At 52.6% G+C, this 274,692-nt stretch overlaps 13 protein-coding genes and 1 long non-coding RNA gene across 30 annotated transcripts; 6 read left to right on the top strand and 8 right to left on the bottom strand.

Moving 5' to 3' along the window:
• Positions 1-12,193: 12,193 nt before the first annotated feature.
• Positions 12,194-13,243, bottom strand: LOC142089915 (P2Y purinoceptor 1-like). Its single transcript, XM_075167059.1, has one exon. The coding sequence runs from the start codon at positions 13,241-13,243 to the stop codon at positions 12,194-12,196; it is 1,050 nt and encodes a 349-aa protein (XP_075023160.1).
• A 1,308-nt stretch (positions 13,244-14,551) lies between these two features.
• On the top strand, positions 14,552-36,248 carry LOC142089499 (uncharacterized). The gene is made up of 3 exons (XR_012676219.1): positions 14,552-14,668; positions 17,890-18,022; positions 36,222-36,248. It is a non-coding gene; the product is annotated as an uncharacterized LOC142089499 (long non-coding RNA).
• On the bottom strand, positions 19,003-23,240 carry CCN5 (cellular communication network factor 5). The gene is given in 5 exon segments (XM_075167050.1): positions 19,003-19,023; positions 19,251-19,438; positions 19,633-19,884; positions 20,519-20,735; positions 23,151-23,240. Coding segments are annotated over 5 exon segments (768 nt in total).
• Positions 36,249-45,380: 9,132 nt separating the features above from the next.
• Positions 45,381-68,638, top strand: ADA (adenosine deaminase). The gene is made up of 11 exons (XM_075166429.1): positions 45,381-45,443; positions 53,171-53,232; positions 57,063-57,185; positions 57,335-57,478; positions 58,312-58,427; positions 60,812-60,936; positions 63,433-63,504; positions 63,763-63,864; positions 64,619-64,686; positions 65,164-65,293; positions 66,859-68,638. Exons 1-11 carry the CDS (start codon positions 45,408-45,410, stop codon positions 66,958-66,960), a joined length of 1,080 nt encoding a protein of 359 aa, XP_075022530.1. The 5' UTR covers positions 45,381-45,407; the 3' UTR covers positions 66,961-68,638.
• A 1,987-nt stretch (positions 68,639-70,625) lies between these two features.
• Positions 70,626-89,060, bottom strand: PKIG (cAMP-dependent protein kinase inhibitor gamma). 6 transcript variants are annotated; one of them, XM_075166425.1, is made up of 4 exons: positions 89,005-89,060; positions 82,815-82,882; positions 72,699-72,874; positions 70,626-71,576 (listed from the first exon to the last, which is right to left on the bottom strand). In XM_075166425.1, the coding sequence occupies exons 3-4, from the start codon at positions 72,847-72,849 to the stop codon at positions 71,497-71,499; spliced, it is 231 nt and encodes a 76-aa protein (XP_075022526.1). In that variant the 5' UTR covers positions 72,850-72,874; positions 82,815-82,882; positions 89,005-89,060; the 3' UTR covers positions 70,626-71,496. The 6 variants fall into 6 exon arrangements, with proteins under 6 accessions (XP_075022526.1, XP_075022525.1, XP_075022524.1 ...); XM_075166424.1 differs by lacking the exon at positions 89,005-89,060 and adding an exon at positions 88,479-88,563; XM_075166423.1 differs by lacking the exon at positions 89,005-89,060 and adding an exon at positions 88,181-88,301.
• Positions 89,061-104,047: 14,987 nt separating this feature from the next.
• Positions 104,048-112,452, top strand: SERINC3 (serine incorporator 3). Its single transcript, XM_075166431.1, has 10 exons — positions 104,048-104,312; positions 104,859-105,020; positions 105,456-105,649; positions 106,789-106,868; positions 107,586-107,723; positions 108,556-108,725; positions 109,458-109,548; positions 109,956-110,133; positions 110,550-110,777; positions 111,503-112,452. Exons 1-10 carry the CDS (start codon positions 104,274-104,276, stop codon positions 111,639-111,641), a joined length of 1,419 nt encoding a protein of 472 aa, XP_075022532.1. The 5' UTR covers positions 104,048-104,273; the 3' UTR covers positions 111,642-112,452.
• TTPAL (alpha tocopherol transfer protein like) lies at positions 107,604-123,181 on the bottom strand. Of its 9 annotated transcripts, none has more exons than XM_075166437.1 (7): positions 123,114-123,181; positions 120,317-120,769; positions 119,406-119,599; positions 117,371-117,481; positions 116,424-116,621; positions 114,205-114,268; positions 107,604-112,706 (listed from the first exon to the last, which is right to left on the bottom strand). In XM_075166437.1, exons 2-6 carry the CDS (start codon positions 120,753-120,755, stop codon positions 114,209-114,211), a joined length of 1,002 nt encoding a protein of 333 aa, XP_075022538.1. In that variant the 5' UTR covers positions 120,756-120,769; positions 123,114-123,181; the 3' UTR covers positions 107,604-112,706; positions 114,205-114,208. The 9 variants fall into 9 exon arrangements, 6 of the variants coding, with proteins under 6 accessions (XP_075022538.1, XP_075022536.1, XP_075022537.1 ...); XM_075166435.1 differs by lacking the exon at positions 107,604-112,706 and adding an exon at positions 112,862-113,346; XM_075166436.1 differs by lacking the exon at positions 107,604-112,706 and adding an exon at positions 112,862-113,293.
• A 7,831-nt stretch (positions 123,182-131,012) lies between these two features.
• HNF4A (hepatocyte nuclear factor 4 alpha) lies at positions 131,013-150,979 on the bottom strand. Its single transcript, XM_075166087.1, has 10 exons — positions 150,824-150,979; positions 146,922-147,099; positions 144,992-145,086; positions 142,198-142,304; positions 139,530-139,685; positions 136,138-136,225; positions 135,463-135,618; positions 134,958-135,194; positions 134,171-134,293; positions 131,013-133,503 (listed from the first exon to the last, which is right to left on the bottom strand). Exons 1-10 carry the CDS (start codon positions 150,942-150,944, stop codon positions 133,361-133,363), a joined length of 1,404 nt encoding a protein of 467 aa, XP_075022188.1. The 5' UTR covers positions 150,945-150,979; the 3' UTR covers positions 131,013-133,360.
• Positions 150,980-171,740: 20,761 nt separating this feature from the next.
• On the bottom strand, positions 171,741-176,502 carry R3HDML (R3H domain containing like). The gene is made up of 5 exons (XM_075166086.1): positions 175,403-176,502; positions 173,868-173,986; positions 173,231-173,363; positions 171,984-172,099; positions 171,741-171,873 (listed from the first exon to the last, which is right to left on the bottom strand). The coding sequence occupies exons 1-5, from the start codon at positions 175,661-175,663 to the stop codon at positions 171,741-171,743; spliced, it is 762 nt and encodes a 253-aa protein (XP_075022187.1). The 5' UTR covers positions 175,664-176,502.
• Positions 176,503-195,186: 18,684 nt separating this feature from the next.
• On the top strand, positions 195,187-200,412 carry FITM2 (fat storage inducing transmembrane protein 2). The gene is made up of 2 exons (XM_075166422.1): positions 195,187-195,383; positions 197,663-200,412. Exons 1-2 carry the CDS (start codon positions 195,211-195,213, stop codon positions 198,303-198,305), a joined length of 816 nt encoding a protein of 271 aa, XP_075022523.1. The 5' UTR covers positions 195,187-195,210; the 3' UTR covers positions 198,306-200,412.
• Positions 200,413-206,924: 6,512 nt separating this feature from the next.
• On the bottom strand, positions 206,925-222,403 carry GDAP1L1 (ganglioside induced differentiation associated protein 1 like 1). The gene is made up of 6 exons (XM_075166420.1): positions 221,945-222,403; positions 218,835-219,027; positions 215,240-215,413; positions 213,030-213,127; positions 212,761-212,875; positions 206,925-209,889 (listed from the first exon to the last, which is right to left on the bottom strand). The coding sequence occupies exons 1-6, from the start codon at positions 222,122-222,124 to the stop codon at positions 209,546-209,548; spliced, it is 1,104 nt and encodes a 367-aa protein (XP_075022521.1). The 5' UTR covers positions 222,125-222,403; the 3' UTR covers positions 206,925-209,545.
• Positions 222,404-226,977: 4,574 nt separating this feature from the next.
• Positions 226,978-231,987, bottom strand: LOC142089680 (oxidative stress-responsive serine-rich protein 1-like). 2 transcript variants are annotated; one of them, XM_075166439.1, is made up of 4 exons: positions 231,891-231,987; positions 231,020-231,140; positions 229,247-229,357; positions 226,978-228,610 (listed from the first exon to the last, which is right to left on the bottom strand). In XM_075166439.1, the coding sequence occupies exons 1-4, from the start codon at positions 231,946-231,948 to the stop codon at positions 227,926-227,928; spliced, it is 975 nt and encodes a 324-aa protein (XP_075022540.1). In that variant the 5' UTR covers positions 231,949-231,987; the 3' UTR covers positions 226,978-227,925. The 2 variants fall into 2 exon arrangements, with proteins under 2 accessions (XP_075022540.1, XP_075022541.1); XM_075166440.1 differs by lacking the exon at positions 231,891-231,987 and adding an exon at positions 231,529-231,669.
• A 58-nt stretch (positions 231,988-232,045) lies between these two features.
• OSER1 (oxidative stress responsive serine rich 1) lies at positions 232,046-239,415 on the top strand. Of its 3 annotated transcripts, none has more exons than XM_075166443.1 (4): positions 232,046-232,154; positions 235,926-236,042; positions 237,868-237,981; positions 238,600-239,415. In XM_075166443.1, the coding sequence occupies exons 2-4, from the start codon at positions 235,966-235,968 to the stop codon at positions 239,291-239,293; spliced, it is 885 nt and encodes a 294-aa protein (XP_075022544.1). In that variant the 5' UTR covers positions 232,046-232,154; positions 235,926-235,965; the 3' UTR covers positions 239,294-239,415. The 3 variants fall into 3 exon arrangements, with proteins under 3 accessions (XP_075022544.1, XP_075022545.1, XP_075022546.1); XM_075166444.1 differs by having other exon boundaries at positions 232,079-232,154; positions 235,929-236,042; XM_075166445.1 differs by lacking the exon at positions 232,046-232,154 and adding an exon at positions 232,579-232,777.
• A 3,996-nt stretch (positions 239,416-243,411) lies between these two features.
• On the top strand, positions 243,412-274,146 carry JPH2 (junctophilin 2). Its single transcript, XM_075166419.1, has 5 exons — positions 243,412-243,901; positions 251,446-252,229; positions 268,601-268,719; positions 272,185-272,975; positions 274,054-274,146. Exons 1-5 carry the CDS (start codon positions 243,523-243,525, stop codon positions 274,132-274,134), a joined length of 2,154 nt encoding a protein of 717 aa, XP_075022520.1. The 5' UTR covers positions 243,412-243,522; the 3' UTR covers positions 274,135-274,146.
• The last annotated feature ends 546 nt before the right edge of the window (positions 274,147-274,692 follow it).

The raw sequence follows: 274,692 nt of genomic DNA, 5'->3' as shown, positions 1-274,692 counted from the left end.
TTGTGGCAGCCCCATCACTGGAGGAGTTTAAAAATAAGATAAGCAAATGGATGCCAGAGGTGCCTTGAGTAGAGCTGATGCCCTCCCAGAGCAGGGGATGACTCCTGGAGCCCCTTCCAGCCCTGTCCTCTGCATTTCCATGGCCAGCACGAGGGACACGGTGCCCTTTCCCGCTGTAATCGTGAACTCTTTTTCACCCTGGACACTTGCCACTTCCTTCCTCCTGGCCGAGCCTCCGTGCCAGCACCATTAGTGAAAGATGTTATTGAAGAAAAAATACAGGCTCCGGCATCCATCACCAGCAGCACAAGGTGTCGGTGGATTGCTGTTTGACATCGTAGCGCTTCAGCCTCCTAAATCACACGGCAAAGCCTCCTCTGGAGGAATGTGTCTGGTTTATGTTCTCCGTGGTGTTGTTTGCAGCCCTGCTAACGGGGCCTGGGATGCTGTCAAACCTCCAGACCCAGAGCAATGGGGGGGCCACCTGCTAGAGAAGATACGCTTCACCTGCTGCCCTCCAGCTGCTGGTGGTTTTTTCCACTGGTCAACAATGACATCCCACCTTGAAGACAGGACACAGTGCTGCTAATTGAGCTCCTGTTGGTTCTGTTACAGATGTCGCGGTGATCACGTCGCTGCGTGCCTGTCACACATCTTTTAGGAGGGGTTCTGCGGCCTCCAGTGCCTTGCAGGTCAAATTCTGGTGTCCCCAGGTAATATTTGGAGCATGAAGCTGATGTTGTATCATGTTGTCCAAAGCCAGCTGTTCTGTGCAGATGTTGGGCCAACATACCAGTGCAGGTTCAAGCATGCAAAACCCTGGGAGATGCTCTCCAGCCGCGGGAGATCGGCACAAGCTACTTGCACAGTTTCCTTTAGCAGCAGCATCAATCATAGATGGTCTATGGCTACCTAAATCCTCCACATTTTGTTTCCAAACATCTGTCTGTGATGACAGCCAGCAGTGCTTGGGCAGAGATGGTAGAGCACGGCCTTCTCAAAGCACTACCTACATAGGGAAGGGGCCTGTGGATGGGATCTCACCCTCCCTGTGCCTGGGGCCGTTTGGGGCAGGGGGTCCATCTCCACCCCCGCAGTATGATCAGCTCTCAGTGCTTCCTCAGCATGGCTTCTGCTAGTCCTCTCCTCTTTGGGTCTTCTCCTGACCCCCAAAGAAATCCTCACCTGGCAGTGTCTTGGGCCATGGATCTTCCCTCGGCACGGCCTTTCCCTGCTCCGCTGGGAGTTACAGAGATTCAGGCAAATCCTTTTTCTGCAAAAGGGGATGCCATCGATGGAGCAGAGCTGGAAGAGGGTCTCATTCAGTAACGGGCACAATGAAATGGCTGCTGATCATTCCCACGGGGGCTTGGGACGTCACTGGTTTCTCCTTTTGGTGTTTACTTTGACCTCACGCAGGTCACAGCCCCCTGTGGAGTAAATGCTGCTCAGCAGGAACGAGGGTTCCAGCATCCATCTCGTCATAAGAAACTCCCCCAGTAACAAATCCAGGGCTGATGAAACCAGGACCGTGCGGCAGTGACGCCCACAGCCCTGTGTTCTGCCTGGGGTCGTAGGCTTCATAATTACGATGGTGCTGAAATCAGCCTGCTCTGCCGTCTTACTGCTCATGCATTTCTTTCCCCTGCATGCAGCGAGCACGGGGGCATGAGCGAGACCAAACTGTGTCAGAGCGCCGTTGGGCAGGGCCGACCTCCTGGGGCACATCGGGAGGGTCCCGCAGTTCAACCTTCGTCTTTCCCCCGACTTCGCTGCGCTTGAGAAAGGTCAGGCAGGAGCCGCAGGATCAGGCCAGGCAAGATAATGTACTTTATGTACTTTATCATTGATTTCCAGTGAGAAGTTGCATTATGAGATTAAATGTCTCATTTTTATTGCATGGGGAGGCAGAGAGAAAGCAAGAGCTCTGAAAATAAAATAGAAGTCAAAGTGATGTGTTTCTGTTGTAAGGTGCTTGTGACCGGGAACGAACGTACCTTGTTTGTTCGGTCCTTTGGAGGTGAACTTTGAGAAGCTGCTTCCTTCTGAGGCTGGTAAACAAAGTCCAACCTCATCTGTGTTTAAACCAGTGCCTAATTAATGTGTCTAATTGGCCCACATCTACTAATTCCAGGCTGGCGGGGAATTTAATAAAAAGCTTTTCTGGTTTTAATGGATCGAAATAAGCAAAGCTGCTTAACAGTCTCAGATGGAAGATGCTAAATAGGGACCAGCAGTGTGGGTCTGTCTGAGTCAGTCCCACAGCCCGACGTACGCGGGGAGAGGTGGGAGCATCCCCCCAGGTTCGCCCAAGCTACTTCGGGCATCGACGCTGCCTCGGTCTGCGCTGGCCTGGGCCGACAGCTCCTGGTCCCCAGGCAAAGGGGTCAACGTTAGCGGGACGTGCGGTACCGGCTGCCGTCGCACCTCCGGCTGCGCTGCCCACCTACCCACGGGTGGCAGCCAGGGCTGGGGACGGGCTCCGGCAGGCGTCAGCCACTTCCCCGGGTTGTGGCCACAACGTGCTCCAGCTCTCGGGGCTTGGGGACCATCCTGGTGTGCTCTGCTTCTTTCGGTTATTTTTGAAGACTGAATAGATGTTTTCTTTTACCTTAGTAAAAGCATCAGCTATTCTGGCTTTAATGCCATTTAATACCGAGATTATAGCCTCGCAATGCCACAGGATGTTTTTAAAGCAATGCGTTAGTTCATTTCTAAAAGGGGTTAGATACCGAGATATGAATAACAACCTGCTGCAGCTGAGAGTGGGACTGCAGGCACTGCCCGGCTGTCCCAGGCCAGGGACACGGTGAGCCAGGCGCAGGGAGCGATCCCGCCTCTCCCTCCGCGCGAGGAGCACGGCAATGCCCTCTTCTGTGGATGCAGAGTGCCTGACCGGATCCAAGCTGCACGTAGCAATGTTTGCTTCTGCCCCATGACTTCATAAATCTTCCTGTAAAATATCCTCCTGCCAGCCAGAGCTGACTTGTCTCTGCCCTACAGGCCACGCTCCGGGTTATTGGAGACTCAGGAACCTCACGGCTTTCTCTCAGCTCTGGGATTTCCCTGCTGTCTCCCTCCCTGACTCTTTGTAGCTCATATGGCTGCAGGCGCTTTGCTCTGCGTTGTAATCTGGAAGCTGAGTGAGGGAATTAATGAACTGTTGGATATAAACTGGCTGCAAATTGCTTCTGCGTGGTCACCATGGATGTGGCTTGCAGGTTTCAAACCCCAGGGCAGGTGGACACAGCTCCACATCTGACTGTTTTCAACCACCCTGCCTGGTACCAGCCATGCTAAATCTCGGCTGTGCCTCTTTCCGATGCCCTGGCACCCCACAGCCCACTAGTGAGCCTTCCCCAATTACCCTTCCTACCCAAAACGGGTCCTGCAAGGGGCCGCCCAGCCCCATCCTCCGCAGCCCGGCTCCCCCCGGCAGCCTGATCTGCCTGCGGTTGTACACGAAGCAGACCTGGGCTGGAAATGCTGACAGTGCTCCTGACAGTTTATGGTCACAAACTCTATTTTCAGCCTAATAAGTTTTTTATATGCTTGGAAAGCTGTCAGTTGAACATCAGCCAGGCACAAAGTACCTGCCGTAAAGTGCCTGGACCGCAACCAAACGGGAAAGGTGCTGCTCTGCTTTAGCAAGTTCTTGATCTCAGCCGCTTTAGTCGGTTCATTTATTTGGTTGGAGGATCTTGGATTTAATAATATAATAATAAGATAAAATAATAATGCCCCTGCTTAATAATTTGTGGAAATATTTGCTGAGAGCCTGTTAAATCAGAGCTGCAACCAGTTTGGATTGGGGCTTGGGGGTGGGAGGCTCCACAGTGCTGCTGCCGGTGCCAGGGTGGGCTGGTCCCTGCGAGGAACCACTGGACCCCAGTGACGAAGGCGAGAGGCTTTGGGAACGTGTCTGGAGAAGGGTCCCGCTCCCCGGGAAGGTTAATCTGGAGATGAGCTGCCATGGCCATGACCACAGACTCACCATAGAAACACGGTCACGTCAAACCCTTGGCCAAACGGAGAGCAGGGCCTGATCCTGAGCGCGCCTCTGCTCCCACCACAGCAGCGTCGCGATGCTATAAATGACTTTCCTGCATCACAGCCCGCGGGGTTGCCAGGAAGGTCAAGGGTGGGGGGCCAAAGAGTCTGGGAATGAATTGCAAATATGCGAGGCTCTTTCGGAGGGTGCCCTGATGACAGCTTTCCCCTTGTCCTGCAGGACAGCCCCTGCCATGGTGGCACTGCACCGCGGGGACGGGAAAGGTGCTGAACCGCTGTAGGGTTCCTGTGGGACACCCCTGGGCGAGCGATGGGCTCTGGCATGCTACGTGGCACATCGTAACCTACGTGGCACCCGGTGAGCGCCGCGGCCCCTGCCAGGAGCCCTGCGGGTGGCTTCGGCACCAAAGGTGTCTGCCCGCATGGTCGGTTCATTAACCGGGTCCCCGGGTCCCATGGCACCCTCCTTCCCACGGGGGAGCCGCAGGGCAGCGGGTCCCACCGCAGGGCACCGCAGGCTGGCTGCGGCAGGAGGGAGCTGCTGCCGGCCCCCGGCTCCAGGCTCCGTGTGCCTGCCTGGGTGTGCCTGAGGGAGGAACGGTGGTGGCTCCCGTCCCACCGGCAAGCTGAGCCGTGCTCCGGGTGAGATTTGGCCGTGCCGGCAGCCAGGGCAGTGACCTCATGGCGCGGGAGCTGCGGCAGCCCTGTCTGCCACCCCGGGGCTTCGCTTCCCAGGCAGACAGTTTACAGCAAATGGCTCGTTTCGATGCTAAAAATAACCCGTTAGGAAACAAATTGGCCCCAGCACTTCAACTGGGGAAAAGTGCATTTATTAGTAAAACTCAAGACGTCCTTTCCTGTTCTGCCTCTGAAGCTCAGGGAACCGGCGCTGAGATGCTGACTGAGCTTCCCAGCCAGGCAGCAACTGATTTCGATGCAGTGTTTGACTCCACCAAGATGCATTTTTCTTTCCCTGCTAGCGATGCTCCACAGACTGGTCCCAGCTGCCAGACTCCACTGGCCAGAAGCGGCTCCGGCTTTGGGGCCACAAGCGATTTCCCAGCCGAGGGAGCTGTGAATTGCCCCCTGAAAATGCCCCCAGCTGCGCCATGCCGGAGAGCACAGCAGATTCCTGGTGGGGAATGAATATAACAAAATGAAAATATTTGTTTTCTCTTGCGGTGAAAGCACCGTGTTGGGGCCACATTTCTTCCTCCACTTCAAAATTGCAGATTTTACTAAGTCTTGTTTGTATGCAGAGATTTTTCAGCTGCTTCTCTCCAGGCTTTGCTCTGGAAGGATTAATTGGGGAGATGAGACACTTCCTCTCTGAATTGCAAATGCAAAGATGTTCCTGTGTCCTGGCCCAGCTGTTTGTGCCCTGCTCCAGCCCTGGTCCTTTCTTTCCAGCCACGCTCAGGGGCTGTGTGGTGTCCCTGGGGCAGAGCAAACGGCGGCACAGGAATCACAGCTGTTCCAAGCATCAGGATGCCAGACCTGCCATGAATCAGTTATAGGGAATCAAATTAACACTAGGCTTTTCTGGAGGCAGGCAAACCACCTGAGCTAAATAAACCAGAGGCTTCTGGCTCTGGGAAAATAAACCAGAGGCTTCTTTGGGTTCTGAAATATTTAGCTAACTTTTAGGTTCCTTGTTTGAGTGTCTCTTGAGGTGGGAGCTGAGGTGCTGAGCAGTGACAGGAGAGGATGCTCATCTAGGTATTCCCCACACAGGGCCAAGCGACAGACTCAGGGCATGGCCATTTTTGGGTTTCTGCTTGGGAACCGCATGTGAATGATCCCCTTTATGTAAGAGGATTGAGAGCTGCGAGCTGTCCCCCACCCTGGGATTTGCAGGTGCTGATGTGACTGCAAGTCCATCGCTCATCCCTGTGCTGTGCCTTTGGGAGAGGATGCTGCCCCGTACTCCCAGGCTGAGTCTGCTACTTGGGTTCACCCATGAACCATCCTCTGCTCCTCACCCATGCGGCACTGGAAAGGAAAACAACTCTCCTCTTGCCTTCCGTGCTGCTGGGTTTGCTCCCATTGGGGCTAACCGGAGCTACTGGCAGTAAATCTGGAGATGAGGAGTTATGGAGACCTGGCAAGGAGGGGGAAGAGGCACTGACCCACCCAGAGATTGGTTCCTCCACCACCAGCTGTGGCCACAAAATCCAACCATGGAGAGATGGCTCATGTTCACCCCTGTGGACAGCTGGGTTAAAACACAGACTTCTCCCTAATATTTCAGCTCACGGGGCCCCTCTCCTTCACTGTGCACCTGGGGCCGTTGGTGTCTCTGTTCTGCAGCTGGCCCTGGGGCAAACCTGGCGAGCTCTTCCCCACCTCCCAGCTCAGTGCAGTGGGATAGTGGCTATGGTGATGGGACTGTTGTTTCTGCTTCGAATGCAGAAAGATGCTTTCCCCCAGCAGCCCTGGGGAGGCTGCAGCATCTCCTGCTGGGTATTGCAGACCCACTGGGGTCTTGGACAGCCCCAGGCACCCGGATGACCTGCATCCCAAGGGCTCTCTGCATCCCTGGCCCCTCTGGGCTCTCAGCACTGTGTTGTCATCCCAGCATTGCACTCTTTTATAGGAGGATTTTTGCCTCCACAACCAAATAACGCTTCATGCAGTGGGAGTGCCTGGCGCTTGGCATCACCACCAACAAACCTACCCCTGAGCTCTCCTCCGTGCCAGCAGCTTCCCATTGCCGTGGGACCTAAATGGAGGCACAGCGGTGCTGCAGCGTGGTCTGGGCTGGTGAGAGCCGGCACCTCTGCATCAGAGCAAAGGCAGCCAGGATGGAGTTAATCTATCTCCTGTCCTTGGACATCCTCTGCAGAGCAGAGGAGGAGGAGCTGTGGTGCTACTGAGAAGCCTGGGACCTTTCTGATGCTCCTTAGGGTAAACTTTTTGCCCATTAGCTCAAACAAGCAGAAGAATTTCACGCTGGCTGGGCAGCACCTTGGCACGAAGGGCTCTTCGGGGAGCCGGATCCGATCTGAGCATCTCCTGGTCGGGGCAGAGCGGAGGTGAAATTCAAACTATAGTCTCCTCCCAGGTTGCTGAGAAGGCAGCGCAGGTCGTGGTGCCCAGAGCAGCTCCCGGGGTTTCTCGCTGCCCTGCTCTCTGTGCTGACTCCTGCTTGAGCAACGAGCAGCACTGATGGCAAGGGGCACAGAGGGCTTGCCGCTGGGGAATATTTAGAGGGGTGGAGTGAAAAATGGCACATCTCTATTAAGCCTGGGCTCACCAAGTCCTCCAGGACAAATCCCTGCCTGCAGGGTGCAGCCGCAGTCGCTCTGTAACGCACATACAAATGCGTGTTACAGCTGCAAGCTGCGCAGTGCCGCTGCCGCTGAGCTGCAAGTGCATTCCTTAGCTCTCGCTCTCCCCAGGTCCCACGCTACATGGCATCACCTATTTATAACTGCATGCACTGCAGGAATAATATTAGACTGATGGCCTCACACAGTCACGCTAAATGTTATTCTATTTCTGTGTTTTGCTCTTCTTCACAAGCTGTCGGTCTCCCAGATGCCAAAACACTCTGCATAGCTTAGACAAAGACTCAGATTTTTCTCTTTTATTAAAATCTTCACCAATGGCACCCAGTCCCAGGTATATTTACCATTTTTTCCGAGGTCACCTGGAGTAGTTGCATCTATTATTCCTTCCCCAGTCTGATCGATATCCTTGGTAAATAAGATAACCTGTCAGGTCTGTTGTCCCTGTAGCCAAAGGTACTTCAGCAATGAAATTGTTTTGCTGAAGAAATAAATGCCTCTCGCTGAATCTGAGGATGCTGTGACCTTTCATTAGTGACCTAAGTGACTCATGCCTTTTTATGTGCGCGCTGCAGCCTCCCACCACGCCGTAAAAGATGCACCACAAAGTCCCGCTGCCTGGTGCCTGGCATAACAGGGAGCCGAGACCTGCGGGAGCCTCCTGCTCACGCTGCTTCTCCTCCGCCTTCGCACGTGGTCTTCACACCTCCGCCTGGGCCTGGGGGCTCTCACCTTATGCAGATGCCCTATTTGCACAGCGAGGACCCCGTGCACCATGTCAGTCCCACAGCAATGTCCCCGGCACCCCCAGCCCTTGTCTGAGCAGCAGCTCCCGCTGCCCCGGGCTGTGGAAATCTCTGACACAAATGCATCAGCCCATGTTTTCAGCAAGGGGCAGCCAACCCACACTTGTTTAGCAAACAGGGCTTTACTGGCCATGCCAGCCCCCCTGAAGTGAAGTGGGCAGCTCGGTCAGAGCCAGATTTCAGCCAGAGGCATCACACGCCGTGAACCCTATTCACCGGTGGGGGCAAATCCTCCTCCGCCAGCGGGCTAACGTCTTGTACCTCTGCAGCCAGCAGCTGTTAAACAAGGCCTGGCAAGCATTTTGCTGAACTCACGGAGTCTCTGCGGCTCCTGCGGCACTCGCTGCTCACTCCCGCTCCCCACGGCTTCCACACGGGAGCCTCTCGCCCCTCGCTTTGCTGGAAACACAAGGACCCTGGAAACACGAGGTGTTTAGTCTCTTTTTAGAAACCTGTGCAAAGTGAAATAAAGAATTAAACAGAGTTGAGTCCTATGCATTTAGCTGCTGCTGCTAGCGATATTTTCTTCTTGTAGAGTGTTTTGCATGCCAAGAAAAACAGTTTTTCATTTTAGGGAAAGAAAGTGGTTGTACACCTGTGCGTCTGTACGTGTGCCTGTTAATTATGCCGGAACGGCTTCCCGGGGCTGTCAGCTCAGAAGTTCTCTTTAACAACAAATCTTGACTGTGTTTGCAACAAATCCTCAACCAAGAAGGGTTTATTTAATGAAGCAAGAAATGCTGCCAAATTTCCAGGCTTGATCCCAATCCCATTAATGTCAGGAGGGGAGTTCCCACCATGTTTGGTTTGTTGGTTGGGTCTAATCTGGGTAAGAGAGTTAAAAATCTGCGTTCGGGTTGGATTTGCAGTCAAGTTCATTGTTCCACTTCGCTGTGCCAGAGAGTCTGTGGGAAAAACAGACGGTACAGGTGGGATTCCTCTCGCCTGATTTTAGGCATCCTCAAGTCCAGCAACAGATAGCCAAGGGAGGGAAAGAGGAACATTCAGATCATCTTAAGCCAGGAGCCCAAAAGAGGTGAAATTAATTTATTTCTTCCTGCAGAGCCACCTCACCCCAGGAGGATATGCAGCTCGTGTGAAGGAACCTGACAGCTCTGGGAGGTCTCTGCAGCAGAGGGGAAAGGACCTCGCTCAAAGCCAGCCCCTGAGCGGGTGGGTGCTGAGCCAGGCGCTGCCGCAGGTCTTCTGCTCAGGTCTTCTCCCTGCGCTTGTGCCAGGCAGGAACCGAGGCTGACGCCTGGTTCAGGATGCAACCACGGCACAGCAACTCCTGAGGGCACTGACTCCCTCCTGCCAGCAGCAAACGCGTGTGCATGGCCTTGCCGACGGCTGGCAGAGCTGCTCGGAGAAGGGGGAGGGGGAATATGGCAGCTCCCCACCTTCCCTGTCCCCTCATCCGCTGCCGAAACACGCACTATGTCCTCGCCTCCCCATGCCATGAGTGGGGACAAGCACAGAGCAAGAGCTGCTGGTTGCTGCAGGGACAATCCCACCCCTCTGCCCCCGGGGGATAAAGAGCACTGGGGAGGTTTTGAGGGGTCAGCAGTGCCCACGCATTTTGAGCGGGTCCCCAGCAGTGACCCTGCACCTGGAGCATCCCGCAGGGAGCTGCGGCTGCTCTTTGCGAGGGAAGGAGCCTCCCTTGACTGCGGGGGCTGGAGGAAGGAGGGCTGCTTTGCTGCTCCATCACCAGCTGTGAAAGCCGACCAGGCAGGCTCATGTGCCAGCGGTTGGCCCTTAATTACCCATACAGCTAATAAAGGGAAGGAGCCCATTTCTTCAATTCACAAGGGGAAGCAGCATCGTCTGACAATCAAGGGGAGTGCAAAGCATGAGATACCAAAAAAACCCTGGATCTCAGGAGGATCAGCCCAACACACAGATCCTTAATGGCTTTTGCTGATTTGACAGATGCAGGACACAGAAAAATGAGCAGATTTATGGTTGCAACTGTCCCTGGGGCTCAGAGGTGTTCCTTGGGATACAGATCTTTAAATCATCATTAACAATGACGTGAGGGGGCACTGGAGAAGACAGAGTTGGGCATAGCGATGCAGGGGGTGAGAGCAGAGTTTGCTGGCACTTCCTACGCAGCTCTCCCTCCCCGGGGATGCAGGGATTCTTTTTTTCAATCAATCATGCACAAAGTGGGTGCGTTGACAGGGTGCTGCAGCTCCTATGGGCTGTGGGGAGCCAAGGCTAGTTCTGTGGGGAGCTGTAGCATCTTGGATGGGATCCATGTGGGAAGATGGAAGAGCTGGATAGCTTTCAGAGGCGTGGGTATTTTTTCAGAAAAGGAGGAGAAGAGTTCAGAGCTCTGGAGAAGCCCAGATCCAGTGAGTGTGTGCAAGCAGCAGAGGCCAGACCTGCTCCTAATGTCCCAAAGATCTTCCCTACTGCAGAGACAGAAGAACATCTCTTTTGCGAATTTAAGGTTTGTCTTTTGATTTCCTCTGGATGAGGTGGGAGCTGAATGATTCAGGGCTTTGCTGGACCCCTGCCTGGTGCTGAGCCTGGGGACCTACCCTAGCGCATGCCTGGCCCAGCACTGCTCTCCGCCGGCTGCCTGCAGTCTCGCCGCGCAGGCAGGCAGCGCTCCCGGCAGCTCCGCGTCTGCAGAGCCCTGGGAAACTCGTCACCACTCCCCGAAGCAGGCGGGCCCCTGCTCCAGCCCGCAGGCCAGCTGGCTCCTGTGTTCCTATAAAGCTTTAAAAGAAGCCAGACGACTCAGAACTGAAAGCATTAGGTGTTTATTTGCACTTTAGACATATTAACTCCGTCTGAAAGCCAGTCACGGCTCCCTCTGTGCAGCAGCAAAGGTGGGTCTGTGCGAGGAGCAGCTGACCGTGATAAATATCGGGCTTCGGTCCAAAGAGCGCAGCATTCGTGGACCAGCGCTTTCCCAGAACAGGCTGATTTTAACTCACAATCCACTTCCTTCGGCCAAGCTGCAAGATCTGCTGTTGCAAATCACATTGCTCCTTTCACAAGGACCGAAGCGTTCAAACTGTTCATGGTGGGGAACACCAAGAGCAAAACCCAAAATGCCGCTCAGGAGCCTCTGCTCCCCTCGAAGCAGAGATCCCCATGGCCCTGCCGGTGACAACACACAGACTGCCCTCGCCACCAAGTCTTGCCTTCACAAGCCTTCAAACCAGCGTTGCCTCTTTTTTTTTTCCCATGTCTAATTTTTAATAGACATGTCTAATACCCTCGCAAGGCTGGATGCAAGAGAAAGTTGCAGTCACCCCCCCAAAGATTTCAACACTCTCCTGGGATTTGCCTGCTGCAGTCATTCGCCTTGCAAAAAAACCCAAACCCAACCAACAGCCTCCAGAAACTTTAAAATGCCAATTTGTTGTTGTCTGCTATATGCTTTTCCAGAAAAGAGTGAGTAATGCTAAAATTCTTTTTTCTTCTCTGAAGGAGGTGGGCAGTAGAAGATAACACAGATCAGTCACCCAGGAACAACTAACCCAGGAACTGGCACAGCTTAGTCATATATTTAGAACCTGATATTTTTATGAATATTTCCATTTCCAAAGCACTTCCCCCCTGCAAATATTCACCCTCTCAGCTGTCCTGCAATGCAGGGAGTTAATTAACAGTGCCCTCTCCTTGGGTGAAGGAGGGAATCCTGTCTCAAACCCATGCCCAGTGGGGGAGAGGGGATGCAGGGGGGGGGACAAGGCATCGTTCACCCCCATCCCTCACTCACTGAGGAGCTCGATGAGCGGCCGGGGATCCAGGGGATGTTACCCAGCTCTGAGCACTGCACTGGAGGCTGGGCTGAGATATCAGGTCTGGAGCAAACGCAATGTTTATCTCTTTCCATCTCCAGGCGTACTGTAGGCAAAATGGTTAGGTTGAGTAGCTTTGATCTAAAACCTGGTCCCAGTTTGCGCTCTGACGCCAGCAGTCCTGTCTGTCCCTTCTGTGAGATTAGAGCCAGTGATGCTGCAGCCACCATCTCTCTGCAAAACAGGCATCAAGGTGGGGGGGCTGCTCCCGAGAGGGGGCCAAGCGCAAACTGAAGTGCATCCTTTGGAGGGGGTGTTGGGTACCTCAGAGCTCATCAGAAGCCTCCTCCTCACAAAGAATGATGCTCATCTTCTTCTCATCCGTCTGGCAAGAGGTTTTCCTCCCGAAGGTGGACCCCAGGGACTGGCTGGCTCTTTGGCGGATGGTCCTCATACGTGACATGCAGTCTTCGCTGGTCATCACATAGAGCAGGGGGTTGAGGGCGCTGTTGAAGCTGGCCAGGCCCCGGGTCACCTGGTAGGAAACATAGATGTTCTTTAAAGCCTGTGTGCAGGACCCTTGCAGCTGCCAGCCTCGAGACAACAAGTTGAGGTTTCTGAAGATGTGGTAGGGGAGGAAGCAGATGGAGAAGAGGACCATCACGAGAATCACCAGTCTGATGCTTCTTCTCCTGAGGCTGAGGTCCACGGTATCGTTCCTGCAGAGCACCACCACCACGTGGCAGTAGCATCCGATGATGATGAGGAATGGGATGACGAACCCAGTCACGGTGACGGCGGCGGTGTACGGCAAGTAAACGCCCAGGTTCTCGTGCCCTGTCGTGTCGTGGCACCGCGTCCCCGTGTCGTCCATCTTGTTGAAGGTGAAATCGGGAGCTACCTGCGCCATGACCCACACCCAGACCATCGCGCTGAGCCATACAGAAGAGGTTGCCTCCTGGCACCTGCCCCGCGCCTTCAGCGGGTGCACGATGCCCAGGTAGCGGTGGACGCTGATGCAGGTGAGGAAGCCGATGCTGGTGTAGAGGTTGAGGTGGAAGAGGCCCCGGGTGATCCGGCACCAGCCCTGCCCGAAGAGCCACACTCTGCCCCGCAGGTAGTAGCTGACGAGGAAGGGCAGCGTGCTGACGTACAGCAGGTCGGCCAGGCCCAGGTTGCCCACCAGCAGGCCGAGGGGATGGCGGGCACCCTGCCGGGGCCCGGTGCAGAGGTGCCACAGCCCCAGCCCATTCCCCGCCAGCCCCAGGGGGATCACCGCCAGGTAGACGGCGGGCAAGAAGCGCTGGGCGAAGGCGGTGTCCACAGGGCACAGGGCCCCGCTGCCGTTGCTGGGCCGCGGGGCGAGAGCCTCCATGGCCGTCGGGCGCTGCAGCAGCCCTGCCCGCGGCGGGGTGGCTGCTCCCGGGGCGGTGCCGGTCGCGGCAGTGCTCGGAGGTGCGGTGGCAGGGGCAGGGCGGCACCGGCAGCGCCGTGCCCAGAGCTGGCCCCGCAGCACCGCGTTCCCCGGCGCAGGCTGCGGCTGCCCTCACCTCCCCGCTCCTGCCGGGCCCCGGCCGGGGCTTTTGGGGCGCAGGGCTCTCCCCCGGAGCGTGGGGAGGATGTGGCGAGGGCCGCCTCAGCGGAGAGCCTCGGTGTCCGGCGGCTTCCGCCGCTCCCTCGGCGCCTGCCGCCAGCCCACTTGAGATATTTTGAGCCGGGCGCTGGGGACATGCAGGGCCCCGGCTATTTCGGACGCTGTGCGTGCCTGGAGGGAGCGGGAGGAAGGGAGCAGGGAGGCGGGAGGATGGCTCTGCCTTGGAGCGGGTGGGAGATGTCTGATGACGGGGCCAAATCTTTCAGCCTGTTTCTGTTCTGTCCCACTCAGGTGGAGGAGAAACCCCCCAATCCTCCAGACCAGGGGCTGGAAGCCTGCACCCCACCAGCTGCCCCTCACTTCCAATCCTGTCGGCCTTTCTCCCGGCCCTGCTGCTCAGACCGTGCATCCATCCGGAAACACCGGGAGCGGGGTTAAGGCAGAGACCGGCAGCTTTCCACGGGGCTCGTGCTGGCAGCCCCGCTCCAGCAGGCGGCTGGTGCCGCAGGCAGCGCCCGCAGCAGAGGTGTGCCAGGCTGCCTGCCCCCGGCCCCCTGCAGCTGAGCAGCTGCACCTTCCCTACAGCACAGAGCAACGGCCTGCTCTTGCTGCCTGCTTTATATCCCTCCCCAAATACAAAAATCCTCTTCCCCCCCACCTCCTGTGAGCGGTTTTGACCCTCGCGGGGAGGCAATGCGAGACAGGCTGTGACCTTCCTCTCCTGCCTTTGTGCAGAAGACACCCAGATACTGTGAGGTTGGGGCAAGAGCTAAAACCAGTGACCCCAAAGAGGACCCCGACGGAAAGCCAGCCACCGTTTGCATTGCTGAGCTGCTGCTGCCGCATAAACGAAGCCAGAAATAACTTTATCTCCAGGCGCAGAAGTAAACAGGCAATCAGAAGGGAGACGATTTACCCTGGCAAGCCATAGGGAAATGACCTTGGCAAACCAACTTCAGGTAAAGGGCTGGGCCCAGGAGGGCCATGGCCACCTGCTTTCCTGGAAGTTAATCTAGGGCAGGGGGTGGGAAGAGGCTGGTATCTCAACCGCCAGCAGGGAAGGAGCGGGGGTGAGTCCTGCTGAGCCATCCTGACTGCCCTTCCCTCCTTGGGAGCAGCCAAACATCTCCGCTGGACCATACTCGGGCATGGCAGGTCGGGGCCAGCGTAAGGAAGCCCAAGATGTGGTGGTAGTAGCTGCTCATTGTGAGTATCAGTGTGTGGGCTCCAAAAAGTGCTTGCTGGAGCAGGTAAACAATGGGAAAGGCTGTACGTTATTTCCTGCCTATGTGATAAAATCTAGCCGCTACAGGCATGCCCCGAGACGTGAAGCTTAAAAGCTGTTTCCATGGGGTAAGGATATGGCTTTTTGAGGTTTGCGGAGGCTCTGGTGGAACTGTGCTCCTGGAGTAGCAGAGGAGGGGAGGTCCATGGGGGTTCACCCCTCAGGAAAGCAGTCCTCCATCCTGCCCAGCTCCTGCCCCCTTCGCCTCCATGCATTTCAGCTGCTCCTGCAGCCTGGGATTGGGGTGGCTCTTGCAGAGCAAATTTATGGAGGTGTGGAAGTGCAGCGAGATGAGAGGAACAAACTGGGAATGGTCCCCTTTGTCCCAGAGATTCAACCCTTGGGGAAACTGAGGCAGAGACAGCAGCTGGTTGGGAGGACTGCTATAATCACGGGAAGGGTCCCAAGCTGCTCTCAGCACTGTAGGCAAAACTTTCCCTGTCCCCAAAATGAAGGCTTGGGGCTGGGTGCCTCCTGCCATGGGAAGGGAGGAGCAGGGCAGGCAGCCCCGTGCCCTCCACATCTCCTGCTCCCTGGACCTGTTGGAGGCACGCATGCAGCAGCACGGCTCCTCTTTCGTGCCTGCCTCGTGTGTCTTTAAGGTGTTCACTTGACCCATGATTTCACTCGCAATAGAGGTGCTGCCGCCCAGCTCTGCCTGAGTATCCTGTATTGGGGTGCTCCCCCCGGTCCCCAGCTCCCCCAGGGCAGTGCGAGAGCATAGGGCTGGCTCCTGCGGGTATCAAACACGTAACCTGAGTGATGGGCTTTCAGGCAACCAATTCAAGGCTCTTCACCAACAGCAAAAAAAGGGCCTTGATCTACTTTATTTTATTGAGCACTGCACTCCTGTGCTCAGGGTGGTATCTGAAAACGTTTAGCTTTAATGAGGGGCTCATCCAGTCCTTTCTCAGTCAACTCCATGCATTTAAAAATCATCAGTCATGAGAATGGCTTGGAAAAAAAATTCTGATGCACGTTGTTTGCTCATGCAGTAGCACACAGTTTCTCCTTCAGCTGCTGCGTGTGCTCGCGCTGAAATGAGCTGTGATCTGTTGCTCACTGCTGGTTCAGGAATATGGTTGTCAAATCACATGCCATTTATGTGTGCAGATGTGGCAGTATGCCTTGAGGACAGGGGTGAGTTGTCTTCTGTTTTGTTTTTTTTTTTTTTAACCTTTACAGGTGACCATATTCATCTGTGGATGGCAGAGTATTTATTTACTGCCCCGCAAGAGCAGGCGAAGCCCAGGACCTGCCACGTCAGAGGCTGCAATAAACGTGATCCTCAAATAACCACGTTTCCAGGGTAGCAGGGCTTTAGAGGGAACAGCAAATATTGTGAGACTGGCAATCAAATTGCAAGAATTCATTTCCCTGTATTCTTAGGGAAAAATAATTCCGATTTATTTGGATTCATTCATTCATTATTTAGATGTTTTCTGCTGAGTGAATCAGGGAGAAATGACATTTTGCAGAAAAAAAAAATAGGAAAATTATAGCAGAGGTGCTTTGAGTCATTTCTGCTGGAGATGAGAATTGCAGGTTGCTGCTTAAAAAGTGACCTTTTGATTTTTACTATCACCCAGAGGCTGCTGGGCAGGATTTGGGAGGGGGTGAGAGCCCTGGCAGCACTCCCTGCTGGCAGCTCACCCAGCCTTGGTGGCCGTGTCCCAACATGCTGAAACAAGAACTGGCTTAAAACCCAGAATTTTCAGTACACAGAACATGTCTTATCCATGTCAATCGAGGAACATTGTGGTTTTAAAGTCTACATGAGCCTTGTGTCACCACTTTTTTGGCACAGCCATTGCAGAGGTAAAAAAGCCAACAAAAGCTGCAGACCGGGCCACATTCATTCTGCGCTTTGCTGCCTGCCAGAGGTTCATCACGTCCTCCCTATCAAACTGAATTAATGATTTGTATTCGGGCAGAGCACCAGATGATCACAGTAAATAATTCTCTTTGTAAGCAATCTTTTACTGCATGAGCAGTGAGATTTATTGTTTTTTCTTTTTTCCCCCCAAGAGGTGACTGAAAAGCATCCTTGACTTTAATTTTATTTTCAACACTTGCAGGGGCCAGGGGAGCGGATGAGTGGCTGCCTTGTCCCGGCTGCGTTTTCTGCTGCTTGTGGAGAGGCTTTCCCCCAGGCAGGATCGGGGAGCTCCCTCTGCCATTCAGCCTTTTGCCCCTGCACCCCTAAATCTGCCCCGGTATCACATTCGCCTGGGTGGGGAGGACAGTCGGGTGGTGGAGATGGTGGCATGATGCTGGGGAAATCCCGGTCCAGGGTGAGCGGAAGAGGTGTGGGGCTGGCAGGAGGAGGGATGAGTTACAGGGGGAGAATTTGGGCTTTTGTTTCTGGGAGGCTGAGAAGAGGCATGGCCTGGTCTGTGCCTGGGGCTGCAGACCCAGCAGTGACGCAGCCAGTGCCATGCCGCGCTCTCCCGTGCATCCCGGCAGCGCGTGGAGACCCAGGCACTGCTATGGCCAGGCTCAGTCCCACCAGCAGAGCGGATGGAGCTCATGGCTGGGTAGAAGCAAAGAGGCAGAATTTAATCCAGGATATAATATACTGTAATAATGTTTTCAGTGCTTTGATTCATTTCTTTTTTTCTTTTTTATTTTCTTATTCTAAGCAGCCTGAATTGAGGTGCCTCCAAGCTGCCCCGTCCTGGGTCAGGCCTTTCCTGCAGCAGCCGAGCTGGCCGTGAGCAGCAGGGCTCCCGAGGGCACACCGGAGCCGGGCTCACCCCGCACAGACAGGCCCAGACAAGTTCCATACCTAGATGAGCACATCTTTATTTTCAGTTCCACGAATACACATCTAAACTGTCCAGGTCTCGCCTGGACACGTCACCTCAACCGCTGCTCCTTTCCGGTTGCCCTTCTCACCTCGCCGTGGACGTGCGTTCCCTCTGCACGCTTGTGCGAGGCCGTTAGAGGGCATTTGGGTTTCATTTTTCAATCACCCAGAAGGATTATCGCTGTGAGAAAGTAAAGGCAGAGCTGCCGAGCAGCGTCTCTGCACCGACTCTTGCATAGCTGGAGCAGCTCCAGCCCGTCAGGAGACGGCCCCGACTCATCTTTGCGATTTGTTTTCTCTTTTTCCTGCTTTTCTTTCGGCCTTGGCTCGCAGGGTATGTGCTTGGATGGCAGGCGGTATGTCTGGTGCTGCGGAGCGGTGTCTCCTGCGTCTGAGCTCCTCGCTCGCCGAAGCCCTGCCAAACCGCCAGCGCTTTGGAGAGGAGGAGGCCAGGCGGAGCAGGAAGGTTCGTATTTATTCTGGAGAGATGCGGGGAAGGTGAATTAGAGCTGCCATCAGGAGGACGCCTCTGCCCATGCCTAGGAAGGCGGCTGCTGGGTTGCAGGGTGGATATCGTGGGATGGCTGAGCTCGTGCATGCTTGCACTGCGCAGCCTGGTGCGGCGGTGACTTGTGGTGCGTGGCCTGATGTGCCTACTCTTATCCCGGCGGGCTGGGGTGCAAGGGGTCCCCCCAGAGATGTGGGCATCCCGGTGCTGGAGGTGGTCTCCCTCGCAGCCCCCACAGAGCAGAGTTGCATGCGTGATGTGGCGGAAGAGCAGCATCACCTCTCCAAAAGCCCCACTGATCCGGGAAAGGACCAATTCCTGGTTTCTCGGATGGGTTCATACTCATGGCAGGGTTTCCCCATTTCCCATTTCATTCAACCTAAGAAACTCAGTGATGCTGCCCAGTAACCCTGCCTGGGACAGCGGGTGCACAGAGGGGGCAGGTGCTGCGTGACATGGGGATCTTGTTCTCTATTTCCACCCTCCTTTGCAGCCAAAGTCCATCAGTTCTTCCCCAGTTTCCCAAGGGATGCGTCCTCCGTCTCCACCGAAACCACAGTGCCGTGGGCTTGTGCCAGACTCTTTGCCGGGACGAGACGTTGGCTCCGGGATGCGACCGGGGTGGGCACAGCTACAAACGCCTTCCTCCTCCCCTCTGGAAAGGCAGAGCGGAGAGTGACGGGGAGATGGAGCAGGGCGGTGGTGTGTCCCCCATGTCTAGGGAGCAGGGCCACTTGGCAGAGTGGGTGCCTGGCCCTGGAAAGCACCGGCTGCGTGTGAGCAAAGCAATTTTGCACCATGCCTGCTCTGGGGCTGTGCCAGTCTAATTAAAGGGGTGGCAAAACCCTGCCTCTCGGGTGTACCCAGGGAGCCAGGCAGGAGCTGCAAACGCATCTCCAGCCACAGGGGCAGGTCAAGCCCACCTGCGGGGCTCAGGGTTATGTGGGATCCACGGTGCTCTTGGATTCAGACATCCAGAGACCCCAAAACTCAGGTCTGTACCTGCCATCAGGTGTTTTCCAAGCGCAGTTTCAGGAGATAGTTTATCAGTCAGGTTGTGGCTGGGGAGGGGTGATGGGGTGCCCACAGGTAATTGGGGGTCCCATGGCTCGTGTTGGCTGGCATTTCCCTTTCTCAGTCCAACCTTTTGCCCAGAGGTGCCCGCTTCACCGAGGCCCTCACTTACCGCTGGGGATGCTGCTGGCAGAGCCGGGCAGGGTCTGGCCATGCAGAGCCGCCTCTGCGTCTCCAGCCTGCAGTAGCGATTCTGGTTGGAGACGCGGGTAGAAAAGCCCACGCCGCAGGTGGCCGAGCAGGCGCTCCACTCCGTGCCCCACTCCTGGCAGGGGTACGGCCGCAATGCTGCCCCAGGAGCTGGATGAAAAGAGATGAGGGGAAAAGGGTGGTTGGAGGCAGGCGCTGTGCAGCGTGCCCTCCGGCTGCTGCCAACATAGCCCTGCACGGCGGGGAAATGAGGTGTCTCCTGTTGATGTTAATGGTCTGGGGTGAAGAGACCATCCCCAGAGACCTGTGTGGGCACCCCCTTGCTCGCATGTCCTGCATCTTACCTGCCCCAGCATCCCGGAGGAGGTGCCGCTCCTGGGCTTCGCAGATCCACTCTGGGCAGCACTTCCCCGGGACCTCCACGCGCCGCGGGTAGGGGCAGTCCGGGGTGGGCAGCCGGACGTCCTCCTGGCAGAGCGGGACGCAGGTGAAGCCCCCGTCCAGGCAGCGGCACTGGAGTTTGCAGCTGGGCTGGAAAACCTCCCCGTCTCGATAGACCCGGCCGTTCACCTCGCAGCCCTCCTCACCATCTTCAACTGCAAGCAACAGCCGGGGAGCCCGTTAGGGACAAGGTGACGGTGAGATGTGGATGGCAGAGGGGACTGCTGGGGGGAAGCATGGGGCTGGCACGAAGGGACAACTGGGGGGCTGCAGAAGTGACTGAGAGGTGTGTGGGACAGACATGGGTTTGCAGCAGCGCGTGCATCGCCCAACCTCCTCCCCTTCCCTACCTCCTCTCCTTCTCATCTCTGTATTTTCAAAGCAACAGCTCACCAGTTGATGGGAAACCTTCTGCCCTTCAGCTCCAACCTTGCCTTTCAGGGTTTTCAGGCTAGAAAAACTTTCTCTGAAATGTCTCTGCAGGACCCCCAGTCTCCAGCCCCAGCAGGGTGACTGCAGCGTCCTCGGGACCCCCGTGTCCATCCCCACTCAAACCACCCCAAAACCCCAGTTGGCAAATGGCACAAGAGCTGGTTGGAGCTGCAGCACAGCCCCGCGGCCAAGCTGCCTCCGTCATCCTCAGCAAAGCTGCTTTCGGAGCCTTAACTGCTTCCCTGAAAGTGCTGCAGGATGCCTGGAGCTGGCCGGGGCCCTGGCCGGAGCTGGGGTGCGTGCTGGGCTGGGGGGCACAGAGGCATCTCTGGGGGGAGCGGGCACCCCTGTGCTCACAGTTGCAGGTGGCTCCTGTCCCCGCGGGCGCCGTGCTGTAGTCGCAGACGAGGCCCTGGCTCTGGTCGCAGACGTGGAGGAAGTCGCAGGGCTCTCCCAGGCGCCGGGCGCAGATCTTACAGCAGCCGCAGCCGTCCAGGACCAGGGGGGACCCTCGGGGGCAGCGGGGTGGCACCCAGGGGCAGTAGCATGGCCTCCGGCAGAGCTGGGCACACACCTGCGGAGGCAAAGCCATTGCTGATTCAATACAGGTTGTTTTGGCTAACGGCTGCTATTTCACTGGGAGTTAATACTCTCTCAATCATGAGGGCAGATTTTTGGTGGAGGGAGGCTCTGAAAATTCATGGGAGTATGGCAAAGCAGCCTGGAAAGCTGTTGTCCCCTAAAGCCAGAGCGTGATGGGCACCCATGGAAACCGGGGAGAATCAGGGATGGTCAGCACTTGGCAGGATGGGAACTTAAACGCACCACTGCTCTGAATACAAAGGAGGAGGATGGAGCTGCAAAGCAAACACCCCAGGTAGTGGTGGTCATTTAATGGGGCTGGCAGCCCCGGAGGCAGCCGCACGCTGCCCTAAGCAGCCCGGCAGGAGGGAGGGGAAAGCAGCCTGTCCCCATGCCCGCTGCTAGGGCAGCGGGTAGTGCCCAGCCAGACGTGTGGCTTCGCAGGGGCTGAATGCACATGGTGAGGGCACAGCACCTCACTCCGAACAGTCTTAACAGCTCTCATTCAAGCCATAACAGGGCATCACATTGGCGGTGGGAGAACCGAAGCCAAAGGAACCTCACTGCTTTCCTTCCTGGTCCAGCTGCCTCCTCTGCCTCTCCCTGCCTGCAGCATCCTCTGCCTGGCCTGGCCCGCTGGGTGAGGAGCCCTGAGACAGGCACGTTTTCGAGGACTGGGAGCTACATTTCCCCTCCCAGCTAGACTGAGCGATTACTTCGGCAGGGCTGTGCACCGCAGTCGTTTGCCTGCTCAGCTGGTTGTTTGCCAGGGCTGCGCCTGCAGGAGTTCACCCAGGCAGGTAGGTGTTTATATCCACGGCTCATTCTGCTTGCACAATTACCCTGGCACAAACGGCTTTTGCAGGCAGCGCTCGTGCTCCCGTCATGTCGTATCTGACGGGGCTGTTGCATATAGGGCCTGAAGCCAAGTGATTTGGCTCTGCAGTTTGGATGTGAATTCTTTGCCAGTACTGGCCTAACTGTGCACACGTGTGAGCCCCACGCAGCAGCTCTGAGCCACTCTCCGGCAGCCCTGCTGCTCTGCTTGCCGCACGGCCAGCATGTGCAACGCAGGCAGCAGTTCAGCAAATGTGCAACCAAAAAATTCAGCCCTGTGCTGGTCCAGACATTGGTGTCTCTGCTGAGACTGCTGAGAGATCGAAGGGTTCAGCTGGACCATGTGGATTTTAGATACCATTTTTCTTTCTCTTTTAGTTTCTCTCAATAGCATCAGGTCTGACCAGTTAGACATAGAAGGTGGGTACTGGTGCGCTATCAGTTCCCCATTTGCAGCAGTTCAGGTGTTTTTTATGGGCCTGTAGAAATGTCAGTGCCAGGAGATAAAATATAACTGAAATGGGCTGGGCAATCTGGGTCTTGCTCTAGTTTTATCAATGAGCAGCATTATTAGTGTGGCAGAAACCAGGGCGAGACTGGTGGCAGGGACCGAAGGACTGGCTGTGGTGGCCAGGTTTGAGCTGGAGGCACGAGGGCCTTTGGTGATTCTCCAGGCACTTGTGAGCGCCTGGGGCAGGAGCCATCTCTCCGTCACAGCTTACCCAGGCAGCCAAGGGCACTTTTCATCTTTCGGGAGGTTGCTATTACAAATCAATGTTTTAGAAAGATTAGCCAAGCCAACTCCATTAATTCATTTCCCCCAGCTCCTTGTAATTAACTTGTCTTTAGATGACAATGTGGCTCCTATCAGAGATCTTAACCGTCTGGGAAAGGAGTCAAATAGGCGTGACGCTGCCATGATGTCCCTGCTTGCAGAAGGCATGCCTTGGGATTCAAGCAGCAATTAGAAGAACTTGGAGCTGAGATACCCCAGACTTTTCAACTTTCCTGTTCTCTGCACAAGCAACTATTTTCACACAGAGTCCAAGGCGGGGGGGGGGGGAAATCAGTACAACAACCCAAATCCTGTCGGAGGCATTGGCTTTGCATGAGCATCCCGGGGAGGGGGGAGAGCTGAGTAATGCCGAGGTTGGTGCTCGCTGCTTGGCCCCCTGCCTCGGGAGCCTGGGCAGGGACCAAGGAGTCTGCAGGAGCCGCTACCGCCGAGCTGCCGCTCGCTCGCAGGGACGCATACCACAGCCCCGGGTGCGGGAAAGCTGCAGGGACGGGGCGAGCAAACAGAGCGCATTGCTGTCATTCCTGTGTGCTCCGTGGACTTGCACAACAGGCGCCTTTGGCCCATGGAAGTTAAGACCCTGCTGCTTAATTGCAAATGTCTCTCCCAAGCATAGCTCTGCCCCTGTGGAACTGCATAAATACAGCTGTATGCCAGCCCGCGTTAGCCACCGGGCTCATTGTGACACCCCAGTCCTCCCTGCATCTCACTTTGCAAGAACCGGGTGCTTCCCCGACTAAGGCTAAAGCCGCCCCAGGGCCCCGTCTCCCTTACCTTGGAGAGGATGCAGAGGAGGGAGAGGAAGAGGAGCTGCTTCTCCAGCTGGAGCCTCATGCTGCTCTCCCCTCCGCCACTTCAGCACATCACCCCCCAGGCAGTTTGGAGGCAGCGGCGTGTTCGCAGGTTTTAAAGCCCCGAGTAGGTCCCGCTGGTGTTTATACTCTCCCCGCTCTGATGTCACTCACAGGCTCCAATATAAACATGAGTAGGTTTGGACAAGCCTCAACATTTTCTTTTTTTTTTTTTTTTTTTCCTTTTTTTTTTTCCAGCCCACATTCCAGCTGCCATTTCCACTCCCCTCAAGGTGAGAACGTGCTGTCCACCGAGACAGCGAGCGAAGGGAAGGGACGCTCTCCCCGGGAAGCACGGGAGAGGGGCCGGGGAGCCAGGCTGGTGGGGTGAACTGGCTCCTTGCTGCTAGCCATGACCGGGAGGGAAGGTCCATGCCTCTGCCTACTGATCAAGGTCTGCCCGGACAGAGCCGGTGTCTTTCTCCCGGGATTTGAAGGGTTTGGCAGGGCTGTCCCTGCTGCCACCCTGGGACATTGCCACGAGCAAGCAGGAACAGGGCACCCACCTCTATATTTTATGCTGAGCGCAGTGCATGGCAGGCTGTGGGAGAGGGGTGAGTTGCCTGCGCCGTACAGAGCCCTGAAGTCAAGGGCAGGATCCTGTCCCTCCATCGTTGGGGACAGCGTGTGACTTGCTTTTGATTGCAGCAGTTTGCCAGGCAAGCTCTCCAGGCAGTAGAGGTGCGATTCCCTTCTCAATTTCTGTGGCACAGCAAGAGCAGAAAAGGGATTTGCTGTGGTGGTGGTGCTGCCATGGCATCCCCGTCCTGCGTGGGGCTGCGGCTGCCCAGGGAGGCTGCTGGGGCAGCGGGGGTTGGATGCACACCGTGTTGCATTGCCCCAGGGCTGGTACATGATGCAGAGGGGGCTGCAGTCTGGCCCTTGCAGAAGCGCTGCTGATTTCAAACCTTGTAAACCCCAATTCAGTACCTGAAAAATTATGACCGGCTTAAGCAATCATAAGAATTTAAAATCCAATTTCGAGGAAGAGGCGCGGGTGCTCAGCATTTGCCTCCCAATGCTTTACCGCTTTTCAGTCTGCCCTGTGCAAGCTTTCCTTGCGGCCGCTGTGTCTGGGGACTTGAGGCTGGCTCTTAGGGAAGAAAAAACTAAACATCTCAAGACCTCCAGGAAATTGAGCCCCTTCACCACGTTGCCATCCCCCAGATCTTATCACAAGATCTAAGAAGGGGAATTTGTGAGTCCAGAGCTCAAAGGAAAGGCCTGAGATCGCGTAAGGATGCGGTGTGCCCTGCAGCTCTCCCCGGCCCCTCTCCTGCACCCCCTTGCCTGCAAGACATGGTCTGGGGGCCGGCAGCGCTGCTTCTGCCCTGGCCCAAGAGATGGATCCTGGCGGCTGCGCACAGACTCTCTGTGTCCTGCAGGCATGATGAGAACTGCCGCTATATATCATATTATGATATATGTTGGCAAACACACAGGAGGAGCTGGGTGCTGTATAAGCAGAGCACTGAAATTATGCAACAGGGATTGATGCCCCATCCCTCCCTCCAGCCTTTTTTCCCTTCCTTTTGCTTTTGCTTTTGCAAAACAGGTCCTCAGTCACCTGAGCAGCAATCCTGACCTCAGCTCCGCCGCTTGCCGTAGCCTGGAAGCCAGGGCAGGGAGGAGCACGCAGTCAGAGCTCTCCCATTACCATCCCGATTCTCCGCTTTGGTTTTGCTTCGTTAGCTGCAATCAGTCTGTTAACAAGGTCATGGCAGCTTGTGGAAATACCAGGCCATCTTCCAAAGGCTGCTGTCACTTATTCCGGCGCTGGAGTGTCCGCTCCTCGTGGAGGAGCCCCAGCTCCCTGCACCGCCTCCCCGGAGGCAGCCCTGCCCGTAGCCGGGGAGGCGTGAGGACCGCGCGTTGCTCCGTCCTCGCTAGCAGGGGGGTTCAGGCCCTCCTGACGGGTGCTCACAAGCCAGCAGGATTGATGCCAAAGGCTGGAGGCACACCTCGTGCTGCCGTTTTCTCCTCCGCTCCCCGGAGCTGATGCCCTCCCGCCGGCCGCCGTGTTTCGGATGCCGCGGCTCAGGCTGACGTCCCAGGGGCGGCTGCGGTGCCTCTATCAGCAACGGCTCGAGAGCGGCCAAGGCGCTGATCCAGCCTTGCCGTAGGGAGATGGGGAGTTCAATTAATTATTCCAGGCTTGTGTTTATTAGGAACTCCTAATTAATGGGCTTGACTTCGTTTCCCAGTTGGCAATCAGGTGACAGTGCTGATAAGGGAAATAAAAACCTCTCATCGCCCTCAGTGAGCAGCTTTGGGAGCACCCAGTGTGTGAGGCCTCGGGGGGCAGTGGGGCACCCCCCGCGGGGGCTGGGGCTCAGGGCTGCCCGGGGAGCCCACTGCGCCCGCTGCCTGCCCTCTCCTGGGTACAGGTTCGGCTCTTTGGGGTGGGGACCCCTTCTTTACCCCCTCCCTCAGCGTGGGACAAGAGGGGACATTGCTCCCCCACACACCTGATGTCACTGAGATTTTGCTGCAATAAGGTGACATCACTGTGATGGTGTGACATCACTGTGATGGTATGACATCACCAGGAAGCCAGCAGAGCTCAGGCAGCAACAGAGAGCCGCAGCACCGAGTCAAGCAGCCGGACAGGGGCCAAACCCGTCAGCCCTCACCCGGGCAGCTGCCCATACTTCAGATGGCATCAGCAATCCCTGGGGGTACCTCACTGTGTTCTGGAGGTGCCCACAAAGTCCACCGTGACCCTGCCTTCCCGAGGAGGCTTTTCCGTGGGTGACATGGGCTTGAGCTGCCTTTCCCCTGGCTCTCAGTGTCCCACATGCCTGCCCAGGTCGCCGTGCCAGGGGCCAGGGGCTGCAGGCAGAGCCCAGCAAAGCGATACAGCCCTTGCACAGGTTTTGATTTGCGAAGCCGCATGAGAGCGGCACATTAGCAGTTCATTTTATAAATACTGTTATAACCCTTCCCTCTGGAGCACGTACCCCATATGTGTTCTGTACCATACGTGTGATTTCATAGCTAGTAATTAAGTCCATATGTTGTGCTCCGCAGTTTCCATGGTATTATTGTCAGGATTTTTGGGGGTTGTAATTTTTTTTTTTTTTTGTGGTCAGTTGTGCAAGAAAATAGTTGATACAGGGATCTGAATACATCTCCTTTGAGTTAGCCGCTGGCAAGCTCTGCTGTTTCTATAGAAATGAAGGAACTGACCCAGTGAATTTACATTTTAGACAGCTGGTTTTTTTTTCACGTCTGTGCCATTTAACATGCCATCGTGAATAACACTGCAAAGCTTTCATTTGTGCACCCTGCTCAGCTGAAATTGCATCCATCTGTGATGGATATAGACCATATTCTCCTTCCGTCCCTTTCGTTTACTCGAGATTCTTCCCTTCTTTACTCTATGCCATGTGTTCAACACCCTCCCTAGAGCTGGCTGAAGTCAGACCAGGGTCTGGACGGCCATCTCTGCTGAGGAGCACCTGGGCTGTCCTGGGTCCTTTCTGGCTCTGTTCCTCCTCGTAACAACAGTGAAATCATGGGTCTAGGGTGAGACCAGCTCCATACCTTGGTGGGGAGGACATTCCCTTTGCTTCTGGGCACTCCTGGCTCAAATCCCTGCTGCAGGGGAGCAGGGCTGTCCATGGAGGGTGGACAGCACCGGTGGGAAAGCTGGACAAACACCCAGCTTGGAAAAGCCAAGAGCCCTGAGATGAAAAGGAGACACCTCAGGTCTTCCTCAGCTGTTGGACACTTTGGGGTGGCTGCTGGCTGTTTTTCATGAGACTTCTGGAAACACCCCAGCTTTGGGAAACTTTGAAATACCTTTGTTTTTGGCAGGATGGGAAAGTTGTTTCCTACCCAGAACGAATCTGGCTCCAGTTTCAAACAGCAAGAGCTGAGAGAGATGGTGATGGCCATTTCCATCCCTGTCTGGCCATTTTTATTCCCTCTGGTTCTCACACCTTACCTGGAGAGCGGAGCCGGGCTGGGAGGACTGGCCATCCCGAGGGACGAGGGACAAGCCGGGCAATCTTTTACCTTGAGGTCACTGCTTCCACCCCAGACCCGGGCTGGGAGAGACTGCAAGTATTTACCATCTGGTGCCTGTCCAAGTGACTTGCGAGAAAAGAATTCAGGGCTGCCGTCCAGTTTCTGATGGTCAGGCAACTACATCAGAAAACCTCAGCTTCATCTGGGACCAACTGACCCCTGCAAGCTCCCAGCCGCCGCAGCGAGGCCAGCAAGGGAGCGAGCAACAGCCAGGCATTGCCCTCTCCAAAGGAGAAAGGGTCTTTTGGATAGAGAGTGGTGCGTGGTGGTGGGACACTTGATCCTTCACCATTTTCCAGGCATTTTTAAGTAGGTTTCATTAGAAAGAGGCGCTGATAAATGGGACTCGGTGCTGGTTCTGGTCTCAAAGTCTGACATTGCCAAGAGGAAGGAGCTGAGCGATTACATGGGGAGCAAACGGACTGTCACAACCAAGAAAGGGCTTGCTTAGCCAAAACTATAGCGAGATGTCATCATTCAGACTGAAAGGCTTCACATTAGTATAGCCCAGCTTTGTGTCAGCTGTTGTGAAAGGACAACACTTTTTCTTAATAGACATATCAAACCCTGGGCAGTAATGCTGTGTGATTTTTTTTTGCTGCAGTCCAGACGAGAGCAATTCATAATTGTCCCCCTAAGTTAAACATTCAGATAACCCAAAGAATAAGACTTTTGTAAAACAAAGCCTGTAAACTTCTGCCAGATGAGTCTTTCCATTATTATTTGGAAAAGAGTGTCAGAAATCATCACGTATCAAACATTATGATCCTCTGAGAGTTTATTTTTGGTATCAAACACCATCAAACATAAACCTCTTTTAAAAAATCTCACTAGAAGTTTTGTCTTTCAGACAAGATAGAAACCCCAGATCCTGACCCTGTGTGGTTACTGACAGGCCCTTGGTATTTTCCATGAAGCTGCATGGCTAACTCATGTTTCCTGATCAAATTGCTCATTCTTTTTGACTATCTCTGTTTTTCTTGTGGTTTCAGGCTAAAATAGACAGTTTTTTTCCTTCAGTTCTTGTCTTGCTCGAGTGTGCTATGTGTTCTCAAGCAGCTGCCATGTCCCTTGCAGCATCAAATAGGCTGCAAATTGTGGCATGCACTAAGGTACAGCCAGTGATGCTTTTAGGTCTCGCCAAACTCACCTTGTAATTGCAGCCAGCTCTGCTTTGGAGAGGGAGGGGTTAGGTGATGTCTGTGTTTCCTTCCAGCCCTGTTTTCTGTGACTCTGGGAAGACCTTTGAGGATGCAAGTGCTGCACCCATGCAGCAGCTAGTGTTGTGCCTGGGAAGCGGGTGGTGCTGGAAGAGGTTTGGGTGACACGGGTTGTGTCTGTTCCCAAATGTCACAGCCCTTCACATCCCCCCGGGCTGGCCTTGGCTCACCATCAGCAGGAGCACTGCGAGCCGGAGCAGCTCAGGGAGCTGGTGGATGCTGGGACTGTGTGCAGGGAAGGGAAGGTGACAGTATTGGGACAGGACGCTGCTGGGGAGGGGACAGTGACCTGGGGCAAAGATAACCCTCCTCAGCTGGCATATCTCCAGTGGATGCTCTGCACAGCTTCCTTGCAAACTCCGGGTTGTTGCAGGGACCTTCCCAAAGACCTTGTGCAGCAGGCACTTCTTAGCATCCTTGTTGGTTGGAAGGAGTCTGGCTCCTGCAGGGAAGGGGATTTCAGCTTAGACATCAGGCACAGCTCAGCGCCGTCGGCTGGTCTGGGGAGGGCTGAAGAGCTGCCAGTTCACTTGTCTTGCACCAGTACTTTGTTCACACCCAGCACTTAAAAAACCCAAATGACTGGTCACCAGCCAAAACCAGTTGGCAAGGGGACCTGCTGCTACTCCCCAGGGCTCACGCCAAAGGCTTTGGGGGTAAGTCCCACTTCCTACCTCCACTCCGAGGAATAAAGCAAGGGCTGGGCTTGCTCTCCATCTCAGAGCAAGACTAGAAAGGCTGAGGCCAGTGATGCCTCCACGTGCAGAGGGATCCCAGGCCCCCAGCCCTCCCCTTTGCCCCCTCCCGATGCCAGAGATACCTGGAGACATCTCCCAAGCATGCACTCCACATAAACCACCTCCTCTTGTCCACATCCCCAGCCAAGTCAATAAAGACACGACTGAAACCTTCAGTGTGTGTGTGGGATCCAGTTAAGAAAAACAAACCTCTCGGTCTCACTATGGTTATGAAAGGCACGATGTCGCCTGGAAAGTATGTACCAGCGAGCAAAGAGAGCTGCCTGTGTCGAGGGGCGAGCGGAGGAGGTGGGCACCAGCTCAAATATGACTCAAAATCAGGGGAAATTATTTCTGATGAACGTAATTACTTCGGCTCCAGCCCTGATCAATATGAGGAGCTAAAACGCTCATAAATCGGCCGAGAATGCGAACTATGCAGAATGATTTGTAAAAGGTGTTTGGCTGGGCGCGCTCTCGCCCGGCTGTCAGGCTGCCCACGGGGCAGGGTGACCTGCTGCCGCGGGAGGTGGGAGAGCTGCGACTTGCTAATTGCAAACCGGTGGCCCCTAACGCGAATCCCCCACGAAGGAACAGGGAGGGAGCTGCCTCAGGCAGGTCCCGAGTCTAATTAAAAGCAACCAGCCTGCTTGGCTGGGCTTCTTTTGTGCTCTGACCTCAAAGCAAGAGCCAAGACTGGCCCTTCACATCCAGGCTGGCTTATGCTGGCCCCCACGGTGTGGGGAGGTTTCGGTGGGCTGGCACCCAGCGCAGCCCAGGCAGGGGCTCTGTGTGGGTGCTGGGAGGGGGCTGGAGACCTGCAGGACCACAGGGACAGAGCTGGAGGGGACGGTGTCCTAGACCTCATGCTGGCTGAGCCCAAGCTGTGTCAAGCATGGTGTCAATCTGCACGGGAGAGATGCTTCCTCCTCAAGGGCACGGCTGTCTTGGGGAACCGCACCCATGAAAGCAGATCAGGAGGAGGAAGCGCAGCCTGGGAGGTCCCCTGCAGCAAGTCCCTGCGAAGTTGGTGCCTGTGGCCATCTGGAGGTGGCAGGAATTTCCTCCTGAGAAAGCAAGGAGAGGCTGGGGGACGGTGTCCTGGGGCATGGGGGTCTCCCGTGAACTGGTGGTTTCCCTGACGTGGTGAGGAAAGGGAAGAAGGGCTGTGACAGTCTCATTTTTGTCCCGCCGTTCCCCAGAAAGACTGGAAAACCCCAGCATGAAAGTCTCCCACCACCCAGGCTTCTTCTCAGGAGGGCGTCCCCAGAAACCACAATGGCAGAGAGGCAGAAATAGGAAAAGAAGATGAATGGAGTTCCTGGGCTGGGAGCTACCTGTGCCCTGGCACCGTGGGGCAGGAGATGGAGCGGTGAGTGCTTCACCTTCCCGCCCGAGCTGCCGCTGCCCATCAAACAAGGTGACATCTCCATCTTCTGCTCCATCCTTACCTGGCAGAGTGAGGCTGCAAGTTACAGCCACCACCTGACGCTGTTGCACTGCAGCCACCCCACCTCGCTCCCGCGAGATGCTTGATTAGCAGTTGCAGGAAAACTCCCCAATTCTTATTTAATGGGATTTTTAATGGGATTTTCAGCTGTGCAAGCCCTGCCTGCGTGGGGTCCCTGCACCCGCAGCCCTCCCGGCCACGGCAAGGGAGACTGTTCTGGAAGTTTTTTCCTTTTCTGACTAAAGTTTTTTTGATGATTTTCTTAAAAAAGGGGGAGAGGAAAAAAAAAAAAAGAAAAAAAAAACCCGTCCGTGACTCGTGACTCACTGGGATGTGTCAGGTTCTGGATTAGCATCTGCTCATTCTGGGCTGGTCCCCTTTGCCATGGATTGCCTTTTCTTCTTGCATAACCAGTCCAGTTCTGTTTCTGGCACAGAGATCGGCACCTCCCTGGCTCCGACCACACCATCGGGAAAGGCTCCTCCAAGGAGCCTGCTGGTGAGCTCCCTTTGAGAGGTCGGAGAGTCCGGGGGCGAGAGGAGCCCGCCGAGCACCACAGAGCATTGCTGCCCCGCCGAGCTGGTCGCAGACCTCCGGGACCATCTGCAGAGACATCTCGGGGAGGCGGGCAGGGCGGTGTTGTGAAAACCACGTGTGCCTTGACAGCAGTCCAGATCCCTGCAGCCCCAGGCGAAAAATAGCAGGAGCTCCTGCCGGGGGTCACCAGAGCAAGGCTCCCACCCGCGGCCATCGCCTCCACCCTGGGAAAAAGCCCAGCGGTTCGTGGTGGAGCTGCCAGCGGGACTGCCTCCTGCCTCAGCCATGCTGGGAACTGGGACGGGCTGGGCTGTACTGGGAATTGCAGGGCATCCTTCATGCAGTCCTCAAATCAAGACCCTTTGGGGTTGGGTTTCCACCTGCTGCAGGGTTTTGGGGAGGGAAATACAGAAAGGGAGTGTTTGACCGATGGGACTCTCTGCACCTGGTTGCGCAGGGCTGGTGATGGCAGCCTGACTGCGGCTTGTCCCAGGAGCTGCTCCCGGCCAGGCTTCTCCCCCTCTGGTTTGGAGTCAGCCAGAGCCCCAGAGGAGCAAGGGGGGGGGAAGGGAAGGGAAATGCAGCCCAGAAGCCCTGGCACGGCAGGCCAGGACAGACGACTGCTCTCCCTGCTCCGGCTGAGCCCGGTAAAGGACGGCATCTCTTACAGGTACTGCCAAGGCAGCAACTTAGAGCTGGAGAGCAGTGTGTGCGTAGGGCAGCCTGGCTGCTCTTCAGCCCTCGCTGATGACCCAGGCTGGAAGGGACATTTTGAGGCGCTTTTGGCTGCTGTGCATGCTGTCCATGCCGCATTTCCGACATTATCTCTGTCTCCTTCCTGGGGCAGGGAACTCCCCAGGCCACATGGAGAAATCCTGGTCTCCCTGTACTGTGATTTTGCTGGAAACCACATCTAGCACAGCGTGGTTGGGGTTAGGAGAGCCATTTCCCCGGCGGTTGGCTGCACTCTTCACCGCCAGAAGCTGACCACATTCAAACCCCGGTTTTCTTTACATCCCCCGGTCCTGCTGAGATGTGGTCTGCCGCCTGCGCAGGCGAAGCCACTCCGCTGGCCTGCCATCCAGAAAACATGCTCTGGATCGCCTGTATGAGAATTAAACACAAACACTTTGCAAACCGCAGTCCTTGAGTGCGAGGCAATGAGCCGAGAGCTGTCAAGGCAAAGGGGAAGATCCTCCAAGCTGTGCAGGCGAAGCCGAGCCAGCCTGGTACACGCAAGCGGAGAAGCGACAAGTGCAGAGGCTGTGGCTCCGAGGGACATCAGCCAGCCTCTACGTCCAACCCTGGCTTTGAGATCTCACTTTGCTGCTGCTGCTGTTCACCAGTCCCGCGTGTGATCCCCATCACAGAGGTGGTGCTGGGCGTGAGAGGAGACCGGCGGTGCAACTTCTGCTGCAGACCAGCCCCCTTCTCCAGCAGCTTGGCCCAGGGATGCTCTGCTCAGCCCAGGGTCCCCGCAGCAGGGCAGAGCCGTGCCTTCAGCCTCGGCTGCCGCAGCCTCTCTCCCCTAAACCTGTGCCGTGACGGAGCCGCTCTGCCTTCCCCTGCGTTGCACTCACCCTTACGCCACCTTTGATGGCACCAAAGGTGCTACAACTGACGGAGAGGCAGCTTGAAGGTTCTGCGGCGACATGCAGCTTCTGCTCGGACCTGGCCGCGTCCTCCACAGCCTGGTCGTCCTCCCTGTCCCCATGCAGGGCCACGGGCACCTGCTTTGAGCCGGCTTTCCGCTCCCAGGACCTTCCCCTCCCTGGGCTGCTCCGCAGGGTGAAAGCCCAGCCTCTCTCCTCCTGCCGCTGAGCCCTGGCCCCTGGAAACATCTGCAAGGAAATAGCTGAAGGTATTGAAAGGGGAGGCAGGAAACGCTCCGAATTTTTTTTTTTCTAAATATAATGACACTAATGTTGTTTGGAGTGTTAAAAATAGAAATCAAGGGAACCTGCCTTTTTCCTGTTTCCTTTCAGCTCTCGCTTTCCTGCCTGTCTCTGCGTTCTGGGGATCTGCGTGAAAATAAACCCAAAAAAAAAGATCTCAGCAGTGTGCAAAGCAAAGCCAGATGGGTTTGGCCTCAGCTCCAGCTTCCCCAAGGGGGGCCATGCCCCCCTGTGCAGTGTGGGGAGCTTGGGCAGTTCCATGCTGCGGTGGGACCATGTGCTGACCCAGCCGCCGGGGACCTGGCCACTCTCGCTGGGTGTCTCTGGGAGGGTGGCCACCCTCCCGCACTCTGCGTCCTGGCTCCAGTCGCTCTCCTGACTTTCCCAAGTATCTCAGTGCAGCGAGTCGGCTCCGAGCACCGCTGCTGCTCTTCCTCCTGTGGCTGGCAGGGCCGTGCTTGCGCCCGGGGCTGGATCTGCTGGTGTGCTCCTGCAGGAGCCCTGGGCAAAATCCCCCCGTGCCCACCTCTCCAGCTGGAGCCGTTTCTCCAGATGCCTGTGGCTGGGCAGGAGCACATCCCTCCACCGTGCCCTGCGTGTGCCCATTCCCAGGTCTCCCTCCCAGCCTCCGTCGGTGCATTGGGAAGATTTTGCTGCCAGTCTCTCACCAGCTCGTTAGAGAGCAATGGCCACACTCAGCACCTGCATCACTGAATTCAGAGGCTGATGGATTCAAACTCACTTTGGCAGCACTGAGCCAGACCAGGGCACCCAGGGTTTGAGGGATCAGGATGCGGGAGCCAGCTCCTTGCCCTGTACGGGGAAAAGAAAAATGCTGGAGCGCAGCAAACCGGCCAGGGAGACAGTGTCTGAACAGCAACGTGCCTTTCATTCAGGAGGCCATACCGCACCCCGGGTCAGCGCGGCTGCCTGCCGGCTGCAGGTGTTCAGATGAAAAGCTAGGCGCTCATTTTTCAGCCGAGCAAACCGGGGTGTGCGTGTCTTGGATGGAGGCTGCTGCCTGATTTATTACAGACTCAGCTCTAGGTGCCTCAGGAGAGCAAGCCCTGGCAGAGGATGAGAGGCAAGCGTGTGTATGGATGGATTGCAGCGCACAAAATGCTGCATTGTAGTAAGACTGACTGGAACGCGCCGAAGCCGGGAGCGGGGAGGATGAATGAGTCCTCCGGCCTGGTTTGCATTCCTCTGCCCTTCCCATTCCTTTCTCGAGTTGGTGCACGGCGGGGCAGGCAGCCCTGGGCTCTCGGTCTGTCTTGGAAAGCCACGAGGCAGACAAGCGCCGGCCGGGAGCGTTGCTGGCGCTGGGCTGGCAGAGCACACGGAGCGCGCTGGCAGCGCCGGGGGACCCGCTCCGCTGTGCCGCAGGTGCCACCCTCTGTACAGCATGTCCCCGAAAGGCTGATTTTTGCAAGGAGTGGTTTTCCATACGGTGACAGCTTACCAGGTTGACCTCAGGTTGTTCTTTCAAAGTCTTCAATTAGCTGGAAATTAGATGTTTAAAATGTCACCGGACTATCATTAGTCACTGTCTGGGCCACTTTTGTATCACAGAGCCAGTTCTCCTGTGTGTCACTGGAAAGTCCGCACTTGAACCTGACACGACGTGATTTTAAAAACACCTCCACAAGAAGCTTCCCCGAGTTTCCTTCCCCCCTCCAGCTGCTTTTCTGGCCCTGGCATAGCCCCGGCCCCTGGTAGCCAGCACACCTCTTCTGCAGCTTTTCGGCTGCCTCTTCCCGTCCAGGCGTGTTTGGTACTACAGAGAGCCCGGGCTCTTTGCTGACAGTGAACATTCGGGACTTTCAGCAGCGGTGTGTCAGCAGTATGCAAAGGGGCCATTGATTTGCAGAGCGTGACAATGTCCTGGCCTGGCGGATCATGCCCAGCTGTTAACAGGACACCCCTCTGCTGATGGGGTTTCACTGGGGCTCGCTGACTGTGCTTTTGGGGGTAATTGGGCACCAAACCTTTGGTGGGAATGGGATCCTGACCCCATCTAGTGCTGATCAGCAACCTGTCATGGTGTTAACTGTGGCCGAACCGGAACCATTGACAGAGGATGGACATACAGCCATGGGGACTGACAGCCCATCCCTGCAAGCTCCTCTCCTGCTTAACGCATTGTATCTGCACAGTCCCTCTGTAAGGCACAGCGGGGTGACTGCCCCTGATTTACAGGTGGGAGTTGAACCGCAGGGACTTCCCAGGGCTTTCCCCTCTGCTTGGTCCTGCTGCTGACCTGCAAGATATCCCACCCACAGCAATATCTTCGGTGTGAACGGGGAATGGGGCACAGCCTTGGCATCCAGGCTGACACCAGAGGAGAAAATAGCCCTTTGAAAAGACTTTATCCATAACTTGTGTATTCAAATGCTCATCTTCTTTTCCCCAGCCAGGCCTAGCAGACGAACCAAAGGTCCCCGGCACGGTGGGCAGCGATCTCGCTGGGGGACCACCGCATGTGGCTGGCCTTCCTGCGGCGCGTGTGCTCCCCCCGCTGAATCGGGGCCCATCGCTCCGCAAAGCCCCGGCTCCGGGGGGGCTGGAGCCGCGGTCTGGGGCGGGGCGGAGCGGGCGGGGTTGGTGCCGCAGCTCCGCAGCCCCCGGCCCCGCAGCCCCCGGCCCCGCAGCACGCACGGGCTCTGCCTCCCTCTCGTGGCCGCTCTGCTCGGGCTCCGCCGGGCGCAGGTGAGGGGCTGCACGCCTGGCCCCGCATCTCCCTCTAGCATCCCTGCCCCGGGCTCCCCGACTGCGCCCCGGCACCCCCGCCCCGCACCTCGGCACCCCCGCCCTGCACCCCGGCGTGCCTCCCCGTGCCTCTTCGCTGGGTGCCCACACGGGTTTATCATAACATTGTGCCCACGAGTGCTGGAGGTGTGAGCAAGGCAGAGCCTGTTCTTTCTTTGCTCAGCACCGTTCCTGGATATTTACCTTTTGCTTTTAAGCAAAGCCTTTCTGCTGCCACTGGGGAAAAACTTTTTATAGCCAGACTTGCATCACGCCTGGGGAATGACTGGAAATGAAGCCAACTTCACTAGAGACAGCTGTCTAAAAACTGAAGCTGTTTTCTTCCCAATAATCTGTTTTCAATTTCTTCTGCAGCCCTTGAAGCCAAGAACAGAACAAAACAAGAGCTCCAGGAGATCCTATAGAATATTAATTGGGTCAGGGCCCTGGATTAGATGAATTAAAGTGTCTCCAGAAATTTCCAGCTCGGCACAGCGAGGATCAGTTTCTCTTCAAACATTTTTTGCTCGAGCAGGAGGCCATGCCCAGTCTGCCCTGGGGCTTGCAGCCGCCTTTCTCAGGGGCAGCAGCCAGGCAGCCCCCCCATGCCCCAGCAGCACCATCGCTGCTGGGAGCCAGCACTGGGGAGATGGGTGGGAGCACCTGGCTGTTCCCCTTCTTCCTCTGCTTCTTCACCCCTTCACCTGCCATTCTCTCCCTTCCTGCTATTTCTCCTTTTAATAGAATCCGATGCAATAGCCCCTAGCATTGATATTTCTGCTGGTGGTCTGCAAGCCTAGTTTGAGGAGTGAACATCTCCTGGGACCAGGACCCCTCGTGTGAGTGCTGTGACCCTCAGTTTGGGATCAGCCAGACTCTAGGTGAGTGATCTGGGCATCCTGGGATGGCAACCTTGAGCTGGGACCAGGGAGGACAATTTAAGTTACTGCTCTCTGGGCATGAAAATAGCTCTTTTATCACTCAAAAGCACCTAGGGGCAGGAATGGACCAGTGCCAGGACCAAACCCTGCTGTCTGCCAGGTTTAACAGCTCCAGGGGTCTCGCTGTGCCCTGCATCAGGGTGGCTTTGCTTTGCAGGACACGACACTGCAAGTGTCAGAGCCCTGAGAGCACTAACGGGCTTTAATGGCCCTGACCAGCCTCACCTGGCCCCACGCCCATGGGCCCAGGAGCTCTATTTAAGCTCAGCTCAGGGCATCAGGCTCTTCCTGAGCTGTGCTGGAGGAGTGCTAGGCTCCAGCTCAGCTACAGCCAGTGCTTGGCTACAAGGCCCTTGGTCCTGACCTCAACCTGCTGGTTTGGTGTCAGCCCTGCCCCATCACTATGGACCTGCCCGGTGCTCCTGGACCTGATCCTCGCCCTGATCGGTAGATGACTTCCCGGCTTGATTTGGGACCTGCCTCATCACTGTGATATTGCCTTATTATCTGTGCTCTTGGTTGGACCTGGCTGTCACCTCTGGGTCTGTGCTGCTCCCCTTGCTGACCCAACACCTGGGTTTGGGCAGAGATCCAAACGTCTGGCCTGGACTGGCATGGGGATGAAGGTATGGGACAATGATGGACTCTTTAGCCCTGGTCCACTGGTGCTGCTGAGAAGACCAGGGACTCCCTTCAGCTCTGGCACTGCTGTGCTACAGCCTGAGCAGGATGGCTTCGTCAGAGCCTGCGCTAGTGGAATGACCCAGCATTAGATCCCTGATGTGGTGGGGTCTCAGATGGAGGGGATGCCCTCTCTCTCCTGGTGCTGAGGGGCCCTGCAGGCAGCACCTCCCCACGCGTGACCTGTCCCATGCAGCGGCTCCCACATCGCTGCAGCAGCTGACCAGCCCCACTCCCATCCCTCTTCCCCCAGTCCCACCCTGGATGACTGTGTGGTGAAGGGCTGAGAGCTCAGTTAAAACCCATGAAGAAGCACAAAGCTCATCCTGGGCGGAGGGAACCACACCAAAAAAAAAACCCACAAAACAAAGAAAAAACAACCAAGGCTCCAGACGGTGGCACCATGCGGAGAGGTGAGATGTGGCATCGGGTTCAGCAGGAGCTGGGAGCTCCCAAATCCCCTCGGGCCCTGCCTGCCCCGCGCAGGGGAGCTGTGCTGTGGGCTGGGGAGATCGGGGTTTTCCTGCCGGGACAGCATCCTGCTCATGGGCTGAGGCTGCGATACTGGAAAGAGTCTGAGGGGGGCAATATTATGCTGCTGTTTGCCGCTGCTTAGCCCCAACCAAAGTATCTCTAAGAAGGTCGGGTTTGGCAAAAGCGTTCTCCTTTTCTTCTCTTTTTTTTTGCCATTGCAGTGAAGGTGAGGGTGCGTGGTGCTGACCTGCGGCATCACAGCCCTTCCGAGAAACGCTGTCCTCGGTTCCCCTCTGTCCTTTGGTGGCCCGGGTGGCAGTGTTTGGCCCAGCGCTTGTAATCTAATTACCTGGCTTATGCTGGGGGCTCCCAGTGCAACATGTGCAGCTTATGCCCCCCCAGTGCAACACGTGCAGCTAAACCCCGAGCACGCAGAGTCTCCTCTGGGGCTGGAGAAGTTTGTTCCTGCTGGTCACAGCTGCCGGGTGCGTGTACACCACCCTGACCATGCGTTTCGTTTGGGATCCTTGTGACTCTGCCCCAGTGCAGTGACTCTGCAAATTTTAGACAGTACTTGGCCATGGGACAGGGTGTGAAACCTGATCTAGCTCCTTCAGGGCTGGAGTGGCCTGTGAGGATGGATATCTGCTCCCAACACAGCCCTGGATAATGGGAGAAATAGCTGGGAAAGCACGGTGGGTTTGGGGCTGCAGAGCTTTGCATACGTGTAAAACCGCACAAGCCTTGGCTCCCTGGGCCCTGCCTTGCAGAGATAAAATCGGACGTGTCAGCCCATGTGTCTCCTGGTCCTCATTCAAAAAGTGGATTTGAATAGAGACATGTGTTAACCAGCCACAGCTGGGCTTACACTTAGCCTCTGGAGCTGTATTTGTGTTGCTCTGCTCGATGACCCCCTCGCAAGAGCAGGGCAGCCCACTCGGTGCAGAATTTCCTCGAGAGAAGTGCATGGGGGAGTCGTTCTGGATGGGGCTTGGCACACTTCCCTCCGCTCCTTCCCGGCAGGTCCCGCCGGGCTGCACCGCTGGATGCTCTGAGCCAAGCCCAGAAGGGCTAGTCCAGCTCTGCAGGAGAGCTCAGGTAAGTCTGAGTGGGGCACCGGGATCACGTTCCAGCCCCAGCCTGGACACCGTACCACTGCCCCTGCCGAGGTTTTGATCTGCAGGTGAGCTGTGCCTTTTGAGATGGTGCTAAAAACCCTCAGGAGAAGCACATCGTGCCAAGCTGTGCTGAATCTGGGTGCAAATCTTGGTCTCTGTTGGTGCACGGTGTCTATACAGAGGGCAGCAACCTCAGCAAGGTGAGAAGGGCCTAATCTCCTCCTGCAAAATGGTGAGGATGGCTCTGCCCTGCCTGACCCCTTGGCTCCTCTGAGCACTCCTGAAAGACTTTGCTCAGGGCAGCAGAGCTGCGGTGCTGAGTCCCAGCTCTGTTACACCCAGTGCCTTGGATAGGGGATGTGTTTATGTAAGGAACAACATAATAATGTGGCCCGGCAATGAACCCACCTCCTTATTGCTGGGACTGCACTGGGACCTGCCCCAGTGCGGTGTGGGGACCCACTGGGACCTGCTGGAACATGCCTGGTTCGCATCCCACTCTTCTCTCTGGGTTTCCCTTTGTGAAAATCGGGGCCAGGGTGGGGAGGGACTGGTGTGTGCTTGGGCTGGGCTCCCCCGGGGCACAGGCACCGGGAGGGTCTCCTGTCCCACATGGTGGAGGTCTCTGGGCACCCAGGCAGTGGGGCAGGAGGGGGGACCTCTCATTATCCCAACCAGCTACTGGTGGGAAGGTAGCTCCAGTCCTGCAAGTAGCATCAGGTTCAGTAATTCCCTGGCAGCAAAGCCTTCCTCCAGTGCCTGAGGCATCATCCGTTGTGGTGAAGGTGGTGGGTTTCTTCCAGCATGCTTGGCCAGCGAAGCCTTATACCCAGTTACCCCTCTATCTCTTGGCCTCCTCAGGATGATCTTGGCTGATAATGATGTTGGCCTTAACCTGAGGAGAGGTCACATCCTGGTGAGGTTTCTGTTTTAGCTGCTGCAGCTGGTTCAGACTTTTCTCAGCTCCTTCTCTTGACAGCGCTGGCACAGGAGGGACAGGGCCACATCTTTCCACAGGATGGAGTTTGCTCCTTCTCTTTACCCACAGGAGGGATCAAAGGGCAGCCAGAGCCCAAGGGCCCAGGAGGAGATGAGCTGTCTACACCTCATGTCTATGGCATGGCGATGTGAACCTTCCTTCCATTTGTGGTGATATTACCCTTGGTGTTGAACTTGATTTTACTACTGTGAAACAGGCTGGCAAAGCGGGTAGGGCGGAGGGAAGGGTGGTGCTCCCGCCAAGGCGGAGCTGCCCCATGCTGCAGGCACTGTGTGCTCCTCTCGCCTGGGCACCGGCTCCATCTGCACCCTGGGATCTGATGAGCTGGCTGAGAGCGGGGCTGCCTTTATCCTTGGGTAACTCACAGCTTCCAGGGTGGGTTTTAGAGGCATTTCCAGGTCTGAAACACTGCCAGATCCAGACCCCAGCTCTTTTTCACAACCCAAAGCAGTAGCACTATGTTTCTCCGCCTCTTCTCTGCTGTATCACCTTTAAAGCTGTGCTATAGCATGGTGGGCCCTGGAGCAGCCTGATGCTCAACTCAAGCCTCTCTTCTGGTCCAGGAGATGTTCAGAACATTCAGAAATACGTTAGTGTGGCCTGATGCTCAGTGCGAATTGGCCCTCCGTGTTACAGTCTTAATCTGGTTAGGGGATCAGCGTGGCAGGCTTGGAGCAGCCCACGTGGCTCTGCCGGCGGCTGCATCCTGGGATGTGCCCGAGTGCCCGGGCACCTGTGCTGGGCATGTTGTCATCAGCTGGGTGTGTATTTCTGTGCTGCTCAAAAATGCCCCAAAATGGGAAAATGCAACCCGTTTACAGGATAGCCTCATCTGTACCCTAGGGTATGTCTTGGGTGGGGGTTTCCACTGTGGAAGTTAATAGATCTTTCTATTTTCAGGCTAGTGTTGCGTTTAGCAGTGTGAGGGTTGTGGTTTCCTCGGGAGCAGTGCCAGGCAGGAGCCCCCAGCGAGGTCTGCCCAGCAGCAGCTCTCGGGTGTACCCAGGTAGCCATCAGCCCTCCAGAGAGCTGCTCGGTGGCACCCTGTGGATGCTCTCGGGGCTGCAGTTGCGTGAATACCCTTGGGAAAAGCCTGTCACCCACTCCCTGCTGATGGGGGAAAGCCTGGCTGGGACTGTGGTGCAATGCAGGAGCTGCTTCTGCTTTTGGAGGCCAGTGTCGGGTCTGCTTCCAGCTCCTCTGAGAGCAGAGGGGAAATGAAATCCCTTCGGGGAGCAGGGTGGCTCCTCAGCTGGGTTTTTGCCTTTCCCATTGACCGCAGGGTCCCGTGATCCCCAGCAGGAACCAAGCAGGATGCAGCTGAGTTCCCACCAGCGACTCCAGCATGGGGACTGGCGATGGCTCACCCCGGGGCAGAGGTTTTCCCTGCCCTGCTGGGAAGCTGCAGAAGTTAAATAGGAAATGCTGAGGTAAGTTAGGGCTTTGTCTCAAAAAAACAAAAATTTTGCAGAAGCAATGGATGTTTGGGCTGAGAGCGTCCACTCTTGCAAAAACAACCAGTATAGCAGTATGTTGTGTTTATACAGGACATCAGCATTTATAATCCCTTTCTGGTAGAATAAATCTAAACACTTTTTCTGCTCTTAGCCACTTACAATGGGCTGTAGTGTGACACTTTTTTGTATCTGGTAAAAAAAAAAATAAAATCACCAACCATAAAATCCGCAAACCAAACAGAAAAGTGCTTTTTTTCCTTGAAAATCCAAGCCCAGCATAAGCACACTTCTTAGTATCTTTGGAAAGTTGTTTGCGGGTGTCAGCAACCCTGACACACAGCTGGTCTTAACCTGTGCGGGAAGAGAAAGGGAGCAGGTTTTAATATAACACCTGGAAAATAAGCATTGGAGTATCTTCCAAGATGAGTTTTACCCCTACTTTGCTGCCTGGGATTTTCCTAAAAATACAAAAGATAAACAATCAACAGCAGGGACCAGAGCCATGGGCAGGCTGTGCAGATGAGCAGTCACTTCCCCCAGAGCATCCTCATGTGGTGCCTCGTGCTTGGCCAGACCACCCCAAGCATGAGATGTGTCCCTGTCCCTCTTACCCTCCCTGCTAGCCTGTGGTGGCTTTCACATGTGGTGATGCAGCCTGGGGTGCCTCTTGCATCTCCCAGCCCTGTTGGTGCGTGCACCGATCCCTCTCCCGCACTCCAGCAGCCCTGGGGAAGCAGCAGAGCTGGTGCTCCTGCAGCTGCCCAGATGTGCATGCTCCTGCCTGGGACTGCCTCCTCCTCCTGTTTGCACAGGTCAGGAGAGGTTCTGAACTTGGGGCAGCGACGTGAGCCGAGTGAGCAAAACCACACTGGGGCCCTTCATAACTGTGTTTTCCCCGCAGGCTGTGGTTTGCTTTCTATTCCTAACAGCGAGGCTCTGGGGACCATCTGTCGTGCTGAAGGGACAGAGGGGTTTGGTCTCTTCTCCACTCCAAAAGCACCGTTCCTTGAAGCTGAGCCCAGCACAGGGTGGGCTGGCTGTCTTTACACATGACTTAAAGGTATGACCAAAATGGAAGGGAGAGCAAATAAGGTCTGAAGTGTTGGGCTGACACAAATGTCCAAGCAAGGGTTTGGGTGGAACAGAGCTCCCTGTCCGTGCCCCTCTGGCTTCCCAGGTGGGAAGTCACCATCAACCATTAAATAACAGACTCTTGTTCTTCTTGAACCTTCTGGCTGCAGAGAGATGTGGTGTTCTCTGTAGGAAAACATTCATTTAATATCAACAGTACAGCAGTTGTCGCAACCACCTGATTAAGCCAGTGGTAAAGATGGATAAAGTGGATCAGGGTCAGGTCAATTAAAATCGGCCCAACCCCAAGCCTTATTTCTAAGGCTCTGCAACACAGTTGTGCGCAATGAATGTGCTACGTGGTCCTGGTGTTGACACTCCTGGAAAGAGCTGAGTCTGCAGCGCACATGTATTTGCTAAGCAGAAAAAAAACCATCAAAAGACCCTTACTGCACCATTCCCAGTCAATGGGGCTGGTTCAGCTCCATTTGCCTCTTTCTGACCTTCGCTAACAACTCTTCTCCCAGCAGAAAATTACCCACATACTATTTTTACCTTGTAATTTCTTTTAATCTCAAATAAAGGCTGTAAGTGACCTCTGTCCTCCCAGTGTAGATGACACATTGAGCAAGGCTGTGCCCGCAGAAGACCATTAGACAGCACCATGTATTCACATTGGGACCATTTATGCTATAGCTGCTTTGAAGCAGAAGTCAGACCTCAAACATGTGATGCTGTGGAACATTCTCCAGGCAAAATGGATGTTTTTCAAACGGCTGCTGAAAAAGCCCGTGATGTGGAGGTGAAATGGTCCATGTAAGCCACAGCTCACCTTGCCCAGGGACAGTTTCACACCCAGTTGCTAATTTGCACACTCAAGCATTTTATTTCTGCCGAGACCCTCTGTGCGCACCCACGGGAGTTTTACCCAAATTCAGCGCTTGCAAAGCTTTGGGAGCCTAGAACGATGTCACCTTTTGATGACTGCAGAAATCACAAGTTTTAGTGCAGAAAATACCTGCGGCTCATTCCCACTGCTTTCCCGTGGGCCCAGCACAGCGCTGCTCCATCCCACAGGCTCCTGAAAGCCCTGAGCGGTGCTGGCACTGTGCTTGGCAGCTAACAGTTACTTTCCCCTGCCAGTCACTATTTTGTAAAGAATATTTTTGCCAGTTAACTGTGGCTAATGTGCTTTCATCTCCACAGTATGGATGCAGTCAGGGCACCTCTGAAAGGTGGTACTTAATAAAAGAGAACATGTTGATGAACTTTCCTCCCCAGCCAAGCCCTGTGCTTTTCCCATGGACTCTGCTGCAGTGCACATACCCAAATGACCTTGGGATTTGAGCTGAAAAACTGCTGTTTTCTTAATGCCTACTTGGCTTTGGGGCAGAAATTCCATCACTGCTCTCATGGCAAAGCTGGGGAAGAGTGACAAGAGATGCCAGTGACATTTCCTTCTGGAGCAACGACTGTGCAGCGTGTTCTGCATTTACTAAGCAATGCCTAGCAGCAAGTTGCAGCCCTCACTTTCAGGGCTGCTCGCTCCCCTGGGCTGTTTCATGTCACCTTGCTGGGGCGGCAGTGTGGGTGTGACAGCGCAGGGCTGGATGAGCGCCCAGCCGTCCCCGTGGGCAGGGCTGTGGTGTAGCTAATCCCCTGCTGCCAGGTTCCACAAACGGTGTCCCTCTGGTGTAAACACAGCTGGGGAAGGAGAAGAGGAAACATTATTTTCCAACTATTTGTGGTAGCGTTCAAGCCTACAGCCCCAAGTGCTTTCTCTGCTTACACGCCAGAGCAAGTAGTAATAGTATTTTGCATTGATACAGTGGTTTTCATCTCCAAGGCTCCCTGCAGACCCAGCCTGTGGTCTGGGGATGGCTTCACCTGGGCAGGTGAACTCCAGTCATGCAGAACAAAACTGTGGTCCTTGGCTCTGCAGTGATTTTGGAAACATCACCTGCCTGCTCAGCGCCTTCAGGGCAGCTTGGATCTCATCTCACCCAGGGCTGCACGAGGACCCAAGGGATGTTCCTCAAAGCTCATTCTGGGGAGTGGTTCCACCTTGCAGATTTGCCTTTAGTTAAATGGATGTGACTTTGTGGGTGCTGCAAGACTGGAGTGGCTGAAAGTTCTGCTTTCTCCAGTACCAGAGAAGCCATGCTCAGTGGGGAGGAGCAGGACTTTCTGCCCCACTGTCCCTCAACAACGTGGGCTGCCATGTGCATCACCTATGGGAGAGGAAGGCAGGAGGCAGAGGAGCAGAGTAAAACATGGCCACATCACTAAAAGTAAGAAATGAAATGCTGAGCGTGGGTTTGCAGGAGCTGAAAGCAGGTGCACGATGGACCAAACAAGTCCGAAAAGCCATCAGACAAGACAAGTGAGTCACCGAGCAGCAGCTTTGTAAGCAGGAAAGAGGGTGAGGGATGATCGCTCCTAAGCTGAACAATTAAGTCCTTTTTAGGTTAAAAAAAATATTGTTGCATTGGCTGAAGACTGCGATCAAAGCCGGAGATCGCATTCCAGTTCTACGAGCTGAGCTGTTGTTTTATCGTGTTATATTTTCCTTCGATGTTATCGGAGGTGGAGGGACTCCGCCCGGGCTCTCGGCTCCCGAAGGAAACGCGAGCGGGAGGGCATTACCGGGCGGGATGTGGGGGACGCGGAGCGGCAGGAGACAGCCCCGCCCGCCGGGATGCCGCGGTGCTCGGCGCTGCGCAGGGCCGGGGCGGGGCGGGGCGGGCCCGGCAGGGGGCGGGCGAGCCCGGCCGGCGCGGGGGGGCGCGGAGCGGAGCGGCGGCGGCGGCGGCTGCAGCATGGAGCGGGGGCTGTGCGTCTTCGGGGACCCCAAGGTGAGGTGGCGGCGCTGCCGGAGGCGCTGGGCTGGGAGTGGGGCGTGCACCGGGGCTGAGGTGCTTTGCACCGGGGCTGGGAGCGGGGCGTGCACGGGTGCTGGGAACCGGGACATGCACCGGGGCTGAGGTGCTTTGCACCGGGGCTGGAAAGCGGGACATGCACCGGGGCTGAGGTGCTTTGCACCGGGGCTGGAAAGCGGGACGTGCACCGGGGCTGAGGTGCTTTGCACCGGGGCTGGGAAGCGGGACATGCAGCGGGGCTGAGGTGCTTTGCACCGGGGCTGGAAAGCGGGACATGCACCGGGGCTGAGGTGCTTTGCACCGGGGCTGGGAAGCGGGACATGCAGCGGGGCTGAGGTGCTTTGCACCGGGGCTGGGAACCGGGACATGCACCGGGGCTGAGCTGCTGTGCACCGGGGCTGGGAGCGGGGCGTGCACCGGGGCTGAGGTGCTTTGCACCGGGGTGAGAACCGGGACGTGCACCGGCGCTGAGGCGCTTTGCACCGGGGTGAGAACCGGGACGTGCACCGGCGCTGAGGCGCCGCGCACCGGGTCATGCACTGGAGCCGGGCCGCCGCACATGCACCCGGGGTGAAAGCCGGGGCGTGCCCCGGTGCTGAGGCGCCGTGGAGCGGGGTGGGAGCTGGGGCATGCCCCGGGGCACGGCGGCTGAGCCGTGAGGGTGTGCCCTGGGGTGTCACTCGGCGGTACCAGCCGGGGTCTGCGCAGCCCCGGCCCCGTGCTCCCCGCGGGGACACGCAGGAGCTGCCCCGGCCATCCCTGCCATCCCGCCGCCGGAGCGGTGCTGGTCCCGTCTCCCTGCCGCGGGGACATCCCCGTGCCCCGCCAGGGTCACTCTGCTCCTCCGGGCCGGAGAAGCGCTGGTGGCCTGGCCAGGGCATGGCTGGGGACGTGGGAAGCCCTGAAGGGTCCAGCACTCCAACTGTTCCCTTGGTCTACTAAAACAAACGTTTTCTCGTGTTTATTTTCTTTTTTGTTTTGATTGGGGGTTTGGCTTTGTTGTTTTATTTTTTGGTGGGATTTTTTTTTTTGGTGTTTTTTTTTTCTCTTAAACATTTAGTTCAGTTATTTCTCAGATACCCGAGATACCATCTTGGTGACTGCTGTCAGAGGGTGCTCCAGTCTTTGGCTTTCACCGTGCACTGTATAAATACATCTCGAGTAGGATCAGACAGTAACATGTTTATTAATCAGATTATAAAAAGTCGAGAAGGAAGAAGATGAAACAGATGTGGTTAGCAACAACCCTGTATCTGATGGAAGATACAGCTGCAGGACAGCTCAGCTCTTAGGTTGTGGTCTGGGTAAGCTGGCGTATGGGGAGCAGGTTTTCTCTGCCTGGCTGCCTTTGGGCTCTGGCGCTGACTGCCAGGCGGGGTTGGGCTTTTGCTGGGCAGCGAGGGGCTGGGGCAGAGGAGACCAAGAAAAGTGATGTGAGGGTCGTGATGGTCCTGCTCTGGGAGAACCTGAGTGGTGGCAACTGTATGTGGCTTTCCCAGGGAAGAAGATTGCCTCCGATAACCCAAAAGGGGTTTTTTTTGCCGCTGTTTGCATCTCCTACCACTGCCAAACCATTTATCTCTCAGTTTGAGCTTGCACCAGAGATGTCTAGCGTAAAATGTCTTGGAAAAGCCTGTGTGCATGGGTCTGATGTGTGAGGTTTCCCTCTTAGGGAAGGTGACCCCTGCAATAATAGGCAAACCTTGATACTGAAATCCAGGGAGCATTGACATCTGCTAATGGTTAAAGCCTTTTTAAGGCTACTTCAATTTTGGGAGATGTTGGCATTTCATCAGCTCCACTAAGAACAAAAGCTGTTGGTTCACCTCAGTGATTTTAAACCTTTGGCTGAGAGAAGCAAGTTAAGTTCTTCTTTCACTTGTGCTTCTTCCTACTTTTCCAGTGTGTGGGAGAGTGGGATGCTGAAGCAAAAGACCTAGGAAAAACCATGCAGGGTTTGAGTGCTAAAATCAGGCTTCTGTTGTCTGGTTGCCGGCAATTACGAGATTGGTTTTCCTGAGTCAGGCAGTCCCTTTCAGTCCTGTGAACCTGCTAAGTCAGGCTTCGGAAAAAAAAAAGGGGTCTGAAGTCAGTTAATGAGCCCTATTCATTCCCCTGGACCCTCTGCCATTGGGAACGATCAGTTTTGTGTTTTAGAGATGTTTCTGGTAACTGGAGCAGCTTTTGAGCCCCAGCTGAAAGCGGGGCCGGGGCTGCCTCCGTGTTTTTCGGGAACTCGCTGACTCCCGGCTACTGCAGTGGATGAACAGGGAGCTGCTGGGGCTGCCGGAGGGCGACTTTGAACCCTGCTTATCGTAGGCCATAAAAGAGCAGAAAAGACTGCCGTTCCTTGGACGCCGACCATCAGCCTCTTCCCTCTCTGCTCCACAACCAGAGCGGAGGCAGGGTCCTTGCTTGCTGCTGGCTCCTCTCCCCGCAGACCAGCCCCGGCTCGGGGGCTTCAGGACACGTGGCTCTTCTGCGGCTCCCGTGTGCCTTGAGCCGCATTGCGGGGGGCAGGATGGGAACGGGGGCTTCTGGGGTCAGGCCCGCACCCTCCCAGCACCTGGTGTAGCTCTGCCGTTGGATGCTTGTTTCCAAAATGAGCTCAGGTCGCGTTGGGCAGGTGTTCCCGCCAGCCCTCCCACGACACGCTCTGTGTGTCACGGCGTTTCGGAGCCTGTCCCTATCCAAAGGGAGGCAGTTGTCTCCGACATGTCCTTCCTACCTGGGAATTGGGAGAGGTGGCCAGAACTGGCTGTAGCTGCGTGTGTCCCCATCAATGGTTAGGAGGGCGCCTGGTGACCAAATCCGGGTGGCGGCGAAGGTGCCCGCGCTGCTGCAGAGCGCTGGCGGTACCCCAGGGGCTTTGGGTGGGCGTCCTGCCCTGCTCCTGTAACACTGCAGCCTCCCCCTGCTTGAGACAGACCTGCCCATCTCTGCCGAGCCGGTAGCACAGGTATTTGCCTTGAATGCAAAACTTAAAAAATAAAAAAAAAAAAGTTAAAAAAATAAAAATAGGTGATCCTTATTGTGGGGAGTGCACGAGGGTGTGCTGAGGATGACGTTTTCATCATCTCATCCACTTCTCGCGCACAACCTGACCCCTTGGCACGGGTCAAATCCTGGTGCCGCCGAGGCTGCACTGAGCTCAGCCGTACCTTACGCAGCGATGCGCCTACTCGTACCTTCAGTGATGCTCTGCAGGCACCCTCTCGGATAGCCTTCCCGGCTCCACTTGTCAAACCTGATGGCCGCAAGAGGCTGGCTGGGTGCTGCGTGAAGCACAAGGACCCTGTTTGTCGCTCCAAAGCGTTGCCTTCTTCCAGCCACGTGCGGGTGCGAGGTCTGTGACTGCTCAGGGAGGGACGTGGCCCTGCCGCCCCGTGGGAGCTGTCCCTGCAGGAGGGTGACGCAGGGCCACCGTCACCTATTAACGGCACCGGGAGCCTCGTGCCGAGGTCGGTGGAGGCTGAGTGGTTGGTGCTGGGAGGAATGGTACTAACGGCTGCTCAGCATGGGAGCATCCTCCTCCTCCTCAGTCACCAAAGCCGAGTATCATGTGAATGCTTTCTCTAGAAAGCAGGAATATTTCTTGCAATGGAGCAGCGGGTGGGTCTTGTAGTCTCCCACATTTCTCTTTTCAAGGCTCAAACCTTAAAGCGTATGACAGATTCGTCTCCAAAAAGCATTTATGGGTGTCATCAGGTTTGAGGATAATACTGTGCCTCTTCCACTCCACATCCCTCTTGATCCACTCCCACCTCTTGCTTCTAAATGAGCGTTTGTGGTGAGTTTAGGACGAGGATAACTTTGCTCCTGACAGCGCGCTTTCGTAAAACCAGGATTTGGGGAACACAGTTCATTCTTTTTGCAGTGATTGGCATTTGTCTTATCTCTTGCTGAATTTTGCTCTCTATTAACATTTTCCTGCCACGTGTATCTAACAATTGACAAATGACAGCTGTAATTACTCTGTTTTACAGTTATTGAGATCAATAGAGTGAACTTTAAATTATCACCTTTTAATATGCTGATTATTAATCCTGGGCAAAGTCACTGCTAAGGGTTTTTAAATGATGGAACTTTAGTGGTGCCTGGAATATCTATTAACATCTGCTGGAAACCATCAAAATAAAAGGTGAGGTTGGTGTTACTTTTACCATGGTTCATTTTATATATTTTATATATAAAATTTTGTTCATTTTATTTATTTTAAAAAAGACTCTAAAACCACCTAATACAGAAATTCCCTCAAGTGCCTTAACTTGGATGGTGCTTTTTGTGCCACATAATAGGCGAACTGAGCAGTTAACTGCTCTGCCACGGTCCACTGAGCAAACCGTAGAGTAACAGAGAAATTTTGTTGGGTTGACTGTAGCTGAAAATACTTTGAATGTTTGGTTAACTTCTTCTTAATTTCACTAAGTTGAAAATAATCAGACTTGATCTTAGAACGGAACATACTTGTTTGCAGTACCTCATTTTGTGTTTGAATTTATTTTTGAAGCTTATTAAGTTTCAAAGAAAACATTACAATATTTTCAGAAGAGGAAAGTCAAGCCAGAGCCCTTAAAACTCCTTTTTTAAAATCCGAACCAACTTGCTGATATCTGCACTAACGAGTCACGTGCTGTGGCTGAGCTAAAACTTTTTTGCATAAAAATGGAAACCGCTCAGTTTGCTCCGACAGCCTTGCTGGGGGTTCTCTGTGCTGAGGACGCACAATTTATGGCCAGTTATGTCTTTTGAACTCATCCCTCTGGCTTTCAACAACTCTTTAGTAAAACTCAGAGATTTTATTGAATTGCACTATGGTTTTTTGATGCACTGGCCGGCGGTCAGTGAACTTGCTCTCAGCTGCAAGGTGCAGAAGAGGGGCTGAAGGGTGGCTACACCGTGCTGAGCCCCCTCCAGAGGTGGTCCTGAGGGTCATCGCTGCAGCTGGGGGAAGAGCAGTGCTGCTGCCCCAGGAAAGCGTCTGAGAGCTCTGCTGTTTTCTCGTTCTTCATCAGAACAAACGTCACCACATCCAGGTTTGCTGTGAGAAAGGAAGGCATCACCGGTCCTGGCATGGCTGAAGGCTCCAGGCTGGTGCAGCCCGTGGTGCTGCTGGGGTCCTGGACCAAGTGTTGAGATCCCTATTTAATCTGTGTGCACAGGCTTCCTCTTCAAATAAACCAGAGGGCTTGGGGTGGGAGACCACGTGTGCGTGGACCTCTGTGTGCCGAGGAGCAGAGCCCTGGAAGAAGCGCTGGGCTCCTGCGTTCACCTTATTTCTGCTTGCTCAGGCATCGTCTCCTGGAGTCACAGTTCAGAGAAAACTCTTTCATCTTTATCTGGGTACTTTCCTGGACTTGAAGCAAGGTCATGTCACCCACTCCTATCTGGAAAAATCTTGTGCTTTGTTTACCCAAAACAAACACGGAGGAAGAGAGCTGAAGTGTAATCTGCAGTGAGCAGCCTCCCAGGGACCTGGAAACCTGCAGGGTTTGCGAGCAAGGTGCCTGGGGGAGCTGAGCTGCTCGGTTGTGCCTCTGCTGATTGAATCCTTATCTAGGGCCTTGGTGGAGACCCTTGTAGGCACACCTTTACTTCTTCACATGAATGTCCCTTGGTCATCTAAATAGCATGGATTAGTTTTCAGCTGCAGAAAACACCACCCCCAAGCACTGAGCTTGAGGAGCTCCACAACTTTTTGGGTTGAACAGCATTGCACAAGAGTTTCTTAGCACTTAGTTTAGGTCCCTCCAGACCCCAAGAAATGCATGGCAGGGGAGGAAGAGCCTGTTGCTGGTGTTGGAGAGGAACCTTGCTCCTTTACAAGCATCTCGCCTACAGTAGTGGCAGAAGGAGGTGGCTTGCATGAATGAAGGACACCACTGAATTTGCTTTCTCATTGATGGAAATATGATGTTGGGATGTTCTTGCAGGAAATGCTTGAGAAGTGTTTGGAGTGAGAAGACCTCAGTAGGTTTGGGTTGCTTGGTTTTTATATCCAGCATGAGTGAGTCTCAAGCCTGTAACTCCATCGGAAGGTCATAAGGGCTGTTGAAAACCTCAAGGAATGGAGCTTGCATGGTTTTGAAATAGGAATTGGAGCTCAAGAGTGGAAAACATGCCAGGCGTCCACATCTGGCAACGCAGATCATGTCCGTAGTCTGTTATTTTATCTGCTGCTTCTCAGGACATTTAGTCCTCATAAGCAGGATTGCGTAACTCGAGGTGGGGGGAAAGATCAGGTTTTGCCCTATTAAAATCTTCATCCCTGTAGATTCAGATCGTGTCTTAAGGGTAGAAGAGGTGACAGGGATATCTTTTTACAACCTGCTAGCAGTGGCGTCTGTGGGGATATTCATGACCCGTGGGCCAGCTGATTGCAACGGTGCAGGGTCAGTAGCTCAAGCTGCCCTGAGCCTGGCCCCTGCATCCCACCAGCGCACACTTCAGTGGTAGCTTCGTGGCCATCCTACCTGAGCCCCGTCCCACCTCAGCAGTGATGGCCTTTTGCAGCAGAAGTGGTCAATGAAAACCCTGACCGTGGGTCAGAAGATGGGTGTCCCTACCTGCATGGCAGGCATCTAGGGCTGTGGGAGGAGGTGGGGATGGGAGCAAGGGCATCAGAGGGCATCAGTGCTTGTCCCAGAGATGGGCATTGCCAGCCCTGCACCGGGAGCTGGGCCAGCGGCATTGAGCTCATGTCAGCTGCTCGTGGATGCTTTGGAGGAGAGCGAAAGGATCTTGAGGTGGACAATTGTGCTTGTAGGGACCGCTAACTCATTTTCCTTCCAGCTCCTCGTAGTTATTGTTTGATACGTATTGCCAGAGGGTTTGTGGGTTTTAATTAGTAGCTCTGGGTGGTTTAGTTATCCATGCAAATGTCCAGTCCTCTTCTGAATCCTACCCAATTCTTACCCTCAACATCCTGCAGCAATCATCTACACAGGAAAATTTGCACAATGTTATAACTAACAAGAACTTTGTGTATTAAGTTGCTGCTCTACAGTTTCATTAAAAAAATAAAATTAAATTAAATATGTATTTTGTAGGTTATTCCATTGCTTAAAAGAAAACAGTTCTGAAAATATGAAGATCAAGCTGAAACGTTATACAGCTAATATTTTCCTTCCCAGTTCGGCTTCCAAATTACATTTGTCATGTTCCTCCAAAAGCCCCAGCTGCCTAATGGAAAAAACTTGCTTTTGCTTTTCTGGGGCTCTTTCTCCAAAATCCATTGTTTCAGCAATAATCGGGAAACAGGGTTTCAGAGTGAAGAGATCTGAGTTATTGTCCCGTTTTTAATGAGTCAAAATTTAAGTGTTTTATTTTGAAACCAACTTGTTAGCTCTAGGGGGCAACTCTTGTTCTTTTTATTTCTTACAGCACCTTGTACCGTGGGGCTGACTCCACGTGTAGGATTAGAAAGCCTCTATGCTCCGATAATACCAAGTAATTAATAATATAGCAGGAGCTGGTTCTTGGAGGTGAAGTCAGTTTTTGTTTAATGACTCTTAGCAAATTAATCAATGCTTAATATTGAAAAATCAACTTTATAATGTTTTAAAAACATTTTTGTGCTTTCTTGTCATGACTGTGTCCCTGTATTGGCTGCATTTATACCCGTGTTAGCACCAGCTGCTTATCTCTAAACTTTTGCTGGAGCGCTAAGAGTACCTCACCAATTTCTCTTTATCTTATTGCAGGTCGAACTTCATGTCCACCTGGATGGAGCCATTAGACCAGAAACAATCTTGCACTTCGGCAGGTGAGTCGCGGGGGGAAGAAAGCTCTGGGAGCCGCAGTCCAAAAGCATCAGTCCCTGCTCCCATGCCTTCTGCTCATCCAATTCTCTGACAGAAGAGCTTGTGCTGGCAGGCTGGGAAAGCTCTCTCCCTTGCTAGGCAGGCAGCAAACCTGGCTGGTGCTGGTCTCACCGCTGCACAGACGGGTCCTCTGGCTGCATGATGTCAGGATATTGAGCACATCCCAAAAGGCGATGTTGCAGCAGGGCTGCACTGGTAGCAGGAGCGTCAGCGAGGTGGTCATCGGTCCCGTGAGCCAGGCAAGCTGAAGGAGCCACCATGAGAAAAGTACAGAAGACGTCTCATCAACAGAGCTGTCTGCCTTTGAAGTGTACTTGGGAAATGGCAGTGTCAGTGTATTCTTGTTTCTTTTTCCACGTTCCTAATTGCAAAAGCAAGTTAAATGAAAGCAGGCTGGGAGCGTCTTCTCAGTGGTGGTGCCGTACCACAATCTTGGGAGGAAAAACCAGCTTGGGTGCTCCTCCCTGCCCTGCTGCTGCGTGCCTTTGAGCCCCAGACTGTCTGCCTGGTGCTAGCAGTCAAGGAGTCGTGCTCGTGGGAGGGTGCCCGGGGAAGGCACTTGGCAGTGACTTAGAGAGGTTGTTTCCTTGACAGAGCCCACGTGCATCTTCTTGCTTCAGCGTAGCTTGTGTGGGTGAGTGATTAACCGGTGTGAGGACCTCGCTCCTGGTTGTAAGCAAAATAAATTTAAGACTTCTTCCAGCTGTCACTATTCAAAAAGCTAGTGGACACTAGCAGGTATCCTCAGATCGAGAAAGTGTTAAGCTTAAAGATTTCAGGAAACAGCTCTTGGGCACAACTCTGGTACTTTGGGGAGGAAATCAGTTCTGAGGAGGATGGGAAGTGGTTCTGGCATCCTGTGAGCCCAGCAGACTCCAAGGCAACGCGATCCTAGGGGGAAATTCTCTAAAGCAGCTTTTTCTGCAGGGAGCAGCCATGCATTTTGCAGTGCAGTCAGAGTAAAGGAGGTGGATCAGAGATGTCCATCTCATTTGTTGCGGGACATTGGCGCAGCGAGCTGAGTCGGGGTTCCTGCTGGTGGGCTGCAGGGCTGGAATACAAGTCCTGGACAGAAGAGTCAGTGCTGACTCCCTGGGGCTCTGCGGGGTCCCTGCTGCCAGTAAAGGACAAATGCCGGTGTAGTGCCCCAGGAGGGTTGTAGGAGCCCTGAAGCCATCTGAGGATCTGTGCCTCTCTCTTGCTTAGGGCAGAAACCTTCGTTGCCCAAGCATGTGCCGAGTTCCCTCTTATTTTTAAATAGCCCTGGCATCCCCCGGCGCTGCCAGCCCTCGGGTGGAGCAAGGCTGTGCTATTCACGGGCTCTAAAACTAGCGCTCACACAAACGTAAAGGCAACGGGGCAGTGTAGGAGACTAGGGGACTGCCTTAATAACCTCACCGTGGACACAGAAAGCTGCTTGTGATCTATTTTTAAAGTTAAAGAGCTGGAAATAAATTTGCCAGGTGGTGGCTGACCCCGTACAAATAACCCGAAGCTGCTGGGATGCCCAAGCCCCCTTGGGCAGTGGCTGAACTCTGCTGTTTTTAGAAGCTTTGGCTCCAATTCTGCAAGGTCTGGGTCAGGCTTTGCACCCCCCCTGCCCAGCCAAAGGGTTTAGAGCCATGGCAGACACCTCCTGGGACTGGGTGTCCCCAGGAGAGGTGCCCTCTCCGCGGTGGGACGGTGTGCGTGGTGCTGCCCGTGGCTGGAGGTAGCTCTGGGCAGGACGCCGAGGTGTCGGCGGGCACGAGCACGTTCCCCTGGGGCAGCTTGGCTGCAGGAAGGCTCCCAGCTGCCAGGCGGGTTGGATGGGGCAGCAGCGGCTCCCAAAGCCATGGTGGCAAGATCCACCAGACCTCCTCAGTCGGAGACCTGGCTCCAGCGTCTCTGCGCTGTGGATCATCATCCCGAAGCGCTGTCGCTGCTGGCTGGCTGGAGGCAATCCTTTGGGAAGCACACGAAAGAGGTGAGGTGTCGCGGTTTAACCCCAGCCGGCCACTGAGCACCACGCAGCCGCTCGCTCACTCCCCCCACAATGGGATGGGGGAGAGAATCAGAAGGGTAAAAGTGAGAAAACTCGTGGGCTGAGATAAGAACAGTTTAACAGGTAAAGCAAAAGCCGCGCACGCAAGCAGAGCAAAACAAGGAATTAATTCACTGCTTCCCACCGGCAGGCGGGTGTTCAGCCATCTCCGGGAAAGCAGGGCTCCATCACACCTAACGGTGACTTGGGAAGACAAACGCCATCGCGCCAAACGTCCCCCCTTCCTTCTTCTTCGCCCAGCCTTATACGCTGAGCATGACGTCATACGGTATGGAATAGCCCATTGGCCAGCTGGGCCAGCCCTCCCGGCCACGCTCCCTCCCAGCCCCCCGTGCACCCGGCAGGGCACGGGAAGATGAAAAGTCCTTGACTAGAGTAAACATTACTTAACACACTGATGTTTTAGTTGTTGCTATCAACTTTATTCTCATCCTACATCCAAAACACAGCACTATACCAGTTAACAGGAAGAAAATCGACTCCGTCCCAGCCGAAACCAGGACATGAGGGAAATGGCTTTGGTGTAGGAAACTTTCCCTGGGCAGGTGGAGGAAGACGTGGGCTGGTTCTTGGAGCAGAGACCGATGTGTCAGTGCCATGGAAAGGGCAAGGCGGGGAGGAAAACTGATGCCTTGGCAGTAGTGAACGTCCCCTGCCGAGTGCCAGCATCTGTGCAGATTGCGTGTGAAGGCGGAGCGTGGGGCTGCTTTCCTTCCCGCCCGAGCAGGGAATGAGCAATGTGTGCTGGGCCCAGGAGCGGGGTCCTTCGGGCTGCTTCCCTGCGGATTGCTCGTCGGGACAGCTGCTGGCATCGGGACGCTAAAGCTGTCTGTGGTATTTTGTCTCCGTTAGCAGAGAGATCTATCAATCGGCTGTAATTCGTTGTGGCAGGAAGGAGGATTAAAAACAAATGTCTAGTTATTATTCCTAATTTAGGTTGGCATTCATGGGGGGGGCAGAGCGACAGCCTGTGGAGTGGGGGTGGCGGAGCCTGCCGGGAAGCGTGCAGCATCCTTGGCTGGCAGCCCCCCTCGAGCCCGGCTGTCACCCCACCGGGGACACCTCCACCCACCCGGGACTCCAGGTCCTCCAGGGACAAGCTTCTTCCCTCTTGGAAGAGTTTCAGTGGGCTTTACCACCTCCATCCCTTTGGTGAGAGCCGATTTTGGGACTGCTGTTTGCTCCTGCGTGGGAGGCGTCCCCATCAGAGAAGATGCCGCCGTGATATTTGGCTCAGGAACCGGCTCGCTCGCAGGAACTGCCGGCATTAAACCCCTGAGCTACGACACTTTTGCATGCGTGATTCTGTGCCTGGGAGCGTCTCCACGATTTTTCAAGCCTTTAAGCCTGCATAAGTGGAAATTAACTTTTCTGAAGAATTTTGGCAATTCTGCTGCTAGGACTAGGAGGTGCTAAGGAACAACCCAGAGCCCCTTTAGATTAACTCCTTCTTAAGCTTAAAATGTGCTCTGGCTGTGTTCCTGCCAGGTCAGTCTGGGCTTGTATTTCGATTTGTTTGTGCTTTGCCTGTATTTTGGATTGCCGCCCTCCCCGCTGAGATTCAGGGCTGCATCTGCGAGGAGATTTTGGAAGGACAACGTGTGCTGTGTCTTTTCTGTGAAGAACTAGAGGTTAATGCTGCCAGCTCGGGACGCGATTGCTGTACGAAATGGACTGTTTAAAAATGCGATAGCCTTCCCCATCAGTAACGCGTGGTTTCATTTCCAGGAAAAGAGGGGTTCCTCTCCCTGGCAGCACTGTTGATGACCTCCTGAAGCATGTCAGCTACAAAACACCACTGACACTTACCCAATTTCTAGAGAAGTTTAATCACTACATGCCTGCCATTGCGTAAGTACCCCGCTTTTTGATTTTTCCCCCTTAACCCTTGGCAGGACCCCTTGGCTAACGTTGCTCAGCCTTGGAGGTCACCTCGCCCGTCCCCAGTGTGCCCCGAGGGTGACGAGTCCCGGTGATGGGTCCCACTGCCGTCCCTGCAGGGGTGACCGCGAGGCGGTGAGGAGGATCGCCTACGAGCTCGTGGAAATGAAAGCAAAGGAAGGTGTCATCTACGTGGAGGTGCGGTACAGCCCTCACCTCCTGGCCAACTGCCGCGTGGATCCCATCCCCTGGGGCCAAACCGAGTGAGTGAGCCCGCCGTGCCGGGGAGCCGGTGGGTGGCCAGTCAGGCACGGAGAAGCCAGCGTGCGTTCAAAGTCTGGTGTAACCAAACCTCCTCTCTCCGCCAGCACAGCAAGCGCCGGCACTCCTCCACCTCTCTTCCCCATCGATAGGATTTTTCCTCTTACGATATCGCTGCGTGCTGCTGTGTTTTAACGTCCCTTGCTTCGGGCACCTAATTCTGCACGTGCAGAGCAGCTGTGCCCAAACTTCTGGCTCAAGCACTCTCTGTGCAAGGGAAAGCAGCATTCAGATGTGGATTGCCTGCCCGTGAAATGTGAATTTGAGCTGGCAGAGACAGTGGGCAATGTTGGAGGGGGCTGGCGATCCGATCCCTTCTTTACCCGTCATCCCCACTATGATGTGTGCCTCTGATTAAATCCGTGCTGAGCTCTGTGGCCCCTTGCAAAATGTGCTGTGGTGGGCGTTGAGCCCCGTGCTCCTCCCTGCCCGGCTGCAGGCAGTTGCGTGCCCTAATGAGATGCTCTGGCAAGGAGCGGGTTCCTCTGCTCAGGCAGGATTGGCATCCAGTTCCCCAAGGCTTTTCGAAATCTTACTATCATCTTTGCATGCCTTTGTGCCCGATCTTGTAAATCTGTGCATGGCATGGGTGTAAAAAGTGCTCTTCAGCTCTGGGCAGTCTCGTCGGGCTCCTCTGGATGTTAAGGCGAGTGGGACCCTGGGCAGCCTGGGTTTTGCATGGGGTGTCCCGTGGGGATGCCAGGCTGGAGCTGTGGCTCTGCCTGCTTCCCTGGTGGGCGTCCGGCCTCCCGCTGACGGCTTTTCTTCCCTGCAGGGGAGACCTCACTCCAGACGAAGTCGTTAACCTCGTAAATCAGGGACTACAGGATGGAGAAAGGGATTTCCGCATCAAAGCCAGGTCTATTCTATGCTGCATGCGCCATATGCCAAGTAATGTATTGCAGCTCCCCTGCTGCTCTGCTCCCCTTCCCTGACGCGTGGCGGGGGGTGACGTCCCCTGGGTTCAGGTCCCCGCAGAAATGCGGGGAAAGCCCCGGTCCCGTAGCCCTGGGTCCGATGTGGGACCAGACAGTGCTGAGAAGGAGAAGTTTTTTTTCTTGGTGGGGGTCCTCTGCTCCCTTCGCTCTGGGGAAGGGGTCAGCTGGATGCAAGAGTGGGGGTCTGTGGGTACAGCCAGTACGTGAAGGGTCTTGCTAGAGAGGCAAAGCGGGCTCTTCTGTCCCCTCCTGGGGGAGGTGTGATTTCTGCTCATACCTCACTCCTGCCCAAAGGCTGGAGCTCTTCTTGGGCTGGTTGAAGCCGTTGCCACAGCGAGCGGTTGCATCTGCCACGACTGTCTGGTGGGTCCGAGAGCAAACAGTGACGGGAGGAGGACCAGGCGTGAGATCTCACACTTTCCCTGCTCATGGTCCTGCTGCTACAGCAGCCTACTCCTTCACCAGCCTGGACCGTAGGTCAGCCAGAGAATCCGCTGGCTGCAGTCTCTGCTGGTTTAAGCTGAAAACACAAGTAAAATATACTTAAGTCACATGAATAAAATGTTTTTTATAAAATCAGCAGCTCTGAACTTCATCGGTAACAGGTGCTGTGACCCAGAATAGGAAGAAAACCTCATTTCCAGTGTTTCATTGGGCTGCTGGGTTCTGCGAGAATCTCCCTTTAGGGAAAGATGCAGTCAGAGCAAGATTGTATGACAGTAGCTGTTCTCTGTGAAGACTTTGTTATGAATATCTTCGTATCTGACAACAGTTTTATGTAGGCTTAGTAGGGTAGATGGTGGAAAGATTTTTGCTAATGAGTACACGGTTAATTTGTGTCTAGAAATGTGGAAAATTATATTGTTGGAAACTGGGAGATTTGAGAATGCATTTTTTTCCTGCCTGCACAATCAACCCCAAACAATACTTTGAAAACTTGACCCTTAAATTTCTGGTTTCTAGGAAGAAAACGTTTTTCTTTGTAGAAACTGGAAAGCTGTAAGGCAGTGTCATACTTGTGTGCAGTTACAGTCCCTGCCAAGGCACAAGCGGTAAAGGCAGAAGGTGGCGGGAGCACCCGAGGGCGTACGCAGCGTGCGCTTGCACAGCAGGAGGGATTGCTCGTGCAAACATGAGTTGGCATTCTCATGGTCCCAGGGCACCAACCCTTACCCGGAGCCAGTGATGCACTCGATGCAAGAGCCTTTAGCGCTGCATTCGGGATGTGCTGCACAGCAAGAAGCCACCCTGTAATTTATGAACTGTTGAGAGAAAGGCGGAGATGCTAGCCAGAAGTAGCTCATATTAAACTTGTTAATAAAATAATGGCTCTACCCCAGTGAGTTGGAAACTGATGAAAAAAGAAGATGAAATTGCACACGTTTTCTTATGTGTTCCTATGATTTTGGGATTGTGTGTACACAGCAGATACCTGTTAACTATTAACACTACCGTTTATCTCTGTTTATTGGCGTTTTTGCTTAGGGTAAGTGCTGTATGAGCTGGTAGATGCATGTCCTTTCTCAGAGGTTATCCTCTATCCTGATCAGAGATAGCTCTGAAGTAGTTGTTGGCCACTTGTTGCTCTCTTTCTCACTGATGCCAAAAAGATAAAACTTTGCAAGTGTTAAAGGTCAGCCTTTCAGGAGGCTGACCAGCTCCTTCCCACCAGGAGTAGCATCCATCGTCTTGTCTGGGGGAGTCGAGGATGCTCTGCAGCAGGGCAGGGGTTGTACAGGGACCCCCCCAGAGATCCCTCCCAGCCCAAACTCCTCCGTGACACAACACATCCGACGGGCCGGTTCCTCCCTTTCCCCCTCCTTGCCCAGCCTGGGACAGGGTGAAAGCTCAGGAGCGAGTTGAGGGATTTCTCCCCCGCACCGTGTTACAGCAGCGGGGCTGTGCGGTTCAGCTTACCTCGGGCCCACTGCAGAGTCACCACCGTGTTTGGAGGTTTTTTTCTGTTTTCCTTTTTCTTTTTTTTTCTGTTTTCTTTTTTCTTTTTCTTTTTTTTTTCTGTTTTCTTTTTTCTTTTTCGTTTTTTTCCCCTGCTGAAAGTGAGCAGAAAACCATCATTAGAGCAGCTCTATAGCTGCTAAATGCATTTGATTTCCCTTTGATTGACGATGGACTAATCAGTTGGCAGCTTTTATTTGCCTGAAGATGGCAGACCTTTCTAGAAGTTTGTTAGCTTTCTTTTTGAGCGTCAAATTTTAGGAAAGACCAAAGAAAATAGCTCTAGCCTTCTAGTTATATGACCAGGATTTGTTTAGAAAAATGCTGAAGGTGCGACTCTTACCGATGCTTTCTCCTCAACCCTGGCACTGTCTCTTCCAGGCTGGTCTCCGGAGGTGGTGGAGCTCTGCAAGAAGTATCGAAACAACTCTGTGGTGGCCATCGACCTGGCTGGGGATGAGTCCCTGAAGGTGGAGAATTCCTCCGAGCATAAGAAGGCTTATGAGGTTTGTTAATAAGCTTCTTAAAATAAATTATGAGAAAAACATATATTGAGGGGACGTGTGTGAGGGGACGCGCAGTCTGTTATTCAGACTGCAAACAGCTGGGACAGCTTAAAAATTCGTTGCAGCTATTAAAAACTTTCTGTTAAATAGCACAAGTATTTGTTTATATTTCCTAAATGATTAATGGCAGGCATCATTGCTTAAACATGGCCTCAGAGCTGGAGCTCGGCACGCTACCCCATAGCACCGAGTTCAACGTGAGCGATGTGGAGCCCGTGTCCGCCCCGGCAGCACCCCGCTGCTGTCGGCTGGGGTCTGCCCCTGGGGCTCGGCAAAACCACGGCCAAGGGTGGAAGAGCCTGGCCTTTCCAGTCTGGCAGAAATCGCCCCGAGGAGCAGAGAAGCAGCTGCACATTGGAAGTGCTTTTATCTGATCATCTCAAATGCAAATGCTGGAACGGCTTCAGGAGCCTGATCTGAGACTCTCGCTAGACCTCAGCGCTTTGCAGGGGCTGGCAGGGGAAGCTTCTCGCCTCGCTCCTCTTTGCTGGTGGGAGTTTGGGGTTGTTGGTTCCCTGCATCAGGGGGAGAGGAGGTTGTGCACCATCGCTGCTGGAAAGGACGGTGGTTTGCAAGCAGTGCTCAGGGCTGAAACAACACAGGGCTTTCTCGGGGTCTTTGCCCCCATCAGCGGGAGCCGATACAGGGTCCACTGGTGCTGCTGTGCCACGCTGGATGAACCCAGTGGTTATAAACTGAGACGCAGGCACGGGCTTTTATTAACTGACGGGCAGGTGTGTCTCATCCTGCCCTGGCGTGCCAGCAGTACCTGGGTCCAGACCCCTCCGTCTGAGGGATGCGTCTCGTCGCTGTGCCGGGGGCTCGCTCAGGCTCTGAGACGCTGAAGCAAACCCCGCTCCCGTCCGTCGGCCCCTCTTGGCCTGCGTGGCAGGGAAGTACGTCCCCAGAAACACTGCTGCTACGCTCCGTGGGGTACGGAATGCATCCAGGGAAATTGGAGAGACTTGTGATGTCCCTTGGGCAGGCACCTTCTGCCTGGGAGCTCTCGGGGCTGCTGGAGGGGAAAGAGCAGATAACGGTGAAAACTCGACTGTGGCTGCTGGCTGCAGAGGAGCACCGGGAATTGTAGAGCCAAGGATCCTAGGACCAAGGAAGCAGGGATTCCTGGAGGAGAAGCCAAGGGAAGCACCACGTGTCCTTGGACAAATGGGTTGAAAAAGGGATTAAAGCACTCCAGGGAAGGTATGCCCATGGGTGGACGTCAGACACGAGCTCCATCCTGGATGGAGGGGCTCAGGCTTTGGCAGCCAGGAGGGTTAGTGGGGAAGGGTCCTGGTGTGTGTGCTCTTCCTGACCCCTCTGCTTGTATCCCCGGCTCCTGTTGGAATAGTTCTGGATGCCTGTCTTGGGAGTGGGGGGTGAGAGTTTCTGGTTTCTCTTCATCCTGTGTAGAAACAAGTGGAAAATCTCTGTGCTGGTGTGAGTCTGTCTCTCTTCTTGGTCTGGTACTTCAGCCAGAGGGATTTTGTTATTTTAAAAAGTGTCAAAAATTAGCTGTTTGGGCAAAATCAACACTCTCTTAAATGTAGGGAGCACAGAGTGTCTTTCAGGTTGATGCACGCAGGGCTTTTCTGTAGACATCCCAGGCAGAGCCTGGCCTGACCTTCGCTAGGTCTGGGTGTGCAGCGCATGAGGAGCTGAAAATTAAGTAACTTGAAAAAAAATCATGAGTGAAAAGCCCTGAAGGAGTGGCTGGGAAGAGCGTCTGCTGCGAGATGGGGCTTGCAGCCTGCCCGCCGCCGCCGGCTGGGTGGCCCTTCTCCAGCAAGGCAGGAGCCAGGCTTGCCTGGAGGCTGCGTGGCTTCCCAAAGCCCAGGTGATCTGTGGCCATCCTGGCAAGGGATTTTTCAGAATGGCCATGGAGAGCATCTCGAAATGCCCCCAAAGCTGCACGCGCAGGGTCCTCCCGGCTGGACTGCCTCCGTCCCCAGCCAGGGAGGGAGGTGCTCGATGTCTGCCCTGGGGTGCTTCATCTCTGCGCTGGGGGCTTTTAAATTCTTCCGCTTGGCTGCAGCTGGACAAAAAGGTCTAAGTTTCAAAGACAGGAATTGCTGCAAGGTTCATGCAGAAGGGCAAGTGGGTGGAGGAAGGCGAGCTTCGAGCTTGCTGCCGTCTGGAGAGGAGACAGCGGTGAGCTCACCCGGTATTAAAAGACACTGGAGGAGTCTGGCTGGGCTCCAGGGGAAGGTAACCAGGCTTTCTAAGTTTCTCTGCTTCTGGCATCACTGAGCTCTTCTCTCGCAGCCCGTGCTACAGCAGAGAGCATGCAACTCTCGGGGTGCAGGGCTCATGGTTTGGGGGCTCTTCCCGCAGAGCCCTGTTGCTTGCTGTGCCCCCGAGAGCGGTGCCAGCCCGGGGGTTTGCTGACCTTGCTGCGGGTGATGGGACAGGAGCATGTCCTCCCTTGCTTTGCAGGAAGCTGAAAGATGCGGGATTCATCGTACTGTCCATGCTGGGGAGGCCGGCCCGCCTGCCATGATCAAGGAGGTACGAGGAGCTGCCGGCTCGGGGCAGGGGTGGGAAGTGCCCCTGCATCCCCTGCACCGGGGAGAGAGGAGCCCAGGTCCCCTCCGTATGCATAGCAGAGCAAACATCGGGGACCCAGGCAGAGACCTGGCCCCGGCGGCTCAGAGAAGGATCTCCCCGGGGTGGCGCGGGCTGCACCCGTGGTGGGCAGGGAGCTCTGGGCAGGCAGGAGCCGAGCTGGTGCTCGGAGGCTGTACGTGCTTTTCCTGTGCTCTCTAGGCAGTTTATCTCCTGAAGGCCGAGCGCATTGGCCATGGCTACCACGTCCTGGAGGACCCCGAGCTCTACAAGGAGCTGTTGAGAGCAAAGATGCATTTTGAGGTAAGGATGTGTGGTGGGAGGGTGACAGCCAGGTAGCTGCTGTCTGAGTGGAAAATCAGCCCTCGCTTGGGCTGTGCTACAGCCCGGGACACGACCTGACACCCGAGTGCTGACCACGAGTATGGTGGCGTTGCCGTTGAACCTGGATGGCCAAAGCTCCACAGCAAAAATGGTGGTGACACCTGGCTGTTTGCTGGGACCTTTGCTGCAAGCACAGCAGCTTGCAGGAGGTGTGCAGCAGGGAGAAATGGATCCTGTTCTGGCCGAGGATAAATTTTGGGCGGCTTGTTCACTAATTTATATACTTCAAGCCTGCCGGCTTCTCCTCCTGCAAAGCGGGCTGCTGTACCGGAGCCTGTCTGGGTGGAGGGTGGAAGTGCCTGGGAGTTACTGTGCATGGGCAGATTTCCTTGGCTTTTCCCCAGAATGGGTGTATCCAACGAACAGATGGAATATATAGGTATATACTTGATGCCAGTGGTTTCTTAGCTGTGGTTGACACATGGCTGGTGGCTGACTGGCCATGGGAAATATCCCACCGGCTCCTGCCGCTGTGGAAATAGCGGGCCGTAGGCTCTTCGCATCCGTGTCCTGGGACATGCACGGCTCCATCGGCGCAGCGCTGAGGGGTAGCTGTGAACAGAGCTCTAAACCTGTATCTGGCTTTACCAGCATGCTCAGCTGTCCGCGTACACAGCTGTGGTTCAGACCTGCGTGGCTAATTCTGGTTTTCGTGTTTAACTCCCCCAAACAGGTCTGCCCTTGGTCCAGTTATCTTACTGGAGCATGTCTTCCGGACTTCGGGAAACACCCCGTAGCACAGTAAGACTTCTCAATTAAGTGCAATCTTAAATAACCAAGATTTGGGTTGACTATAGCTGCTTTACAAAGCTAACGCGCATCTAACTGCTTTGGCAAATGTGGTACATCCTCGCTCTTTAGCACAGAGGGGCCCGGTGGAGGGGGTGCGGGGGTCCCTCGGGGAGGCTGTCCTGTCCCTCCTGCCCCTGCTCTGAGCTGTGGGGCACGAGATGCTGCGCGCCGGCTGTTAGCCCTAGTTTGTGGGTGAGAGCTGAGGTTGCTGAACCTCTAAGCAAGAGACACCCCGATGCTCTGCTCCTCTCTCCACTGGCGAAGCAGACGGGTGCAGAGCGGCGGTGGGACAAGCCGAGCCCTGTGTTCGTGTCCAGCAGTGCAGCTGCAGGGACAGCGGCGAGGGCTTTGCTTTGACCCTGAGAAGTGCACGACCAGTGCCATGGCCGGTGTTTTACCCACCGGTTCAACCTCATTTCCTTACAGATTTAGGAAGGATCGCGCTAACTATTCTATAAACACGGATGACCCCCTCATCTTTAACTCCAATATTGACAAGGATTACAGCATAGTGAAGGACTACATGGGCTTCACTGAAGAGGAGTTCAAGAGAGTGGTAAGTCGGCCTTGGCTGGATGCTCTGCAGATGTCCTGGTGCAGCCCAGAACAACCTGCTGTTTCTCGAATCATAGAATCGTTTAGGTTGGAAAAGACCTTTAAGATCATCAAGTCCAACTGTTAACCCAGCACTGCCAAGTCCACCACTAAACCATGTCCCTAAGCGCCTCATCTACACCTCTTTTAAATACCTCCAAGGATGGGGACTCAACCACTTCCCTGGGCAGCCTGTTCCAATGTTTAACCACTCTTTCAGTAAAGAAATTTTTCCTCATGTCCAATCTGAACCTCCCTTGGTGCAACTTGAGGCCATTTCCTCTCGTCCTATCGCTGTTACTTGGGAGAAGAGACCAACACCCACCTCACTACTTTTCTTTGTAAGCTGGAGAGTTTTTAATGGAAATCAGAAAATCTTGCACTGACCTTGCAGGCACGAGGCTGAGGGTGGCTGCTGCGCTGGCTGGAGGGAGGTGCTGGGAGCGCTGCGGGGTGTGGAGAGCCGAGGTGGGCTCTGCAGGGGCTGCACCGCTTGGGCTGACTGCTTTGGGCAGAGTGGGAACTGTCCACGGACGTCCTCATAGCAGGTCTTAGCAGTAAGGAAGGAAGATGCCTGTTGCTTTTTTTTTCCGGATTTGGAATTGCGGGTAGGTTATTTCAAGGCCTGGCCCAGAAATTGGGAAGATTCAGCAGGTACGAAAGTGCTTGCAGTTTTTGCATGTGTAACGTGAGTGTGCAACACCTGAGCTGGAAACAAAGTGACTGCTGGCTTCGCTTTTGGTGCACGCAGTCATTTCGGTGTCTTGATTACATCCTCGATTTTCTAATTACTTACTCAAGACAGAAAGACAGGATAACAGTTTGACTAACCTGGTTACCAGGGGAAGCTTTCCTGGTTTGCATTTAGAGTCACGCTCGGCACTTTCACCTACGTGTCTCCCAAGATACTTGCTTGGATCGGGAAGTGCAGGATGCACTTTACAAGGGAGCATCAGTCCTGCTCTCAGCGCTGGCTGGAGGAACAAGTCCTGTTCTCCTACAGATATCACTGTCTGGGTCTGGAAGAGGGAACAAGGCCAGCCCTGAGCTCTGGGATCCTGGATCCACAGCTTTCTGCTGCCAGCGGTCCTCTCCTGCTCTTGCAAAAGCCAGGTTGTTCCCGTGTAATAAAAGAAAGGTCCCAGCACAAGACATACAAGCAGGTTACATTGCCAGGCTGCGTCCCAGCAGTGGCACATCGGGCTGCCACCACCGCTGTGCTGGGAGAGGCTCTTGTCCAAAGAGGAGCTGGGAGTGTAGGAGCAGGTCTAAAGTGCACATCCTAAAAACTCCAAAGTATTTAAAGACCTTTACTTGTGCCTGCCTCGTTCCTCTTGGGACTGTGGCTAGTGGTGGGCAGAGCAGTTGCCCTGTAAAATGAGGCTGTGGAAATGAATCTTGGAGTGGAAACTTTACGCTTTCCCTCGCCTGCGGCTGCTCAGAGCCAGATGTTGGGATGCGCACAACCACGTGTTCGTGTCTGACGTGTCTTAATGTCTCCCTTGTGTTCCCCCTCTGCCTCCCCAGAACATCAACGCAGCTCAGTCCAGCTTCTTACCTGAGAAGGAAAAGCAGGAACTGCTGGACACGCTGTATGAAGCCTATGGGATGGTCCCCAACGCATCATGACCCATCCCTGTGAGCCAGCCTGGAGCGGTGCCCTTCTTCATGCGTGCTTGACTCTCTGTGCTAGCGGGAGCACCGGGAGAAGGTGCCGGAGCGGTCTCTCTTACTGGCACCCCTGCGTTAACCCTTACAGTGCTAAGCAGAATCAGGCTATCACATCCACCTACCTATACCCCCGCAAACTCTCTCCCAAATGGACATCCAGCTTCCTATCTTGCTGTTGTGCAAGCAGACTGAAACTGCCTCCTGGCCTGACTCCCTTCTCCATCTGCCAGTCTTTCTGTACTGCAAATGCAAACAGAAGAACCTCCCCTGCTTTCTGCTTTCCTCTTCCCCTGCTTTATCTGTCCTGCCCCACTGACCTGCCTAGCCCTTGTCTGCACCTTTAACTGTGACTGTGGCCTGGGTTAATCTTCACCTTTCTAGGAAAAGGGTGTGTTAGTGCTGACAGGGAGTGAGCAGGCACGGCAGAAACAGAGGCTTTATTCCCATCTGTGTGGGTAGGAAGGTTTGGCCACAGCTGTATTTACCCAGGGTTAGTCTTGTACTAACAAGACTGCAACAAGAACAAGCTGGAAACTGGTGCACTTGCCCGTGCACAGGTCTGAAGGGCATTGAAAAAAAAAAACAAACCAATTTTTCTGGCGTCCTTTCTTGGATAAGGGCTCCTGTGTATCAGGCCTCCCAATGTCACTGCCGCAGAAGCGCACACCTTGGGCTCGGGCTCCAGCTGTGCTCACAGCTGGCCATGGCCATGCTTACACACGCATAGGAAGTTGGAACATATTTTTACCATTTTGGGCCAAAATCTGCCTTCTGGGACTTTTCCCAGTTTTGTACTCATCCTGGAGAATTCCTGTGAACTGCAATTTGCTCTTCCTCTATCTTTGTTTAGGACTTGGAAAAACCATGATTGATTGATTGCCTGTTTTAACCATTCTGCCCTCTTCCTGACTTGATGTAATCCTTAGGCACTATTAAAACTGAGTAAGTAAATTAATAAGCTAGGGCCCAATGTCACATATTGACTCAGGTCCCATCTGAATTGCTTCTCTCACTCAACCACAACACTGGCTAGAAGTCAGATCTTCAGTTTGGTGGAGAATTTATACAGAAATATTCACCAAAATTCCTAAGCGATTTTGGTGCAATATAGTATTTTTACTTAATATGCAATAGAACCATGCATCCAGAGAGGAGACCATCATTTTCTTACGTGAGTGTGTGGTGTGCTTTAGCATCCCAGGTGTCTGCCAAGATGCTTACTCCAAAGATACTGTACCAAAAAGTTGCCTTGGACAAGGGGCTGTGGTTACCATTACCATGGACAGTGTGTGAGACTGGTCCAGTCTCAGCCAGCAGCGACTGCGTGCTGGGAGTATTTCCATTCTTTCTGGGCTTCCATATTTGTCTTCGGAGTAAAACATTCATCTCTGAAGTATGTGGTGCGTATATAGACCTATATATATATATATATAGATAGATAGATGGATATGAGAGAGTGAATTTCTTACTTTTATAAAGCAAATGATAAAGCATCACTTTTAAGAACATGGTTGCAGTAAGAACCAGGCTTTTTTGGGTAATTTTTCTGCAAAAATTGTTTCTGAAGAAGAATTGCTTGTTTGGATTCTGAACAGTTGATTGTTAATCCTGTTTAATAAAATAACAAATTTATATTAAAAGATAAATCCTCTTGCCTTTCTGTTCAAGGGAGCCTGTTAGGAACCGTGGTCCGTGGTCCACAACGTGAGCCATCGTAGCCCTGCTAGAGCACGAGGGTTAATCGGTCGGTGTGATGGGGGCAGTCCGATTCCTGCCTTCTCCTGTTGCCGGGCCGGAGCACTTGGAAAGTTAACGCAGGGCAAGCCAGAAGGAAGGTACCCCCGCTCCCGTGCTAGACAGGCAAGTTGGACTTAGGGACGCAGGTTGCTCCAACCTCACGTGTCCTTTTCCCTTCGGGAACCAAAGGGACACGTATCTCACCGGTAGAAGCGGCAGCACCATCACTGTGTACTCTCGCTTTTTTCAAGCACGTATCAAAAATAGTTTACAATACTTTTTTTCCCCCGTCTCCTGAGTTTTGCACAGTCAGTTGATGCTAAGAGGCAGAAGTGGTGCAGCCTGGGCTGCTTGGCTGGACTGCACTGTCAGCTCAGCAGGGGAGCGTTTGCTGAAGGACTTTCTGATCATTTAGTGCTCAGTTAGAGTTTCGGGAGGTCCGGCATGCCCCTATGTTCAACTGAAATGAAGGGCTCGGGGCATCCGTGTGCTCAGCAGCTTTGCAAGTCAGGATGTGGCTGGATTAAGCCAGGTCTTTCAGCACAATCGGCGACGGCAGCTGACCTGGCTCTTTCACTTGCAGGGGGAACCTGATGCCTCTCGCCTGTCCGCTGAGGGTAGCTGGCCAACGGATCCCTAATCATCTGCCTAAATATAATTCTGGAACAGATATTTTCTGACCAGGGAGACCTAAGATTAGCCCATGTTTGACTGCTGGAGGTCTTGCGTGGTGCACAGTCCCTCTGCATTGCCTTTCGGCTTGCTTTGTGTGTGTTAGATGAGCCAAAAATACTGTTCAGTGGCAGTGAGGAGAGCTGGAAATGGGACTTAAAGACCCAACTGTGTGGTCAGCCAAGCCCAGGAGCTACCTGCTGTTTTGCTCCCGAGCACGGGGAAACGGGAGCAGGCTCTTGGCCGCCGTCCGGGCACAGAGCTGCAATAGTATCCAGGCAGCTCCGGGAGCCGAGCTGGTTTGCAGCTGCCAAAGGAGCAGATGCAGCCGCTACCTGGCTGCCAAATCCTTGTTTCCTGTGGGGGCTGGAGCCATGGACATCTCTGTCCCGGCCCCCATCGCTTCCCAGAGGCCCACAGACAATTGTCCCTCTGTCTGGCAGCCGCTTCTCTGCTTATTTATAGTCTTGTTTTCTCTGATAAATCTCAAACTCGTAACATACAGTTCTTCCCTAGGCTGTCAGGGTGATGCTTGTCCTTGTGTCACCGGTGGAGAGTATTTCTCAGGCCAGCTCTGCCTTGTCCCTGCCCTGGCCATTGATCCCAGCCGGGCTGTAGCTGCCTCCCGCAGCTCCGGCAGGATCGGCTCTGCCCGGGCTGGGTGAAACACCAGCGATGTCCTCGTAGCTGCAGAGGGAAGATGCCTCTTCCCACCAGCACCTCTTCTGCTGGTGTCTGGGCTGCTCCACCCAGTCCCAAGCCAGCCTTGTGCTTGACTTCTGGGGTAGCAACCTGGAGGGGAGCCGTGCTCCCACGGGGGGATCATAGAATCATAGAATTGTTTAGATTGGAAAAGATCTTTAAGCTCATCGAGTCCAACCCTTAACCTAGCACTGCCCAGTCCACCACTAAACCATGTCCCTAAGCACCATGTCTACGCATCTTTTAAATACCTCCAGGGTATGAAACACCCGTGGGAAAAGCGCTGCCTGGCAGCAAACCCGGGAAAGCGGGGGCAGACTTTTAGCATTTTCTGTGCCCAACCACATCTGCTTCCACCTGGGTGCTGCAAACCCGTGGGGTTTCACAGACCCAAACGGAAGGGACTCTTGTAACACAGCTCCGTATCTCCCTGTTAGGGAAAGCTGGTGTAACCACCCTGCAGCTCAACCAGCTACAAGGCAAAACAGAGGAAGAAGAAACATCCAGGCAGAAAAAAAACACCTTCAGTACTTGAAGGCTGTGTTATTTATTCCAACAGCTTATATAGTTTTATCAAACCATCTTTAACACAAAACATGTCTCCTAAAAGAGAGAATGGTGTGAGATCCTACCAGAGATCATCTCAGCTAACAGCTTGCAAAGTTAAGCCTGAATTTCAACAGTCAAACCAGCAAAATGTTTCTCCCCTCCCCTTAACAGTATCTTAAAATGCTAAAACCCAAAGAAAAAGATGCCTGTGGCTGGTGCTGCTGGGTCTGTAGGTGGAGCTCGTCCACCCAGAGCTGTGCTTTGGTCCTTTCCTGATGCTAAGCGGCAGCAGCACAGGTGAGTGGTGCTTGACATGAAGGCAGCGGGACTGGCTGGGTCCCTTCCCCACTGCCCACCCTGACGAGGGGCCGCACGGGCAGTCCAGAGGCCAGGTCAGGTCTAAGATGCAGATGAGGGTGAGGCTTAGAAAAACCAGTAATCTAAATTTCTAATCTATGGAAACAGAATAAATAATAGTCTAAATTTGCAAAGGGGGGAGGTACCTTGGACAGGAAAGTCTGATGTGTTTATTATTATTGAAATCGTTTTTTCCCCTAGGGGAAAATTGCAGCTAAGGCATCTTGAGAATGGCTCATATCACTACAACCACGGCAGTGTTGCCCTAAATCGTTAGGGATGGGAGCAGAAGTCTTTTGGAGGTGCCAGTCCTTGCACAGCATCTTGTGGCTCTCTAAACAAAAATGGTTGCAGCAGAGGCATTTGACAGACAACTTGCTGTTCCAGGTTGGTTTTTGTCCACAGATTCAACAGCAAATTCTTGTTTAATGTTCACAGCAAGGCCCTCCTCCTGCCCATCCCACCCCCTGTACGCTGTCATGGGGAGGGGCTGTTTTCTTGCCCCTTTGGTCTTGCTCCAGGGTCGTTCTCAGAAGAAGTGGCATCTCTTTGGCTTTCTGCAGAAGGAAGGATTGGGAAGAAAGCACGGTTACACTCTACTGAGGACACGAGCGATCAGTAAACTCCTATAGCTGATTTTATTCACATTGCCACCTGAAGACCTCTCGCTGCCCTCCTATGGCCAGACATTCGGCTTAAGAGTATTGGGTCCTCCCTTCACGTTCCTGGAGTACAAACGCTTCCCAACATGTCTGGTGATGCTGGGAGGGGCAGGGATGTGCTCTCCACCTCTAACCTGTAATGGCAACTGCTCCAGGAATGTCTGCCCCACAGCCGGGCAGCCACCTGAGTTGCTCTCTATTGGAGGAGCTCTAATTAGTGCTTCTTATGGACGGGTGGGTGGACATGTGCTAGTATGGCCATGTTGGGGTAATGTGTTTTAAAGTATTTTTATAGTTACAGATTGTAGGTTGGAGGAGTAAAAGAGAAAGGGCAAAAAATGAGTTTATCTCCTGCAGTGATGCTGTATGTTTTGTGGCTTGTTAGTGAAATCAGACTGGCTGGTTTTCTTGGGCTCTGAACGGAGGATTTATGCTGGTTGTAGTCAGCTGGTTGGCAGGTATCGAGCAGGATGAAACTGCTGCCATGTTTGGGCTACGGGGGAACATTTAGAGATAGCTGGTGGTATTTAAAATTATCTCTGTTGTTATTTAAAATACTGTGGAACTATTTGAAGGCTGATTTTTAAAAAAAACAAAACCAACCAACAAAGAAAAAGCAAACCACAACCTGCCCCACACTTGATTTTTATAAAACCTGAGGTATACCTGATGTGTAATTTGCCCTGGGAAGGCTCTTGGTCAGTCCATGTCTTGTTTAAGCACCGGTGCCTCTAAAACCAGCCAAGCAAAGGGCTTGGCTGGAGCGTGCAGGGCTCGTGTGCCGGGGACCCGGGGACCATCCCGTTCACTGCAAGAGCCCCTCGGCCTGGGGAGTCTCCCACTAACTGAGTACCCACCGAGCATGAAGGCACCGGCTGCAGTGAGGAATGAGATGTTCCTCCTGAGCACGTGTGATGCTCCCAGAGACAGCACTGGTCAGCTGCACTGCCATTTCGTGCCTTGCCCTTCCAGCCTGGGTGCCAGGAGCTGGGCTTACTGGTGTGTGCGGCAACTCACCTGCTCCTTCAACGGCGAGGTCACCTAGGTCCTCGGTCAGCTTGCGCATGCTGATGGTGGTTGCATCTCGTTGGATGTCGTGGACAGCGTTTCTCCGACCAGCCCGATCGCAGGAAATAAAGTCGGTGTACGTGCTGGACTCTACCTCCATTGCATCTCTATACGCCTGCAAAACGCTGCGGAGAAAACACAGCTGTGAGGTCAAGGATGCTCGGCAAGCCTCGAGCCATGGCTCCCTCCAGGTTAGGTTACTCCGTGGGGTTAAATTACAGCACGAAAAAATAGTCCCTGTAACTCTGCTCCAGTTCCTCTAACAGCAGCTACTGAAATCTCAGATATCAACCCTGTCACATGGGGCAGCGTGCTGGGTGACCCACGGTGCTGGGTGACCCATAGTGCTGGGTGACCCATAGTGCTGGGTGACCCACGGTGCTGGGTGACCCATAGTGCTGGGTGACCCATGGTGCTGGGTGACCCACGGTGCTGGGTGACCCATGGTGCTGGGTGACCCATGTGCTGGGTGACCCATAGTGCTGGGTGACCCATGTGCTGGGTGACCCACGGTGCTGGGTGACCCACGGTGCTGGGTGACCCATGGTGCTGGGTGACCCATAGTGCTGGGTGACCCATGTGCTGGGTGACCCACGGTGCTGGGTGACCCACGGTGCTTGGTGACCCATAGTGCTGGGTGACCCATGTGCTGGGTGACCCACGGTGCTGGGTGACCCAGTGAGGGCAGGTAGGCAGGAAGGATCCGTCCCAGCTGCCTTACCAGCCCTTGTTCTGTCTTCCCATCGCAAAGCAAGGCAGAGAAGGCATTTCCCTCTCGTTTTGAGCTTCTGGCCTTCTCCTTTAGGAGCTGCAAGGTCGCTTGCACCAGCTTTTTCCTACAGAAAAAGCATTACAGAAAAAGCCCTACTTCCTCCTCAAAATGCCACGGGAGCTTTAAAGAGAGGCCAAATTTGGCTCACTGCGTGGGGGGATGGGTGCTGATCCAACCTGAATTTGTAATGGGAAACGATCAGGGCCCCGATGGATACCTGCTGGAAAGCTGGGGGAGCAGGGGAGTATTTTATAGGTGTGGGGCTTTGGATCAGGACTGGCCTCCACCGGTTGTGGGATGTCACCGAAAAAGCGTTGGGCTGGACTGCTTTGAGATAAGCACTTTAACATGAGAAAACCAGCCCTTCTGTGAGATGTTTGGATCCCTTCACTCCAGGCTTGTGTCTGTGCCAAGCGCAGAGCACGGAGAAAGGCTTGGAGCGGCCACTCGTCACCCGCAAGCACCGCTGCGAGCCAGCTCTTAGTTCAGCCCGATGAGTCCTGAAGTTGGTGGTTTTTCATTTTAGCTGACGGTTTGACTGGCCAGCGTTCGTACAGCACGCGGAGTCCAGGGACCTCGGGGGACGTATCGCAGGTGCCTTGGCTCCCGGGCACAGAGCTAGCGAGCGCCCGCTGCCTCTGCACTGGAAACCTGGTGCTCTTGGTTCCTGCTCCTCTTTAGTCAGTTTGGCACGCAGTTTGGTTTTCTGCGTGGCAATTAGAGATTAATAGTTGTCTTATCTCCAATTTTGCCCACTAAAAAATGCCTTTAGCCCTGCTGATGTTGTCGATACTAGGAGGTCCCAATTAGAAACGCACGTGTGTAATAAAAAACAAATTCAATTTCTTGTCGTTTACTTGCTTTTGTGTCTTGGGGTTAATGTCCCACTGAGATATTTGCTTAGCTCCTGTACAAATCCTGCTTAATATTGATCTTCACAGGGAAATCTGCTGGCAGACCGCCAGCCTGGGCAGGAATCGCCCTCCTCACTCTGTAATCCCCAGTGTTACGGCAGTAGAACGAAGATGCAATAGCCAGGACAAAAGAGGTTAAATTCTCCCCTTTCCTGAGACTGAGCAGGGTGCAGTAACCTCAAACCTTCATAAACCCAGAACGTTTCGGTAGTCCCAGGGACTCCTCTCTTGGTGCTGACGCCAGCTCAGGGAGCGCTGGCACCGGCTCGCTGGTGGGACGTGGGGCTTGGCCCACTCAGACCTCGCAGGGGAACCTGTTTCTCCAAACCTAGCAAATCCTTGCAAACACCTGCCTCCTCCCAGGGCTTGGCATCCATCTAGCCTCTGTTACATGAGCCCCGGGAAAAGCTGCATCCTTTGCCCCAGGAAGAGATCCCAGTTGTTGTTTTTCCTCATTTTCTCTTCTTCCTTTCCAGGCTTGCCCTTCCCGGGAAGAGGCACCGGCTCTGGACGCGGCAGCCTGGCTGATCTCAGTGAGCAAAGCACCTTTTCCCCAGGACAGGACGAGCATCCCTCATTCCCAGACAAGTCCTCCTCGCAGCTCATCGGAGCCCAGACGCTGCTGACCTTCTGTAGCTGCCGGAGAGATGTCACACGGACTCGGGAGGCTTCCCTAAGAGCAGTCCACACCAGCCTGGGTCTATCTCCACATCAGTGAGGCCAGTTCAGAGCTGATGTGCTCAGGAGTCCGCCTGCCCTTGCACCGGGGGCTGGACCACCCACTTCATAGGATGGACTCCCCAAACTGGGGAGCAGGAGCCGACCAGCCCCCGGGATGCAGCATCTTCCCGGTGTCCCTGGATGTAGCTGCCAACGATAGATGTGCTCAGCTGCGGCAGCGCTGTGCTAAGTGACTAAATGGGAAAAGGACGGGATCTTGACTTAAAACAGGGGAAGGAACCAAGTGTGCAGAAGCAGATCCTGCTCAGGGCAGGTTTGGGTCCCGGCTCGGTGGCCGGGAGATGGCGCGTGTGATTTATTTATTTTCCGTGGCTGGGAGGGTTCCTGCCTTCAGCTCTCCATGCAAAGAGCCGGAGAGGGGTGGATTTATGAGCAGAGCTTTCAAATTTGTGCAGTTCCTTCAGGATTTTCAAGGTAGGCGGCTCTCAAAAGCCTTGCAGGCAGCTCCCTCCCCGCTGGCAGAGACACTCCAGCCTCTACCTCCTTGGGCCGAGGAGGTGATGGCAGCGGTCCCCTCAATTTTTGATAGAAAAACCTGATTTTTCAAAGAGCATTTCCACATTTCCAGGCAGGTGCAAAACAGTTCAGTGGGTTTTTAGTCAGTGGAAACATCTTTTAACATCTGCCAGGGACAAGAAAGGAACCACCTTCCCTTCTGCCCACGTAGTTCAACCTGAAACTGCGTCACCGTGGACAGTGACGGTGGCAGGGGGGTGCAAAAAGGGGTGCATCACCCGCCGGCTCCCCACCTTCGGATTTTCATACTCCCGTGGGCCAGCGGGAGGGAATGATGTGCCGGCTCTTGCCAGGCGTTGCAGGAATAAGCCCGCAGCACACAAATACCCTGCGCAAGGGTTTCCAGGGTGCTTCAAAGAGATGATTCAACTTGTCCACAGAAGGTCATTTCCTGCCTCCCTTTCCTCCTTGCTGCTGGCGGTGACAGAAGGAGTCCCTGCGCCCTCGGCGCCGCATGCCAGCCTGTAGGGATGGGGCAGGGGACGCGTGGCACGGTGACAAAGGCCATGGGCAGGGGGCTGGGACCTGCTGCCTGTTGCACACTCCTGAAAAGCTTTTCTGTGCTGCTTGGAGAGAGGCTGTGTCCCCTCCGCCGTGGGGACAGGGTGCTGCTTGTCCCAGGGCAGCTGGCCACAAGTGAAGAAGCCCCTCACAAGCTGCCACAGACACCAGACGCGTCCCCAGAGCTGCCTCTGCTCCCGTGCCCTGCTGAAATAACTTGGCTCTGCCAAACCTGCCGTTTGGCCTGGACTTATTTTTCCATAGTGTCTTATGAGGACTAAAAAATCTGGAGCTGTAATGGTCTTGGCGTGGACTCAGCTTCCGGAGCTGGTTTTGCTGTCGGACCGCAGCTGGGCTCGCTGGCATTTTCCAGGGAAGTCCCCCAGCAGCTGACAGAGCAGCTGGCTCTGCTCCGGGGGGCTGCAGCTAACCCAGCCCTACGCACACCGGGGCTGAATTTTACCCATTTAGAAGGTGGATGCTAAGAAATTAAAGGGTTAAATGTTTCTTCTGCCTTTTGGTAGAAGAAACTAAGGCATTTCTTTTGGGTCAGCTCAATGCCCCTCTTGGTCCAACTGACAAGCCAGGAGTTAATTCCCGTTTCCCCCCTTACCTGCTTCTCCGCAGCCCAGATCTCAGGGACTACGAGCAAACAGTTACTGCAAATAATGTAAGTGGCAGACAAATGACCTGGAATCGTCATGGGCGGGTTAAACTCAGCACAGGGCCGTGCGCCTGCAGAGCAAACACAAGCCCTGCGACCCGAGCCGGCGGCCGGGGTCTAACTCCGAGGGATCGGATGGATGTTACAGTCACACCCAGCGCCGGACTCCAGTTTCAAGGAAACCCTTTGCACGATATTGCATCTGTCCCTCGTCTAGGTTAAACTGTAAGATTTTTATGGCTAGGAAGGGCTATTTTTGGACTCTGCACTGATGCTGGCTATCAGCAGGCTGTGCTGAATTTAGCCTGCTTCCCCTCCGCTGCCTACTTTGCTCCTCTCTGCTCTGCCTCTCTTACCTCTTGCTTTCCTCAGTATTTTCCTCTCCACCTAACCCACCTTTGCAGCGAGCGCAAAGGGCCTCTAGGTCAGAGAAAGTCCTGTTCGTCTCTGCATGGCATCCGTGGCACTTTTGGGCATAAGGCGGCTTAGCCCCCTGCTCAGACATCCTTGCCCCTCAGGGTGGCCAGCACAGCACACCTGGGCTGCTGTAAGGAAGGAGGTTTAAAGGTTAAAGACAGCAATGGATTTCCCTGCTTAACTAAGCCTGAATCGTTGCCTGATCCCACCCTGCTTTCCTTTAGAGACCTCCCTGTTGCTCGGGGGCAAGCAGGAGCAGTTGCTCAGCCTGCCGCGCTGTCCCCCGGGACACCCAGGGCGGAGAGCCCGGCACCTCGGCCACCTCTGCGGCCGCAGCAGGCAGCCCCCGAGGGCAGGGGCTGGGACGCTGAGGTCCCCGGGGGCAGGAGCCCCAGCAGACTCACGTCTCGGGGTGCTGCTGCCCGGCTGTGGCCCCGCGCCAGCCCGTTGCCAGCGGCAGTTGGGACCAACAGCTGCGGGTTCTGGTTGGAGATGGCTCCCCGGTCCCACAGCCCAGCCGGGGATGGGCTCTCCTGCCTGCTTGGTGTCACACCAGAGGATCTAATGCTCTCTTTTGGCCCCCAAACTTCTGGAGTCATAAAGCCACGAAGCCAAGCTAAACCTTGCTGTGTTTCTGGGGTGAAATTTCAAAGTTCTGCCAAGGAACAGAGATGCGACCCCTTCTTCTGCTCATGCATTTTATCCCTTCATTGCCAACCTGCAGGGACCAGGGCATGAAGTTTATACAGTCGTCTTCGAGCTCTCCACGTCGTGCAGTGCCCCTTGCCCTTTCATTCCAGGGTACAGCGACTATTATTAGACTTCTCCTGCTGGAGCCGGATCCATAACAACAGCAAAACATACTCAACAGCCCTGCTGGGCTTTTAAAATATTTACAGTGTAAGATGGTTTACTGCGGAGGGGGGCCTGGTAGAGCACAGAGACGGGAGCACCGGGATTTCTGTGCTCCCTGTGGGTCTGCTGTGAGGTTTCCTGCTGGGAGAGTCACATCCAGCGAGAAGGGAATAAAATCCCGTAGGGCTGAAGCCAGCACTTGAGGTCAGGGGGTTTCCACCAACTGTCTGACAACTTCCAGCTGGAATTTCAGCAAATTTTCCACTGGCTCTTGTCTGGGAACATGCGTGAGGGGTTGCACATCAAAGAAGGAGGGCTCTGTAATGGTGTTATCGGGGTTAGAGAGTATTTTTAGACCTGTGCTCGTGCCTTGAAGGCCTCGCTATGCCTCATGACCCCCATGCACTAGAGCTTAGATCCGTGGCCTGAAGCTGAACAGAAGCTGCAGATGTCCTGTTGGGAGCCCGGTCTGGTAGCAGCTACATATGCAACAAGCATTTGTAAGGCTGGTGACAGGGTCTGCACCAGGCACAGAGCTTCCCTGCTTTCCTGCTGGGCCTATGTTCTCCAAAATGTGGTGGTAGTGGGTCTCATTGGCCAGAATTGATGTGTTCCGAACTGCTGAGCCCCGAGTTTCCCAGCTGGGTGAGAAAACAGGCAGGACCAGGGCAGCTGATCTCCTACCAGGGCACGTGTGTCCATCTCATGTGCTGAGCAGCTTCCTTCCAGGTGAGAATAGCGTGGAAAAGCCTCACCACACTTTGGTGGTGAAGAGATGTGAAGATTGGACATGGCACATTGGTATTTTTGGAAGGCTTTTGCTGTGGGATTCCTTGTAATAACTGCACCCTCTGGCTCTTATGCGAAATACAATGAATTCAGCCAGCGTAGACATCACAGCTTCTCCAGCCACTGCAGTGGTTTTGCAGCAACAGAGTTTTTAGGATTCTCTAGAACTTAGCAGAAAATTGTAATTCTTATAGGAGGAGAGCAGATACAGCAGGATGAGGCTCAGTGCTCATAAGCAGATCCCTTCTTTTGCTTGTACAGATCACTTCATGCCAGTAGATCTGCTAACTAATTGCTTAGCCTCAGATTTAAGATTAGGCTTAGACCGACTCTCTACAACTTCACAAACCTTGCATTTAGCTCTACCAAGCTCCCCAAGCTCTCTCTCCTCCCTCCTGGCCTTCAGCACGTCCCCAGGGACCCCCACAGCAGTGTCTCTGCTGTCCCAAGGCACCTCCTGCTGCCCCACAGCCTCCCGGCCACTGCCCGGCTCCCAGCTGACGTAAGAGATGCTCCAGCCGGATTTCAAAATCACGGCCGACCCTTGGCATCGGGGTAGGGCGAGTCCTTACGTGCGCTGCTGCGGTCCCCAGGGGAGAGGGGAAGGCTTGGGGAGGCGTGGGGGAGGCAGGAGGGGATTGCTCAGCCCCGCCAGCATCTCGTTAGTGTCAGGACGTGTGGGCGATGGCGGGAGGGAGCCACCCGTCCGTCCGTCCGTCCATCTGTCAGGAGGGCAGCCCGGAGCCCAGCTCTGGCCCCGCGGTGCTGCCAGCCTGCATCCCCGTGCCAGGAGCGGGTGGCACCCCTCTGCTAGTCCCCGCGGGGCATGGGTGCTGAGCGTCTGTTCCAAAAATCCTCCGCCACCGGAGGAATCACGGTTTGCCTTGGCAACCGGGGTTTGATGGAGCTCTCTGCTCCTCCCTCCTCTCAGCACCGAGCCTCGGCTGCAGCTTAAGCCTCTTCTGCAGCTTCTCACTAAATTGATTAATGGAAATAATTGGTCTCTTCGTGCATCTGGAGACAGTTGCCGTGACAGCAGTTGTATTTTTGTTTTGTTCCCAGGTCGAGCTTGTTTTTCACATCCCACAGCTTTGAGGTGCTAATAAACCAGGGCACTCCGGTTCCACCCCCCGCCTCCGAAAGACGCACATCCCTCTGAGGGATGGGGTGGCAGAGCTGGATGAGGCACACTTGGCCCTGCCAGCCCTAGGACATGGCAGGCTGGCACCTTTCTCCCCCCCTGTTTTTCACCCCCTCAAGCCAGGCTTGCAGTGGGTGGACACAGCTCTCTGACTTCTGCACAGCAAAGAGCAGCGAGCCAAAGCCCTCATGTTCACCCAGCACAGCCACGAGCGCCCATCGCCTTGTGAGCCAGCACCCATGGGTCTCTCTGTGCCCTGCAGAGACCCTTTCAAAGCTGTAAGGAGTATGTGGGTATGAGTCCCTTCTCCATTATTTTCATTTTCTCCCAACTTCTTATTTAGCTGCCTTTATGTGTCAACATATTTTCACATGAACAAAACCAGTGACCGTGTGGAAGATCTGCTAATGCCTGAACTTGCAAAGCAGATGAACCACAGATCGGTCACTTCAAACCCTTCAGCTGCAAAAGCCCCACAGTTGCTGTTGCAGGCACGTTCCAGGAAGACTCATGTATTGTCCCTGCTTGTGATGTGCGGACACCCCATCACGCCTGGGCCACGGGGTGGGTTCCTTTGCAGTGGGGATCCCCTTCAGACTTGGGTTCCCTGTCTTCCCCTAAATCATTCAGAGAGAAAAGTCCCTGCTGGATTTCACCTCAAAGGCTGGAAACTCCCCAGTGGTCCCACAGCTCTTCTGATGACACCAAGGCACTGACCTCTGAGTGAACATCACCTACTCAAACCCCGCTTGAATTCCTGGCCCAGGGATGCTCACCCCCAGCACAACCTCCCCAACACCTTGCAGGCTTCCCTGGGCAAGGAGAAGTCAACTAAGTGCAGAGGAGATGCAGCTGGGGCTATTTTCTAGCACAGCTGCCCTTGTCACATATAAAAGGAAGGTGAAGCCACAGCAGGTCTTGGTGGGATAGCTTTGTTTCTGGGTGGAGGAAGACCTTTCTCCAAGGACAGAGGTAAGCAAGGATGGGTCTTTATTTTTATGCCTAGCAGGAAAAAGAGCAATTTTGTCCAGCTTTTCTTTGTGATCTGAGGAGTTGAGCTCGGCTGCTGTGTGAAAGCAGTGCTTGCGTGGCTGGGAAGGAGAGCTCAGCTTGGAGGAGGTGTTGTGCAGGCTCTAGCTGTGAAGTTTTGGCTGCTGCTAGTTGAGGAGGCTCTGCTTAGCACAGCATGAAGCTGAGATCCACCTGCCTTGGCTCTTCCTCATTCAGGCTTGCACAGTCCCATAGGAACTTGCATCCAGCATCCAAAGAGTCCTTCTGACTCGGCGTGGTGTAAGGGGCTGGGCGAGAAGCTGTGAAACCTCCTGAGGTGCGAGAGCCCTGGCAGCTCCCAGCAGCGCCTAAAAATAGTCAGGGCAGCTCTTAAGAGTTGCTGTGGAATGAGGCTGATTAGCAAAGCCAGGCTTAGCTCTGCTCCCTGCACAGAAGAAAGCCACCAGCAGGACTCCCAGCCCGGGGCAGGGGCAGTGCTTGCCTGGGAAGATGGGGGCAGGGGGAAGATCTGTCTTTGGGAGCTGTGAGAAGGATTAGGTGGCTGGGATGGTGCTATTGGCGCTTTACATACAATAGAAATGGAAAGCGTAGGAGTTATAAATAGGCTGGCAGCGAGAGGTGGCTGTGCTAAGCCCTTTCGGGTGGCCCCCTGCTTCTGTTACCTACTGAAACGAGCACTTTGGCTGTGCTGCCCTGCTGGGACCCCGACCTGGGCAGAGAGAGCTCTGCTGGCCTGCACCCCCCTTCCCTGAGTATTTCTGTGATGGATGGAGAATTTTTGTACATGTGTCAGGTGATAGCAGCGGGGTAAATCTGTCTGCGTAAGTCACCGGGGACGTGACATCTAGACACGAGTTGAAGCGGTGCTGGAGACACGTGTGTAGCGTCGCACTGGGGGTGCTCAGCGATCATTGCAAGTTACAGTCTCGGAAAAGGGAAAGCTTCGAATGAAATGACTTGCCAACTATTTTATGGTTCACTGAAATGCAGCCTGGGTGTCGAAGGACGCGGGGTGTCTCTAGCGTACAGGGGAAAGATGTGGGGTACGAGAGACGAACTGCTCCGAGAGACCTGCAGGAGGAATGCCTACGTGCACCAGAGAGTCCCGAGACCCCCCTGTACTGTCAGATCCGCAAACCATGCGGCGGTGGCAGCTCTGCGTAAGGGAAAGCTCAGTGCAGGAACACGAGAAAGCAGCAAGGGATCTGAGGGCTGAGGAGACGCTCTGAGCGCGGGAGCCACGGGAGTGAAACCACGGAAGGGACCGCCTGAGCTGGCGGATCTGCCATTTACGTAAGCACCACAAAAGGTTAAGCTTTGGGGGTTCCCTGGATCTTGCTGGGCTGACTCGACGTGCAGAGCAAAACTGGCTTACGTGGTTACGTACGGGCAAACAACGGCCCCGTGCAAAGCGTGCGGGCAGCCTGTGAGCAGGGTTTGCCCACAACGGCCCCACGGCTGGCGGGGGAGAGGCCGTGCAGCACCAGAGCTGCCCTTAGAGTCAGCGCTGGAAGGTGGCTCGGTACAAGTGCCTGGCTGTGAAGTATGGGAAATACAGCAGGAAAGTCATTACAGCAGAATCACTGATATTTTTTTCCTCTTAGCAGCTTTCTAGCATCTAGTAATTCAGAACAGAGAGGGAGGTCAAATGACTCCGTGAAACAGGAAGGAGAAAGCCCATTCCTGTTTATATAATATCTCCCTGTGAATAAAAATTATATCAGCCCATAGTATGAATCCCTACCTGATTTAGTTGACTTTCCTTCTGGACATGACTTCAAACAAGCTTCATACACAGCAGGGCAGCAGCTTCTGGGGTAGGAAAAGAAAATAAACGTAAGAAAACATTATCTGTGCTTTTGTTGGGAAGCGTAAAGCTCAGCTGCTTTGTCCTCCGTCTGCGAGTAGGACAGCAAAGGGGACGCGGGGTCTGGCAGGGCTCTGCCCAGCAGGCTCAGCTGGAGCCCGGCTTGGCGAGCGCGGAGACGCCAAGCGAAGGGCTGCGGGACGCTGGTGTTCGTGCGGCACCTTCTCAGGAGGGTTTGGGCTAACAGAGATTCGGGCCCGGCTTCTCAGAGAAGTTCTCTTTGGTTTTGCTTCTCCTTTTGTTAACTTCGCGTGGGTGTGCTGGGGAGAACCGAAGCGGCTCGCGTCTCCTGACCCGCACCACGGGTGGACCCGGCGGCTGCCTCGGGAGTATAAATGAACATTGGTTTGCAGCTCCGCTGCCCTTTAAAGAAGTGAAACTTCCATATCCGCTTCTCTGAGGCAAAGGGGAAGTTTGCTCTGGTACTTTTAGTTGCCTTGCTTGGTCCATCTTCTGCTCCTTGGGTTTCTTTGCTGTTTGTGCACAGCTGTGCCTTCTCCCGCTGTCCCCAAGCCCCACTCAAAGACATTTCCTCTGTGGCCTTGACATCTGTGGGTGCGTAGCAATCTCCTGACCCGCAGAGCCCAGCCAACAAGACACTTGCTTATTTTAGCAGCTGTTTCAGCTTTCAGATTTTTTGGAACATCATGGACTGTTTTTTTTCACTTTGTCCCAGGGACAAATATTAGCAGAACAGAAAGCAAGAGATGAACCATTTAACCATATAAGCAGTATCTCATCCAGCAATTCATCTGTCTGGCCCATCTGGGTTGAGTACCACTCTGACTGGAACTATTGCCCATCGTTTTCCAAGCTGGGACAGATCTACAGCCTTTCTCTTTATTTTTTTGACCCACTTTTAAAACTCCCTAGTTGTTGGAGCCGACTACTTGCTGGCTCTGGCCCTGCTTCAAGGACAGGGCACTTGCTGCTTCTGTGTGTCAGTTTGCCCATCTGTTAAATGGAGCTATTAATACTCGCTCCCCTCGCTAGATGCTTCAAATATTTGTAAAGCGCTTTCAGATCTGCAGATGACAGGCTTACAGAAGTGGAAAATACTAATTATGATCATGACAGTAGCCAAACAAAGACACAGGGATTTAACAATACACTTTTGCTAGTGTTTACCCCGTTTACGGTGAAGTGCTTACTGGAAACACTGGACCGGAAAAGAAACAGTATTTCCACAAATCTGGGAATATGCATTGCCCTTTTGGGGCACCAAGCAGGCAAACAAAAGCAGGAAGGAAGAAAGCCAGCTTTGGAAATCCACGAGTCTTTATTTTCCTCCTTTGCCTTCCTGCCTCGATCTGGCTCGTGTGTTACGCAGCCCAAACAGTGAAACCTCCAGCGCTTCTGATGTGTTGCAAAATATCTCAAAATACATGGCCCTCTGCCAAGAGAGGCTTAAAGCAAATTGGAGCAATGATGCTCTGAAGTAGAAGTTATCACTGAGCAGCCCTGTTCCTGATGGGATGTGGGGGGAAACCCCCATTTTCTCTTTCTCAAAAAAAAAAAAAAAAAAAGCTGATTTTGTAGACAGAAACTCTTTAGCAACTGGTATTGGCTTTCCAACCCTGCAGCCCTGGCTCTGGCTAGATGTTTCTCCCCACAGCCCTTGCCTGGGGATCTGGAATCTGCAAATCTGAAGCTGGGCCCCTTGCTCCATCCCCAAAGGCTCATCATCTTCTGGGGATTTAAGGGTGATGAGGTGGATTAGTCCATGCAGTGTGACTAAGGATGGGCTAAAGTAACGTGTTAACGAACACTTTACATGTCCTAATCTAGGCCTATAACCCATCAGGGTACCACAGATTATTTTGGGACCCCTGTGGCAATAGCTAAACATCCACAGCCCATCAGGAATGAATTACAAGGGCATCAGCATGGTGCACATGTTTGGGGTTCAGATTCTCTCCATGTTTAGCAGCTGTTACCCAACAGGAACAAAGCACACAAAACAAACTCGGTGCTCTCAGCATTGCTTCAAAATGAATATATGCTCCAAAAAAACCCAGAATGCTTTTTGGCAGAATTCTTCTACACGACAGCTGTTCTGGTGCTGCTTTGGATCCAGGGAGTAAATACTTTCTGGTTTCAAGCAAGGTGATGGCAGCAGAGAGAAGGTCGTTCTCCTATCTCTTGACTCCTGGGTAAACAACAGGCTGTATGCGTCGCTGATCAGAACCGGGGCCCGATCCTCCCAGAGAGACTGAGGCTGCCTCATTTGGTGCCCTGTCCCCAGCAGCAGCTGGCATCCTTGGCCTCAGAGGTGCAAGAAAACTTGTAATTGTAGTGGAATGTTCTTCATCAGTTACTAATTACCCTGAACCAGGAGGTTTTATAAGCCTTAAAATGTAATATCCTCTTAATCATCCCCAGGATTGTTTTGTTACAGAGATAACTACCTGGTATCTATTAAAACGCCTTCTGAGCTCTTTGTTCCAGTGGTATCTCGTGGCAATGAGCACCACAGATTAATTACACTTTGTGGAAACAGTAATTCCAGTAAAGTTGATGAGGCGCCAATGGGGATATGTTTGGCTTATTACATCATTGCAGATATCAACAAAAGTTGGCATTTCGGTGCTCGCCAGGGAGTTCCCGAGGTAGCAGCTTGCGACCAGCAATGCGCCTGCATGAAACCTGGTGTGGAGGAGCCGTGCTCCGGGGCTGTGCTGGGAAGGAAGCGTTGGGGAACTCGCCGTGCAAACCAGAAACGGTGTAAAGTACATACCCCGCAGGCTCGAAGGGAGTGAGAGTTTTGAAACAGGGGAATAGGTGGTTCACAGTCCAACTGCCGTTCTTCCTGCTCGCACTACAGGTGCCAGCTGAGTCCTGGAGCGATGTCTTGACCTCTCCAACTGCCGCTGTGAGGAGCTGGGGACAAAGTCCACACAACAGCTGAACCTTCCCTCTCACCGGCTGGTGCTGGCAAGCCTTGGGAGCAGCTCCCTTTATGACTTGGCTTTTTCTAGTCATGGGCTAGAGACAACTAGAAGCATGGGGTTTTTTTTTCCCCTCTCATCTTCTCTAAAATGGGTACTGTGATAGAAAATCTGTTTTCTGGATCAGTCCATATATACAGCTTTGGTGACGCTAAGGAAACCCTTAGTAGTGTGGAGAAGCAATTGGATCCAGGCTTTGAATGTGAAAATGGGAGAGACCAGAACAGGGGTGGCATAGAAAGGCAAACAAAAAGCTGGGTTGAAGCTTCTGCTGTTCCTTATGGACTTGCAGATTCATCCCTGATTCTGCCAGACCTGTATTAGCCCAGGAAAATCATCTGCTTTGTGAGTAGCCCATGTAAAATAGGAATAACGCTGGTGTTTGGTTGACAGGCTGGAGGGATTAATGCACAGCAAAATGCTGCAGGAACTGTCTCCGAAATGTGGGAGATCAGGAGGTGTTAGCAACCTGGAAAATGTTTTCCATAGTTATTTTGGGGGGCAGGGTTGTATGCCTGTGGGTATTCCTCTGAGTAGGTTCAAAAGTAGATTTACTACTTTGGAATAAGAGGATAAAGGAAAAAAGCAAAACTCTGCATTCTAGCTCACCGTGTGCCTGTACGCCTCCTCAGAATCAGCCACCGAGCACGGAAATACCAGGTGGTTGGAAGATGCATGGCTATGAACATTCTTGGGTTTTCTTCTCTTCATGACCAAGCTGCCTACCCTGGGAGCCTATGTACTATATTTAATGGCCTCCAGTTCTTTGAGGCATCTGAATCCGCACTCTCTGGAAAGTGTCCCTGAAAAGGATGGCATGGGGGACTCGTACACCCATGTGGAGCTCTGCCTGAAGGACGCAATGCCCTGTTCCGTGCTTCAGGAATAGTAAGCCCTACTGGGGCATCCGTGTTTGTAAATGGCCCGTTAACCTACATCTGCGCTATAAATGAATCCAGCCATTGAGGATCTCTTCCTTCCCAAACACCATCCCTCACAAGAGCAGAATCGTGACAATTTCTCAGTTGGGTGGCCACGCATTAGCACGGTGCCCTTTCCAGCCAAGAGTCTCAGAAGCCAAGGTATGCCCCACAGCTACCCAAGCCAAGCACGCCGACCTCGCCACGAGCCAACAGCCCAGAGCCTGAGGGGCTGCAACCATCTGAGGGTCTCTGCCACCCGGCCAAGCCATCCCCACTCCACAAGTCTCCTCTCACCCTTGCGCTGCTGCAGCATCCCCGCTGCGGCTGCCTCTTGCTCATTTGACCCCAGCATGTCCTTCTCCTAGTTTGTCACCAGCCCAGCCACCCAGGGCATTGCTTCTGGGTTCACAGCTCTACTTTTGATCTGTGGACCCCTTTCCCTCTTCCAAGCAAAGGGAAACGTTTTCCAAACACCCCTCTGGGGCCAAGGCATTACATGCATGTGAAAGCTCACCACCGCGGCTCGCTACCAGCTGCTTAGGGGAATCCGGAGAGAGGAGAGAAAGACACACAGCTCCGAGGTGGAGGAATTTGCAAAGCCTCCTGAGAATACCACCACACAGCAGTTCTTTTTTTATCCCAAGTCTTTGCCTTTTAAAACATTTGCTTGGAAAGCTGGATGCCAGGGAGTCTCCGAGCCTGCTTCCGCCACCACGCTCTGAAAAGCTCTGGCTCGTGCCCGCAATTCGAAGGGGAGCCCCGGGCAGCCCTGCAGCTCCCGACAGCCCTAAGGATGGATTCACACCACGGCCCCACACAGACGGCACGCCGGGCGCCTGTCCCGCAGGCTGGCATCAGTTCCCGTGCGAGCACAGAGACACCCCGGTGCGGTGAGAGATTCCCTCCAGCGAGTCGCTCAGAATAAATGGACACATGTCAGAAATGAGGCCAGAAATCCCTGCGGGGGTCACTGATCCACGGTCCTTTGTGATTTCTAACCACCGAGTCTGCTCTCCTTGCTACCCCTTCGCAGCAAGTACTGAACTGCTTTATTTTCCAAGTGAAACAGCAGCCGCCTCCCTGCCGTCAGCCTACAAACGGCTTCTCCCCACAGCAGAAAAACCGGGAGGCAGCTTAGTTTTTCAGCCCACGGTCTGTGGGCAGTAAAAATCTTGCTGTTCGCAGTTGGTTAGGTAAAAGTTAACTGTATCTCTAAACAAATCACCCCTTCGGAGCGCGGCTCCGGCTCCCATGCCGGGGGCAGCAGGAGAGCAGCCCCTCGCTGCGCTGCCAGGCAGGTCTCCTGGCCACCCACCATCCCAGCCCGTCGCCAGCCCCACGCGCCCACAGCAGCCTGCACAGCCCTACTTACGGCCACCCCGGCTCCCGCTGCTTCTCAAATCCCAAATTCCACGGTCCCACTGCCGAGAAAGAAATCGAGGCTGGATTGCACCCTCCTGGCGTCTCTGCCCGCGGTGGCCAGCAGCCAAGCCGGCCGGGGGAGTCGCAGCCAATTTCAGACTTGCAGTTTCCTTGTACTGGGAGCTGCTAAATGAAGTTGCACTTCTGGGGCCGAGGGGCGTGTTCTCCTCCCCTCCCGAGTCAGTCCCTGCCTGCTGTAATCCAATGCTCATCCCGATGATGTCAAGCAGCTACCGCTCGGCTCCTACCTTACAGTCGGCAGGAGGGATCCGTTTCCTTTTCGCAGCGATCTTTGTTTAGCTTCGCCTCGTAACCCCATCTCCCGGCAGCTGCATGTGCCCGAACATCCTTCCTTCGATGCTCGGTGCTGCGGCTTTTGCTGCAGGGCGCTTCCTCCTGCCCTCCCGCCCGCCGCTCCCCCAGGTTTCTCCGGTGCATCGCGGGGATGCACGTCCCAGCTGCATCCCACCCTTCATCCTCTCCATCAGGGCCCGGCCGAAGGCACCATCACACCGTGGGCAGCTGGAGATATTTTACCAGGTGTAGCCGGGGAAGTGCCTCCCAGGAAAAAAATAGCTTTGTAGTTTTTTTAGAGTGCCTTTTGCTCCGCAGACTCCCACGGGGTAAAATCCAAGCGTGCTTCAGCTCATCTGCCCCTGGGTGCCAGCCTTATTTGGGGGTGAAATGCAGAGCTAGTGACAGCACCTGGATTTAAGGCGGGGAAGGTGCTTAGGGTAAAGCAATATAAAGCAATACCACATATCAAGCACGTACCTTTGCACCCACCCTGCTGCGAAGCACCGCCTGGGAGCTCTCAGTCTGCTCAGGGCCACTCCAGGAGAAGAGGAAGTTTTGGCTGTTCTTGTCACCCCAGGGGCTGAGGAACGTCCCTCTGGGTGGTACCACCTCCCCGTGTCAGCCTGGGAGGCACCGCCGGGTGCCTGAAGCCAAACGAACAAGCTGGTTGCAGTGCCAGGTCTCTAGCCTTCCTCCTGCAAAGCCCTACCGGCGCGGTGGGAAGGTGTGCGAGCACACACGGGTGGAGACACCGCTGCCTGCTCCTGCCCGAACGCCCAGACTGGAACAGGGCTCGTTAGTGTTAAGTGCTTCGCTGAGAGCGTGAAAGACTCGCTCCATCCCTGCTGTAAGGACGCTCCGGTCCTCAGCCTTGTAAGGGGGAGAAGAAGTGGCAGAACTCAACTGGAGAGCACGGAGGGCATGTGCCAAGGACCGGTCCAGTCCCCGCTGGAGCTAGATGAGCTTTTATTTCAGGCTGCGTGCGGTGAGCAGTGTGAGCCGGGAGGACGCGGCTCTCCCAAGCTGCCATCTCGCTGAGCACCAGGCAGACGCAGAAGCGGCGTCGCTGCCGTCCTGCAGCTCTCCCAGGATAGATGGGCCCCAGAGCCGTGCAGTGCCGGCGAGGAGCACCGGCCTCTCCTCTCACCCGGCACCAGCTGCGCAGCCGGACCTGCTCCACCTGCGCCAGCATCGCCGCCTCCAGCCAGGATCTGTTTGTGCGCGCCCCAAAACATGCTGTTTGCTGTGATAGATACCCACACCCCTGCCATCGCGCGCAGGAAGAGATAAAAACACCAACAAAAGCAGCAGGCAGTGCAGGAAACACCCTGATGACAATACCGAGGCACGGAGGAAGGGGAACAGACCTCAATAAAGCAAAACATACCCATGCTCAGCGCATCCCCAAACTGACCTCGTGTAGCTCTGCCTCCTGATTCGATTCAGTTTTATTTCAAACCCAGCCCCTGGGGAAGCCAGTTTGATTTCCTGAGATGTATCACTTGGCAGAAAGTCATCTCTCTCCCGTGCTTTTGAGTCACGCGTTACTACTTACCCGAAGGTAACGGTAAGGGATTCACCTCCAGGCCCTGCCTGCCTTCACGAGATGCAACGGAGGGAGGAGGGCTCTGCCACGCTGCGCTGCGGGACCAGCACAGCCTCGGGAGGCTGCTGTGCTGGCCTGGCCAAGGCTGCAGTTTTCTCTTTACTCCAGCTCGTATTTGAAAGCGATCGAGGAGGCTACGGCCAAACATTAACGCTTGGACTGCAGGGTTTGAAGGCCAAATCTGGTAAGGATGCAAATGCTGCACCAGCAACCCAGGCATTTTCTTGGCAGCCTGTGGCCAGCACCGTGACAATAAGTGCAATATATAGCAATGGGTAATTTCAAAGCACTTCAAAAGGCTGGGAGCAGAGTATACGATCCGTACTTTTTAAATAAGATGTGTCCTAAGTATTTGTCCTACTCAAACCTCCCAATCCTGTGTGTCTGGTCCTGGGAACAACCCCCAGAGCATCCATCAAAGAGTCCGTCCTTTCCTGCACACACTCACATGTCCTTACAGCGACCTCCTCATCCAAGACTACCCCCTACAAGGACTGGTCAAACATCTTCCATCAAAACTCTTTTTAAGTAGAAAAATGCAGTTTGGGATTTTTCGGCAGAACTTTTTTTTTTTTCCCCACAAGGGAAAAAAAATAAATCCTGAGAAACTAAAAAGTTCGCCTGAAATCTTAACACATTAGGATAAAGATGCATGGCTTTCAATGCATTAATTCTTCCTATTTTTAAAAGAAAGTTGACATTTTTCTCTGGAAATACATCCTAACGTCTAGCTAATTCTCAGGTTCACCATCTCTTGTCCCATTGCTTCGTACACCCGGAGGTGTGGGCTATGAATAAATGCAGTTCCTATTTTGTCATAATGAGAAGACGTTACAGCTGCCTGGCGTGGCACGCTCCGCGTGATGGGTGGTACCACAGCCTTGAGCCGACCGACTCGGCTGCAGCCAGAATCATCCTTCAATGGCTGGCTGTACTCTTCTATGGCTTCTACTTGACCGATACACTTGTCTTTGGCGAGGTTTTTGCTGCCTTTTGCATCCAGCTGCTTTATACTGTGCTGTCCTGCGTGGGCTGGGACGGGTGTTAATGACATTGCCGCTCCGGACACCAGGAGGTTTGGCTCTGCTCTGGTGCCTGCTGCTGCTGTTGACCATGCAGTTGGGCTGCAGGGAATTGCGGAGCTATTTTAGCGCTGCATCACGGAGTGGGATGCGGAGAGCAGCACCCCAGGGAAGGGATGGTCCTACCCATGCTGCGGGTGCCACCTTCGCTGCTCTGGTGCAGCACGGGGTGAGAGCGCGCTGCTCCGGGCAGAGCAAGAAGCTGTCCCATGGGTTGACTGTCAACCTTTAGCTGGAGGAGGGACAAAAGCAGAGCAATCTTGTAGGGAAAGTGTCAAAATGACGCGAGAGTCTCCCCGAGGGTGCTATCGTAAAGAAACCCACTCCCGGAGCAGCGCTGCGGTGCTGGATTGCGCGCTGCCTGCTCCAGCAAGAAAAACCACCAGCACAAAGGACCCTCCAGGAAGCTCCGAAGCCAAGGAGACAAGCTGTCACTTCAGAAGGATCTGACCTACCTCTGACCTGAATGTTTTTGCAGCATGAACCTCGCTTCCCTCAGAAGCTTGTGCTGCCGGTGTTAGAGCAGCGCTGCGATAGCCCTCTGATGTAGCCTGAAGCCTCCCCACATACGAGCAGCTTCCCACTGCATTTCCCAGGCATTGAGCTCTCCGTGTCACTTGATGTCATCAAGATTGCAAGGAAATGTGAAATGCCACAAGATACGCATGGAAAAAATGTGACAACCTGATTTTTTTCTAGACTTCCTCCCCCAAAATAAATACTTCAAAAAAACTTCTGATCAAAAAAAAAAAAAACAACACAGAATGTATTTTAACAGTCTGCTGGGCTCCCTAAGGAAAGTGTGGATGTCTTAAGCCATCAAATAAGAGCTTGCAATCAGAGATTCATGAGAAGAGGAGAAACCGACAGGTAAAAGCAGCTTTAGTGACAAGCCACTCTTTTTGCTGTCAAAGGAAGGGCACGGTTTGCTGTTGATTAGAGAGAGTAGGTGTCGGGATGTCTGAATGAGTTACTCGGCGTTCAGACCCATTTTGTTTTTATAGAAGTTGCTCATCCAGAAAGGTTCATCAACAAGTGAAACACAAAAAAAAGCTTGTAACGAGGCTAAACTCATTAGCGAACCCCCTCCAGGGTCACCTCTATTAGCAGGCTGGGGCCAAGAGTCGAGCCTGGCGGTGGGGAGCCCCTCTCGGCGCTGGGACCGCGGGGACGCACATCGTGGCTGCTGGCACGGTGGCTTGGTGCAGGGCTGACATGCCAGCAGGCAGAGCACGCTCAAAAAACTGTTTACTTTGGGCTGGAGCTATTTTTAGCTCCAGTAATCTGCGCAGAGATGATAAAGCTTTTCATTGTAAAGTGAGTGGCTGTGCTTTGCTTCTGGGCAATTTCACTCCACGAGCTCATCCCTTCCCCCTTCCTGGCCACTGCTCCCCAGGGACCTTATCTCCTCTGTCTGCTGAGCCAGACACCTCCCAAAGGTTTCTCCCAGTTAGATAGGTTGGAGTCTCAGCCCCAGCTTACTTTTTCTTCCTTTTTCCCTAGGGAATGTATTCCGTTTGGAAAAAAAATGAATTTTTTTTTTAATAGTCTCCGAAGTCTGGTTCAAAGCCTTTGCTGAAAGCCCATCTTGGGCATGCACCCTCTACTCCTTCGTTTCTGCAAAATTCCTTCTTGTCCAAAGGCTCTTGCAAAATGAGTCACTCGACAGTTACCTCTTTGCAGCTGCCGCATGGACAAGCAGGTCTCAAACTCGAATCTCGTGGCAAGCCAGAGTCGCCAGGGACAGCGCTGCCCCGTGCCACGTTTTACCCAGAGGGTCCCATTGTAAACTCCCTCACACGCTCTGTATAAGAAGCACTTTACCTGCTGCTGATAGGAGAAAGCCCGGCAGCTGGCTAGCGGCACAAAGGCTACAAAACAAGCATAAATCCTGCTTGGTAAGGGATTTGTTTGTCTAAAGGAATCCAGAAGCTTCTTCAGTGTAAACCCACAAAGGTCACATATCCAGCACATGCTTCGCCAGAAAATCATCCCACTGGCAAAAGCTTTCTTGTTTGGGACACGGGGTGAATAGCAATATCTCTGTCAGCTCAGGGACATATTCAGACACGGGGGGAATATGCAAGTATTAATTAAATAGGTTCATTCTGCTTGTTGAGAACGGTCAGATATACAGAAAGAGCTAAAAATGGTTGTCGGGATGAGGAGGTGCAACGGGAGAGGTATTGCTTAGTCGGTTGCGACTGACTGCTCAGGTCTTGCCGGCAGGGAAGCAGGAGATCCCCCGAGGTCTGCACACGAGTACCGCTTCCCTTTGTCCCGCTGTTTCTGCTAGATGGGGGAGTTGGGGGAAAACAAGAGGCAGGCTGGGTTGGCAATTGTGCTTCTCCCTTTTGGAGAGCAGAGGGGTATGCTAATAAATGAGAAGAAAAGTCATCTCTGTCAGCTTTATAATATATGCCAGAGCCACCCAGCCAACGGTTATGATTTTTCCCCACTGTTTGGCAGCCAGACAAGGATTCCTGTTGCAGAGGTACAGAAGCCATGTAAATGTTTTGATCCAAACTTGTGCTCTCAGTTAAATGGGCTTTCACGTGATTTTATTCCATGGACTCTGAACGGAGTACTCCTGTTTTGGAATGGTGAGGGATCAAACTCAGGTTATTAATCCTCTGTTGTGAGTCAAAGGACTGCAATCTTCAGGCTTCACCATGTACACTCACTCTTTACCTAAGGTCCGGAAAAAATTCAGCCTAACCTCCTGGCACGATTCCCTGCTTTCCGTGTCAGTTCATTACGGGGGTACGTGTAACTAGATGCCTTCTCGTGAAGCAGCCGGCCACTGCGGCAGCCAGGATAAGCTCAGTAAGGCTGTTCCTGTGTCCTGTGCCATCCCATGCCCTTAGACACCGTGCTCTTTATCTGTTCTAACTGTTCCTGAGGCCATAAAGACTAAGACTGGGGAGATTTGGTCTCTGCGATTTGGTCTGAGAGCAGCAGGAGTTCAGGGCGCTCTGTGGGAAGAGCTCCATGTTCTGGTCAGGGAACAAAATATTCTGTTTGTGCTGACAGTGTACATGAAATAAAACCAGGGTTTGCCTAGTGACCTGGGAGCATTTCACTCAGACGTTGCATACAGCCCTCTGCTCCCAGCACCGTACTGGGAGCTGCGCTGGGTTTCAGGTGTTGCCCGGGTGTGTGGTGGCTGACACAGGGAGGTAAGCAAAGGTGACGGGGCCACCCTGCATATTGGGTGGCCCAGAGAAGGGCTCTGCCACCCAGGGTGGACGCAGGGGCTGACAAAACCCTGTTGTTCCTTAGCGACTGTGCCATCAATTCTCAAGTGATCCTGGTGGTGTTACACCAGTGTCTCAGACTGAGATCCCACGCTCCATCCCTAGTGTAGTAGTAGATATAGTCCCAGCCTCAGAAAGCTCAATCCTTTAAATAGCCAAGACAGACAAAAATGAAGGAAAAAAGGTATTATCGTCTCCTTTTGGCAGTTGGCTAGTGGAAGGACAGAAGGCTAAACGACCGCTACAGAGACAGATTATCACCCAGCCCAGAACATTAACCTTGTCCGCACTGTTCCTGGCAGCTCTGCCATGTCCGTCGCAGATGGACAGCCCGATGCTCTTGTGCGTCCATGCCAGCAGACCTTCCTCACCTAATAATGGCCAATCTCACTCCCCACTGTTCTTGAGATGTGTTTTATTTACTGCTTTTTGTGTCATGACTCTTCCCTTATTCTAACATTTCCAGTTTTTAAAGGGTTCCACTTAATCCCTTAGTTCACTGTATCTGTTTCAGATTCTTGCTTTCTCCCAAAACTGGGCTAGGGTTTTTTGGACAAGTGTAAAACTTTCACTTTTATGCAAGATTATAGCTTTTTGGACACAGAGTTTAATGTTTCCATATAGATCCCAGTTGCCACTCAATTTTTTTTTATTGAATAATTTCCTTTTATAACATCTCTCAAGCAATTGTTTTCAGCTTTGTAAAATTTGGCCTGATAAAGCATCAAATATTTTTATTCAGATTATCCGTTGCAAGAATAATCTAGCAATGGTGTTTAATAGGCATCAGCTTCCTCGAGCCATACGTTAAAACCTTAGCTCCATACAATCCCAAGTTAGATGTCTTACAAGGTCTTGCAGAAGACTCTTTCATAACAGCCTACCATCCAGGCTGTCCTGGATCAGAAAGTTTCAGTCATATTTGATCTAAAAGTCTGGGTTTGGGTCTGCATTCCTTGCCCTCTAATACTAAGTGAGATATAGATGCCAGTCTGGGTCCAAAATGTCCTTTGCCCAAATTGCTGTGCTGCCTAATAGCTCCTCCCTGCATGCAAAGGTGGCTGCAATATTTGTGACCTGCCGCGTACGCTGCAAGCCATCGGTGCAACAGTCATGCTGTTATTCCTGTATGGACAGATATATTTCTATATTTCAACGTATTTCTGTACATTGGCCACCCTGCAAAGGCATATTCAAGGGAGCAACCTCTACAACAAGCTAAATATCTGTAAAAAGGCCCACTCTGTAGATGGGCACTTTGCAAGCTGCCCTTCTCAGGCTGGCCGTGGCTGCTGGGACCTGGCCGACTGAGCTGCTCAGCAAGGGGATGCTGCACCAAACGGGCGCTCGCCTTGCCGAATCGCTACCCCGAACGGCCTCCGCTCTCTCCATCGCTATGGCAACCACAGGCGATCTCACTGTTTGGACAAGAGGTGTGTGCTCCACAGCTGCGCTGCCTGCTTTCCCGCAGAAATGAGGGCTCAAACTGAGCAACCGGGAGGGAAAATCCTCTTTATTTTGACTACGAGGCCTTTTTAGTTATTATTTATCCAAGTCTCCAGGCACTGTAACATATAATTAATAATACAATTAAATCTCAGCAGTCTTCAAGGATGAGTTGAACAGGAATGTAGCCAGTTGGGCACCTAGAAGCATTCCTTTATGCCTCTTCATTGCTATGGGAAGTTCATCCTCGTCTCTCCAACCAAACACACCACTTCTGTGCTGAAGGCAGAAGGTCACCAGCTTTTCAGTATCTAAACCAATTTGGGAAGTCAGTCTGCTAGCTGTTGCATTGCTGGCTAACAAGAAATTGTGTGGAACTGGGAACTACAATTAATGGAATAACAGACCCCATTTTTCCCATCTTTATTTGCACGAAGGGGAAAAAAAAAGGACTCATTGAATCTACTGGCTTATTAGATAAATTTAAGATGCAAAATTAGAGAAACCTCAGAGATTTGATATTGAAATGTTGGATGTTGGAGGGAGGAGTGTGTGATCCCACCTGCAAAGTAATTACTAATTTGGAGTAAATTACTACATGATAGGGTTCTTTACCCCAAGAATTAATATGGAGGGGCTTGTGTGCTATGAATTTCATCCGAATTTGCTGCATGCTGACTTCCTCATGTAAACAGGTCATTTTGGCAAGGCTTATGGTATAGTTACCCCTATTTGTTCAACGGTACTTCAAACTGGGACACCACCACAGCCCAAACAATTGAGCTGTGCCTGCTGGCTATGGATACAGCCCAGCGAGAGCCAGGAGCTGACACTGGCACCGTCAGTGATGGTATCCAAACAAGCTAAGTTTGGGAAGCTGTTAGGAGTCATCTTTCATCATTCAGCATTTTCAGTTAGGTTCATTTAGTTCCAAGCTGGGTAATTACAGCCTCATTATTTTTCCTTTTACAATGAAGACAAGACTGCAAGCCAGGCAGAATAATTTCTCCTGCTACTGTTGCCAAGATATGATAGCACATCTATGCCATAAGGAATGTGTCATGGTATCAGTTTTATTAACGGTAAATAATAGCTCTTCAGTTAAGCAACATCTTAACACCAGCTGGTGCCTAAGCATAAAACGCTAACTAAATTTCAACCCCTACAGACAGATAATTGAGTCGAGGTTACCACTGCCCGGCACATGCCTCATTGACCAGCATGCGTCAGGTTTTGCACGTTATTTTCTTCACCAAAATTAGTACCCGGCTACAATCAGACTTTCATTCTAAAACCACAAAAACTCATCTGAAAATAAGACATCAAAGTTCCCATGAGAGTAAGTAGAGGCCAGGACGAAGGGAGCGGTGGTAGATCAGATATCAGAGAGCAATTCATCCCGTCTGTCCATCTTCACTGGCTAGAGAGAGAGCTCGATAGCTACCATGGGTTAGATACTTACCTTGTAGGCAGCTTCAAGGCAGTGAGATACGAAACCCACCCAAGCAGGAAAGGAAAAGAGACACCTCGTTTATACTGCTGTATCTCACCAAAGGCTCTCTGTTCTTGCAGGGACTATTTCTTAGCCCAGAAACCGCTTCTAGTGCAGTGAATTTTCTGACATACACCTGGGCCCCAGCGTGTCCATTTCTGCTTTGCTTTGATGGCTCTGGCATTAAATTGTTTGAGGACTGTAACGATATTAAATACATGTTTGGAAAAAACAGCTTTGAAAAGAACATATCCACAAGAACCGCACTGCAGGGCTGTCAAGGCATTGGGTTCTGCGCAAGCCCCTAAAAACACGGTACCAAATACAGTTATACTAACACACATTTTAATTAAAAATTGTAAGCCATCCTTTAGAGTGTGAAAAAAACCTTCTGCCATTATCTCACAAAGACAGCAAATTCGGAACTGAACTATTACTTAGGGGGAAATCACTCTGCTTCTTCCACTGGAACGCCTGTGGAGGTCAAGCTTAGCAAGGTGCCCTGCTTTTGTTTCCTGTGGCCATGCTCAATTTTACAATAACGTGACACCCTCAGCGTACATTTTAAAAATTTGTGTGTCTGAATTTGTAGTAAAGGCTCAGTGTTCTCAAGTGTGTTCTGCAGCAGGAAGCTGGTTTGTAAGATCCCCTGATAAACCAACACTCAGCCCTCAGTTCTTCCCCTTCCTTCCCTTCCAGAATGAAGCTTGTGGCTGTTTCTGCCCCCAGTGCGCGTGGACGCAGTGAATACTGAGCCTTGTCAGCTCCTGCCCTACGCTGCCTTCAGGAAACCGCTTGATTGAACCTCTCTCGGGCAACAACACTGTTGAACTCAACGATGGGACTACAGATGGTATTGTATTATTAGACTCCCTTAGGGTACTTTTTTGCTAAATCATCTAGGATGGGAAAAACATTTCTATAAAGAAGAATGCTGTGACTCACCCTCCAACGCCATGGAGGTTCAGAATGGCCAGAAAAGAGTTAACAGCACAGCCACTCCCCAGTAGTATTTCAGAGTTTCTAAATACAGAGTTCCTTTCCAATCTGGATGCCCATTTTTGTTATCTTAAAAGTATTTCTGGAACTCTTGGCAAGCTTTAAACAAACAAACAGGGAGAAATATTTGTGAAGATAACGTAGTTGAGAGTGTTTGGTTAATGAGTCTTTCTAAGTTGAAGGATTTCATTTTTAGACTTCATTTTTTTAAAGCTTGTGAACAGATGAAAAAATTGCTCCGGAGATGTTAAATCACACAACCATCCCAGCTATTGCCTTTGGAATAACAATCATTCAACTTAGCAAATATCAAACGTGGGAAGAGATTTATCTGACGCATCTATATGATCATGTGAACTCCTTCCTCAAGGAGAAACAGTCTCTCAGCTGGAGACACAAGAGGAAGGAACTGTTTTCCCTTCTTTAAAAAAATACAACAACATAAGCAACTGTAACATGCTAAATGCTTCCTGGCACGAGTGCAAAAATGCAACATCTAAAATGTCATCTGGTACGCTGGGAGGATTTACATGATTTAAAAGATTTATGAGAAAAAACTGTTTCACTAGCTTCAGAGCATCTTGGAAAGCAGCAGCACCAGTGCGGGGGACAATGGAAAAAGAGGGGAAAAGACATCTCAAGCTAAAAGAAATGACCATGGCCAGTATGATCCTGTATTGCTCTTTTTAGTATGAGAAAAAATGGGGTCAGGCACTCATCTGGTTTTAAGCTGTGTGAAAAGATGAACAAACGGAGCCTGCCATGGCTCTGGGATATGCTGGTTTTCTTACTTTACATACTGACTCACATAGTCCTGTGGCTCACCTAAAGCCACACAACTCGTCACTGCTCGAGGCAGGATTAAATCCAGAAATTCCTGACTTTTCCTCCCACTATTGTTTCAGTAGAAGCTGTTCTGCTGCAGCGATCGCTGATACAAGAAGGCTGGCCAGCTGGATTTCAGTGCAGGCTCTCATGGGAGAGATGGGGTCACAGAGACAGGGTAAATAAATCCTGGCTTAATAAAAAAAATATATCAGGCAAGGCAAAATAATGAAAACATTTGAAACAATAAACTCAGCAACATTTGTAAGTGTGCTTGGACAATGCTCGAGTAGAAGATTGGCTTGCTTTGTGGCTACCCACTCCTGAAGTGGCTACTTAAAAGCAGGAACCTTGATGCCCTGTACAGCCCGAGGTGCTCTAGCGTCAAAACCGAGCCTAGATCAGCATTGCCAGGCGGAGCAGGGGCTGACGCCCGGCTCTGCACTAACGCTGCCTCGTCTACGGGGACGGGGGAAGGTGCCAAGCTCCAGCAATGCCCCTGCCTGCAAGGCTCCTCCTGGGACAATCGCTACCAGCTCACGTCAGAGCAGGGCTAAGGCTGCTCCAACGGTGCCAGCCCCTTCTGGGTCAGATCCTGCTCGCCAAAGGGCCCTGCCTGAGCATCCCCTGCTGTTTGCAGGGATACCGCGTTCACCTATCACAAAAGGCCACCCTTCACTCCCTCCTCCTTTTCACCAGCTGTATGTTGCTAGTCCCTTCCGTGGTTCATTCACATATGTCACTGCAGATCTTTTGTACAAAATATTCCCTCCGGTATATCTCTTTGTGGTTTTTTTTGTTTTAAATAAGTTTTTATTTAATGTTATTTAAATACTTTTCAATACATTTAAGTTTCACTAATGCTTCCATAAATAATGAGATGAAACAGCTCAGTAATACCATTCCAGGGTATTGGATAAAGCTGAACATTTCTCTCCATCTGTTTTACCAATAACCTAAACTAACGCAGTTTCCAGACCAGAGCACATGATCTAAAGTGAACTGAAGTCAGTGAAAAGGTCTCTGGTGACATATAAGGAGTTAGAGGAGATTGAACAAAGGTGTCCTATAAAAAATTTCTGGCCAAACAAAACTGGAAAGGCACAAAGATTACAATTCCTCTATCATAACAGCAGTGACTCATCCAGTTGCATAGTCACTTGGGGTGAAAAAGAAAACAGTTACTCAGTCTCTCAGGGATTTAGACACAGAAGAATATATTATGCAAGTTTTAGCAGCGTTACTAATGGCCTTGAAGCGCACAACTCTACTATGACTCTCACTCAGCTCAGCAGATCACAAATAAGATGACTCACGTATCCATGACATGATAGGAAAATAGAGAGTCTAAGAAGTGCAGAGGCAGGTGCTAATGCAGTCACAGAGCATTCAGTCAAGGGAAGATGAGAATTATAAAATCGTGAGCAAAGGACTGCGGAGAAAAAAAGCTTGCATATTGGAAGGCTTGAGACTAGGTTGATTTTTATTGATCTCAAATCGCAGAGGCTTGTGAGTGTAAAGCCAGCCTGTACGCAGAGCAGAGCCACGCTGCTGGCACCGGTCACCTGCGCTTCCCTGGGGAATCGCAGCAGACAGCACACGTTGGCCTTTGCACGTTAGTGGTGAGTCCCTGCATCTACAGCACGCGATTAGATTAGACCCCAGTGAAAGCCATCTGGGAGCTCCATAAGCTTAACGATATTTATACTTGGGAGAACTTTCTACCCTGCTGGAACATCATGATTTTGTAGAAGCTGTTAACTCTGACCATTTAAAGACTAATTAAACCCGTAGCAGTATTTTGCCCATTATCTAGTGACGAACTTCCTCACAGATGGAGGACTTTGACGGCTATTCTCAAAGCATGGTTAAAATCTGGGTGGTGGAATAGAGCTCAACTCAAAGCCTGAACTAAACAGCTGGAAAAGTGGTTGTCCCTAAAGAAAACTCTGTAATTCTTTATGCTCTGGAGATCTAATCAAAGCACAGTCATAAATACTGTTTAAAGCCAAACACTTTACAGAATTCCAATAATTAGGAGGGTTATATTAGAAAGCTGATGCTGATACCTCAAAATTTGGAAGTTTATGCAGGCCAGAGCACTGCAAGATGTTTAGATCTGTATATAGGTCAAGGCAACACTACTGTAGAAACACAGACTATGTATGATTATTTAATTTTTACCGTTGGTTTGACCCAGTCATTCCAATTTGCAGTTCAACTGACTGAAAGATTCTGGATGGCCAAAGGATTATTCAATTATAACCTGCATATGGGGTCTGTTACCTGCAAAAATACAGCCTACGCAGAGCAGGGACCCTCAAATGCTCTGGGGAACATCAGGAAAAGTTCTGGATTTTTGTTATCACGACAGTGAGACCCTTGAGATTAACAAGAATAGCACTAACGCACAAGCTTGAGTGACATTTTTTTATGAGCTCAGTTGCACAAAGAACTGCAGAGAACTACTTTCAAATGACTATATCTGACACATTTCCTTTAAACATTTCCTGATTTCAAGGTTTTTATTCTAGGCATTTCAACTAACATATAGATATGTATGGGATGTAACGCATAGATACATAAGGGATGTACCATTTCATTCTGCTGTCAGAACTGATTCACATACCAGAGCAGGGTATTTTTGTACAAACTAGGATAACCTCCTGCCATATCCTGTCTCGTTCCCATAGCTGACAGTCACTGCGCTGACTTCATCCTTATCTTCTGTTAAACATGTGTGGTTTGAGGTGATGTTATGCAGCATCAGAGGGGGTTTATGTTGGGAAGTAAAATGAGCACTTGGGAATCTCTTGTTACGTGGACAGTGGAAGGAAAAAGCTTTTTATCTGTATCCTTTGTCTTTCCATAGCATAATCCAGTGGAGGATCCCACAGTACTTAACAAACTATTAGTCTCATAAATTTCCTGTGAAGAAAACATCTCAGACGCAGGATTTAGCTGACTTTCATCACTGTATTAGTAATATACCTATGAAATTATTTACCCAGGATTACTGGGAAGGGAACACAGAATTTTGGATTCTGCCTTTATTCTGCATACATTCATGTGAACAAAAAGTGAAGTAGCAGGGATGTGGCAAAAGCCTTCTTACAGATCCAGCTGATCCACCTAAAAGGGTAATAAAAACATGTAATAATAAAGGTTCATATATCATCTGAAGGAAGCACAGTTTCAATGATTTATGGTGAGATTTTGTTCTGAAAGAAGCCTGTGTGTCTTCGTGAATGAGGCTGATTACAAGAGAGATGATACTGTTAACATAATGTTCATATATTCTGAGTGTTAAAGCTGCTGTCGAAAATAAGTGGTTGGTTTACTGGATGCTTTTTGTCATTTCTTGGCAATTTTAGATGGCAATAAAGCTGTCATTCTGATTATTTGTCCCTTTCTGTGATGGAAGCAGGTTTCTCAGAAAGGGACTGTCTTGAAGGGAAGAAGGGTCTGACACAGTGGGAAGTGATGTGCAATGTGCTGGAATTGCTATAGCCAGAATAGATCCTGTAACTCAAACTGGTCAGTTCTGACCCTGCCCTCTGATATTTTGCAAGACTAACGTCAATTAAATAGCTCCAAACTGCTTTCCTAAACTTCTGTGTAAACTTTTGACTCCTTCTTGCTGTTGTTACATCCTCACAGCCACCTCTCATCCATTTCATTTGCCCCAGACTTTAGCGACAAGGAGTGTGGTCACTCAGCTGTCTCGAACTCCTCCAAACTGCAAGTCGTGCAGTACGCCGGTAATCCAAAACCAGAGGGGCCCCTGCGCTCTGGGCAGCAGCAGAACAATGTCTCTTTTCACATGGTTCCTCTACCTCTTCTTCCATTTTAAAGGAGTACCTCTCTAGCTTTTACAGCCGTGCACCTTCAAAACATGGACTGAGCCTAGTGTGAACTGATGCAGAAGGGTCTCCTTGAGAAACCCCACCTCCGAAAGGCTCATGAGCTTTCCCACTTCCACCCAGAGCCCCGTTACGACACTACACAGGCCAAAACTCACGGACACGGCTCAGTGCTCAGCAAAGCATGCGGAAAAAAAGGGGCAGCAACGTGAGCGCTTGTGTTCCTATCACGATGGGACAAGAATGGGAATGAACTACAGATTCCCCCACGTCAAGCAGCTCCGAGAGGCTGAGCAGGCCCCAGGGCCTCAGGCAGGGCAGGTGACAGCTGTGTCCCCAGCCCGGGAGCCATTACTCGCACCCCTGTGACCCACACAGGGCTGTAGGGGCGGTGGCGGGAGCCGCCCGCCCGCTTCCTCAGGCGTCCCGATTGTCACAGTCCCTCGGGTGAGGTCAGTGCTTCAGCGGTGACGCAGGTGTAACTCATACAGCTTCAACGCAACCTCTGCACGGACGTGACGCTTGTCACCGCGCCCGGTAACGCCTCGTCCCCTCTGGAACTCGAGGGGGCTCGGTTTTACCCGTGCAGGCGGGGCACAGGCCACGCCAGGGTGCCGTGCGGGCCGTTAGCGCCCAGGGGCAGGGAAACGCAACGCGTTCGGCCCCAGACCCCGCGGGTGGCGGGGGCGGCCCGGGGGCGGCCCGCGGACAGCCCCGGCCGCAGGCCCGCCGCGCCCGCGCTGCTGCCATGGCAACCGCCGAGGGCCAAGGCACCGCCGAGCGCCCCCAGCGGCCTCAGGGAGAGGGAGGTATCGAATGGCTGCCGGGCCTGCCGATCAGCCTCATTCATTGGCTGTGCTGCTGGAGGAACCGCCCACTCACTGACCCTTTCGACCAATCAGTGTCCCTTCTCCTCACGACCGCCTCGCGTCGGAGAAGGCGGAAGAAGTGTTCATAAACAATAACTCCCCCCTGACCCGCCCTTCCCTGTCCCTCCCTATCCTCCTGCTCGCGTGCGGCTCCATTCTGCCTTCTCATTGGCGGGCAGCCGCCCCCTAGCGCGCCAGCGTGGCGGGAGCAGCCAATGAGCGACGGTGGCGCTGGACGGCGGTCGCCTGACGCCGCGGGGTGGGGGCGGAAGCAGGAAGTGGCCGGAGGGGGCTCGGCGGCGGCGCCATGGGGGCGGTGCTGGGGGTCTGCTCGCTGGCCAGCTGGGTGAGTGGCGGCGCGGCGCGGGGGCTGCCACGCCAAACTCCCCCTCGCTTCCCGGGGAGCGGGCCCGGCCCCGAGCGGTGCCTCCGCCGGGGGCCGGGCTCGAGCGGGCGGGCCGGGGACCCTCTCGGCTCCCCTCCCGCGGCCTGCGGGCAGGAGCCTGCTGCCGCCAGCTCCGGAGAGCCGGGGGCGGCTTCAGCCCCTCGGGCCCGAGCGGGCGCCAGGCTATAGCTGTCCTCCTCCTTCGCCCGCCCGGGAGGCGGGCCGCTAACGGACGGGGCCTGCCCTTGCGAGGCCGTGCCGGTGGCCGCGGAGCCGCGGCGCGCTGCTGGCCGCTGCCGGGCGGCGGAGCCCCGGGAACAGAGCCCAGGCCGATAAGCCAGACTGCCTGCGGGTGTTTCCAAACCCGTCGTCAGTCAGAAATGTCGGTTAAACCGTTTATCCGCGTGGTCCGGCAGGGAGCGGAGCGTCTCTAGATGGGGTTTGGGTTTTCCTCTCTCGGTGTCAGCCGCGAGGGGGGTGCCCTTACCATCGCTGTCTGTCCTTCAGATTCCCTGTCTGTGCAGCGGTGCCTCGTGTTTACTCTGCCGATGTTGTCCCAACAGCAAGAATTCAACAGTGACGCGTCTTATCTATGCCTTCCTCCTCCTCCTCAGTACTGTTCTTGCCTGCATTATGCTGGCACCAGGGATGGAAGAGCAGCTGAAAAAGGTATGGAGCGGAAAACCTCTTTCTAACTGTTTGTAAAACCATTACTTGTGCCAGTGACTGTTGATTCTCTCTACTTGCAATGGATTACATGAGAGACACCAACACCCAAATGTGCCTTGTTCCCCGAGTTAAGATAGCAAATTCAGAATGTACATTTTTAAGTACATGCTTGATCTCTGAAACCTGACTAGACCTGGAGATTGCCAGTCGTTATCAGAGGCCTGCTGCTGTGGTATCTTAATCTCCTGGATGCCTTTAGTGATGATATGGGGAAAGAGAGACGATAATAAGGTCTGTGCAGGCCAGCTGAGCACAAGGTCTTTTGTTATCAGTCTCCCAGAAGACAGCTGACTGAAAGCCTTAGCTGTTAGAGTGCTTGAAGAATGCAATTGCAAATGCAGATGTAAATTCACAACTAAGTGTGTCTTTACCCAGATACCTGGATTTTGTGATGAGGGGCTTCATACTCGGATACCGCATATGGATGGCTTTGTCAGCTGCGATGTGTTTGTTGGATACAGAGCTGTCTATCGAATCAGCTTTGCCATGGCAGTGTTCTTCTTTCTCCTCTCTCTGCTCATGATAGAAGTGAAAACAAGTAATGATCCAAGAGCCTCGGTACACAATGGGTATGTGTGTGAGCCAGCTGTCTGGTCTTCCAGCTTGTTTCTTTGCTGAACAGAGTGGCAAATTGTTTATGCATACATTGACAGCCTCGAGTTTCTTTTGAACTGAATACAGAGTAACGCTTTAGTCTCCTAAAAAGCTTCCTATTTATGTAACATGTTCGATGTGCTGATAATGCTCTGAGGTTGGGTATCCAAAAGGGCGGTGCGCTGGGCACCCCTCTGTGTTTCCACAGAGATGCTAGATTTCAGCTGGTTTATATCGCTGTCCTTGCGCTGAGTGTAGCCCTCATTGGGTCATTCGCTAGGCCAGTCTGACTCAGTAAGCCAGCAGAAACTGGTTTCTGATTTCTGATTCACTGATTTAACTGTTACCAGATTTAACTGGGTTAGTTCTGGGCTAGATGACTGAATTATCAGAGTCATTTAATTTGAAAGGGACCTTTGGGGATCATGTGATCCAACCCCCTGGTTAGAGCAGGACCAACGTGGAGCAGGTTATTCAGAGTCTTGATAGTTGAGTTTTGAATGTCTCAAAGGATGGGGATGCTTTGACCTCTCTGGGCAACCTGTGCAATTTTTTGCAGTATCTAATTGTAGTTTCTCTTTTTGCAGCTTGCATGTGTTGCCTCTTGTCCTTCCACTGCGCACCTGCAAGAAGAGTCTGGTTTTGTCTTCTTCACACCTTTTAGGCAGTTGAAAACACCAATTAGATCTCCCTTTTCCCTTCTCCAAGCTGAACAGTGCAGAGTTAGCCTTCCTCCCTGCAAGGATGAGCTGCTGCCTCATGTTCCGTTTGCTGGAGCAGGAGCTCGTCTTTCAGCAAAGCTTTCTAGCCAGTCAGCCCCCAGTCTGTCCTGTTGCACGGGGTTTTTCTGTCCAAGGTGCAACGCTCTGTATTTGCCTCTGTGGAACTTTGAGGTTTCTGTCAGTCCATGTCTCCAATGTATTGACTGCTGCTTCACCCTCTCCCCCTGATTTGGTGCACATCTTTATCTATAATACCACTGAACACAACTTTTTTTCTTTAAATTTCTGTTAGACACTCATCTACATACAGCAAGATGCTTGCAGATCATGTAAAACATGACTGTTGTGTGCAAAGTAAGATCAGTATTTTCAACTTGTATCTTCTTTTAAAGGTTCTGGTTCTTCAAAATAGCTGCCATTGTGGCTATCATGGTTGGAGCATTTTACATTCCTGAAGGGCCTTTCACAAGAGGTACAGCAAATATGTCATCATGGAATTCTGTTTAATAAACTCAAACCTTTTCAAAGATTTACCAGGCTATAGTTGTGATAGTGAAGGTTATCTTGTAGAAGACATAGATTCTGTCCTGCTTCGAGTATCTTGGTTGATCCAGTATTCTGGTGACAGCTGAGGTTATGGCAGTAAGCAATCTCTTTTCAAGTGCAGAACTGTTGTGTATTAATAATTCGATACTCCATGACACGATCACTACTGAGCTGAGTCTTTTGATACTCTTTAGATTAGAGGCAGCTCAGAACACTGACAAGTGCTAAATACTGCCCTAGAGTCTCTGAAAAATCTGTGCAAGAAACCTTTACTGTCTGGTCACATCACAGGAACTTGAAAAGGGTTGTTGATCCTCAGAGAAATGTGGCATGATGGTACTTATGTACGCAAAGATGTCTTGTGTTAGATCTTGCATTTGTTCTGAAGACACATTGGGCTAAACATTCCCATACTCAGCTTGACTAGCATAGGCTGCACCCCGATAGCTGGGACTTCTTGCACACTTCTGCAGGATGGAGGCCGAAGTGATTAACGGCATCTGCATTTCTAAATATAGTTTCAGATTTTTTCATTATTTGTCTGCAGTATAATTAGGAGCTTTTTATTTTTTTTTTTTTTTTTAAACTGGGGTAGCATGCAAATGATGAAAGCTAACCCTGTTTTTCCTGCTCCCTTTTCTAGCTTGGTTTGCTATTGGTATTTTTGGAGCCTTCTGCTTCATTCTTATCCAGTTGGTGCTTCTTGTGGACTTTGCTCACTCCTGGAATGAGAGCTGGGTTGAGAGAATGGAGGAGGGAAATTCTAAATGTTGGTATGCAGGTAGGAATCTTAACCTGTAAAGGATTTGTTTCTGCTGGCCAGTACTCTGCAGAATATCACTTACTAGTTTGCAAACTAGAATTACACTCCACAATCTCCTTGACTAACTACTGTAAACATTTGGAATTAATAGCTGCAATGTTGCCTTTTCCCATTAAATAAAATGCAGAATATTTTAGGCTTGTGATTAGCAGGTCTGACAGTCATAATAAACACCACTTGCCGTTTGCAGTGCGAGGGCAGAGCTAGTAGCCTGGATCTCTTCAATTCTAACTTTGCTTGCCACCCCCCTACGGAGGTCCTCAGGAAGTCGGTTATGTCGATGCCCGTGGCTGCAGTACAACACAAAGCATGCCTCAGGACACGCTCCCGAGCTGACCACTAAATTACAAAGTGCTAATTGTTGTGGTTCTTTGCTCAGCTACAAATGCTGCAACAGCATTTTGTAGCTTCTTGTAAAGAACATAGCAGAAGGGAAATGAAAATGGGTGGCCTCTGGCATAGAAGGGAGAATTCAGGGCTTATAAATAGCCCACGAGAAGCGTGCAAAAAGCACTCTCATTTTGACACTGTGGCTTGACATCAGTTAAGCCAATTAAACTGCTGCTGAAAGGCAGCGTTGGCTTTCCTCCGAGCTACACTACTTAGTGAGCCAAAGCAGAAATTTAGCCATACCTAACACAAATGCATTCTGCTAGTCTAGTTTTCTGAACCAGACTTCCAAGTGAGGAAGAGGGACTGTCTCATTACAGCGGTAGCTGGTCATTAAATCACCTTAGATGTACTGTTATACTACATGTGTATTGTAACAGTTAATTTTTTTCCCCTCCAGCTCTGCTGTCCTGTACAAGCTTGTTCTACGCCTTGTCGCTGGTTTTTGTTGTGCTTTTCTGTGTTTTCTACACAAAGCCTGATGACTGCACTGAGAACAAGTTCTTCATAAGCATTAATACGCTCCTGTGCATTGCTGTCTCCATTGTTTCTATCCTTCCAAAAGTTCAGGTATTATTTTTCTCTGCTGTTTTCTTCTGACATACAAAGCAGGGAAATAAGAAAGATGTAGTACCATTCAGTCAGACATAAGAACTTTAAAATTTGGCTATCATAGCTGTGCTAGCTAGGAACTCTTAAAAAAAAACTTGCTCTGAAACCAATGCACTATGTAGTGACATATTTCCTGAAGATAGGCTTTTTTTGGCTAACATTGTTTTGGACTTTGTTTCCATGTGGGGCACTACTGGTGTGGTTTTAGCGGTGAAGGTTCTGGCAGAACAGAGAAACCCACTGGGGAACAGCAAAATAAGCTGGGAATTTATTGGCTTAATACTGTGGCTTTGAAATTATGGGTAAGCGTGTTTAATATGAGAGGAAGTTTGCATGTTACTTGATTCTGAACTGATATTGCTCAAATAAATCACATGCTAGATTCATATCTACAAAACTGTTAAGCAAGTTGGGATTAGCTCAGTAAGAACCCATAAGCAAGCCTTGGGCACAGAAAAACTGGATGTGGTTTGCTTATTCCTTCCAAGTTTGAGCTGCTCACTGCATAAATTGTATTACTTTAAGGAATTTCTTCTGGTCTTTTAAACATAGGACAAAGCCCAATACATTTCTAAAAAATGAAGTTTTTCATGCTAGTAATTGTTGAATCTGCGGCAGTAGGGTAGAACTATCCAACTATAGGTGAAACTTGCCCTTTTGACCTTGGCTTGCTATTCTGTCTTTGAACAGGAACATCAGCCTCGCTCTGGCCTCCTCCAGTCCTCTGTTATCACGCTCTACACCATGTATCTCACTTGGTCAGCCATGTCCAATGAGCCTGGTAAGCAACAGGCTGTCTTGAGTAACATGTTTTGGTGTGAAGGCAGAAGCCGTTGATGGGGCTTGTAGTTATTACAGATCACTGTGTGGGGATCTGTCTAGCTGAAATCTAGTGAGGCAGTAAAGCCGACTTTACTGAAACCATCAAATTGCCTCTTTCCACAACTAAACGGGTATTTGTGAGGGGGAAGAAAACAGTGTCGGGGCATTCTGATTTTATTTATTTATTTATTACACCCTTTCCTAGCTCACAGGAAGGAAAAGTATTCCATGTCATTGCTGCCTCTGGGGAATCAAAGAGATGAGCAGTTAAGGAATGAAAAATTGCAAGCTTCTCTGTCACCTTTTCTTAGCTAAATGCTGGCAAAACTCATCTCTCTTTTTAATCTGCCTTGAAATCCCTTTCAGAACGAAACTGTAACCCAAGTTTGCTGAACATCATTACCCAGATAGCTACACCCACAGTTGTTCCAGCGAATACCACTGTCGTACCTGCTACTCCAGCTCCGCCCAAGTCCCTACAGTGGTGGGATGCCCAGAGTGTTGTTGGATTGATTATCTTTGTCCTTTGCCTCTTGTATTCCAGGTAGGATCTGCACTGCTATGAAATGATAAACAATTGGGATTTGTCTGCTTTTTTGTTTGAATCTGGGTCCAGTGAAAAATGTACCTGCATTTTTTCATATCCAGCTGCGGTCTCAGGCCCGAGCCCAAATATGGCTAATAAAACTGCATCTCGTTTTGTGGCTGAGGATAGGTTTTCTTAGCCCAATTCAGACAACAGAACAAAATGTGTTACGAGACCTGGACTAGGAACACTGTTTAATTAGGTTAACAAAAGCTCAGATGAGCTGAGGAGCTTCCTTGTGTTTCCAGATGGATTTAAAAAATGTTATTTGCTAGTCCCAGACATTCATTGTGGTCTGTTGCTTGCGTTATTAGCAAACACAGCTAACTGAAAAGGGAGTTTTTAACCATGTTTATCTTTGGGTTACACTGCAGCATTCGTTCTTCAAGTAACAGCCAGGTGAACAAGCTGACGCTATCTGGGAGTGACAGTGCCATTCTGGAGGAGGCTGTGGGAACAGGCAGTGGGGCTGCAGAGGAGGGAGAAGTGCGCCGCGTCATGGATAATGAGAAGGATGGCGTTCAGTACAGCTACACCTTCTTTCATTTTATGCTCTTCCTTGCCTCTCTTTACATCATGATGACACTCACAAACTGGTACAGGTAAGAGCAAGACGAAGTGATGGGTTCTATGTGCCAGACAGTGTTTCTAGGTGGACAGGAGACTCCTGCCCAGCTGGTTAAGGTGCTGTCCCTATGCCAGTTGCACTGGAGTTGTGCCTTCTCAATTTTGTGTTGCTGAATAAGATGTAAAAATCCTGTACAAAAAGACAAGATCAGCAGCTGTAGTCCTGGTGGACTGCTTCACAGCTGCAAGGACAGAAAGTGTGGTTACCATCCTTCAGATATACAAGCAGCGGGAAGAGTACCCAGGAAACTGGCTTAGAGTGGCCTCCTGGGAAGTTTGTCAGAGGCCAGCCGACTGTTACTGGCTCTTCACCCTGGGAAAGATGTGCAGGGACAGCCATACATGCCACTTATCTAGGAAATCAGGTCTCTGTTTCTGTTGGGAGCACTTGGATATATCCTCTGCTGCTGCAGCTTATAACTACTTTCCCCAGGACTACCATATTGTATAAATTACCAAATACGCTTACAGAGCAGCAGCCATCTCTTGCATGGCAGCTCACTGAAAGATTTCCTTTAAGAGTAGCACATCACATCCAGCCAGGAAATTGCCGGTTTAGTTGTCTCGCCATACTCCTCCCGCAAAGGCTCTTGTGTTGGAGTGTCCCAAATCACTGTTCTAACTTCAGATTCATAGAGGAATAGCAAGGAATAGTGGAAGGTGCCTTCTATAGCTATTAATTGACTTTTTTACTTTTTAGCCCTGATGCAGATTTTAAAACAATGACAAGTAAGTGGCCAGCCGTGTGGGTGAAGATAACGTCCAGCTGGGTTTGTCTCCTTCTCTATCTTTGGACCATAGTGGCTCCTCTTGTCCTTACTAATAGGGACTTCAGTTAAATTGCTGCACCTGTCTGAGCTTACAAAAGTGGGGAACTTTTTGCTGAAAGCCAAAATGTTCATGTATTGCTTTAGTTATACTGTTTATGTCACTGTTTCTTATGTTAATAGGAACATGCAGGTGGATAGAAAGTTATGTATTGCTTGATGCAGGATCAAAATTATTATCAGTTATCTTCCTATTTTAACCTTCAGTCATGGTTATCTTATTGCTGCATTTTTAAAATTCATTACAGCTGTGCTGTCAAAGCACAAAAGAAAATACCTGTTCTGTCCAATAGCCACAACCTTTCTATTGAATAGAAGTAACATTTAGCTAAATAAGAAGTAATATATTTTAAAGAACAATTATATTCAGCATAATGCACTAGTATGCTAACGCTTCAGATTTCCTGGAAGTGTAAGCCATGCTGCTTGATTTCTACATTCCACTGCAAAAGTTTATTTAAAGCAAAAGTTTTTTAAAATTATACTTACCTTCCTGTGTTGTGGCAAAACCCCCCTTATTCCTCACCAAAAGAACAGAACTTTGAGGTTGAAAAACCTGTTAACTCTAATTCTTTTTAAGAACAAACTTGCCCTTTCTAAGAGGCAACTTCTGTGTAACTTCTTTTTTAGTACATTTGCTAAATATTGAGTGGTAAGTGTATGACTAGCTTAAACAACTTTGATTATGGTGGAAAAATAGAGCTTCTAATTGATTTCACTTGTCTAATATGCTTATAAAAATAATGTACATGAAATGATTATTATTGGCACTAAGGCATTTGCACTGTAAACTCATTTGAATAAAGTGGACTAACTACTGGAACTGTCCCAGCTCTGTTGAGAAGTGTTAAGAAGCAGCAGTTATTCTCCAATGCAAAATACTACATACAATGATTAAAATGCTAATTAGCTGCTGCAGTGTCCAGTTGGATGTGACTGGATGTTTTCTCCATACAGCAAGTAGTAAGTCATAATATATTTCTTTTGAAACAAACAGCATCTTCCATGTGATTCTCTGAATGTCAAATCCTATTCCTTGAAGTTGGTCAGGTACAGTTGTTCAAGTAAAATTTAGTTCTGCAGAAGAAAGCAACACCATTTTCTAATGTAATGCTGTGGCAATTATACTTAGCTGCAACTGTGCCTTTAGTGTGGAACTAAGTATAATTTGCTATTGACTTTAACAATAAAATACCCCAAGACAACACAAGGCAAACATTTAAAATATCAAATTAGCAGCTGTTACAATGTGTTTAATCACCCAGTCATGCATCATAAAATTACACATTTTGACCACTCCATTTTATAAAATGCAATATAAAAATAAATTTTGTCAAAATAAGATGTACACTTAACCACCCAACACCTCTAGGCCCACATACAACAGAAGGCAAAATTATTGGTTTGAATAACGCTATGATTAACTCATGCCAAAATGAGATTTAACAAAAAAAATACTTCACCCAGTTCCTGAAAATACCTCAGGGTTTGTAACACCCATTTGCAAGAATATAAATTCAAGTACTTTTGTGTACAGTATGCAGCTACCTTTTGTCCCACTTAATGCCAAAAGCCATGGCTGCCCAATGCAGTTCAAGTATCTTTCCTTATTCTGTGTTGGATTTGGCAGGGATGGCTTGTGTACTGGGCAAGGCATAAAACCTCTGGAAACAAAGTTATTTCAAGTGAAAAAAAAAAGAACAGATCAGTTTTAGTGCTGTGAAAAAAACAAACAAAAAAAAACCTGTAAGCTTTTCCTATCCCTTAACTTGCAGATAAAGAGACTCTATACTTAAAACGGTGCTTATTTTCCAAATGCTGACATCAGAAATTTTGGGAACAAACTGATTCTTTGCTAGTAAGTGCTAAAGCTCAAGGAGCATTCTCAGCTCAGTAGTCAGGCGCATATAAGAGCTGTGCTTTCTATAAGACAAGGCAAGCACCGGTTATGAACCTAAAAAAATTCTTGACAAAGGTAAGCCTGGCTTAGTTCAAGCATCCTGACATCAACTGCCCAGCAGCCGGCTTTATGAAAAAGAATTTCTGGAGACATAACACAGGCTATTTTCACCACTGATAATGTAGCCTTATCTATTACGTTTAAATCATATGCTTTACTCTTAGTTTCTCTGGGAGCAGAGGAGAAAAGGGGAGGGAGAGATGGATCTAGTTTACCTACTATTTAAGGCATGCAAGAGAATATAAAAGCCTGAAAAAGGGTTTGGTTTCTGTAGAGGTTCCTCAGCCTTCTGCTGAACACCACTAGATTTTTTTTTTTTTTGAAGGACACTAAATTGAATTTTGAATATTCAGCCTCCCTCTCTAGTAGTTACATAAGGGGATCAAAGTAGCTGTTCTTATAGGTTAACTGTTAAAAAAACACCACTTCAAACCCTGCAGCACAATTAAGGAAAGAGTATCAAATACCAGTCAAGCCTTCACCTCTAGGAAAAATGGTCTGTCCTACTTTTTTTTTTTTTTAATTGTACATTGTGGCTGGAATTCAGAGGCACTAAAACAACATAAACACCAGTCTCTATGTTCTGGCAGTTAAACAGCATGGGCAGCCACTTACCTTTCTAAGTCCTGGTGCTGCGTGCTACTGTCTTGCTAGGTGGCACAAAGAACTGAATTAATCTCTGCAAAACACGCAGCACATTCTGGTCAGAAATGAGAAGGAAGTGGCTAGCAGTACTCCTTTACCTTATTTTAAGTAGTTGAAAATGGTACGGTTTTTCCCCTGCACTAAAGGTAATGGCTGTTAAAGAAGAGTAAGAATTGACTTATAAAGGTAGGAAAAATCAGATGATTTCAGTGAGGGAAATTCATCTCTTCGCACCTTTATTCTAAAACAGTTGAAATGATGAGTTCCCTGCTCCCACGAATTCTGAATTACCACCCAGAAAAATTTTCTTGGTTTACCTCTTTTCAAAACCCAGTCTCCTTTTATAATGCTTGGATGACAGGTATGGCATTTGCTACCCCCTAGTTCCAGGATGAGGTCTGCTGCCGGGTCAGGAAGTCATTATGGTGGAGGAGGAGTCCTTTTTGGCAGTGCAGTCATGCTGTAGGGGGACTGAGAGGAAGACAGGCATTCAAAACAGAGTTTGGCACTTTGAAAAATGAATGTCTAAAATCCTCAAGATGCTTTAGTTTTATATTTACAGAAACATAACCGGTACCTATAATCACACTTGGCACTAAATAAAGATTTCATCCAGAGAAAGTGCTCTAGAGGTTAAGTCTCCAGTTAGAAGGGATGTTCTTTTTCACCAAAGAGTGAAATATTTCACCTTGAAGTAGTTGGTGTGCTTTCCTGGTCCTAGTGAGGTTTCCCATCTCCACTATTATAGTGCAGAAAAACATGTGCAAAGAGTGTGCTGAGAGTTAAGTTTGAATTCAAGACCATTAAACAGATTGAACTTGGGGAGTGGGAACAGCTTATTTAGACGTAGGTATCTTACCCTGATTTGACATTGGAGTCTTAGTTCTGTCTCTAGACAAAGACCTAGAAGCACAGGCATACAAGCTACGGGTAAATATTACAGAGATGATTAAAGTCTAACTTCATACAGGAACATGACAACCAAAGACAAAAGAGGTCAACAAAGTTGAAAACAAAGTTGTAACATTTCACGAAAGAGCCGACACGCACAGTGAACAAAATGCTACAATACCAGGAAATTTAAGAATGTGCTTTCAAATAGCCTGTCTGCATTTGGTTTCACAGACTTAAACTCAAATTCTGCACAAAGTAACAAGCTAAAGAAGCACCTTGCTGTCTTACATGAAGTATTGCCTTCTATACATCATATGCCAACTGCTACAAAGCCTCCTTATAAATTCTATGTATGAGTTACTTACCCAATTCCTCATCACAACCAGCTGAAGAAAAGAACAACTGATAATGTGGGAAGGCGGCCAACATAGCTTTTTCTTATTTGGTCCTGAACCTCACTATTTGAAGCTGTATCCAATCAAAAGCCTTAGTACCTGATCTGAAAAACTTCCTTTTTCTGAAAACGAAGATTGCATCTGTTTATAACAGGCCTTGGTATAAATGTTAATCCATCAGTTATAGTTCCTCCTACTGTGAGGAAGTTTCAGAGATTATCTCCATACTGATACGGATAAGAAAGTTTTGTTCTGTATTAATTTGAGCCAAATATTCATTGAGATATTCCAGAAATGCCAACTCACAGTCTGAACCAACGACTAGAGGACAGGCCAAGCTAGACTTTTATATTTTTAAGCAATCTTCTCTGACATAACTACACTTTGCAGGGTTCAAAAGCAAATTTCTTGTCTTGGATTACTAGTGTTTTCAGAAGAGGAAGGGAACAGATGGTCACAAAACTAGTAAATCATTCTTGTCACTTTTCACCTGGGTGGGGAGGGGATAAGAAACTATCAATCAAGCTTACCATCCTGCAATATATTTTTTTCTTTATCATTAGAAAGAATAGGCCAGTTTGCATCATTCACACAGAGGTTGATGAGCCTCAAGTATTCTACATAACTTGTGCTCTTTGCCTTTATCCTCTCCGAACTCTGCTCTGCCCCCATTGTGCCCTCTTCAGCTTCCTTTGGTTCTACAGTGTAAAGTGCCTCAGCAGTCTGTTCCTAAACTGCAGGTTTAGGAGTAAGGCAGAGTTCACAACATCACCTATCAGAACAGATCTTAACTGCGCTGGAAAACTTCCCTTCACTGGTTTGTTAGTAACAGTAATAGAGCTGAGGTTTCATGCCTCGCAGAGAATCATCACATTGCTTTTCATCAGCATCCCCACTCACTAGCATGTCATGGGGAGAGCTGTCACATGGGAGAACCAGCTGTGAGAAATCGTGCAGGAAGTCCTCTTCAGAGGCTAGCAGTAGCTCATTCCACGCGGAGATGTCCAGCTTCCCTGAAGTACCACCATACTCTTCAGGAAGGATCACTGGAGGAATGTTTTGATGAAGGGAATTCAGATCACAGCCATGAAGAAAAAACTGAAGAAGAAAGCAAAAGATAGCTTTAATAGTGCATATCAAACACTTTATAGCAAATCACAGAAACGGTCAGCTAACAAGCTTATTTTGAGCTAAAGAGCAAATTTTAGAAGTTATGTCTTTATGGGCATGTGGCAGCATACAACATTGGGCAGGTGCAGTTAGACACGCTAGTGAGAGAAGCCTTGAGACGATCCAAGTCTAGTGCAGCTTAAGAGAGACTTGACATTTGCTAGTGTGTGCAGAGGTTCCAAATTCAATTCATCCCCAAGTTCGTTCATGGGATTGGAAGTCCTTATCGTTGTGGAAAAAAGCATCATCCTTTGCGATTATATCCAGTCCTATGGCGAGAATACCGGTGCCATGCAGGACACTTGCATAAGGCAGAAGAGCAAGGAAGGGGCAACACAGATTTCTTGTGACACCACCTCATAAACAAAGTGTTACTTGCCAAGATAATCCAACCCCAGGGACGGAACAAGTGTCCTGAATACACTATGTACACAGCATATGCACTAAAGATCTGTATTAATGTTATGCCAATATTAAATTCCTCAAAGCTTTTCTCTGGTGAAGAATTTTCCCAAAAGGCATATTTTTAAAAATTAAAGCAGAAAGGACCAGTTACATCAAGTAAATGGCACCAACATTTCTCTAGCTATGAGGTTTTTCAACAATTTTTACTTGCAGTGGCCAAGCAAGGAACTTACAAACATTAATGTTAATGTTAAAATGACACAAATCCTTACCCGGTTTGCTATCTTTTCCTTCAGAAAAGGCTTGATGATTGCAAAAATGCCTTTGAATATACGAGGCTCATTTATTATGTTAACAGCTTTTATTCGAATGGGAAATCCATCCTGAAGGGTAAAGAAGATTTTTATAATGCAGTTTAAAAAACATTTGCCATCTTCCTCTTTTTAAAAAACCTCCTGAGATTGACTGCCAGTACAACCCACAGGCTCCCAAACGTTCATCTGAGGTACCAACATAAACCAATACGGCAACAGAAACGCACCTTGTAATAGGGAATAGTCTTAGGATGGAATCTGTGAGCATAAAAATGAAGTCAAGAGACAAGAAAACCTTGCTTGAAAGGATTTGAAGAGAATTTTGAGAAATATATTATTGTCAGTAAATCTTCATTTCTTATGTTGTTCTTCACCTCCCCTGACAAAGACACTTCGGTAATCACTGTCCTTCGGGTATTCCCAACCCTGATAAGGATGCAGTTACAAAGTGATGACCCTAGCTTCCAAGGACTGCACCACGCTCAGAGCCAGAGCAGGCTGGTTCTAATGGTGTGTCCAACTACAAGATTTGGTGCCCAAGATACCCTAAAATGTGGTTTTATATAAGGAAGAAATCTAGTATCGCTATTTTTCTGCCATTCCAACTATTCTGTCATACTATCTACAAAAGACAAACAGGCTCTGCTGCCAACAGAACACACAGTGTTTCCTATACAAGACAGTTTAAAACAACAGTTTTAAATGGGATTTCTGCTGGAGAAATGTATTTGCAGAAACATTTTTCCAAGGCAAAAGCTCATGATAAGCAATTAAGGTCTCATGTGCCACAATGAAGTTTTTTTTCCCTTATAACCAGCTCTACATATACAAAGCAAGCAGTCAGTGCTTGGAGTGAAAAGCAGATAACATGCACTGCAGGAGTATTTTTCTCCTTATGAAGATGTCAGTGAATTGGCTCACCTTCACAGGGGGTGCTGCTCAGGAAGTTTGATGCAACTCGTTTCCATACCACCCATACCTTTACGTCCTTCACCAAGTTCAGCTTTTGTTTTTTGAGAAGCTTCCACTAATAGCAGCACACCCATCACTTTATTTGTGCAAATTAAATATGGGCTCAGACAGTTAAATGACACATTTAGATCATAATTTAAAGGAGCGAGTTCTTATATAGGCATTCATAAACTCACTAGTCTCATCTCCATAAACTCCCCTGATTCCCCCTATCCTTCTTATCCCCCACAGATACAACAAAGAACTTAACCAGCTCAGGCCAGAATAAAAGCAATGAGGGAATGAACCCATTCAAAAGCAGTTTTCCTCATCTCACTCCTCCAGATAGTATGGTAGAACATCAAGTAAAATCATCAGACCTTCCTGCCACTTTGGCCAGGTTACTCCTCACTCCTTTCACCTTCCTCTTTTGTACAACTCCACTTGTGCTTACACCCTTGCTCTAACTTGCTCTCCATCATTTTCCTTCCAAACATCTAGTCGGAGATCCTTTCTGTCACTGTCTCGTTTGCTGCTCCCTGTGCTGAAGAAGCCTCTCTTCCTTCAGGGAGTGGATGGAAATCCTCCTCAAATCACACCCATTCAAAAGTCCTCTCTGCCAAATTTTTGCAGCAGTACTTGAACTTGAACTTGCACTTGCCCAGTGGTCAGCTCCATCTCGGCTGACAGGAACCATTTAAATAATGACCTATTCCTCAGCTTTCAGGCAAAACGGTGTCTTCTCTCTAATTGTAATTCACTGTTCTCCCTCTTCCTTACCACCACCTAGCAGAACTACTTTTTTCTGTTCCAACTCAAAGTTTGCATTTCTAATGCAAATTTAGTTTTGGGAATGCAAAAGTCAAAAAAAGGGCAAGTGAGGTAAGTTGGCAAGGGTGTGAGAAACTGGTTGGGCAGAGACATGTTTTAACTCTGTAAAAGCCAAGATGCTCAAGTTTCTCGTGACATAGTCAAGAACTCTAGACACAGAAGCAGTCATTTACAATGCACAAGCTTATTTTCCCACCAGCTCAGGTCTTACCTGAAGAATTCCAATCACTTTTTTGGCTACAAAAGGACCAAAATGAGACGCCTTAGATAAGCTGACTCCTTTGTAGTCTGCCAGGATTACAATTCCATTCACCTGGGTCTCTTCGGACTGAATGAGTTTTTCTAACGTTAAGTATATGGCACGAATGTTCTCAGTAATCGGATAATTACTGGGTGTCCATCTGTCTGAGGTTACAAGACATGGATGGTAAGTTGGAGAGTAAATATAAGCTAACAATACACATTCCAAAAACTGATTTTCTATTTTCCTAGACTCTTAAAAGTTAGTCTTTAATAGCCACAGTCCTAGTTCAGAGCAGCCTTTCTTAAACAAGAGATAAATGGCAACTCATGTTTACTTCAGGAAGCAAAGGCAATGGTTTTAAGAACCCCGTTCTCCACCCAGCACAGCTTATTAGAAGCAGTTTCGGCTTAGAAAGCAAGCAGGTAAATGGAAAAGAGGAGAATGAATGAGGACAAATTTACAGCAAGCCTGGCAGCACCAAAAGCACACAGAAGGCTCCGTGTCACAGGAGTCAAAGCCATAGGCTCCTCTCTCCACTTATGTCAAACCAAATTACAAGCTTCTAACCGTAGGCCAGCAGCCCTGTTTCAATTTGAGTTACTACACATTAATTTTTCTTGAATCACCTAGTATTTCATCAACCAACCTCACTGCATTTTCATTTTGACATAACTGCAGTTATTGCTGACACAGGAAAAGGAACTGATATAACGTTGGCTAATGACAAACGTGTCCCTTCACAAGTTAGCTTTTCAAATTTCAGAGAGAACCCACGTACTCTGTGTAAGTAACCCCTGTTCACAGGAGAGCAGGAAACAGATTTTTGGCCCAGACACAGCTCGAAGATGGAGAACAAAGACATTCATGCATTTCAGTACCTGGACGGATGCAGACGACATGGCGTCCCTCTGGGTCCAGACGAGGCAGCACAGTGACAAAACCAGACTCTAGGACAGGCTTTATTGCGGATGGTTTCAAGTTATTGAAGACCTCAGGCCAGCTCCTCCTACAGGTGTGGTAGTTCACCAGAAGCTGAAGTGCTCGATCGTAATCAAACTTCCTGGCTCTAAGGAATCTTAGCAAAAAAGCATCGTCCAGGCAGGTCCCCAGGGAGGGATAGTCTTTGCACACCATATCTCGGAGTGCCTGCACATCACGGAGTCTCCATTCAGGTTTTTCTTGGAGCTCCTCCCGGGCTTTGGTAATGAGATCAGGAGACAGCGAGCAAACATACTTTGGCCGATCGGGCAAGAACTCATTGTCCGAGGGAGACCCTGCTGAGGGACTCGTCCTGGTGCAGTCGCTGTCTCCTGACATAATGTAGCAGGAATCTGTCAAAAACCAAGCACTACACATGACAAACAATTCCACGGACTAACAAGCATATTTAGTATTTCCGTATTTATTATGTCCTGTATCCCTCCATTTCCTGGCTGAGGAGACTGCCCTTCCAAGAACCGGCACTACAGCCAAAACACAGTTCAGACATTTTAATTCCTTTCCTAGGATTAGAAAGCACAAGTTTCTCTAATCTCTTTATCCTGCATAGCAGGTAGAAAACTACCTTGGATGAAACCTAAGCAAACAAAAACAACAAAAAACTAAAATACGGAATTACACAGCTTCATTGCAAAACACAGAATTTAATAGCCTTAACATTTATTTCCTATGTCCAATTGGAAACTAAAGCAAAGTAAACACATCCCTGTTAGGCAGGATTCTCATATTTGGTCAAATTACACCCTCTTCTGAGAAACTCTCTGAGCTGAGCGCAGACAGCCGGGAGTTTTCATTGACTTCTCTGGCAAATACGTGCATCGATCAGCATGTCTGCCCACAGGAACGTTTTGAGCAATTTAGGGGGAGCGGCATTCAGGAATATAAGAAATGGCTGCAGTTCACAGATTGGATGAGCAGGTGAGAAAATTACAGATTCTTATGCCAGCTTTGCATGAGTATTAAGTAGGCTTAATCTAGTTTTCATTGTGCTGCCAATACTTCTGAACGGGGAGCTGAATTTCCAAATCCAGTAGCAATAGATAGAGATGAGTGAAAAACTGTAAAATTACGAGCCTGGCGTACTTCCTGTAGCTTGACCTGGGACTGGAAGGGAAAAATATGCCTTTTTTTCCCTGAGCGACTCCTATTCAGAGTCACTCACAGCACACTATACCACTCCTGGCTGTCACACAGGAATCGCTTGTCAGAATAATATCTGTCCTACATAACCAGCTTCCTCCTGCAGTCACAGACGTCTGAACTGCTTACTTCTACCACACCTTCCCCAGACTCCTCGGGGAAGGTCCCGGGGCGCCAGGATCACTCACAGGGACGTGCTTCACCTTGGTACAGCCTGGGCTGTGCAGGACCCAAATCCTTGGCCCCTGCCCTGACGGTCTGAGTGTCTGCCTGCGGGCAGCGCAGGAGCCCCTGTGCCCTGCCAATGCTCCTGGCACTGAGGTGGGCATAGGGGTGAGGAGGCCCCCACAGCCCCTCAGCTCCAGCATCACCCCCAAACACCCCTCTCAGCTCCAGCATCACCCCCACACACTCCTCACAGCCCCTCAGCTCCAGCATCGCCCCCACACACCCCCCACAGCCCCTCAGCTCCAGCATCCCCCCCACACACCCCCCACAGCCCCTCAGCTCCAGCATCGTCCCCAAACACCCCCCACAGCCCCTCAGCTCCAGCATCACCCCCAAACACCCCCCACAGCCCCTCAGCTCCAGCATCGTCCCCATACACACCTCACAGCCCCTCAGCTCCAGCATCGTCCCCAAACACCCCCCCACAGCCCCTCAGCTCCAGCATCGTCCCCAAACACCCCCCACAGTCCCTCAGCTCCAGCATCGCCCCCAAACACCCCCCACAGCCCCTCAGCTCCAGCATCACCCCCAAACACCCCCCACAGCCCCTCAGCTCCAGCATCGTCCCCACACACACCTCACAGCCCCTCAGCTCCAGCATCGCCCCCACACACACCTCACAGCCCCTCAGCTCCAGCATCGCCCCCAAACACCCCCCACAGCCCCTCAGCTCCAGCATCGCCCCCAAACACCCCTCACAGCCCCTCAGCTCCAGCATCACCCCCACACACACCTCACAGCCCCTCAGCTCCAGCATCGCCCCAAACACCCCCCACAGCCCCTCAGCTCCAGCATCGCCCCAAACACCCCCCACAGCCCCTCAGCTCCAGCATCGCCCCAAACACCCCTCACAGCCCCTCAGCTCCAGCATTGCCCCCCCACACCCCCCCACAGCCCCTCAGCCTCCAGCATCGCCCCCAAACACCCCCACAGCCGCTCAGCCTCCAGCATCGCCCCCAAACGCCCCCACAGCCCCTCAGCTCCAGCATCGTCCCCAAACACCCCCACAGCCGCTCAGCCTCCAGCATCGCCCCAAACACCCCTCACAGCCCCTCAGCCTCCAGCATCGTCCCCAAACACCCCCACAGCCGCTCAGCCTCCAGCATCGCCCCAAACACCCCTCACAGCCCCTCAGCTCCAGCATCGTCCCCAAACACCCCCCACAGCCCCTCAGCCTCCAGCATCGCCCCAAACACCCCCACAGCCCCTCAGCTCTCTCCACCCCACGACCCCCAGCACCACCACGCAGCCCTCCGCCAGCACCCCCAGCCTCACACCTCCACCCCGGGCCCAGCCCCGCCGCCCTACCGGAGCGCTCCCGGGCAGCAGCGCCGTCTCCAGGCAGCGGCGCCCCGGAACCACAGAGGCCGCCCGGAAATGACGCACCCACCGCGCATGCGCAGTGGCGGCCGGGCCGGGCCGCGGTTCTCCTCGGCGGCAGCGGCTCCCGCCGGTCCCCACCCCCGTAAGCGTCCCCCCGCGCTGGGCAGCGCCGCGCGGCACGGGTGTGCTTCGGCCTGGCCCGGAAATGCGGGTCTCCCCCCGTCTCTGGTATCTGCGCAGGACAGCGGGAGGGAGCCCCGTACCCCTCGTGGGGGCACTTCTGCCCTTCAGCTCCACCTCTTCCCTTTCCGCAACGAGCAACGTTTCGTTACCTGCAGCCATGAGCCACAAGGGCGCAATTATATACATAATGTATATATGTATATATATGAAGCTGCCCCGGAGCTGACCTTCGAGGGCAGGAGCGCGCAGGACCTGCCCCCTCCCCGCCAGGGCCGGGCCTTCCCGCCGCATCTGCGGCCGGTATCTCAGACAGCAGCGACCTCCGAGGCTGCGGACAGAGGAGAAAGGCGGCCGGGAACGGGGCCACAGCACCATCTGCGGGCCCCGGAGCCTCCCCCTGCCAGCCAGAGCTCCCCAGCGAGCCGGGAGCCAGAGCAGTGGTGGCATTACCTGGGCAGAGCTGGGGGAGCCTCAGAGCAGGGTCCAGGCCAGCGCAGCTGGCTCCTGCGGTGGGATGGGCACGGGGCCCGAGGGATGTGCTGGCTATGGCCAACAGAGGGACTAAATGCTAATAAAGGGAGAAGTTTGGGTTTTTTTTTGTTTGGTTGGTTTGGTTTGGTTTTTGAGAGGACAGAAAGCTGTATCCACAGGAGTTCAGATGGTGATGCCTGACCTCTCTGTATGGAATTTGTAATAAAAATAAAAAAGATGGTCACTCCCAGGCTTGCTACGTTAAAAAGGGTTCAACAGGGAGTGCTGGGGAGGGGGGGGAAAATGACCCGTTTAACCCCTCTGATCAGTGGATGCAGAGTTAGATTGCAAAATGGGCTCAGCATCCTGCTGGGGACTCCCCAGGCTGGAGGGTCCCTGTGAGCTCGGTGGGCTCTGCTCTTTTCTCTTGGCTGTAACCCGTGTTTTCAGCCAGGAGAGGGAGTCCAAGGTAGTTGGACAAAGAACTGGAATCCCAGGAGTCCGCAGTGAGAAACAAGGACCTTCTGCAGCATCTGAGATCCAGCTGTGATTTATTTCTCTTCCAAGGTTTCATCCTTCCAAAGTGGAAAATGTTACAGTGACACCGTGCCTGGTAAGAGATATGCCAGCATGGAGACAAATTGAGTGTGCCACAGGTGTTTACTTGCAGAGAGACGTTTCAGAGAAGGGGAGTACATTGATTTAATGCCATGCTGATGTTCCAGGCCAGCCCTGCTTTGGGCCCAGCCAGCTCAGAGCTGGGTGCAACCTGGCACGCTGGTGCCCTAAGCTGGGACCAATTTGCATCTGTGTGAATTAGACCTGTTTGTGATGTTGCTCCATGCCCTTTCCAGTAGATCGTGGGATAAATGAGGTTGGAAGGGACCTCAGGAGGACAAGAGACCTTGCATTGCTCCTGTTGCCATTCATATGGCTCCTGGGCACAGAGACCTGCAGCACAAGCATGAGAGAAGGCGCCAGGCGGGACCTGGAGTCCCAGGGCAGAGGTAAGAGCCTGAAGCTGGCAGCTGCAGACAGTTTGGAGGGAGGGAGAAGGTGTGTGTTGGGGAGACGGGTCTGTGGCCTCACAGCTGAAGGCATTTAGGAGGTTCCCAGGTGCACCCAATCCAGCTAATTGCTGAAATTAGCAGGGAGGCAGGGCTGACCTGAGAAAAGGCTTCAAAACACCAAACAGCTGGGAAATACTGGAGCTGCAAACAGGAATTTATGCTATAGGTTGCAAAATCTGGTTGGAATTTGCGCCCCTCAAACAAGGGAGGGAAATTTAGCAGGGAGGTGGCAGTTCTAGACCTGACTGGTTCATAGCTGCTGCAACAGGGCGTTAGTAAGCAGGGATGTTTGAAAGGAGTGATGTGTGAAGGAAGCTCTGCTCTGGGGCACAAGAAGGGCAGGAAACAAGTGAGAATCAGTAGCAATCGCATTTGAGAGATGTGAAAAAGGATATTTAAATGAGAGCAAGAGCCTTAGGCAGGTAAGAGAGAATAAGGAAGGAAAGTAGAAGTGAGAATACTGCATAGTGAAGAAGGACTGGAGCTGAAATATAATTTGGGGATGGTCCCCAAATGAAGTAACTCCCTTACCTCAGTTTTCTTTATGTGGGGAATGTTGAACTCAAGGAGAGCGGTGGGTGGTGAATGGAAGTGAGGGGTTCAAGCACCAAGCCAAGCTGTAGGGGGAGTTTTAAAGTATTGGCACATGAAATCACAGGAACAGTAGCAAGAGTTTCTGTAATTTACCCGGTGTTGGCATCCTGTGACTAGAAACCAGCAAAGGCAGAACCTGTCTATAAGGAAGTAAAAGCTAAAAACTGAAAACAAACATCCAGGCACTGACAGTCCTCCCCTAGCTGGAGAGTTTTGTCCTTCCCCGGCTGCAGGAGGGAGAAGGACATAACTGCACCACATGCATGCAACCCTCCCCAGCCGAGAGGAGATGAACCACACCAACTCTACCACTTCATCAGCTCTAAATCTGCAGGATTTGCAGGAGCTTCAGTCAGGAGTTGTGTTGCCTGACCTTGGGAGCCACACCTGGAGCCCCGCGGGGAATCCAGCCCTTCTCATGTTCATCTCTCCTATCACATGCGATTCATACCTTTCTCAGCTCAGCTCCCGGGTGCTCCCGCGCCCTGCCGTTGTGTTATAAATGAATGGCTGTTGGTGTTGGTTGATATTTAATGAAGTCCATGTAATACTCTTCACTCATTTACTTAATCCGAACAGTCTTAATACCCAGCCTGGGAAAGTTATCTTGGCTTCTTTAAGCTTTTCCACCATTAGCAATAAACATTTTACAGTCTTGGCAAGCTGAGGCTGAAAGGAGAGCATGACTTCAAACAGCATTGCTCACAGAGAAGGCTTTAAACTGATATTAAATCACTAAACTGTGCAAACATAACAGTCCTGTAATAAAGATAATCTATGTGCACTTCAGGCCAAGAGGGGCTCTGGCCCTTGGGGTGCAGGCGGAACCTCTGGGCCCCACAAATTACACAACCCTTTTGGGCAGCTCAGCATCAGAGCAGAGAGCCGCTAGTCCCGTAGTGCTGGACGAGGCCTGTCTGCGCGTGGGGCCATGTTGTATCTCAAGCCCGAGCTGCTCCTATTGCACCGGTCCAGCAGCTTGGAAAGGGCTGTAGGGAATGGCAGCCCCTACTAATCCCCCCAGGCAGGGCCACACCGGGCTGGTGTAAACCTGCTCCAGCCATGGTACCTGGCCCGCGGGGCCCTTGGCTGTGATACAATCCAACAGCTATTCCTCTGCGCTCAAAGGGTGAAGTGACTAAGAAAATATGCCCTAAATTCCCATAAATATTCATGGTCTCAAAGCCTGGAAGTGTACGTCCTCCAGAAGAGGCTTCCGTGCCTGCTCTCCCCCCGCATGCCATGGTGTGAGGAGGGGATCTCACAGACGACAACCTCGGTTGTGAGGAGCAGACGCCGTGCTGCAGAGGGCTGCCCCTGCTCCGCACGTGCTCTCCCCGCGCACGTGTGGCAGGCCAGACCCACGTGCAATGCTGCGGAAACAGGCACTAAGATGCAAATGCACACCGATCTGTAGCATCTGCTGCCGAAGCAGCTGTACGCAGGCAGGCACCCCCCACCCAGGCACGTAAAGTCGTGCTAACGTGCGCTTAGACCACCGGGAAGCCAAGTCTGCTGTGCGACACAGACACGCAGCCGTACCCAGCCCAGGCTTTTAGAGAAGATTTCCCCTCTCTTTGGCTTTACTAGCTTCAAGACCAGCAATGTTTTTGCAAAAGTTTGGCGAGGAATGTGCTTGGCAGGACCTCCGAATGTTTCAAATATTACGGGATTTCTGTAGTTTAATTTCATAGAATCATAGAATAGTTTGGGTTGGAAGGGACCTTTAAAGGTCATCTAGTTCAGCCCCCAATTTACTCTGAACTGAGACAGTGTTTTCCCAGTCTTTCATCATTTTTCTTGCGCACTGGAAAGAAAGCAGCTGTCTCCGTGGTAGGATGGGTCCCCGGCAGGATTAGCCCTCGGGGGGTGCTGTGAAGGTGCTGCTCAGGGACCTGTGCTCCTTGCCAGCCCCTTCATGGCAATGGCTGCAGCGCTGCTGAGCATGTTAGAGCAGTAGAAGCACTTGGGTTTGCTCCTGCAGGCGCCCGGTTGGTAAATGGTGCAGGATACTTTCCAGGGACGGGATGAGGGAAGCACTGCTGCTCCCTGGGTTGGACTGGGTGCTTTTGCTCTTGGGTCTTTTGACCTGGTGCCCATCATAAGCCCTTGTATCAGTGGGAAGGAGTGAAGCAGGGTTGGGTGTTGGAGTAACCCCAAGCAATATCTCAGGCACTTGCACAGCCTTGGGGTGAAGGAATGCAGCTGCGTGGTGGGCTGTGAGGAGAGGAGAGGAGCTGCACGCAGGAAATTCTAGGATTTCAATGGAAATGTAAGAGCCTGCAACGCTGGGGCTGTCTCCACTGCCTCCTCCATGGGCATGCAGCACAGCAGGTCTCCAGGGTGCTCTCCCAGGTGAGAAGATGCCATTCTAATCCCACACCTTAAGGTCATTTTAAGAGAGGGCTAAAAACCACCCAGAAGTGAGGAACCCAATGGTTGTCCTTCATCTGTGCCAGAAGTGCTGTTGTCCAGTCAGGGATTCTGGGTCTGGCACTAAGGTTTCTCTTTGCTGCTTCTGCCTCAAGCTTTTTTCTCAGTTGCTTCCATCTTAGCTGGTGCATGAGCTGGGGACCTCCACGTCTCTTTAGGTGGACCTTTAAGGCTTTGTATCCTCTGCAAATCAGCTCTGGGTGGATCCTAGGATATGCATGAACCAGTGCGCTCCACGTCAGTGGTTAATGGTAATACTAACCCATGGGCAGGATTAATTAATAGGTGTTTTTAAGGCACACTGAGGTTTTGGAGAGTCCTGGAGAGGAACAGAGAAGTGTATTATTGAGTTACTTTATTGTAATGATTTTCCCGGCCAGTGAGGGGGAACAGGTCATGTTCCAGGCAGTGCTAACACCTAGGTTGGCAGCTGCAATGAGGAATTCCTGTCTGGCTCGCGATGCTTTCTGCTGTGGGTGCCTACCCAGGCATGTCCCTCAGGCAGCTCTTGCGCTGCTTATTGCGCCCGTGGCAGTTTCTAGGAGAAGGTAGGGAATCACAACAGCTCCCCCAGACCAGAGTCAGCGGGTGTGGGGTCCCCCAGGCTCAGAAGGGCTCCCTGGTCTTTGTGTGTCCATGGGGTCACAAGGGACTGCAGGTCCCAGCCAGGCAGAGCTGCCAGACGTGAGGGACTGAAATGGAGCATGGCTTGCAGAGCCCAGTGGTTTGTGTACCTCCTGTCTTCTCCTGCGACTGATCTCCCAAGTTAGGGGTGGCCTCAGGCCTCTGAAAGCTGATGAAGCAGCCATGATCAGGCAAGCCTGGCATCACTCCAGGTCCAAAGCCAGAGTAAGCCTTGGAAACACAGTTCCCCAACCACCTTCCTTCCCAAGACCCAGGTTAGCCTCAGAGCTCTTCTCCCCCTCGGCTTGAACAGGGAACACTCTGTTGACCCCAGCAGCCTCTTCTTTCTTCTTGCACAGGACACTGGACTGGAGGACGTGACTGCAGTCTTGTTTGTGCCGAGCTCTCCTCCTCACTCCACACCTAACGAAGCTGACAGTATATTGCCATTTTTATTGGCCTGGCTGGCAATTTTTCAGGCGTGTTTATGATTATCAGGGTCACACCTCAATTAGGAATGGGGAGAGGGATTTTAAACATGCTCACACCTTACCCTTCCTGCTCCAGCCTCTCTGAGTGGAAAGGGATTGTGCAGTGCACGGCCTGAATTCCCAAACTGGTTGGTGATATCTGCGCTCAGCCTTGAGGGAACTGGCCAGCCTGGCACGCAGAATTGCCTGGCTCAGCAGTGCCACGTTGCCGAGCCGTCCTTGCTGCCTCTTGTTGTTCATGACTATCTGTGCCTGTGTGTGCACTTGCACGTTTAATAGCAGCAATAGTTGCTTTTGTCAGAGATGATATGCAGGCCATAAAACTCGTTTGCCATTCTTTTCCCTCCCACCCCCCGCTGAGATATGAAAGCTGTGGAAAAGGCTCCAAAGCCTGTTGGCTATTTCAGATGAAGGTTATATAAGGAATGTGAAAAGAATGCATTTCATAGTGGCCAAAGGACCTAAAAATACCACTTTCACAGATCTTTGCTTGGACATTGTGAAAAGATTTCGCAGCTGGAGATACTGCTCTCCAGGAAATCATCCTTCATCTAGGTTGCAAGCACAGAAGAGGACAGTAAAAAGCTCTCATGTCCAAAAACAACGTAAGGAAGTTGTGTCTTAAAAGCCGATACTAGCTGTCCTTACGGTAGCCATCTCCTGTGACATGGGACATTGCCTGCGGGCTCCAGGGAGCCCAGCAGGATAAAACACAGCCCACGAGTGGCAAGACCAGTGTCTCAGGATGATTCCAGGCTGGAGTGACAGAAGAATTGAGGGTTGGGATCGAGGACGCCACTTAAGGACAAGGTTGTCTCTGGGGCAGTTTGTGGGGTTTTTTGCAAGTAAGCTGAATCCAGCAATAAGAACCCTGCTGTAGGGACTGCGCTGATTTAAGATTAACCAGGTAAAGGGCAACCTTGATAGAGCAGTTCACGGGAAGGAATCCAGGAGAATTTATTGCTTCAAAGATTTGATATTACATATATGGAGTTTTTAGGGCATATACCCAGGTAAAACCAACCGTGGGTCACAGTGTTCCTGTGGCAGGCAAAGGACTCCTGGTTTTTATTCCACGTTAAAGAGAAGGAACTAACTCCTTTTCCTTCTATTGACTGGACTGACCACTCAGTCGCTGTGTGTGTGCTGAGATAACGCATGTCCTGCGACTGCCTTTGCTGACCTTGTTCAGGCATTCAGCGATGGCGCTGGGGCTCTGGATCGTCAGGGGTGCACAGGTATTGAGGGCACGTTATCTGAGGTCTGTCCTATTCTCCCTGGTCCTTGGCTCAGAGCGGAGGCAGGCTCTAAGTGCTCTCTCCACACAGTCCTCAAACGCAGCGCTGAATCTCATCCCTGCATCTCATACCTGCTGACGGTTTTCACCAGCATGACTGTCACTGGGAGGCCACTGGATGTGCAAGTGGGATGGAACATCAGGCTGCTTCCCATCCCTCGTACCTGGGATGAGACTGCCCACCTCATTTCACATCAGGGGCGGGAGATGGGGGAACGTGAGGGGCATCTGCTGCAGATCAGAGCTGAAAATGCTAGATGTTGTTCCTCCCCAGATACCTAATCTTTACAGCCATCTAGACCTCTCTCCCCTCTGCCTGTTATCTTCCTGGGGATGCTACAGCTGAGAGCAGGCTCCCGTGATCAGAAGAGCAGGTCGTTAAGAGCCTTCTCTAACTGTCAGTGTATTTCTTCACCTTTACAACCAGCAACAAATTGACTTTCACTTGATTGTCTTATTGTGCCCCATAGGCTCCGTCTGCCTTTAGCTGCACCTGCGGAGTGGGTTGGCTGTGTGTGAACCAAAGCAGAATCCTCACCCCAAAGTGCTCAGAAATTACTTTTGAAATACAAGAGGGACTTAAAAATGAACATGTTTGAAATGCTAATAACATATTTTGGCTTCCTTTGCTTGGCTTTTGGAGTGTGGTTTCTTCAAGTCTTTAGTCTCTCTGGAATCATGAAAGCAAATATTTATTCTGTTTTGTTTGTTTTTCTTTTAATGAAAATTGGGATTGTCATTCAATCTTATGATTCCAGCACACGTGGCTTCAGGACAGACACCAGCTAACATGAGGCTTGCCAGGAAATAGTGACAGCTGGCAACAGCATCAAACACTTTTTTGGGCTTTTTCCTCAATACACATATGCTTTGTGCTCAGACCAACAAGGAGGTGAGCCCCTTGATTTAAAATAAATCCTCCCAGAAGAAAGCAATCCATCTGTCTGGGAAAAGTTAGAAAATATTTTTGCATTTATTTCTTTTTTTTTTTTTTAATGAATACAAACTCTAGTGAAGAAATATTCCTCTGTTTCCATTGGAAGGCAGTAACCAGCAAAAATTAATGTACAGTATCGAGAAATGCTTGGTGCAAATGGACCAGAAAGGATTCCCCACAGAGTATCTCTACGTACAGGAAAAAAGTTTGCTGCAGTTGGAAAAGACAGCCTGGTTATTACGGGTTTTTTTGCATTTAATCTCCCAATTATAAATAATCAATGTGATTTACAAAATAATTTACAAAAAATGATTGGATTCATCATTGCAATAAATTACTCGGTACGATGCCACCAGCGTTGAGAAATGATACAATACTTCTGACACCGTCAGCGCAAGGTGAGGTGTTTCATTTTTGCATTGGAAATCAAGGGACAGACCTGCAGCTCCTCTGGCTGGGCTGGCTCAGACTCGTCCCCACCAGGAACTTCTCGGCAGCCGTGGTTCCATCAGCTTCATCTTCCCGAGCAGCCCACCTAGTCTATGGTTAGTTAGAGCTGCTATTGCCTTGCGCTGCCAAAAATTACTCCGGCCTGAAGTCGTGCAGGGCTCTGCGAGCTCCAGCCCTGCCGGCAGCCGGAGGGGGAGGCGCTGGGCACGGGAGGGCTCCTTTCCTGGTTTCAGCTGTAAACCAAAGGTCAGATCTGCGCGGTTTTGGCACAGGCAGGCACAGAGAAACAGGGACTGTGGCAGGGAGGGAGCGGGGCAGGCGGGTGCAGACCCAAGGCTGGGGCAGACCCAAAGGGCTTGCGCGAGACAGGGTCTTTCCTTGACCTCTGGTGGTCTTCTCTGCGGGACTCAAAGCATTGTGTTTTTGAGATTGCCGCCCTCAAACCCTATGAGGTCTGAAGGAGCCATAACGAATTCTTATCGTGTTATGAAGACCTATAAATCTGTTATCAGCCACTCACTCTAAGCTGAGGGAGTGGCACTGGACTGGACAAGTAGATTATATGGCATATCTTAGCATTAAAGCTGGGTCTGAACTGAGATCCTGGGTCGCAACGCTCCCAGCACTCGGGCAGTCCAAGAGCTTGGTCCAACCTGTGGCTTGGGCCAACCAAGGCTCGGGCTCTTCTTGCCCTCACAGGTCTCTCCCCTTCATACTTCCTTCCCCCCTGCTTCCTTTCAAACAGGCATCCAGTGGTCATCTTCTGACCACTGAGAAGAAGTAGTGGGGCCGGTGATATTTTGGGCAGTGCTGCCCACAGCCAGCCTGCGCAGGGGTGACCCTGTCCCATTAGCTGAGATCTCCTGAATCCCATGGTCCCCCAGCTTCCAAGTCCGGGTAGACAGGAGGCAGAAGTGGTGTAAGGGAAGGATTTGGCAGTGGTTGCCTCTCTGAGCCCTGTGGTGGGAGGCCAGTCCTGGCACAGAAATAGCAAAACCCCTCAAAAAGGCAGAAGGATCCAAATAGTGGAGAATCCTGGTGGGCCAGACTTTGCCCCAGTATCAGCTGAACAGATTTGTTGGACCTGGCTGGGGTGGGTTAGTTTGCTGGAGGGTGACACCATGCGAAGAGCTGGGACTAGCCAAGGCTGAGGAGCCGTTCTGCCAGTGCTGCCTGGGCAAAACCCGTGTGCTTCACCTGCTGCGATGCTCCTGAGGGAGCTTCCATCTCCATCAAGTTTGGCTGGACTGGGGACTGTCTGGGGAGCCGACGTGGCTGTGGGAGGGAAGCCCTCCATTCACACAGCACAGAGAATCGCTTGTTCTCAGGGTCTGGTGTGTGCTGAACCAACGCTGCGGTGGCAATGGGGGAACAGCCAGCTGCACTGTCCCCCAGTCACTGCAACCTCCCCGTGGAGGGAGGCAGAAATCTGCCCCTTCTTACAAGGACTGAGGGTTTCAGTAAGGCTTCAACCTTAGTTCTGGGACTGGAGGCTGCCCATGGCACATGTTGTCCGTAGCTGCAGGAAGACAGCTTTTGGTGGTGGTGGACTAGTCCAATAAGCAAGTCCGTGTGTTTGCACCCAGGGACCTCTGGATGGTTGCTCTTTTCACAGTGGCAGAGTCAATTTGGGCTTTTCTCCCACACGGTCTTCTAAACGAGGCCAGCTGGTCTGCAGATTGCTAGATGACCTCCTGTTTCGTGATGGCGGGTTGCGGGATGGAGGTGGGCTGTTTTGCCACGGTTGCAATGGCTCCGGGCAGCAGCTTGTATTGCTCTGGTCCTGAGCCCGCAGGTGGAGATGGCTGTGGGGTTTCTGGAGTAGCTACAGAGAGAGAAACAAAATTAGAAGACTTGACAGCACTGGGATCTATCCTCAGTCGTGCCAGGTTCAGGTGTAAGCAAAGCAAAGGCTCTGTAGCAAAACCATAGCTCCTAATGGCTTGTGTGTTTGCTGCAAGGCAGCCCAGACAGACGGGCATGGTTAGACGCCGTGGAAGAGCCACAATAACGAACATCGAATGAGGGGAACTACTGGCATTTTGACCTGTACTGGTCATGTTTTTGGTCAGCTGAGGTCATCTCAGCCCAATTCACCACCCATGTGGTGGCCCTGTGTGGTGAACCAGATTCTCCTGTGTTTTTGCAGAGGGCAAAGTGAGGTGTGTCTGAACCAGTCAAGGGAAGGAGAGCCTTTCCACGGATTTCAGTAGGCACTGGATGGGATCATTCATCCCTAAATTTAAGGGCTATGTAAAAGTTTCAGTCTGCCAGGGAGCATCTTGTTGAATCAGTTAGTCTGGCCTAATCTAATCTAACCCACCTCGCTGTTTGTCTTTCCCTCCTTTCTGCATAGGAATTTCTCACACACTCATTATCAGAGAGACTGTCTTGCATGGAAGTTTCCTTGCAAGGTAGAAACTACCTCCACAGGCATGCTGGAAAGCTCTTCGTTTCTCCTGAGAGCTTTCCGTCCCTCTGGCAATACTCACACATCTGCCCATTGTGCATCTGAGGAGGCATTGTGTTGGCCACAATGACGTTTGTTCCCAGGTTCTCCTGGATCAGATGAGGGTGCAGGGGGTGGTGAGCATGCGGCGTTTCACTTGATGAGCCTAAAAACATGCGTATGACATTAGTTTCCACGATGACAGAAGGAGACATTTCAGGTGGGCAGACCCACGGCACCAAAATTTCCAAGGCTTTGTGCATGATCAGCTTGTGCATATGTGATTGGAGCAAACCCTTCCCGTTTTCCTCCATGGATGCCTTGGGCTCACTAACCCCTGCCTGCTGCCTGCATTTCCCCTTATACGGGATTATATTCCTCTCCTGAGTCACACCTCCACGTAAAGAATAGCACAGTGGCAACTTCTCATTTTGTTTTGTCCCATTGGATGCTCCCAGTAGAAAATGTGGGACACTATTTCAACCTGACCTTTCAGACCCTTTTGTTTTGATGACTCCCTTCTGACACAGAGGAGGATTAGTGAAACGGCTGGTAGGAGTCTGGGGGTTACACAGCAAAGCTTGTCTACACGCAGAGGGCTGGGGACACCTCTCTGTAAACAGATGCACAGCTAATGCATCTCTTTAGGTCAATAGAAATGGAGGACCCTTCGTTACCATTGCCAATGACAGGGGGGGATGATTTTGTGTGAGTCAATGGCTAACCTGCATACAGGCTGTCTCCACCACCAATGATGGCTATAGAGGTTCTCAAGGGGATGGTGATCAGGGAACACTGAGAGACCTCTTGTAGGACCCTCAAGTACTCACCTCCCAGCAGCATCTCCTGCAGCAGGTTGTCGATCTTAGCCATGCCGAAGAGCTTGACAAACTGGATCTGTTCTATCATCTGCCAGGTGATGCTCTGCAGCACAGGCAGCAGCAGCAGCAGCTCCCCGAAGCGGCCCCGCGAGTCGTATTGCCGGTCGTTGATGTAGTCCTCCAGGCTGACCTGCACCTGGTACCGCATCCGCTTGATCTTGGAGGGGTCACTCAGTCCTTTGGCATCTGAAACAACCCACAGAGCAAACTATCCAGGCTGCTTCCCTAGGAACTGCCCTTCAGTAATAGCTTGAAGTCTGGGCACAGGCCGAGGTGAGCGCTCTGATTCTCTATCGTCTGCTGTAATGGATGTTTTTTCTCTATTTAGGCTGACTTCTCCCCTCCCTCTAAGGAGAGTTTGGCCCAGGGCGGAGACCAGGCAGCATTTCCACAACTCAGGACCAGTGTTAGTCGGCATAACCCAGACTAGTCCCTTCACCAAGCTGGAGCTTACCTGGGTCGAAGAAGATGATGGCTTTCAAGCAGGCATATTCATTATCATCTATCTGCAGCTCCTGGAAGGGGAGGACCAGCTCGTCCAGGATGCGGATGGCCACGCGGTTCACCTCCACCAGTTCGGGGCAGTTCCGCGGGATGATGTGGTCATTCCCTTTGGACAAGCAGCACAGAGACCATCTCCTTGTCATTGCCCAAGACTTATCAAGGGTGGCAAGGAGTTCAAAACCCAGGTAACCAATGCCGAGGTAATTTTGAGGGTGGAAGACTTAAGAAGTTCCTCCTTTTGCCCCTTCCCTGGCTCAGCCCACCAGAAATGCTGATCTGTGTTGCCAGAGCAGCCTCTCCTTACTCAGGAGTCACTCGAGCAAGGAAAAGCTGACCAAGGAGCGAGAGCCTTTTTCTCAGTCACACCACAGCCTGCTTACACAAACCGGAGGGGACAACATGAAGGTCCATAGTCCCCCAACTCTGCCACATGTCGTGGCCTTGATGTGAATGTCAGCCAGGCCTAGCTGCCCCCAAAGGTAGTGCTAGCTCGCTAAAATACAGAAGAGCTCAAGCCACCCCCCTGCAAAAAGGATGTCTGCAAACACTGAACCACCCTCTCCTTCACCCCGGCAGGGAACCTTCACAGAAGCAGATGGGCCGGGAGCAGAAGTGCACTCTTTACCTAGCAGCAAGACATCCTTGAACACCATGGACCTCTTGGCAGCTCCCAGTAACAGATGTTCTCCTGCATGTGCTCGCAGCAGTGCTACCTGCAAGGGCAGGGAAAAGTTATTTGGGTGATGCAGAGACAGAGACAAGGCTGTGATTTCATGTAAGCGAGAGGGAAAGCCCAGCATTTCTGTACTGCACTCAAGGATGGGGAGTGAGAGCCCCTCTCCAGTCACAATCAGAGAAAGAGGTCAAAAAATTGTTTGCTCCTGTGCATAAACAGCTATAAATCCAGCAGAACCAGTAGATAATAGACAGCACCTGAAACATCCCATATTCATGGCACGTGTCCTGAGCAAGACCATGCTAGACTGTCCCAGGACCTCACGCCAGCAGTGGGATGTGTCCACAGCAGCCGTTTGCAGACACGGCAACTCCTACCAAGTGCGGAACCAGGGACCCCGCTCCAGCCTGGGAAGTGGGGAGGAATACGATCCGCTGCTGCGGACCATTGCTGTCCCTCTGGGCCGAGCCCACCTCCCACTGGAATCACGCTCATGGGGACCCACGTCCTCCCAGCTGGTGGGGTCACCTTCTGGTCATTCGTTCCCTCTGCAGCAATGGGCATTTGGGCCAGGGAAGCCAAAGGGATGTTTTTCTGCCCTGACGTTAATGATTGAAGTGTTTCATTTTACACCCTCCAGTGGCTCCTGAGAATGTTCTGAGTCTTTTGCCCTCCTTCAGTTAAAAATTTCAGAGATTTAGGCAGAAACAGAAGTTAACGATTGGACAGCCTGACACAGAGGCTTCTTAATGTCCAGCCAGGAGCCTCTGCTGGAGAAAACAATCATTAAACATTAATGGAGAGATTCTGAAGAGTGTGTCCTGATGGGAATGGTCCTCTTTTCCAGTGTGTTATCCCTCAGCATCTGACAAAGCCAAGAGAAGTCTTACCCTACCAGAAATGCCAGGACAATGTGTCACCCGTAGGAAAGAGCTCTGGTGGGAAAAGATGCTGATGTCTGAGAGAGGGATTTTTTTTTGCAGAGGGTGAAAAAGAATTATGCAAAATAAACAGAGTGGAGGTCCTTGCAAAAAGATTACGCACACATGATGCTGGGGAACCTTTATCTGTATGCCAAAATCTAGCCTCCCTCTATCGCTATCCAAACATGGGCGGATGTGTTAGCTGAGCTGCTTGTAATTACCAGAGCTGCAAAAAACTGAGCTTTCCTACCTGACGAAACTTTGAGAAGGATGGAAAAACTGTGAGTCCCAAGGGGGAGCAAAGCCCTCACGTAGAAATTTCCTGCCTAATGCAAATTCAAGAAAGCTCAGTTTGAAACCACCATTTTTGTTTCCATAAAATTTGCTTGTTTGAGCAGGGTTAAAGTAAATTACTTCAACAAGGCAAAACCATCTCATTTGGTATTTGTTCTTGCAGTGATCAACCTGAGATACATCATCCCATTGTGAACTAGGATAAATATAAAAGTTGTAACACAACGAAGTAGAACTTTAACTTTGAAATGAAATGGCTTTACCCCACCAAGCCCAGTACTTTGACATTTTGGTGCAGAGGAATAATGAGGGGTTGGGTATGACCTTTCCTATAAAAATGTTGGCAGAGATGATTCATATATGATTCGCAATACTTTAATGACAATGTAACAGCGTTTCCCAACATTCAGTGTTCCCACTGGACATGCCTTGACTGGCTCTCATGCCCCTTGGGCAGCTGGCTTGCACGTAGTTTTGTTCATTCCTGCTCCTTTCTGTCCTTCCTCCTGCGCTCCCCTGAGTATCTGCTGCCTCTGGTCTCATACCATCCTTCGAAAGCACGGGTGGCGTTGATTGATTAGTTTTAATGCAGCACAGTCTTTCCTCTCTAGCCCTCTGGGACAGCTTGGGAACTGCTCGGGATGGGGGGTGGCTGGTCATAACAGAAGACCTATTTCAGCCGAGATGAGCCTGTGGAGCATGCGGAGAGCAGCCTCTCCTCCGTGGGAAGGCAAGGTTCAGACAATGTCATCTTTAGGCTTTGTTTTCTTCTTTGAGAAATTCTGCAGCCCCACAATTGTAAAATGAGCTCACGTGGAAATTGCTGTCATTTGCAGAGTTATTAACCAGGTTTACCGCCTCCGTTCCAAATGGCACAAGGATGCAATGGGTTATGCAGAGCTGCCCAAGCCTCCACTGGGCCTGTTTGCTGTGTAAATGTCATTTGCCATTGGAGTCTGGTTGTTTTTCATAATTTTTGAGTTGTATTTGCCTTAGGAGTTTAACAGATTTCTTACCATTTTAAACAATCTAGCACTTGCACACAATAGTAAAGAGGGAAATCTGCTCTGTGTTAACAGCACTGAATTCCCCGGGGCTTTGTGCTGCTGCGTTATTACTGAAGATCTCCGTTTTAGGATTTAGGGGTTTTTGATCAGCTGGATGCTCTCACTTTCTGGATATCCTTTTTCTTCAGGATGTAAAAATTACCCCTAGATCAACAGGGCTGGAGACTGATCCTAGCTGAAGAGGACCCACAGTTGTTTTGTGACCGAACGCTGGGAAGACTGGAAATACCTTCCTACCTGTGGCAGGACCTGTGCTGGCCACTGCCAGAAGTGCTATACCCTGCCAGAAGTGCTATTCCTTCCCTCTGGAGCCTCCCCACCATCCACACGTGCTGCTCAAGGCTGGGCACACATCATGTCCTGCAACATCTGCTGCAGACCTCTGAAATTTAGACTTAGACAGGAGACATCTCCTTGTATCTCTTTGAAGCTGCCTGAGATCCTGCAGTATAGTTTTACAGAGGATTTCAAACCCACTGTGCTTATCTTGGTTATGGAATCAGCAAATGTCATTTTAGTAATTTGTGTTACATGCAAATATATTTCTGGTTTTTAACTCTGAAGAGAGACTTTCTTATTGCCTTGGGAGCAAACTAGTGTTTCGTTTCAATAACTCCACACCAGGAGAATGGATACAAACATATCCCTGGGCAAGAAGCAGAAAGAAGGATAGACAGGCAGATTTGGATTTAAGTCTTGAGCAGACCTTAGGCTAGAAATCTGCCCTACTAAGTTTGATTACCCTAACTATTTGTATAGCACTTCAGGTTTTCAAAGTGCTGCTATAATTAATAAATAATTGACTGATAGACCCATACAAAATGCAGACCTGATTATGAGCTCAGTGTTATCATGACTGTGCTCATCGACTGATGAGCTGCACATGCAAATGGCCTGCGCTGGCATTGTATGGATGCCGTTCCCAATCAACTGCAGCAGTCAGGATAACAGAGTGGACAATGGACATTTTCTTCGAAGGTCTCAGCTGCCTGGCTCTCCTTCGGCTCCCCGCCGCCTTCGCCAGGGCAGAGCGAGGTGGGGTGGATGGGGGACTTGCCTGGTCGTCCAGGGGCAGCTCGCAGAAGGCAGGGATGTACTTGGCCCACTCCACCAGCACTAGTAGCTGCTGCTTCATGGACTCGCACACGTCGGAGATGTTGGCAATCTTCTTCCCTCGGATGTCTCCATTGATCACAGGAACCGGAGATGATATCTGGAAGGAGAGTAGAGGTCCTTCAGCTTTCAGTGCCACAGAGGAAACATAGACAGGAAAATCCCCAGCCCATGGGTTGTATTGATGCAGACTCCAGCATCAATGATTACTTTTTTCTATTGCACATCCAGCCCCAGAATATGTGGCCCAGCACAACTCATTTAAATTGAGATCAACCTGGCGATCTGTGAACATGAAATGTTTCAGAGCTGAGGCTCTGATCATCTTGGTAACCTGTCATGCCTTGAAGAAATGCAGAGAAGAAATGTTTCTAAAGCCAAGGTCTTCCTCCCACTGAACAAATGTGCTCAGTCAAGATCCAGGAGGGAACAGAGGGGCTCATGTAGCAGTCAGCCTCACCAGTAGCAAGGACATGTCCACCCAGTGCTGCTGCACAAGCTACTTGGTCCCACCAAAAGGCAGAGAACTGCTCCCACCTCCACCCTGCGCCGGAGCCGGGGCTTGGCCAGACCTGCCTTGTCTGCCCTTGGCAGGAGACACGCAGGCGCTACTTCTCCTCCTGTCTGAGTCAGCATGGCACAAGAAGTCTCTGCTGAAGGTTGCTTTCTGTGAGCACCAGGTCATTAATATTTGACGTTACCCAGTTTGAGATGTTAAAAACAGACTTTAAAGACAACACCCTCCCCTCTCCCCCCAGCTTTTAGGCCCTTTTGGTAAAACTGCGCATGTGCAAACACGTCCACAACACAGGTTGCATTTTTTGCGTGGCGAATTAGTTGTGATTGCAGAGGCAAATGGGGCCATTTCATTTGCAAAGGACAAGCCTGACAACTCTGCAAGTACCGTCACACAGAGCTGGAAAGAACATCTCCCCCAAACCAGGCACCCAACCTCCTGCCCGCTTCTCATGCATAGCTGCTCACCCAGCTCATCTAAAAATTTGCCCTTAGTCACTACTTTATCCTCATGCTTCTGTAAGCAGTTAACTCAAGCCCATCGCTGCCCTCCGCCTGCCCTCTCTGCTCTTGTACAACATCAGCTCTTCCTGTCCTGTTCCTGCCAGCATTTTCAGCTTGGACCCTGCCAGCCTCCCCAAGGAAATGGAGTTCAAACGCCACCTTTTTTTTTTTTCAGGTTGCATTACCTGGAAGCTTTCCAGCTCTTGAGCTATTATTGAATAAATAAGATTGTAAAAATCTCACCATGTATTACCCTAATCAGAGAGCCCGGAAGGCTTAGCAAATAAATAAAGACCTCTGAGTGAGTGACCCGAGATCTTGGAGAAAGCAGCTCCTCAGCAGTATCTTGTTCTAATTAGCTAGGCACATAAAAGTTACCAATTACCACGCTGGAGCCTGCCTTGTTTAATGAGTCTCTCTGTGCTCTGTGGGAGAGCAGGAGCACCCCTGGATTTGTCGATGGTTGTAGTTTTTATCAGCAGACCCTGCTCAAGACTTACATTGTGATGCCACTGCAGGACTCAGAGTCCCGGAAATGTCCTTCCCTTGTAGATCGGGTGACTCGAGACCCCATTATCTCACACCTCTAGGAGCAGCACCAATATTATTTTTATAGGGTGTATAAATATATTAGGGCCTGCGTAGGACAAGGTGAGACGTGGGATGAGATTGGATATGCTTCTTGTGTACAGGATTGGCCCTTGGCCCTTTTGGCATGTCCCCTCCTCGGGGAAGTGGACCTTACAGCCTGAGCCCCAGCGTGGAGCCCAGAGCCTGGCACGTCCTGTTCTGGAGCATCTCCCGGGGCAGCCTTCAGGGTAACGTGACCCTTGAAGCAAGGAAGAACATGGACTGCCAACTCAAACCCCCCTTCGTTTTCCCCCGGACGAGGAGTGCTGCTCTCCCCAGCTCCCATGAAGACTGGCAGCTCTTGCCTGCAGCACAGCCTCATCCTCATCACTTGTTCTCGCAGACAAAGCCTCCCCGCAGCCTGTGCGCTCCCGTCCTGTCCTGTGTCCTCCCAGACAGTGCTGATCTGATGTACACCGTTTGCAATATCCAGATTCTTAAATCTGAGTCATCTTTTCAGGTGAACACTCTAGGAAATAAGTCTATGCTTGTGGAAATGGGGAATTTCAAGCAAACCCTGGAAAAAATATCTGCATAAAACAAGCATGGAACTAATTCCTCATGAAACTCTGCAGGAAGCCAGAATCCAAAGTTCCTAACAGCCGATGGGGAAGGGAGGCTGCTCGTGCGAGGCCAGCCCCGCGGCTGGCTTAGGCGGCCGCAGCTCCTTGGATTTCGATGGTTGTACCCTATTTTCTTTCAGCAGGCTCTCCAGCCTTCATGTGCCCCATCAAAGCAGAACAGATTATTGCATATTATTACAACTGAGTTCTGGACCAAGGATCATTAAAGGGATGGTTTCAGGTAACAAATGCCTTTGAAAAACCAGTGTTGAGTTGGCAGAGAAGTTACTTCGAAAAGAGGTCGTAATTTGAAGACTCCGCTATTAAATACTCAGCTGGCTCTACTGGCCAGATAGTGCCTGACGCTTTTGTGTTTGCCAGAGAAGAAAGAAGAGGTACCTGTTGTGCCAGGACTTCTGCCTGCAGTAAGACATTGATGGAGGGCAAGCTGCTGTCTTCGTAACTTGATCTCCGGGTGCTGATTCGGTCCCGTTCGTTTTGCACAGCTGCAAGAGAGTATTTTGGCTGAGCTGCAGGTCATTCATGGCAATGCACACCGAAAACTAGCACAGACTTTTGGCATTCCCCTTCCTTAGCTGCAGTTTCCCAGCTTCCCTGCCTGGCAGGGCGGAGGTGCAGCTGTGTCTGGTTTGTGCCTGCGAGAGCTGACTACATCTGGTGGTTCTGTTTTCACGTTCGCTTTATTAGGTTTTCCTGGGATGGGGTCGTTTCAGAACCCAAAGACCTGGTTCAAAGCCTGTAGAGTTCAATGGGAAAGTTTCCTTTCAAAGGATCTGGCTCTGAGCTTTTTGATTTCAAGATACGGGGTCTGAAACTGTGGCCGTGCTCACGCACGCAGCCCAAAGCTTATGTGTGAAATGGAGGAGTCGAGTGTCTGCGTGGCTTCTTTGTCTGTCCACGTGACTTCTGTGAGCTCCCTTCGGGAGGCTCTTGCGCTGGGTAGGTGCAGTTGGAAAAATTCCCTCTACGCTACAATAAGGAAGGAGGTGCAGAACAGCTCCTACTTATCTATCCAGAGCAACAGAGCTCTCTCGTACCTTATTGTAAAGAAAGTCCCAGGACAGGTTTGACCCCAGCGTGCCTCCCTGCTCGGTCTAGTCTTGAGAACCTGGGCTTTGAGTCTAGAGGTTGCAGCAGCCGGAGCAGAAGCAGGAGCGCTGAGGGGGAGGATTTGCCTTTCTCTCTGCCCCGAGGCCGTGGGCTGGCCGTAACTCACCACGGCCACGCCAGTCAAAGCCATCTGCTCAAATAAGGTATTGATCGATGGCAGGGGAAACAGAACAGTCCCTGCCGTAGGCTGGTGGCTCTCCGGATTGATACGTTCTCAATGTATAAATCCACCTGATAAAAAGCAATAATGAGGCTGGGCCAGAAGAAAAGCCCTGCAGTCAGCGGCTGTAAATAGGAGCTCTCAAGGTTATGCTGCTTGTTATCAGTAGCAGGCCCCCGAGTTCAGTCACGCCATGATGTTTTCCAAATGTTTGCTCAGTATTAGCTGGTCATGCACCTAATGTAACTTCTATTGAATATTAACAGACAGCAGCAAAGCTCTGGGCATGGGATGAGCAGGCACTGCAGGCAGAGGAGGATTCCTATGTTCTTCAGGAAAAGGCAAGCCAAGTTCCTTGCAATATCTCATCCCCTTTAACAGGGAAGAAATGTTCCTGCTCAGAGGTGTTCCCGCAGGCCGGTGTTCCTGGGGAAGACACCCAGATACCACTGGTACTTCCCTGTTATCTTCAAGGACCCTTTTTCTCCTAAGTTTCTCCTCGAGGGCCTGTGAACTGGGGGGAGCACAGGGTTTAATTTCTCTACATGGAACAACAGGGCCAAATGCCTCTCGGTTGTCCCTTTGCAGCCATCAATGGGGTGAGCTCTGCGGGGTGCCAGGCAGCTCCTCTGGGCTGCTCCTGGCAGTTTGTCCCTCCACCAACAGGGCCACCAGTGGGGCCACCTCCAGGACCATCAGCAAGGTCACCAGCAGGACCACCAATAGGGCCACCAGCAGGACCACCAGCGGGGCCACCAGCAGGACCACCAGCAGGGTCACCAGCAGGGTCACCAGCAGGACCACCAATGGGGCCACCAGCAGGACCACCAGCAGGGCCACCAGCAAGGTCACCAGCAGGACCACCAGCAGGACCACCAGCAAGGTCACCAGCAGGACCACCAGTGAGGCCACCAGCAGGACCACAGCAGCCCCTGGTTTCCTTGCCACTGTGAATACTCCTGAGAACTAAGCAGGGCTAAACAAGGGGTGAATCCTGTCCTGTCGTGTCTGAGTCATGGGGACCTGGAAGAGGGGACCCTGCAGAGACAGAGGCAGGAAAGTAGGTGGGGTGAGCCTGGGACATGCAGGGGTGTGGATATCTTTACTTGTTTCATATGGACTTAAGTAGCCAAAATGCTCTGGGTCCTCTCTGCTGTGGCTGATATATCAGATAAAACTAAGCTCCCTGCAGAGGGTCAGCAAGAACCTATATGCACATTAGGAAAAAAAGGGGCAAAATGATAGTTGGACCTTTGCTGGACTCACCCGTCCAGCTGTGGATTTCATGGTGACTCTGGGGCAGCAGCACTTAGAGCAGTTTTCCCAAAGTGTTTCCAAATTTCCAGGCCTTCTTTCAAGTTTCTGCTTCTCACTGATGTTGAGAAGCGTTCCCAAACCGCGCGGATGCCACGGCTACGTGGGAGCACGGTGATGTGTGTGTCAGTGTGAGCGAGAGTCAGCCGAAGAGGCCCGGCTGTGATTTGTGTGTACAAGCACGGGCAGTTCTGAGACACAAGCATGGCCCTGCCGCACTCTCGTGGGCTTGTCTTTGCTGGCTTTTTGAGAGGTGCCCTGAAAGGGGCCCTGAAATGGAATTTGGGAGCATGCAAGGGCCCCCATGCCTTGCCCTCAACTGTTGGGACGATGGCTGCTTGCAAGGACTTCGCATGGGTGGGAGTGGGCAGGTTGGACACGTGCAGGGCTCATGACTGGAGGCCAAAACTCTCCCTAAACCCCCCTGTGACGGGGGTCTGGACCTGTCCACAGGAGAGCACTGTGGAGGGCTGAGATGCTGAGTGAGCCCGTACACGGCAGGGACGGGGCTGCGAGGGCTTCCTCAAACACATGCAGCCGGTGTGACTGCTGCTGGGGGGAGCGCGGGGAAGCCACGCCGTCACCCACCTTCCTTCTTCATTCCTGCTCGGAAGCACTTCTTAAGCCTGCAGTATCGGCACTGGTTTCTTTTGTCTTTGTCTACCACACACTGCCTGTTAAACCTGGGAAGAAAGAGAGGTGTGAGGAGCAGCAAGACTGGGGCAGAAGGCAGGAGAAGACAGAGCCCCAAGCTCAAGATACGCTCAGAGCAGGTTCCCAGGGGCTCACCCTGAGAAAGGAGCCCCGGTCTGTGCGATTTCCATGCTTGCTTTAACCTGAGGTTTCTTCTTTGCACTGAACATCTCAGCCCTCTGCTTTACCCCTGGATGTTCAATAACGATGGGCTAGAGCTGACAGTTCGCATGCAGGAGCTCAGGCTGCTGGTCTTACTCACTAGGCATGGGATGCTCATGATGGACTAACAAGCTCCGGTGAGGTTAAAAGTGTGAGCCAGGAGGATCAGAGCCAACTTGGTAGCCTCTATTGTAAGTTAGATCCCAGTTAGAAGGGAGGAAGAATGCATTTATTCTGAATAAAAAAAGGGTAGAAGGTTGTTCTTGAGCTAGTAAGGTTAAGAAGTGGGTTTAAGACCCTGCATCTCTCCAGGGCTGTGTTTGGGATCCAGGCAGGTTGGTTCTGACCTCTGGACAGCATCACTGGTGTGCAAATGGCTCTGCAGCCACCTGCGCTTCAGAGAGGACTTGGGAAGCAACCAGCTCCTTCCCTCCACACTTGTATCACCAAATCCATCCCACGTGGCGCAGCAAACACTGAGCTCCCACCTGTGTGGCTCTTGCATGCAGTACAAGCCTGGTGGCCATTTGCAGCATGAATTTCACTTGCAAATTTGCTCTAATTTATTGTGGATTGATCAAGCTTGCAAAGTAAAGACAAAGGCGTACAGAGCTGGGAAAGGGCTCCCAGCCATGCCGAGTTCTGTAGCTTTGAAGAGGCTTGTTTCTACCATGCTTTTTAAAGCCCCAAGCTAAGATTTGCCCAAATGCATGCCTTGAAAACAGGTTTTTAAGCATTTCTGTAGCACTTATATAAAAGGCCTAGTCTGCAAAGAACTGGGCACCTTGGCTTTTCCACTGGAGCTGTGGGGAGGGGGTTCCCTGGGCAGCCAGGAACCCTGGGGTGCAAGTGATAATGTGCTTCACATGCACTCAGAAACCTGGGGCTTCTTTCTGTCACTCTGATTTTAGAGTCATGTTGCTCTTCACGCTCTCCAAGTGGCTGTCAGGCCATCAGGAGTAACTCACTCAAAAAGCCTGAGTGATTTAGACACTCTGAGCTGAGGATTCCTCGGTTTCCTCTGCGACTCTCTACATGTGGGTTGCTCAGAGCAGGGAGCAGGCAGGTCACAGCGCTGATGGCACGGGAGAGCCGTGGGCTACCACCAACGACACGAGGAGCAATATGGGTGCCTCATCCTCAGAGATGTGCACGCTGCGCTGCCCAGCTTGTTGCTCCTTAGATGTTCTTTTATCATGTAACAGGCAGTGAGGTAGGTGGCAGACACACTTCCACCTCGTGATGGAGAAGGGATGGGAGGCCATTGAAGTGCCCCCAGGGAGTGAGTGGGGTTTGCACTGCACTCACAGCACTGAGTAGCAAGGTGCTCAGCCCCTGTAATAGGGCTTCCCCCCCCAGCATCACCTTGCTTGGTGGCCGCATCCACGGTTGGCCATATCCATTTGCAAGAACACGTGCTTGGCCCCTAAAGAACGAGGCAAGACCTCCCAGGGTCTTTCCCCGGTGATCACTGGAGGGCAATCGCAGAGTGAGAGTATCTCTGACCCTTCCCAGCTGGGGGTTTAGGTCAGGGAAGGTGGTGGAGGATGGAGGTAGGATGAAGAGGATGAAGGACCATGCTGCTGCACTTTGAGGGCTTTGCCGTTCAGCTCCTAGGGACTGTTTTGTCACAGCCACGTGACTCTGTCCCCTCTGTCCTTACCTGCAGGAGTACATGTGGTTCTTCCGGACGCTCCTCCTGAAGAAGCCTTTGCAGCCATCGCAGCTGGAAGCTCCGTAATGCTTCCCCGTGGCACGGTCCCCGCAGATGGCACACAGCACGCTCACCCCGATGCTGTTGGAAGTGTTGAGGTTGGCTGCTTCTGATGGAGACGTGTCTGCTTGGGGAAGGACACAGGAAGAAGAAGACAGTGAGACAGAGAGCCAACATTTCCTAACTCAGTTTCCAGTGAGAGACTTGATTTTTGGAGGAACCAGGCAGCTGCAGCCAGGCTGTGTGGCCGGGGCCGGTCAGAGAGGTGTGTGAGGAGCGGTGGGTGCTCCGAGTGTCTTTGCATTGCATTTTGGATTGCATAAGTCATTGCATTTTTGAGCATGCAAAAGCTCCCCATGTGCCAGGGTGAGACAGCTCTTCCCAAAGGCCTGACTCCAGCGACGCCTTCAGACAAAGTGGAAACCCATTTGCAGGAGTCACAGAGCACAGCCAAAATTCCTCGGGGATTTGCAGACGTTTTGGGCTGCAGTAGCTTGGCCAGAGAAAAAGCTGGTGCGGAGTTAAAGCTGAGGTATTACAGCTCAGGGTGAGCAGCTGATTTATTAGAGCGGTGTTTGTGTTATAGCACCGAAAGAGCCCAAGACAGCCCTGAGCAGAGGCTATTAGAGAAACAAGGTGACCAGTTCCCTTTGCTGGAGAGCCTCTCTGGCAGGCATGGAGCTCCAGCCTGCATGGTGGTTCTCCAGGGAACAAGACTTTCAGTGCGTAACGAACTCAAATAACTTCAGCTGGAAAACTCATGTGGGCAAACGCTACCCACGGAAGGCAGAACTGATCAAGCTAACCCAGAAAGAAAGGGTGATGCTATAGCATGGAGGAGGCTGTACATTGGGTATCTTCCAGAGTCTGGTAGCACCACAGCTGAGATCGATGTGTCTTACAGTCCTTACAGACCCAGGCGGGCTGGCACTTGCAGGGTTTTTTTGGGAGGACGCGGAATTGCAGCAGCCTCTGTAGGAAAGGACATCTGAAAGGCTCGAAACCATACAAGCCCTACGCTAAAACCCCTCCAGCAAGCCAAATAAACCTCAAGGCTGAAGGGATCAGCCCTTAATTCAGTTGATCTAATTGTCCCCTCCCATGTACATTTTCCTGTATCAGCACAGGCACATTCCCCTGCCTCAGTGGAAATCCCGGTTGCAAATGATACCCAGGATCTACAAAGCCATAGAAGCCTGCTGGGATTTTAATACTTGAGTCTATTGGTCCCTGGTCTCTGGGTTTGGCAGGGACGCAGTTAACTCTCACCCCGGGAGGGCCACAGCTGCTCCCACTTGGCACCCAGCAGAAAGGAGGCTGGGTGCTATAAAAAGGCTGGTCCCATGGTAGCTGGAGCATGGGTGCTGGAGGAGGGCAAGGCAATGCTGACTGGGGCAGGGCTACAGTTTTAGCTTTTATTTTGCAGAGAAAGGGGTATTGCAGCAGGCACTGCCAGCATGCTCGGCAGGAGTAACTGGTGTGGGTCCAGCAGCGAGCTTGCACGGGGAATCTCGAGCCAGCTCCTTCCCTGGCTCTGGCATCACCTTTCATTTCCCTGCCTGCTTTCTGTCTTTCTAATTCCTTGTGTCCCCTCTATATTTCTTTCTGAGTCAGTTTGCTGTCTCTCTGCGTCCCTGCCTGGCACACCCTGTCACATAGCTGCGGTTCCGTGTGTGCAGCGCTGCCCGTGCAAAGCTCCTCTCTCCACTCCCAAAGCCCCGAGCTCCTCCCCAGCCCATTCCGGCTGTCCCTGCGAGCAGCTTGCCTCTGAAAACATCCTTGCTCCCAACGCATCCCGAGGGCTCGGCTGGATGAAGGTCATTCCAGAAGGAAAGTTAGATTTCCAGTTTCAGCTAAACATTACACGAGAGAGGAAGAGCTGATCTGCCTATAATCACATTACTGTATCTGTGACAGCCCAGATAAATCCCTTTTTAGCAGTATATCATGCTGTAATCAGATGAACATAGAACAGGAAAAACTGGCACCAACATCTTAGTCTAATAGCCAACCGACAATGAAATTATTGCCTAATGGATAATTTTCCAATTAAGTTTATTTCGTAGTGCCAGAAATGTGGGCTTCTGGCTGCTGCAGTGAAGTGGGTTTAACGGGATTGATTTGGAGTTAAGGTAAATGGAGGAAAGAAAAAATTTGACTTTAAGTTTGAGACCTTGCAGCTGAGACTTGTGTTAGGACAGGAGCTCCTCGAGAGGTCCCCAAGCCTGTCTGACCACGAGATGCGTTTGGTCTGTGACAGTGGCAAACTTGGTCACTGCTGAGCAGCCACCTCTGGGCAGGAGCTGCAGAGCTGTGCAGGGCAGGGGCCAAGCTCTCCTGCAGTCCTCGGCCAGAAAAGGAGGTGGAGGTTTTGCAGTGAAGGTTTTGCAGGCAGAGGTGCGAGCAGTTGCTGGAGTTGCTGCCGAAGCAGCCCTGGAGGCAAGACCTGCCCCTGGTCTGGAGCTGGGCAAAGGAGGAGGAGAGGTGTTGGTGCTGCCTGACCCAGCTGACTTATCCACCCTTAGGGTATATTTCGTATCGCATCTGATCTCGTCATATAAAATTAGCATGTCCCTCTGCCCCATGGAGCCCTCGGTCCAGGGGGAGCTGAGTTGCAGCCCCCCATGCAGGAGCTTCTGCGTGCTGGGTGGGAGAGGGAGCAAGACCTGGGCTTGTCCCCGAGGGTCCAGATGGGCATTGGCAGAGCCGAAGGGGGCTGCTTTGGCCCCTAGACCCCTGGGTGGGTAGGACCAGCCCCCAGGAGCGGAGAAGGGGCTGAGACCCAGGGCGGCGGGGGGTTATTGCACAGCAGAGCCACTTCGGCACCGCAGTGTCACGTCCGTGACGGAGCAGAGCCGTAGCCCGGGACAGACCCGCACAGGCTGTGAGGGGAGCGCCCGCGCCGCCGGCACAGCCCTTCCGGGACAGGGGTGCCCCAGCAGTCTCGGTGACGCAGGAGGCAGGAGGAAAGGGCTCGGGGGGTCACTTTCTGTGGTGTGCTTCGTTTAGTCATTAACCTCTTATTTAGAGAGACTTTAGGGGGGACTTGGAGAGGAATCTCCTGTTATCTCTGAGCGTTTAATCACCAGGACTCCTTGGTCCCCAAGTGGGGGACCAGTGTTGCGAATCCTGGTGGGTTAAGTGTGCTCTTACCCTCCGGAGGGGACGGGAACGCTAGTCTATCCCCGCCAGGTCCCCTCGCCCCTTTTCCTGGGGGCTGACCCTCCTGGCCCCGCAGCGCTCCCAGGGAAGGGGGTGCCACCCCGCACCCCAGCGCTGCACGGGGAAGGGCCGTGGCCTCGGGGGCAGCACCTGAATCGCTTTTTGTAGTGATTTCCACCCTTGCCAGGCGCTAAATGACTTTCTGCTCCGGGAAAACCTAGCTCCGGCTGCTGCTGGGGCGGGACTGGCTCTCTGCTCTGGAGCCACAGGCTCGGTCGTCTGTCCGGTGAGCCCTCAGCAGCGTTCCACTCAGAACTTTTGGCTAGTCTTTGCTCTTGGTCTTGGGGAGGTGAGACCCCCCTGTGCTCAGCCCCAGCCCCGGTCCCTGGGCTGAATGTCTGGTGGGGACCTCTTATTGCACCCAACTCCTGGCATGTGCCCATCCCCGAGGTGTCTGGGCTGCAGGGCACCATCCCGCTTGTGCCGAGCACAGCATTGTTCTGCCACCTCAATTTCTCCGTGGGGGAAGCAGAAACCCCCCTGTGAGCTGCTGGGAGCCCCACGGCTGACACCCCCGCCGTGCCCCAGCCCTCCGCGGGAACATTTCAGCGGCCGCCCCGGGGACTTGCCCTCCTGCAGCCCCCGGCTCGTCCCGCCGCTGCGGAAGGGAGAAGATGGAGGGGACTTACCGTTGCCCATAGCCAGCACCTGCATGTTCTCAAACTCCAGAGTGGTATACGCCGGGTCTAGCGCTGCGCTATAATCTGCCATCTCCATGTCTATTAGAGCTTTGGAAAGGCGCATTATCATCAGCAAACACGGGCCAGATTGTACCGATTCCCTTGTCCGAGGCTATTGGCCCTTCTGCCTCTCTCTGCCTTCGCTGCGTCCCCTATCTGTTGTCTTTTATTTCAAATATTTCTCTGAAAGGATTTGCTGAGCCTCAAGGCCTATACTCCCCAGAGGGGTGGAGGCAGGAGGCAGGGGGTTAATCTTTAATCATCTCACCCACTGCCGAACGCTGCTAAGCTGTTTTTTTTTGGTGGAGCAGCAATGATTCTTGTTGACTGTTTATTATTGAATCTCAAGGTGCTTTGCCGATCCCGGTCCCGGGCGCAGGCAGGACCGCGGGAGCAGGCGCCCGCCACCCAGGGAACACCTTCCCGGGCTATTGAACTTGATGCTGAGTGTTGGTCTTGATTGTACCTGGGGTGGAAAACTTGGAAAAAACCCCGCCAGGAGAACAAGGTTGCTCTTCACTTCAGTCATCGCCTTCCCCTCTCCACAGTTGGTTGCCTTCTCCCCCTGATTTTCCCTTCTCTCGCTCCCTCCATCCCTCCCACACCTTTCCCTTTTTCTCCCTCCCTGTCAGAGAAGGTCAGCGCCTGCCTGGCAATTTACACGTTGCTATGCGAAGTAACGACGTACAACTCCTTTTACTTCCCTATAAACCGAGTTTTACAGGGGCTGGATGCCCTATAAACAGATCCCACTCTGCAGCCGTGCCCAAACAGTGAGCAGGGCCGGGGGGTGGCACGGGGGCCCTGGGCATCGCCGGGGCTGCTCCTGTCCCACCGCCGGAGCCACCCGGTGCCAGACACGCCCCGGCCTCGGGTTTTGACTGATGCATCTTGAAATTTTCATTAGGCGTTTTGCAATGCAGCAGAGCTTTACTCTGCAGCGGGATTTTTCCTTCTGCAAATGCAGCTGCCGCCAGCTCTCCTCCGCCTCGCCCAGAGCTGGGGTCCGACCCGCTGGTACTGGGCAGGGGGGACCGGAGCGAGCGGCGTAGCTCTCCTGTGCTCCTTGCTAACCTGCGTGCTCTCCTCCCCAGCTGACCCTGGGCACATCACTCCTCCGCTTCAGACAGGACCAAGACATTTCAGTGTAATTGCAAGATCGACGAGTGGGAATTTAATTGATCGCTGAACAGCATCGGCTGGATAGTGCGGCAGAACCAGCAATTAATGGTTTGGTATCAGCTTGCTCCACGTTGAAAAATTCCCCCTGATTTTGCAACCAGCAGCGGGTGACTGAGTCCACACGCTGCTGATTTGGGCTCCCAACTGGCTTGTGTTTGTGCTTCCCAGGCACCCCGACGCAGCCCCGGCCCCGCTGGCGCCCTGAGCTGCCCTGGCCACAGTGGCATCGCTGTCACAACGTGACACCAAGGTCTCTGGCTCCCCAACAGCACGTGCCTTTGGGCAGTGATGCTAGCGACGATTTGCTGTTCACGTTTTAGGAGCACAAGGGATTGTTCAAGCAGCCCTTGCCCCCCAAAACTGTGACCTACGTAGCACTTCCAAACAGCTCTTCTACCCTAAGGCTACAGGTCTGCAGGAGCGAAGCTGAGGACGGGGGACAGCCCCTGCTTTCTCGCCTGGGAGTCGTGATAAACAATCCTTTGCAGCAGGGAAAATAGTCATCTGGTCTGTGGTCCCAAGAGAGAGGCCAGTGGTCTCCGCACTCACATGCCAGTGGCTCTTCCTTCAGCAGGAGCAGTCCTGAGCCAAAAATTGTTTTTATGATGTGCACACTGGGATGGGGATGCCAAGGTAGAGCATAGCCCCCTCCGTGGCCTCATCCCAGGGACCTCCGTCCCAGTCCTGGCCGGGCCATGGTGATCCCTTTGATTAGATAAATGCTACAGACACCAGGTCAAATATGTGCAGGATTTGCCACAGCGTCTAGTAAAATATCGTAAAAGCATGGCCCATTTTGCTCTGCTCAGCAAAACAAACCTTTTGCTTAAATAGCCTGCTGAGCAAGGAAAGCTGCAAAGGCCGTTTGCTCCCTGGGCAGGAAGGATTAAAAGGGCTGGGAATAGAAATCGGAGAGGCAACGTGCAGGAGAGCGGCAGATAAGGAGCGGGGAAGTTTGGAGAGCATTAGGTGGCTCACGAGGCCAGGACTGTCAATGGGATGTGGCGCTTTCCGCCCGGGGTGGCGTTGACTGTCGTTTTCTCACTATGGTGTCCTCTGTCGGTCGCTGGTCCCCTTTCCCCAACCCCTTGTCTCAGCATGGAAGTCAAGGACCAGACCAGCCAAGGACACCACGCGCTTCCTTTGCCCAGGAGATGGACTCGTGATGGAAACGCGTTGGCTGCTCCCTGGGCACGGTCTGCTGCGGGGGACGATGTCTCCCCGGGGATGTTCTGCCTGGGGAGTCCTTGTCTCCCCCTGACATCTCTGCGTGGTGGGTTTTGGGACAGCTTCCCAATGTAGTCATGGCTTGTACTAGCCAACAGGACCCCGTGGCCTTGCAGCTGCTTTAGGTTGGAGATACTCAAGTCAGCTGCTGGTTGTGGGACTGATTCACACACTTCTGTCCTACAGAAGATGTTTTGTCATTTTTATTCCAGAGAGAGACAACTCGTGGCTGGCAAACCCTCACTGGTAGGCGGAGGCTGTTCCCAGACTGGGTGCTCAGGGGAAGTTCAGCTTTCAGGCCCTCTCCTCTCTCCTCCTCTCCCCATTTTCTGTGCTTTCCACCCACCGTTTCCTACGCCAGGAGATGGCTGCAAAGGAGACCATGACAGTTTCAGGGCATGAAGTGCTCTGCACCAAGCAATTATTTAATTTTTATCTGCTGAGCAGTAAATCCTTTCCCACACTGGCACATCATGACACTAATTCTGCCTTATCTATATATCCCTGACTGGCAAACTAATCCAAAGTGAAAGGGGATTCCCTGAAAGTAAGATCTATGCTTCTCAATAAATGAGGATCAGGAGTAGAGTATTTTAATAGAGCATTTATGGTAAGGATGCCATCAGCTACCGTGCCTGCTAGGTCTTCATGTCAAGTGGGTGAACAGGCTTCTCCTGTCCTTCTTGAACAGGGTGTTGTAGGATCAAAGGATAATTGAGGTTGGAATGGATCTTGGGGTCTCTACTCCAACCTCCTGCTGGAAGCAGGGCCAGCTGGGAGAGCAGCATGGGTTGCTTGGGGCTTTATCCAGTTGGGTCTTGAACAACTCCAAGGATGGAGACTTGCACAACCTCTCTAGGCAACTGATGCTTGACTGTCCTCATGGTGAGGAAGTTTCTCCTTAGACACTGTCTGAATCTCTTTCCAATTTTTATGCCCATTGATGTCCTCCCGCCATGCACCCTGTGAGGAGCCTGGCCCCGTCCCCTCGATGCCCCTGTGTGGGTTTTGCTCCTGCGGTTCCTGCTGGCCCGTTTCTCCAGCCTGCTGCGGTCGGCAGCCCTGCCCTCCAGTGTATTGACCGGACCCCCCAGTCTGGGGTCGCCTGCGGACTTTCTGAGCGTGGGCAGTGATCAGGCTGCAGCCGGGAGCCTGCGGCTCTCCTGCCCTTTGCTTTTCTCTCTCACAGCTCTGCACTCTCAAGAAATCCCTGGCAGAAATGCCAGTGCCCAGAGCCAGCAGGACCAACCTCATCTCGCATCAGCGATGCCACCGCTGCCCCTTGCAGCCCCGACTCCAGATCGTTCCTGCCATGTCACCCTCAGCTCCAAGGCCACTGTGGGGCTGGAGTGGCTTTTCCTTGGCATGCCAAGTGAAGCAGAGATGGGCTTCGGGTCTGAAGCCTCTCCAGAGCAGGAAAGCCCAGAACAAGGTCGGGGCCCCTGCTCAGCCCACTGCCATTTCGCCAAGCGAGCTGTTGGGGAAGCACGAAGCCGAGTTACAAGACAAAGAACAAAAGTCCCAGGGGAACGTCACCAGCGTAGTCATCTCCACACATGCAAAGGTCCCTTCTGCTTTTTTTTTTTTTTCCCCTTTGAAATTTCAAATTCCAGTTTGTGGACAAAGTCCTGCCTATCTGAGAATATAGATCTCCGACCACTGACCAAACTCCACTCCAAGCAGTCCCGAGGGCTGCTCTTCCCCTTGCCCACGGATGCCTCCATTCAGTCCCCGGATCCGCTGGGATCATGCCGAAACTTTTGCACCGGAGCAGAGCGCTCATACGTGCACAAAGCGGATTTTGCACGTTTCAACCTTAACTTTCTCCCTTTCTCCACGCGGAATGGGAAGGACCATCGGGAATAACCAGGTAGGAGCCTTATCACCTGCAATTCATTTGGGCAGCCATTGCAGATAGAAAATGAGAAGGAGAAACAAGGGCTTCCATTGTGCATATACCAGCAATTTTAGCTCATCATTTAAAGTAGGGAAAGGGAAAAAAAAGGCAGCTTCAGAGGGATGGAAAACGAGAGGGAACACGAGCTCATGGAGGCAGAGCTGCTCTGTATGGTTAACTGATAACTCCAATTTGCCTCTTCCCTCTCATCTTTTCTGAGTCTCCCAATTAAGCTCAACTTATTCTCATGCTAATCATTTCTTGACCTGTTTATTCTGCATTAAAAAATTAACAGAGAGCAGTTTACTGCATGACTTGCTCACACAGAACTGCTACAGATTAGCAGGCAGGCTTTAAGCCTCTGTGCAAGACTTTTGGGTCTAGCAGCCAGTCTGCACAGCTCGAGGATGAGCTTTTTTTCCTGTTTTTAAAGAACAGCTTTTTCTAAAGTCAATATAAATCCCCCTCCCTTCATGCCTTAAGTATATTTGCTCTGTGGCTATTTCCAAATGGGGAAGATAAAGCCAAGGGCTTGTGTTTTGTCAGACTTTTTTGTAAACAGGGATATTTAGGCCACACTGTCAAACCCCTCTGCCTTCTGCCTCGGCGTGCCGTGACTCCGGAGCAGAGTTGTCAGTGTGTTAATAAGCAGCTCCAAGGAATTTGGCAGGGGCAGGGGGGCTGCAGGTCAGTGCAGCTGAAACAAGCCCCCGATTCAAGCAGCGGATCTTTGCCTGCGCTCCAGGCAATCATATGACGGACGCACAGTCAGGGGTCTGCTCCCGTGTCCGTCCCCAGAATGTCCCCAGCAGCAGCGAGAAGTCTCCAGGAAAACCGATGATTCAGCAGAAGTTGTTTAGGGTCTGTTTGTCCCTTGCCAGCCGCACACAGCACGTCCCTGCCCCGGCAAAACACTTTGTGGAGGTGAACCAGAAAGATCCACCACCTTCATCCAGGGAGGTGGATCAGAAAGATCCAGCCTGAGAGGCAAGAGGTGACCGCAGCCACGTGCCAGACCCGTGCCCGGGGGAAGATGCAGGCATTTTATCATCCTGTTCAACAACAAATCGCTCTTGATGATTTATTTTCCCCAGCGCTGAAGTGCCTGTCGCTGTGGTTGGGACAGATGCTGTTTGGAGCTGGGGGCGATGCCCAGGACAGGCGATGCCTGAGCAGACCCCGGACACGCTGTCACTGGTGAGCTTGTGACATGCGGTGGCACCCTGGGCTCCCTGGCACAGCTAAGGGTGACAGAGGCAGCTTCACCACAACTATTTCTCACCAATGCCAAAGTTATCAAAAAGTGGCCAAACCAACCAGAACTGTCCAGGCCTCCGGGCCATAAAATCACCGTATGGAGAATCAAGGCAGTTTTTGGACATGGGGAAGAGACACTTGAAAGGAGGTAGCAGCCTCTGCTTGAACTCCTCTCCAAAAGCAACATTTCAGGCGAAGCTGGGATGGATGTTGGAGCTGGAGGCAATTATTGGAGCTAAAATAAATAGCTGCTATGCAAAAGCGGTAGGGAAAGAACTGCAAACATGGGGACAGACAGACCATTTCAGCATATACTGGTCTAGCGATAACACTGGGTGTGCCTTTCATCCCAGGACCAGAAAGGGCTTTATTATCCTGCCTAACAAAGGCTCTGAACACTTGAGGAAGTAATTATTAGTATTCTTGGGAGCTGTTGTTCTGCAAGGACAGCAAGTTTGAGCTGTTCTCAGAAGGGCAGCTCTGCTCGAAAATGCCAGTGCATTTGCTGGTGTGTATTTGCAATCACTCTGCCTGCACTGCAGCCCTCAAAAACAGCATCTGTCCTCTGGGACCCGCAGGTTGGCACTTGGCGAGGCTGGAAATCTGGCTGCTGTGTTTTTACATAAAATCACGCAACGAGCCCAAGACCAAACGAGGAAAAGGAACTGTTAGATTCATCTTCTTCTATTACACCACAGGCTGCAACTTGGCCCAGGCTACAGCTCCCACTGCTGATCCCGCTTGCCCTATCCAAACCCTACACTGCAAGCGTTGCACTCCATCCAAACCCCAACCCAACGGAGACCTGGACACTTTCCAGCAAAACACTCTCCTGCCTATTTGGGAGGAAATCCAGAACAACTCTGACTTTGCCATGTGCTGTTCCAGATTCACTGTCTATGCTGGCAGACGCTCAGCTCAAATCTGGTGGTTTAAGCCCTGTTTAAACGGGGGAGCAGAAGCCACAGGGAAGCAGCAGTGCTGGAGGGAGGGTTTGCTGCCAGCAACGAGCACCTATTGCCTTCCACGCCTCGCCAGCTCACGCGTTTACTATGGCAGGGATCTCAGCAGCCCACGTCTGGACCTGGCGAGAACTTGTGTAGCAGGTGAATACGATCCCTTTGGAACTGAAGTAATCTTGCAGCTTCCCAGGAAAAAGATCCCTACTGAGTTCGCAGTCTGGCAGGCAAGCGAATCTCTCCTTTCACCCCTGCTGTTTGCAGGGCTTTTAGGTTTCATCGACTTTATACATTCGTTATACACACATGAAACAGCCCCTGAACCATTCCAGCTGGTGGAGCAATAGGTGGAGGAGGAGAACAGCCAAAATCAACAAAGGTTACAAAGCAAATTTTACTTTTTTAAAAATTTATTTTATCTTTTTGCGAAGGTGGATGCACCAGCACGCCATGCCTGCTGGAAGTGACCTCCAGTCGCTGCTCTCAGCATCAGCCCTCGCTAGAAATTAAGGCAAAAGCTGCTGGGGGTGTGGAAGGAGAGCTGCAGCGGGGCAAGGGCGGCGGGGGGACAGACTGAGCTCGTGTCCCCGGAGGAGGGCAAGTCAAGGGCTCCGCAGGGGCAAAAAGCATCTTCCTGAATCGGGCAGCCGCGGGCTGCTGTAGCTGCCCGCCTCGTGCCCCGGGCTGGCTGGCGAAGTCAGCCCCGGCCGGGGAGCTGAACTTTGGGGGAGCATCTCAGGAAAGGGCCACATGTGTGTCTGATGGGAGGCAGCAGGAGCAAGGGGGAAGGCTGCTGAGAGTGGGAGTTGGTCAGGTCTGAACTGGGAAACGTAGGCTGGGCATGGAAAAAAAGAGGGGTGGTAAGTTAAAATTTGAGAGATTCTGATTTCTGGCGTCAGAAGGAAGTTAGTGCAAAATGCTTTTTCTCTGCAGGAGTGTGCAGAGTGCCTGAATAGCCTGTCTTGTCCCCAATGTCCTCAACCGCCAGAGCACAGCAAGTGCCAGAGGGGTAAGTGGGAGCAAAATAGTCAACAGTCCTCAGGAGCTCCACGTCCACAGCAGCTTCGCGCCCCTGCAGCCCGTGGCCACCACAGCACTCTCCTATGCAACACAACCATCCTGCCTACTGCCACAGAAACAAAAAACCACAGCAGAAAGCAAGGTATGGGAACATCGGAGCTTTCTACATGCAAGGTTTGTTGCATGCGGGACAGCAAGGCGGGGGGCATCACATGTCTCCACAGTCCCGTAAACCCATGGCCAGGACACTGCAGTGCCAACTGCTTGGCTCCTGGCTAACAAACAACATGGTAAACTGCTAATTAGCCTTTGAGTATTCGACCTATGTCTCCAAGACAGGATAACACTATTATTTGTCCCTTTACACTCCTGCAAGGCCCGGTGCCATTGGCTTCTTGTATCATAAAGAAATTAAAATATATCATGACCATAAACTACATCATTTGAGGAAATAAACCATTTCTAGTAAACGTATCAGGGGACACCGAAGCCATGAACTTTTCTAAATCAATCGCCAACTGATAAAGAGCGCAGGTATTTGCTGGGGGCAGCTCCCAGCACGTGGCTCCCCGTGCGGCGCTGGTGTGGGGACCTCGTCCCGCGGTGTGGTGGCTCAGGGTGCAGGCTGCCCCAGGAGGCACAAACCCCACCGCCAGCGCAAGCCCTGCTTGGGGAATGGCTCAAGCAAGAAGAGCCCCAGGATTTTTGCTGTGTCCCGGGATCGAGCAGAGGCTGGTGGGGTATTTTGTGGATGAGGCTTTGCGAGGCGCAGCAGTCCGGGGCTCGGGATGCTCAGAACATGTCTGGGTGCGTGCAATCCCCGCCGCAGCACCCTGAGCCCAGCCAGCCTCCTCGCTGCCTCACCTTCGCGCCAGGGTCCCTGTGGGTGCTGGGGCTGAGGGGCTGAGCACAGAGGTGGGGGACCTGCACTGGAGGGGGCCGCGGAGGGGGACCCAAAAAACTTTTCTAGTAAGAGTGCTGTGCAACCGATAAGGTCTGCATTGAAAGTGTTTTTCTCTTAGTTTTTTTTAAGCCTTCGTTACGAGGGCTGGGTAAGTCCCGCTGCAGACCTCTTTGGCTAAGGAGCAGGCAGCAAACAGGGCAGGACCGGAGGTTGCGCTGCAAGCTGGCAGGATCCGTCCCCGGGCCTGCCGAGGCTGCAGCGCGAGGCAGGAATGCCAGGCACTGGGAACTGGGCTGAGAACGACCAATTCATTTCCCAAACGGTGCAAACAGTCACTGGGGCGTCCATGGGACACCAGCCCGGCTCCACCACCTCTTCCCCCAGGAGTCCCAGCACCCGCTCCACCGTGCTGCCCACATTGGGGTACCTCTCTCGAGAGCCCCAGAACCGAGCATGGGGGCATCAGCCATCGCCACCCACAAACCTGGCATGTTCACTCTACACAAAGCGAAACAGAAACCAGAGATTTGGGGGTCCCCTCGCATGGGGACCACCAATACATACGTGGGGGATGAGCATATTTCGACTGCTCCAAAACCCCAGCGGAGCCCCCGTGGGGGGGTTGCCAATGCCCTTTGTTCGCATAACCTCTGCAGCGCTGGCTACGCAGCTACTTCTTCTCCCGGCTGCGAGTGCCAGGGGGAGCGCGGGGGGTACCTGGTGTTTCCTGGAGCAGGTCGTATCTGCTGCCATTCATCTTCCAGGGGGGCTCAGCTCTGCGGGCAGAGCTAGGGGAGTCTCGCCCTCGGACGGGGCCCTCCGGCCGGTGAGCCCTCCATGGGCTGCCGGGCACGAGCCATGGCTGGGAGCTGGCTGTGGTGCGGCGGCAGGGACCAGCTAATCCCTTAATGCTGGTCACAATGAGATTTGATGGGGAGCAGGAGTTTGTGCCGTAGAGCCGCAGGTTTTAAAGGGTTCTGGCCACTACCCGGAGGGGAATTATAAGGTGGCTCCAGGTTTGCACCCCGCTGCCAGTGCCCGCAGCAATGCCCGCTGCTTTCTGGGCCACCTTTCTGAGGTGCCCTCACCCTGGCCTCTGGCCTGCCGCTGCGTTTCTGCGGGACAGGGGGTGCCCGACTGCCCATGCAGCTCTGGAGGCTGCTCCAGAAAATGTGCCTGGGTGCGTTTAACAGCAGGAGCGGGTCTGACTCCCTCTCCGGGGAGAGGCTGGCTGCTTTCGCTTTAAGGTGTTGCTATATAGACACCCAGAACGCCGTATCCTTGAGAAACACCCTTCGTCTCCCCTCCCAGCCGCCGTTACGACATGCGGGCCGGGAGAAGCGAGGACGAAGCAGGGTAGCAGGCAGGGAGCTGCGCGCATGGTGCTCCCCATCTTTGGGCAGCCCTGAGCTGTGTGTCCTGCAGAGCCTGGAGAACATCTCCAATGGTTCAAACCACCCTGGGGCATCCCTGCCAGAGCTCTCCCGCGGCTCCCCGGGCACTTGCCTGCTCTGAGCCTGTGCCCTACTCTCCCTGTCCTCTCCCAAGGAAAACAGGACCTGGAAAACTCTCAGGGCTGAGATTTCTTAATCGTTTATGCACATTGGTGCTGCCGATGGGGAACTCAGGAGCCTCCATGTCCCAGGCAGCCCGAGATTTCGGCTAGTGCCTTGCACCGCGGCTGGGCCAAGGCAAGCCCAGCAGGAAGAAAAGGGATTTTCCAACTGCCAGGCTACAAGAAACGCCTCTCTGCCATTGCAGCGCTGCACACTCTGCTTTTTTTGTCTGGAGATGAAGCTGCTGTGACCGTCTTGTGTTGACTCGTTTGGCCGCGGTCCAGAGGGGAGCGCGGAGGCTGCTGAGCACCGAGATGTTTTCTCCTCTGCAGGGAGTGTGTGCTGGCATGTGCGGCCCTGCTTAGCCCCGAGGAGAAAAATTGGGTGAGGGATTAGAGTGGCACTTCACTGGGTTTTCACAGGCACTGAAATGCTGAAAGGGAGAACCGGGCGCCTTTGCAATGCAGCCCTGTGCTGCACGGCTGTGGCCCCAACCAGCGCCGGGAGCGAATGTGGCCTTGCTCAGCCTCTGTGCCCGGAGGAACTGACTGCGGGGCCAAGCCCATCCGAAACACCCATTTTCCTGCACTTTCCTTCCTCCTCGGATGGCGTTCCTCCCACCGAGCCCGCCTCTGCTTTCGCTGTGCCAAGGAGGAGAGAGCTCGTTCCTGCCCTCCAGAGATGTCGGACCCTGAGCACCATCTCGAAGGCACGAGTCTAATGGAGGAAAACCATTCCTAAACCATTCCCGTCCCATCTCCATGAGCCTCGGCTCCCACCCGGGGCTGCCTGGGGTGCATTTGAATTAGTTTGGAGAGCACAAGGCTGCCAGCAGCTTCCAGAAGGCTCCTGATGGGTCAGGGATGGGGAGTGACCAGCAGGTCCGTACCTCGGCTCTGTGCCCGGGGAAGGGGTGCGGTGGCGATGGAGGCAGATGCCCAGCATGCCCGCCTGGAGCAGGGAGCAGCATCGAGGGCAGGGCCGGGTCTGAACTGTGCACAACCCCGTGACACCTCCCTTCACCCCTCTGCTTCCACACCGGTTTTAACGCCTGTAACAGGGAAACACACCCAGGTCAACAGAGATTTCTCCCAGACGGTGGCAGTCCCCGGGCACACACCCGTGGACAAGCCGCAGGCAGCACCCAGCTCTGCTTCCACCAGGATGTCCACATGGTGGCAAAGCCACCACCTCCATTCCACCACCATTTGGTCCTTGAAGGCAGCAGACTCCAGGCAGGGGAGCAGCCAGGGCTGTCAATCTGAAGCCTGGCTGTTTGTCCCCTTGCCCCTCCTGCCTCCTTATTCCACCCTTTATTTCCCGGTGCCGCCTTTTCCCTGCCAACGCCAGGCTCTTTGCATGGGCTGGTTCCCTCGGGCGCCCATCGGTGCCTTCTCCGCTCTTCCCTGCCAGGGCACCTCGACCTGGCTGAGCCTGCCCATCGCTGGGGCAGGACCTGCTCCTGCTCACGAGCCACGGCGGCTGCAAGCGAGAGGCCACGCAGGTTGCTGGATGGGGACCTGCAGCACGGGCAGGGTTTTTCCATAGAGTGGTTGCTCTTGTGTGCCTTCTGCTGAGCCCCCCGCTGTTGCCCTATCCATTAGCCTGACACCCTGCCCAGCCTCACAGTCCATGGCCAAATTTCCTTGGGTGACATTAGCACCAGTGAATCCTCTTCCCGAGCTGGGCTGCTGCTTTTCACCAGGGGCGGTGGGGTGGACCCTGCCATCCCAATGGACATGATGGGGTGGGATGCAGGACTTGGCCGGTCAGATGGAAACCGGGGACAGGCTGGCACACTGGAGAGGAGCAGCGGCAACTTCTTATCACGGGGCGTCAAGGCTTTGGGGACTGTGTGGCAAAATGACGAGCCTCCCCTGGGAGCAGAGGGGGAGACAATTGGCCGAGCGGGGCAGGAGGAGCTGGGCTCTGCAGCCTCCATGAAAGGCAACGGGCCATAAACGTGGCTCGGTGGCTGTCATTTATGTGTCGGCAAACACATTGAGTGGGCTCGACTATTGATTCTGACTGTATAAAAGAGTGTTGTGGCACTTGTTCTCTGACTGTATAAAAGAGTGTTGTGGCACTTGTTCAGGTTTGCGCAGGTTTTACAGCTCTTGTTCTGAGAAGTGCCCATGTATTTGGTTTTGCTCCTTCCTTCAGGTCTATCTGTTGACATTGGCTCTCCTAACCAGAGCGTTGGGCCATGCCAGGAAGCTGAGTGTACGGCTCTCCCTGTGTTTCCCACTTTCCCAGGGATTATCGCCTATAAAATCTTGCACACACCCATGGCCGGGACAGGTTTCAGGTGCAGAGGCAGGTGAAAGGTGCCCGCTGGTCCCACGTTGGTGGGTTCGGGTGCCCCACACTTGGTGGCAGGAGCTGAGCCACCCATCCTGATGGATGAGTTTTAGGGTAGATGGGCAAAGCCGTGGATAAGGTGCTGCCCTGGGCAGCCTGGGGCAGGATGAGCAAGGTGAGAGATCTGTGGGGCTGCGATGAAAATCAGGTGTCAAACTAGCTTGGATGTCCAGAGAGGGAAAAGGTGTCAGAGCTCCCACAGCATCACCACAGAGGAGATGGCCCATGCATGGTGACCCACAGCATGAGGCCCACAGTATTCCTGTTCCCCACCTTCACTCTTCCCACTGGGAGATGCCAGCACTGGCTGAGCTGGCAGGGACACCTTGGTGCTGGGGGCTTGGAGGCTTGGAGGGCTTGAGCCCACGGTGATGGCCCCCATCCACCCCCCAGCACCGGGGCTCCTGGTACCACGGGGCTGCAGCTGGAGTCCCTCCAGTGGCTGCAGCCTTTTGGGATAGAAAGTCTGGTCCGGCTGCACAGACCCTCAGCTTTTTAGAGCCAGGATCCATCCAATTCTCGGCTGCTGGTGCCTTTCCACAGCCGCTCGCTCTTCATGGAGCTGCTCCTCTCGCACCTTTGGTGTATCATCCAGAACCCACCATTATTTTTTGAGGCACGTATTTCCTGAAGGGATTTGCTGGGTAATTTCTGTTGATGCTCAGGCTGAAGCTTGGACATGAGCCGTTCCTGGGAGTAATTGCTTCTGGGACCCGGCTTAACTCAGAGGCCTTGGTGGGAATGTGGTGCCTCTGCCCAGCGCAGGCGAGCAGAGCCACCAGCCCTGGGTTCACAATACAGCCACTACCTTGAAATTTGCCTTTCGTGAAAATTCTGCAACATTTGCCATTTCCACAAATGTTTTTGCCAGGAACCTTGTTTTCTTGAATATTTGAGGAAAGCAAACAGAGAAGGAGCCTGAACACAAAGAGTCATGGACATTTTTTTGCAGTCTTTGTCCCATTCTAACCCCAAGCCCGCCGGCAGAGACACTTGCAGGTGTCCCCCCTGCCCAATGTGCCCCTTGGCTCTGTCCTATGTGCTGCCCCGTCCCCCACTGCTGGCCCTGGTCCTGCTGCAAATACTGCTGTATTTAAAAGAAAATCGACCATACCTTGCTGTCTGCAGGACCACCGCCACTCACCACCTCTTTGCACTCACTTTAAATAAAAATAATTTTTTAATGGCATTTAAGAATTGTCAGCAGAAGACTAACGAAGTATGTCCCCATGAAGGGTGGCTCGCAGACCTACACCTGCCCTGCGGAGCTCAAAATAGCTCTCAGACACTCCTCAAACCTTCCCCAGCCTCATGCCACTTGCCTCCCAGAGCTGGAGCTCATTGCCCGCTGACAGCAGCCCCCTGTGCTCACTCCCCCTTATAAAAATACCATCGTGTTTTCGAGTGAAGCCGAAGACGAGGGTGTGCTGCTGGCCCGGTAAGCGGCCAGGGTGAGGCGGCTGCTCATGGTGGAAGTCATAGCCCTGCGGGCAAGCGCAGCTGCCCCGCGACACTGAGCAGCATCCCTGCAGCCCACCGCGGCGGGGGGAGCATCCCCAGCTCTTCCCCAAGGAAACCTCCACTAAGCACCAGCAAACAGCACTCAGGATCAGGCCAAGGCAGCTAAAGCATAGAATCATAGAATCATTAAGGCTGGAAAAGCCCTCTAAGATCATCGAGTCCAACCGTCAACCCAACACCACCATACCCACTACACCATGTCCCTAAGCACCTCATCTACACGTCTTTTAAATACCTCCAGGGATGGGGACTCAACCACTTCCCTGGGCAGCCTGTTCCAAGGCCTGACCACTCTTTCAGCAAAGAAATTTCTCCTAATGTCCAATCTAAACCTCCCTTGGCGCAACTTGAGGCCGTTTCCTCTCGTCCTATCGCTGTTACTTGGGAGAAGAGACCAACACCCACCTCGCTACAACCTCCTTCCAGGTAGCTGTAGAGCGCGATGAGGTCTCCCCTCAGCCTCCTCTTCTCCAGGCTAAACACCCCCAGTTCCCTCAGCCGCTCCCCATCAGACTTGTGCTCCAGGCCCTTCACCAGCTTCGTTGCCCTTCTCAAGCAGTGGTTGTCCCTTTTGCATCCCATCTAAATACCAGTGCTTATTCCTGGATGCAGCAAGACCCTGTTCAGCCGTTTCTTGCCCTGGTAAGTGCTGACCCTGCCAGCACCAGTGTTACGGCCACCCCCAACAGCCGGTGGGTCCTAACACCCACCAGTCCCCGACAGCCTCCGGGCCATGGACTTGGAGCACAAGGAGTAAACAGAGGTATGAAAAAGCAGCTGACATGAGAAATCAAGGGGAAAAAGCTCAGTTTGGGTCATACCTAGGGGAAACCTGTAAAAAACTAGATCTATTTGGCAATGAAAAATAATTGCTTCACAGTGAAAAGTAAAAATACTCAGAAATTCTGCCTCCTCTTATGTTCTTCAGCTGAAACTATTCACCACATCTGACCAAAACGCCTGAGCAGCTCTGACGTCTTGCATTTTTCAGCGAATTTCCAAAGCTGCTTTACTGAGCTGGCCCTGATCATGCGCCGGTCCCTGCTCCAGGGATCCCCCAGGGATCCCCAGCTCCAAGAGCTGCTCCCAAACTATGAAGGAGCGGTGCTGCCTGCACCGGGATTGAGGGCAATTGCCTGGATTGTGCTCAAGTCTCATTGGGAGGATAAAGGTGGAGCTGGGGGCTCGTCGCCTCCTCGCTGCCCCTCTCCATCCCCTACCCTCTCGCACACCTATTTGCAGCCTCCCCCAGGGTTTTAGCTCCAGCGTGCCCGGAGGAGCCCATTCCAGCTCACAGCCCATCCTCGGCAGGTGCTGGTGAGGATGCTGAATGTGCCCCCAGCCCCATGGCTCTCCGGGAGCTGCTGCATCACTCCCTTCTCGCCCAGGGACCCATGCAGGGTGCTGGGGACAGGACAGCTTTGTCACTGCCTGGCAGTGTGTCCTCCAAGTCCTTTACACAAGGCACAGGTCTGATGGGAGGGAAATAAGTGCCCCCAAGGAATGGTTTAGGGGGAATGCCAGTGGCAGTTTGGGGCAGGGATGGATGGGGAGGGCCCCACTCTCTGCTCTTCCTGATGCCACCACCACAAAGAGCGGGCAAGACCCGCTCGCCGTCCCGAGGCCAAGTGCCGGCACCCAGCTTTCCCCTTAGAATACATCCCTGGCTTCAAATGGGTGATGAAATGCTGAAGCCTCTGAGATGGATAGGGAGGTGGGAAAATCAGACAATCTCTCCATTGATCAAAGGAAACTGAAAATAACTGTACGACCCCTCCAAGTCTGAAGGCTCATCTGGTGGCACCTGATGTGCATCCGCTGGCTGAGCCCTGGCAATGCCGGTGCAATGCCAGCTGGAGTGGCCCATCCTGCCAAGGGCCGGGAGCCGGCCGGCCACGAGGGCAGTGCTGGCGGGCACGGCTGGGGCTCAGCGCCGACACCGCTGTGTGGAGCACCCCCATGGCTTTGCAAGGGAATAAACTTCCCAGTGACCCTGGGAAGGGTTTGGCCACCACTTTGGTGTCCACCCCGTGGCACGTCCCAGCTGCTGTGCCCAACCTGCCGCCCAGCCCAGCCCATCCCAGCCCCGCGGCACTGCAGGCTCCCGGGGAAGCCAGGCGCTGCCTGGTCCCCCATCCCCGCCAGCCCTTCCTCGCCTCTATTTGGATAACTTTTTCACCCGTTTTATTTATGAGGACTCCCCTCCTTCTGCCAACACTCTGAGTTTCCTCTTGCTCTGGTCTGGGAGGCCCGTCTTGCTTTTTTATTCTTCTTATTTTTCTCTCTCCCCCTTGCAAGGCCCCAGGCTCGGCAGCCCGGCCCCGTGAGAGGCTCGCAGGCGGCGGGTGCCGGCTGGAGCGCGCCTTTGTTTGGCCACGGGAGCAGATGGGGAGAGCGGCTGCAGGTGGGATGTGCAGCGATTCTTCCCCAGCCGCTCCGCGGCACCCGGCTCTGCCTGCGCCTGCCTCGGTCGCTGACCCTCAGGCTGAAAAATTAGGAGAAAATCAGGATTTTTAAAAAAAAAAAAAGTCAGGAGAAAATTAACAGCGGAAAGATTTGCCTGGCTGTGTTTAAGGTCACCGATGTGCCGGGGCTGGCAAGTGGCTGCTCGCACTAGAGCCAGCTGCTAGTGGGCAGAAGAACTTAATTGTAAGTGATTAAAGAGCTTGTTCAGCTCCTTCAGCTCCTGTCAGGCAAAGCCTGTTGCTAGCTGCAGAAATGAGGCTGGTTTTGCACCCCGCAACAAAGCAGGACACCAGCACCCTGGATTTGGGGACACCCAGACCCGGCCACCCCGCACTGCTGTGTCTCCCAGGCTGACGGGAATGTCACTTGAGCCTCCCCTTCTCCTGCAAATGAGGCACAAGTCAGTCCCTGCGAGCTCGGTGGGTCGGGAGCCATCTCCCCACCAGCAGCAGAGGAGCGTCCCTTCCTGCAGGGCGACTCGCTCGGGGCTTCAGCCCGGAGGATGCTCAGCGCTCGCTTCTGCTGGACCAGCCCACAGAGGTGCCCTCGCTCCAGGATCCGACCCTCTGTACAGCTCAGAGGCATCAAGCCTTCGTTTTACCTACTGACGAGCAGCCTTCATCGCGCGGCTCCTTGCACATTGTCCAAGCAGCGCCAGCTGGACACAAAACCACAACCTGCACTGAACAGACCAAAAACTTGGCGTTTTTCTGAGTCCAGCTTTATGCGAGGCCCCGTCCCGCTGCTGGCTCCTGCGGCTCAGAGCCGCAGGTGATGGGAGCTCCTCCAGAGCCCCGGCTCCTGCGGGCCTGGGACGTACAAACGAGCGACCTGGTAAAAACAGGCTAAAACTCAGCATTTCATAACTGCTTGACTGCTCCCTGCTCCAGCTCAGCCCAGCAACGCTGTGCAGATCGTATGCAATTCCTACACGTTTGCATTGCAATGGGCCGTGGACCCACGGAAATGCCGATGAGCCCCGTGTCTGGCCGTGGCTCACTGTGGGGCCGTGTGAGCCAAAACTGAATTGGGTCTGGAGAGTACAGAGGTGCTGGGGCTGGGGCAAGGAGGCTCGGGGCTGCAGCGTGGCTGCCCAGCACAGGGGCAGGTTAGGGCTGGAGGTGGCACCCGTAGGAGGCTGCAGGCCTGGAGCAAGAGAAACCACCACTCAAAATGGAGCCATGAGCAAAGCGCGAGGAGGTGGCCTGGGAGCCCCACAAACCCTCCTGGCTGGAGCACACGCGTGGGCTGGTGGGGCTGTGCACGTTCGTGGTAAAGGAGAAGAGGAGCAGGATGTGAAAAATACAGTGAGGAGAGGCAAGGTAGAATGATGGAGAGCCAGGGGACGTGATAGAGAGCAATGGAGAACCAGGGGAAGTAATGGAGAGCCATGAGGAAGTGATGGAGAACCACGAGGTGTGATGGAGAGCCACAGGGAAGTGATGGAGAACCTTGTAACTGTGAAACCTCATCTGCTGGAACCTCACTCCACACCCTGACCATGCCCAGGGAACTGGGGTTCCCAGATCACCCAGGACCAAACCAGCCCCAGCCCCTCGCCTTGCAGGGATGCTGCAGCACGGGCACATTTGGACCCATCCTGAGGGTACCGGCGGGCTGACGACAGCCCGGGTGGGGGGGTCCGTCCCCCCATGTGCATTTGTTGGCAGTTGGCATCTGGCACTGCCAAGGAGAGCAGCGGCACGGGGCTGCCCCGGGCCAGTACCCGCTGTGCCACCCAGGGAGCACGGGCACGGCCCTGGCGGGCATCTCCCTGTGGCCGGGGCGCCCTGGGCAGCAGCGTACCGCCCGATGCTCTGCACCGCAGAGGCTGGAGGCTGCCGTTCCTCCGGGCACTACACTCCCTGCCGGGAAACCTGCCCAGCGTTAGCAGCAGCCCGGCCCTGGCCCTCGGCGAGAGCAGCAGCGCTGGTGGGCGGGCGCCCGCTCCCGCAGCCTGGGCATGCCACAGGCCGCCCGCAGCCTTTGCGCTGGGGCTGGCTGCGTGTCCTAAGGCAACATGTCACCTCCTTTCTAAACTGCTGCCACTCCTGCTGCGAACCCTGCAGCAGCCCCTCTGCCAGCGGGTGGGACCGCTCTGCTCCCTCGGGCACGTGCCTTCTTCGAGCCGAGCAGAGTGAAAGAGAGAAAATGCATATATATGTATATATTATATAAAAATTAATCCCTTTTTCTGCCTCCATCTCCAGCCTGTGCAGGTGCCTGAGCCGGCGGTGGCCGGGCAGCGCGGCGGGGCTGGGACGTGGGGCCGGGGGCTGCTGCCCGCTCCCAGCCCCGCTTCCCGCGAGCGACGGCGGGGCGGCAGCGCGGGCGATGGAAACGCTGTACTCACCATATGGAGCCTCCATCTTAGCGCTTAGCTGGGTGCTTACATTGACCATGTCTCGCCGGCTACTGCTATGGGGACTTGGGGCGAAAACCAGAGGAAGTAGAGGAATAAAAAGAAATCTAAATAAATAAATAAAAATGTCTTTCACTAAGGAACTAGGTGAAGGCAGGAGGGAGCACGGAGAGGCAGGGCGAGGAAACCTGCCTCTCCTGTTATCTTATTGATTCGCTTAATCAGGGCTAATGTGGGTGGAGATGTTAAATAGTAACCAAGCTCTTATGGAAACCAATCTGCAAGGTGCCGTTGCTGTAGCTATAGTAACTGCTGCCAAGCTAGAAACTCAAACACGGCTTTTACTGGACTCTTTTGGGGCTCCCGTTTCCACCCGGTGTCAAGGCCGGGGCAGCCGCTGCGCTGGGGTTCACCCCCGGCCGTGGGGGGGGCGGGGGGGATGGATCCGGCTCCGCAGCGCCCCGGGTGCCGCTGGATTTTGTGCTGTCGCCCACCCGCGGTAGGAAAACAAGGGCTGAGCCCGCTGGCGGGCAAGGGGCCATGGGACAAGCCGTGGGGTCTGGCACGCGCTGGCACGAGCAGAGCAGAGCCTGGCCGCGGCACAAGGGGTGAAACGCCCCGGCCGTGGGTCGGGATTTGTTCCCTCGGTGCAAAACCAGAGGGGTCACTTGGGGATGGGGAGCCGCAGGGATGCTGCAGTGGGATGCAGGGTGGTACCCTGAGGACGGGGCCGGGGTGCAGGGCGTTTGCTGCTCCTCCCTGTCTCCCTCTGCTCCCCAAACTGGGGGGACCTGCAAGGTGCAGCAGCCGCTTACGGGCATCTGTGCTCCCTCCAGGACCGCAGCACCCAGGAGGAGCCCCGGGGACCTCATGGTCCAGGGCGTGCAGATGCGGTCCCCAATCTTGGGTAGAGCCCTGTGCCGCTGGTGGCTCCGTGGCAGGAGCAGCCCCTGCTCCCGGGGGGCCGCACTGGGGCAAGCAGGGTCACATGCGAGAGGTGTTGCTGAGATGACACCAAATTATATGGGGGATGCAGAGCTGGAGCTGAAAAAGTGATCGGCCAGCAGCGCAGGGCCTCCCGTACATCTCTGGAAGGGGCTGGGCTGGACGAGGCAGCGAGGGGTCCCTGCCAGTCCCGGGACCCCCCAGTACCCCCGCTATTGAAACCCTGCAACCCTGAGAGGACAAAATTAGGGACATCTCCTCTGGACGGGAAAGCACATCCCAAGGGAGTGTGCAGCGGGGCGGGGGCGAGCGGGCAAGGTGCTGCCGGGATGCAGTGGGGGCTCAGACCCAAAGCCTGGGAATTTGGGGACCCCTGAGTTTGCTGAGTGCTGAGAGGCCCTAGAGAGGGAGGGGATGTGGATAACGGGGTGCTCAGCGGCGCCAGGGCTGAGGCAGGGCAGTGGGGCTGCATGGGGAAGCCTGGGTGGCATGGGGAGCTCCTGGCCCTCCGGAGTCATCGTCACCCCGTGTCCCAGCAGTGCTGGCTTCTCCCACACGATGGAGCAAAGCGCCCGGGCATCTCCCGCGGCCATGGCCCGTGGCCCTGCTGAGGGCTTCTGCACCCCTTCGCTGTTTACCCCAAAAACCAGAGCAAAGGCACTGGCTCGGTGTTATCCCGGCTGCTCCAGGCTGCGAGTGAGGGAGGAATGACACGAGCACGGGGGTCTCCAGGCTGCTTTATTGGGGGGCTCGGAGCCGTGGACTCTGTGACCAGAGGGGCTGCCATGGAGCAGGGGCACGCTCGGAGCTCCCCACTTTTCCTCCAGCCACTCCCCACGAGAGGAATGTCTTGGTATTCACTTGGTATTCACTTACACCAGCCTCTGCCTTAGCACAGGCGGGCGGCAGTGGGGAAAGCCCCCCGAGCCCACGGAGCAGGGACCATGCCAGCCAGCCCCGCTCCCTCCGTGCATCCCCGAGCTGTCCCCATTTCAGGTAACAGGGATCCGAACCATCCCTATTTCCCCCAAAGTGGGAAACAGCCGGAAAACACGAGCACTGCTGGGGAGGTGCGTTAAAAAAGCAGGTTCCTACGCGGCACTAGGGATGAAGCAGGTTGGACAGCTGGGCTGCTGGGGGGTCAGTGTTATAAATAATTCTGGTTCACCCCGTCCCCATTCCCGGGGGCTTCCTCGCGGGGCTGCAGCCCTAGAACCAGCTGACTTGATTGGATTTGAGTCCGGTGAAGCACATGTTGTTGGAGCAGCCCCCGCCGTAGGTGGGGGGGCAGGCTGAGCATGGCCTCCCCACTTTGTATGGTGCTTCTCCCAGCCAGTTGCCCCTAAAAAGAGAGGAGGGCATCACCTCTGAGCGCCATCGCCTGCCGCTGACACCGGAGCAGCCGTCGAGGAGGGAGGACGGCACGGGGGGGGCTTCCCTCCACGCACTTACTTGATGGCGTAGTTGCAGACGAGGAGGACAGCGTGCCGCCACGTGCTGCCCCACACCCGCACGTTGGCGCAGGTGCCGAGGGCGCAGCCCAGGCGGCTGGAGGATGCCCACACCATCTGTGCCGGGACAGAGAACAGGCGCTGTCGGTGACTGCCTGCCCAGGCATCCTGCAGCCGGTCACCCCAGGACCCCAGCACAGGGGTTTGTCCCACCAGGGAATCGCATCCCACCCACCCGAATTTCTAGGGCTGGATGCTCTGCCCACGGTGGGCACTGCTTCGTCACCCAAGGGTGATTTCTCGCTACCCTTTTCTGCCCGTGCTGCCCTGCAAGGGGCTGCCTTGCCAAGCTCACTTAAATGAGCAGCAGAGCCTGCGTCACTTCTCCGATTTACCCAAATTAGTTCCCAAACCTCACCCTGAACCATCGCCGGCAGCTTACCCTGCACACCAGGAGGTGAAACAGAACCAGAAGCTCCTCCTAAAGCCTCTCCAGGCTGAATTTCTTCCTTAAAAAATGTATCATCTTGCCCATTTGGAACCTGGAGCAGCCCCGAGCATCCCACGGACAAGTCCCACAGGGAGGCAGATGCTCAGGTAAAGGCTGGAGCCATGCAGAGGAGGTGATTAGGGGTTGGCACAGCTTTGGCACTGGGCAGGGGAGCAGAGGGAGGTTTTCCACCTTGTGCCGGCCAGGCTGCCAGTGGATGTGCCAGGGGATGAAGGGGCTGCATTCCTGGGGAGCCGGACACATCTGGGCTCTATAAAGCCGCTTCATCCCAGAGGAGAGGATTCATGCTCAGCAAAAGCACAAAGGGGCTTTTTTTTTCTCTTCACCACCTTGAGGTGCCAGTGGGGTAATAGGGAGAAAAAGGCCAAAGCAGGAAAAAAAAGCTTAAAATGAAAACCTCCCAACCAACCGACCAGAAGGTCCCAGCTGCGCTCCAGCGGGCTGCGAGCCCTGGGACCCCCGTGCAAGCAGCCAGATTCCCGTGGGGGCCCCAGGGTGGGAGGGCATCCCCAGCGGCTGCCTGCACCCCTCGGGCAGGCACGCTGCCTGCTGCCAGCCCTGCTGCCGGATTCGGTGCAGACAGCTGCCGGGATTTGATCTCGGATCCCAGCTGCTGCTGGGAGAAGGGCTGCTCGCTGCACGGGTGCTGCGGCAGCCCAAGGCACTGTGAGCTGCCCCCCACTTTGCAGCTGGGTCCTGGGGGGCTGCGGGGGGCTGCGAGGGGCTGCGACGCTCACCTGCGTGTAGTGGCTGCAGACAGAGCTGCTGCATGTGGAGGGGCAGCGGGGGTTGCACTCGCGGGGCTGGGGGAAGGAGTAGTGCTGCTTCTCCTGATGCCACGATTTCACCATGTCCACAACGGAGCGGTACCTGCAAAAAGTGCTGTGTGTAAGGTGGACCTCCTCTACCTCACATGGGCGAGGGAGAGGAGGGGGAGGAAGGCTCCAAGTAGAGGGAGTAGGGGAGCGAAGCAGGATGGACCAGGGACAATGACATCCTTGTGCCAAGTCCACTTGTGCCCAAGGCCAGCAGCCCTGGCACTGGAGGCACCTGAGCGCTCAGCCACGTGGTGGAGATCCAGGACCTGTGTCTCTCTGGTCATGGGCCAGGCAGAGAGGGGATTAATGCCGTACTCCCCAAAGGAGCAGCGAGCACCTCTGGTTTCCCACATTTACCCTGCTGCAAGAGTTGGACCCTCCTCCTCCTCCCCGGGAGGGCTCAATGTGCCTCTTGATTGCATCTCAGTCCTTTGCAACCCCAGCTCACAACCTCTCTGCTCCTTGACGGAGGGGCTGCTGCTGCTGCTCCTCCTCCTCCAGCATCGTGGGGTGCGGGGGGTCCCCAAGGAGCCCGCTCCGCCCATGGAGCACTCACCTGCCCGAGTGGATGGAGAGGTTCTGCCCCACGTATTTCATCAGCTGGGGGGGCCCGTGGTCCCACAGGCAGCGCGCAGCCCACGCCTCCGCTGCCCTGGCCAGCCGCTCGTCCCACACCTGGCCGGGAGGAAAGGAAAAGGGCAGGCAGGGATTTTGGCTGCCAAGAGGAGGGAAGAGGAGAAACCCGCTCCCTTGGGCTCAGGGGGCTTTTCTGAGCACCCCCAGATGTCCAAAAAATGTGACTCACACATCGGGCTGGGAAAAGCCCGCGGGAAGCAGGGCAGCGTGTCCAGGAGCGATGAACTGCCCCAGCTGCCCACCGCGGCTCCTGGGCACACACGGTACCCGCTGCCCAGGCAGAGCACGGATGCCCTGAAGCAGTGCAAGCCCTGTGTGTGTGATTCCCTCTGGGAATGAGCTCCTTCTGCAGAAGGTGGAGCTGAATCCAGGGGTGAAACCCCACAGCCCTGCGCTACCGCTGCAGCTCGCAGCCGTCCCCAGCCCTCCACCGCAGCCCTGGCCGCAGACTAACCGGTGAGGACAGCTGCTTCCTTCATGCATTATTTAAAGATTCCTCACCCATCCTGAACAGCTTTGGGGAGGTGCCTGGGAGAGTTATTTTGGAAGGCAGGAATTTAGGCCAAGCAAGAAGTGGCCGCAGGATGCTCCCGGGCACATCTGACCTGCTCTGGTACCCAGCAAGCCAGGCTGCTGCCTGGCGCTCCCAAACAGGCATCCAGGGACCACCCAGCCACTCCATCAGAGCTCCGGTCCCCTCCCTGGGAGCAGAGCAGCACATGGCACCTCCTGCCAAGGGTGCCACTCTGTTCTGGCTGGAAATCCCTCCTCTTGGTGGCTCCCCATTTCTCCTCCCTTTCGGGCTGGGTTAGGAGCTCCAAGCAGGGTCGAGACAACCTGGGGAAAGCTCTGCCCAGGGTGGCTCTCGTCCAGAGGAGCTGCCCGACCCGGCGAGGCTGTGCAGCCCCTCTCTGTCTCGCTCCTGCATGTTTCTTCTCCCAGGGGCTGGCAACCCTGGGCACGCTCCCAAGGGACCCTGGAGCTTGAGATGGGGCTGTCCCTCCCGGCTGCAGTTAGGGGAAAGGCTCCCACCTGGGCTTTGGGTTGGGACCTGAGCTTTTCATGCTTGTAGCCGTCTCCCTTCCCCTAATGCTACCTCTGCAGCTCGGCTGGACGGATCCTGCCATCCCGCAGCCTGCAAGCTCCCAGACATCCCAGGTACAGAACCAGGGGTCCTAAATCTGCCCCCGGGGTGGAAACATCCCCCCGTTGGGACTCCATCCCTCCTGCGCAGGGGCTGCATGGGGCGTGCATGGGTCTGCCCTGCACCAGGGGTGCAAAACATCCCCTGGGACAGATGTTCAGCCGCGAATCCAGGGCAGCACCCTGACATCCCCATCTGTGGGTGCCCCATCCCTACCAGGTTGGGTGCCCACGTCATGGGTGAGCCCCTCAGCCCCACGGCAGCAGCCAAGAGCTGTGGACCCAAACCCACCCTGCCGGAGCCCGACTCACCATATACTCCATGTTGGCGGCGGGGGGGGTCACCTGTGCCCGCACTTGGTTGTGATAGTCCAAAATCACGCTCATGTCACGAGGGGAGAGGTATCGCTTCCGACGGCTCCGGGGGACCCCCACACCCCACAGCAGGCCCGCGGCTCTGCCCCCCGGGGGGGACAGGAGCTCGGTGGCATTGGGCAGCAGGAAGGAGCTGGACTGCTGCGTCATCCAGAAGCCCAAGGCAGCGAGGTACAGGTGCAGGCGCAGCACCGCCATGCTAGCCCGGCCGGCGGGGTCGGCCGGCGGCTTTCCGCTCCCGCACGGAGTTAAGCAAGGACAAGGCGGATCGCCGGTCCCCGCTGCTGGCACGTGGATCTAGGAGAGAAAACAACACAGGCACCGCTCAGGTTTGCAGTTCACGTGCAAACACCGCTTCCCAAATAAATAAATTTTCCTTTTTTTCCTTTTCAAAATAAATTTTTGAAATTAATCTCTTTGATAACCTCAGTTATCACAGCAAATTCCCCAGGATCAGCAGGGAGATGGCTGGGGAATTGGTTTTCTTGTTGTTTCTTTAAAAAAAAAAACAAAATCAGTACAAAATCTCCCCCATTTTTTCACTTATCGCACGTACCTGCCAGGCAGGGGCTAATTAGGAGCATGCTGAGATATTCGCTGCAGCCGCCTGCCTTGTAACTTCCCAGGAGTTTGGTGTGTTGAGTAAATCCCCAGCACAAATGGAAATCTCATACAGATAAAGAAACGCACAGCAAGTTTTAAAAGCATCGGCGAGAAATCCTAACGACTCTTTATCTCAAGGAAAGAAAAATAAACCACCGCAAAACCAGAGTAATTAAAAAAAAAAAAAAAGAAAAACGCTGGAATATCTCCTCGTCTGTCAGCCGATGCACCTCCTAACATCCCTGCCAGCCCTTCCCCGGAGTAGCGGGGAGGATGTTCCCCCGACTACGTACCTTGAGGACTGAGCCAAGAGCAGCTGAGCCCGGCGGCGGCAGCCGGCGGGATTGACCTTTGCAAACAACCTGCTGGGGCAGATGCGGGGGAGAGGTTTAGCCTAGCCCCGCCGGGCAGCCCGCCGCGGCATCTGACGCAAAAGCTGCATCTTAACTCTTCCCCTGGGGAATGTCCTGAAGTTTGGAAAGAGCCCTGCTAGATTTATAGGCTGGTGGATGCATCCGCGCGCACAGGCGCGCACGCAGGCACGCCGAGCCGTGCACGGTGCCGGCGGGGGAAGCGAGCAGAGCCTGGCTCGCTCCTCCAGCGGGCAGAGGGGCTGCTCGTCGGCTGCCGGACGGGGTTTTTATTACGAGCTACCTGCGGGGAGAGACTCCCAGAGTCGTCTCTCCACCGTTCACCCCCCAGCTGGGGTCTCTCTGGCAGCTGTGGATAGGGAAGCGAATCCAGGTCAGCGAGGGATGCAGAGGGGATTTTGCCCCGGCAAGGCGGCGGCAGGGCTGGCGCTCACCGGGACCCCCCGGGTCACCCCGCTTTGGTGCGAGCTGAGCAGGTGGCAGAGATGTCCCTTGCCAGGGGTGGCTGGGAGGGGACCTGGTGACCATGCATGTCCCTGGGCCAGCAGCTTTCCCCATTAGAAATGAAGCCGCTTGCTGGGGGGGTTCCCCAAGGACTAAGGTTTGCCACAGCCTGCGGGGGCTCTGCCCACCACTGACCTGGGCTGGTGATGCCCGGCCAGGGGCATCTCAGGGGAAAAGAGCCGTTCCTCTGCGGGCTGTGCTCGCCGCAGGTGTCTGCCCGCAGCGGGGGAAATGGCTGCAGAAATCTGAAAGCTGTAGAGAATCCTGCAGCATCAAGTGCATTTCCCTATAACATCCCAGCAATCGCGATACCTGGGGCTGGCTGAATTATTGCAGGTCACAAAAATGCAAGCCTGGCAGGCTGGAGGGGCTGCTTGCAATGCCCGTCGCATCTCTTCCTCCCGCCATGCATGGAGCCAGAGCAAGCAGCTGCGTGTGAGCCGCGGCAGGGCTCGCTGCCATCGTCACCCCATGCCACCGTGCCCCAGGTAAGCAAGGTGCTCCCCCCGCACCTCGCCAGGCCTGGGTTCACCAGGCACAGGCGGGTTTGGAGCCAGGATTTGGCTCTTTGGTTGCATGAAGGGGAGCACCAAGGCCAACCTCCTTCTCCTGAGCTGGCAGGAGGCACGGAGACGGAGGCACGGAGCTGAGACCAGAGCGTGCCCGGGGGAAAGCTGGTGCTCAGGCAGGGAGACAAGGAGGCTGCTGGGGAGGAGGGAAGGAGAAGGCAGTCCCACAGCAGCAGCCCATCGCTGCTTCTTGCCCTTACTGGGATAAGAATTGAGGATCCTGGCCACGCAACTCCTGCCCTGTGCTGGGACTGACGGCACATCCCAGAGCCCGGCTGGCTTCACCCACAGTCCCTGAGACCCGCAGTGCAACAGATGCTGAGCAGGAGCTCGGGGAGGAGCAGACCCGAGCGTGGAGCAGGAATAACGCCCAGGTGCTGAGCTGCTGTGCCATATCAACACAGCCTCACCCTGCTGTGAGCCTCTGCCAAAATAGTCCCCTGTGTATATTTTTCCTGGCATCCGCTCTCCCGTAAAGCAACTCAAGATGCTGCGGGCCCTGGGGAGCAGCTGGAGACATGTGCCGGAGGGATATTTCCATCCACTCCCCACCCAGCGGGTGGGATGATGATTGTGCCAGCGAGGAGACAGGGAAACCGCTGCTGAGGCATCTCCAGCCCTGCTCTGGTGCCGCGGGAGGGGACCCCTCGGTGCGGAGAGCAGTAGCACCCCGGGGGCTGGCAGGGCTGGGCACGCCGCGGGGGACCGTGCTGTGCCGCGAATGCCGGCGCTGGGCACGCTGGGGTGTCAGGGTGGCTCCCAGAGCCCACCGGCTTTCCAGGCTGCCTGTTGTAGGGTGTCTAACCAGCTCAGCTTCACCTTCCCAGCACCAGACCACCCCAAAACACCAGCCATCTCTCCACAGGTGCCGGGCAAAGCATCATCCCCGGTTTGCCGACACCTCTATTTTATGTTCACCCGTATGCGGAGGCGAGTGCCGGCTCCAGGGGCCGATGGCAGGACGGCCCTTCATACCACACCGGGACGGCACATGCCAGGGGCTGCCTCCCTCCGCTCAACTCCAGCTATCAAATCTCTCATTAGTAAGGGTGATGAGGGCAGTTTCATTCCCAGAGGATTAGAAAGGCAGATGGGGACACGCAGCAGTGATCTCAACTGGGCAGATTGGGGACGTGGTCTGGGCAGACTGGGAGGAGCAGCTGCCGCCAAGTGCCCACCGAGGCAGGGAGGGCACTGGGGCTGTGTGATGGGGAGGGGTATTTTTAATGATTTATTATTACACAAAAGACAGAGCCTTGAGCAGCAAATGCTCGTCCAGCACCGTGAACTGCAAAGATTTGCATTTAAGAATTTTTTTTGAGTTTTTGTTTCCCTGGGGCTCGGGGAGAGCAAACCCCCTGCAGCTCCCACTGCCACGCAGCAGCCGAGCTGCACCGAGCCTCTGCGCAGAGACAAGGCAAGGGTTTTGTCTTGGGTGCAGATTGAAAGTCCTGCTTAATCAGCACTCCGCGAGACAATCCAAATTCCAGGAACTGGAAGGGGTTTGTGTCCCTGCCAGGCGTAATATCCTGCAGCCCAGACTGGCCCAGCTGCCAAAGCACACGGTATCTGCAGCGAGGACCTTGCTGGGAGCCAAGAAGCACACGCATTCAGCTGGATACAGCAGCAGTGCCGGCAAATTCTCATTTTAATGAGCATTGGGAGAAAAAAAAGAGATAAATCACTGGGTTCACAGCACTCTCTTGGCAGAGATGCCCACTGATGCTTTTAAGACTGACATACATAGCAGCTCGCTCCAGAATAAGCCACAACGGGACTTGCAGGATTCCTCTGTCATGTTTGTTTCTCCCGTCTGTTGGATTTGGGCATCACCCATCACCCATGTGTCAAGGTGGCAGGTGGTGACATGAGCCTACACAGGATTGAGCAGGGCTTTGCCCTTTGCTGAGGGACAGCTCAGCCTGCTGAGGGACATCGCTGCTGCGATGCCTGAGCACCCCCGGGCGTGGAAGAGGTCGATGTGGCTTTCCATAGCAGGAGCCTCCTCTTAACCAAACCCAAGCCCTGTTTGAACAAAACTCTTTTCCCAGGTAATGCACAAACTCTGTTGCTCTAGTAAAATATCCCCCTCTTGCGAACTGGCAGAAAGGCTCGTTTTCCAGCTTGACTGAAAGCTGTTCATTTCTCCCAGTCCTGCCCCAAACACCACCAACAGCTCCAGCTACCCTGGTGCCCACCCTGGCAGGGAAGGAAGGTGGGACTTTTGATGGCTTTTGGCATTTCTAGAGCCCTGTAGAAGTCCAACACATCCAGAGCTTGGTTCCTCCTCATGCATCATGAAAGGAGATCTTCCTTCTGACTTAGGGGTCAGAAGATTTGATCTCCGCATGTTGTGACATGAGAAAACCCAGCCTGAACTCCTGCATGTTTATTTGTGATCTCCCTGAGGCGAAACACCCCGTTGAGCTGTAACCCAACTGAGATCAGTCCTGAAGTCTGAGGACTTCAGAGTCATCCTTCTCGCTAATTAGGACCAGCTCCTTGTAAATGTTGCATCCCTTTCTGAACCAAGCTGAGTCTTGGAGGAAGGGGTGCAGAAAAGTAAAATCTCACGCTGAAGAGGTGACATCCCAGGCTGCGGGAACAGGGGGATGAATTCCTGGCTGCCAGCAGAATTGCGCCCTTCTTGGCCAGAACATGGGGACACCATGTTGGGATGGGCTTTTCCAAAGAATTCAGCCTTTCTTCATCAAAATTAAAGAAGTGTTGATAGGTATCGAACCCCTTCTCCCTGATATCTCAGACATCGCAGGAACAGGGCCAGTTTCTCGAAGGAAATTTCACAATTTTAATGACAAGTAGTTAATTGATCATCTGAACTTTTCCTGTCGTTCACTGCTAAAACCTGGGATGGAGCAGAAAGCCAAGGTGCAACGCACATTCACCTCACTTTCCCTCGCTGTGCCCACCAGGTCATCTCCACACCCAAGAACCTGCTTTCCCCATGCCAGTGCAGTAAGTCACACCAGGAAGGAGGCAAAATTGAGCATGGGCTCCTAAGACCACCAGTAAATGAGAAGATTTTGCTAATTTGGCTTTCAGGTGTACCAGGGAGGTCCCTCGCTCCTGTTGCGTGCATTAAGAGGATGGGCTCGGTGATGGACACGGTATAACACAAACCATGTAATGGTATAGCTTGCACCTATAGCCACACGCACTGGGGATCGGGCGGTGGGAGCACAGGAGACACACCGGCCAGAGCAAACCCTCCGGCTGGAGGCTTGCATCTCCTCCAACAGCTGGAAGCTGTGCCACAAATTGCAACGCTCTGTGTTTTACAGGAACCTTTGGAGCAAACCTGACGCAAAATAGCCCATGTGCATTTGCCAGAGCTTGCAGAATTATTTATGAAGGCTTCAGTTATTGATTTCTACCGGATTTTTTCCTGACCCCAGGCCAATGTGAACCCTGCTGTTGGAGACTGCCTCCCAACCCACTTGGGCAGCGATCGTGTCTCCTGGGCAGCGTTTCTGCTGTTCGTGGCCAGCTGGCAGCAGCAGCGCAGCCGAGACCGTACACTACCAGCCCCTGGCAGGGCGAACGTTTCACCTCCGCCGGGGCTGGGATGGCGGGGAGGAGGGGAGGGATGGCAGGAGGGGGGAGTGCCTGAGCCGGCCGTGGGGCACAGCTCACGCCGGGGGCACCACGTGTGTGACCCTGGGTGTGCAGCCACGGGAGCACGGATCGCAGCGGAGAGATCAGCAGGACAGGTTGGAGAGGGCCAAGTCTTCTCCAGCCTTTATCTCAACTACTCGAGGCGTCATGGCCTGCCTACGAGAGCAGGCTAACAGCGGCAGCACGTGCCTTTTAAAGCCTAGCCCAAGCTCGGGGGTTTAGAGCATCTCCGTTAATAAATGTGAGATGCTTCACTGCTTCCTCCTGCTCTTTCCAATCACAAAAACATTGAACACCTCTCTGATTTATAGGACTGTTTGCAATCCATGGGCGTTGCTGTAAAATCCATCCACGGGATTGTTTCTGTGCGAGGGGTAGGCTCGTCCATCGGCAGGGACAGGCGATGGCATCCTCCGCGGTTGAGCCCATGGTCCTGGAGCCTCTCATACAATGCCTCACGGCTGCCTCTGCTTCAGGTGCAATGCCCTCTCATAACCCACCGTTTCCGCTTGCATATTTACTAGGACATGAGAAAAACTAAAAATAAAGGTGAGAAAAAAACCTTTCCCATTTTATATATAGTGATGCTGTGGGGAGTCGGCAGTGGGGAGCGCGGGCAGGAGCGGGCACGTGTGGGTCCCACCACCCAGGCTGGGCTCGGCGGGGTGGCACAGAGCAGCCTTGCCCACAGCCTGGCTACCGACCCACTCTCCAAGGGCCACCTGGGCATCTCTGCGAGCTGCGATTTGCTCTTTTTACTGGTGCAACTGGCCAGGTCCTGATAGGAGCCCGACCCTGGGAGCCTTTAGTGCTAGCAGCAACTGTGGCCGAAAACACGGCAGGGCTAATGCCTGGGTGGTGCAAAGTAAAAACAACCTGGTTTGGGTTATTAACTAAGCTGTCCATCAAGGCTAACGGGATCCTCCGTGATCTCTTTGGTCAATGGCTGGGTGTTAGCCCCCCCGTCCCCCGCGGCACCGTCGGAGCTGTGGTCCCCACCAGCAGCCCGCGACTGCCTGCGAGGAAGCTGCAAAGGCCACTGGCTCCAGCCAGCACCAAGGTATAATTGGAGCCTTTGAAAGGCGAGAAATTTTTCCGCCGGCTCTAGAAATAAATGTCTCTGAAGTTGAGCGCTGTGGACGGTAGTTTCTCGCAAAGGTATTTTTTACAGTAACTGGGCTAAGTTTAGAAATCCACTTAACAAATAACACGGAAGTTCCTCTCAGCACGATTCAGAAGATATAGTTAATTTGCTGTTTGCTAACAATTTATTTTTTAGCACGGTGCTGTGGGTGCGTGATGGTCTCACTGCACTCTGCCAACGTCAGAAGAATCTCACAGGTCAGTGGAAAGAGGGGCCCATGGCACCACGAGTCAGCTGAGACCGAGATAGACCCAAACCTGGGACCCAAACATCAGCCGTGACCTCCTCACCAGCTGCACCCAGGGACCGGGACCCCCTGCCCCACAGCAGCGCTGTGCCCACCACCCCACCACCCCCAGCCCTGCTGCCCACCCACAGCTCGCCCACGCAGGGGCAGCCCACACCCAGCTCTGCCCACGCACATGGACACGTCAATAGCCCAAATGATGATGGTGATGGGTTTTTTTTTTTACTGCTTATCACCTACTCTCCGCATAGTCGACTTTCAGGCTCAGTGGTGGGAAACCCATCGGTCCCACTCAGGGGTCCTGGTGGGAGTTCCCCATCCCGTGGGGCAAAACCAGCCTGCACGAAAGGCATCATCTGGGGCGAGCTGAGATCATTTCTTTCCTTGGCATCCGACACAGTAAGCACTACCTGCGCAATGGTCGGGAAATGCTGCAGCTCCAGCAAAGGGCTGGATCAGCTGCTGGTCGCGGGCTAGCAGATCACAGCCCCGAAAGCCCAGACCCGGGGAAGTGAAGTCAGGACACCCTGGCAGCCTTACCGTGTAATTTTCTTGCTTGGACGGGTGTGTGCCGCAGCTTGACTGCAGCCCCTCTGTATTCAGTGCGTTCTCTTTTTTCCAAGACCAAAATTAAGATAGAAACTGAGCACCTGGCACTGGATCACAGGCGGGTTTGTCACGGCTGCACAGGGAGGGCTTGTTCCCGTTGCTCCTTTTCTCGGGGGTGGCCCCGGTGCTCACGTGCCCGGTGGCACCAGCAAACACCCTCCAACCATCCCCACCAGTGCACAGTTCACTGTCTCCAGCTGCAAAATGTTTTTTCCACAGAAAAAAGGTCGCTGCTGTTTGTTTGTTTGTTTGGCTCAGATTAAATAACAGTCAGGCTAGAAGAGATGCTGCTTTTCCTCCCCAGCTCTGAAGGAAGAGGGGGATACCTGTAGGGGTTTATTTCCTTGGGATGTTGGGATGGGGTCTCCTGAAGATGTTGCTTCTCCTCAGGGGCATGTCCAGCAGGGAGGAGGATGCAGCTCAGGTGGGTGGTGGTCACTCAAAGCCTGGCCAGCTTTAAAAGCAGACTCTGGTGAGCGCAGGAAGGTGGTGCAGAAGGCAAGACACAGCACAGGAGCTGCTGGGGGTGTGCGGAGGAGATGGAGGGGCTTTGGGCAGGAAAGATGTGCCCATACAGGCTCTGGGTGTATGAACATCTCTTCACAAAGCTGAGAAACAGCAGCGGCTCAGCTCTCCTGGGGCTCCCCGGGGAGGCCAGCAGTGCTGAAGAAGAGCGAGCACCTAACGGGTGAGACAGGGGTGTAATCCTGAAGCTTTGGGTCTCCTGAGCTACACTGGGCAAACCACTTTCCATACATATTTCTCCATCTGTACTCTCACGCCAATCACATCTACCAGAGGGCTTTGAGGGTTACCAATGACCGGCACCGCACCAGAGCGTCCAGGTGAGGTGGGCAGGACCACGCAGGATTTCTGCAACATCTGCCTGTTTCTGGCATTGAAGCTGAAAGGAGCCTCAAATATTTTTGCTCACTTTTAAAATCTCTCGCTGTACCTGCACGTCTCAGGGCTTCCTGGCTTCTGCCAGCAGAACGGGAGCAGCTTGATGGACACTTTGTATTTTCACCCCTCCACTGTTCCATAAAGATTTATTGTGAATCTTTGCCAAGAAGTCTCCTTTTTCTCGTGGGACTTCCAAACTTTCCCATGTCCAGATGGCTGGATCCAAGCCACCAGATTTCTGTCTGCCTAGACGTGAAAATTCTCAGGTTCGACCATGGAGGCTCAGATGTTTGCAAGAACCATTTTGCTCAAAGCTGGACAAAGGCTGGAGAAAGAGAAAACGAGGACCTCGGGATGCTCTTTTCTGCCTTATTTCCTTAGCCTTCACCCAAGGAAGACCACGCTGCCCTGCAAACACAGCTCGTGCAGCCCCTGCTCTGGCACACCAGGCAGGGATTGCAGAGCCCATAGACATACCATCACTGCTGCCTTGTGCCAGACTTACCGAGGCATCATCTGCTCCTCCTCTGTCTTGGACTCCACGTTTATTACAGCAAAATGTGCATGTTGGGGGCCTCCATGCAGTTGACCGTCCAAAAAGCAACCTCCTGCTTTTTGGATTGCTACCCTGAGGCTAAGCCAAGCACGTATGTGAGGTATAAAGGAATGGAAATCGAGAGCTCTGACTCCACAAGTATTTGCCGGGTGATATAAAGAAAGGAGCTCTCTGGCTCAGCCTGTGCCAGACGCTGCAAGAGGGAGCTGCAGTCCCTGAACCCACTTAGACACCCTGTCTGCCACAAGTGATAAATTTTGTTGTTCCAAGAAGGTAAAAGCCTGTGAGGTCCTGGTGAGACGTGTCATGTCGGTGTCACGGCATCCCTGCGGAGCTGCATTGTGCTGCAGAAGCTGGGAGAGGGTCGGGCTGGGAGATGTGCATGGCCGTGGGTTTGGGATGCAAGAACAGCTAAAGGTGGTGAGGAGCACACCGATGCCTCCTTCCTGTGCTGGGCCATCCCGCAGGGCTTTGAAATGGAAAACAAGCAGCGAACAGTACAACATCTTTATGGATAATCCGTGCACAGAGAAAAAGAGAAGAACCCATGCTTGCAGCGCAGAGCATGTATCAAATCTTCCCTGTCTTTCAAGTGAAAGAGACTGCCCTCTGCCATCAACCCCTTGCCCATGACCCACCTTGCCCATGACCTGGTGCAAGCGTCGGTGCTCACTGGTGCGTGTGCTTGGGGGGTTGTTACCCCTCTGCTCTGGGTGTTAGGCAGAGTTTGCGTTGTTTCATGCTGGGATGTATTTGCCTGCCTGCCGAGAGGTGATGGAGGCTGGCTCACTGGCCACAGCAAGGGTCACCTGCAGATCCTGCCCTGTGCAAGCTTAATGTCAACACGAAGCCCACAAACTCTCTTGAATTGTGGGCTAACCTGCCTGGCAATGAATTATTCCTGCCAGAAGATCTTGAAGCATGGCTGTAAACCCCAGAGAGCTTTCTGCTGCCCACTAGCCCAGCCGTGGCACAGCTGGGGCTCTCGGTGCCAGGAGGGACGATGCCACCAGCTGATCCCTGCTGCCGGTGGGGGGGAGCCGTCCCAGGGGCTCCCAGCAGGAAAGGCTCCCATGCCGGGAGGTTCCCCTTTGCTGGCCCTGAGAAGGGGTCGGTGTGTCAGTGCATGGCCTGGGTTCCTCAGCCAGGACGCCCGTGGTGAGTGGACTCGGGGGTGGCGGTCCCAGCAGGGCGTGACTCCCTGATGTGCATGTGCTTTGATCTGCCAGGGATAAATTCGAGTGTTTAAAATACACTGGGAAAAAGCACATATCTAGGAAGATACAGAAGGGAATCAAATTTCAGTCAAAGCCTTGGAAGGTCCAAACCAGTGATCTGACATTTAACTGAACATACCCAAGATGGGAGCGATTCTCTCCACATCTCTCCCAGCATGGAGACACGCTCCCTGAGGTCTTTTGTCCCCCCAACCAGGGGACACACTGACATGTGAATCCCTGAAAACCCTGGAACTGGGACACCTCCTCTGAAGATAAATATCTGGTCTGAGGGTGCTCTGGGTGCTGGCAGCTCCACTGAGCCCACGCTCCCCAGCGTCTGCCCTTGGAAGTATGGGGGGAGAGATGGGGGATTCCTGCAGCTCATCGGCAGCTCTGTCCGTCACTTGAGCTGTGTCCATGCAGTGACACAAAGGTCTGACGGCGGGGTGTGCTGGCACATCCGTGCTAGCGTGACCTTGCCCACGTGCCACGAGCGATGGGGAGGAAACAGCAGTGGAGCTGGGCACACACCAGTTCCTGGAGCACGTGCCCCCGTGGACCTTAGTGCAGGTACCATGCAGGCAAGCATGGTACAATCCAGCCTTCATCTTGCTAGCAGATGTGCGGGTGCCAGCTCCCGCAGAGGCACCTGGCGGGTCGGAGGGAGGTGCTCGGTGGAGGAAAGGACAGAGCCCATCTGCCCTGCGGCCGGCGTCTCGCAGGACAGCAAACACTGAGCTCACCGAGACAGCTGTTGCCTTTGGCACATCCCTCTCCCCGCTCCACTTGCTTTTCCGCAAGCAGCAGACACGGAGCGCGGTTTTACCCCAGCGTCCCGTCTGCCGCCCATGTGTTGCTGCCGAGCCGAGCCTGCCGGGGCGGTCGGGCCCCCCGCACCCAGCTTTCCCTGCCTTGAAACCAGGGGAGGTGAGAGCCGTGCGGGAGCATCGCACCCAGGCGCTGGGAGGGGGCCAGCCCCGGAGCCTCCCCCAGCATCTTCCCAGTGCGCGTCCCAGAGCCCAGGGGAAAGACACCCGCAGGGGCTGCACACAGCTCCATTACGGCCCCGGCGTTTCCTTTTGGGCTTCTCAACATCCAGCTGCAGGTTCCTGGCTGAGAGAAGGGGAGGGTGGCATTGCCCCAGGGGCCATGTCCGAGCAGGGGGGCTGCTGGGTCAGGTTGGGGCTGGGGGGTGAGGAACGAGGCTAGCCCCATCCTTCTGCATCCTCCTCATCTGGTGCTCAGCGGTTTCTAGTTTTTTCCTCCCCTTTTTCATATTTAATCTGGTATTTCCATGCTGTGCTGATAAGAGAGAGGAAGCCTGGGAGCGCTGGGTGGTTTGGTGGCTGGGGCTAGCTGCTGGGTGTCCGCATCTCCCCCCTCCACCAGCTGCTGCAGGACAGGCGCCAGGGGTGGAGTGGCCCAGCAAAGCCCTCTTTCCAAAACCAACACCTTGGACCCCTGTCCGTGCGTTGGGGGGATGTCAGAAACTAGAACTTGATAAATTCGTGGAAGTGTTATATGACGGTATGTCTTCTGGCATGGGTGGCTCACAATGTCCACCATTAAACCTGCGATAGCAGGTGGGAGATACAATGAGCTCTCAGGCTCTGTGAACAGCTGATGCCCATCTGGAGTAACTGGTGTGAATGAAGTGGTTATAAAGCTACAGTAGCAGTGCTAGGAGCAGGACTGGTCTTCTCCCCAGACAAGAAAAGGACCATTCCTCTCTGCCTGCTCCAGTGATGGAAAGGATGAGATGTCTCCATGAGTTCATGGACCATGCTAAGGGGAAAACCTCCAGGTCTCCTCACCGCAGTGTTTTGTGTCTACCCGCCTCCCGAAGTGTTCAGTAAATCAACAAGGCTCCCCTCTGTGCCTGCTGAGCCCCCTCCAGCCGTCTCGCACAGATGACCGTTGAGGTGATGAGGAGGGTTAATTGACTCTGACAAATATTTACCTGTTTCTCTGGGTTTACAGAAACCTCGCTCCAGCTTCAGCTTTGAAGTGGAGTTCAAAGCTCCAGCAATGCTCATGTCTCTGGGAGAGCAAGCTCTCACCAGCGTGTAAAACCATGGCTCTACAAGGAGCCCGTCCTCCTCGGAGGGCACCTGGCTCAGCGCTGGCACCTTCCATCATCTCACAGGGTCCTGCTCGTCTCCCCACACCAAGGTAGGATCTGCTTTGCCAATTGTTTGGAGCCCACATTACAGAAACAGCCCCAAGAAAGGCCTTTTTTCAGAAAAGTGGCACAACATGCTTCTCATGTATTTTTTTTCCTAACCTCTGAATGGTGTCAACAGAGATTGGGCCGAGTTGCACATCTGTGGTGGGCTCGTATTTAAAAAACATAGCTTGTTTGAACTGTACAAATAAATACTTGTGAAAAGAATCCTGTTTCTTTAAGTGAAGCCGGTAAATGCTCTGATTTAGTTAAAGCACTAGGATTTGGCATTAATTTTATTTTTTACCAAACTTAAAAATGGGGGTGGGGAGAAGCTGTTTATTCTCAGAACGGCTAGAGTCCAGGCAGCAGGAGCACAACCTTCATCACCCACCTCCTCCTTGGGCTGTCGGTGACACCCCCGCTGTGCACTGTTGACCACCCTCCATACCTTCCTTCCACGTGGTAAAGCGCAGACTGGATCACTGTATTTTGGGAGATGCTCCGTTCCTGGCAGACTGGGATGTGCTTCCTCGGCGAGAGCTGAGAGCAGCCAGTCTGGTCCACTTCATGTCGGGAAACTGGGCCAGACCATAATGGACCAGTCATGGTCCTGCCAACCTCTCGTGCCTGACAGTAAAATATCATGAGATGCCTTGGAGAAGGTGCAGAGGCTCCCTAACAAACATTTCAAGCTTAATCTGCTGTTTGGGAGCATTTAATCCTAATGGCAGTTCTTCTTCTGTACGCGGTGGGACCCCACAGGTGCACGCTGCAAAGCAAGTGCTCCCAGACTCCTGCAGAAGCTAAAGGAAAAATGCTGGGAAAAATGGTGATAAACCAGAGCCCAGGCACCAGTACAGCTCTGGGCTTCTCCTCGAGGAAAACTCATTTCTTCGCTGCCCTAATCCCAGGGATGGCTGACCTGGGCATTGCTCAGAGCTCTTCATGCTGACACGTCCTCTCACCTCGCTGTCTTTCTGCCCATCTTGTCTTTCAGATGCCACCTGTGTTTGATGACCACACCGATAAACTCCATGGCCTCGGGCATCCTTGTTTCTTCTGAGGAAGGCTGAGATGTGGGGCAGCCCTGCAGTGAAAGAGCGCGGCGAGGCAAGCGGGAGGCATTCAGCCCACTGAACACAGCAAATACACAGGTAAAAAACTGAACAAATCATTTGCAAAAAAAAAAAATTATTAATTTAAGCATCCAAATTAAGACTGTGACAATCTTCAGTGTACTGGCTATTCGGCATAGCCTTTGAACATCTTTTGTATCTATTATTTTACATCTACAGAGCATTTCAATAGTGATTATGGTCACGGCAAATCAAATCACATTTCCAGACAACACTTATATAATTAACCAAGCCAGTAAAGCACAGATTAAATATTATGTATGTATATTTTTTAGTTTTGCATTTAATATTTGTAATTATATATTTGACTGAAATAGCTACAAGTGATATTATGTGGCTGGTTGTACCAGCTATCCAGCCAAGAAACAGGAACTATTAACCGTGGTCCCTGCAGCTAATCAACACAAAGTCACTTCCAAATTTTACACCTGAACATATGACTCTGATTCTTTCCTGCAAACATACAACCTAAAAATGCACCAGTAAAGTTTGAAAAGTTCATATTTCTGTATTTGAATGAATAAATATAGACCATTTCCTTCCCATATTTGATCAGTTCCAATAAACGGTGGTTTCTTCCTTTAAAAAAATGCTATATATTTGTACAGCAGCTCAAGGGCCACCCAGCAAAGGGTTTCGTGGAAATCATCGTTGTGAGTTTTGCATGATGTTTAATCTGTGATTGATAATCATTATAGAAAGGGAATAAATGGAAACAACAAATAACAGTTTTAGCACATGGCTAACAGAAAGGTTAATTGGGCTGGGCAGGAGTTCCCTCCCAGTGACCGTGCTGCTCGGAGAGCACTGCCCACTCAGCCTGCAGGGACAAACCTACCCAGCAGCCACCCCCAAAAGAGAACACAGTGAGAATCAAACTAATTCAAATACGCAGGTGTTGGGGGGGTGAGGATTTTCTTTGGCAAACACAGAAGGCGTGCATTATATGCTGTGCGAAAAAAGGGAATATTTCAGCAAAGACCTGCACACGCAGCCACCACAGCTGCTCGAGGAAGTCAGGTAATTATAGATAAACATGAGTAATTAAGACCATTTCATGACCAAGCGCATGTACACTTAATCACATGAATTATATATTTTTTCATGTATATTCTCATCCCCACTTCATCTGCTAATGGGCTGTTTAATTTGTATTGTAGGAAGAGTAACTATTTTACACCTTTGTGAACTCTGGTTATTTTTAAGCTCTTCAGATCATTATTGTATCCCTCTGCAACCTCACAATTATCTCTGAAAAAAATTTAAGAAGGAGGAGAACAGAACCTCTCCCGTATCCCACTCAGGGTATGGGGATACAGAGATTAAGGGACTTGCCTATGGCTGGAGAGGGAGTTTGTCAGAGCCAGAAATTAAACCCAGCTCCTTGGAGTCCATGCTCATCACAAGACCATTCTCTTCTGTAAATTAAAACCCCTCATTAGTCTGCTCTGCTGCAATCTGGCTGTGCGGAACAAGAAATGTAAATATTTTGTAGCAGTAGGTATTAATTTGTAGCATTAATAAAGTTTGCACCGCTGAAAACTGAATTGGTTCTTTATTATGCTTTGCCCTGTATCCCAAAATATGTTGATCTTTGGATATAACCACCAAATATGCTGAAAATTCCCTGCAGCTCAGATCATACCCTTCCTATTCATTTAAGGAGAGTTGGAGGGGAAATGTGTGACCTGCAGAGGTTTTCAGGCCGGGTCCAGCGATGGTTCAGTCTGTACAAATTCCCTGGAGTTAATTTCCACACCTTTTTCCAAAATTCTTGGGGTTTCAGGACTGGGAAAGACCTTTCCCATTTGTTTGAGCAGCCACACAGGTCGTGAGTTACCATCTTCTCCCTTCTGCCTCTTGACTCAGCATTTCTGCTGTAAATAACGCAGCATCTGCTCACAGGAGCGAGACTTAACCTTGGTTCTGCCCAGACCTACAACCCAGACTTGTAGGAAGAGCATCCCTCCTCATCAGAGATGGGCAGCAAAGATCTAGGCCAGTGTGAGGGGAAGGCTGCTACGCCTCTGCCCCAGGCTGCGTTTCAAAAGCATCGCTGACACTAGGGAACAAAGCACAATTTTTTGTTTGGGTTTTTTTTTTTTTTTGTTAAGCTGACAGTCAATAGAGAAGGCTGCGGAGCTGAAAGCACTGAAGTTGATGGACAGTGTCTCAGCAAAGGGCCAAAACTATCTTAAACTTCAAGCTTAAACTCCTATTAGGCAAAGAAAATACAGCACAAATTATGCTTATGTAGCACCTCTCATGCAAACATCCCAGGACGCTCCACGATCAAACTCAAACACAATCAATCATGGAGATGTGAGCAGCGCTCACCAAGGAAAACAGAGAGCAGGGGAGGCTCGGCAAGAATGAGCGGCGCGGCGGCCACGAGCACCTGGCTTCCAAAGGGAAGGCTGGGGGGTGGCCAGGGCCCCCGGGCAGGCGGCGATGGGTGAGCAGATGCCAGCGGGGTGTGGGAATCGCTGTGAGGCAGGAGGACAAGCCAGGAAGAGAGGAGGTCTCCTAGGTCCGAAGGAGCCCTTAGTGGTGGGGTAACTCGGCCCCACCGAGTGTGCGGCTACCGGCTGGTGGCTCTGCTGGTCCCACTGGGCAGCGTGCTCGTGTCTGCTCCTGGTGCCCCGGAGCACACTGGTGTCGATCGGCCTGTGAGAGCCCACCTTAGCCCAAACTCAAGTCAGAAAAGAACCATTGCTTGTGTTTTGTAAAAAAAATGGGGGTAGCTTTTCTCTCCTCCTCCTCCAGGCATCCTTCCTTGGTTGCAACAGAGAGCAGCGGACCCAGAAATCTCACCAAAAAAGAAAGATTCCTATTTAGCACAGTCAAGAGACTCAGTTTGACTGTTTGAGCTGAGAATTTGGTTCAAACTTCTTGGTCCTGCTCCATAGCAAATCTCCAAACCTTTGCCAGTTTATTCTTCAGTGCCGGGAGGCTCCCTCGCGGGGAACACACGGCGGCTGAAGGGCTTTATCAAAGGGCTGAAGAATTAAACTCCAGCAACTCATTCTGCAAATGGCTTTAAGGCACAACCAACTTTTCAGTAACGATCTTGCCTTCTTCTAACATGTTTTTGAGCGTGTTTAGCAGGAAGAACTTGTGCATAGGGGTCTCATGACACTTACGTGTGAGGCTGTGACACTACTGCAGCGTATTCGGATACAACATCATTTTCTCAGCATCGAAGTGACAGCACATCACAGTGCAGCACCATGAGCCTGAGCAAAATGCCACTGTCTTGCAAGAAGGTCTGAATTTCTCCACAGCTAATTTTAAGCACCCAAATTAGGTGTACAGTTGCCCTGGGCTCCTGGCAAGGGTTGTTTCCAGACGAGGATCCTCAGTTCTGCGGAAGGTATCCATGCCATAGTCTCACATCAGCAAGACAGACTTCTTTGCAATCAAAGTGATTAACAGATGATTAACAGAATCACCAAAATGCGACAAATTAATTTTCTAAGCAACTTCATTATTTAAAATAATTAACAACTCAGAGTGTCATTGTTCTTGCTCCAATGAATAGTGAAATACTTGATACAACATGAACTTTATCACCAGGAAAGATTTCCACCAAACCTGCCGCAGCTCGGGAGTAAGGATGCTCTTCCCAGGAGTGTTGGATCTTACTTCAAATCTCTGCTCAAGTCTCTGGGATCTCCACATCGCCTGTCCAAATAAGTGCCCTAAGCTCTGGGTGACTGGGCATGCAGGGACAAGGCTCACCAACCACTCTCCAGCTCTGAAAGTGGTTCTACAGCCCCTAATGAATCTATCCCTGCGTATTTTAGAGGCAAAATGTAATTTCTCAATGAAAGTGAAGCAATTTGTTGGGGGCCTTGGTTCAAATTAAACCAGGGGGAAAAAAAAAAAGAAACCAAACCCAACCTTTTTTTTTAATCAAATAGTCTGGAAGATTTCCGCTTGAATCAGGCAGTGATTTGGTGATGTTAAGGAAAAAGATACAAAGAAAGGGAAGGACAGCCACATCTGCTATACCTGACAAATTAATTCAGTTTAGTATGGTTTATACCTGTTGCAGCTCAACCAGGTGTCTGTGAGAGCTCTTTGGGAACCTTCTGCAACCTCCCTAGAACAAACCTTATTCCCTGTTCATGAATAAAAGCTTTTTCTGCAGTTTTAAAAGACCTAAATTCTGCTTCTCTGATTCTTTACAGAGAAATGGCGATCGGCTCCTCGAAAGGACTATTGGCCTTGGCTGGTGCACATGGCAGCAAATATATGGCCCGAAAGTAGAGATTTACTCTAAATCTGCAGGACACCTGGACCCAGCTGAGCTTTGCTCACTGCACTTGAGAGAATCCGCCATTTACAGAGATAATCCTCAGACATTTCAAGCTGGGCTGAAGATAAGACGCATTTCCAGCCCATGCCATCAACTCCATTCATCTGGAATAGGTGCCAAGCTTACGAAATCCTCCTGCCGTGTGGTAGACTCCACAGCATGCTTCATTAGCAACCAGCCGAGCAGCTCGCCACCTCCAGCTCGCAGGCATTGCAAACAGTCTGGAGATCAGAGACCCAAACCTGGGAAGCAAAGGAGGCAAGGTTTCAAAGGCAGAGGGGGATTTAGGCAGACAATGCCGGACTCTGTAAAACCTGCTCCCAGCCCCTCTTATCCTCACTCGTTTGAGTGAACGCAGCTGTCTGTCTTTTCTAATTCAGGGGTACAATGCTGTGGCTGGAAGCGCTAGACATGGCCGTGGCAGTCTTATTAAAAACAACAGCTAATAAATTGCCAAATGCCATTTACCCTGGATAACCTCCTTAGCTGAAACTCTCCGTATCTAGTGGGGCTGCTTTGATGTGTCCTTCTGCTCTTTCAGCCCAGATGTTGTCATAGATTTGCTGACGATGACTGCAAACCGGCTTTGAAATGTGCTCTGGCAAGAAATACTTTCCCATCTGTCTCAGATAGGGTCTGCTTTTTTTCCCCCTCTCACATATTTAGTACTGAGCCCACTGGGATGAATAAAGGCTCTTTGTTCATTTAGCCGTTTCTCTGCTTGCTGATGCTTTTTTTATTTTTTAAAAACGAAGTTGAAATGACAGCGGCAGCAGTTCAATAGATGAAACAGTCTCAAATACCACAGTGACGGCCAGTGCTTGGACCGCTTTCAGCTATGCTCACGGACAGTGAAAAGGCGCGGGAGCCTTAAAAGCCCCAGAAATACTTTCTCCCTCCCTCTTAAGCCCCAGGAAAAAAGTAAAAAAACTCTACCGAGTGAGGAAATTCTCAAAACTTCTCTTGAATGTTATGGTAAGACACTCTCCTTCAGAGGAGCTGGCACCTTGCTCTAGGAGTGGTGGATGCTCATTTGTAGGACGAGAGGAAACGCCTCAGGTTGCGCTAGGGGAGGTTTAGGTTGGACATTAGGAAAAATTTCTTCACCGAAAGGGTCAAGCGTTGGGACCGGCTGCCCGGGGAAGCGGTGGCGTCCCCATCCCTGGGGGTGTTTAAAAGAGGTGTAGATGTGGCGCTTGGGGACATGGTTTAGTGGTGGACTTGGCAGTGCTAGGTTAAGGGTTGGACTCGATGAGCTTAAAGGTCCTTTCCAACCTAAACGATTCCATGGCTCTGTGATTTATGGTATAGACACTGCAGCCCGTGAGCCCCTCAGGGCGTCTCTCCAACGTTGTGCTCTGGAAGCAACCTGCCCCTCTGGTGGGGGACGCAAAACGCCATCTCTGTTAGCATTTCGACAGCTGACGGCGGGAAACTGCAGTCTCTGAGCACGCGTTTCATTCCTCTGACACTGCCATACAGCCCGGGCCCGCGCGCTGCCGGACACACGGCTCCCTATGGATCCCATACCGCAACAGACCCGCGCAGGGCCCTGCAGGGGGCGCCCTTCCGCCCGCAGCGGCAGTACGCATGCGCACAGCCGCCCCCCCGCACCCCCAGCCCCCGCCGTTCCCGCGCCCCAACGTGGCGGGCGCCGCGAGGGGGCGCCGGAGCGGTGCGGCGGAGGGAGGGGCCGGCGCCGGGCGCGTGACGCGGTACGGCGGCCGAACGGGTGGGGCGGCGGCGGTGGCGGGGCGCGATGGAGCGGCTGGAGTGGTGCGGGCGCTGGCTGCGGGCCGGGCTGGCCGCCGGGCAGGTCCGCCGCCGGCTGCCCTGGCTGCTGCTCGCCATCGTCCTCCTCGGGTCCGCCCTCAAGGACGGCGACCTGGTGCCCGAGACGCCCATGCGGAACAAGCGTAACCCGCTCAACGTGTGAGGAGAGCCGGGGGGGCCGGCGGGGAGGAGCGCGAGCGGGAACGCGGGCCCTGCGGGGTCCCGTAGGGCTGGCGGCGCCCGGTCGTAACGGGGCGGGGGCCGTGCCGCGCTACTGCGGGCCCGTGCCCTCTCCTGGGGCGGAGGGGGCTGCCCCGAGCGGCCTCGGGGGCCGGGGGGGCCTTTGCTGTGGCAGCACGGGGCCGGGGGGGGAGAGAGGGCTGGGGCACCCGCCGGCCCCGCTTGTGGGGCCTGAGGGGTCGGGCGGGGCGGGCAGGCCCCGGGGCTGGGCTGTGTGTGACCCGGCTGGTGCCAGCGCCCGGGGGGCCTGGGGGGCCGGCGAGTTCGTGAGCTGATGCTGGCGAGCAGCCGGGAAGCGCTGCGTGTGCGGGGGGTTGAGATGATGGTGTCTGTTAGATTTCCTGGTCTTAACGTCTGCCGCAGTCCACAGGACTGTATGATTTCGGGACAACTGGAGTTTCTGTCTCAGTTTTTATTGGAAGAGGAAAAGGAGGAATTTTTTTTTCTTTCTTTAGGAAGGAAATTTTAAGAAGGAATTTTTTTCCTTCTTTAGCTCCCAGATAATTCGTCATATTTGAGTAAACTGATAGTTACTGAACTGAACTAAAAGCGAGCTGAAAAAAATAAGTCTTCTAGTGTCTTTTGTAAAGAGTTACTGCCATCCGCTTCTGGTACTGAGGCAATGATGTAACTGGCTTAGTCATTCTTTAAAACTGCGTTTGAACATTTTGAAGGGCATGAGGAAGGCGATGAGCTGGGCCAGCGCACATGTGCTTTACCTGCTACAGATCAGAAAGTGAAGGTAAAATTGCTGTTTTCCCCTGTGACTTGGGGAATTTTGTACTTTATTGATTCAAATTTGTCATTTGGTGACGTGTGGGAGAGGAGCTGCTTTTAGTGTGATTGAAAAGAAGAGAAACACTTAGAGAGTGAAATTGATCTTACAGTAAAAACATACTACAGTTCGATGCCCCCTTTTTAAATAGAGGAGGGTTATCAGTACTGACAGTTCCTGAAGCAATTTTTTTCCCCACAAATTACTTGCCTGCTGGTTTGCCGGCAGCAGTTATGTTAGCAGCCTTTTTTGCTTTTAACTGTCTCAATAAAATGAGGATTTTATTTTCAATTACTATTCCATGGTAGCAGCTGTAGTTGCCACACAGACACCACTTCTACTGTAAAATTAAGCCCTCAAAATCCTGGGCAAGGCCCTGACAGTTTTTGTTAGGGTCTTAATGAAGAAAACTCTATTCCTACTTGGTTTTGTCTTCGATGCTGAGGTGATGATGACTGTGTGTGTCTAGCTATAGTTCAGCCACAGACCAGAATTCTGCTGTCTCTGTTTTTCAAACCGGGATGCGGGTAACAAGTGGGCTGCACAGTTCCCCTCTCTCACTGGCTGATAGGAAGCAAGCTGCACTGGAAGGTGCTAATGGGAGAAAGAAGATCATAGACTATGGTCTCCTTAACTCTTTAAGAAATTCACTTGCACGTGTTCCACTTTAAGATCTGAAAAGAGAACTAGTTAGGCAATATTGACTAATCCTGCTAAACAGGATATCAGCACACATCAGCTGGCAAGATTTCATAGGCATCGCAACAAAAATTTTCAAGGCAGAGAGTGAATTTAGAGGTGGAAGAATTTGTGTATGCCAGAGGAGAGCTCTTATCAACTGGAGGGACAGCAAAGGAACAAACACACATTGTGCTTCTTCGTTTATTTTATAAGGTGATGACAGAGGAAAAACTTCATGGGCTGATTAGGGAAAAGAGTCAGCCTTTCTGGCTATCTTATTCAGTAATAAGAGGTTGAGGTTGTGAACGGCTTTGAAAGCAAAGGTAATTGAGATGGAGGAAGAGAGTCAGAGAAAGGGTTACTGTGGTCAGGGTGGCAAGCTAAAAATACATCCTTTGCAGCTGCATTTTGAGTAGGGCAGAGTTGAGCCGGTTTGTAGGGTAAAAGCGGTTGCAAAACTGAACTGCAAGTCTGAACGAGGGCTCTAGGTCTGAGGGAACGCTGCCTGGGAAACAGCTGAAGTACCTGGTTGAGGAAGTATTCAGGTGTTGGGCTCGAGAGAAATAGTGGGGAGAGGGTTAAGATTTTAACTATGCTTTACTTGGAGGGGAGGGCACATGTGTCTAATTTAGATGGTTCTGAACACTGACCTTGAAAACCTACTTCTTCAAGCACCACCACTTACTCCAGCTCCTGTGAAGGTTCACACATGCATGTTTCTCTTTTGGCTTTTCTCTGGCAGATATTTTGTGAAGGTGGCTTGGGCATGGACGTTCTGGCTTCTGCTGCCCTTCATCGCAGTCACCACCTACCAGTTTGCTGAGAGCAAGTTCCTCTATGGTCCCACGAAGAGCATTTTGACGGTGCTGCAGCGTCTCAGTGCACTGTTAGTGGGCACTGCCATCTGGTACGTCTGCACTGGACTCTTCATGTATATCGAGAATCTCACCGGCATGTGCTCTACCTCGGGTAAACTTGGTGAGCTTCGCCGCCTGTATGCCACCAAGCAGGAGTGCCACCAGGACAACGGGATCTGGAATGGTTTTGATATCTCAGGGCACTGTTTTCTGCTCTCGTACTGTGCTCTGATGATTGTGGAGGAAGTGGCTGTGCTGGAAGGCTTGTCCGTAGACCAGAACTCTAAGCTGCGTGTTGTGATCGACGGCCTGTTTGTTTCCTTGTGTTTTCTCACCATGATCTGGGTGTTCATGTTTCTCTGTACTGCCGTGTATTTCCATGACTTCAGTCAAAAGCTTCTTGGTGTGCTGACAGGTCTGTCAGCTTGGTACGGGACATACAGATTTTGGTACTTGAAACCCTTTTCTCCTGGACTACCTCTTCCAAATATACCTTTGAGTTCAAAGAAGTACAGTTATAGCAGATAAAATAAGTTTTAAAATTTTTGGATTTTGCTTTCAGTACTGGAGTAGTTGAATGTAGGAGTGGTATTTCCACTGTAAGGAACAAAGTGATGGGCTGGAGGAAACCAAATCTGTACTAGCTGATGGCTGGCAGGTGGTAATGAGCTTCTTCCTTGGGAGAAAAAAAAATTGGTATTGGAAGAGATCTGCTCTTGTTTAGGAGCTGCTGACCGGCATTCTCAGCAAAGAAATCAGGAGTTGGACCTGTTTCTCTTACTAATAAATGGAGGAGCAGATCCAGGGCTGACAGAGGCCTTTGGTCTTTAAGAGCTCAACTGATCTCAAATTAATTCTCCCTCTTTCTTTTTGATTTATTTATGTCAAAATAACGTGGATGATCCAAACCTCATACTACTTTTTTTAAACACTCGTATTTGTATTGCTTTACGGTAAAGCTCTAATAATGACAGTGCTGCTAAGTGTTGCAAAAATATCAATACTCATTAAAGCAGTATATAGCTCTGTTGTGAAACTAGAACATCTCATGTTATCAAGTATTAAATACACGAACTTGCCACAAATGCTTCTTGGCTGTCTGCACCTTCTGCAACAGCGAATAATCTGAGATGTAATGTCTTAAGCAGCCTGTGACTTTAAATTCATGCCTGCCTTTGAAAAGGAAACTCTTGAAAAACAAGCCTTAACTTTCTCCTTAGGTGAAGTATCTGTCATAATATTTTGTCATTTTATTCTTGACAGAAAAAAACAAACTCCTTCCAATTTTGCTAAAAAGTTTAATATGAGAATTGGGGTTTTAATTTTTTTAAAATCTTATGAGTTGCATACTTTGCAACATGAGTACTTTGTGGTATGTTTCTTCTTCTAGAACAACAATGAAATTCTGGTGTTATGAACAAGTTAGCTTAACCTGTTTCCCCAATAGTCTGCTTGGTAATGAATGAAACGTATTGTTTATCCTAAGAGCTGCAAAGCAGTGTGCTTGAAGCAATATTTATCCGTGCTTATCCAGCAATATCAATAAGCTACTTAATTTTGATTGCACATAAAGCTGTGGCCACTTTTGATGTGGTTGGAAACCCACTACTGAATAAAACACTACTGTTATATAATGAATAGGTATGAGGTGGGATGGGTTTACTCATCGTATCAATCAGGCATTTAGCATAGTTTTTATCTTGAGAAGCTTTTTATTATTTCATAAAGGCTTATTCATGATGCAATTGCACAAAGTTTGTTTGACAGTTGTAGTGATGAGCAAGACAGCCAAAAAGGTCTGTGGGCAAGGCTGAAGATAGTGTCCGCTAATCTGAGAGCAGACTTGATCTGTCTGTAGCGTTTGACTCCAAGGTGATTATTTTGCTGAATATAGGGTATGATGCACCGTAGTCTAATCTTGACACATTTCTTTTTGCCATCTCAACAGCTCTCTTCCAGCAAGACAGCGGTAGCATTTGCCGTAAATACAGCAGTGTTAATTCCAATTATGGTCTGCCTCTGAGGAGAGCTGAATTCACCTGAATTTTCACTGAGTTCAGTGGCAAGTGGGAGTTGTTGTGCGTCCTTAGAAAGTGCAAATCACCTCTCAGAAGCTGTTTCAGGAGGTTATGTATTTTCTGCCAATCTCCTTTTGTTTTTGCATTAAATTGCCTTTTAAGCTGACTCTTTGGAAAATTTGCACTGATTAACTCATATTGGGTTTAACTAAATTTGTTTAAACAATGCAAATTCATTTGCAGATGTTCTTTTGATGTAATGTAAGCCTGCTCCCAATAGAGTTAAGCTAGACGCAAGCCACTTTCACCATGAAAAAGGATTATATACCCAGAAGGTTTTCTGATTAATTTCATTAAGTTTAAGTTTCTATTTTAGGTTATCTTTATGTAATTTTGCTATATAGACAAAGCCTTGGAACAGAAAATGCTATTTATTTAAAGCAACTGACTTGCTGAAATTATGTTCAGTTTCACGAATGTTTTGTGCAATCACTATATGGAAATTTCTGTCCACTTCTAACCAGTGTCATATAAACTTTTTATTATGGAAATTATGTGGGATATGGTTATTCTCAAAACTTTTATTTAAACAATGAGAGAAAAACACTTGAAAACTTTATCAGTGTTTGTGTCTTTGAGAGTCTGTTTCTGATGTCTGTAAAGATGCTGCTGCTGCTCTTCACTTCCCTGAATGATCCAGCCTCCGGCTATTTTTTGGCTACTGAGATGCATGATCAAACTGACATTGATAATTCTGCAGTATTTGAATGGCTTAATATAGCCGAGGTTCTCAAAAGTACAGGGTATAAAAAGGAAAAAAACAAAACAAAACAAAAAAAAGCCATGCCTGACAAAAGCAAGTTTCGTAATGTGTGCCTGTTACACCAGGCAGTTGATTTTGTAGACGTGGGCAGTTGCTTGTTGTAGCAAAGTGAAAGCCTAATCCATTGAAATACATGGGAGAATTCCCGTGGGCTGTAATACCGCCTATAAGTTTGGAAATCTCGGCGTATGTGTCTTTCTCAGTACCCGGAGACCATTTGTTGCCATTTGTTGGCTTAGAAGGTTCCCTTGTGCTCCAGACCTTTTCTTTGCGCTCTTTGACTCTATTTCAGAGTAAGTCTTTGCTTCCTTGCACTTTAACTGGAAACTAAAAGTTGCAAATTTTCTGTTCACATACTTGCTATCACCTTTATCTGACTTCCTTCCCTGTCCCCAGTACTTTTATCATTAAAATAAAAAGGTGGCCTCTCTACAACAGATTTGCAGCCAAAGAGAAACAGTGCTGTGAGTAGCTGGATTTGATGTCCTGTGCCAAAGACACAAATCAGCTCTCAACAGGTATTATTAATTTGTTTCAAGTTTTTTAAAAAAGTGTAATATTTTAAAGATAAATTTTCATATTTTGTAGTGAATTCCAAAAGACAGCAACCGTAATCGTAAGAAACACTTGGTCTTTTTGCCTTTTTTTTTTTCCTTTTCTGCGTTAAAGTATTCCTCTTGTTCCTGCAAGAGTCTGTCTTTCTGTGCCTGTAGAATTATCTAGGGAATTTTTTGCCTCCAACATCTTACTAGTGTATTACTTATTTCAACATATGTTTGCTAATTTTTCATTGCCTGTGTTTGTCTAGCCTATTTTGTGGGCTCTGTATCACAGTACTTTCACAGAAGCAGCATTTGGCCTGACTGATGTGGCTGAGGCAGGTCTTGGTCCTGGTGCCTTAAACGTTTTCCTCTGCTAGGGCCAGCAGCTACAACCCAGTGAGAAGATTAACTGGATTAGGATTCATTTCACTCTTCACTTACCTGGGACTCTTTCAAATGTTTGCGTCACTGGAGGCGAGATCAGGCAAACAGGAAAGTTTAGATCTTTCGTAAGAGCCGTCTGAACAGTTCAGACTTTAAACATACCTGAAACCAGAGTTTGATTCTTTCTCAAAGTCTGTTCAAAGCAAACTTATTCCATGAATGCTTCACTCGTGCTGAATGGTATCCTTGGTTTGCCAGTTTATTCGTGTGTACTGAAACTTGGGTCATGGAGCGGCTGCCAAAAAAAGAATCCTGTTTTCTGTTTTGATGTATGGCAATTCATGACAAAGTGAGGAACATCCAGTTATGCCCTATGGTGCACTTTAATGGAAAAAACTGTAGGGGCTGCTGTGATATATTAAATGTTTTGGAAAATCGGGCTTTAGTTGTGAACACAAGTCTATGGACACTTTTCTTAGTGAAATAATGTGTCTTTTTTCCACTGTAGCTTAAAGTAGATCCCTGCAGCTTCTCTGCAATCAGCCTTTTCCAGCTCTTTGCCTTTGATCAGCCTGTGTTTATCTCTGTTCGCTCAGAAACCTGTTTATTGGGATTATTTCTTTTCATAGCTTCATCTTGCTTCCTGGAGTGCAGATTAGTAATAAATGCTCTTTACCTCTGCTAGATGCATGCTTCCTCTGTATAATCTTCCCCTCTTTTAAGTATTTGGCCAAAGCTTAAGATGAAAGTAATTAATAGTAGCAAAAAAGGCTGTTGTGACTCTGAACTCGTAATTAACTGTTGTTAAAAGGAGTTGGTCTGTCACTGTAATGGTGTTCACCCGGAAAAAAGCACATGCTTAATTTATTGAAGCAGAACTACACCTGATGTGCTTGAAGTCATGGAAGGAAAGAGAAGCTAACGTGACAGTGCCACTTGGTGCATCGGTAGAGTCGGCGTTGTCCTTTTCTTGGGGAGCACGCACTGCATTGCTGTGAAGAGTAATTTCACCCAGGTGTTTAGTAGGAAATTGTTAATTCATTTGAATGTGAGAAGGGTACTTTAGTGCTTAAACAAAGTATACAGTGAGAACATAGAGGTTACCAGTTGGGAAAGCAGAAATGGAAATGACTATGAGGATTGAGTGCAGGCCCTGAAATTTCAGGCAATTGTACTAATATTTAGTCTGAAATATTATTTATTTTTAAACTACCCTCTGTGCATCACAAAACACAGGCAATGCCATGTGCCTTGTAACAAGCTGAATAACTTCTCTGTAAAGCTTTGGAACTATAATATGGCACAGAAAATAAGCATTAAGTGAAGAGCTTTACCAGCCTTTCAGGAGAGTTGAGTATCAAGGCAAAGAAGTACTCAGAAAAGTGCCCTTTCTCAGTCATCCTTTTCCTGACAATGTGTCCGATGGTAGGAGGTCTGCATTTGTACTCTGTGTATCTCTAGTGGAGTAAGGCTGAAGAAAGGAAAGCGTGGAACAAAAGTAAATACAAATTATGATTATTTTTTGTCTCACATCTCTGAAGCCTTTTTCCATGTCCAGTCTGGGTTCATTTTGCAGTTCTAGGTCATGTATTCCCTCAGTTGTGCAATTTAATGCATTTAATCTGTGGGAAGCGTTGTTGATGTCAGAGCAATAAAAAGGCATATTTTCAATGTAAATGTCAGCTCTCTTCTGGAATCCCTTCCCTGAATCCTGTGCTGCCTCTGTTCTGCAGAGCCTTCCCCGTCTCGTGGGACTGGGGAGACGAGCAGTGCCAAGAGGTTACACACGGTGTGACTCAGTGACAGGCTTAACGTCGTGACTCAGCGCTGGGGAAAATTCAGCTAAAAAGCTTGTGGCTCAAAACACTTCCCTGTGATGGAGAAAGCTGTGCAAAATTAATTGAAAATAAAGATGATACTAAGCCCTCAAAGCCTGTTAGCCTTATATCCAAACGTGTGAATTGTTGCACCCAAACCCAGCAGGATTGTGCTGATTCGGAATGGCACTTGGGATCTGCGCTCTGTGTTTTGCAGATGATGGAAGCGAGCATGGATTTAATATGTGCTTGGTAGAGTGTCATTCTATACCACAGCTCTTCCCAGCACTGTGCGCTGTTGCTCCAGCTTTGCCATAGCCTGACCCGACTGGTTTGGTCTTTAGAAGAATGGGAGTGGTAAACGTTTGAGTTTTTTAAGAATATTTTTTTTTTCAGTTGATTGTCATGATTTGGAAGTTAAGAGAAAAAATTATGCCAGGGTGGTTTTTTGTTTTATTTTGTTTTCTGGGGATTTTTTTGTTTTGTTTTGGGTGGTTTTTTTTTTTTGCTTGTGGCCAAGAATCCTCCTTATTGCTTCTGTAATGCTTGGCTCCGAGGGCATGGAGTGGAAAGAAATTGCTTTTGGTAAGCAAAAATAGAAGAGTGTTCCAGGAGGGTTGCTGCAGAGTGACATGACCTTGTCATATAAAGAGCATGTGCAAAACAGTGCTTAACTATGTAGAATACTTAGTTCTAGAAGTGCCTGCAGCATTATAAAGCAGCCTCAAACCTGGTTACACTCTGTTCTGATTGCAAAGTAGCTTTATTTGGATAACTCTGCTGGAGCTAAAAAGGATTGAGGTCGCGGGAGAGATGAGGTGCTGGTAGGAAAGGGCTGAGACAGGAGGCAATGAAAGTAGGGGGTTGGAAAGTTATTTTTAAAGAAAGGCTTCCGAAGTTGTCATTGGTCTGTGCTGTTAAGAGCTTTTTAGCAAGACTGTATCTCCCTCATTTCTTAGCACTTCTTTCTCAGAAGGTGGAAATGGGACTGCTGTGTCCATGATGTGGAGTTTCCACAGAAACTCCTGACCACAGAAATGTCTCTGAAAATGGTCGGGTATCCCTGGCTGGCTGCAGCAGGGGAGTGAAACCAGGGAGTCCAGGAGAGAGGAAAGGGCTAGGACGGTAAAGTGGGGTAAAGGAAAAAAAGAGCTGAAAGTAGATCATTGTGCTGAGGAGAAAGACAAAAAAGGAAGAAAAAACTAGTGTGAGCTCCCAAGGAGTGGGTGGAGGTTGACGCTTTGCTCATCGATGCTCTTCAGCATCAAAGTCGCATGGAAATAGAAATAATCTGCTTTGGCAACGGCGTCTGCAGGTAGAGCCTTGGCCTGCAGCACACGGGTTGCTGCAGTCCGCAGCCTCCTTGCCTTCGCTGCAGCTGCAGTGACAGACATCTGTGTTCTGACAACGCGATTGTTCATCTAAATTATTCATGGCACATGTATTCTTTCTTTCACCGTGAGGCGTTTAAAGCAGGCTGTTTTCTCTAATCCTTCAGAGCAAAGCATGTAAAATGGAGAGTAAAAGACAATGATAGTAAATACGTCATTTGGAAATCAGCATGAGGGGATAAAATAGGAAATTTGTTTGTCGTGAATGCGCTTTATCTGAGAATACAAGTTCCAGTGTTTTTTCGCTACTGCTTAAAACCTTAGACTCAGTATTAGAAACAGCTTGGTCTGAAACCTCTCTGATTTATCACTGAGACCGTGCTCTAGGAAATCCTTTAGGGATATGAGATCTGTCCCTGTTCACAAAATACTCATGCAGATGTTTTCATTCAGACCTGTGGGTTAGAACTTTTGTCTGGGCGCTGCCTGCTGAACGTGGGCTGGGGACTTGATTCTGTCCTACCAAGGCAAAAGTAGCTTTTCTACAGACTCGTGTAGCAAGAGGAGCTTCACTGATGGTGGGGACAGATGTGAAATTACCCTCCTATCTTCTGCTATGCCACAGAGAACTGCAGGTGTGGAGTTACACTAGTTAGCTCTTAGGTTGTACATTGTCTCCTGGTTATTTATTTTTTAATCCCATATTATCATATTTTATATTATCCCTGGCCATCTCAAAATACTATTATCGTATTATCCCATATTATTTTAATCCCACGTATCTCTCAGGAACCTGAGGGGTTTAGTTGCTGTCATTGCCTGCATTGTGGGTCCAGTCTGGGTGCTTGGCTTTGATCTTAATGGCAGTGAATGCCACCAAATGCAACCTGATGTTAAATATTTTCACAAGCTTTAATGTTTTCTGTTTGCTGTTCTCAAGTGGGGAAGTCCTTCATTTATTTTCACAGCAGAAAGTAAGTTTCCCCTCGCTTGAAGGAGTGCCTCTTACACCATCCCCTTTCCCTCCTTAGCCAGGGTACTGAAATTGCAGTTGGGTGGTAAGGGTGTTTTTTTCATCCAGAAACAGAGCAAGACTTGGCAATTAATTTCTGAGAGGGCCACGAGATGATCACTAGGTATTCTTAGGCCGCCCTTGATCTCAATTTCTTTGGCAACCTGTGCCAGACAGGCTCTGTGGTGTGTTCCCTGTCCTCTGGCAAGCTTGGTTTTGAAATCCTTTATTCTGCATGGAGAGTTCTTCTCCATCCCTTGACAAGCAAAGGAGAAGGCTGGCAGCCAGCTGCAAGACTGACACGTACATTTTCAATTTTCATAATTGAGTCTTTTGAGCAAAACCCGTAGGAGTAAAAAGATTTGAGAAGCTGTAGTTCTACAAATCTGACCATTGGGAGCCTATTAGGAGGCTTGGGAGGGAGGAGGGAGTGAGCGCTCCTTGCGTGCTGGGTACCCGCAGCTCGCTCCATGTCATGAAGCTCCATCTCGGAGGTGCTCAGAAGGGCTGGGACTTGACAAGCAGCCCCCGATTTTCTCCCCTCTAATAATTACAAGTTCAGTATTTCAGCACAGATATAGGCCCTGAGGTGCCTAAAAGCACACTTTCCTCTAAAACCCAGAGGTTTTTAAGACTAAAAATTTGCTTGGGTGAATAAGTCCTAAGAAGGACCCTAACTGGGGTCAGATCAGGTACACAGAAGTATTTGGAGCAAGATCAGCACAAGCCATTCCCTCTGTTGTCTAGTGCCGCCGAGCCAGTGCTTCAGTGAGAGCAGTTTGCTACAGAATTGCTCAGCAGCAAATTGCAAGATGTCCCAGAGCAGATATTTGCTCCAAATAGTGTCTCTGAGGTGCCTCACCTTCCAGCCTTACCCCTTGGGTGCTGCTGTTACCCCACACCTTGCTGAGAGCAAAGCGTAAAGTCCTGGTGTGAGAAAACAGATTTTTGCTATCATTTTCATATTTCTGTGTACAGAAAGCGCCTTGGGCAGTGAATATTGGGCCAGTGCCCAGCTTACGGCCGTGTAGTGCGGTGGTCTCCCCTTTCAAATGGAACTAGAGCAGAAAAAGTCTGATTAGGCTCAGATCAGCTCGAGCACAAGCAACTTTTTATGATGACAGCCTGTAATCACCACAGGGCTGCTTATAGTAACTGGCTAATCTGGATTGATCAGGGCGGTGACATTCATCTCCCCTTCGTTTCAGCATGGTCTCGAACATCAATCCAGCCTCCGCCTGTCACAGTAATTGTCTTTTATCGCTCTCGCAGATTGCTTTTCCCTGGAGCAAAATCCTGGTGTTTTTTTCATTACCACAGCTGGGAAACAAGGCTCAGCGTCAGGGTGTGGCACCGTCTTCACTGATTTTTGCTTTTTTTTTTTTTTTTTAATTTAATTCAAAACAAAGACTTGCTAGTGAATAGTCCTAGCTGAGAACCTGTACAAAACTCGTCGCTACGGCATCTGTGGCCTCCCAGCAGCCCGCGAAGCGACACGACTGACAGCTCTCACGTGTTGGTCCCAACTGACCTGCGCCTCGTCCCAGCTGCTGGCTCTGTCTGGCTTCCCTATAATAGTTGCTTTATAACAGTGTGCTCCAAAACAATACAAACGCCTATTTTCTCCAGTGCTTAGAGTTCTGATTTGCTCCATGATTTTAAATTTATTCTTTAGTTTAAAAAAAAAAAAAAGAGGAGCAAAGTAACCAGCAGCAGTCTTGCTAAGGAGCTTCCTTCTGCCTCATTCTCCGTCTGAAATCTTGGGAACGGAGCGAGTGTTTGCTCTCCTTCTCTCTGGGTTTCCTGGCCTTGTACCCCCGTTAACATTCCTTTTGACACCTGCCGTGTGCATTTCATCAGCTTTTGGAGATCACCAGGGAATGTGTCTGTAGGACAACGGACAAAGGTAAAAGGATGAAATCCTGGTAAGGGTTTCATGTCGGTGTATCTTTATAAATTCTTTTGGGGAGTTTAGTATCAGCTAACGACCAGCTTAACTATGGGTCACCGTGTACGTTCTTACACATTGCAGATTCAGCAAAAGGGCTGACCTCAGGGGACCCTCTTGTCTCCCTATTAAAAAAGAAGCAAAAGCAAAATAACTATTTCTTCCAAAGTCATCGATACCATGGAGCAAATACGCAACTGTATTTGGGGGAACATGTGTCTGTCATGTCTCACTCGGCAGCCTCGGCTGCGGGTGCCTGGTCTGCCTGGGCAGGTGGTGGATTTGGGTTCTCACACGCTGATTTTAAGCGTGGCCCTAATCATTGGGGGTAACACGGATAACACAGCACCTTTGCAGCTACACAGGTTATTGTATTCCAGAAGTATGTCAGACCAGCCTACACAATTGTGACAAGCACAGCATAAATTTGTGCATTTTGCACTGTCTAATCGCTATGTGCCCATCCCTTGTAATTCCTGCTAAATAGTCACAATTCCATGGCTGCCAGGTTGTGTCAAGAACCAAAGCTGGGAAATCCTGCTGCTTTCATATACGTAAAGCTAATTTTTGAGTTGGAGGCAAATGCAATTCGTATGGCTTCAGCCACCCTTGGCATACATTCCCGAGCCTGGAAAACCAGCCAGAGGAGGTCCCAGCAGGCTGAGCGCTCACAGAAATGCGTGCCTTGGAAGAGGAATACGTATTGTTTCCACGCGAGTTTTATACCAATGCAGTACATGAGAAAAAGCACAAACCACCTGCGCATCCCTCTGCCCATGGGCGTGCTTTGAAATAAGACTAGAAGGATGTTGAACGCATTTAGAAATGTGAAGCCGTTACTCCTCCCATATGGTTTATTGAGGATCTCGGTTTCCAAAGCATGAGTAGCAGTGAGGCCTGTTATTCTTTCCGACATGCAAAAGGCACAAGAAAGTCATCAATGTGATTCTGTGCAAAGTGTCTCTAAGAAAACACACAGCGAGGAAATGGCAGAAAAGAGCCCCCGATGGAAGAGAAAGCCAAAGTGCCTTCAGGAAAGTGCTGAAAAGTTCTGAAAATGGTCGTACTTTTTCAGAGTCCAGATATGCTCAGTCGGTGAAAGATGCTTTGCAAATCCGTGAAGGAAAACTCAAGAGACAGAGCCAAAAGGCTTAAAACAATAATCTTCTTCATGGGCCAAAATTCAGGATGGAAGTCAAAATGATTTATCTGGGGAAAAAAGTGCCGCAGTTAAAGACGGACATTAAAGTCTTTAAAAAAAAAGCCCACCAAAACCAGACGTAGAAAGTGGATACATTCTAAGAGCAGCTCAATAAAAAAGATTCCTTTTAATGAAAATAATTTAAAAAATGGATTCTTGAAGAACACAAATCCACTTTGACTGTGACCAGCTACTGCACCCAGCTCCCAGGAAAGCCTCCGAGCACGACAACACAACGCCTTCTAGAAAAAGAAAGTCCCCGCTACCTGCATGTGTGAAATGTGGCCAGTGAACAATTTGGAAACACAAACGTACAGGACCGAGTATCCGAGTCCCACTAGTTAACTTGGGCGTCGGGAAACTTCCCGGGGTTCCCGTCTCTCCCACTGGAGCCGGCCGGTGCCGGAGGCGGCGTCGCTTCCCGGTGGGCACGGCTGCGCCCGTGAACCCCTGAGCCTCTCGCTGGAGTTGAATACTTAAACCTAAAAAAGGCATTTACAAGTTGACGCATTTTGTTGTTGTTGTTGTTGTCTTATTTCCTTGCAGTATACGTTTCTACTTCTAGACTATGGAATGTTACATTAAACAATATAATTATTCATTACCTTGCTTCAATTTCATTACAGTTACTGAGGCTTCATCATATTTTCACACAGCACAGAGACACCAAACTAAACACCAAGCAGCCAGCACTAGATGTATTTTTTCTTTAAGTACCAATAAGCAAAATACCCCATTCCCCCCAGAGATCCCATCAGGAAGGAGGCTCCGAAGAAGGAGGGAGGTTTCCGCTTGACCAGCCTGAAGGCATTGGGTACCACTGCGGAGAGGAGCGTGGTATGTATATCTCCCAAAACTTTCCTGAAGGCGAAGCGTTTTTGTATCCTGTCGAAGAAGGACTGTAGGTTAGGTCTGCTGCCATCTTCCCAGTATTTCTTAGAGAGTCCCAGAAACTTGAGGCGGTGCAGGGTAGCTCCTAACAAGACATCGGCCAAAGTAAAGACGCATCCGCAGAGCCAAAGTTCACACTTCTGCCCTGAAGAGAGAAGTGACAGAGCAGGCAGGGTGAGAAGAAACCCTTGGGTGGGCACCTAAAGGCTTTCTCAAAAGAAGGCAGGAGCATTTGCATTAGACCTGGGGTGTTTTTTCTCAGCTCTCCGATACCCCAAGAGTTCAGACCCCATCTGCCAGGCTACGTGATGGAGGATACGTGGGGCCACAAAGCTGGGAATACGAGATGATGATTTATAGCCCGCGTGAAGATACAAATCGCTGTCTGCAAAATGGCTCTGTTGCCTCTCTCCCAAGTCAAGAGCAGCAGGAGATGGCATCCTCCCATACCCAGGAGGTCCCTGGAGAAGGGCCGTTGGCCCCCCTTGAAGGAAGATGTGGTGCAGTGACCCCTTCTGCTGTGTTAGTGCTCGGGGAGAGCAGCAGCGTTTGTCCTTGGCTGTACGGGAGCTGCTTCAGGAGTGTCACGTTAACTTGTCCTATTTTAGGGAGGTAAGAAATCCTCAGGAATCAAAACCATTTGTTGGCCCGGCTTAGCTGCTCTCCCTGTGTGCTGTTGGGGAGGTCCTGCCTCTGTCCCCTAAAACTGACACCAAAACTGGCAGCACATCCGTGCCCAGAGCCAGGTTTTTGGGGGAGGCAGAGCTCGGTGCGAATGCTGGGCGGGAGGAGAGGCACCAAAGCATTGATGGCCCCTGATAAGGGGTGACCCTGGAAATAACCTCACCGGAGAGATGTCCAGGAGTAAACCAAGCTGCTGTTAGGCTGGAAGAAGCGGGGTCAGGCCAGGATAGTGTTAAACACTCCCCCGATGCCATTTCAATGCGAAGGAGAGGGCTGGGATGGAGCTAAGGCAGAGGAAGGGAGGTGCAGGTAAGGAAGAACATCAGAAGGGGCACAAAACCTGGCCCCGTCCAGCCTGAGCCCCTGGCTTTGCACCAAATCCTTAATTTTGGGGCTTTTCCACTGTCCTGTGGCTGTTATATCTGCGAGGGAGAGAGCGGCACCTTTACTGCACCCCTGTGCAGGCACTGGTGCTGCCAGCAGGGCCAGGCCAGGGCAATTACTGGTAATTAGCAGCCCTCATTTGTAGCTGCTTGGCAGCCTGCCTAATCCTGCTAGAGGCACAGCCCAAATGGACAGATTGCCTGTGCCTAATTAGTCAATAAATGTTTTCAATGACTAATGAATTGTGGGGGTGCTGCAGCCGGAGCCCCCTGGCTGCTCCGGGGACCCTGCGGATGCTCCGGCTCGGAGGTAAGGGCAGCGGGGCTGAGGTGCCTGCTTCGCTCCCAGGCACTGCTGCAGGCGAAGGAGAAAGCACACGTCAGGATGGCAGCTTCGGGAGAGAGCCGTGATCTCGCCCTACCCCTCCTGGCTCCGGGCTTGTACCCACCGCTGGGTCTGGACCCGGCTGCGGGGTGCCCCGGGGCAGAAGCACGGGCGAGGGCAACTCGTCCCCTTTGCATCCGCAGCGGCCCCAGCTCAGCCTGTCCCAGCCGAGCAGGGTGCCCGTGGCAGGGGGTCACCCTGTGCTCCTGCAGCACCTCCCACCCTCCTGCCTGCCTGCCCTGCCCTGCCCTACCTGCATCGCTGCGCGTCCGCCCAGCAGCCTGGGCTGCGTGGGAGGAGAGCTGCTGCACTGCGGCTCCTGGGAAGTTGCCAAAGGGCTGGTGCTTGTGCCCGCTGCTGAGATCCTGACCTGGCCGTGGGCCCGGCGGGGGGAGTTTGGGGGCCCGGAGCAGAGGGCAGGAGCAGCACGCAAGGACCGAAGGCAGCGGAGCGCCCGGGCGCTGGCAGCAGCAGCAGCCACCCCTCTGCTCCAGGCACCCGGGACGTCCTCCGAGGGCACCTCATTAGGCTGAATTCTGCTGAGCTATCCCAGCTCTCGGATCAGTTAATGAGGGTGTTCGTTGGAGGCAATTAGGGCAACGCAGGGTGCCGCTGTGAATGCATCAGGGCTCTCCGCAAATCCCCAACCTGGTGCCTTGCAGGGCCCGACCTTGGCACCTCCGGGGGCCCTTCAGTGCAGCCCCGAGCGTGACGCACGGCTCCCTGCGGCTGAGGCCCACCCGATTAACTGCGTCTGGGCTCTGCTCTGGACCCGGTGCCGCGGCGCTGGCGGCTGCTAGCCCTCCCGGGACTGGGGTTTCAAGCCTTGCTGACATCGGGGACGAGAGGATGACGGCGTCATCCTGGGGTGATGGCAGGACAAGCAATGCCCAGCTGTGCCCATGCATCCCTGTCTGCCAGGGCGCCGGGGTGGCTCTCGGCAGGCACCCAGCAGCACGGATTTGATGTTGGGGGTGGCTGGTGTCACTCTCTCCCGCATGCTGGCGTTTGACGCAGGTCCTGTAAAGGCTCCCACCCCTCCAGGATCCCTCAAATTCCCATCGGGTTTCCCTGCCCGTGTTCCACTGGGATCTGCCACAGCCCTGTGTCCATGGGGGACTTGGCTGCAGGACACGTCCCCAGCCCTGCGCTTTCGGCAGTCTGCGTTCCTCGTGGTGCAAAAGCCTGGGGCCAGCCTGCTCCTTCCTGAATCAGCCAGGACATCAGTCACTGGTGGTCCCTCACTAGGGTGGAGGGGACCTGCCACCACCCTGCGATGACTTTGGAGCTCCCACAGAGCAGTTGTGAGGACAGGGGTCCCACTGCCCCAGTGGCAAGGGGTGTGGGGGCTCCCCGGAGCAGGGGTGGTTTGCCAGAGGTTGGTAAGACCACGGCTGCAATGACATCAGTGCACCCAAAAACAGGAGAACCCAGCGGCAGCCCCGGTCCCACTGGTGGTTGCCCCATGGGGGACGTTCATCAGGTGCAAAGCCATCAGCCATTCCTGGTATTCCACCTTGCCCTCCTGTGGAAAAACACCCCACAAAGGCAGCCCAGCGCCTACCTTGGTATTCCAGTTTCCTCTTCTCCAGCTCGGCCTCGATCTGGTCTAGCACCATCCCCAGTTCGCCCAGGATCTTCTTCAAGTAGTTCACGTTGTCGTGCTCCAGGATCTTGGCCTGGATGGACAGCGGGGTTAGGATGGGGGAGGGATGGATGGACGGACACGCATCCTTGGAACCGTATGGGGATGTAAGGGACCAGGTGCTCATGGAGGGCCCACGGGTCATGTCCCCCCACCGCCAGAGATGTGTGTGGCTTTGACCCACTTACCATGAGCTTCTTCTGCTTGGAGAGGTAGGGCTCTGATAGCTGCGGCTCCTCTTCGTGGTCCAGCTTCATCAGCTCCGTGCTGGCGTTAGCTAAATGTCCTGGCAGGAGACAGAGGGAGGGGCTGTGTTTGGCGGGGGTAGGGATGACCTTGTGTCTGGTAGCAAAATGTGAAATAGTGGTGTGGCACCAAAAAAACCACCCCGGAGAGCTAAAATGGGCCAAATTCATGGCTTGCTGTTGCCGTGCTGCCGTGCAGGCGGGTGGCTGGGGCGTCGCGCACCCTCCCGAGGGCACGTGGCTTCTTCAGCCCTCCCATCCGCTCACGGCAGGGCAGCGCCGGCTGCGGGGTACGGCCGATCCCCCTCCCTGGCCGTGGCGAGTCCCAGCTCTGCGGGTTTCGGGAGGGGTTCAGCTCTTCATTTCCTCTGCTGGATTCATATTAGAGCTGCTGTCTCTCTCTGTCTTTACTGTTTTAAGAACATCCCTGAGCTTCCCCATAACCTGGTTCCTGCAGCTCCATCCCCAGCAGGTCAATCCTTTGGGATATCCAAGCCGGCTGCCCACGTGAGGGTGTGCGTGCAGAGCAGCGGCAGGGAGCGTCACGGGAGGGGATGCTCCCTCCTGAGTGAAGCTGTCCCGCCCCGGCTCGGTGTCCGGGAATGCAGTTCGGCAGCATGGAGCCCATCGCGAGCTCGGGAGAGATGCCCACCTTCCTCCCTCCCAGGGCACGAGGAGGATGCGAAGGGCTTTGTGCAAGGGAGCTAACGGAGGGAAAGGAGCAGAGTAAATGGAAGAAGAGAATACGAGATATTAAGAGTAACACCTTAGGGACGACATAAATTACCCGAAGCTGGGTTAATCTCTTCCTGCCAGGGCCCATCTGTCTCTCCCTCCTTGCTCCCTCCAACAAGGGCTTGGCTCTGCCGATGCGCGGGTGCGGGAGGTGCCAGGGCTGGCCGGGGCGGCAGCCAGCAGCGGGCTGTACGCTGCCACAAAATGGTGAAACTCCCTGTTTTCCACCACGAGCCTTGAAGCTCTGCCCGGCTCCCAGCCGGCTCTCCTGGGGCTGTAACTCGGAGGGAAGCCTGGATATCGCCCTGTTTTCGTTTCCCTGTTCCCCTTAGGAGAGCCTGGCCCTCAGTTCACCCTCTCCTCGGGACACAACTACATGGATTTGCCTCGGCACCCACTGCAACGGGGCAGCCGAGCCACTGCCTGGGCGTAGGGGGTGTGCTGGGGAGGAAGGGCACCGCCGGCACTGGGGTATCCCACGGACCTGCCCACAGCCCCTCCGTTCCAATGGCTTGGGAAAAATGCCACCAGCGAGGAGGTTTGGATAGGGAGATATTTTTTAAGGAGCTCAGCAGAGTGCTGGGGAGGTGATGCGAGGCAGACGGAGTCTGAAGCCATCACAGCAGCACCCTTTGGGGTGGGGACGGGTGCTGTACCCTGCATCTGCCCAAGGTCTGGGGATGGAGGTGACACTTGGTGACACAGGGAAAGCTGCCTGGGTGCCAGCAGAGGCAGGGCAGACCATGAGATACACCTCAGGAACAGCCTATTCCTCTTTGTGCCCGAGGGCATCCCATTTCGGAGGGACCGTCCGTGACCCAGACAGCTGAAGGGACTGGCGGGGGGAACAGTGTTTGCTACGGGCGCCGTTTGGGTCCCGAGCCTAAAGGAGGGGAGAGACGTGGGGCACGCCGATGCCCTCCTAACAAGGTCACTTTTCTGGCGAGGGACTCTCTCCAGGAGCAATCCTTGCTGTTGAGTTATATTAAGCATCGTCAATGTTTCATGAGCGTTTGAAGGTCAGGTACACAGTCTTATGCCGATTCATCCACTATCTGCAACTCGGTCTGGCTGTACGCTCCCACCTTTGCCCTTAGAGCTATCGGAGGGAGAGGGGACGTGCGGGAGAGGGAGCAAATTCATGTGCCCTAGAAAGGGCTGGGCGAGAAGCGTGCATGGCCCATGGGAGCCCGGACACCCCTGGGGTTAGGAAGCCTCTACAGGGTGCCTGCAGCTCCCAAATTAGGTGTGCTTTGCTATTTCCCAGCTCCGTCCCTGCCAGTGTTAGTGGAAAGGGGAGACAAGCAAGAGCAGGGGGGCTGGCCAGGCTGTGGAGCCAAACGGAGCCTAAAGGAAGGGCTGGGGGAGCCGTCCCGCTGGCACCGGCCCTGGGCAGCCCCGCTGGAGAGGTGACTTACTGCGGATCTCAGCGGTCGCGTACTTTGGGATCATGGAGTCGGTGGTGAGCTCGGGGTGCAGGATGCAGCCGTGCGTGTAGGCGTCCATGGGGAGCGAGTCCAGCAGCTCCCGGTACTGCAGCACCCGCGAGTGCAGCAGGCTGCCCGGCTCAGGGATCAGCTGGGTGACGTTTTCTGCGAGGGCAAAGGGAAAGGTGTTAGCGGGACACTCATTAGTGGCTCGTTAGCCTGCGCGGGACACCAGTGTGCAGTCCTGGCTCGAGCTACCTCTGAGCAGGGCTGGCTGCGGGGGTGCATTAACTCAAAACCGTGCCCCACCCCTGGCTCTGCCCTCTCCCCGTCCTGGCCAGGAGCGCATCCAGCCCGTGCCCAGCGATGGGCAAACCCACAGGACCACAGGGCTGGGCACGGGTGTCGTTACCCAGCCCGCAGCCCCCGCGTCCCCAGGAGCTCAGCATAGCAAGCCCTTCGCCTCTGCAGCCCCTGACTTCGTACACTGCGGTTTCACATCTCTCAGGAGGGGAACAAAATTTTCTCGTTCTGCGGAAAAGAGCTAAAACACGGGGATTTGGGATCGGGATCTCTTGAATTACACACTTGTTACACCAGTGGCAACGTGGCACCTAATTCTCTTGGACTTCCTTGAAAATCCCGTTCAAAATGGGTAATCAGGGAGCTGACGACCAAAGGAGGAGCCCAGCACATCTTCCCTCCGCGCTCAGCTGCTGCCTCAGCTGCAGGAGCATCCCTCACCCCAGCCAGCTCTGCTCCTCCCTGGCTTGTTGGGTTTTATTCATCTTTCGCGGATGGCACTTTGTATCCTGCTCTTTTTATTACACTTTCAACTCAAAATACACGGCAGATGACACCACAACGAGTGAAATGTTGCTCATCTCCCCCAGGAATATCAGGTCTATTTTTTATGGGATCATAAATGTTTATGGCATTTGCAGATAGCAGTTAATAGGTAGTGAGTAAATTTACCACCGGGACTCGGTACGCCCGGTTGCCCACACGCCGTCCGCAGTGCAGGGCTCACTGCACGCCGGCCTCTTGGGCTGAGTTAAGGCACATCGGCAGAAGGATTTTGGCAGACACGGCCAACGCAGCTCCTTAATTAAGAGCCTGAAATGACAGTTCTGCCCAGCCCTGCTGCCGGCGGCAGGAGGAAGGCCGCGGGCACAGCCTGGTGATGCCTGCCCGGCAGAGATGCACGGCTCGCCCCGGGCCAGGCAGAGTCGCGCCGGCCAGCAGCTGCAGCTGGACACGAGCCAGGGAGATTTTGGCAGCTCCTGTATTGCAAACCTCCTAGCAGCTCTGATTTGGGGCTGTCTCTGCTGGTAGGCTCCGAAAAGTTGTTCTGACCGATGGGCATCAGCATTACTGTCCCCTGAGCGAGGGGAGGTTTTGGTAGCTCCTCCCTGCCCGCGGGCTGCTCCCTGCCTGCGCTGCCTGGACTCCAGCTCTCCAAGCGGGGATTTTCCATCCGAGAAAAGCAACTGGCTGAATGAAATAATAATAACCGACCTATAGCCTGCATGCTCCTTCCACAGGGCTCCCGGCCAGCACCCGACGGGCTGGTGCCGAGGCTGGAAACCAGCACATCCAGAGCGACTGCCCCGTCCAGCAGCGGGACGGAATGACCACAGTGAAATAGCGGCGTGCTGGCCGCCGGCCCGTGTCCTTCAGCACCTCCCAGGGAGGTTTTTTGGTGGGACAGCGCTCGCTCTGCCTTTGCACGCCATGGCGGACCTGCACGTATGGGCTGCTGTTGCATATAGTCAGCAAGTGATGGGCCACGCAAAGGTGGGATGGGGGGAGGCTCAGAAGGACAGGGCTGGGGGCTGCAGCCCCTGGAGGAGCCCCTCGCCCAGGCTCTGACAGGCGTTGCCACCAGCCAACCCATCGGTGGTTTCTTGGCACTGCTGGGCCGTGCCCTGGTGAGAAGCACCCTCAAAGGTGGTTTATTGGCACTGCTCACTGCTTTTTTGGGGAAAGAAAACCATCGCTCATCACACCGCTCTTTACTACAGCTGACCCTCAGGGCGTGTGTAAGCAGCTGAAAAAGGCCATGCTCCCAGCCCGGGGGAAAATAAAACTCCGTGAACACACCTTCTTATCAAGGCATTTTCAAGCTTGGCACGTTTCTGCCAGGGTGGGCGATTCCCGCTCGGACCGACGCCGCGGCATCCTGGTAACGCTTTTGCCAGCAGGCACTGGTGGGGATGGCTCGGGGCAGAGCACCCAGCAGGGAATGATGCCCCGGGCCCTCCTCCCTCCCGCCCCGGAGCTTCCCGCTTCATTTCTCAGCGAAAAGGTAAGAAATTGCACCTGGCTGCAAAATCTCAACGACAGGAGTTTCCCAGCGCACGGGCAGCGCTGTGTCCCCCTCCCGCCAGGGACAGCCTGTTGTCACATATGCCAGACCACCTGCCCTTCGCAGAGACCGGGCAAAGCGGTGCGGGCACCGCAGCCCCGCGGATTGACTCTCCCCACTGTCCCTCGGCCCCAGGGCCGGGCAGGAAAGCAGCTGCCATTCCTCGGGAATGGCACAGGCTCCTCCTGACCGATCCCGTCCCCGCTGCCCCGCCGGCGAGCGAGCATCGTGCCTCTGCCGAGCAGCACCACCGCGGCGGGGCCGGGAGAGGACAGCAGCTGAGCTGGCAAGACGCCCTTGCTTCGGGAGCTATTTTGAGATGTTTTTGATGTCTCTGTTGCAAGGGGGATGGATGCTGGGGCGAACGTCGTGATGGCATAGCCTGAGCTCCCCGCTCGGCTTTGAAGCCTCTCCGGCGGAGCGTCCCAGCCTGACAGCCCGCAGGTTTGGGGAAATGAGGGCGAAGGGACGTGAGATACCGCGGAGAGGCTCCTTGCCTCAGCAGCCATGCAAACAGCAGCCCTCGAGCTCGGCTGGCTGCTGACTGCAGCCCTGCTCCGGGGGGAATACGAGCTTCCCTCTCCCGGCTGTCCCTTCCTCTGGGTTTGTGTCACAGCATCCTCCCATGGTCCCCAGCACCGCTGGCTTTCTTTGACTTTAAAGAAGCAATTTTCTCTGAGGCACAGTGGCACGGGGGACGGCGGGGTCCCCTGCGCATGGCCGGTGGCACAGGGCTCATCGAGGAAGGGGAGAGGGGCAGCGGCACCCGGCTCAAACCCACCTGCACTCAGCGGGGCCGCTTACGGGGAGCCCCTGGGGGTTTTATACCGTTACCCGAGGCCAAAGTACAAAGGTGGCCAAACCCAGAAGTATTTCCACGGGCCGTGCCCCAGCTGTGCCTCTGGTGAGATGCGACCACACACCACAGGAATGGGAAACTGTCTGGTTTGGGAACGTGGCCTCCAGGGCAGGAGAAGAGGGGACCCAGCTCCCCCCCGCACCCCAAGCCCCCCAGCAGCACTTCCAAGGGACATTTGGGGATTTCTGCTGGAAATCCTTCATTTTCATGGGAAAATGTAAAAGTTTGGGAAGTACTGGTGGCTTGCTGCTCTTCTGGGGTAAAGCTGAAACTTTCAAGGACAAAGTGGGTGCATTTGGCAAACAGCACCTGGATTAGACCCAAGTTTCCCCCAGGACACAGCCCACCCCTCCCCCTACCTCCCGTGAAGTTCTTCTCCATGTAGTCGATGATCTGGTTGTAATCGCTGATGATGTTGTCCCTGTGGATGATGACGGGCACCTCCTCCCCCAGGTTGAGCCGCATGAACCAGGGCTCCTTGTGCTCCATCAGGGGCATGCTGACGTCCCGCTCCTCGCAGGGCAGCCCCTTCTCCGCGATGACCAGCCGCACCTGGGGCAAGATGCCGGGGAGAAAGGGCTCAGCCCCACGCACCGAGCCAGCCCCGAGAGCCCTCGAAGCACCCCGAGAGCCCCACCGCCACCCCGCCGCACCTCCCCGGCCCTCCCCTACGTGCCAGGACACACCTCGTCCTGCAAGAAGCCAAGCAGCTCTTGGCATGGGGCAGCTGCAAAATCCAGGCGGCCGAGCAAGGATTGCTCTTCCCAGCAAAGGGGGGAGACCCAAATGCATCCTAATTTTGCGGGATCGTGGACCATCCTCCCTCTGGTCGCTGGGGGCCCATGCGACAGGCGGAGGGGCTGGGGGGGCTGGGGGGCTGAGAACCCACCCCTTGGCAGTGGGTGGAGGGAGGCGGCAGTTCCCCAGCTGGGGGGGATCAGTGATGCTGCTGTGGGTCCCAGCATAGCCCAGCATACACCTGAGGAGGAAGAGGAGGAGGAAGAGGAGGAAGCAGAGGCTGCAGCAATGCTACACTTTGCACCCAGTGGGTGCTGCTACCCGGCTGAAGGAGACCTGGATGCTAACTCAGGTACGTCCCGCTCTCAGGGGTGGGCTCTGGCTTTACCAGGCACATTTTGCGCAGAGAGAAGGCTCCGTTTCATGGAGGGTTTCAAGCAGCCCCTGTGACCCCAAACAGCATGCCTCCTGCTCCACGCTGCCGAGGGCATCGCCCACCGCCTTCGTACCCCTTGTGCCAAACCTGCTGCCTCCCCCTTCCCCTGCCGCTGCCCTCCTCCAGCCCCGGCACTGCTGGGGTGGCACCCACCCGTCTCGTGGGTGGGAAAGCCGAGCCTGGGGGCAGGAGGAGGCAGGAGTGGGGCTGGATGCGGGGCACCGTCCCCATCCTCGTTGCCCATGGACAGCCCTCAGGGCTGATCCTGCTGCTTTGCTCTGTGCTTGAGATGGTGTTGAATACGCACTCAGGGATGGCATTTTAGGCTTCTGGGTTATAAAAACCTGACCGTTAGGAACTAAGTATGTCAAACAGGCAAAAAAAAAAAAACTTTCGGGGGATGTGAGACAGCCACGATTTACAGAACCACTGAATGAGGGAAAAGCGCTTGTCTTCCTCCAAGTAGCAGCAGCTAAAAATACAACTTAACAAATATAAGCATTTCTATGAGTACTTCAGAGTTCCTGAGGAATTAGTCATTAATTATTTACAGGGCTGGCAAATTAATTTTTTCTTTACAAGTCAAACAAGAAAAAGCCTGAGTCCCTCAACTGCAAGTTGCTCTTGGCCTTTTCCTCCCAGCTGACGGATAAAGCCCAGCCAGGACCATCTGGGGCATCGGCCCCAGGCTCCCTGTACTTCCCCGTTTTGCTGTCGAGAGCCAAGGCCGAAGGCCTGGCAGGAGGCGGCTGCCAGGCATGAAGCAGCGCGGGCAGGAGGGCTCAGCTCCCAGGGTGACCCTGGTGCCTGCGGGCAAGGGGAGCCCCTGCCAGCACCCTGAGGAGGGGTCCCAGCCAGGGGTGATGGAACATGCCCGGACCCCCCCGCCAGTCCCCGCAGCGCCGGCACCATTGTGATGAGGCATCTTGTGTAAAAACCCAACACTGGCTGTAAAACTCCAAAAAACCTCCAAAAATCCCTTTGCAGGCAGGGCCAGATCCTGGTGGGGGCTCAGGATCCCTCCCACAAACAGCCCCAGCACCGGGGAGGGTGGTTCCGAGCAGCTCCCGGAGCAGAGCAGGAAAAGCTTCACCTGCAACCGGCTCCGAGCAAAACTCCTCTGCAGGGGGTTCCCATGCAGCCCCCGCCGCTCCCCGCCCTGCCACGTCCATCACACCAGCTTGTGCTCATCCGCCCTCCAGCAAAGGCTCTTTCCTTGCAAGTGACCTCAAAAGCAGAGCTGGAAGTGGTGCCAGGTGGCCCTGTGGCTCTAGGTGTGCCCTGCCGCGTCCCCAGCGTCCCCAGCCCCGCAGAGGTGAGGCCGGTTGTAGGAAACCCGGTACAAGAAGTGCCTTAACCGCTGCCTGCCTGCTGCCGGCGGCCAAACGGGCAAGACAAAAGAATAACAGCAAGCCCAGCGCAAGGCGGGGGAGCTGGGCACGAGCATCCCTCGCCGGTGCGGATCAGAAGCCCGTTAGTCACCCGGTGGCGGTGAAGCCCACCATGTGCAGCCACCCTGCTGCATTGGGCATCCTCCCCTTGCTTTGTGCCAGCAAGGAGGAGCGGGCGTCTCTGCCCTTGGCCTTCCCACCGGGCTGGGGGCTCGAGGGGGGCCTCGCACCGGGGAACTTTGTGTTCCCCCTACCCCTCAGAATAGCCCATTCCCCACGTAATATATATGGTGCGGGAATGACGGGGGGGTTGGGGCCGGGAGGAGAAGGTCAAGTTTGCTACACAGCTGCTGTGCTGCAAAATGAGCATTTACTATTGCCTGGAAAATGTGATTTCTCGCGGGGGCACCCCGGGAACAGGATTTCCAGGGCGCTGCTGCAATGTCAGGGGCAAATCGCTGCCTGGCAGGGGTCCGCTCCCTGCAAGGAGCCCGGCTCGGGGGCTGCCTCCCCCTCTCCCGGCGGCAGGGTGGTCCCGGGGCCTGGCTCTGCCTTTGTCTGCGCTCCTGGCCACGCCGGGCTTGGGCTGTGAGCGAGGACAAAGCCGGGGCGGCTCCCGGTACAAGCCACGGTCCCAAAGCAAAAGCAGGGTTTGGCTGACACCCCCCCCCCCCCCCATCCCCGTCCCCTCCCCAGGCAGCTGCTGTTAAAACGCAAAACCGCAGGTACAAAAGAGCTGCCTGGCCGCACGCTGCTGCCCTCGCCAGCCCCGGGGATGAGCCCCTTGCTCTCCCCGCGAGTGCATCCATCCTCCCCGGGCGAGGGGATGCCCTGGGGACGGGAGGCGATTCTTCCCCGGGAACCCGGCCGAGCGATATTTTTTTTTTTTTTTTTTTTTTTTTACCTTTTGTGAGCTAAAGGACTGGGTCCAGTGGTACAAAACCAGTCTGTCCTGGGATTTGAGAGCGGGGTCTGTCGGGTCCTGATTTTCCTCCCCCTCCGTGGATTTCCCTGCGTCGTTCTCCAGCGCCGAGATGGGCCACCAGCTGCAGTTGGTGGGAGTAACATTATTGGGAGTCGCCATGACAGCCTGCGAGCGAGCGGGGAGAGGGACGAGGCAGCGAGCGGCGCTAGCCCAGCATCACATGGGCTCCTGCCAGCAGCATCACTCCCGGGGCAGCTCCATCTCCCCGGCCGGGGTGGGCAGCGCAGGGCGGTGGGCGCCGGGGTGGGGAGGGGGGGGTCACAGGAGAGGATGGTGACAGCGGCGTGGGTGCAATCGCAGCCCGTCCCCGCTCGTGGCGGGGCTCCCACGGAAACGTGCCGCGCTTGCAGGCATCGCTTCAATAGGCGAGTCAGCAGCGGAGGCTCCTGCTGCCTGCCAGCTCGGCAATCCGGGGCAGCTCCAACCCCGGCGGCTCCTTAGGAATACTTTGCAGTATAAGACTTTTTTTTGACTGGTTTAGATACAGCAGACATGTAATAAATAGCTACGTTGACGGATAGTGGCTTTAAAATGTCTAGCAGGTGTCTTGCCTGCCTTGCAACCTTCATGGAAAGAAGCAGCAATGGCTCTAAAGGTATTCAGTGATTTTTGGAGAGCACAGATTAAGTACTGCCTAATGGTTGTTGTGCAGGGGTAGAGCCCAGGAGCCCTCGCTGTGTACCGGAGCCCCGGGGTGCCGGGCCAAACCAGAGGAGCCCTCCTGTACCAAAGCAGGCACGGTTGGGGGTCATTTCCAGAATTAGCAAGGTGTGTCGCAATTGCAAACCGGCCGAGTTTCTGCTGCTCAGAGAGCGCTGGGGCTTCCGTAGCTGCTGCTCTCCGGGCGCTACGAGCATCACCCAGAGGTTTGCAGGCAAACGCAGCTGACACGTTTCTAGACACAGCGACCTGGACATGTGGGCCTGTGCTTTATGACATTTGGCTTCGTTACACTCCATCTCCGGCAATTTGGCAGCCTGGAGATAATTTCCCACACGTGGGACTAACTGCCAGTGCCAGGGGGTAAAACCAGCTGGTTATGGGGGTCGTAGGGGCAAGTTGTGGAGGGGATGGAGGAGAGGGCTCTGCAGGCTTGGTCTTGGGGCTGCGAGAGGGCTCTGGGTGTGAATTTGGCTCCTCCATGCGTTGTTCCCATCTCCACCTGCACTGAAGCTGGTAAGATTGCTCCAGGTGTGGAAGGAAATGGAGGGTTTGGGAGAGCTGGTTCAAGTGGGGAAACTGAGGCACACTTCACCCAAGGGAACTGGGAGGGAACGGGGCCAAACTGGTCCCCGGCTGCACGAACATAGTGTAAGGAGCAATTTTCTGAGAGTTTGGAGGTGAAAATGAACCCTTTGGTGTTGTGATGTCCTGCTCCCAAGGGTGCACAGGAGGGCGATGGTGGAGGGGTGAGGCTGGGAAGTGCTGTGCCCTGCCCTACCTTCTCCCCGCCTTCTCTCCCGTAGGCAGCAATCCTGAAAACCATCCTCCCTCTCCAGCCCCGGGCTTCCCAAGTGCCAGAGACCCCGCGCTGGCCTCGGGGACACCCAGAGGGAAAGGCTCTTGCTTGGCCTCTGCTTTGGGGCTGCAAAGTCAGGGCGGTGGCCTGCGCTGCTGCAAACTCGGAGCAAATGGGGCTTTGACTGAAGAGCCAGCCCCATCGCGTGGTGCCGTCCTGCCCTCGGCGCCGCAGCCTCCCCTCCCACCTGCTCTGCGCAGGAGAGCCCTCGCTGCCCAAGAAGCATCTTTTGGGGCTCCTTTCACTGGAAAGGGACACCTTTGGGTTTAGGAAAGGAAAAGAGCAGCTTGACCAAGCAGAAGCAGTTCTCTCCTGTGGATCGCTGTCCAGAAAGCCCCATCTAGTGGTATATTTTGTGATAAATTAATGCTGCGCCGTTGGGAATAAAAAAATGACGAGTCGCTTTATCCCTCTGGGTCCTGCAGGTACGCAGCATCTCTGGAGGCGCTTATTTATTTAACTGCGTTTTGGCTTGCTAAACTGAGCAAGGCTTGAAGGGCAGGATTGCTGCCAGCCCCCTTTAGGGGTGTCCTGACCTTGTGTGACCTTGAGATCATCCCCAGCTCTCGTCCACAGCCTTCCTGCCTGCAAAAGGGGACGATGCTGGGCTGCCCCAAGGGATGCTGTGCGGACGGACCCGGTGGCATCAGCAGAGCCCTGGCAGAAGGTGCCATCGGGGCAGGATTGCAGGTGCTGGCGGTTTGGGAATACACAATCCGGGGCGTCTCATCTCAGGGCTGAGGCAAATGTTACAGAGAGGAGAGAGCAGGCGGCCGGAGTCGGTCACGGGACTTTGCAGGCACAGAAGCACCTTCCCTGTTTTAGAAGGAGGGGGTGGAAATCGGGCTGTAGAATCAGCTCCATTGATTTTTTTTTTTTTTTAAAGTTTTTTTTTTCCCTGGTGGCCTGATTCAGCATCTGCCGATGTAAAGCTTAGCTAGGACTTGGCTAAGTTTGGCTTATCTAGGTTTGGCTTCTGTAAGGTGAGAAATAGATTTGATTGATCCAGGGTGCCCTTCTGCATCCCGCTTGGGTTGAACTACTCCTGAAACCAGACAGGCAAGTAACTTGTAAAGTGCTGGGGGTGGGGGGAAGCCGCTGAAAAAAACCCAGCCTGGATCTGCTGAGATAGGAAGTAGAGAGGTGGGATCAATCCGAGGAAAGTCCTGGGAGCGCTGCAAGCCCACCAGTGCTTTCTCAGAAAATTTTAGACGTATTCTTCTGTAGATTGACTGGGGACACATCCTAGAGCACCCGTGGACAGAAAAAAATTCCCCAGGCTTGTTGGGGCAGATCCAGCGGCAGGCTGGGAGCAGTCGGGCTGGCAGGGCTGTGCTCAGCGCTGCTTGTACCGGGCCAGCTGAGGCCCAGCGCTGATCCTCATCAATCAAGCTAATTGTGCTAAATGTGCAGGCATCCCCAGAGAAGATGCCGTTCGCTGGTAACGCTCAAGGTTTCAGGCAAGCAGAAAGGAGGAGTCATTCAGTTATCAGAGTGAAGTGGGTGAGCTGAACTGGGAAGGCTTTGAAGGAAACAGTAAGATTGGGCTGGGGTCCTCTCTTAGAGCTCGTCACTTCGCCCAGAGGAGATGGTTTGAGCAATGCGAGTGTCAGCAGCAATGTTTCGGTACATTTGCTATGAGCCTGATTGTTGCAATCAAGAACCCAAAATATCTGCCCTTCCTCTGCCGCAGGCAGCACTGGACATGCTTAAACATGAGCACAAACAGTAATTCAGGCAGAATATGAAACCGCTGAGTTTTTCTCTTCTTTCCCCCTTTCCTTCCCCCCTCACTACCAGTTACTTCTGTCCTGCACAGGGCACTGTGGAAATGTGCCCAGAGACCCTGCTCCCAGACTCTTCCCTCCTGTCTGGCCGCCTGGCAATTTGAATTCCCTTCTCAGCCCTAAACTTCAGGGCATATCTTGGACTAGTTTAACTTCCACGATTTCCCTAATTCCCCCGCTCTCCCCAGATACAGCAGGCCTGCTGCACGCTGTCCTGCTCCACAGCTGAAAATGCCCTTGTGCCCTTCCAACAGTCGGTCACTGCTCGTTTTACGTAACACCAGCTTGAAGGTGTAGACACTTCCAGGGGTTTATGCACGCTTTGCTCAAGAGAAGCAGGACTGTGCTCCACGGCAGAAACAGCCGCAGCGGGGTGACCCTGTGCCAGCTGCCAAACCACGTTTCTGGGGAAAAGAGCCTCGCTGTGCCCCTTCGTAGGGCTCCAGCTGCAGAGGGGAGTGGGGACAACCAATACTGGTTTTAAATAACTGTATTTGTGCGTGTTAAAGTTATCTGCGCCCCAGCTCCATATGCATGGACTCCAGGTTAACGCTCGCCGAGAGGCAGGGTAATTGTTAGAGAGTCTAAAAGGGAGAAATGCTGCGTCTAGCAACAATACCGTCCAACGATTTTAAAGAGGGCACAAAACCAAAACGTGAACAGAAACATGAGCAGACACCCTCTGCTGAAGCAGTTTGAAAAACAGCAGCAGCAAAGATAACTAGTACTACATATTTACGTTTAAAAGCAAAGTACATATACCATATCTACTGAAGGGAGAAAGAAGGGCAACAGTGAAGAAAGCACAACCAAAACTGTGTGGGTGTGAAGGACAGTGCTGGAAGAGGGAGGTGAAGGGAAGAGGATAGTAAAGCACTAACCCGAGAGGGAAAAACATGTTCACGTATGCAATTCTGAATATTTAAACAAGGCAATTCACAGGTAAGAAGGTAAATGTAATCAGTAAGTTAAAGGTAAAATAATGACATAGCTGTTGTCATTATTCAAAATCAAGTATCAGAAGACCAAAAAAGACCCCCACCCCACCCCTGAATAACTCAGCAGTAACGACTAAGGTCAAACAGACTTCCTTCTATAAACCTGTGATTGAAGTACCCAAACATCTCTCTTCTAATATGGAGGTAGACACAGGGGACGTGTAAAATGACATAAAATTTAGGAATCGGTTAAATTTAATTTGAGAGTACGAGCCAATATCACATGCTAAATAACTGCTTAGGACACTTAGGAGCAAAATAAGTTTTAGTTGTATTCTTATGTTAACTTATTTGGATTTATCTTAACTTTAAATCTGAACTTCCTGGATCCGTAGTGTAAATTTTAGGGATGATTAGAATAAAATCTACAGACAGCACTTATCATCTAGAACATCTGAGACTTCTCTAGCACAGAATACAAGGCCAACTGTCTACGTCTGCTACAATCTATTTTTATACAACTGCTTGTAACTCCGTGCCTTGCTGACCACTAATTTTTAAAGCGTAAGTAAAAAAAAATCGCAGTATTTTACTCGAACAGTGGTTTAGCATGTGCTGACACTGAAAGCAGACTTTTGGGGTATTTTTTTTTTAAAAAAAAAAAAAAAGGTTGTGAGGGGAGATGAGTGTACGTCAAATTATCCAGGCTTTAATTTGCTGGGTATTGACAAACATTTATTAATGCAAGTCTCAGCCACAAAATTTTTTATTTCAATTATTTTCAACCAGAAGGAATGTTATAGCTCTACACCACAAAGCCTGTTGATATACACTTCTCGTTTACCCTATTTCCAGGCTGCTTTGTGTATCAAACATACTCAGAAACAATCTGTATAGATGGCTCCACAATCTCCAGTTCTGAGACAGCATGGCCCAAAAAAACTGTTGGCCTGCTTCACTCCCCCCTAAATTATTCCATCTGTAGAACACAAATAACAAAATATATTTTTGCTTCTAAGAGCTTCACTTATCTGCAGAAAAATAGAACTGCTTAAGAGTGAGCTAGTTAGATTATGAAAGGGTCCAAGCACACACCCTGCACATTCTGCACCTCCCAACAAATTCGTGAGGAGGAAGCATTCACAATTTGATCCAACTAAAAAGGAGCCAGATAGTGTTCAAGGAAAGGAGATCCATCCTATCCAAAATACTGAATGCCTTCTCATTCTTCCCTCTAGAGCAGGATGAGGAGGATAGAGCTGTAGCTATGAAACATTTCTCTAAGTAGTGGGACACATTAAGAATGAACCTTCCGAACACTGCAAAATTTCAGAACAAAACCTAAAAGGCTTTTTTCTTTTTCCAAAACATAGCAAAAACAGCATACAGAGCTTGAATATCCACAGCACAAACCGAAAAACAAAGGGAGTTCATTCGATCTACGGTGCTTTTGTTAAGGTATTCAGAGACTTTAGTGCATTCTTTTTAGAACTAAGCTCGGAAACTATATTCCATTTTTCATTTTATTAGAAAACTAAACTGTATGAGGCAAAGAAACATTTGATCAAACACACAACGGTGAAAACATGGCACTGACAAGGCATTTAACCCAACCATTATCACAAACTGTGATTCAGGATTCTCTATTGCTTTCAGTCAAGTATACATCATTTCTGCCATGTGAGACATTTTCTTGGGAATATATAAGTAGTATTCCATGTATCCAGAAAGATCTTCAATAGTCACGTCATCCACAAAGGCTCGAGCTTGCTCAGAACAAGATCTAGGAGAACCTGATGAGGCTGTCCCACACGGGGATCTATTTTGAAGAGACTGGGCATGGACTCCTAGGACTGCCTTTTCGCATTCTGACAGGACGCTCCGTAAGCCAGAGAAAGAGTACACTTCCATGGTTCGCCACTGTTTGCACTGGCATTTCTTGTCCGTACAAGGGCACTGCTTGCCATTGCTAAGCATGGATAAGGACTGGAAATCGGAGGTTTGGCTAGAATGCAAGCTGGTTTCAAAGGATGAGGAGAGAGCAGGGTAATTCTCTCTTGACTTCTCCAAAGGCTCTTCGGCGGTGAAAGCTTCCAAAGGTTCAGTTCTGTCATCACTGGCCTCAAAGTGAGAATCGTGCCTGTCCTTCGTACCGTGTTCTGCTGTAACAAAAATGTCTGAGCCGATACTACCCTTTGACGTGTCTGCCTGGGTTTTGTGTTTCAGCTGGTTGTTGGCTTTCATATTGCAATACGTAAACTTGGGAGGATGCAGGACAGGAGACTTGGAGCGCCTGCGACGTGGGACTCTTGCCGATCCTCTGGAAGGCTTTCTCACACACCTGCAGGGTTGTAACAGGTGAGCAAGTAGGTAAGCTCTAAAATGCGGCTAAAAACGTTTTAGAAGATTTTTTTTTTTTCTGCTTAGAAAGATCAGGTGACAGGTCACTCTGACAGGAACAATGAAGGAGTCTGAAGAAATTGGGGCTCCCCCAAAGGAAAGACACGTACAAACAGCCCTTATTTAAAGGTACTTCCCCCCAAATCTTTTGTGTTAAGCAAATGATACTTTGTCATCCCAAACTGAACTGTAGTGCAGAACCTGGATATCAGTTGGAGCTGCTGGCAGCATTACACTGAATATCCAGGTACTTCAATACAGAAATAAAATAACCCAAGAAAGATGTGCGAGGGGGTTGCAAAGGTATAAGACTTGAAGAAAAGGACTTCTGAGGAAATCAGTGGAAAATAAGGTTTTAGGTACCCTCTCTAAAAGAGGCAATATTGGTTTTAAAGTCTTTGATGGCAATCCCTTAAAAAACATCATATCAAACAGTTATGGTAAAGTTTTGTAACAGAAAGGAGAGAAAAAATATGTTGAAGCAACTAATTAACAACAACTTTCATTGGAAACAATGCAAGTGTTAAATGTCTCAAACCAGAAACACATGCACGGTGCAGTGAATGGTCTGGTTTACCCATGCCATGCTTCCTTTGAGCAGACAGTCTGTTGCTTGGCTCCATCCACGGCTGCTCTTGTCGGTGTTCTGAGAATCGTCCCGTCGCCCACAGAGAGAGCTGCAATACATCTGAGTAAGAAGGGAAATGCCACGTTACAGTATTGCCTGAACATACTGCTTCAGAGGTCTAGATTCAGCCTGTTCGCTTTCGATGCTTAGCCAAGACATGTAGGTTTGCAGCCTTGACTTCCTCTATAGTCCCTGGTTAGAAACAGGTTATTACAGAGATTTATGTAACCGCTTTTACTAGATTGACCTCAGTCAAGTGTCTAAAGATAGGTGAGATGAAATGAAAGGAGGCCAAAATGCCCACAGGCTGATGTCATGCCTTATTTGCACCAAAATGACACATCAAAGGAATGTAAACTCAGGTTCCAAATGTTCTTGTCAGACAATAGTCGTTAAAGATAGACTCCTACTCATCTAAAATGCAAAGTCAGGAACTCATAGCAGCAAGCTGAGGAGTCGTCAGTGGAGAAGTGGATGAGGTACAACAGACAAGGACAGATTACTAATTTATTTCTCATTAAAGTTCCCAGATAAATATGGAATGAAAAAAAATCCGGCCCCGGAGGTCCAGGCAACAAACATAAATGACTCAGCACGCAAATCTGTATTTATTATGGCTGTATGTGTGATTTGGAACACGGGACAGGAAATCGTAAGAAATGAGACTGAAATTCTAGCAGAAGAGCCCAAAGTTGATCTTAAGGGATTAGTCACAAGACTTGAGCTGTTCAAAACACACGCCTGCAAAACAAGATCTTTTTATGCCTAAGAAGATATTATCAGAAACCAACCAGAATTCCACATAGTCTGTCACTGGCAATACATCAAAAGTGGTATGCTTAATAAGCATAGTTCCATGTTAGAGAACAGCTATTTTTTTCCACATTTAACAGAAGACCTCCTGAATTAGAGGAAACGACTAGCAAAGCAAAATGTATTTTACCACGCAGAGGAAGTCATGAGTTCGCAGTACTGATGGCTATAGAGGTGAATTCGCAAGGTAACATTAATTATCAATATAAAGCTGTCTCTTGTGTCTGTGAATTCCCAAAAGACTTCAAGTGAACTACCTCACAAAGTGTTAGACTGCGTAATTTTATTAACTTCTACTTTTAAGGAAGACGCTTATACTACATAATATCAGTATACTCAGTGTGTTATGGAATAAGTTTTTAGTGTAAGAATGTCTGCAGACATTTTAATCTACAAAATCTCCTGAAATCAGAAATGATCAGTGCTCGTATTTAGCCTGATGACTTCCAGTGAGACTGGGCTCTCCAGCACACTACGAAGTGTTGGTGCTGTCCTTCTGACGCTTCCCAAGCAATCCTTCATGCACTACAGTGAAGGCTGATAATGTGGTTGAAGACACCAGCATTTACATGAACGGACAAACAAGTTCTGTATCACACAAGGTGACTACGGCTACCACAACAGTTAAGAGTGGGTTCACTGCTTCGGGCGAGTCATTTCATGTTTTCACACAGTCACTGTGTAATTTCAGTTGGATATTGTGTCAAAATTAGTCAGTAATAAAGTACTGCTTTGCCTATTAGACAGTTATAATGCATTTCATCTGAAGCGATGCAGTTGTCTCCTCTTGGAGAGTAAGGAACCTTTCACCAAGTGACATTTGTTTTGAGATGCAAAATAATAGAAAACAAATACAAATACGTAGTAAGAAACTGACAGATGGCACAGTCCTTTTTGTTGCTCACTTACCCTGCTGCATCCACTCTCAGCTTTTTGAAAGCTGTTTGCAGACTCTCTTCCTCTTCATCTTTAGCTTCCAAGTCCATTGATGGGCTCTCAGTGTGTAACCAACTGTGCCATATAGAATAAACTGAAATACAGAAATTAGCATCGGATGTTGAGGTCTAAACACACATGGTCTCTACAAAACTGAAAGGACACATGTAATGGATGCTCGTTCTTCTGCGGGCAATCTCACCACCTCCTGACCGGCACTCTTCACGGTGAGCTTCGAACTCTGTATTTCTCAGAACAGGCACGACCCGTGTCAAAAATAACAAACCACCTTTTTTCCACTGGCTGAACAGACGACGTATATTCTGTCAACTACTGTAACTTCAGTCCGAGTGGTGAGCACGATGCCGAACAGCCAGGGACAGCCGGGCACTGCCACCGCCGTGGGCGGCTCGTCCCCGCGGTACCTCCCCCGGTGACCAGGGAACAGCACACCCGCGGGGGGAAGGGAACCGACGCCAGACCTGAAACAGGGCCGCGCTGCCGCCGCATCCCTCGCGGGCCCGCGTCTACCAGAAGCCGCTGAAGCCCCCGGCCGCGCAATGCCGGATCTCCCAGGGCCGCGGTTCCACGCCCCCCGCGCCCTGTCACGGCTCCGCCAGCTCCCCCGGGGCTTCTCCTCACCGGCTCGGCGGGAAGGCCCGCAGAGGCCCCTCTCCCCGCCGTCCCGCCCGGCCCGGCCCGGCCCCCCACGTCCCTCCCCGCTGCCCGCTGCCCCCCGCCGCCCGCGCGGCCGTTGTGCGGCCCTGCCGGCGGGGCGGGGCTGTCCGGGCCCCGGGGGGTGTCCGGGCCCCGGGGGGTGTCCGGGCCCCGGGGCGCCACTCACCGCCGCCTCGCAGCCTCGCGCGCAGGGGGACGCGAAGCACAACAGGAAGTGAGGTCATCGCCCCGCGGGGACGCGCATGCGCGGGCGCGCCGCTCGCGTCACCTGCGTTCCCCCGCCCTGCCGAGGGCGCGTGCGCCAGCGGCGCTGACCCCGCCCCCGCCCGGCCGCCGTCGCTTCCGGTGGAGGGGGTGGGTCTCATCCGGGCGGGGCGGCGCGGCCCGGCGGGAGGCGGCGGGGGCCAGGCCGGGCCCTCAGGGCAACGCGGTGAGTGCGGGCGGCGGGGGGCCCTCCCCTGCGCGGGTCCCTCCTCTCTGCCCCGGCGGCTCGTGCCGGTGGGGCCCTCCCTAGCGGGTCTCCGGAGCCGCCGCCGGTCCCCTCGTGGCGGCAGAGGGCTCTGGGGAAGCCCCGGCGGGGCGCGGGCGTTGTGCTGAGTCACCCCCGCCGCTGGCTGGGCCTCCCCCCCCCGCCTCCGCCGAGGGTCGGGGCCGAGCGCCGGTGCCAGGGCTCGCCCGGAGCTGCGGGACCACGGTGTCCGCCAGGCCCTGCCTCAGGGTGATGGGGTAAAAAGTTGCCGCCGAGGCTGGGGGGTCCCCCGGGCTGAGGGCAGGCACGTACGGGGGGGGCTGAAAGCCTGCGAAGCTCCTGCAGGGCGGTTCCGGGCGGCAGCCGTCTGTGGGCGGCCAGGGGACCGCCTGTGCCCGTGCCTGTGCGCCGCCCCCCGGCAGGCTCTGCCCCGAGCTGGGCGCTCCTGCTGCTGAGCGCCGCGGCCGTCAGCGCCTCGGAGCTCGAAATCCCTTTACGTCTTTAAACTTAAATGGATGTGTTGGTGCATTGAGCCGTCGTAACTTTACGGGTAGTGGTGGACGTCTGGCAGTGCACCAAGCTGGGTAACAGTCCGGTGTTGCTGGGAAATAGCTGAAAATAAAATGGGAAGGGATGGATGTGTGTTTTCCTAGGAGATAAAGAGCATAAGTTTCAGTGTGGTTTTTGACACAACGTTAAACTTTGGTTGTTTTTCACAGTAATTAATTTTTTCTTGATATCACGGCTGGTTGGCTGGTGCGTCTGAAATCCTTAAGCTCATACTTAGTTATCACAGAGTGAGTGGGGTTTTATCTGAACAAACTCTGCATTGCTTCGAGGGTTTACTGTGTCGGAGGGCAGCATGATAAAATATTTAGTCTAAAACTGGTGGTATGTTTTGAAGAATGTACAGTGATTTAAAAAATTTTTACTCTCATCTTCTTGCTAAGGTTATGTAATACAGGGGATTGGTATTTAAAAAAAAAAGCTGTAGGCTGAATTTTTTGTTTTAAAGAATCTTCTTTTTCGGTCAAGGAAAAATCTGAGTGAAGTAGGGACCATGTGTTTCACCAGACCAGTAGTATTTAATTAAGAGAGTGTATAAAATAACTTGCTCAGATGAGCATCGTGTTGTCGATCTCTGTGTTAGCTTCCTCCTCTCATGTTTACTCTCTCTCTGACTCACTGGACAACGTGAGCTTTGAAATTGTTATGATACATCATCCTTCTGTGTGTGTCATAACAGCTGTCTGCAATGCAGGGCATCCAGACGAAATCATAGCAGAGCAAGCAGCCGGAACAACAGCGGGGAGAGCTGCCACCTCCAACTGGCATGAGGTTGTGAGGGAACAGAAATTACCACTCTGTAGCTGCATAAGTAACTGAGCTGCAGAGGTTCACATTACTCCTCTCTCTTCACTGAAACCTTTTCTTTTCCATGCTACAAAAAAGCTGGTGCTTAGTTGGTAAAAGTAGTGCTAACGTAGGCATTATTGCTGTGTTATTAGGTAGAGTTAGTGCTCCGTGTAAGTGTATTCTTGTTACAGGAGCTGTTATCATTTGCTGGGTTTGGATAGTTACCTTCGTAATGGATTCTTAGAGCTTCAGGAAGATACAGAACGGTTGAGGTTGACAGGGATCCCTGGAGGTCCAACCCCTCTGCTCAAGGAGAGCCACCCTGAGCCGGTTGCCCAGGACCATGTCCAGGTAGCTTTTGAATATCTCCAAGGAGGGAGACTCCACAGCCTCCCTGGGCAGCCCGCGCCGGTCCTCAGTCACCCTCACAGCAAAGAAGTGTTTCCTTATGCTCAGACAGCACCTTCTGCGTTTCGGTGTGTGCCCATGGCCTCTGGTCCTGTCACTGGGCACCACTGAGGAGAGCCTGGCTCTGTCCTCTTTGTACCCACCCTTCAGGGATTTATATACGTTGATGAGATCCCTCCTGATCCTTTTCTTCCCTTGGCTGAACAGTCCCAGCTCTCTCAGTCTTTCCTCGTAGGAGAGGTGCTCCAGTTCCTTCACCATTTCAGTGGCTCTTCACCGGATTCTCTCCAGCATGTCAATGTCTCTCTTGTAGTGGGGAGCTCAGCGCTGGACACAGCACTCCAGCTGTGGCCTCACCAGTGCTGAATAGAGGGAAGGACCAGTTCCCTCAACCTGCAGCCCAGGATGCCGTTAGTCCCTTTGCCACAAGGGCACATTGCTGGCTTATGTCCATCTTGGTGTCTACCAGGACCCCTAGGGCCTTTTCCGCAAAGCTGTACTGGCACATGGGCTTGTTGCTCCCCAGGGGCAGGGCTTTGCACTTCCCCTTCTTGAAGTTCTTGAGGTTCCTGTCAGCCCCTTGCTCCAGCCTGTCGAGGTCCCACTGGTGTATCAGCCACTTGTCCCAGTTTGGTGTCATCAGCAAACTTGTTCAAGGTACACTCTGCCACATCATCCAGATCATTAATGAAGATAAACAGGACTGGACACAGTAGTGACCCCCGGGGTGCACCGCTAGTTACTGACCTCCAACTAGACTTTGTGCCACTGGTCCCACCCTCTGGGCCCAGCTGGTCAGCCGCTTTTCAGTCCACCTCACTGGCTGACCATCCAGCCTCCGCTGCATCACCTTCTCTGTGAAGGTCTTGTGGGAGACAGTGTCAAAAGCCTTGGTGAAGTCCAGGTAGAAAATCTCCACTGCTCTCCCCTTGTCTACCAAACCAGTCTCGTTGTAGAATGTTGTCAAGGATGACAACCTTGTAATTTAAAAAAAAGGCCCTCTTTTTCCACAAGTAGTCAAGTCAAAAGCGTTAAATGAATCAGGCTAATCAGCCAGGTAAACTTCGACAGATACTGAGCTTGAGATAGTCTGGTGTAGAACTGAGACTTGCTGCTGTCAGTGGTTTCTGCTCAGCAAAAGCAAAGCCCATGCTAAGGAAGCAAACCTTTACTGAGTATTTTTTAGCGGAAGCGTGGCTGATGTAGGATGTGTACATGATTGCAGAACCGTAAGGCACTGAAGAGCATCAAATCTAGAAAGAGCTGAGATTCCTTTGTAGCTAGATTAAATGATGGCCAGGGTAGATTTAAAAAAAAAATCAGCCTATTTTTATCAATTCCTTTTTTTATTTAAAACAAGGCTTGCTGTTTGTACTCTTACTTGCATTTGTACTTGTTCAAGAGCTGGTATCAGAAAATTTTAATAGCTATTTGCAATCAAAATACCATGTTCTGATAAGATTGTGTAACTCTTGCTGGGATCTAGACATAAGATCAAAAAATTCTCTTTAGCTTAAAACTTTATCTTGTTTTAAGAAAAATCCATGGGTTTTGGGTTTTTTTAAGTATATATGTAACATCAAGTCCCAAAGTGGGAAATAGCAGTTGTAGAAAGTCAGCTGTTTCTAATGGTGTTGTTCCTTCTCGCCTCTTCTGGAATTATTAGGGTAACACTGTAAGACAAATAGAAGAGGCTGTCTAGACTGTAACGGATGTGCAAGATGACACCAAATTTTACTTTAAATTGCTAATTCACATATGCAGTTGTACAAGAGACTCTTCCATTCTTGGGTATCATAAAGCTTGTTCTGAATCAACTTTCGAAAATGTTCTACTAGAATGACCTCAGCTTTGTGCGCTCAGTGTGCTATTTTGAGTTTATTTTCATGTATTGTGATGCTGCTGGGCAACTAATGTTTTTAACAAGGCATTGGTCCTTACTTTCATATGTCTTTTTTCCGCTTGTAGCAGTGCGTGGTAACTCTGTCACCTTCTGGCCATCCCAATAATGAAAACGGAAGCTAAGGATGGAGAAGAGGAAAGCCTGCAGACAGCATTTAAAAAGCTAAGAGTTGACACAGCTGGGTAAGTAACACCACAGGGAGGTACAGAGTTAACATATTACAAATAGACTCAAAGGGAACACCCTTGCTGTTAAATTTGAAGGAATGAGGTAATTGCAGAAGGTTAGGCACTGAAAGCCTTCATTCTAGTTAAACAAACTGAAATAAATTCACTGGCTGTAGACTGCACTTCTCAAGGAATTGTGATTTGTTTCATCACTGATAGTTCCCAACAGGCTTGAAACAAACCTAACGATAGTCAGCAGTTGACAACATGCTTGAAATGAATTTTGGCATGAATCTGGCTGCCAGAGGTTATGTCCATAGCACTAGAACTCTACTAGTGAAGTTAGCATATTGTCATGGCTTTGAAGGCCTGTCATGAGAATAAACTCCCATCTTTTCCCAGGAGAGAAATGTTCTTTCCATGTCAGTAAAGGAGAGCGTTAGATTCAGTGCATGATTCCCACATAAACTATTTTCATTGCTGTCACTTACAAATTTCCTATTTATAACCAAAATCACTAAATGGGAAAGAATGCTTTTTGTGTTGTCTTGTTTTGTGGGAGAGCCGACACGTGGCATTTACCCTCCCTGTCCCAGGTAGCAGAACACAAGCAGCATGTGTCTTCTGTTGGTGATGATCATTTTTATCTGAAATGGGAAAAAAAAAAAAAGGCTTCTGTATAATGTTTTTTCTGCTGACAAATGTGGACCATTACATGCTACTTGTGTTTCAGTAAGTAATTGCAGTGATACAATTATGCCGGTAACTGAAAGAAAAGTTTAGGTAAGGCAATATATAAATATCAAGGTGGTAACTAGAATTACCATAGAACTTAGATCGTGAGTAGATGGGCTTCTAAAGTTTTCTTTCATTTAAGTAATTAAACTCGTTAGAAATGAATCACCATGCAAATGCCTCTCATTTCTTCAGTATCTCTAGTCCCACTCCCCAGTCAGGCGTACTTAATTACTTTGGAGTTTTTACTGTTGGCCTTCAATTTTCTGCTCTATGTTCATTGTCCTTTAAATGGAAAATAGCAGATGTTTGACTAATACTTTGGACTCTCTTAAATATCAGTTAACCCTGTCCTAGATCAGTTTGTGGGGACTTATTTTCAATTTTCAGGGAATCCACCCTGTTTACAAACTCATTTAATATACGATTTGGAAAATAATTTCCTTGTGAATTCCAGTGTAATATGTGAAGTCACAACTTGGAAAAATTGTTCTTGGGATTATTACAGCTCCTTGAAAATGGGAGTTTGGGATGAATTTATAGCACCAGAAAAATTAGTAATTCTTCTAAGGTCCCTGGCTTGAATAGAAGTTGAAGATCTGACAAAACTCTGTTGCTCAAGTGATTGAACTTGCAATAGTATGAAGAGTTTTTGCTTATGTTGTTCTAGACAGAGGCTTAAGTGTTCTTCAGTTAAACAAAGTCTATTTATGTCCAAAGAACATTTATTTTTAGGAAAGAATGGCTTATTTGTCTCTGGAAAAAGAGACGTGTTTCTTCAGTGATGGTGTTTTTCCCCTCCCCTCTCCCGGGAAACTGAAATTTAGCCATTGTGTGTGCTTTGTCATTGACATGTGGAGTTCGGATTTGCAGTCTAATTGCTAAATGGCATCATGTTTGGTAAAAGAGTCCGTTACACAGACTTTCGAGATAGGAATGTGTAAACACTATCTTTCTGATTTGGGTCTTCATTGCGGGCAGGTCTTCTAAGACATACTGTAAATGGTTTGGAGCAATCTTTTCTGGGAAAGAAGATTCATAAGTTTTTTCACATTCATAATGCTAACCAGTCTAGGCTGTTAACTTTTCATTCTGTCTTTCACAGATCTACTGCTTCTCTCTCTGTGGGTGAAGGGACAAGCCCAAGAGCACTAGTTAGAACAGTGGCAGATGAAACCAAAGCTAAGAACGTGTGTACTTCTAAGGAAACCTGGCACGGGTAAGAGAAGCTTGGGATTATCAGAGTACTTCAAATGATACTGCATTGAAAGGGGATTCTGTGAAGTGAAATGCTGTTCAGCTATAGGTTGCTAAACATTGTAGGTGTTTCTTGATACAAATGTGCTGTTTTTGAATCAGACAATCACGAATGCCTCTCTTTCAATCATTGTTTGACATTGCAGAAGCTGTCACTGTGCCTTTGGAGCTAGATTAAAATAAAGAATTGGTTTCTGGAGTGTCTATGCAGAACTTCACGCTCATCTCCAACTGAAACAAAACCACCCTTTGCCCTTGATTCATTAGTTTTGTGCTGTCTTCTTGTGCTTTGTCCTTCTCTTAGTGGTTATTTTGTCATGTCTCATGCTTTACTCATTTTCTAACCTTAAAAGCACACACTTTTGGTTTCATTTCTCAGGTGTTCCTTTTATATTTTATACAGCTGCTTGACTAGAACAAAGTCAAATTCCAAGATAGCAGAATACCCTGCGCAAATACTCCGAGCTTAAAGCTCCTGCATGCAATATAAATGCAGTAGAGATTTTGCCCAATGTTATTTGTAATCCAGCAATAAGTCTTTTAGTGAATTTTCACTCCCTTTTGTATCTTTCCCTGGTAGGTCTATGAAGAAGCCTTCAAGAGGAGTTGTGAGAACCCAGCGTCGCAGACGTTCCAAGTCTCCAATTCTTCATCCTCCAAGGTTTATCCATTGCAGCACAAAATCACATTCCACGTGCAACCAGCTAGCGCACAAGAGCCAGACTGATGCCCAGGACGACAGCAGTGGGTTTGGGATGCCAGTCCCAAAGGAAGCTTGTGCACACGAACGGTGCAGTATTGCTCCTGACGTCGGCCAGAAGGGAGCTGATGTTGAGCCCTTGGGAGCTTCTGTTAGGCAGTCGGTGTCAGAGAACAGACAGGAGAACGCTCCAGCTGCCGTTTCTCTAGTACCCGAAGCAAGCCTAAAGACTACGGAGCTTTCTGACTTTCAATCTATGTCCAAGCTGAACACGAATAAGCCGTGTGCGTGTGCAGACAAAGCCTGTCAGTGTAAACGATGGCAAGATATGGAAGTGTACAAATTCTCTGGCTTGCAGAACACCCTCCCATTGGCACCTGATAGAAGAACAGTTTCTGAGGATCACTCCCAGTCTTTGCCATCAAGAACTCCTTCAAGTTCTCCACGCTCTTGCTCTGAGCAAGCCAGGGCCTTTGTGGATGATGTGACTATTGAAGATCTTTCTGGATACATGGAATATTATTTGTATATTCCAAAGAAAATGTCTCACATGGCAGAAATGATGTACACGTAACAGCAATGAGCACTAAAAACAGAAGGGTGGGTGGTTTAAATCTGCCCTCTGTCACACTCATGTGAGATGCAACCCACTCCTTGCTCACTCTGCTTGCAATAAAAACACTTCTTTGCATCTTAGCTAACGTTCATTATTTAAGCTGGACAAACAGTTTAGCTTAAGCATTATAGTTTAAGCTTGGAATAGATAATGAAGTAAACACGGTGAACGGGTTTACAGTGTACCTGCCTATACTTAAGTGACCTAATATTTGGGAAATTCTATTTTGTTTTCAAAGTCCTCCCGTTTCTCTTTGTTGGAAGAGAAAAGTCTGTAGATTGCTTGGTGATTAGAGCTCTTACTGTGAGAAACTTGGTGTAATTCAGCTCCTTTGAAATCGCTTTGATCTCAGGTTGTTAACACTTGTGTTTTGGATGCTTGTGCCTCTGATTTTATTTCATAAAGGAGTGACCATCTCCTGTCCTCCTCTTGATACTATTACCACTCTAGGCAAATTCAGGAGACAGTTGTCTTTTCTGGGGTTGGAGGCGTTGTTATTTCTTTGGGCCTAAAGAGGCTTTATTTCTGATCAGCTGAACAGCCGTCCTCCTGCCCTGTCTTTGATGGAGTTAATGTAGTCAGATGCTCTTAGCTTAACATAACATTTGCTTGCACGGCTGCCTGATGAGAAAAGAAACTTGGACGATCAAAGCAAGATTGTTTCAAGAGGTTATTCTGATCTCTGTAGTGTCGGTTAGTGGAAAATGTAAAGCAAGCATAACTTTTTGTTGAATGTCCAACAGGCCTTAGAGACTTGTCTGCAGCAGGAGAAATACCCTGCTTTCTTCAAGGGGATTGTTTTTTCAGTTAACCAAAGGAAAAATGAGATGGTGGGCTCTGTTCTGTGTGTTTTTTATGAAGGCCAAACCAACATGTGCTCGCTTCAGTGGTCTTAATTCATGCACTCTGGTGGTTTTTAGGGTATTTTAGCTTTGTTCAGCCTGCTCTATAACACCAAGTATCGCCCTTCTCAAGTATTAAGACCCATAGTCTTGAGTGAGCAGTTGTCAGCTGCACAGTAGGGAAATCTTGAGCACTGTGTTTGCTTTCTCCTCCCCTCCAGTCTTTTTACTAAACCATTGTCACTTTAGATGCCTTGTCCAGCTTTGCATTCTTCCTGAAATGTACTTCTTCAGAAACAACCAGCTTGCCATACTTTGTGTGCATCAGCACAATCTGTCTCTTATAAATAGGTGTATAGCAAAGGAGCATCCCATCAAATAATATTGGTTTTGAGGGAGAGATGAGTTGTTAACTTTGTCTTTACTATTTGTGGTACCCAAGCTTTTCTGACCTGTAAGGTCTGGAGAAGAAATAGAGACAAACATTTCCCTGCGAAATCCTTTGGTATTACTCTTGGGTTTTTTGTCATTTCTATGGCAGTACCTAGTATCTAACTAAGTGGCCATGCAAATTTACTTGTTTTGCCAGTTCTGAAGTGTCATCTACCCCTTGCAGAGTGTACTTGGGTTCCACATCTCCCTTCCATTTCCCTGCTCTTAAATAGCTGTATTTCTGCCACCCATGTTCAGAATTCAAGGCAATTGTTTGCTAACTATCGTCTACAATACTGGGCTGCAAAGTGCAAAATGACCTTACTTCTCAAATAATTATTCTTTACTGTTCCCAGATGCTTGCAGGCAGCAGGCGCAGCACCGTTGTGGGGCTGAGAATGCCTCTAAAGACCGTGCTGCTTTTTACCATTTCTTTCATTAGTCACCACAGACCTGTACCTGCAGGGTTTAGGATTGCAACGTCCAGTGCTCAGTACCGCGTTACAGAGGGCGGATTGAAATCCAGGAGGTAATGTAAAAAAATAGAGTAGAAAGACGTGAACTGGCGCTGACAGGGAAGGGAAGCAGTGTGAACTGGTGCAGACTGGGAAGGCAGGCAAGCGGTGCTGGGCCACTAGAGGTCACCCCCAGGCTGGATGCAGCGGGCTCCTTCTCAGCCTTCAGGGGAGGATGAGACTTTTTTCCCTGCCAAAATGAAGAAATAAGACCAGCTCTGGGTGGTGCCTTAGTGCGCAGGCAGTGTTAGTGCTTTCTGAAGTTTGCGTGGATATGCTAGAGAGCAGTCAACAAAGGCTTTTTAAATGCCAGCATCTGCATAAGTTATTAACATTTAAACAAAGTGTACTATCAGTTCACAACTGTGCTGTGTAATTAGGAAGAGTGTTTACTCTTACTTACTGTGCTAAGTAAATAATTACGTGGTCCTGAACTTGGCATCCTCTTAGGGCAGTTACAACAACAGTTACCGTGAAATAGAAGACCGTGGGCAGCAGCCACTGCTGCCTTAATGCTTTCCCTTCTGTTACTATAAGGCGTTTTAAGATGCTTTGGTCTACCCAGAAACCACAAAACAAAAACCTCTGGTTTTGCTTTGAAAAAATATGAATTTCCAGCCCTTAATCGTGCAGCAAGAACCTTATAAGCGTGACTGAGTAGTCTAAAAGCTTAGATTTAAAGGGGAAAAAAATCCAACTTGAGCCAATTCCAAGATCTGACTATTTAAAAAAAAAAAAGCTTTAGAGGGCTGGTTCTGCCAAGCAGCACTTCTCAGTTGTGTTGGAGTCCCTTACCAAAGTGCCTGTTCCTTCCTGTGGCTAAATAAAAGTAGGGCCTTTTGTAATTAGCTTTCTCGTGGGCAGTTGGTCCTTGTCACCTGTGCCTGCAGGTGTTTTGTAGTTTATTCACTATATATACATACTTAGCCTTTCTTGCAGTTATAGATTGTACGTTCTTTTTTTTTCCTATGCCTCTTCTTTCTAGAAGGATGGGGAGTTGTCCAAGTTGTAAAGCTGTGTTGTGTGAGTATGAAACTCGCTGTTGTCTGTGGCAGCTTTGCCCCAGAGCGTGGCGTGGGTCTTGGGAGCTCGTCGCGAGGGCAGAGCGCAGCCTGCCGATAGCACGGTCTCGCCCCGCAGCTCTTGCAGCTCCTCAGCAGCTTGCAGTCAGTGAGGGGAATGTTATCTGTTCATGGTCTTGCTGTGGCAATGTCTTTAGGAGATGGGACAGGTGTGGCTGGAAGAAGGGGGGCTCGGATTAGCCTGTTACCTGGTGTTTCATTCCTTGTCCTCTCTCTGCCATCTGTATTTGATGACGTGGATTGTTACAAGCAAGGTGGACTGTCACCACTCTCGGTGTGTGTGCAGCTGTCCCAAGGAGCGTCTCACCTTTCTTTTCCAAACACAGACTAAATTATGCTGCCAGCTGTTAAACAGAAGGAGACTTTGGTAAGTTTGTTGTTGTTCGGGAGAGGGGGGAATGACTGTTTGTGGATCCTTTTCACTACTCTAAAGCAGCTCTGGAAATTCACTTTAAAAGTAGCAGCCAGGGCAAGATGCACGCCCTGATCCGGGTGGTGGCTCTGCTTCCACTTGTTCTAACTGCCCACCTGAACACCGGGGCGAGCGAACCCGCCTGGCGGCGCTCCCCGGCCCGGCGGCGTGCTCCCCCCCCGGCCCCGCGGCTGGGCCGCCGCCCGCGCTGCCCTGGCACCCCGCGGGGGCCCGGCGGAGCGGGGCTCGGCTCCCCCGCCCGCTCCCGGAGCGGCTGCCGGTGCGCCCGGGCGGGCGGCGTGGAGGGAGCGACGCGCCCCCTTCCCAGGCTCTATTTTAAGCAGACCTCCACTTTCCCAGCCTCTTCTCCGCCTGGATCCCTGCCCGGGGCGGGGGGGATGTGTCTCTTCCCTCCTTCATAAAAGGGCCCCGAGGCGGAGGCCGGGCTCCGCGGGGTTATTTTTGGGAGCCGCTCCTGGGATCCGATGGCCTTGTTAGGGCAGCGCTGACCTTTCTCCCGGCGGGGGAGGAGAGCGGGGCCGGGCCGGGGCGGGCAGCGGCGGCGGCCGGGGCGGGGGAGCGCGGCCGGCTCGGGACCCCCTTCCTCCGCCGCGGGGCTCGGCTCCCCGGGCGCGGCCCCATGCCCGCGGCGGGGCGGCGGCGGGGCAGGTAGCGGCGCGGCTCGGCTGCCCCTCCCGGGGGGGGCTCGGGCCCGCCCCTCCCCTCTCCCCTCTCCCCTCCCTCCAATTTCTCCTTCCTCCCGCTCCCCGGCCCCTCGGCCGGGCGAGGCGAGGCAGGAGCGGCCGCTCCCGGCGCCTGGCCCGGCTCCTTCGGGGATGCGGCAGCCGCCCCGGAGCTCTGCCCCTGGGAGAGCTGCCCGGCTGAGGGGGCACCGGCGGGTACCATGAGCGGCGGCAGGTTTGATTTCGATGATGGAGGTGCCTATTGCGGGGGCTGGGAAGGGGGCAAAGCCCACGGGCATGGCATCTGCACTGGCCCCAAGGGCCAGGGCGAGTACTCGGGCTCCTGGAACTACGGCTTCGAAGTGGTGGGCATATACACATGGCCCAGTGGCAACACCTACGAAGGCTACTGGTCCCAAGGCAAGAGGCACGGCCTAGGAATCGAGACCAAAGGACGGTGGGTTTACAGAGGCGAGTGGACCCATGGCTTTAAGGGACGGTACGGCGCGAGGCAGAGCATGAGCAGCGGAGCCAAGTATGAAGGTACCTGGAATAACGGCCTGCAGGATGGCTATGGCACCGAGACGTACGCTGACGGAGGTAAGGGTGACTCCGGAGGGGCTGGGGGGGGTGATGAACAGTGTGGTACCCAGCCTGCGATGGCGGAGGCTGCGTGTTGTCCCCGCAGAAGGGGTGACCTCATCCTGTCCCCACTAGTGAGATCCAGACAGGCACAGTGGTCTACAATGAGCCATTGGGGTGCTTCAGTGAAGAAGGAGGGCTTGGGGCGCAACAGCCTCGCGAACGTGTGTGTGTGCCCTGATTTTCACAGTTGGGCACAGCGTGTGCGGCTCGCTGTCTGCGGACACGAGGGAGGAGCAGCAGGAGCATTGCCCCCACCATCCCTCCCTCGGGAACTGCTCTCGAGTGTCCGTATCAATAGTTAACACCAAACAACTTGGTTTTGTGCTGTCGGTGACGCCCGGTTCCCCAGGGACTGGTTATTGCAGTTCATCGCCGAACCAAACCAGAAACTCCTCGCTGGTGTGTGACCGCAGCAAACTGTTCACTCGCTCACTGGGCGGTGAGTTGTGAATGTTTTCACGTCGGATATAAGCCGCCCACGGCATTGTAGCGTGCTTTGCCTGTGCATTAAACACTGCTTGCGTGCCTCTGACAGGCCGCCTGGACATCTGCTTTGCTGAACCATTTTGGTTGAGTTCATCTAAGCTGTTTAGAACACGTAGTCACACATCTTTCTTTAAAATAAATCCCTTCGATTACTTGGAAGCTCTCAACCCCCGCTAATACACAAATGCACCGCATAGTTGGATATTTGTTGTGCTCTGTAAATGCTCAGTCTAATTACGTTCTTGCATTAGTGGCAATTTTGGGGTTAGAAACATTGCAAGAATCTCTCTGCAAGTAATTCTGTAGCTCTTCAGTACTGTAATGTTCCAGGCTGCCATATTTAGGATAGCTAAATAAAGAGGGTGATTTGAAAGAAATACCCTTCAAAATATGGATCAGAATTGCATCTATATTTATCTAGGACATACAATGGAGTTAGTTTGTAAAGAAAAATAATGGTAATGGTATAAATCTCCAGAATGAAAAGCATCGGATTTATAGACATTAGAAAAATGGACTAATTCAAGACTGGCTGTCAGGGTTATGCTTTTACATATATATTTCCCAATGAGTTGCCTAGGTACGTGGCTAACTTTAAGCCTGGGAATATAGTCTTGAAGTTGACTGATTTTGTTTGTGCTCTTTGAGGTTGTAGGTACAGACACGAACAGATTCATCTCTCCAGCTCCTTAAAGTTTCTCTCCCCTCTGCCCTGTGGCCGTGGAACGGTTAAACGCTGAGCTGTGCAGGTTGCACGGCGGCAGCGAGGGTTCGGGCTGATGCATATGTGTGCGCTCACGCATTGCAGAAAGTTCACGTGTGGCCATAAGATGTGTAGGACACGTGTAAGGTGTGCTCTGTTGAGTAACGAGCAGCGCTCAGATAACTGTCAGCAACGGCTGCCGTTGGGACTTCCATTACGGAGATCGCAAGGTGTCCTGTGAATTTGCACGGCCGCTTCCTGACTGCTTCCTAAAATGCATCTTCTAAGGGTGCAGGGCTACAGGATTTTGAGTTAATGTTGTAGAGAATTTAGAGAGGCAAAACTTGACGTAGGAGTTTGAATTTGATTAGATCTTGGACTACTTGAAAACTTGGGACAGAGGAGGGGGAAAGGTGAGTCAAGATTTTCTCCTGTAAGGATATATGAGATATCGCTTCCGTCAGCACAGCGTTCCCCGGGGTGTTGTCCCGTACCCAGGAATGTGCCGTCTGCGTGATCCCTGGTGCCACCCGAGGCTGGCAATTTAGCCCTGCTCCGTGAAGATGTGCCCTGCCAAAGCCACCCTGGGCAGCGCTGAGCTGAGCCCCCGGGGCCCGGCCAGACCCGGCTCGCGAGGGCTGCACCACCGTGCCCAGCGACTGCTCCTTGCGTTGGGCCATCACGTCCTGGCTGGTCCGAGCCGTTCATTCAACACGTGAGCTTCTCTGATGGTACGGGAACGCGTAGAAAGCTGCATCCGAAGCCAAGGTGGGGATCGCCAGCCAGCATCACGTGTGTAGGACAGGGCTGGAATGATCTTACTGACTTGCAGGACCTGCTCCTGTTTTGTCTCCTCACATGTCCATCTGCAAGACTGAGGTGTGGCCAGGCTGCTAATTGGACCTGTTAATATTTGAATTTGAGGTTGCCAAAATAAACATCTGGAAAGGCTTTGGAAATCTGCCGTCCCTTGAGTAGGGGACGTGATTCCCAAGCCCCCTGGAAGCCAGCCACGCGAGGAAGAGGGCTCTGGGAACGTGCGGCTCTTGCCAGGTCGTTAGAAGCTTTAGGTCATGGCTGGGCTGCCTGCAGACTTCAGGGGATGTAGCCGATTCTGGTGTTTTAAAATAGACTTTCAATTAACTTTCTATATATATTTTTTTATATATATATATATATACACACATAAAAACTTTATACTTTAAAATACACTTACAAATCACAGACGACCCTATAAGTATATTTTATCTTGTGGCTGGCTGAGGTTGGTGGCTAAATAAAGCCCAAATCTGCAGTGAAGCTTTTGGAAATCATGTACAGATCTTTGGTGTCTAATAAGAAGTGGACTCATGGTATGGTTTAGCCCAGGCGCTGTGTGGGTTGTTTGCTTTTTCTCTCCGCTACCAAGTGCCCATTATTGTGAAAACTGAGGGAGACTGATGGCTTAAAGAGCTCGCCTGCTGTAATGTTGATTGAAATCAGCCAAGGGGTTCAGAGCTCCTGGTGTGGCCAGGCAGGGACAGTAACGCCATGATATACTTCCTTGGGTATCCAATATACGTACTGTGTCTGCTGCTGTCACCAGGAAAGAGCTCGGAGCCCTTTATAGGGGCAGGATGCGCTGGCGATGGGGGCTGTGAAGGAACTCATCATCGTGCAGCCCCAGCTATGAGTGAACACCCAGTTATTCGGCTTCCACCTGTAAGTTTTGTCTCCGCTGTAAGGAAGGCCTAATTTTTTGGATACTTCTGTGCTTTTGACTCCGAGTACCTGACGCAGTCAAATCTCACTGCAGAAAAAAAATCTCGTTGTTAATGCAGAATCGTGCTGTGTATGTGTATCTGGGCCCAAAACTAGGCTCTGCTATACAAATAACTGTTCACATATATATCTATAGCGGGGACACACACACACACACACTCACCTGCAGTCGAAGCAGCTGAAAACCAACTTATTTTTGATGCTGCAATTTGGTCTCTAGAGCACTAAGAGAAACCAGTCGTGTCAATTAACTGCGTGTGGAAACCATTAGACCATTCAGTGATCATGAGACCGCAAGACAGGGGAAAAGAAATGCAGAAGTGTGCTTTAGCGGGAGAGGTGACACGGGGTGGTGCGGCGCAGCGCCGGCTCTTCGGGTGCCCGGGGCAGGGAAGGCGCGGCGGGAAGGGGCCTGGGCGGGGGCAGAAGGAGCAGCATCCGTGGGACCGCGGCCGGGGAAGGAGGAATGGGCTCTGGGTGAGCCGAGATGGTGCTGGCTTGTGTCTGCTGCCTCTATAGCAAAGCTCCCAGGTGGCTGAATTTGACCCATGAACTAATGGGTCATTAATGGTGAATGGGTGAATTTTTTTTTTCCCCTGTTTTTTTTTTTTTTTTCTGCCTTTCTTTTCCAACAGTAACCATCAGATAATACTGTTGGCACCAAAAAGAAGCACTAGGTTTTTGCTGGCCTGTCTCGCACGTGGTGCTGTGCATTGATTTAATGTCCCTGGCCTTTTACACCGACTTCTTCTAACAGTCTGTCATCACAGTATCTGGGTAACAGCAGAGGATCGTAGGGCAGTGATACGATTTGCGTTGTTTGCATTATTTACCTGGTTGTTCATATTATTTACATTCATCGCTAATTATACTAGAGCTTAGAGGCGGGCTGGGAAGGGGAGATGTGACGCTGCTGACAGCAGGCTCTCGCTGCCGGGCTGGGTGCGCACCAGGAGCTGGAGCTTTCGCCTTTGATGCAGCTGGGCACCGTCCCGTCCAGCTGCCAGGTCGAGGGGGAGGGTGCTACCACCCCATCGGCGTGTTTGGAGGGGAAGGCTGCCGGGATACCGTTTTCATCAATCCCACAATTTAATCCTTCCCATCCTATGAGGATACCCAGGCAGAGCCACCCCCCCGCTTTGGCTGGGGACAGGTCGAGGTGATGAACCGTGTACCTGGGGGTCGCAGAGAAACCGGTGGTTTTTGTCATTATGACAAGAAAAAATGCAGGCAGTAAAGGATTATTGGGGTCCTGTCCCCCAGTAGTCGCACCCTGATGGGTTAGGTGGTTCTGTCCCACTGCCCTGGTGAATCAGGCAGAGCTGGGGAGGCAGGGCAGTGGGGCTCTGTCCCATTTTCATTCTAAATAGAGATTTTTTTTCACATCCACTGTTTGTTTTTTTTTTAATTATTTTTTCCAGAACCTCAGACACGTGAGCGCCCGTGGCTGCCTGGCTGGCAGCTTTGCGTCCTGCCTGTCCCCCCTTGCCCAGGCTGCTTCGATACTCAGGGGGCAGCGGTGGCTCAGGGACAGGCAGCCCTGCTGAGCGACTGCCCGCGGTGCGGAGGGGGTTTGCACAGCCCCGTTTCTCTCTCGCACTGGTACGTGTCGGTGAGCCGGGGCTTGGCTCCGCTCAAACCTTGCGTGCCCCGACGCATGGCCGCCGGCGCCTCCAGCTGCTCTCAGCAGCCTCTGGCTCCGCTCCAGGGGTGGTTTATGGCTCTGCCCTGGCACGAAGCCTCAGCCGGGCGCTGAATCGCGGCACGACAGGGACACGGCAGTGCCCGCTCGCCCCCGCGTTGGTTGGGCAGCCGCGGGCAGCACGGTGTGCCGGTGCTCTCCCGTTAAGCCAGATGCGGTTGGCAGGTTTGGTCACACCACGTGCCGGAGGGATGACGTTCCTTGTCCCGTATGGGCTGAAATCAGGCAGCCGAGACCAGCCTGGTGTCAGAGCTGGTGTCAAACCTCGTGTGGAGGGTAAGCACGTGTGCCCCCGAGAAGCGGCACCCCAATCTCTGCTCCCTAAAGACCCGCTGTGCCGCATGGCTTTTCCCATCCAAGTGGCCCCGGTGCGGCTCAGGGGACTTGCTGGAGGGCAGAGGCTGCTCCGACCTGGCCCCGAGGAGCAGCTGAGGCCCCCTAAAGCTGCGGCCCTTTTCCAGAGTTCCTCTTCCAGGGGGTTAACACGGCGGCACTATCAGCTGCAGCCTGCTATGTGCGAGGCTGTCCCGTCCTAGGAGGAGGTCTCCAATGTCTCCAATGTCACCCTGATCGTGTGTCAGCCCTGCTCGCTGGCTGGGCGGGCGGGGATGGAGCACAGACTTCACTGGCTCTCGGTGGGGAGGGATACGAGGGCACTATGGGGGTCTCTATAACTTCATTTTGTGCTAGAAAGATTCATCACCATTTTATGGAGAGGGATTTGGCAGCACGGCAGGGTGAGGAGCTCACCCAGGGTGCCTGGACATCTCCAACGATGGTCCTTGGCTCCCAGCTCATGCCCAAACCCCGAACCCACGCCGCCCCCTTCTTTTTCCCAACGGAACCTCAAGCTCTGCCAAGAAACTGGGCAATGGCCCCTTGCTCTGGCAGACTGCTCCCCGTGCCTGGCCGCAGCCTGCAGATGCTCTGCACTACCTGAACCCTTACTTTTCTTGGGAGGGGAGGCCAATTGTTGCAGGGAGCCCGAAATCCTGTGTGCCGCAGGGTGGGCAGGGGCTGGGGGGGCGGCTCACCCCGGGGCAGCAGCTGCTGCCCGCTCGGGCACTTCTTGTCTTTCCTGGCCCCCGGCGCTGTAAGTTAACACCCCACAGGCGGGTCCAAAGAGGATTTCAACGAAACCTGAAGCTTGGGAGGAGAGATGATGCTGGAGAAGTGGCCTGGGAGACCGTAAAATATGCACTCCCACAATCGCCAAAGAAGGAACTGGATTTGTTCCCTGGAGAGCAGGGTCATCCCTGGTCTCAGTAACAGCGTCTGAGGGGGGAGATGGATGCCTTGAAGATAGGTCACCCCCTTCTGTCTCAGCTCGGCCCTGCTGAGCCTCCCCGGGACCCTGGGAGCGCTTGCTCTCCCAAAATTTTGTGGCTCCTGGTAGGTCACTGCTTAATGAAAACCAGGTTTAGGACAGACGCCGGTGAAAATGCCCCCAGCACGGCAGGCCCTTCGCTTGCATGAAGCAGCACCTGGGAGAGTAAAGAAGTGGGGTGGCCTTTCCAAGGGTGTTTGTGCTCCCCCAGCACCCTGCGCCCCTGAATCCCGGGAAGGATCGGCGGCCGGTGGCCTCTGCCCCGCAGGGTGCTGATTTGGGATGAGGTGGCCTATTCCAGGTCCTGGAACGCTGGGAGCAGAGCTGAATGCTGCTTTTGTTTTGGGTGGTTTGCTGGTTTCTGAGGCAACTGTATCTACAGAGCAAGGAGAGCCGGGCTGGGGAGACGGCTCACCCCGTTCCATCCTGTCCCATCCCGCAGGACTCGGTGGGGGGGTGCTGACCCTCGCAGCCCGCTGGGCTGGCACGTGAGCGTGGGTACTGTAGGCGAAGGCTGCCCAGGCAGCCCTCCTGCCCTTCCTTGGAGCTCTTCTTGCAGGGGGCTTTGATGCTACTGCTTTAAGTCTCTTGACATCCTGGTGAGAAAAATCAGAGCGGCGGTCTCCAGTTCACTCTTCCGGAGCCTGCAAAGGGGCAGAACAGGAAGGGGCCTGGAGAAGAGCGATGTGCTTTTCTGAGTCCTTCAGTGTTGCTGCCAAGGTCCTTCTGGCTCTCAGCAGGGTCTCGTACCCAGGGTGCAGCCCTGGCCATGGTGAACACGATCCTCTCTGTGTCCCCCCGTTGTGTGACACTGCCTGCCCTCTTGAGCTGGGTCTGGAGGAGCATGGTAGGGTGGTGTTTTTCGGGGCAGAGCTGGAGGAATCCCATGCAGAGCTGCTCCTCTTCTCTCCTCCCTTTTTCGCCCATCTCTTGCTTCATGTGGTGTGGCAAAGCCTTGGTCTTGGGACCACGGAGAAGCCGTATGTCAGGGCCAAGCAGATGCGGCTGCAGGTACAGGGGCAGCCTGTGCTGTGGCCAGGTGCCTGGCTCAGGGGTCTAGAGCCAGTCCTGGCAGCCTGTGAGTGCCAAACTGCAGAACGGGCTGAAAGGGACTGTCACCGAGCCAAGGAGAGCTGTGCCTCCGCAGCTCGCGTGTCTGCTGGGGCTGCTGCCACCCCCTTGGCACAGCCCAAACTCCAGCCCCGTGGGGCTGCCGCCCGCTCCCTGCTCCGGATGCAAATCCAGACCCCATCTGTCAAGTGGCTTTGGGTTTGTACCAGTGTCCCCTGGGACCCCAGCCCCTTTCCAGTGAGCTGTCACCTGCCAGCAGTGACTCCTTGTGTCCTCTGCCCTCCGCTCCCTGGGGACGGCTGCTTTTGCAGGAGGGTGAGCACTAGTGGAGCTGGGGCTCCTCTCTTCCAGGGAAGGTGGGTACCTCCGCTACCCCGCAGCCCTCCTTCCTTTGCTGGCTCACCCAGGAGAGAGCTGCCTTTTCACCCCATCCCTCTTCTCTCCCGCAGGCACGTACCAGGGCCAGTTCACCAACGGCATGCGGCACGGCTACGGGGTGCGGCAGAGCGTGCCCTACGGCATGGCCTCCGTCGTCCGCTCCCCGCTGCGCACCTCCCTCTCCTCCCTGCGGAGCGAGCACAGCAACGGCACCCTGCCCCAGCAGGACTCCCCCGCCGCCAACCCCGAGAGCCTGACCCTCTCGCCCACCATCACCCGCGGGGGCTTCGCCCTCAGCCTCTACGTGGAGGCGGAGGCCGGCAAGCCCAAGAAGGGGGGGCTCTTCCGCAGGGGCTCCTTGCTGGGGAAGCTGAAGAAATCCGAGTCCAAGTCGTCCCTGGCCAGCCAGAAGAGCCGCGTCAGCTTCCTCAAGAGCGAGAGCGGAATCAGCTCGGCCGCCAGCGACGCCACCTCCACCGTCAGCCTGGGCGAGGGCGCCGAGGGCGAGGAGTACCCCCCCTTCGAGTCCGACATCGACGCCACCACCACGGAGACCTACATGGGCGAGTGGAAGAACGACAAGCGCGCCGGCTTCGGCGTCAGCGAGCGCTCCAGCGGGCTGAAGTACGAGGGCGAGTGGCTGGACAACCTGCGGCACGGCTATGGCTGCACCACGCTGCCCGATGGCAAGAAGGAGGAGGGCAAGTACCGCCACAATGTCCTCATCAAGGGCATGAAGAAGCGTGTGATACCCCTCAAGAGCGCTAAGATCCGGCAGAAGGTGGACAGGAGCGTGGAGGGGGCTCAGAGGGCCGCGGCCATCGCTCGGCAGAAGTCGGAGATCGCGGCATCCAGGTAGGTGCTTGGGGCTCCAACGCACAGGTCCCCATGGTGGTGGTGGTCCCCATCCCATGTGTCCCTCTGGAGCCGTGCTGCGTGCCTCCTCGCCGCGCACCGGCAGTGGGGTCAAACGTGGCTCCTCACAATTTCTATTTAATTCTTTTCACCAAATGCTGGCAGAGCGGGGCCGAGGGCCCTCGTGGCAGCCTGGGGGTGTTCGGGACCTGTCCTCCCTCTCGGCCCCTCTCCTGTCCCCCCACAGCCCTGGCCCAGGGGGGAGCTGCCGGGCAGCAGGGCTGGCCCCAGCACTCAGCGGGACGGGGGGCAGGAGCCGGTGGGATGGGGAGCACCTGGAGCTGTGCCAGGCCGCTGGAGCCGCTGGGTGTTGTTAACGGGGCGGGACGAGAAGAAGTGGGGTTTGGCTATGGTAAATCAAACAGGCTCATCAGCAGCAAGCAGGATGTGTCCACAGCAGAGCGCGGCTCGGCCCCGGAGCCCCCAGTGTGGCTCTGTGGGGAGTTTATGGGATGCATTAGGGTTGTCACTGAATTTTAGCAGCTCGGTGTAATGGGCTCGCTGGGGCAAGCACTGCTGTGCTGGGATGCTGCGAACCAGGAGGTAGGACCTACGGCGGATACCAAACCGAGGAGGGGGCTGCCTCGGGGAGCCCCATCTCCTCCCCAGGACCCAGCTGGCCAGGCTTTGAGTGAGTGTTTCTCTACAACTACCTGAAAGGAGGTTGTAGCGAGGTGGGTGTTGGTCTCTTCTCCCAAGTAACAGCGATAGGACGAGAGGAAATGGCCTCAAGTTGCGCCATGTTTAGATTGGACATTGGGAGAAATTTCTTTACTGTAAGAGTGGTCAGGCCTTGGAACAGGCTGCCCAGGGAAGTGGTGGAGTCACCATCCCTGGAGGGATTTAAAAGACGTGTAGATGAGGCACTTAGGGACATGGTTTAGTGGGCATGGTGGTGTTGGGTTGACAGTTGGACTCGATGATCTTAGAGGTCTTTTCCAACCTTAATGATTCTATGATTCTGCCACGAGGGAGGTGGCGGCTGGAGTCAGGGTGGATGGCTGAGCCCATGGTGGATGGCTGAGCCCAATCCCATGGCACGCAGCCTTGACCCTGCAGCCCGCGATGCTTTAGGGTACCAGGAAAGGAGGAAACGGGCTCAGCTGGGTTTGTCCCTTTTTGTCCCCCCAGTTTGTCCTGGCCAGACCCCAGGGGTGGGAAGGGGGCTGTGGCAGCCGGCAGCGTGCCTGGGGATGCGTGTGCAGGGGCGTGCGAGGGGCTGCTGAGAGCACGTGGCAGTCTCTCGTCACACCGGTGTCCCTTGCACCGACAGACACGCGGGCACCGCTGGGCACCACGCTGCCCTTACACCGCCCGATATGCTGGGACCAGACAGGTAGGTTCCGGTCAGAATTAACTGTGTTAGAAATTAGTGGGAAAGAAAAGTGCTAATTGCTCCGTCGTCTCTCCTGGGATGGAGGAGGGTGGAGATAAGAGTGGCTCCAGGGTCTGCCCGGGAAGGGCAGGGGAAAAACTCCTCCTGCTCGCGTCTCTGCCTGTGTCCGAGCCGTGCCAGCAGCGTGCTCCTCCTCCCACAGCGTTCCTGCCAGTCTTGGAGCCGGCCGGGCAGAGACCAGAGATCGTCAGGCAGGGCCAGAGCCTTCGCTCCTCTCCTCTTCCTCAGGGAAACGTGGTTGTGAAAGACCTCGAGGTTTCACCTTGCCTCTCCATCAAAACCTCATCCCTCACAGGCTTTGCTCAGCTGCTGGGGCCGTGGCTGGGACTCCAGGGCTGTCCTGCCTTGCTCCTTTTTAGTGCTGTTTAATTATCAAAGTTACTTCATTACCAAGCAGAAATGGGAAATAACGGCAGCGGGGAGGGCGCTTGTTCCCAAATCCCATCCCTCCCCTCCAGGAAACCCCGGCTTTACTCTCCCGGCGGCCGTTTCTGCTCCAAAGTTTTGCAGGGAGCGTGACTGGTTTTTTTAGCAAAACCCCAGTTGCCTCAGAGACCGGCGGAGAGAAACCGGCAGGATTGCAAGTTGAAACGCCGTGCAGGGCCAGCTAGGATAAAAATAACAGGCTGGGGCGGCGTGGGGCCCGCCGGATCCTCCTGGCAGGGCAGGCTCAGTCTGACACCGGCTTCGCCGTGCCCAGGAAAAGTGCATGGCCGTGGTGCTACGTGCCTGTAAATGAGGAGGCTGGAGCTGCAAAAGCTGCTCCCCGAGAGCTCGGCCGGTTTACACAAGCCTCTTTTTATTATACACTATTTACACTTCGGATCAAAAGCAGCTCTGCAGTGTTTTCCATCAGGGGCTGGAATGCGCCCACTGCCCTGGCAGGGGACTGCATCCCTCCCCAGCGCGGCTGGGGAATAATTTCCTATTAAGGAAACCTCGGAGCTGGAGGAAATAAGACGTTAAAGCCGGTTTCCTCCAGGGAGTCCTCCCCTCGCAGACCCTGCGATAGTGCGGCGGTTGTGGCAGGGGAGGAGAACGCCGCTGTCCCCAGCAGCGCTGTGCCCCTGGTCCCATTCCTGCGGCGCTGCCTGCAGCTGAGCTGCACCCGCTGCAAGAGGAGAATTCGGGCTCCTCTGTCCTGTAAACTGTAACTCACCATTTCCATCAGCGTTTATTCCTGGTGTTTGTTGCTCTGGGCAGAGCCGCTCTCTCTACCTGCTGCCTTTGGAACATCTGACTCGCGCTCTCCTTCCTCCTCCTTTCGGCTCGGCTTTGGGGTCGAGAGTAAGTATAGATAATTTTGCCTCGAGAGGGTCCTTTAAATCCCAGCTCTGCCACTGACTTTCTCTTTGGCCTGGACCCTTGCCTCAGTTTCCACACCCAGGACAGAGGGTAACTGCAGACAGATTGTGAAAATCGATTATTATGGTTTATGAAAGGGCTGTACTATCGTCAGCATTGCCCTAGCTCATAACTGCGAGGTGGAGTTTTCTAGATGGGGCATTTATATTTCTCCTCAGATGGCAGTGTGTACCTTACCCAAAGAAATGTCTTCGAGGCTACATGAATCCTTTTTGGGGGGAAGATGTGACATATCTGTATGTAAGATTATTGCTAGGAACTAATTAGCAGGACACAGCAGCCGAGCTATGCAGACACCCAACTACCTCCGCGTACCTGTGCTGTTGTATATGGATGTTTGAGTTTCATTTGCTTCTGGCACTTGGGGGAGCCCCAAGCAGAGGCTAAACTATGGTGATATCCAGCCTTCTGCTGTCTAGGGGTGAAACGTCAAGAGAAGACCAGATTTCGCTCTTTTGCACCATAAAAGGCTCTTTAAAGCACAGAAGTCCCGAGGAAAACAAGCCCGAGGGCTGGAAGCTGCCTCGGCCAGTTGCACCACAGGAATCGGGCACGTGCCCAAGCTCTGGGACTGCCTGGGCAGGCGGCTGCCGGCAGTGCCGATGCCTGTGGTCTGCCCTGCCGAGACGGGCGGGAGAGCCGTGACGGTCGGGGACGATGGTCAGCCGCAGTCAGCAAACCTTCCTCGTCCCGTGCTCTGCTCCGAGGGCATCTGAGGCACCAGGCTGCTTTGCAGCTCCTGCCCTGCCTGCCTGCTCGGTTTGGGCGTTCCAGCCGGCACCGCGGGCAGTGCCAGCTACCGCCTGCCCCGCTGCCTGTCCTGCCCGAGCTGCGCTACCCTGGCCTCCTCGGCTCCCTCCCGAATCCTCCCGGGTCGGCAGTCCAGCTGCTTTCCCCGTTGTGCAAGCGGCTGAGGACAGAGCTGGCGTTGCCTCGCCACCAGCTGAGGGAACAGCGATATTTTTTTTTTTTTTTTAATTCTCTTTTAATGATTTTAGTGAAAATCGTTTGCCATGGGGTCACGCTATCCTGAACCGCCCACCCCAGCTCAGCCAGCGGCCCCCTCAGCCCAGGCAAAGCCCCTGGGCGCTGCTCAGACGTCAGGCAGAAACCCAGGGCACGTCTGTCGGCAGCGCTGGGGATCAGCGAATGGGATGGAGCTAATGGAAGTTAAAGTATGAGGAATCATCCCCCAGACTGCTGTCACTCGGGAGAAAAGTCATCTTGGAGTGCAGCCTCTGCGGCAACCAGTGGAGATGGCTTTACTCCTGCCCGGGGGTTATCAGGTGCCGAATGATGTCCATTAGCAGTGCCCTGTACTGCTGGTGCCCCGGGACTTCCTTGCTGTGATCCCAAGGGATTCGCATCGGAGCTGGAACGCAGCTGTTCCCGCAGTGCCATGTGAAGGCACCCGCCACATCCCTCCAGCCTTCCCCTTTCCCACCCTCTGCCCTGTCTGGGGGCTCCTTCAAAAAAATGTTGGGGTGGGTGGGAAAGGCGGTGAGGTCCTGGGATCGCAGCCGGGACGTCATCTCCCCGGTGCTTAAGTAGAGAAGCTGGCTGGAGGACAGCCAGCAGGTCTGTCCCCCGCCAGCCCCTGTGAGCGGGGGACAGCCGCCACCAAGCCACGAGCGAGCCAGTTAAAAGCCATCCCGAGGTGTGTAACGGCTGCCCTGGAGTTTTCTGGGCGTGTGGGTTGGTGCCAAACAGGGTGCTCTGCACCCCTGGGTGCTTGGGGAGCAGCAGCACCCAGGGGTGCTGCCTGTGCAGTATGTGCTTGCCTGTCACGCGGGGAGGATGGTCCCACTGAAAGCAGGGAGAAGGAGCGTGGAAGTGGTCAGCTTTCATCTCTTCAGAATAGATTAAAACGAAATAAAAAGCAAGAGGAAGGGCAGGACCGGCTGCAGGGGGAACCTTTGATTTTTTTGAAAACTGTAAGCTCAGTAGCCAGGCAGCTCGTACAGGGGATTTCCTTCTCACTGGCGCTTTTGGGGGACAAAATGAGTGTAAATACGGCAAATCCCACCTCCATCCCACTGCAACAGTGTCTGCCGTGGCCTGCCTCTGCACGGGGTTGTAATTCCCAGTGACTTGGACCAAAATCAATGGAGGGACTTGGCCGTGCGTCCTGCGAGGCACGGGTCTGGCCGCACTCTGAGATCGTTTGACGGGCGTACGTCCTGTTAGCAAAACCTCAGATATATCTGCCGGGTGCCACAGGTTCAATAGGAAAGCAAGGCACAGGGGGCAATAACGGCTGCTGAGCTTCACCTGTTTGTCTTCAGATGCTGCCCCTGTGCAGCTGGGGTGTTTTATGCCTGGAGAGTACAACTAAAAATGAATACATTTTGAATTTATTTTTGGTTTTAATGTAATATCTATAGAGGTCCTGCAATACTGCTGCTTGGATAGATATCTGTAAGCATTTCTAAACTACATTCTGAAACGTTAGGCGTTAATTCCTGTTAACATAGGGTTTACTCATCACGGTGAGCCTGGGCTGCGTTAAAGCGTCGCCGAGCTGCAGTGAGCGCTTGGCATCAGAAATCACATCGGTGCGGCTTCCGCAGCAGCGACGTCTGGGCATCGCTCATAGTGTGAGCTGCTGCCTGGTTTTGAAGCTTAAGTTGTTATTCCGTCCGTACCCATGTCTTTGGGGCACATCTTAGCTCTCCCTTCAAATAACAAGAGTCCTTGACAGCTCCCGTATCGCTTTCCGAACCTCCCCTGCCCGGCCGCATTCCCGGCAGCGCTGCCGCTGTCTCCCTGCGCTCAGCGTTTCCAGCCGGCGTGGCCAGGCGGCCGTGAGCGTCTCCTCGGGGAACGCGGGTGTCTGGTGCAAATGACGTCCTGAAATCGCTGGAGTCAGCAGAGCCTCCTGACTAAATAAGGGCAGGCAGAGCAGGGCTTTATCAGCGCTGCCCGAGCGCGACAGCTGAGAGCCGAGGCCCGCCGCAGCCCACGCCGCTGGAGCTCGGCCGCGCGCTTACGCCGATAAGGTGCTTTATTTGTCACGACTCTGCCCCGGCGAGCTCCTGCCCTCCCTCCCCGGCGCGCTCAGGGGTTTATGCCGCCGGCGGGGAAGGTGGGCAACCGAAGCGATGTCTTCCCGATGCACCTCTTTGGTGAGGCACGGCGTGTGTCCAGGGCAGAGCTGGGCTGGTCCGATGGCCATGGTGGCCTCGGCCATCCTGGGGCTGACGGCATAGCTTGGCTTCCCTGAGACGGGGAGTTCACAGCTGGGATTTTTGGGTCTGTTGAACCTCCGTGCTCAGATTCAGGGTTTGCTCTGAAAGAGTTTTGGGATTTTTTTAAAATATCCTTTGCTTTCTGCTTTTCTCAGATTTTTAGCCAGAGGCACAGGTGTTAGACACATCAGGAGTCTGGTGCATTGTCAGAGGGTGGGATGCTCATGGCCACCCCGCGAGAGTGGGCAGCAGTGGTTCAAGGCAGTCCCTGCCAGGAGGGCTCCTTGCTCGGGAGAGCGGCTGATCCTCCTCTGCTGTCCCAGCTTCACGATCTCTTTGCTCCAGGACTGCACACACCGTGATGGACGGGTGTGTAACGAGGAGGCAGCAGCAGGCAGGAGATGGGCAGAGCTTGTCCTGGCCCCGGGTGGGATACTGGCTGCAATTCACCTCCGAGCGGGAGCTGCCAGGGAAAGGCACTGGAGTCGGGAGCAGCATTTCTGCAGCTGTAAGATCAGACACCAAAGATGCCACAGCCTGACATCTCAGGAGGCTTAAAAGATAGGTGGGTGCAGGGGAAGGGGGGGCAGGACTGCCCTGGCTTCGCTAAAATGCCCCACAGGGTACAGGAGGGTGCCACGTCCCCGGCGGGACTCGTGCTGAGCAAGGTCCTGCCGCACCTGGAGGTGGTCGAGTGGCAGGAGCCGAGGGCAGGTCCTTGGTGGCCAGGTATTCTGGCTGCCCCATGGCCCCCATAGTGGGAAGAAGCATCTCGCCGCTTCCACAGGCAGGAACGAGCCAGCGCGCTGGTGGGCAGGGAGAAATAAAGGCAGCCGTGCAGCTCCTGCCATAGCTGGGTGCCAGGACACAGCGGTGAGGGGATGCTCCTTAGTCCTGCTCTCCCAACAGAGATGTTTCTCATGGAGCTTGGTGTGTTTGTAGAGAGGATAATCTTGTTTCATTCACTTTTGGTTAATAGAAACCCAGCCGCTGGCATCTATTTCCGCACCAACCAAAGCCCAGGGCTGGGACTCTCCCGCTTTCTGTGTGGCACTAGTGCCAGCAGCGCTCGCTCCTTCCCATGAAACCAGGCAAATAAAGACCTTTCCCCCTTGCAGCTCCTGAGCAGGCGTGACCTCCTCCGCGTGGCTTATCAGCACAAACTGAGGTCAATGTCGAGGATAATCATCTGTGGGGACAGTGAGGGGGAACCTGCCTGGCCCATGCCACCACGGCCAGGACACTTCAGCTTGGGTTTCCCTCAAAGCTCTTGGAGCGAGAACACCGCAGGCCGCCTTATGTCATGGCGTTGTGTTGTCACCACGTGTGGTTTGGTTAGGAGGAATACTTCCACCCAAGCCTCCTTGGGGTGCTTGGATCAGGAGCTCGGGGACTTTGTGTCACTCGCCTCTTGAAGATGGGGACGCCCAGCTCCTGTCCCAGAGCTCTGCAGCCTCGTGATCCGTGCTGAACAGGGCTGGTTTGGCCTTGGCTAGGCTGGTTTTTTGGTTTTGCTTCCCCAGAGCAGCCGTCTCCAGCTCTGTAAAGAATTGCCTGTTTCAAACTGCTGCCTGACCCTCGTATCTCCTCCCTCGTCCCACCCCAAAAGACCTTTGGGCTCGCTTCTAGCTCAGCCTTGCCGTGCTGGGCAGGGAGCAGGCTGCAGGGTTCGGGTGAGCCCCTCTCCGTTCCTGGTCCCGTGCAGCCATGGGGACAGCGAGCCCCAGGGCTTGGGTCTGGTCCCCTGTCCCAGCTGCGGGACCCCCACGATGTGCCCTCCCCACGTGCGGGGCTCTGCAGGCTGGAGGGGTTCGGTGCCATGGAACGAGTGATGGAGTGATGCCTTCACCCCTTTCTTTCAGCCCTTTCCCGGAACGGCCTCATCCCCAGCCCACGCTGGCTGCGGCTCCAGCACTGACACATTTTTGGCCCACCGTGCTTGTTAACGCTGAGATGCGTTTTGACTCCAGAGGAGGGTGCGCACGGCTTTATCTGTTTTCCACCCGCCTCGCATGAATTTCCTTAGGCACTTTCATGCCCTATTAGGGTAAGAGGGAGCGTGTGCTTTCAGTAGCTCCAAGGAGAAAGCATCTGTTGGACAGCAAACTGCTTTCTCCAGGGCTTCCCGGGTCTTTGGGGTTGAAGCAATCGGGGCTGTGGCTTGCAGGGATCCCCTCAAGAGGAGCAGAGTTGGGATGGCAGGACGTGAGTCCCAGCGATGGGTACGACTCAGATAACTGGCCAGGCAGGGAAAGTGGAATTAATGGGCTGTTCAGTCTGACCTTGAGGGAAATCCTTATCTCAACAGCTTACAAACACAGAAAGGGAAAAATGAAGTGTGACTTTAATCTGCAAAACGACTATGGAAAATGGTAGCTTCTCGTTCAATTGATCTGCTGCCGTGCGGAGCAGGAAAGCTTTGACTCCCAGCCAAATGCTCGAAATCAGCTGGCAGGGAATTGGGCTTTAAAATCATCTGATTCAGTCAGGCTTTGCTCAGAGGTTATCGTCATTTCAGTGGAATGTGAAATAGGCTTAACTTGAAAACTAAAAAATATTTAAGTAAAATGTCCAATTTAAATATAAAGCCTGAGATATAAAACCGCTCCCTCCTCCTGGAGGAGGTGCATCTTTTTCAGCTTATCCTGGTGCCGAGCCAGAGCCTGTTGGCTTTCCGAGTCCAAGTTTTTGTCGTTTTGCTCCTGCGAGGCCTGCTGAGCCTTCAGCGAGCACCGGGAGGGACCTGGCGTCCCATCCGCCTGGGTGTCCTCAGCAGCCTTGGGTGCAGGCGTGGGGGATGCGGGTGCTGCAGCCCGGCGGTGGGCTGGCAGCCCTCGCAGCTCCCTGCTCCCTCCCTTGTGCTGCTCCTGGATTTCAAATCTGTGAAGGTCAACTCAAGAGACTTATAGGGCTGGAAGAAAAATGCTTCTGCCTTAAATTTTGATGAATAATTGGGCTTCTGACGAAATGCAATATTTTACGAAATCTGCCTGCTTTCATTTCCTCAAAAAAAATTTCCTGCTTTTCTTTTTTGACTGGGAAAAAAAAATGACAAAACAGATACTGCAGTTCCTCACTCTTTTGGTTTGGATTGCTGAAATCTGAAAAACACTTGAGTTAGAAGTTGCTAAAAATTTTCATTGAAAAAACCAACAATCGCAGACTTTCTGGCCCATTTTAGCTCTGGCAGAGCTGGCAATCGGGTAAAACACACTCGGTTTGTGGATGCCGTCTGTTTGGCAGAGCTGGGGGTTGGGCAGGAGCTCCTGGGCCAGGCTCCCTCGAAACAAATGACTGGTGTTTTCTTGGAAGTGGGAATTCATTCCCCTGGGCAGGGCAGGGAGCAGCCCCTGCCCGCTCAGTGCAGGTACAGGCAGGGAAGCAGGAGCGCACGGGGGACGAAAGGCTGGAAGACCCTAATTGCATATATGCTGTAAAGATGTTTTGATGCACTTATTAGTGGGATAACCTGGCTGCTTTGATCTTGCAGCAGTAGCTAATTAAAGAAGGGTCCCCAGAGCATTAGCTGAGCTCCTTTGGTGACGGTGTGGTGGAAGCTGGAACAAATCAGTGGCACTTGTGCATGGTCCCAAGGCTGTGCTGCTCTGGGAGACTCGCTCCTCCGGGCTCTGATTGATCTGCACCCCGGGCAGCTCGGAGGAGAGCGGACCTGAAAACCAGGGGAGGGAGGAGGGAGTCAGCGGGCAGCTGCAAATCCCCCCTTTTTTCCCCCAAAGATATCTCTGTGGATGCTCTCACGAGCTGCTCCCAGCCTGGCTGGGCTGGCAGGACAGGCTCCGGCAGGGCGAGGAGCTGCCTGTCCTGCCCGTCTGGGGCCAACGCAGTGGCCCCGGGGCCGTGCTGCCGTACCAGTGGCCAGCAGCCCTTTGAGCCAGCAGGCCCCGGCTTGCACCGCTCCATTTAGGGCCGGCTCTGGGCAGCTGCCGGCTGGCGTCCGAGGGCTGCAGGGGAAACGGGGAGCAGCTGTGGTCTGTGCCGGTCCCACCGGCTCGTCGCAGCCCACGGGCTCCCGTGCGGGCTGGCACGGCCAAGCCCCGCTCGGCTCGCGGGGCAATCAGGGCGGCGGAGATTAATTGAGCAAATCTCCCGTACGCAGGGCCGGGGTGCGTAGGTTGTCGTGTTATTGAAGACAGCTGCAGATCTGACTGCTGTAAGATTAATATCACTTTAACTGTTCCGAGGGGAAGTATCCCTTGGTGAAAGATGCAAGTGGCTCTGAGCTATTTAGAGCTGAGGATAACATTTCGGTATTTTAAAAATTCACCAAGTAATCATAAAGGCTAATGCTTGCTGAGCTCATTAGGTGGCAGGGAGCTCTGCCAGGCCTGTACTCCTGAAGCACGGCACAGAAAAGGATGCTTTTCTCCTGGCTGAGTGGCCTGTTCGTGCCCTTTCTGTGGAAGAAAGGAGAAAAGGTCCAACTTATCCAGCTAAGTAGCCTGGACAGGTACAGGGTGCCACCACTTCTCTGTAAGTGCTGGTACCATGAGTGAAAAGCCTGGGGCACCTCGTCAACTGGCTGCAAGGGAAGGGAGGCTGGAGGGCAGAGCTGCTCTGCGAGGTCGGGATGGCTTCTCTTTTTGGATTTCTTTTACAGTGGTATGGAGGTGTTTCCTTTAGGAGGCAGTTTGTGTTAAGTTGTGCTTAATTCACCGTTTAGATCACACCTTGCAGGTGCAGAGTCCTTAATATAAACCAGCAAAGACTCACACTCCCCAGGGATGTCAGAGTCTAAATTGAGCGGGTACGTGCATGTGAGTGATGGAGCAAAAGGAGCAAAAGGAGGGTAAAAGGTACAGCTGGCTCTCAGGGCAGGACGCCCGTGGGGTGGGACACACAGATGGGTTTGAATGTGGGCTGGGAAAGTGGCACGAGCGATGAACTGAAAAGGGATATTCGGTCCCATGGGCTGGTTACAGGCAAATGAGGGTAGCAGAGCTTTGCTGGTATCTGCATGCACATGGGGGCAGAGGGAGAGGCACAAAGGAGATGGATTGGGACTGAGCGGGAAGAAAAGGATGCTCCAACTATAGAGGTGACACAAGTCCAAAGACGGTGTGGAAAACGGAGAAACCGGAAAATGTCTGTCCTGTTCAGGTCATAGAATTATAGAATGGTTTGGGTTGGAAGGGACTTTTAAAGGTCATCTAGTCCAACCCCCAGCGCAGGTCTGTGTTGGTCAGGTCTGTGTGTCCTTGCCCTTTGCGATGTGAATGCAGAAGGGACCATGTTGCCATCAGCAAAAGCACTTCTGCAGCTTTCCCTATATCCCCTTTGAGTGCTGCAAACATTCCTGCCAAGACAAACCGTTATCTTAAGTTTCTTCAGAAGGATAAAATGATTCCTGCTAGATACTGGAGCAGGAATTTGGCTGGGGCTGGAAAAGCCAGTTTCCAGGAGAGGGGAGTTTAGCAGAAGTCTTCCTTCCTAGAGCCGACTGATGAATTTTATTTGCTTAATGACCTTTTTTGCAGCTTATTGAAAATGGCAAGAAAAAGTGTTCAGTTGGTCCTTCCTCAGGGTTTGCTGAATCAATGGGATGAGGGAGACCCTGGAGAAGGAAGGATGGTGCTGAGCGGGTCTGTCTTTCCCTTAATAAGCAAATGTGCAATAGCTTGGGCAGGGAGCTGAGCTCTTCCCCTATTTCTAGCCACAAGGTCACTGCCGCACCTGCAGGTGCCCCAGCCCCATCTGGTATTTGCAGTATTCTCTGCTAATTCTAATCTCATTTACAGTCTAATCCAATGTGGATGTGCAAAACCGCATAAACTGTCCAAAGGGACGGGCATGCTGGCTTGGCTTTGGGTCTCACCTGTTAGCGCGGTGCTCAGCTGCAGCTCGTGTATCCACAGGGGATTTCAGTAGCAGTCGGAGGAATGATTCGGGCAGTGTTTCTGGGAGACGGCCAGGAAGGACAGGAGTGGTGCTCTGTCCTGCACTAGGACAAAAACAATTAGAGCATTAGAGCCGTGCCAGAGGAGCAAATAAACCAGCAGATGCATTTAACTCTCCCTCTCCCACCCGTCCAGCCGGGGTATGAAGCCTCCCTGCCCCGGGAGGCTCCGGAGCAGCCGCCGCAACCCAGCCGGGAGGCAGCGGCAGCGGGGCTGGGATGGGGGCTGCAGGCATTGCCCACATACCACCCTCGGCTCGGCGCGGGGCTGCTGCTCCTCCTTGCAAAGAATTCACCGGAGCTATTTTTAACAGTGCTGCCCAGGGAGATGGCTCGGGGTGAAACCCGGGGCGCTCATCCCGGGGCGGTACTGCCTCGCTTGGGATGGGGAGCACCGATGTTGGTTTGTAAAGGCCCCTCTTTGTGCTTATTGTCCCCAGTTGGACATGTTTAATGTTCGTGGCTCATTTTCCAGCACTGCCTTGAAAAGGGGCTTTTGAATTCTGCTGCTGGGTGCTGTAAAATCTGTGGACCTCTGTTTCAGTTTTACCCTGACCTCCTCCATCTCCAGACTTTCTCCTCTGCTGTTTTTTGCACGGGCTGCTTTCTGCAGAGGCGCTGGGAGCTGACTGCACAACCAGCAGTAAATAAAAAAGTGTGTCCCTGATTCAAGTGCTGCCCGAAAAGTATCAAATTTATATGCATATAATAAAAGGCCGGCATTTTCCTTTTTGCAAAAGCTGATTCTGTTTTTTTGGGCAGATCTTAACCTTGGAAGAAATTTTTCTTCTTATATGTTTCATGTCTGAGGTTCAAATATCGCCTTCCTGCCTCCCTCAAACCTGCCTGAGCTTTTTTTTTTTTTTTAAACAACTGTGCCCAGCAGATCCCGGGCTGTGGGCTGGGAGAGGCTTTTGTGCTGCGGGTTGCGTGCACTGGGCTCTCCCAGGGCGGCTGGTATTTGTCTCCTGCTTTGCAGCCAGGGCCAAGTTTGTCTCTGTGTTGAGCTCCCAGGCACTGCCAGCCATGCAGATGAGTAAGAAATTCAGAAATACTCTAAGCAAGTTAGATGTTATTGTTATGGCTGGGCCCTTTCCTCCAGGCTGTGCTTTGTCACGGTGTTACTAAACCCTCAGCGTGACTTTTTGGAGGGCTGCGAGCAGTAGTGCCTTCCCTTCGTGCCCCGGGGATGTGCGGCACAGCTGGGAGAGATGTACTTAAAACACCATGCCGTGTCTCTGTAAGCCAGATGTTCATCACCTGGCTGCTGCTGTAATAAATGATCTCAGCGACGGAGGGACCCAGCGCAGGGCATCAGCATCCCTGCTCAGGGAGAGCAGCGCTCTGCCTTGCGCCACGGCTTCCCCGGGACGCTGGCAGGGCCAAAACGCGGTATGCTGGAGCTGCCAGATTTGAAGCTGCAGCTCCATCAATCTTAGTACCCCCAAATCGAACACTTCTGAATGACTTTGCAAGCAGAGGGACAGGCGCGGAGGCCGGGCATGTCCCGCAGAGCGAAGGAGCCGAGCAAAGCTGCTATGCAGCTCACATCCCCAGGGCAGGGGGAGATCTCAAAGTCGTGCCGCTCAGCTTGCTGTCACAGCTCTCTGCAGGGAGCTCGGGAGCTGCCCCATGGCCTCCTGGCCTCACGCCCCTCTGTGCCCAGGAGGGCTCGTTGTAGAGCCCTGCTAGCCTTGGGGCTGCAGTGGCTCGCAGCGATGGCTCAGCCCAGCCGGCTCAGCTCCTCACCACCCACAGCATCCTCACCGCAGCCTCTGCAACCCAGGTTGGGGTCTTTCCTGGCCTTGCCATCTCTTTACCCGCAGGAATTGCAGTACCCAAGCCCCGTGCAGCAGCCAGATAGCATCCAGCAGCTTCTCTGGGGGAAAGGAAATCTCCAGCAGGAGAAGACCGTAATTGGGAGCTGCCTCGTCACCTCCAACACCCCCGGGCTGTTCCCTTGCGTTGGCCCCAGATGCTGGGGGAAAGCCGAGCATGCGGGAGCCATCTGTACCCATTTGGTAACACATCGGCATGAGTCCAGCTCTGTCCTTACTAGCAGAGGAAGCAGACCCTGCATCCAGTCCACTTCCAGACTATGTTTTTGGAAGTCACCTTTACGAAAGCATCAACCTGTTTGCCAGGAGCTGCCTGCTGCTCCCCCAGCTGGGGCCAGCTGGCTGATTATCTGGCTGGAAAGTGGCTGGGATAGCCTCTGCCTGGCTCAGCGAGCGGCTGAAAGGGAGGATTTTATCTCTGTATGGTGAATCCCAACCTCCGAGAGCAGCAGGGCAAAGCCAGGGGTCAGAGCATGTCCTGCCAGGGTGAAGAGCTGGATCCTCACTTTGCAAGCTTCTTCCCGGGGCCGGCACCGGGCAGGCTGTGTGCCCCACGCGCGGCATGCCCAGCCCGCTCTGATCCCCCAGGCATGGAGAGCACAGAAACATCCCCCTTGGCCCCTGCCAGATTATAGTGGAATTAATCACGCTGATTATATGCTACCAAAAAAGGAGGTGCTTTCTCTGTTCAGAGCTGCCTCAGACCTCCTGCTTGTGAGCAGCGGCTTAAAATTGCTGTTTTCTGCCTCATCATGTCTTGTCTCTGGGTTTTTCAAGAGCTGTAATAATTTTGAATAAAAAGACTGAGAATGACAGCAATCCCAGGCAGCTCAGCCTGCAGAGAAAGCGGGGAGATAACGTGTGAGTGTGGGCAGGGAGGTGAATCATGGCTCCAGCGGAGCGGGATGTCATCCCAGGGAGAGGCTGAGCCACAGCAGCTCCACAGCCTCTTCTCTAGTGCAGGGCCCTGAACAGCATTTTCGGCTCCCCATCAAGTCACACTGTTGCCTGTATCAGTTGGGATTAATGCCCTACGTTTAGTTCTTTCCCCGCAGCTACTTAAAATGGTGTATGTGTGTTGTGTGTGTGTGTATATATATATGTATCTTCTACCTTCTAAGGGTCTCAGAACAGCATTCCTATCACCTTTTCATTGCACCTGTCGAGTATTCAGAGTAAAGCTAGTCTTGTCTGCATACTGCATCTCAGTTTAATGGGAAAGAATTAATCCTGATTTCATTACTGACAGTCCAAAAATTCCTCTGGAGCATTTTCACTGCAGGGATGAGAACTGCATCCTTCCTCATATGACCAGATACCAACTTGAGTCTGAAAAGGGCTCATCAAACACCCTAAGATCACATTAAAGGTCGTAATTTGTAGTGAATTGGTGTTTGAGGGTTGCTAACTGCTTATCTAACTGTCCACACAAAAATATGTGGTTTTGCATGTGCAGCCAGTGTATGCTCCCCTATGGGCAGCAAGGGGGATATGGGGAGTCTCGCCAAACGTAGAATCATAGAGTCATAGAATCATTAAGGCTGGAAAAGACCTCTAAGATCATCGAGTCCAACCATCAACCCAACACCACCATGCCCACTAAACCATGTCCCTAAGCGCCTCATCTACATGTCTTTTAAATACCTCCAGGGATGGTGACTCAACCACTGCCCTGGGCAGCCTGTGGTGGTGAGAGTGCGGGTAAAGCAGCTCTCCATGAGCCCCGGGTGGAACAAAGCAGCTGAATATACGGTGCTTCACCCTCCCTTATTTTTAAGATGCAATTTTGCTGTTTGAAGTCAGCTCCTTCCCAGACCATGAGCAGCTGGGCTGTAAAGCCAGCCCTGCTTTTAGCGTAAAGATCACAGGGCCCCGAGCGCGAGGTATGTGAGGAACACGACAGCCGGCCAGTGAAATAACTCTGATAGCCCTATAGCCCTATGGAGCAAGGAGGAGGTGTGTTGGGAAGGAGTGGAGAGGACTCGGGGAGCCAAGCTGAGAGGGAGGCAATAGCTCTGCCTTTCCTCGCACCGGTAAGAGCAGCCCCCCGGGCTGCGGCGAGTGAAGGAGCCCCTTGGACAATGTGTGGTGTTTGCTGGAGAGCTACGGGAGAGACATTTGGGGCAAAACGTGTCCGGTGTGCTGGGCAGGGGCACGCTGCCTCTGGCAAGGTGCAGCAGCTCAGGGCGGGTGACAGCACAGCGGTGTTCAGCCATCAAGTTATTGTCCCCTTACTCTCCGAAGATGTGTGCGGTGACGCTTTAGGCATTCCGCCGAGATAGGTTTTCAGTGCGTCACAGCACGGCGGCAAGCCCGTTTCGCAGCACCTGCTGCCTGGCTGCAACACATGAACATGCTTGCGTTTGCAAATACACCTGCCCTGTTCCTTTGCGTGGCTACGTGCAACCTTCACACCTTAGCCTTAAGCATCTGTGCCTCTTACTTGTGGAGAATCTGGTCTTTTCCCCTCGAGTGTGGGGTTTTTGGGTGAAGTGAGCAAGTGCTGTTATGTCAGATGGGCTGATTTGATTTTGTTGCTGGACAGGGTCCGCAAGCTGGGACAATCTTGGCTCAGACTGTGCTCACTGTTGTCCCCTCTTCTCTCTGCAGGACGGCTCATGCCAAAGCCAAGGCTGAAGGCTCTGAGCAGGCAGCTCAGGCAGCAAACAACGAATCGGGCATAGCCAGAATGATGGCCAGGGAGCTCTCCCCGGACTTCTACCAGCCAGGTAGGACCACAGGCATCTTCTAGGAGGGATTTTGCAATTTCTTTGGGCAATCTGTTCAAATGCTTCACCGGCTTTATAACTCCACAAGTTGCCCTCCTGTCTCTCCTAAATCCTCTTTCGTGCAAGTTCAGCCAGCCCCCTGCCCTGGATGATTTGCTGTCCTCCTTACACCACTGGTTTACCTGCTGGAATATGTTACCGTAGCCTGGAGGAAAAACCCACAGTCCCTCAACTTCCCCTCATGTTTCTCCACACGCTGAAGCACTCCCAGCGCCAGGCAGGGCAGGCAGCGAGCTCGGGTCTATTTGCAGCGCTCCTGTAGATATATCCCTCGTGGCTTTTTCTTGGAACAGCTTTGCACATTGACTCACAAGCCCATATCCTGTGGGGCCCCACGCTGCACCAGGGTACGATCAGACTTGGCTAATTAGGGCCTGTAATATCCGATAAGAAAGTTGCTAATGCAAAATACTACTTCCCTGATTCCCTATTTATTTGTTAGCATCACTGCTGATTATTTGGCTGGGAAAACACTTGGGAGGTTCCTTCTGTGAGACCAAGCACTGAGGATTAGTATAGGAAGTGTAATATTAGAAGGAGCATTGTGAATGCCATTACCTTTCCCTAGACCGAGTTAGCTAGAGATATGTTCTTCCTGAAAAGTTTTCCTTTCCAGAGAGGGAAGGTAATAACAGAGCAGAAAACAAGGATCCAAGTGCCTGCATTTTTATCCTGTCTTTCTTATTAGCCGGCTTTGTTACCTGGAACAAGTGCCCCGTGGCTGCTGAGGCAGGATCATAAGGGACCATCACAGCAGCAAAACTGGGGGTAGAAGCCAAAGGTTGACTTCTGCTCGGCAAAACCTGCTGCCTGCTCCTGCTCTGATTTCGGTGCCTCCAGGTCTCTGGTACTACACCCCGGCACAGGGCACACAGTGGGAAACGGGAACGGCTCACACCCGGCGCTTGGCCGGGGAGAGTCATGCTGACAGATTTGCCTAAATTCCCTGTACTCCCACCTTGCCCTGCACCTACTAGCTGGGGAGATGCCATGCTGGAGGGCTGCCCGTTCCTCCCCACCGCCCAGCGAGGCCTGTCTGAGCTGGCTTTGAGTGGGGAAACACCGCAGCACCCGGGCATGGGCGTGAGCCAGCGTGTGGCACTTCATTTAACAATAGCTAAACGTAGCTGGATCCTGACATAAGCCCCCCAGCTGCCACTCACAGCTCCACATTCACCCTTTGCACGCTGGGGTATTTATAGCTCAGAGGCAAAGGAAACTGGAATTCCTGATGGGAGGTTTTTGACATCTAGCTGGATTATTTTTTCCACCCATGGCAAATGAATGAGACAATTGAAGTGGTCCCTGCAAAATGCCTGAAGCAGCCTGGCCTCTGCTCCTGGCTCCTCAGGTGCTGAATCCTCTTGCTGCTTTTATGTAGGGCTTCACTTGGGTCCTGGCCTCTCTCAATGGCCTTGTAAGCTGCTGAGCATGTTTTTCTTCTATGATTCTTTTAAATGTCTACATTCCCGAAGTGCACAACAAGGGGAAATGTCTCTTCTTGCATGGCTGCAGCGTCCAGGACCAAACAGACAAAAGCCCACCCTTGGATCTTGCTAGGACTCAGAGCTGCTGGTCGCACAGCCAGGAGAGCCTGGCAGCGTTCGGCAGCTGCGTTTCCCCCTGCTGTCCTGGCAGACAGACCCTGCTAAGTCTGGCACAGGGCAATCCTGCTCAGCAAGCCTCAGATCTCTAATAAGTATTGAGCCCTGGGTTTGATTTAGGATATCAACCCTAATAGCTTAGAGGAGAGGGATGTAAGCCAAAGCCCTTGCTAAAATGTTGTGCTGGGAGGTGAAGGTGGGGAGGTGAGGAGGATCGGAACTGTGCGGTGCCCTCCAGGCAGTTGGGGGTTTTTTGGTGTGAATTATTCAGGAGGAAAAGAAAGCAGCAGGAGAGAGCAAGGAGCCCGGAGCTGCAGGCAGCCTATTTTGAGGAGTCTGAACAACTGTTGAAACAGCTTCCAAATAATCCACTTGCAGCCAGAAATAAATGGCCCTGAATGGGTCGCCTGCTGATTGACAGGAGCGTGCAGGCAGGGCAGAGCAGCTAAAATCAGTGCCCTCTTTCTCCCCACCGCCCCCTCCGAGCGGAGGCATTGCGGGCGGGGGCAGGAGGCAGCAGCGTGCAAATCACACCGCTGATTTATTAGAGGGAAAGGAGCACCAATCCCAATTTCCCGACCAGGCTCAAGTCTGCATCAGTCCTTGGGGTGGAGGAGACGAGGGGAGGAACCGCGAGGCTGCCTGGAACCTGCGGCTCCAGGGTCTGTGCCATTCAGGAGCACAGAGCAAGCCCTGTACATCTGCACCCCTCAGCATTGCTTGGATTCAGCAGAATGAGGCCAAAGCCACTTTCAAAAGCAGGTGCTTTGCTTTCAAACAAGCTGCTTTGTGACCTCGCGCTGCCCATAAGGAGCATGATCTTCTTGTTCTCACTTGCTATGAGCATCATGGTGACGTACAGGGACCCCTGTCCCAGCGCGGGTCCCAGCGTGCAGAGCGCTGTGCAGGGTTGTTATTCCAGAAGATACTCCCCATTTGTTCAATGGTGGATTTTGCTCAACCAGCTGCCCAGCACCATGGATATCTTCGGTGTCAGGCTCCGGCTGACTTCCCCAGACCCTAGCTGGGCTGCAGTTTGCTTTGCAGACACGGTCTAGGGTTAACAAGAAGTAAAGATTCAATGATAGGTGAATAATCGAAGTGAGGGCAACGTTGCTAAGAGCTGACAAGTCAGCGTGGGAGATGAGGCCAGAATGAAAGCCGAAGCCCTGAGTCAGCTTGGGTGATGGTGCCAGGTAATTTTGCTGCTGTTGCAGGGCTCAGTGCAGAGAGGAGCTGTGAAACTGCCAGCCCTGCTCCGTGCCTGAGAGACGTGTTTTTCCCATCGTGAGGGATGACAGGTAGATCACCTGGGGATACCTGGCTTTCCCGAGGAGACTGGGCATCCCCCGTATCACTTGTGAAGTTGCCATGCTATTAGACACCAAAGAAGCCATATGGAAGAGTTTCCCAGTCATTAAAAAAAGCCCAAAAACTTGGATGGGAGCTGGATCCTCTTTAGCCCCAGGGTAACCCATCTGTGTGACTGCAAAAAGCTGGGCTGCAGATTTTCACTCATCTGGAGGTCCCCGCCTGCTCCTTCGGCTCTTCCCAGCCGGACAGCACGCGGTGGGGCTCAGAGCCCCTGGCTGCTCCTGGAGGAAATCCCTCCTGGAAGCAGGCTCTAGTCCGGCAGCACCTCCTCTCCCAGCCTCCAGCCTGGACCCTCTCGCAGTTGTCCCCAAACCCGTTGGGGCTGGGGGCACAGCTGTCAAAGGCACAATGGTGGCACGGAGCCGGAGCGGCCTGCCGTCCCCCCGGCCCCCCGGGCAGCTCCTCACACCCACCCCTCTCTCCGCAGGCCCCGAGTACCAGAAGCGGAAGCTGCTGCAGGAGATCATGGAGAACGCGGAGCACGCCGTCAACATGGAGGAGGAGGCGCCGCGGCCCAAGGGCGCCCCACCGCCCCCCACGCCCCCCGAGAGCCCCCAGCTCCACGAGCAGGACGAGGCCCGCCGCCGCGCCAGCCCGGCCCCCAGCCCCGCCGCCACCCCCCCCGAGGCCAAGCGGGCCAAGGCGGCCCCCCGCCAGGACGGCGCCCTCCGTCCAGGCAGCTGGGCCGAGGCGGGCGGCCGGGCGGGCGGCGGGAGCCCCGCGCCCCCCGAGGGTGAGGGCCGGCCGGCCTCGCGGGGCTGGGGGCGTCCCGCCGAGCAGATGGAGATCGCGCCGCTGCAGAAGATGGCGCGCGAGCCCGACGTCGAGCTCTTCAAGGGCTACCACAGCTACGCCGTCCGGACCTCCCTGGTCTCCCCCACCGCGGACTATGAGGAGGAGCCGCTCCCCGAGCCCCAGCCATCCTCCCCTGAGCCCCGGGGGGACCCCCAGCGCCGGGGGGGCACCTCCGCCCCGCCGCAAGAGCAGGAGGAGAAGCCGGCGGCCAGGGCGGAGGCCAAGCCGGAGCCGCCCCAGCCCAAGGAGCCGAAGCAGCGCCCCAGCCCCGAGCGCAGGGCTGCGGGCCGGGCTGAGCCCGCCGCCGACAGGAAGACTGAGGCCAGGGCGCCGGGGCGGACGGCGCCCAAGGCGGGGGCCAAGCGGGGCCCGGCCCCGGTGGCGGCGGTGGCGGCAGCGCAGGAGACGGAGGAATGCGAAGAGGTGACGTGGGGGCAGCCTGGGAGGCGCCCCTGGGAGCCATCTTTGCTTTCTTTTGGGTTTATTTTTCCCCAGGAGGTCAGAAAGGGCCCAGAGGGACGCAGGGCCCATGGCCTCGGGGCTGCAGCGGGCCCCGAGCGGCGCCCAGAGGCTCTTTTCAGGATCCCAAAGCTGGAGGAGGGTCTTGTTTTCTCCTCTCCCGCTGCCTGCCCAGCCCGCCCTGCCCCGGCTGCTGGGGCTGGCGTTCCTAACCCCGTTATTTTAACTGCCTCTCTGCGCCGGGGTAGATACGCTTTCAGACACGTCCCTATTTCAAAATCTGAGGAAAACAGGCATTTTCTGATTCATTTTTTACAGTTTTCTCCCCTTCTTTTCCCACCCTTTTACCAGCCAACATGGATCTGGAAAGTTGGGGGGAGAATGTAGGACAGGGAAGAAAAAGCTGAGTGGGGTTTCTTTTTTACCTGTTACTTTTACTGTTGCAGTAGAGGCACCTCATGATCTTAACTGTGGTATCGAATCACCAGCTGATTTCCCAGGTTTAAAATATAGAAATCCAATTTTGCTGTTAGCAAATACAGCTGTAAAACTAGACGTTTTATTAGCCTGCTGCTTCTCATCTTGCAGCCTTTTGGACGTGAACGGTTCCGACATGACTTTAGGAAAGCACAGCTTGGAAATATTTTGGTCTGAAAGTAGAGTAATCTCATACGGATGCATTTGTTCCTCTTAAAAATGGCAACTTTACAAATGTGGGCGCTGTGGGTGGAGAAAGGAGTTGGGAGGAGCAGCCTGACATGGGCTTGGCAGTTTGTGTGCCTGTGGTCAGGTTCTCCTTTAATCTGCTTTAGCTTCAGAAGAAGCCTGATTTAGCCTCCTCAGCAGGAGTTTGCAGGGGAGAAATAGGAATAGGGATTGATAGATATTCAACTAGTTTGAAATTCAGGCTGGTTGTTAAATGCCAGGTTTATGTGCGTTGGGAGGGGGTGATTCTAATGGTTTTGAACAGCAGAATCAAGCTGTATCTATCTCCTCACCTGGAATTGCAGTGTATAATAACTGTTTTGGGTTTTTCCTTCAGGGACCTAACACAATCGTGATCTGCATGGTCATCTTATTGAACATTGGTCTGGCCATCCTATTTGTACATTTTTTGACATGATGTGCCCCTCGGACAAGGTAAGATGAGCAATGGGATTTTATCCTCAATTTGTAGACTTCACTGTGGACGGTTTAGGGTTGACTGGCTTTATTGCCAACACAAATCATTCACTGATGGATGCCCTGGTGATGGAAATGCATGGGCATTTATTCAATAGATGCAATTGCCTTGTGTGGAGCGTTGAGATTCTCAGTTACCCCTTGTCTGTTCCAAGAATATTTGTGAAGAAATTTCAATGGATAGTTCTCGAGTCTTTTCGTAAAATCATTTCCTCAAAGTTAAAAAATTGAACTGTGTTGATTGGATACAATCCCACAATATAGTTTTGCTTTCCCAGTTGGATGGACATGATTCATGGAGACTTCCAGTGCAAGAATGTGTGAGATTAAATTTGAAATTTTTTTTCTGCAAGAAACACTGTCAATTTGCTGTTCCGTGGCCACTGCTGCCAGGTAACTCATGCGTTGCAGTATTTCTTAGCACTCAGCCCAGCGAGGGGCAGGAACACAAAGAGAATGTGAAACTGAAATTTGCAGCTGTAATTGCACCAGTGCTAGT

The sequence above is a fragment of the Calonectris borealis genome, chromosome 17, assembly GCF_964195595.1.
Source record: "Calonectris borealis chromosome 17, bCalBor7.hap1.2, whole genome shotgun sequence".
Lineage (NCBI taxonomy): Eukaryota > Metazoa > Chordata > Aves > Procellariiformes > Procellariidae > Calonectris > Calonectris borealis.
Note: the sequence above shows the minus strand (reverse complement) of the source record. Positions and strands in the feature narration are given on the sequence as shown.

What these genes read in the sequence shown, in the direction of transcription:
- PKIG (XM_075166428.1), bottom strand. Translation starts at nt 77,362, where the DNA reads ATGTCTGAGCAGGGGGCTAAGCCGCCTTATGCCCAAAAGTGCCACGGA. An exon ending in TGCGCTCGCTGCAAAGGTGG is followed by an intron (nt 72,875 to 77,249) that starts GTTAGGTGGAGA and finishes TTTTCTCCGCAG; the next exon opens with CGTTTTGCAGGCGTATAGAG. An exon ending in CCTCGCCGTTGAAGGAGCAG is followed by an intron (nt 71,577 to 72,698) that starts GTGAGTTGCCGC and finishes TTCCTTCTGCAG; the next exon opens with AAAGCCAAAGAGATGCCACT.
- LOC142089680 (XM_075166439.1), bottom strand. Translation starts at nt 231,948, where the DNA reads ATGACCTCACTTCCTGTTGTGCTTCGCGTCCCCCTGCGCGCGAGGCTG. An exon ending in CGCGAGGCTGCGAGGCGGCG is followed by an intron (nt 231,141 to 231,890) that starts GTGAGTGGCGCC and finishes TCTGTATTTCAG; the next exon opens with TTTATTCTATATGGCACAGT. An exon ending in CTGAGAGTGGATGCAGCAGG is followed by an intron (nt 229,358 to 231,019) that starts GTAAGTGAGCAA and finishes CTTCTTACTCAG; the next exon opens with ATGTATTGCAGCTCTCTCTG.
- FITM2 (XM_075166422.1), top strand. Translation starts at nt 195,211, where the DNA reads ATGGAGCGGCTGGAGTGGTGCGGGCGCTGGCTGCGGGCCGGGCTGGCC. An exon ending in AAGCGTAACCCGCTCAACGT is followed by an intron (nt 195,384 to 197,662) that starts GTGAGGAGAGCC and finishes TTTCTCTGGCAG; the next exon opens with ATATTTTGTGAAGGTGGCTT.
- GDAP1L1 (XM_075166420.1), bottom strand. Translation starts at nt 222,124, where the DNA reads ATGGCGACTCCCAATAATGTTACTCCCACCAACTGCAGCTGGTGGCCC. An exon ending in CGCGACCGCTGAGATCCGCA is followed by an intron (nt 213,128 to 215,239) that starts GTAAGTCACCTC and finishes GTCTCCTGCCAG; the next exon opens with GACATTTAGCTAACGCCAGC. An exon ending in CCAAGCAGAAGAAGCTCATG is followed by an intron (nt 212,876 to 213,029) that starts GTAAGTGGGTCA and finishes CTGTCCATCCAG; the next exon opens with GCCAAGATCCTGGAGCACGA.
- TTPAL (XM_075166432.1), bottom strand. Translation starts at nt 120,755, where the DNA reads ATGTCAGGAGACAGCGACTGCACCAGGACGAGTCCCTCAGCAGGGTCT. An exon ending in TGTCGTCTGCATCCGTCCAG is followed by an intron (nt 119,600 to 120,316) that starts GTACTGAAATGC and finishes TTGTAACCTCAG; the next exon opens with ACAGATGGACACCCAGTAAT. An exon ending in AGGAAAAGATAGCAAACCGG is followed by an intron (nt 116,622 to 117,370) that starts GTAAGGATTTGT and finishes TTTCTTCTTCAG; the next exon opens with TTTTTTCTTCATGGCTGTGA.
- JPH2 (XM_075166419.1), top strand. Translation starts at nt 243,523, where the DNA reads ATGAGCGGCGGCAGGTTTGATTTCGATGATGGAGGTGCCTATTGCGGG. An exon ending in CCCGGACTTCTACCAGCCAG is followed by an intron (nt 268,720 to 272,184) that starts GTAGGACCACAG and finishes CTCTCTCCGCAG; the next exon opens with GCCCCGAGTACCAGAAGCGG. An exon ending in AGACGGAGGAATGCGAAGAG is followed by an intron (nt 272,976 to 274,053) that starts GTGACGTGGGGG and finishes TTTTTCCTTCAG; the next exon opens with GGACCTAACACAATCGTGAT.
- OSER1 (XM_075166443.1), top strand. Translation starts at nt 235,966, where the DNA reads ATGAAAACGGAAGCTAAGGATGGAGAAGAGGAAAGCCTGCAGACAGCA. An exon ending in CTAAGAGTTGACACAGCTGG is followed by an intron (nt 236,043 to 237,867) that starts GTAAGTAACACC and finishes TGTCTTTCACAG; the next exon opens with ATCTACTGCTTCTCTCTCTG. An exon ending in TCTAAGGAAACCTGGCACGG is followed by an intron (nt 237,982 to 238,599) that starts GTAAGAGAAGCT and finishes TTTCCCTGGTAG; the next exon opens with GTCTATGAAGAAGCCTTCAA.
- ADA (XM_075166429.1), top strand. Translation starts at nt 45,408, where the DNA reads ATGGAGCGGGGGCTGTGCGTCTTCGGGGACCCCAAG. An exon ending in CACTACATGCCTGCCATTGC is followed by an intron (nt 57,186 to 57,334) that starts GTAAGTACCCCG and finishes CCGTCCCTGCAG; the next exon opens with GGGTGACCGCGAGGCGGTGA. An exon ending in CTGCATGCGCCATATGCCAA is followed by an intron (nt 58,428 to 60,811) that starts GTAATGTATTGC and finishes TGTCTCTTCCAG; the next exon opens with GCTGGTCTCCGGAGGTGGTG.
- LOC142089915 (XM_075167059.1), bottom strand. Translation starts at nt 13,243, where the DNA reads ATGGAGGCTCTCGCCCCGCGGCCCAGCAACGGCAGCGGGGCCCTGTGC.
- R3HDML (XM_075166086.1), bottom strand. Translation starts at nt 175,663, where the DNA reads ATGGCGGTGCTGCGCCTGCACCTGTACCTCGCTGCCTTGGGCTTCTGG. An exon ending in CCGCCAACATGGAGTATATG is followed by an intron (nt 173,987 to 175,402) that starts GTGAGTCGGGCT and finishes CCTCCCGGCCAG; the next exon opens with GTGTGGGACGAGCGGCTGGC. An exon ending in TCTGCAGCCACTACACGCAG is followed by an intron (nt 172,100 to 173,230) that starts GTGAGCGTCGCA and finishes GTCCCGGCACAG; the next exon opens with ATGGTGTGGGCATCCTCCAG.
- HNF4A (XM_075166087.1), bottom strand. Translation starts at nt 150,944, where the DNA reads ATGATAATGCGCCTTTCCAAAGCTCTAATAGACATGGAGATGGCAGAT. An exon ending in AGCAGGAATGAAGAAGGAAG is followed by an intron (nt 142,305 to 144,991) that starts GTGGGTGACGGC and finishes ACTCTCTTGCAG; the next exon opens with CTGTGCAAAACGAACGGGAC. An exon ending in GCAGGAGATGCTGCTGGGAG is followed by an intron (nt 134,294 to 134,957) that starts GTGAGTACTTGA and finishes GCATGTTTTTAG; the next exon opens with GCTCATCAAGTGAAACGCCG.
- SERINC3 (XM_075166431.1), top strand. Translation starts at nt 104,274, where the DNA reads ATGGGGGCGGTGCTGGGGGTCTGCTCGCTGGCCAGCTGG. An exon ending in AGCCATGTCCAATGAGCCTG is followed by an intron (nt 109,549 to 109,955) that starts GTAAGCAACAGG and finishes AATCCCTTTCAG; the next exon opens with AACGAAACTGTAACCCAAGT. An exon ending in ACACTCACAAACTGGTACAG is followed by an intron (nt 110,778 to 111,502) that starts GTAAGAGCAAGA and finishes TTTACTTTTTAG; the next exon opens with CCCTGATGCAGATTTTAAAA.